Source organism: Ceratotherium simum, chromosome 20 (genome assembly GCF_057802395.1).
Source record: "Ceratotherium simum simum isolate JZ-2026a chromosome 20, ASM5780239v1, whole genome shotgun sequence".
Taxonomy (NCBI): Eukaryota; Metazoa; Chordata; class Mammalia; order Perissodactyla; family Rhinocerotidae; genus Ceratotherium; species Ceratotherium simum.
In genome coordinates, this window is record NC_141919.1 from 4,692,087 (window position 1) to 4,980,444 (window position 288,358).

The window sequence follows — 288,358 nt, forward strand, 5'->3', positions numbered from 1 at the left end:
TTTTCCTCTGGAAGCCCCTCACACAATGCAATCACAGATCAAAGAAGACTTCCGTAAACTGTGAGGATCTAGGCAAATGTAAGACTTAACAAAATTACTCGAATTACCAAAGAAAATGATTTATTTTACTTAAAATCACTTAGTGAAGTGATTTAAAATTAACAATAAAATAGGAGGATGAACTATTAAATTTAAAAAATAGGTTACCTATAGGGAGGGAGAGAATGGAAGGGACAGAGAAAGAAGTTAGATTTCTTCAAATACATTTTATTCATAGATTTGATTTTGGAACCACATAAATGTCTTACATAATCACAATATAAAATTAAATTTAAAATTAAAATATAAACAAATAAACTTAAAAATAGATCCAGTTGATGGTATAATTACAGAGAGTGGCATTATTCCAAATGTCTTTAAAATACAGTAATTCGATTGCATATTACCTAGAGGTATATACCCTAAGGACAAAAAAAAACTATAAAATAATCCTGAACTGTTTTCAGTCATCATATTGTCAGAGGTCGTGGTAGACATGGGCAGAATCTGCCCAATTCTTCTTCCTCCCCCTTCCTTTCTCATGTTATATCCTAACCCCATCTCAGTATCTGCTTTCAGAGAACCCAACCTGTGACAGAGGTAGTATTAGTGCTATTATTCTGAGGCCTTTATATGTGTAGTTTAAGATAAAACAAATGAGTAATCATGTTCATTTTGTTTAAAAGCAGAATTTTTGGAGTAGGAGAAAGAAGTTTCAGTGGAAGATAAGGCTTAAGTAAAAACCCTGTAGATTTGGATTTTAATTTAAAGTATTAAAGTGAACATATGATATACTTTATCTTTAAAATATATATATATGTATCAGTCAGCTTTTGCTGCTTAACAAACTACCCCAAAGTTTAACGGCTTAAAACAACAAACTTTTTTTTTTTTTTTTGCTGAGGAAGATTTGCCCTGCATTAACATATGTTGCCAATCTTCCTTTTTTTTTTTGCTTGAGGAAGATTAGCCCTGAGCTAACATCTGTGCCACTGTTCCTCTATTTTGTATGTGGTTCGCTGCCACAGCATGGCTGACGAGTGGTGTAGGTCTATGCCTGGGATCCGAACCTGTGAACCTGGGCCACCAAAGCAGAGTGTGCTGAACTTAACCACTACACCATGGGGCCGGCCCCAACAAATATTTTTATTTCTCCTAACTCTGTGGGTTAGCTGGGTGGTTCTTCTTGTTTGGGCTGGCTAGTTTGGGGATGGACTGTGCAGAACAGCATAATTCACATATCTGGGGCTTCGGCTGGGACAGGCAGGGTGGTGGTGTCTCTCTGCACGTGGTCTTTGTTCCTCAAAGAAGCTAACTCAGGCTTGTTCCCAGGGTTACGGTGAGCAAGCCCCCATTGCACATGTGCTTTTCAAGTCTCTGCTTTTGTCACCTTTGCTGTTGTCCATTAGCCAAGACAAGATACAAGGCCAAGCCCAGGTTCTAGGGTTAGAGAAATAGATTCCACCTCTCGAGGGGAGGAGAGTCAAAGTCACATTGCAGAGAGACATGTTGCATACAGGAAGGGGAGGGGTTTGTGCCCATCTTTGCAACCTACCATAATTTCCTAGCACTATTTAAAAGACCTGGAAACAATGATCTACTGAAAAACTGCTATTTTGAGACCATAATCTGTCTGCTCCAGGTCCTCTTTGCTATCCAGTTAGTCACTGTTTCTAGGTATTTTCAAATGAGTAGGAACAAGCACCAGGACTTCCTGGAGAAATGGCTGATTCCAGGTCTGTGGCAAGAAAAGAAAAGACGAGGCTGGAATATCTTATAATAGCAGACGACAAGAAAGCTATCCAAGACTGCTAGGGTTGTATCAAAGGGACTTGGAATACGGAAGCAACCTAAATGTCCATTGACAGATGAATGGACAAAGAAGATGTGGTATATACATACAATAGAATATTATTCAGCCATAAAAAGAATGGAATCTTGCCATTTGCAATACCACGGATGCACCTTGAGGGCATTATGCTAAGCGAAATAAGTCAGACAGAGGAAGACAAATACCACATGATTTCTCTTTTATGTGGAATCTAAAAGGAAAAAAGGCCCAAAAAACCCAAGCTCACAGATACAGAGAACAGATTGGTGGTTGCCAGTGATGGAGGGTGGGGGTGGGTGAAATAGGTGAAGGTTGTCAAAAGGTACAAACTTTTAGTTATAAAATAAATGAGTCCTGGGAATGTAAAATGTACAGCATGGCAACTATAGTTAATAATACTGCATTGCATATTTGCAAGTTGCTAAGAGAGTAAATCTTAAAACTTCTCATCACAAGAAAAAAATTTTGTAACTATGTGAGGTGATGGATGTTAACTAGACTTATTGTGGTGATCATTTTGCAATATATACAAATATCAAATCCTTGTATTGTACACCTGAAACTAATATTGTATATCAACTATACCTCAATAAAAAATTATTTCATAATACAGGATATATACTGTTATTATAAAACACTGCACTTAGTAATATAAACAAAAGGGACTTGGAACCAACTTGAATAGACTTCCAATGGCCAAAGATGGAGAAATTTGAGCATTAATTAGAATAATAACTGCAAGGTATCAAACTACATAAAAAATATTTAAAATCTCTGAGTGCATAATGACACTAAAGAAAAAAATCCCATCGTTCACCTTTGGAGGATGCTCATGAACTAACCCATTATTTTAAAAACTGGTAACTAAAGAACAAAGAATCAAGCATTTATTTTGCCTTTTTTATATTAGTTGTACCACAAGGTAACCCAATAGTTGATGATGGGAAGTTTCTCTTTATAGATGTTTCCAGCTAATAAACAAAGAATGATAGAGTAGAGATGCCATTTTTCTATTCCTAGGGAATAATCAGTCTAGGTAACAGTCATCATCAACTGCTCACACATGTGCACACAAAGACAGCTAGACATCCTGGGCCTCCTGGGGGAAGAATACAGCACCACTTGTGAAATTGTCTTGCCAAAAAAAAAAAACCAATCATATCTGAATCTGATCAAGACTCTAAATTGAAGCATCAGTGTAGAGGTCAGAGGAATGGGTGTGTTAAATGACACTATAGGGACGAAATCAGAAAATCTAGCCCTGCAGAAACAACCAACCTTGTTTCTGTAACAAAAAGTTACAAGGCATTAAAAAAAATAAAAACGGGGAGAAACCTATGGATTAACAGAGTTAAGACATATCAACCAACTGCAACAAATGGACTGATGTTTGTGTCCCCTCGAAATTCACTGAATTTCTGAATGCTGAAACCTAACTGGCAAGGTGATGGTATGAGGAGGTGGGGACTTTGGGCGGTGATTAGGTCATGAGGGTGGGGCCCGCATGAATGGGATTAGTGCCTTATTAAAGAGATCTCAGAGAGCTCCTCACCCCTTCCACCATGTGGGAACACAGAGAGAAGACGACTGACTCTCTATGAACCAAGCAGCAGGCCCTCACCAGACTCTGAATCCGCCAGCGCCTTGATCTTGGACTTCCCAGCCTCCAGAACTATGAGAAATAAATTTCTGTTGTTTAAGCCACACAGTCTATGGTATTTTTGTTATAGCAGTCCAAATGAACTAAGGCACACTTTACTGGGCTTCTGATTCAAAAAACAAAGTGTAAAAAATGTTTATAAGGCAATGAGGGACCTGTGAAACCTGATCGTGTATTTGTCGATATTTAGATGTTAACAATGGTTCATGTTTTAGATGTGATAATGCTATTGTATTTATGTTTTAAAGAATCTTCATCTTTCATTATACGTATTGAAATATGTATATGTGATGTCTGGGATTTGCTTTAAAATAATCTGGGTGGGGGTGTGGATGGGATTATAGAGGAGGAAAGATGGCCCATGAGCTTTTAATTGTTGAAGCTGAGTGGTACAATTGTTTATTATACTATTCTCTCTACTTTTATATATGCTTGAAATTTTCTATAATCATTAAAATACTCACACATAAAGACAGCATTAGGAAGATGAGGGCAATAATAAGGCTCAACTGGAAAAAATGAAGACGAACATATCTATTACAAGTTGAAAATATACCAGAGTGAAGCGCAACAGCATTGATGCGTGGTTGGAAGATTTCTGTCATATGTGACTTCCTCTTTTCTGTGGTCTCTTTTCTTTATTCTCTCAAGAGAATCTTCTTCGCTACTTGTGCTAGCTGTTCTCCATTTGACCACCCAAAATCCATTCTCTTGCCCTTCTTTGCCTTTCTCCGAGTTCCCGGAGGCTACCTCTAGGAACTGTGTCACCCAGGCTCCCTTACACACTGACTTCTGGTGGGGTTTCGCCTGAGAAGTGGGGAGGAGATAGAGGTCAGTGTATGAACTCCTCACACGTCCTGGCTGGGGCACCTCAGCATTGACAGTGGCAGCTTTCCCCTTGAGCTCCAACCCTTGCAGGACCCTCCTCCTCCCTAGCTCTGCTCTCCCTGAGCTCTGATAACACCATTTCCTCCCCTCATCCCTTCAGGCCTAGGCACGGTAATAGATTCCCACCCTTGCAAGCTCCAGATGCTTCAACATCTCCTGCTTGGTCTTTTCATGAAGGGGCTCTTGAAACAGTCCCTTCATTAAAGCCTCCTCAGTTAAAATGTATGAACCTAAGTGCCTTCCAGGACCTGAACAAATACAGCTCACCTTAATGACATACTATTTTTAGCATTAGAAATTTCTTCCTAACTGTATCTTACACTACTTAAAGCTGGAGCCAAATTAATTATTTGTCAACAAATACTTACTGAGTACCCACTGTGTGCCAGGCACTGTGCAGATATCTGCTTATACAAGAGTGAATGAGACAGAGAGGGGCTCTGCCCTCCAGGGACAGATAGTCTACTAGGGGATAAGACAATATAACAAGATCCTTTGAGTCACAGTGATTGAAAAGCTGAACCCAAACTGGCTTATGCAAAAAGGGGAATTTATGGGTTCATTTAAAAAAAAGTCCAGAAATAGGGCTTGATTCCCCTGAAGTAATTTTTTTTTTTATGAGGAAGATTGGCCCTGAGCTAACATCTGCCAATCCTCCTCTTTATTATTCTTTTTCTGAGGAAGACTGGCCCTCAGCTAACATCCATGCCCATCTTCCTCCACTTTATACGGGACGCCGCCAGAACATGGCCTGACAAGCGGTGCGTCGGTGTGCGCCTGGACCCGAACCTGCGAACCCCGAGCAGCTGCAGCAGAGCGTGGGCACTTAACCGCTTGCACCACTGGCCGGCACCTCCATGAAGTTTTCCAGGACCTCAAGCAATGTTGCCAAACCCAACTGCTCTCATGCTTCCCGTTCTGCCGTTGCAGCCTGGGCTCAGTGCTTACACTAGCTGTCCCATCAGGGCAGCCACGGTGATGTCGCAGCTAGAGGAGAGCGAGTCCCAGAATACATCTCATCGCTCCTCATTGGCTGATTAGGAATGCGATGCTCTGATTGGCCGGCCGGAGCCTCCTAGCGGTTGTTAGAACCGGGAGCGGATGCTCATGAACAAAGATGAACAATGATGTATCCTGAAAAGGAAATTAAAGTTGATCAATATTGTTATGCAAGACGATCTAAGGGCTGCCTATTTTAGCAAAGCCTCTCCGGGTTAACCTCCGTCTGCTTTTAACTGCACCCCCAGAGGTCAGTTCCCATGCGCGTGGACAGCGTCCACCTCTAATTATGCCCGGCGGCTTCCTTGGGAGCTTTGGGAGCTGGCTCTGGCCACATACAGGACACACTGGAAGTACGCGCCAGGGGCAGCCCTTAACCACAAGAAGAGGGAAGCCGGTGGATGAAGGCCCCAGCCTCCGACCCTGTCAGAGGACGATTTTGAGGCACATTCTACGTGGTTCACCAGAGGGTTCCAAGGCGGAGGGACCCCTGTTGCCGATAACCGTAACCTGCCAATAAATGGATTCTCCTCCTTCCCCGTCTCCCTCTTTGCTCCCTCACTAATCCCTCCCTAAGTCCTTATCCTCTCAGCGTCTGCTCAGGAGATACCAAACTGAAACCCAGCTGGAGAGGAGCTCTCCAGTCACAGAGTGAGAAGACCGTGGTTTTGAAAAGGAGAGAGCTCTCAATCAAATAGGAAAAATATATCAACTTTAGACAGAGGAGAGCTAAGAAAGGTAAAAATGAAAGTGCATTTAATGAAGGCGTGACTGAATTGCTTCCCCAGTTTAATAATAATTGTAAGCATTCTTACAATTATTTGCATATTAATAAACATAATTTATCAGGTTAATAAATGTAATGTGCATAATTATTAAAGTTAATTAACCGTCCCCCCACCCCCCTGCACTGCAAATTTTTTGAAAGCAGGAAGTGCTCCAAATTGATCTCTCTAAATTAAACTCAGTAAATTTGCATTGAGTGTATTCTATGTCCAAAGCACTTTGCTAAGTGCTGTAAAACAAATTGTCCTTACTCAAGAGGCCCTCAGAGTCTAGTGGAGACAACAGATATACATAAATAACTAGCTCAAGACTCAGGCTGGGAACTATGGGCTTACAGGTATAATCCTAGTACCCTGTGGCCACTGCATAAAAGTCATATATTCATTCATCTTTTACTGAGCATATACCTTATACCAGATCTGTATGAGGAACTGTCTTTCTATTATTATTATTCAGGTCAAAAAAATATTAATGTGTCTCCAAAGGCCAACTCTTCTTACAACTACCTGCAAATTCTCTACCTTTGCTATAAGCATCTTTCTTGACTTTCTGAGACTCCCCGAAGAAAACTCTCTAGTTGGTCTCCCTCACATATTTCCTGAGGATTTTGGAACTTCTCCCTTGGAAAATACAAATGCTACTCTTAGAGATTCACACAGAATGTTAGCTCTGAAAGGGATCTTAATGTTTTCCAGTGTTTTTCATAGAAATTGGTATATACACTGTATACCAAGAAAAATGAATAGGGAGGTTTGTGGCTGGAAGTGGCAGACCCAGGGGCTCCAGCTGCCCTAAGGGCTGAGGGTTCAATACCTCTGCATGCCAGTGTGTCTAGACGGGAGCAACCAGATGACTGTCAGCTTGCCCCTAAGCCCTTCCTGTCACGTTAATGTTACTTGGCACACTAGCTTGGAAATGCTACCTTAGAGGCTGTTTAGCCCAGCCATTCAGTTTGTTTATTTTCCAGTCTTTCAGTTTTAGAAAAGGGAGAACCAAGGCCCAGAGAGGCGGCATGGCTTACCCCCAGGGGCATACTGCATTGGAGTTTCTCCCACTCGCCCCATGTAGAGACGGCTCCTCTTCACCACTAGAAGGTCCTCTCACAACGCTCTTAGTCCAGTCTTCCCCACTTCCTCTTCCTTTATTTGTGTCTAGAAAGCCCATCATTCCATTTCCCACTCATTTCTTCCTCCCCATCTGGTGACTTCCTCTTCATCCTTCAAAGCCCAATTAGATTATTTACCTCCTTTGTCTAACCTTCCCTAGCCACCCTGGGCAATTAGTCATTCCCTCTTCTTTTACCAGTAAAAAGTAAATACTTTTTTAAAAAAATCAGCTTTAATAAGATATAATGTACACACAGTGAAATGTACCGTTTTAGTGTACAGTTCAATGAATTCTGACAAATGTATACACCTGTGTATCCACCACCACATCAATATATAGAACATTTCCATCACCCCAAAAGTTCCCTCATGCTCTTTTCAGTTAATTTCCCCTTCCCCACCCCAGCCCTAGGCGATCACCGATATGTTTTCTGTCACTATAGATATGTGTTTTCCAGAATATCACAGAAATGGAATCAAACACTATGTATTCCCTTGTCACTGGTTTCTTTTGCACAGGATAATATTTTTGAAATTTGTCTATGTTATTGTTTGTATCAGTAGTTTGTTCCTTTTGCGGCTGAGTAATATTCCATTGTGTGGATAGACTACAATTTGTTTAACCATTGAGCTGTTAATGCACATTTGGGTTGTTTCCAGTTTTTTGGCTATTATGAATAAAGCTGCAATGCACCCCCACAGTGTTTTACATTGACTTGTACTATAGCACTTTTCAATTAATTGTAATTATAGTTTATATATAGTGGAAAGAGCACTACAGCCAGAGCCGAGCCCTGGGTTTCCTATTTGAAGATAATGTACGTAAATTGCTCAGCACAGTTTCAGCATATAGTAAATGCTTAATAAATAATAGCTGTTATGGCTGCTGTTCTTTTTAGCTGTGTGACCATGAATAAGTTGCTTAACCTCTCTGAGTCTCAGTTTCTCCATATGCAAAATGAGAAATTTCCAGGGTCTTACCCACAATGCTGAAACACACTGTGAGGGGTATCCAGGAATCATGTAGGGCATTGGTGGGGGATGCTCTCCCAGTGGCCAATTAAATAATGGAGGGTATAACTTGAGACTTGTTGAGAGTGACATGCTCAGCCAATTCGGCAAGAGGAGAGCTTCCAGTAGGAAGCTGGGGAGAGATGGGTGTAGGGAGCAGTAATAAGTTTCATGGAAAGTTACATGCAGAAACACAGGATGTGGGACAGAGCATTCCTGTGAGTTTCAGGGCGCATGTCCAGGATGGGCTTAAGTGCTGAAGCAAGTGAATTATGATGATTCTCTCAAAATAACTTGGCTTTAGTGCTAAGGATATCCAGCCAGGCTCAAGGCTGCACAAGCCTTTTTCCCACAGCCCTTTGCTACTTGAATTAAACCCTACTTGGCAATAACGGAGTCTCCCAAAGACTGACCGGAAGGATTGATTTTGCCAGGTGCTTCAGGCTGCACGCCTCAGCTCACATTCCTCTTTTAGCTACTGTCTCCTCTCGTCTTCCTGTAATCATTAGTGATACCTGATCCCATTACACCCCGGGGCCCTTCCAGGCTTAATCTGTTGGCTAATACTCACTTGCTGCTCATTTGTAGAGGAAAGGGCTCTGTACACATCTTCACAGTGTTCTCATACGCTTTTCAGTTTCAGCTGCAATGCCAATGGAATTTAAGGTACTTCAGTTAGAAAAGGGAATGCTCTGTTTTGTTTTCCAGAATCATGTATGTGCTAGAAACAAAGCCAGCAATAGAAAATAGAATAGAAAAAAAGAAAAGAAAAAAAGAAAAGTCACAGAATTAAATTCTGTCTTCCAGTCCTTCACCTCCTCTTACTGTGGGCTTCTACTCACTTTCAAAGTTCGCTGTGCCTCACTCTGATGCTGGCCCTGATATCTGTTCCCCTACAATCAACCCAGCATATATGGGGTTAAAACCAAAAGCATCCATCTGTTTCGCTGTGTCTCTAGGTCTAATTATGGGTTCTTGAAGTTTATTACAGGGAAACTGATATCCAGAGAATATCAAGAATCTGAAGCTTTCCAGAGCCCAACTTCTCAGCTTCCTGACACCAGAATCCACCATCCACCACGGAGGCAGACACCCAAGGACACCCACCTGCAGATTCCCTTATCTCGCCATACCCCTCTCTGCCAGCAGCCTCACAAGGCCAAACGCAGGCTGGTGGGAAGGTGCCAACCAGCAAGGCCACATCCTCCCCATCCCTACAAGCTGCAGCATTCCTCACAACCTTTAAAACCCCTTGCCTCTTGAAAACCAAGTATGATCTCACTCATAAATAGAAGATAAAAGCAACAACAATCACATAGAGACAGAGATTGGATTGGTGGTTACCAGAGGGGAAGGGGGGAGGGAGAGGGAGGTGAAAGTGATGATTAGGCACATCTGTGTGGTGATGGATTGTAGTCACTCTTTGGGTGGTGAACATGGTGTAATCTACACAGAAGTCGAAATATAATGTACACTTGAAATTTATATGTTATAAACCGATGTTACTCCAATAAAAAAAAATAAAACAAACCCCCCCCCCAAAACCCTTGCCTCTCCTCTTTCAAGGAGACGAATTTGAGGGCTTACTCTCATCTCCCAGCTGACGTCACCCAAAATACACCCCTTTCCCTGCCATAAGCCTGTATTTCAGTTTTTATTTTGGCCCTCTCTTGTGTGGCAGGTAAAAGAACTGTGTTTGGGGCCAGTGACAGCTCTGCCTAGAGCCTTCACGTGGCACTCTCCAGGCTCTGAGCCTTCCTCCCATTCCTTTGTGATAACCTCTCTTGTGGCCTGTTTTTTTTTCATTAAATTCATAAATATCTAAAAATTGTATTTCTAACTGCTAGAGCATCTCCCTCCTAGGTTAAATATTTGACAGCTATAAGTTCCTTTGGAGAGTTATAATTTACCTCAAATGAGTGACTCGCAGGCCGAGAATTTCAAGTAATTTGATGTACCTGCAATTGGAGATATTTTGGGGTAGGCAGTTATTTTAAGTTTTCTTTATCTTTTATCAGCTACTAATGCTAGCTAACATGGCCTAGGAGATGACCAGAAATATTTTACAGTGTTTGTGATTTTGCACAAGATGCTAATCTTCCATGATTGTGCAAAAAACTGAACCAGGAGCTACTTTGTCACGGAAAGCAGAACTGGTCATCTAGTTCCTCAGCATGAAACTAGAACATATGGGTAATAAACTAATTGGAACTAAGGGACTATCCCAATTATTTGTTCAGATTCCTCTGTGGCCTTGTGACCCCAGCATTTATTAAAAATTGTCCATCTTGCTTCCAGGAATCAGCAGTAGTATGATTCATAAGGGAGGAAAAGGCCTGTAAGGTATGAAATCATCACTAGGCCAGAGAGATGGCTACAATTTATCAGAATCACTGCTGTCAATAAATAGTGGGACTTTCAGAATTTGGTTGCCTTCTGAATAAAGCCAGTAAGGATTAACACATGACGAGTAGATTTACCTTTTATAGAAACCATGCAGAGATGGTTTGTAGTATGTAATTGTTAGAGATTCAGGAAACCCCTAAATTTTATGAAGTTGATCTAGATATATCATCGAGACAGGAACATTATCAAAGAAAGCTATAGCCTAGTAGACTAGATTATAACCCAAATGTGTGAACAAATAAAGAAAAAAGAGCAGGTTGTGTTCTGCATGGAGCACACATCTAGCTGTGTTCTGCTGGAGTCGGCAGGACAGGTTTATAAGAACTGATTGTTAAATATTCAGGAATTTTGCAAGCCGTTGTTAAATTCTGTTGGTAGCTTGAAATCGGCCATAGTGGGAGTGTTTATACCACAGAAATTGGCAATTGCTACAGACCAGGGCTTTTTGTTTGTTTTGTTTTGTTTTCAGAGAGCTGGTTTACCAGCCCACCAATGTCGAGTGCTGTTGAAGGCAGACAGATTCTATTTGTCAGGAAAATTTATATTCCCATCTCTCGGAGAGGATGTTATTGTGGAACTGGAAAAACTCATTAGACGTTTCCAGAACCTGGATTTAGCATTCCTTCAATTCTCTTTGCTTCAGGTCTGTGCTCACTAAAAAAGCTGCTGCCTACTTATTTGGTGCCAGTAGGTCAACTGGTGTTAAATGGTCCTCCTTAAAGTCTTGGCAAGTCTACAGAACCCACTTAGGGGAGATCTGGGGAAGCGAGGGGAAGGATCACACGAGGCTGAGCAGGGATCTCATCTATCTTCAACCAGAGCAGCTTCATTTTCTCTGTGTTACATATTGGTTCTCCACAAAAAATAAAACAAAACCAACAAAACAGTTGTTTGAAGAAGGCATACCACTGCTAAATAAACTTTTGAAAATAGTAGGCCAGAGCTCTTTGTTTACCAGAAAAGCACATCCCTCATTGTTAACAAATTAATATTCTGAGTATAATTCAGCCACTTGTGAGTTTAGTTAACCTCAATTAGTTTCCTATTAACTGGTAAGATTGGGATGCACCGACTGAAAATTCAAATTTCCTGACTGACCATGTTGAAGCCCAGACCCACAGATGAGGACCTGCCCTTCTGAGATTCTGACCAGGGGGGTCAGCACGCCGTCCTCCCTGATAACTCTCTCTTACATGTAGCAACTGGGAAACTTCCTCCTTGCTACAAGGAAACTGGAAAACGGTTCAATTAGGTGAGCTGGGCTCAAGTCCTGCAAAGTTTTTGTCTTTTAAAATAGTTCCTCCTCTAATTACAAAAGTGACCTGATGTCCCTTATAAAATTTTAGAAAATTAGAAAAGCAAAAAGAAGAAAATGAAAATCACTTTATCCACTATCCAAAGACAGTCACTATTACTTTCAGGATATATTCTAGCTGGTTATACAAACACACATATTCACCCACATACACATCACTTTTTTTTTTTTTCTGAGGAAGATTAGCCCTGAGCTAACATCTGTTGCCAGTCCTCCTCTTTTTTCTGAGGAAGACTGGCCCTGAGCTAACATCTGTGCCCATCTTCCTCTATTTTATATGTGAGATGCTGCCACAGCATGGCTTGATAAGCGGTGCATAGGTCCGCGCCTGGAATCCGAACCTGCAAACCCCAGGCTGCCAAAGCGGAGTGCGTGAACTTAACCACTATGCCACTGGGCCGGCCCCCACATCACTTTTTTTTTAAGAAGAGTTTTTAAACGTTAAGTTCACAATATAATGCCACTTGACTGGTTCTCATCACAGTTTCTTCATCTGTAATACGTGGGCGTGGGCTGATCTATCCATGAAAGGCCTCTTCTCTATATAAAATTCTAAATAAAAGCTAATGTAAAAGCTTCAAATTAAAAAAAATCAAGAAGTTATTTTAGTAGGTACTCCATGCATACAGTATAATCTAAAGCATAATATGATATTTAGTTATTTTAGTAGGTACTCAATGCATACTGTAAGTGAAAGTATAATATGCTAGTCAATAAACATACATCTCCCTCCCACAGTCTCCAGTTCTTCCCAGAGGCAACAGTTGTTAGCAGTTCCTTGTTCATTTTTCAGAGATATTCTGAGCATATACAAGCACATCTGTAAAGTGTAACAGCTAATTTAAAGAAATAATTTATGGTTTATACATGGAAGTAGAGCTCAAATATTTTCAAACTATTAGAATCTTTTTAAAAAGTGTTTTGTTGTTGATGTTTTGTTTTTATAGTTTATTTTCCTTTATGGCTAGAGAAAGCTTCTCATCTATGGTCATTACTATTGTCATAATCATCAGTAAACATGAATTAAATCCCTATTGTACGCAGGTTAATGTAAGAGTATCTTCACTTAGAGAATGAATTATTCGGACTTTGGGAGTGGCAGTTGGGGGTTGGTAAGATGATAATTGTGTAACAGTGAGACTTTCTCCAATTCAGAAGTGAAGAACATATCCACATTTTCTGTCTAGAAAATTAAAAAGAAAAAAATCCCAGCATGATCACATTTAGAAGTGAGTAGGTAATGTGTGTTGAGGAAGTCAGCGTAGATATGGTAGTTCTCATTACTTATGTGTAACCAGTGTGGAGGTGGTATTAGTTTTCTACTACTGCTGAAACAAATTACTACAACCACAGTGGCTTAAAATAACACAAATTTATTTGATTATAGTTCTGTAGATTAGAAGTCTGACACAGGTTTTACTGGGCTAAAATTAAGATTTTGACAGAGCTACATTCCTCTCTGGAGGCTCTAGGGAAGAATCCCTTTCCTTATCTTTTTCAGTTTTAGAGGCTACCACATTTGTTGGCTCATGGCTTCCTTTTTCCATCATCAAAGCTAGCAGTGTTGCAACTCTCTGATCTGTTTTCTGTAGTCACATAGTCCTCTGACCACAACCAGGAAAGGTTTTCTGCTTTTAAGGTCTCCTGCGATTAGATTGGGCCCAGATAATTCAGAATAATCCAGATAATCCAGAATAATTTTCCTATCTCAAGGTTGTTAATTTAATCAAATCTACAAAGTCTCTTTGTCATGTAAGGTAATATATTCACAGGTTCTAGGGATTAGAATGTGGACATCTTTGGGGGAACCCTTATTCTGCCTACCACAGGGACCAAGAGAATGAAAGGAAAGAAGCATTCCTACTACGCTGTCCTGTGTTATGAGAGATTCTTGGGAAAATCCCCAAATGGGGCCTGAAATGTCTGGCTCTAGCCAAGTAGCAATTTTTCATTTCTTAAAAATCAATATACTAGCGTATTGTGAACGCTGTTCATAGGCAAAGCAGGCCAGAATCACTGAGTCTTTTCCTGTAAGATATTTTCGTATCTTACTGAGTAATATATACTAAACCTTTGGTTGAAATCCCTCTTAGTTAAGAATCCTATTTCCTTAACTTTTTAAGATGCATTTCTTTATAAACAGTCAAGGTATAAGCTTGTCACTTTGAATCTCAAACAGTGCAAAAGGAAGTTATAGAAGTATTTTTAGCAGTGTACCAGAATTAAAGCTTGTTGAGTCTGCAGAGACTTAACAGTAAGGCCAGGGGAAACCCTCAGTTTCTCAGGGAGACATTATAGGTCTAGAGTCCTTTGGCAAATTGAAGATTCCTACCTATAGGGGAAACACTGAAAGCATTACAGATACTGCCTAGATATTTTTGGGACATTGTATGTATAATCAAGTGGTCTGAGAAAGAAAAATATCAAACTTGGTTTACAGATGGGTCTGTACAATAAGGTGGCACCATCCAAAAGTGGACAGCTGCAGCATTACAGCCTCACTCAGGGGTGACCCTGAACGACCAGAGTGAAGGAAATGCCTTCCAGTGGGCAGAACTTTGGGCAATAGCTTTGGTTGTTCATGTCTAGAGTGAGAGATGGCCAGAACTATGAATCTACACTGCTTCATGGGCAGTTGCTAATTGTTGGGCTGGTGTGTTAGGGACTTGGAAAAACCAGGATTGAAAGATTGGTGACAAGGAAGTTTTTGGAAGAGGTATGTGGATGGATCTCTCTGAAAGGGCACAAACTGTGAAGATATTTGTGCTCCACATGAAAGCTCACTCAAGGGCATCTACTGCAGAGGAAGGTCTATATTATCAGGTGGACAAAATGATGCTCTCTGAGGTGTCAGTCACTTTCCCTAGCCACTGCAGTGTTTGCTCCATGGGCCCGTGAACAAAGTGGCTGTGGTGGCTGGGATGGAGGCTGTGCATGGGCTCAACAACACGCGTACTAAAGCTGACTTGGCTAATGCTTCTGGTGAGTGCCTAATCTGCCAACAGCAAAGACCAACATTAAATCCCCTCGGGTGGCTTCTCTGACACATGGCTTCTATAGCACACAGTGACCACCAGCACCCAGTGGCCAGTAGCTGGCATCCCTTCAGGCAATTTCATAGTGCACTGTCTCTGGTGAGACACCTCATGAACAGCTTTCCCTAGCACCCTAGATGATGGATTTCCAGCAAGTTCTGCCAGCACAGCACCACAGAGACTTCTCTGTCAGTGAGTCACTGTTGTGCTCTCTCCAAGATCTGGATCCTGATCCTGGGGACCGATACAGATACAGAATAAACAAACACTTTCCTTAATTTGATGGATTATTGTCCTGAAATTTCCATCTCATTGTGATGAGAGGAATCAGTCTGATCTAGTCCTAAGAGGGTGAAGGTATCCCCAAATTTCACATGTCCTACAATAGGAAATAATATTTCTTTAAGAATTCATGAAAATTTATTTCTTATTTTTAAACCTGAAGCCGAATATACAAAGATAATTCTGCATGACTTTTCTTTGTAATTAAAAAAAAATCCAAATCCTTCATATTTGCATAAAATCTTGTTTTAAAAGGTGTTGTCCACAAAATTGATTGTGACAGAAGAGATTAATGTATGAACAAGACTTTGTAATGCTCACCTTTGGTTTCAGGCTAGTGCAGTCTATCGGCGCCTGTGCTCTGCAGCTGCTCTACAGCCCGAAAAACAACAATTAACCTCCGTAGGTTCCTTATGATTTACAACCTGCTTTTACATATGCTATTACTCCTAATCTACTGAACAACCTTTGAAGTTAGTTATGGTAATTTAAATAATGTAACTCTTTTGTTAAAATATTATATTTTTATTGTAGAAAATTTAACAAACATTGAGAAATAAAAAGAATAAATTTTAAATGACCTATAATCTCACTATCAAGTGATAACTGTTGTTAGAACTTTAATGTATATTCATCCAGTCTTGTTTTTATGCATATAAAGACATATTTTTATAAAAATGGACTCATGTTGCACATAATCTGCTAATTTACATAACAATATAGCATGAATATGTTTTTATGTTATTAAGTATCTTCCTCATAAACCATGATCTTAATCCTTTGGAATTAAGACCTCTTTAAGAATCTAACGACAGCTGTGTTCCCGAAGCCCCAGAAGAAGCAGTTATGCAAATACACAATTGAAATTTATCAGTGAATGAACACAGGAGGACCTAGGATTTGTGGGATTTGAAGCTTATATAATTTTGGACACTCTCTTTTATTTTCTTGTTTTCAACTTTATTTTTTGTTAGCTTGCATACTTACTTTTAAAATATTTAGACAAAGCAAAATATATGAAGTGGCAGCACCTACCCCAGCCGGGCCCCAACTAATTCTAGTAAATAGAAGGGTATTTTCAGTTAAAGACCTCTGTTTATGAAACTATAAATGCATAATATTTTCTATAGTATTTATTTTTAAAAAATACAAATGGGAGGGGCCAGCCCAGTGGTGCAAGTGGTTAAGTGCGTGTGCTCCGCTGCGGTGGCCCAGGGTTTGCCGGTTCGGATCTTGGGTGCGCACCGATGCAGTGCTTGGCAAGCCATGCTGTGGTGGCATCCCATATAAAGTGGAGGAAGATGGGCACGGATGCTAGCACAGGGCCGGTCTTCCTCAGCAAAAAAAAAAAAAAAAAAAAAAGAGGATTGGCAGATGTTAGCACAGGGCTGATCTTCCTCACACACACACAAAAATATATATACAAATGGGATCATACAGTCCATACAGTTCAACAACTTGCTTTTCTCACTTAATAACATATTAGACATTGAAGAGTATGTCCTAAATGTGGGAATGTGAATTTAATTTTGACTCTCCATTTCTAAATTTCAATCTACTTGTGTTGATATAAAAACTATTTCTTTAATGTTTTCAAATCAGTTAATTATTGGTTAGGTTGTCTTTTGGAAATGCTGAACAGTTTTATTAAATAGGAAGAAAGAGTACTTTTAGTGTTTGTGATTTTTGTTAAAAAAGGTTATTTTGGGGCTAGCCTGGTGGCATAGTGGTTAAGTTCGCATGCTCTGTATCAGTGGCCCGGGGTTGGCAGGTTTGGATCCCAGGCCTGACCAACACACCACTCATCAAGCCATGCTGTGGTGGCATCCCACATACAAAATAGAGGAAGATGGGCACAGATGTTAGTTCACAGCTAATCTTCCTCAGCAAAAAGAGGAGGATTGGCAATGGATGCTAGCTCAGAGCCAGTCTCCCTCACACACACACAAAAAGCTTATTTTATTTTGGTTATTAAGAAACAAAACACTTGTCTAGACTGCAGGATTGAGAAACTGACCTGAAAATGATGGAAAATTACCCTTTTCTCACACTGTGGGGAGGCCCTCTAAAAGTAAAAAAGCAAAATTACATATAAATGTGAGTATTTATTTAGAACAAGAAATCACAATATCTTGCTAGAGACTAGGAGATTCAGGTCCTTTTAAAATGAGATCTGTTCAGGAAATTTACCAGAAATGCTTACATAGAAATGTTTCCTGATTGCAACCTGGCTTCCCCTTCACATCTGGAAACTTCTTGAACTCTCAACAATTCAGCACTCATAGAGGCCTGCATAAATAAAGGGTAAGAGAGCCCTCCTAGCGCCTCGCTTCATTAGCCTCAAGGCAAATTCATGTCTGTTCACGAATGAGATCTGTGGGGCCCCAGGTTAAGAACTACTGCTCTCCTGCATCCTCCTCAGTGGCTTCCTGGTGCTCTGTTGCATGGAGATACAGTAGTGTGTTTAACCAGGTGCCTTCTGTTGAACACTTAAGATGGTATTATAAACAACTCTGGGATACACATCCTTGCACCTAAGTCTCTGCACACTTCCCTGGTTATTTCCCTAGGATAAATTCCTGTAAGTGGATCAAAGGGTATGCCAAATTTTAAAACTTTCCATTTGGCAGGAATATTTAAGTTACATTTCACATATAAAGAATATGAGGGTGTAATGGTTTACAGATATGGATCTTTAAACTCAACTTTTCTGACCCCGAATCATATGTCATTCAGTCTACCATGTGACTAGTGGAAACCATTTGCCACGGTAAGAGGTTTGACCCCCAGAACGACTCCATTGTGTGAAATGCTGGGGTTGCTTCTCTCCATTTCCCAGCCTTGTCACATGCATTTAGCTTCGGCTCAGGTTGTTCTCCATGGTTTATTTGTGGCAAACCTTTTAGTGTGGCACAGAACAGCTGTTAGGTATTTGTTGAGCATTACCATTTGCTTAACTCCTCAGAAGATTTCAGGAGGATTGTGTCTGGCACATAAGAGGTGCTCAGACCTCTTGATTGTTGAATGGGTTTGAATAGTTTCAGCGATCCTACAACTCCAGAGACTGGCTGTGTTTCCAAAACTTCACAATCCAGCTTGTGCTCCTAACATTTACGGTCCCAGACAGAAACGGCTGTAGACTTTCCAGAGGTCCACGGCTATTGCAAACCTTGTGGCTATAGAGTTTTGTTATAAAGTTTGTTGCATTTTGTACGCTACTCTATTAAAAGTATGGAGGTTAGGGAATCAGCAAGAGAGGAGAAAGAGATAGTTAGGCTCTAATGCTCACTTTTCTCTCCCCCAACTCGTTCAAAGTTAAAATAAGCAGATGTTTATTGAATACCTACAAGGCCCTGGCTAGACTGGGTTAAAGAATCCCAGTTAAATGAATATCAATTACATCACAAAATTATTTATGTGTAGTTTTATATATCATTGTAAGGAGTGTTGAGGAAGCTGTTTAAAATAATGGAAAAGAGTGAACATCAGAGTGGCTCTGCTTTTTACCCAGCTGTGTGGGTTAATCTACTGGGTGTGTGTCCTGGCTGTCAAACCACACCAACAATACTTTGCTAAAGTGGGATTCCAATTCTACAAACACACATCCACATTTATATCTATCTCTTTCTATATTTTGGGTTGCTCTTTGAATAAAGTTTCATGTATATAAGTTTAATTTCTGTAAAATGTTAAATATTCTTAGATACTTAGGTGTTCTCAGATAATGCTTTTCATACTGGGTGGTTTGGAGTGTTAGTTTTTTTTTTTTAAAGAATTCTTTTTTTTTTTAATTTTATTTATTTATTTATTTTTTCCCCCAAAGCCCCAGGAGAGTTGTATGTCATAGTTGCACATCCTCCTAGTTGCTGTATGTGGGATGCGGCCTCAGCATGGCCGGAGAAGCGGTGCGTCGGTGCGCGCCCAGAATCGAACCCAGGCCGCCAGCAGCAGAGCGCGCGCACTTAACCGCTAAGCCACGGGGCTGGCCCTGGAATGTTAGTTTTAAAATCATTTAAAATACCACAACCTGGAGCTGAGTCAAGATGGCGGCGTAGGCAGACTCTGAACTCACCTCCTCCCGCGGACACAGCCAATTTACGACTACTGGTGGAAAAATTATCCCTGAGACAGAACTGAAAACTGGATGAGAGGAACTCCTGCAACAACGGACAATCCTAATTGAGGTGGAAGAGGCAGAAACTCCCTTCGGGAGAGGAAACGCCGCCTTCACAAGCCGCCGGCTGCACGGCCGCAGGGAGCAGTCAACAGGTATGCAGCCTCCCTGGAGGAGCAGGGCCCTGAGCCGGGGAGCGCCCCTGCTGTGGGCATTTTGTGGACCCAGCACAATCGAGACGAGTGGCATAATATCCGACTTTGCCTGCTACTAAAACTTTGGGGAGTACCCCCAGAAAAGCTGGTTCACAAAGAGATTAAAACCGCTCTTAAAGGGCCCACGCCCAAACTCACCCGTTTCAGAAAGCAACGTAAAATCACCAGAAAGAAAGGTGCACAGTGCTTTGGTGAAAAGAGACTCACCTGATAGGCCCTGAGTGCATCTCGGTGAGAGGTGAGACCTCACCAGGGACTGGGACATTGGCGGCAGCCATTGTTGTGGCCTGGTGTGGGCGTGCTGACACAGACGCCATTGGAGTTGTCCCTGGGGCCAGCTAGCCCAGGGTCTGCCCCACCCGCTACAGCACCGATTTAATCCAGCTCAGCCAGGGCAGGCAGCCCACCCTAGAGACTGGCCCCACCCAACAACAAGCCCTCAGGCAACTTGTGGGCCTCCATAGATTGGTGACTGGATTCTCTGCAGCCTGGCAACTGAGCCCACTTCAGTGGGGCAGGGCGTGCACAAGGAGCAGGTGGAGAGTGTGGGGCTCCTGCTGTGGAGAGACTGGGTCCACTTCAGGAGGTCGGGGCGCGCACACACAGGGCAGGACGGTGTTGACTGTGTGTGTGGGCCTGTGGGCAGCAGGGCTTGTCAGCTACAGAAGACTTGTGCTTCTCAAAGACCCACATAGGGGGTTTGCCCCACCTTCCAAAGCCTGAAACAATTGGGTGCTCTCGTGCCTGAGGCCAGCCCCACACAGCTGCAATCCTCAGAGAGCTGACAAGAGATCTAAAGGCTAGAGGCTTATAGCAATTGTAAGCCCCTGAGCCTAACAACCTGCCACACTGGGGGCCTATTCACTTAAAAGAAATACTGCAACACAAATGTGGTATTAGAACTTGCAGCCAACTGTGCTGGGGCTCCCCACACCTGATAAAGAGACTGAAGGGCCCACAACAACTACAAACAGCTGAGCAATACAACAGCTGACCAGGAGCATAACTCGCCCTACCTGGGCACATACAGGGAGAGCAAACAGGCCAAACAGAAGGACACACGTAGCCCACATAGGGGACACCCCTGGAACATTGAGAACTGAGGGAAGCACACTGCAGGACTCCTAAGGCATCACTTGTATAAGGTCACCTATCTAAGAGCAGGAGACATAGCTGACCTACCTAATACATAGACACAAGCACAGAGAAAGAGGCAAAATAAGGAGGCAAAGGAATCCATTCCGAGTAAGGGAACAGGACAAAACTCCAGAAGATGAACTAAGTGAAACAGAAATGAGCAACCTACCTGACAGTTCAAACTAAGAGTGTTAAGAATGCTCACTGATGTGGGGAAAGGAATAGATGAACTCAGTGAGAATGTCAACAAAGAAATGGAAAATATAAAAAAGAACCAATCAGAAATGAAGAATACAATACTGGAAATGAAAAATTCACTAGAGGGACTCAAAAGCAGAGTAGAGGATACAGAACAACGGATCTGTGAGCTGGATGAAAGACTAGAAGAAATTACCCAAGCTGAACAGGTAAAAGAGAAAAGAATTAAAAAGAGTGAGGACAGTCTAAGGGACCTCTGGGACAACATCAAGTGCACTAACATCCGTGTTATAGGTGTCCCGGAAGGAGAAGAGCGAGACAAAGGGGCAGAGAATCTATTTCAAGAAATAATAGATGAAAACTTCCCTAACCTAAGGAAGGAAACAGACATCCAGGTACAGGAAGCACAGAGAGCCCCAAACAAGATAAACCCAAAGAGGCCCACACCAAGACACATCATAATCAAAATGTCCAGAATTAAAGATAAAGAGAGAATCCTAAAAGCTGCAAGAGAAAGACAAGTTACATACAAAGGAAGCCCCATAAGGCTATCAGCTGACTTAGCAGAAACCTTACAGGCTAGAAGAGAGTGGCACGATACATTTAAAGTGCTAAAAGGAAAAAACTTACAGCCAAGAATACTCTACCCAGCAAGGTTATCATTCAAAATGGAAGGAGAGATCAAAAATTTCCGAGACAAGCAAAAATTAAAGGAGTTTGTCACCAAGAAACCAGTGCTACAAGAAATGTTAAAGGGACTGATTTAAGGGGAAAGAGAAGACCACAAATAGGAAAAATTATCTACTTCCATGATAAGAGGGTAATGGATACAATTGCACAAAAAAGAGGTTAGATATGTATCAAAAACATAAAATGAGGCAGGAGGGGAGATAAAGAGTAGAGCTTTCAGACAGAAGTCAAACTAAAGAGACCATCAATTCTGTATAGAAGGAGAAAGGAACAGAGAAGGACTACTAAAACACTGAGAAAAAATAAAAAGTTAAAAAATGGCAGTAAGTACATACTTATCAATAGCTACTTTAAACATCAATGGACTAAATGCTCCAATTAAAAGGCACAGGGTGGCTGATTGGATAAAACAACAAGACCCATATATATGCTGCATACAAGAGACACACTTCAGACCTAAAGACACTCACAAACTGAAAGTGAAGGGATGGAAAAAGATACTCCACGCAAATGGCAATGAAAAGAAAGCTGGGGTAGCAGTACTCAGACAAAATAGACTTTCAAACAAAAACTGTAAAAATAGACAAACAAGGGCATTACATAATGATCAAGGGAACAATCCAACAAGAGGATATAACACTTGTAAATATCTACGCATCCAATGTAGGTGCACCTAAATATATAAAGCAATTATTAACAGACATAAAAAGAGAAATAGACAGTAACACAATAATAGTAAGGGACTTGAACACTCCACTTACACCAACAGATAGATAATCTAAACAGAAGATCAATAAGGAAATATTGGCCTTAAATGACACACTAAAACAGATGGACCTAGTAGATATATACAGAGCATTCCATCCAAAAACCGAAGAATACACGTTCTTTTCAAATGCACATGGAACATTCTCCAGGATTGATCACATATTAGGCCATAAAACAAGTCTCCATAAATTTAACAAGACTGAAATAATACCAATATCTTTTCTGACCACAACTGTGTGAAACTGGAAATCAACTATAGGGAGAAAATCAGAAAAGCCACAAATACGTGGAGATTAAACAAAATGCTACTGAACAACAACAACTGGGTCAACGAGGAAATCAAAGAAGAAATCAAAAAATACCTGGAGACAAATGAAAATGAAAATATGACATGCCAGAATTTATGGGATACAGCAAAAGCAGTTCTGAGAGGGAAGTTTATAGCAATACAGGCCTATCTCAACAAACAAGAAAAATCTCAAATAAACAATCTAACAATGTACCTAAAGGAACTGGAAAAAGAAGAACAAACAAAGCCCCAAATCAGTAGAAGAAGGGAAATAATAAAAACCAGAGCAGAAATAAATGAAATAGAGACTAAAAAATAATAGAAAAAATTGATAAAACCCAGAGCTGGTTCTTTGAAAAGATAAAGAAAATTAACAAACCTTTAGCTAGACTCACCAAGAAAAAAAGAGAGAAGGCACAAATAAGTAAAATCAGAAATGAAAGAGGAGAAGTTACAACAGACACTTCAGAAATACAAAAGATTATAAGGGAATACTATGAAAAACTATATGCCAACCAATTTGACAATCTGCAAGAAATGGATAAATTCTTAGAATCATACAACCTTCCAAAACAGGATCAAGAAAAAGTAGAGAATTTGAATAGACCAATCACCAGTAAGGAGATCGAAACAGTAATAAAAATCTCCCCAAAAATAAAAGTCCAGGACCAGATGCTTCCCTGCTGAATTCTACCAAACATTCAAAGAAGACTTAATACCAATCCTTCTCAAACTCTTCCAAAAAATTGAGGAGCGGGGGAAGCTCCCTAACTCATTTTATGAAGCCAACATTACCCTGATACCAAAACCAGACAAGGACAACACAAAAAAAAGAAAATTACAGGCCAATATCACTGATGAACATCGATGCAAAAATCCTCAACAAAATATTAGCAAATTGCATACAACAATACGTTAAAAAGATTATACACCACGATCAAGTGGGATTTATTCCAATTATGCAGGGATGGTTCAACATTCGCAAATCAATCAACATGATACACCACATTAATAAAATGAAGAATAAAAATCACATGATCATCTCAATAGATGCAGAGAAAGCATTTGATAAGATACAGCATCCATTTATGATAAAAACTCTGAATAAAATGGGTATAGAAGGAAAGTACCTCAACATAATAAAGGCCATATATGACAAACCCACAGCTATTATCATCCTCAATGGTGAAAAACTGAAACCTATCCCTCTAAGAACAGGAACCAGACAAGGATGCCCACTGTCACCACTCCTATTTAACATAGTACTGGAAGTCCTAGCCAGAGCAATCAGGCAAGAAAAAGAAATAAAAGGGATCCAAATTGGAAAGGAGGAAGTGAAACTCTCACTATTTGCAGATGACATGATTTTATACATAGAAAACCCTAAAGATCATCCAAAAAACTTTTAGAAGTAATAAACGAATACGGTAAAGTTGCAGGATACAAAATCAACATACAAAAATCAGTTGCATTTCTATACACTAACAACGAAGTAGCAGAAAGAGAAATTAAGAATACAACCCCATTTACAATTGCAACAAAAAGAATAAAATACCTAGGAATAAACTTAACCAGAGGTGAAAGATCTGTACACCGAAAACTATAAAACATTGCTGAAAGAAATTGAAGAAGACACAAAGAAATGGAAAGATATTCCATGCTCTTGGATTGGAAGAATTAACATAGTTGAGATGTCCATACTTCCTAAAGCAATCTATAGATTCAATGCAATCCCTATCAAAGTTCCAACAACATTTTTCACAGAAATAGAACAAAGAATCCTAAAATTTATATGGAACAACAAAAGACCCCGAATAGCTAAAGGAATCCTGAGAAAAAAGAACAAAGCTGGAGGTATCACACCCCCTGATTTCAAAATATACTACAAAGCTATAGTAACCAAAACAGCATGGTACTGGCACAAAAACAGATACACAGATCAATGGAATAGAATCAAAAGCCCAGAAATAAACCCACACATCTATGGACAGCTAATCTTCGACAAAGGAGCCAAGAACATACAATGGAGAAAAGAAAGTCTCTTCAACAAATGGTGTTGGGAAAACTGGATAGCCACATGCAAAAAAATGAAAGTAGACCCTTACCTTACACCATACACAAAAATTAACTCCAAATGGGTTAAAGACTTGAATGTAAGACCTGAAACTATGAAACTTCTAGAAGAAAACATAGGCAGTATGCTCTTCGACATTGGTCTTAGCAACATATTTTCAAGCACCATGTCTGACCGGGCAAGAGAAACAATAGAAAAAATAAACAAATGGGACTACATCAAACTAAAAGGCTTCTGCACAGCAAAGGAAACCATCAACAAGACGAAAAGACAACCTAACAATTGGGAGAAGATATTTGCAAACCATACATCTGATAAGGGGGTTAATCTCCAAAATATATAAAGAACTCATGCATCTCAACAACAAAAAAACTAACAACCCAATTAAAAAATGGGCAAAAGACCTGAACAGACATTTCTCCAAAGAAGATATACAGATAGCCAACAGACACATGAAAAGATGTTAAAAATCATGAACTATCAGGGAAATGCAAATCAAAACTAAGATGAGGTATCACCTCACGCCCGTCAGAATGGCTATAACTAACAAGACAGGAAACAACATGTTGGAGAGGATGTGGAGAGAAGGGAACTCTCATACACTGCTGGTGGGAGTGCAAGCTGGTGCAGCCCCTATGGAAAACAGTATGCAGATTCCTCAAAAAATCAAGGACAGAACTACCATATGATCCAGCTATCCCACTGCTGGGTATTCACCCAAAGAACTTGAAAACACCAATGGGTAAAAGATACATGCACCCCTGTGTTCATTGCAGCGTTATTCACAATAGCCAAGACTTTGAAGCAACCTAAGTGCCCATCAAGGGACGAATGGATAAAGAAGCTGTGGTATATATACACAATGGAATACTACTCAGCCATAAGAAAGGATGAAATCCAGCCATTTGTGACAACATGGATGGACATTGAGGGTATAATGCAAAGTGAAATAAGTCAGAGGGAGAAGGTCAAATACCGTATGATTTCCTTCATTAAGTAGTAGATAATAACAACAATAAACAAACAATCCAATAGAGACAGAGATTGGATTGGTGGTTACCAGAGGGGACGTGGGTGGGGCGTGGGGGGGTTGGGGAGGATGGGAGGAGGGTGGGAGGAAGGTGAAAGGATAATTCGGCACATGTGTGTGGTGATGGGTTGTAATTGGTATTTGAGTGGTGAACATGGTGTAATCTATGCAGAAATAGAAGTATAATGATGTACACCTGAAATTTATACACTGTTATAAACCAATGTTATTGCAATAAACAAAAATTAACATAAATAAAATAAATAAAATACCATAACCTATCTTTTGAAGCTCACAAAGGGGGAAACTATGGCATTTATAAAATGGCAGTCTCTTTTTCACTCGAGGAAAGACGTCTGCCAAGGGCAAACTGCAAGAAGCACGTGTGGTGCACCTTGGATTACTTTTCGAACGTCTTCACATCTGCTTAATTTTGTTTAAACATGATGGTAGGAAAACAAAACAAAACCCTCAGAGCTCTCAATTTATTTCCCTATCTGGTTGTAATAATATTACATTCTTTAGCAGCCACTATAAACAGCAGCAAACATGATGCATGCTCTTGAAAAAAGGTAATCGTGTTTATTAAAAATATATCCCAGTGCGTTTATGTGCAGTCAAAACAGAAGGGGGTGTATCAGTAATCTCTCTGACCCATTACTTTGGCTCACATAAAACATTCCGTCTTCTCCTTCAGTGGCCAAGTTAGCATTACCATTTTCATGACTATATGCAGGCACATTACAAAACGCGAAAAATAAATCAGCATGCTATTTTGTTCGCTGCAGCACTCGACATCTAATTTATTGAGGTTTGGCCACAAGGTGCAATTTCGTTGCGTTCTAGGAGCCCAGCTGGGGTAACTGCCTACGTCTTCCAGCTTCTTATTATGGCCTCTCCTAGGGGTCACGAAAAGGCTAGGCTTGACCGCGGTCCCCAGGGTCTGAATCCACCCCAGAACCACCCGGGGAGGAGAGTTACGAACCGCTCGTCCGGGGCCGCTCAAAGCCTCCTAAGAGAGCGGGTGACTGATAGCAGCGGGGGTGGGTGCCGGCTCAGTCCCGGCGAAAGGCGGGGGCACTAATTGGGAGCGTAGACGAAGGTGATTTGAGGAACCTGTGGAGCCGCCCGCGGACCGGTTGGGTTCCGTTCGGTTGGGCGGCTGCTGCAGAGAACGATGACCGACGGCGCGCGCAACGCCCGCCCCCGACTCCTGGCCCCGCGGCCCGCCCCCGCCCCTCCCCCGCCCCTCCCCCGCCCCTCCCCTCCCCCCTCCCTCCTGCGCGCGTTCCCGCCGAGCCCGCGCGCGCTCCGTAGCCCTCCCACCTGCGCTCCTGCCCGCGCGCGCCCACCCCGCACGCGCGCCCGCTCCCGCCCGGCGCGCGCGAGCCGGCTGGCCGCGGCGCGCGGTGGGCGGGGCGCCGCGCTGACGTTGCCTGGGATGCGAGCAGGTTCCGCCGCCGCCGCCGTTGCCGCCGCCGCCTCCTCGCCTGCCACCGGGGTTTGTATGAAAGCAGCCGGCGGCGGGCGGCGAGGGGTTCGCCGCGTGCCCAGGGAGCAGCCGCGGGCGCTGCCGGCGCCGAGCCTGGTGCTGCGGCTCTGCCCAGTCCGTGCCAGCGCCCGTCCTGAGCCGGTGAGCGCCCCGCCGCCGTCCGCGCGTCACGGCCGGCCGCCCCTCGGCCGTGGCTGGCCTGCCCGCCGCCCCTCCGTTCTCCGGCGCCGCGGCGTCCTGAGGCGGGGAGAGTGGGGAGGAGCGACCCCGGGCTCGCGGCCGTCTGCGCCCTGGAGTCCTCCGCCCCTCACCTGACAGGTCGGGGAACGCGTGTCTTTCGTGGGGTGGGCCGGATCTTGAGGGAAACGCCAGATGGGTTGGGGCTTGGCCGGTTTCTGGAAAACGCCCCACCCCGCCCCCACGCACGGACACTCGGTCGCCCCCACCTCAGTCCCCGCGGAGGGTCTCCGAGCAGAGGCGGCCCCCGTGCCCTGCGCTTCCCCTTGGGCCCGAGCGCCCGTCGCCACGATGCGGCGGGCGGGGGGCGAGCGCGCCCCACCTCCCCACCCGCCCGGCACCCACCCCTAGCTGCGCCGTGCTCGAGGTGGGCTGGTGGGTGTGACAGCGGCCAGGCTGGGTTTGCTTTCTCTCAGTGGGTGGTTTGGCCCGAAGTGTGTTCTGTGTTTACATCTTGTCGCCTTGGGGGTTTGGTTTGAGCCTGAGTCAGGTCGCCCTGAATGACAGTGCAGTGTCCCTACAGCCTTCCTGCCTGAGTTGTGGGTTCTTAATTGCAAATGTTCAAGGACTCCTGCAACCCCGACTCGAGGCTCGCTGGGCGCTATGGCTGTTCCCCCTGGTGCCGTTTAAGCCCGTGAGTACCTGTGCGGTTCTGTCGGCTGGTTTCCTTGCCGGGGCATTTACCCATTACAGAATGGAGTTTTTATACATCTTAGTGTAATCGATGGGCCTGTTGCTAACTTAAGCCCATTTCTCGTTTTGATATAGCTTGCTGAAGGTCTAGCACTAGCTGATGACCTAATACGTTGTGACACTTAGCGGAAATTTTCATTGGCGATATTAATTCTGTGTGGGTGTTTTTTTTCCTTCAGGTGTTCAGAATTGTGGCAGTGTTTAATTATAAGGCCTGACAATTTGTAGTTAGAAAGGAGTTGAAGTCTTCTTGATCACTCATTTTCACTTACCTCTTATGGCCGTGTTGTAACCTTTATGTAGAGTTATCACTTTCTTTGTTAACCTCTGAATTCTTCTTATAAATTGTCTTCTTTCCTGAGAAAACCAGAAAGTTATTTTTGTCATTGTATTGTGGAATGTTTTCAGTTCAGAAGGCCAAAAAAGTAGTTGTTTATTTAAGGCACTTTAAATGCTACATATTTTAAAACATGTGCCAAATGTTATCAAAAACAAACAAACAAAAAAACCCTGGAAGGTCTATAAGCATTTCCTATGTAATTCTGTGAGATAGTTGGCAGTTCATTACCCACTTTTTATTTCTCGTCCTTAAGCAGAATTGTAATGGGACTTGTTCAGTGTCCCATTCCACTTTTCTTGGGTTAAGCTCTACAGGGAAATTATAGGTTAATGACCTCAAAATTCTGCCTTGAGTTGCTTCACACAGATGTAGAACTGCAGTCTCACTCTGAACTCTGAAATGAAGGGGGTAGACTTATAGTTACCCTTGTAATTAGCCAACACTGCAAAACATTTAAATGTATTAATGTAACTTAAGCTTTTGTAGAAGCAATTTTTCTAAAGCTTTTCCGGTTGACTTGAATTGAGGCGTTATTCTCTTTAGAACAGTCTAGCTAGACTCCTATATAATAACGGTTTTATCTCTAATAGCAGAGGGAAAAGAGGTCCAAGACTTGTGAAATTCCCTAATTTGTATTATATTCTACATTTTGGAGTTTTTAAAAAAAAATCACCTTCCAAAATCTACTCTTCTTGCTTGAAGTCCCTTAGTACCTGGAAGTTGAACAGTGCATCAGTAGTAATGGATGAACCTGTCAGAGGGCTCGCTGCAAGTTGGGAGCTTCTCTTAGGCAACAGGTCTTCATGTAAACACCAGAAATTGTTTAGAGTGGACACTGAATTTTAAACTTGATATATTATTGTTGGTTACTGTGCCTGTGTACTGTAGTGTAGTGGCTAAGGGTTGGGCCTCAGAGTCAGACTGGCTGGGTTTGAATCCTGGCTTTGCTTTAGGCAAGTTACTTATCCTCTTTGTACTTCAATTTTCTCTACTTCAAAAATGGGGATAATAAGAGTTATACTCTTAAGATGATCTTCAATATTAAATGAGTTAATATACATGAAGTGCTTAGCCTGCAGTACCCGGTGCATAGTAAGTGCTCAGTAAATATTATTACTGCTGCTGCTTTTCCTCAGACTTCTTCCATGCGATCCAGTAAGCCAAAGGACTTTGGGCTGATGGAGCGTTGTTAGCACAGAATTATTCCTCTATGACCCATTCTCTCCTTTGGGACTAAATGAGAGCTTTGTTTCACTGTCCTGCCTTGGAAGCATGTAATTTAGTTTAAAATAGAATGGCTAGACCCTGAGTGGGTGCCCTGAGATGCTGCTGGAGAGCTGCTGAAGTACCCTATTTGTCCCTCTGACAGAACCTTGGATTGTCTCCCTCATGACGGTGGTGGCTACTATTTTAGTCACCTGTTTTTGAGTTTGTTATTGCGTGTCTCTTTGTCACGTGCTGCTATCAAAAATGTTGTCTGTCAGGGGCCGGCCCGGTGGCACAAGCGCTTAAGTGCGCGCGTTCTGCTGCTGCAGCCCAGGGCTTGCCGGTTCGGATCCTGGGCGAGCACCGATGCACAGCTTGGCAAGCCATGCTGTGGCGGTGTCCCATATAAAGTGGAGGAAGATGAGGCACGGATGTTAGCCCAGGGCCAGTCTTCCTCAGCACAAAAAGAGGATTGGCAGATGTTAGCTCAGGGCTGATCTTTCTCTCACACACACAAAAATTATCTATCGGGGCCAGGCCTGTGGCTTAGCGGTTAAGCACGTGGGCTCTGCTGCTGGCGGCCTGGGTTCGGATCCTGGGCGCGCACCGACGCACCGCTTCTCCCGCCATGCTGAGGCTGCATCCCACATACAGCAACTAGAAGGATGTGCAGCTATGACATACAACTATCTACTGGGGCTTTGGGGGAAAAATAAAATTAAAAAAAAAATACCACAAAAAATTATCTATCAAACTATTAATGGGTATATATGTTTTTTATCTGTTCAAGACATTGCATGATGTTTCCAGGATATACAAAATCACTTTGATGTAAGCTTTCCTTTTTTGTTTTGTTTTCTTCTTTATTGATGTTACATAGAGTGAGGTTAGTTTTGATTTGACATTGTGTTCCTTTTCAGCTTTCATGTAATTTTCCTAGGAAAGTTTGTTTTTAAATTAATGATTTTATGTACTTGTCGTTCCCTGGTTTGCAGGGATCTGATATTAATACTCTGTTCTTTAAATCAGATGTTTTCAAACGTTTAGTCTAAGGACTCCTTTACACTCTTAAAAAATTATTGAGCACCCCAAAGAGCTTTTATGGATTATATCTATCTATCCTTATTATATTATAAATTAAAACAGAAATATAAAATTTTTTATTAATTCAGTTAAAAATAACCATGTTTTTTATGAAAAATGACTTTTTCAAAACAAGGTAGTGATGGGAGTGGCATTGTTTTATATTTTTGTAAATCTCTAATATCTGATTTAATAGAAACAGCTGGATTCTCATATCTGCTTCTGCAGTCAGTCTATTGCAATATGTTGTTTGGGTTGAAGTATATAGAGGAGAAAATCAGCCTTACACAGTTAATGGCTGGAAAAAGGAGAAGTATTTTAATAGCCTGTTCAGATAATTGTGGATGTTCTTGTTTGGTACTACATCAAGACTCAACATCTGGTAGTTTTTTAGTTATTTGCAGCATAGAATCTGAAATCACATTAATGGAATTTTTCATAATGTTTTATTAAAATCCATTGGTCTGAACTTTGAGTGGATCTGACATAACCATGCCTGAATTTATAACATCAAGCCTTGGTCGTTTGTAAATATTGGTTCAGTCAGATATGCAGGTCTTCCAAATGTTGACACATTTCATTATATAATATCAAAAAACTGCATTTGTTAATATCACCACCCATTCCAAAAGGAAGAAATTATTAGGAAGCTGTTCAGGTCATGACATGATAGTAGATACGAGTTCTCCAAAAATCTGGTTTTTGTTTGAAAGCTCAAATTTTCTCATTGGCAACAAATATGACTTCCAGTTGTTTCCTAGAAATGACAGGCAGACTTCATTCATCTCTGAGAGAACCTCTGCCAAAATACCTTAACTCTGAATAGCCATAGTGGTTCTTTCAAGTAAAGATGGTGTTTCATGATACAAGAGGCTAGTTCAAGCCCTCAATCCACTTACACAAGCATTTTCCCTTGAGACAGTCATCAGCCATTGTGATTCAGTATGTTGCCAACCCTGGTCGTCTGGTGGTTAACATTTGGGGGCTCGCACCACTGTGGTCCCAGTTCGTTTCCTGGTCAGGGAACCATACCACCATCTCTCAGTTGTAATATTGTGACAGCTACATGTTGCTGTGATGCTGAAAGCTATGCCACTGGTATTTCAAATACCAGCAGGGTCACCCATGGCGGGCAGGTTTCAGTGGAGCCTCCAGACCAGACAGACTAGGAAGAAGGACCTGGCCACCCACTTCCCAAAAAACTGGCTGTGAAAACCCTATGAATAGCTGCGGAGCATTGTCTGCTATATTGCTGGAAGGGGAGAGGATGGTGCAGAAAGTCCAGGCAGGTTCCGTTCTGCTGTACACGGGCTCGCTAGGAGTTGGAATGGACTCCACAGCCCTAACAACAAATGTAGCCGGAAAGGCTTCATGCGTACTTACCATTTTGTCACATAGAATATTAAAAGGATGTATATCTAAGGGCCGAGATTTAATAAAATCAATAATTTTTACTATTTTAAGGACATTCTTAAGTGAAAAAGGCTCTGTCTTGTATAACTACTCTTGATGGTGAAGAATACAATAACTAATAGTACAGTTTGCTAACACTACCATAATTTGTTCCAAAATACCAGAAATTTTACACACCATTGCTTTTGCACCATTAGTGTAAATGTTAATAAAGTTAAGAAGGCTAATAATATTTTAGTAGTAGTATGAAAATAGTTTTGACCTTGTGGACTCCCTAAAAAGATGTCTGGACCCCGGGGGTCCATGGACCATACTTTAAGGACTTCTGGTATAAATCATAGAGGATTCCTACCGAACTTTGATTAGGAAGGGAAATGGTAGTGACAATCTCTAGTCTGTTTTTGCTGTAGACTTTTGGGCTCTAGTAAAGGCCTTAAAAAAAAATTTAAGCACAGTAAAGGTTATTTACAGAAAATTGAGAGGTTTCTTAAGGGTTTTAGTCAGGCACTGATACAAGGGATACGAGTATAGATTATTATGCTATTAGTAATCTGAAATTACGATATCTAAAAACAGGAAGATCTGGTGGTGCAGTTCCACGTAAATATTCAAATCTGATATTTTTGTATTTTACGTATTAGACAAATAGAGTGAAGGCACAGTGTGAAAAGCTCAACTGATATCCAGATCATAAGCTAAAAAAAAAAAAAAAAGAAAAGCCCAAACAAACTACTTAGCTTCCCTTCTTAATCTCTGTTCATTTCTCACTTAATTCATGCTGAGGATGAACCCTCCTAAGGAGAGGTACCCAGCACTTGCTGTCTTTGCCTCACATCTTTCCTTGTGGGGAAAATGATTTAAGATTATGAAGATCATAAGGGTATAGGTTACATTGAGAATAAAAATAATAATAAGATCATTGAAGGATTTATGATAGAATAATGGTAATAAAAATGTGAACACTGCCTACATATAATAAAGTTTAATGAATTAAAAAGAATACTATTTTTGACAAGAACTCTCCAGATTTATCAATTCATTGTAGGCACAGTTTCTAGTTGCATGTAGGTAGAACTGATGATGGGTAGTGCAAGACAGCTAACCTCCCTGATGAGCTTCTCTTCTAATGGCAAAGTGAGAGAATTTGACCACCAGTTGATCTGTAGCTCCTACAATTATAGAGTTCTGGAATTTTTTCCTTTGGCTGTTGAAAACATCTCTTTCATCTGTTAATTTCATTTCATCAATTTTAATTTGTGTTTACATTTTAAACTTATTTTTTCCAATTTTTAACGTTGATTCATATTTATATTTTCAGTTTACATTTTGATTTTTTGAAGATGTATTTTTTAGAATTATGGTAAAATATATTTATGATGAAATTGACTATTTTAACCATTTTTAAATGTACAGTTCAGTGGCATTAAGTACATTCACGTTGTGTGCAATCATCGCCACTATCCATCTCCAGACCTCTTTTTGTCCTGGACAACTGAAACGATACCCATTAAACAATAATTCCCCATTCCCTCCTTCCTCTAGCCCCTGAAACTGTACCCATTAAACAGTAATTCCCCATTCCCTCCTTCCTCTAGCCCCTGGCGACCACCATTCTACTTTCTCTCTCTATGAATTTGACTAAGTACTACATTATATGTGTGGAATCATACAGTATTTGCCCTTTTGTGACTGGCTTATTTCATTTAGCATTATGTCTTCAAGGTCTATTCATGTTATAGCATATATCAGAATTTCCTTCCTTTTTAAAGCTGAGTAATATTTCATTATATGTATATATCATGTTTTATTTATCTATTCATCCTTTAGTGGACCCTTGGGTTGTTTCTACCTTTTGGCTATTGTGAATAATGCTGCTATCTACATGGGTATGCAAATATTCCCTTTAGACTCTGCTTTCAGTTCTTTTGGGTACATACTCAGAAGTGGAATTGTTGGATCATATGGTAATTCTATTTTAAATTTTTTAAGGAACTGCCATACTGTTTTTATAGTGGGATGCACCATTTTTCATTCATACCGGCAGTGTACAAGGGTTCCAATTTTTCCATATCCTTGCCAACTCTTGTTATTTTATTTTATCTTTTTGGGTAGTAGCCATCCTAATTGGTGTGAGGTGATATCTTGTGGTTTTGATTTGCATTTATGCTGCTGAATTTGGTATTTTGTTGAGGATGTTTGCATCAGTGTTCATAGTGGGTATTGGTCTGCAGTTTTTTTGTAATGTCTTTGTCTGGCTTTGGTATCAGGGCAATGCTGGCCTCATAGAATGAGTTAGAAAGTGTTTCCTCTTCTTCAATTTTTTGGAAGAATTTGAGAAGGATTGATGTTAGTTCTTTAAATGTTTGGTACAATTCACCAGTGAAGCCATCAAGTCTGGGGTGTTTCCTTGGGAGGGGTTTTGATTACTAATTCAGTCTCCTTAATAATTATGGGTCTCTTCAGATTTTCTGTTTTTTTGTGATTTAGTCTTGGTAGGTTTTGTGTTTCTAGAAAATTGTCAGTTTCATCTAGATTATTCAGTTTGTTGGTACACAGTTGTTCATAGTGCTCCCTTAAAATCCTTTTTGTTTCTTTAGAATCAGTAGTGAGGTGTCCACTTTCCTTTCTGATTTTAGTACTTCGTCATCTCTTTTTTTTCTTAGTCAGTCTTGCTAAAGGTTTGTCAGTTTTATTAATCTTTTCAAAGAACCAACTTTTAGTTTTGTTGATTTTCTCTATTATTTTTTTATGCCCTACTTCATTTATCTCTGCTCTAGAATCTTTATTATTTTCTTCCTTCTGCTAGCTTTGGGTTTAGTTCTCCCTTTTCCGGTTCCTTAAGTTGTAAAGTTAGGTTGTTGATTTCAGATCTTTTTTCTTTTTTAAAATGTGTTTATAGCTGTAGATTTCCCCCTTAGCACTGCTTTCGCTCTGTCCCATGTATTTTGGTATGCTGTGTTTTTGTTTTCTTTTGTCTCTAAGTATTTTCTGATTTCCCCTTTAACTCATTTATTGTTTAAGAGTGTGTTGTTTAATTTGCACAAATTTGTGTATTTTCCAGTTTTCCTTTTCTTATTGATTTTGAACTTCAACCCCTTGGGGTTGGAGAAAATACTTTGTATGATATCTGTCTTTTAAAATCTATTGAGACTATTTGTGGCCTAACGTATGGTCTGTCCTAGAGAATCTTCCTGTGCACTAGAGAAGACAGTGTATTCTTTTGTTAGGTAGAGTGTTCTGTATATATCTGTTTTCTCTAGTTGGTTTATTGTGTTGTTCAAGTCCTCTTATTTCCTTACCTTCTGTTTGGTCATTCTGTCGATTATTGAGAGTTGGGTATTGAAGTCTCCAACTGTTATTGTAGAACTGTCTGTTTCTCCATTCAATTCTGTCAATTTTTGCTTCATATATTTTGATGGTCTGTTAGTAGGTGCATGAATGTTTACAATTCTTAGAACTTGTTGCTCTCTTGAACCTTTTATTGATGTATAATGTGCTTCTTTGTCTCATGTAATCTTTTTTGACTTAAAGTGCATTTTGTCTGTCACCCCGCCTCTCTGTTGGTTACTATTTGCATGGAATGTCTTTTTCCATCTTTTCACTTTCGACTTATTTGTGCTTTTGGATCTAAAGTGAGTCTCTTGTAGACAGCACATAGTTGGATCGTGTTTTTTTAATCCATTTTGCCAATCTCTGCCTTTTGATTGGAGAATTTAACCCACGTACATTTAAAGTAATTACTAATGAGGAACTTCTGTCACTTTGCTATTTGCTTTTTATATGCCTTATAGCTTTTTTTGTCCCTCAATTCCTATGTATTTTGAATTTTATTGGGGTATTAGTGGGAGCTAACTTTGGGCTGTGTCACTTTTCTTAAAAACAAACAAGACAAACCATGTTAATGAGTCAGAGTCATAGATTTGAGGCAAGGAAAATGTGTTACAAGGTAAGAATTCTAACGTCATCCATCACCTATATAGACTTAGAAATTCTGGCATCTGTTTAAGTCTAAAAATAGTAGGAATCTGAGTTGGGGGAAGAGTTATTTTAAAATAAATTATTTAATTAAATTGAAGTGTAATGGGGTTCTGCTCCCCAAACAATAAACCCTATTATTTGTAGTATAATTAAAATGTCACATAGAAAAACAAATCAGACCTTTTTTAAGTGCCTGAACATCTTTTGTGGAGTGGTATGTGAACCATCCAAACTTGTGTTTTTAATGAAGATGCATGATAAGGAAAGGTAAAAGGTATGAACTGTTTATAGAGTTCTCATATTTTTTGATAAAATTAGTGACAACAATGTAAGTGAAATAAATCTGCCTGTCTGCAGATTGGGCCAAGACATTCATAAAATAATCATTGAATATCATATGAGTAAGGTGACTAGATGAAAATGTATACCTTAATATAGTAATTTAGATTAGGTTAATATACATGGACTATCTCCAATGTATAATATAGTAATTTAGATTAGGTTAATATGCACGGACTATCTCTTAATTTAAGTGCTAGGCTGAGGTAATAATCACTACCTGCCTATTATTGCTTGGAATGTTACTCCTCTTTCTTTTAGACAACAGATATTATTTACCACCTTCCCTCAAAGTTTCTCACTTTTTCCTTTAATGATGTTACCAGGAGTTTGGGCATATTCTTTGGGATGTTTCTTACTAAATAGTCAGGATTTGAAATTTTCCATCACATTGACATTACTGATGTGGGGGAATAGTAGCTCCCTTATGGTCTCGAAAAGCAATTTCTTCTTTTTAGATCTTGAAACAATTAGAGAAACCTGTTAAAAGATGATGCCTTTTCAGTGTACTTGTTCCCCACCCCCCATGGTAGAACTACCTACCTAGATCTTGCTGAACTATAGTCTTCCCCTAGTTGCCCACATCCACTCCAACAAGAACAATAACTAGTATTTAACAGCAGGGGTTATCGTTGTTGATTACAGCAATGTTTCTCAAATGTTTTTAAATAGTGGAAGCTTTTTGTCGTCTTGTAGGGAGACCCATTTGTGAACAGATGAGAATAAAATATTGAAGTTATTCTGGTTGAATGGGAATAGGTCCAAGTTGTTCAAGCAAGGTAAGTGAATAGGGAATCACATTTCCTCAGATTGTATTTAAAAGATTTATACTGGACTTTGGAGTGTGAAAGTGTATGTTTCTTTGCATTTTTTCTTTTTTTAGCCGTTTGACTTGAAATAAATTTAAAACCAGGTGTATTTGAAGTATTTATATATTTAGAATATACAGCTTTAACTTTGGTGTGTGTGTGTCAGAATTTCTTTTATGACTTGTTTGTGGAATGAAAATTAGGATGATGACATGCGGATGCCTTGTGTGTGTACATACCTTTGTTAACTTGGCTGATGACTTTGATTTCAGGCTTAAGCCAGTGAGAACTGAGGGTTTCAGTTTTTAGATTCCCTAGGCTCTGGAACTGGCTCTTCTTGAGAGCAAAAGATCAGGAAAATCTAAAAAATTCAGAAGATGCAAAATTTTGCACTTTTCTTGAGCTCGTGTATAAAAACTTGCTTACTTTTCCTTATGTATAGGGTACTTTGAGCAGCTTGATACTGCTTGTATGATTTTTCTGCCAATAAGGTCAAATTCCCACATTTAATTCTAGTATAAAGCCACCTTTAAATATATAAAAGTCAACTCATACAGATCCCTCCCCCCATTTGGGAAATACATATCGTGAATTTTTATGGAATAGCGTAGATTTTTAGTTCAGCTTTTTTCCCTTTTTTAAACCTCTGCTGGATAAATACCTCAGAGTACACCTTCCAAAGACCCAAGGAGTTCAGTAATTTTGATTTTTTGTCAAAGGACGTTGTATTCTAGCATAGGAAGCAGGCACTGAGGTACAGAGGGCGTGAGTCCCTAACTCTAATTTAGGAATGGTTGAATTATTAAAGTTCCTGCAGAGACTGGAAGTTTTTTTTTTTTAGACAGCTTTATGGAGATATAACTCACATACTATACAATTTTCCCATATGTAGTATGCAATTCTGTGGCTTTTAGTATAGTCACAGCATTGAGCAACCATCACCATGATCAATTTTAGAACATTTTCATTACCACTGAAAGAAGCCCACACTCAGCCTCCCCCTCGACCCTTCTCCCCTAGTCCTAGGTAGCCACTAATGTACTTTCTGTCTGTATAGATTTACCTGTTTTGGATATTTCATGTAAATGGAATCATAATGATGTAGCTGGTAGTGACTGGCTTCTTCCGCTTAGCATGATATTTTCAAGGTTCATTTGGTAGCACATATCAGTACTTTGTTTCTTTATATCACCAAATAATATTCCATTGTATGGATATACCACATTTTATTTATCTGTTCATTGGTTGATGTACATTTGGATTGTTTCCACTTTTTGATTATTAGGAAAAATAATGCTATGAACATTTGTGTACAAGTTTTTGTGTGGATATAATGTGTTATTTCTTTGGGTATATTCCTAGGAATGGAATAGCTGAGTCATATGGTCACTTTATATTGAGCCTTTTGAGGAACTGCTAGACTGTTTCCAAAGCAGCTGTACCCTTTTACATTCCTATCAGCAATGTATCCACATCCTTGCTAACACTTATTATCTGCATTTTTTACTATAGCCATTCTGGTGGGTGTGAAGTGGTCACTCATTGTAGACTAAGTTTTTAAATAGTAGTTAGGGATAACAGGAATGATAGCACTCTTAGATGGAGTTCATTTTACAATTGAGTATTTAATAGGCTGACCTAGGAATATAATCATCAGTAGCTGTTATTAACCCTGGCTATGCATAATTAGTATCATTTCCTAATTTAAAAAATGATGTCACGGATTTATCTCATCTGTGAGGATATTATATAATTCACTCCCCACCCCTCGAAATTCTTTATTGAAAAGGAAAACAGTGAAGATTCAGTTGTAGAGAACAGAATCCACTCTAGATACCTTAAGCAGAGAGAGTTTATTATAGGGTGTTAAGTAGCTTAAAGAATTGTTGGGATGTATCAGTCTGGGTCCAATCAGGAGATAGATATATATACAGAAGTATAAAGAGCAGTCACTAACCCCAGGACTGAGATAGAGTGGGCCCCCTCTCCCGCTGAGGTCTAGACCTTATTGGAAAGGGCAAGGTCAAGGCAAGTAGCTATGCTGTGGCACTAGTGGAATTTGCTGGATATCTGCCTTCTAGGGTGCCAGGGAAAGCTATTCCTGGGTAGATGTCTCACTAGAGGCACTCTGCTACAAAGCTGCCTAGCCTTCTGTTGGAGAAGCTGCATGTGCTGCGGGAGCCGGGTGCTAGGGAAGCCATCTTTGTTGTAGGAGTGGGTCTCGGAGAAGCCTTGCTTGCTGCAGAACAGGTGAGATGAAGGCTGAGAATTGATAATTGGGTTTAGTAACACAGAGGTCGTTGGTGGCTGACAGGAGCAGTGTTGATGGAGTGGTGTGGGGAAAACCTGACTGGAGTGTGTTTAAGTGAGAATGGGAAGAGAGGACTTGTTGACTCTGTGTATAAACAACTCTTTGCTTTCAGGAGGGGAGAAATGGGACAGTGGCTGGATTGGGGAAGTGGGAGCAAGAAGATTTTTTTCCCCCAAGACACAGAAGTAAAACGATTTTATGATGGTGAAAATGACCCAATAAAGAGGAGTGAGTAGATTGTACCTAAATTCCATCATCAGTTATTATAGTCACTCCCTTGATACAACTCTCAACTTCTTTGCCTCTTTCTTGCTTTGTCACACTTGGTTGGCAAAGCCACAAACTTGGTAAAATGTGATACTTCTGCTTCTAGGTGACTGCTCTTTCTATTATACCATACTGTAAAGAACCCAAACTTTCAGAGCAAAAAGAAGAGTTTTTGTTCACTCTGAGGCACTCTGGCTTCAAGCTTCAGCAATAAAAAGTGACTGTAAGGGACATTGGCTTAGCCCTAGGGTGATGCAGTTGAGAGCTGGCCTTTTTTCCTGGGGGCCTCAAAATCCCAGAAGCAGAGTTCTTTGAGGTTGTCGTTTTCTTTAGTGAAGATTATTTGCCATTTCTGTGACTGGCTGTTGAACATTTCCCACAATGGTGAGGCATGGGGGTGTTGGGGGTAAGAAGGTATTTGCAGTTGTAAAGTTTTAGTTAGCTGTTTCAGGGTCTCCTTCTGTTGTCCTTGGTATTTCCAAGTCCCTGAGTTCCGAGTTTCCTGAGTTCTTCTGGACGGAGTATCCCCTGCCTCCTTAGTTTTCCTTTTTGTCATTGTGGGCTTAAACATAACTTTATTTCTTCACTGTCTACTTTAATCTGTCCCAGGAGGGAGAGGAGAGAAATGTGTGTGGTATAAACTATTATTTTATTTGGAACTGGAAGTTTGAATCATTTCTTAACTGTTGAAATAGAATTGGCTATGATATAAATGCCCAACATTAACCTTTTCTTTTTTTTTCTTTTTTTTTTTTTTTGTGAGGAAGATCAGCCCTGAGCTAACATCCATGCTAATCCCCCTCTTTTTGCTGAGGAAGACCGACTCTGAGCTAACATCCATTGCCTAATCCTCCTCCTTTTTTTCCCCCAAAGCCCCCCAGTAGGTAGTTGTACGTCATAGTTGTACATCCTTCTAGTTGCTGTATGTGGTACAGGGCCTCAGCATGGCCGAAGAAGCGGTGCGTTGGTGCGCGCCCAGGATCCGAACCCAGGCCACCAGTAGTGGAGCGTGCGCACTTAACCGCCAAGCCACCGGGCCGGCCCTAACCTTTTCAACTCAAAATTCAGTGAACTTTTCGTGAGATGTGCTGTTAATGTAGTTTTAGAGAAAGTCATATCACTCGACAAATAGAAGTAACTTCATTAACTTCTGTTTATGGCAGCAACAGCACTTTTGGAAACATGTAGGATTTTTTTTCCCCTTTGGATGTATAGTGATTCTAATTAATTTGGAAATTGGAAAAAGTTACTTTGACTTTATAGTCATTTAAAACAGTTGAAAGAAAGAATAGTTAGCAATTTCTAAATTTCTTATTAACTTTAAAAACAGTCCATGTATTTTTTGTATATAATCCTAAATACATTTCCTCTTTTATAATTGAATTAATAAGAAAAATGAAAAAAAATCATGTGTATTTTGTTGAAGTAAAAGTTCTTTGTTATTGAAGAAAAACATGCAGAATACCTGTATTTTCTCAATCTATTACATTAAACAACTCGAAATCTGTTCTTTTGCCTGTTTATTTTCCTTTAAATATAGCATTGCCAATATTGCAAAAGTATGCGATTAACTTGTTGAATTGGCAGTAATTATTTTACTTTTTAACGATGACACAAAATTCTGCTTCACTAAGCATTGATATAGAAAAGTAAAAGATAGCTACAATTTTTTTTGGAGTGCATAGTTGCGAAATAAATCTGAAAACCTATAAAAATTGTGTGAATCAAGATTTAAGGTTTTAAAATGTATAATACATACTTTCTTAAGATGAAGCCTATTCTCATTGAAGGAAAATATGCGTTAAGTACGTTAAATGAGATGATGTCATAGAAGGGTTTTACTCTGTCGAGACAATTTGTTATTAATTAAAAAGTGTTCTCATGTAGAAATAATCATACATATTTAGCAGTACAGTCATGTGCTGCATAATGACGTTTCAGTTAATGATGGACCACGTATATGATGGTGGTCCTATAAGATTAGTACCATATAGCTAGCCTAGGTGTGTAGTAGGCTATACCATCTAGGTTTGCAGTTTGAACATTTTTTCCTATAGTCTTTTTCAACAGTTTTTTCCTATGTTTTTTCAACAAATTGAGTACTGTCTTTTAATATTAATTTAAATATTTATACAGTCATGCACTGCGTAACAACATTTCGGGCAATGACGGACTGCATTATACAACGGTGGTCCCATAAGATTAGTACCATATAGCCTAGAGGTGTAGTAGGCTATACCATCTAGGTTTATGTAAGTACACTCTATGCTGTTCACACAATGACAAAATTGCCTAATGACACACTTCTCGGACCGTATCCCTGTCATTAAGCAACACATGACTATATTTGACTGTATGAACGGTAGACAATAAGTACACTAATCACAGGATGCTGTGGTTGGTTTGAGTATTTTTAAGGAGGAGTATTAGAACACGAGGATAATTTGAGCTGTTGCAAAAGAAATCTTGACACTAGATTGTAAACTGTGTTATGTTAGGTTTTTGCATTTTTGCAGCGCCAGGGTTGCAGGATAGCATTTTACTGGCTGATTTTAAGTAATTGAATAGTCACACATTGCCCATTGAAGTGACCTGCCAGAAGCACGTAAAACTCAAACTCTCTCCTTTGGTTTCTGGTGTTATCTTGTGCTACCCGTAATAAAAACTTTCAGTTGTATGGTTTTGATGACATCTAATATGGAGAAAACAGAATTGTGTTTAATATCAACATTTGTCTTTTAGATTATCTGCGATGGTAAAATGAAGTAACTCAAGATGAGCAAGTTAAAAGTGATATCAGAGAAAAGGTACTGTAGTTCTAAATACCAATATGTATAAATTACAGAAATAATACATAAAGCGATTGTTTGAAACTCATTACTTTAAAAAATATTATTTGTTTTTAAATAATAGTATATAACATATATTTATATTATTTTATTAATATTTATTAATGTTTAATTTTTCAGTTAAAGCAGGAGTTGGCAAACCATGACCTGCAGTTCAAATCTGGCTCAACTCTTGTTTTGTATGGCCTGTGAGCCCAGAATGGTTTTTACATTTCTAAATGGTTGGGGGAAAAAATTAACAAAAAAGAATAATATTTTATGGCACATAAAGATTATATAAGATTCAAATTTCAGTGTAAATAAAGAAAGTTTTATTGGAACATAGTTGTGCTCTTTTATTTATATATTGTTTGGCCACTTTTGTTCTACAGTGGCAAAGTTGAGCAGTTGTGACAGACCGTATGGCCCACAGTGCTTAGTATATATACTATCTGGCCCTTGACAGAAAAAATTTAACTGACCCCTGAGTTAAAGCATCCTCTCTATTAAAACTTTTATGTACCAAGAATTGTCTTTCCATTGATTTTACTCTGATTGATTAAAGACAAATCTGATTGATTCTATTTTGGAATTTTCTTAGCTAGATTGCTTAACGCTGTTAAACTTCAGTTTTCTCATCTATACAATGGGTTTAATAATAATGCTGTTATTATAAAATTGTGAAGATTAAATAATACCTGGCCAGCTCAGTAAATGACAGCTTATTAATAGTGATAATAATAGAAATTTCTGCTTTGTAACAGTGTTGTTTTTTATATTTACATGTTTACAACTTTGCTTTTATAGGTATGCTTTGAATATGTTTTATAATGAGAAATAAACACACAGTTTATTTAGATAAGATTTATTCCTTAATAAGTTTTCCAGTTATTAACTATGTAATACTTTATAGCAAATCTCATTGTTCAAGTGTTTGTGTAATTTCTATAGGAAAGGAATTAGGCACTGTTTGTGTTTTAAAAAGGAGCATTAGCCTTACTTTTTAGATTAGGTCAAATAAGTAATGCTGTTGCTACTATTTAGGTAAACTATCTAAAATTATTAGATTTTCATAAGATATAAAGTTACAGTTTGAAAACCTCTGCCTTTTAAGGTCAATTTTTATTTTTTCCTCCTTAAATAGATTTTACTGCATATTTGTTATTATTTCTGTTGTTGTTTTAGGCCAACTAAATTGGTATCACTGCAAATTATCTTCATCTCAAGGAAATTATAATTTCTAGTAATACTTTTCATATTGCTCTGTGAAGAAAGCTGAATACGGTAAGGTGAATTGTGATAGAAAAGGGTCAGAATCTTTCTTCTCCCTTCCTATCGTATGGCATGTTGACACTGATTGTGTCTGAGAACTCAGAAAAAATGTCTTCCAAGGATCTAAGAAGTGGGGGGAAGTAATACTTCCAGGTATTATCCTGACCTTTTTTCTTACATGAGACTTGATCAAAGCACACCAACTTCCACAGAAAATTTATCTATGTACTTTCTGTATCTCCAGAGGCTTCTATAGATGCTCTCTTTGGTTTATTTATTTCTTCTTCCCCTTTTAGATTTATTTCTCAACCATCAGGTTATCTATTAAATACTTTCATGTACCTAGCTTGGCACTAAATCTGTGAGAATAGAAAAGAAACATAAATATAACACTTAATACAGTGCTTTGCAGAAAGTGGGCATTGAGTGTGTTCTAAAAAAATAAACCCTATTCTCTTTTTATATGAGCTTGTAATCTGATTGAGAATGCCAGAACAAATGCACTATGGTGATTTAAGCAGTATATAGTGAAGTGTTAAATTGTGAGGTCCATGGAGTTAGAAAATAAAATCCTCATAAATAGGTGCTTTTTGTGAGATATAGACTTGAAGAGGCAAGTCTGGCTTGAGACTTTCTTACTTTATATCAAATCTGGAGGAGTGGATGGGATATTGATACTTGCTGAGTTTAGACAAGGATGGTAATTGGGTGGATTAGATTGGCAGATTTAAAGACCATGTGAGTAGGTGGTGATTTAAATCAAATAAGCAAGTTTTTAAGATACAAGGAGCAGAATTTTTCTCTTCTCCTAACTCTCCATCATCATGGTCATGCCCTAAATGTTATCACTAGCCAGACTCTCATTTCGAAGTACTAGTTCAGGCTTTTCATTCTGCAGTAGTAGTCTTTTATCTTTCTAGTCCTCTTGCTCAAATGTCTGTACTGCAAGAGTTCTGCTTTACCCAGAGCTCTAATCTATCGACTTTTGTTTTCTCTCATTCATCTCCTCCTTTCTTACCCAATGTAGAATCCATTGTCTATCATTACACTCTTGCAAATCCTGGAAATGTCTTTACCACACTTTGTGTTTTTTCATCACACCCGCCCGGCAAAGTCCTTTCCCTGGGTAAACCTTTGTTGAGCAGCTGAATGATGTTGGAGGAAGAAGAAACTTGGCAGATATCACTCAAAATTATTGATCATCAATCTGAACTGAGAATAAAAAAAAAAAAAATCTGAACTGAGCCCAGCAATCTTACTACTGTGGTTCTTTGGAAAGTTCATTTTCCCAATTTTTATGATGACTATTTTATACTTTTTTAATACTCTTCAAACTTTTCAAATCCTGAGATGTACCATATACGTATCCTCAGCAAATGACCTTCTCTCATGATAGCATAGAGATAATATAGTCTATTATCCTCATATTTCTTATACCAAATTTATATAACATTCCTTTATTTGATGCAATCCTCTGCTTACCCTCCTGTTATTTACTACAGCAGAAGATGTGTCTCTTTTCTTGTCAAAGACTAATACTGTCACCTGTGTTCTAGATTTCACCTCCTTCCTTCTCTTCCTTAATCATTATTCTTCTATCTTGAATCTTGAACTCTTCCATTCCTTACCATTTATACATGATTTGGACTTTCCAATATTTAGAGTCCGCTCTTCTGTTACTACTCACTTTATCTGATCTCCTTAAAAGCCAAAACATTTGAAATCATCTATAAATGCAATCTACATCTCATTTCACACTCTCCAAACACTTCTGTTTAGTTTCTGCCTTATCCACTACACCAACAGTTCTTATTAAGGCCACCTATAAATTTTTAAACAGCTTTATTGAGATGTAATCATCATACAACAAACTGTAGAGAGTACAGTTTGGTAAGTTTGGCCTGTGTATACCTGTGAAATCATCCTCTCAATCGAAATAATGAACGTACTCATCATGCCCAGATGCTTCCTGGTGCCCTTTTGTAATTTTTTCCTCCCGCCCCTTCTGTCAGTCACTCTGGGCAACCACTGATGTGCTTTCTGTCACTACGGATTTGCTTGCTTTTCTATGACTTTATATAAATGGAACCATACAGTATGTCTTTTTTGGGGGGTGGAAGGTAGGGATGTGGCTCTGCCTTCTTTTACTCAGCACAGTTATTTTGAGAATCATCTCGTGAAATCATACTTTATTTTTGATTACTGAGTAGTGTTCCATTGTATAGATATACCACAATTTGTTTATCCATTCAACTTTTGGATATTTGGGTTGTTTCCACTTTTTGGCTATTATAAATAAAGCTGTTATGAGCTTTTGTGTACTAGTATTTGTATGGACTTAGGCTTTCTTTTCTCTTGGCTAAATACCTAGGAATGGAATGGCTAAATCGTATGGTAGGTCTGTGTGTCTTTTTAGGAAACTGCCAACAACCTATTTTATGAAGACATTATACCATCTTATACTCCCTCCAACAGTATGTGAGAGTTCTAGTTCTTCTATGTTCTCACCAATACTTGTGTGGTCGTTCTTTTTAAGTTCTTAAATTTTTATGGTTATTCTTATAAAATTTTAGCCATTCTAATAGGGGTATACTGGTATCTCATGATTTTAATTTGCACTTCCCTAATGACTAATGATGTTGAGAGTCTTTTCATGCACTTATTTGCCTTCAGCATATCTTATTTGGTGAAGTATATTTCCAAATCTTCCCTCCATTTTTAGTTTGGATTATTTTTTTTTTTATTATTGAGTTTTAGACGTTCTTTATACATTATGGAGACAAGTCCTTTATCAGATATTTGATTTGCAAACGTTTTCTCCCAGTCTTGTCTTTTCATATTTTAAACAATATCTTTTAAAGATCAGAAGTTTTTATTTTAGATGATGTCCATTTTGTTTATTTGTTCTTTTATGGATTATGCTTTTAGAGTTGTATCATTTTTGTAAGCCGTGTTTACCAATGTTTTTACTTATGTTTTCTTCTAGAAGTTTTTATAGTTTTAGACTTTATGTTTAGGTCTATGCTCTAGTCTGAGTTAATATTTATATATGGTTTGAGGTATGGATAGAAGTTCTTTTTCTTTGCATATGGATATCCAGTTGTTCCAGCACCATTTTTGGAAAGACTGTCCGTTTTCCACTGAATTGCCTTTGTACTTTGTCAACAATCAGTTGTCCATGTGTGTGTGGGTCTATTTTTGTACTCTTTTTGTTGCATTGATCTAGATGTCTGTCTAAGTGTGGAAACTTCACTGCTTTGATAGCTGTAGCTTTATAATGATTCTTGACATTAGATAGTGTTGGTTCCTCAACTTTGTTCTTTTTTTCAGAGTTTGGCCTATTTTAGGTTCTTTACATTTCCATATGAATTTAATATCAGTTTGACAATTTCTACACAATAACCTGCTGGGATCTTGATTGGGATTGCCTTGATTCTGTAGCCCAGTTTGGGGAGAATTAACATCTTAACAATATTGAGTTTTTTTACCCTTGAACATGGTATATCTCATTTTTATTTATGATCATTAATTTCTCTCAGCAGTATTTTGTAGTTTTCATTGTACTGGTCTTTCAGGTTGTTTGTCAGATTTATTCCTATTTCCTATATATAATAACAGCTCTTTGGGGGTCACCAATAGTTTTTTACTTTTTTTTTCTTTTTTGCTGAGGAAGATTTGCCCTGAGCTAACAGCTGTTGCCAAGTTTCCTCTTTTTTGTACATGAGCTGCGTTGATCATATTTTCAATTCCATGATTTTCTCACGATAAAATAATTAACATTAACAATTATAAATGGAACCTCTGAAGGTTGGTCTTAGCCTCATTTTGATTCATCTAAAAATAGAGTAAGGCAGGGAGGATACACCCTTTTCTGAGTTGCTTTGCTTAAAATTTTTCTGCTTTGCAGTGTAGCTCAAATTGTTCATTAAATATAGCTGTGCAGTTTCTTTTTGTTTGCCTTCACCCTCAGATTTTGCAAAGTCTGAAAATCATTCAGAAGGTGGAGCTGCCCTCTGGTGTTCACCCTGTGATTCTCTAAACGTTAGTGTCAACACCCTTAAATTTTTAGAGTTGAGTTGGGAGTGGCTTAGAGTATTTTGTTCAGTTTTCCTTCTGTTGATGAGAAAAGTAAAAATAGGGAAACTGACTTGCCTGCATCCTCAATTTCCATTTGTTTGCCTTCCTTTAAAAAATTCATCCATTTATGGTTTGTAAGAGCATGATTCTAAGAAAAGAATCATTTAGTTGCAAGTTGTTTTTTTTTTGCTGGTGGTGTAATTAAATTTTAAGAGTTACTGACAGAATAACCTTTTAATTTGGAATAGAATAAGAAATATGTTATGCTCAGTGTGTTTTGTATGTTTGTGAATTTTTGAATAGTAGTGTTTTATTAGAAAAATACTAACAGATGACATTTAAGAGAAAAATAATTGGAGAAAATAAAAAAACAAAACACTCAATTATTAAATTTAAAAATTTTTGTTTCCATAATGCAAATTTCTCTTATATCTGGGTTACAGAATTGTTTTTAAAGACGTGTTTGCTCCCTGGTTTGCACTGTGGTGTCTTAATACCATTTCTCATCCGAAAGAGAACCATGGCTTTTTGGAGAAAGGGTCAATTCCAGATCAGGAGCACAGAATGTGCAAGATAAGCCTAGAACAGCGGTTCTCAAACTTTTTGGCTAAGAACCTCTTTGTGTTTTTTTTTTTTATTTTGTGAGGAAGACCGGCCCTGGGCTAACATCCGTGCCCATCTTCCTCCACTTTATATGGGACGCTGCCACAGCATGGCTTAACAAGCAGTGCGTCGGTATGCGCCTGGGATCCTAACCAGCAAATCCCGGGCCGCCACAGTGGAGTGCGCGCACTTAACTGCTTGCGCCACCGGGCCGGCCCCGCTTTTTGTGTTTTTTTTTTTTTTTTTTTAATTTTTGTTTATTGCAGTAACATTGGTTTATAACATTGTATAAATTTCAGGTGTACGTCATTATACTTCTATTTCTGCATAGATTACATCATGTTCACCACCCAAATACTAATTACAACCCATCACCACACACATGTGCCGAATTATCCCTTTCGCCCTCCACCCTCCCCCCTTCCCCTCTGGTAACCACCAATCCAATCTCTGTCACTGTGTGTGTGTTTGTTGTTGTTATTATCTACTACTTAATGAAGGAAATCATAGGGTATTTGACCTTCTCCCTGTGACTTATTTCACTTAGCATAATACCCTCAATGTCCATCCATGTTGTCACAAATGGCTGGATTTCATCGTTTCTTATGGCTGAGTAGTATTCCATTTGTCAATATATACCACAGCTTCTTTATCCATTCGTCCCTTGATGGGCATTTAGGTTGCTTCTAAGTCTTGGCTATTGTGAATAATGCTGCAATGAACACAGGGGTGCATGTATCTTTACGCATTGGTGTTTTCAAGTTCTTTGGATAAATACCCAGCAGTGGGATAGCTGGATCATATGGTAGTTCTATTCTTGATTTTTTGAGGAATCGCCATACTGTTTTCCATAGTGGCTGCACCAGTTTGCACTCCCACCAGCAGTGTATGAGAGTTCCCTTCTCTCCACATCCTCTCCAACGTATGTTGTTTCCTGTCTTGTTAATTATAGCCATTTTGACGGGCTTGAGGTGATATCTCATTGTAGTTTTGATATGCATTTCCCTGATAGTTAATGATTTTGAACATCTTTTCATGTGTCGTTTAGCCATCCGTATATCTTCTTTGGAGAAATGTCTGTTCAGGTCTTTTGCCCATTTTTTAATTGGGTTGTTAGTTTTTTTGTTGTTGAGATGCATGAGTTCTTTATATATTTTGGAGATTAAGCCCTTATCAGATGTATGGTTTGCAAATATCTTCTCCCAATTGTTAGGTTGTCTTTTCGTTTTGTTGATGGTTTCCTTTGCTGTGCAGAAGCCTTTTAGTTTGATGTAGTCCCATTTGTTTATTTTTTCTATTGTTTCTCTTGCCCGGTCAGACATGGTGCTTGAAAATATGTTGCTAAGACTGATGTCGAAGAGCGTACTGCCTACGTTTTCTTCTAGAAGTTTCATAGTTTCAGGTCTTAGGTTCAAGTCTTTAATCCATTTGGAGTTAATTTTTGTGTATGGTGTAAGGTAGGGGTCTACTTTTATTTTTTTGCATGTGGCTATCCAGTTTTCCCAACACCATTTGTTGAAGAGACTTTCTTTTCTCCATTGTATAGTCTTGGCTCCTTTGTCAAAGATTAGCTGTCCATAGATGTGTGGGATTATTTCTGGGCTTTTGATTCTATTCCATTGATCTGTGTGTCTGTTTTTGTGCCAGTACCATGCTGTTTTGGTTACTATGGCTTTGCAGTATATTTTGAAATCAGGGAGTGTGATACCTCCAGCTTTATTCTTTTTTCTCAGGATTCCTTTAGCTATTCGGGGTCTTTTGTTGTTCCATATAAATTTTAGGATTCTTTGTTCTATTTCTGTGAAAAATGTTGTTGGAACTTTGATAGGGATTGCATTGAATCTATAGATGGCTTTAGGAAGTATGGACATCTCAACTATGTTAATTCTTCCAATCCAAGAGCATGGAATATCTTTCCATTTCTTTGTGTCTTCTTCAATTTCTTTCAGCAGTGTTTTATAGTTTTCGGTGTACAGATCTTTCACCTCTTTGGTTAAGTTTATTCCTAGGTATTTTATTCTTTTTGTTGCAGTTGTAAATGGGATGCTATTCCTAATTTCTCTTTCTGCTACTTCGTTGTTAGTGTATAGAAATGCAACTGATTTTTTATGTTAATTTTGTATCCTGCAACTTTACCGTATTCATTTATTACTTCTAAAAGTTTTCTGGTGGATTCTGGATTCTTCAGGGTTTTCTGTATATAAAATCATGTCATCTGCAAATAGTGACAGTTTCACTTCTTCCTTTCCAATTTGGATCCCTTTTATTTCTCTTGCCTGATTGCTCTGGCTAGGACTTCCAGTATTATGTTAAATAGGAGTGGTGACAGTGGGCATCCTTGTCTGGTTCCTGTTCTTAGAGGGATAGCTTTCAGTTTTTCACCATTGATGATGATATTAGCTGTGGGTTTGTCATATATGGCCTTTATTATGCTGAGGTACTTTCCTTCTATACCCATTTTATTCAGAGTTTTTGTCATAAATGGGTGCTGTATTTTGTCAAATGCTTTCTCTGCATCTATTGAGATGATCACGTGATTTTTATTCTTCATTTTATTAATGTGGTATATTACGTTGATTGATTTGCGAATGTTGAACCATCCCTGCATACCTGGAATAAATCCCACTTGATCATGGTGTATAATCTTTTTAACGTATTGTTGTATGCGATTTGCTAGTATTTTGTTGAGGATTTTTGTATCGATGTTCATCAGTGATATTGGCCTGTAATTTTCTTTTTGTGTTGTCCTTGTCTGGTTTTGGTATCAGGGTAATGTTGGCTTCATAAAATGAGTTAGGGAGCTTCCCTCCCTCCTCAATTTTTTGGAAGAGTTTTAGAAGCATAGGTATTAAGTGTTCTTTGAATGTTTGGTAGAATTCAGCAGGGAAGCCGTCTGGTCCTGGACTTTTATTTTGGGGGAGGTTTTTGATTACTGTTTCGATCTCCTTACTGGTGATTGGTCTATTCAAATTCTCTACTTCTTCTTGATCCTGTTTTGGAAGGTTGTATGATTCTAAGAATTTATCCATTTCTTCCAAATTGTCGAATTGGTTGGTATATAGCTTTTCATAGTATTCTCCTATAATCTTTTGTATTTCTGAAGTGTCTGTTGTAACTTCTCCTCTTTCATTTCTGATTTTACTTACTTGTGCTTTCTAGCTTTTTTTCTTGGTGAGTCTAGCTAAAGGTTTGTCAATTTTGTTGATCTTTTCAAAGAACCAGCTCTTGGTTTTATTAATTTTTTCTATTGTTTTTTTGGTCTCTATTTCATTTATTTTTGCTCTGGTTTTTATTATTTCCCTTCTTCTACTGATTTTGGGCTTTGTTTGTCCTTCTTTTTCCAGTTCCTGTAGGTGCATTGTTAGATTGCTTATTTGAGATTTTTCTTGTTTGTTGAGATAGGCCTGTATTGCTTTAAACTTCCCTCTCAGAACCGCTTTTGCTGTAGCCCATAAATTCTGGCATGTCATATTTTCATTTTCATTTGTCTCCAGGTATTTTTTGATTTCTTCTTTGATTTCTTCGTTGACCCAGTTGTTGTTCAGTAGCATTTTGTTTAATCTCCACGTATTTGTGGCTTTTCTGATTTTCTTCCTATAGTTGATTTCTAGTTTCATACTGTTGTGGTCAGAAAAGATGCTTGGTATTATTTCAATCTTCTTAAATTTATGGAGACTTGTTTTGTGGCCTAATATGTGATCAATCTTGGAGAATGTTCTATGTGCATGTGAAAAGAACCTGTATTCTTCGGTTTTTGGATGGAATGCTCTGTATATATCTACTAGGTCCATCTGTTCTAGTGTGTCATTTAAGGCCAATGTTTCCTTATTGATCTTCTGTTTGGATGATCTATTCGTTGGTGTAAGTGGAGTGTTCAAGTCTCCTACTATTATTGTGTTACTGTCTGTTTCTCTTTTTATGTCTGTTAATAATTGCTTTATATATTTAGGTGCACCTACATTGGATGCGTAGATATTTACAAGTGTTATATCCTCTTGTTGGATTGTTCCCTTGATCATTATGTAATGCCGTTCTTTGTCTCTTTTTACAGTTTTTGTTTGAAAGTCTATTTTGTCTGATATGAGTACTGCTACCCCAGCTTTCTTTTCATTGCCATTTGCGTGGAGTATCTTATTCCATCCCTTCACTTTCAGTTTGTGAGTGTCTTTAGGTCTGAAGTGTGTCTCTTGTATCCAGCTTATATATGGGTCTTGTTTTTTTTCCAATCAGCCACCCTGTGCCTTTTAATTGGAGCATTTAGTCCATTGATGTTTAAAGTAGCTATTGATAAGTATGTACTTACTGCCATTTTTTAACTTTTTTTTTCTCAGTGTTTTAGTAGTCCTTCTCTGTTTCTTTCTTCTTCTATACAGAGTTGATGGTCTCTTTAGTTTGACCTCTGTCTCAAAGCTCTACTCTTTAACTCCCCTCGCCCCTCATTTTATGTTTTGGATATCATATCTAACCTCTTTTTTGTGCATTTGTATCCATTACTCTCTTATCATGGAAGTAGATAATTTTTCCTATTTGTGGTCTTCTCTTTCCCCTTAAATCAGTCCCTTTAACATTTCTTGTAGCACTGGTTTCTTGGTGACAAACTCCTTTAATTTTTGCTTGTCTGGGAAATTTTTGATCTCTCCTTCCATTTTGAATGATAACCTTGCTGGGTAGAGTATTCTTGGCTGTAAGTTTTTTCCTTTTAGCACTTTAAATATATCGTGCCACTCTCTTCTAGCCTGTAAGGTTTCTGCTGAGAAGTCAGCTGATAGCCTTATGGGGCTTCCTTTGTATGTAACTTGACTTTCTCTTGCAGCTTTTAAGATTGTCTTTTTATTTTTAATTCTGGACATTTTGATTATGATGTGTCTTGGTGTGGGCCTTTTTGGGTTTATCTTGTTTGGGGCTCTCTGTGCTCCCTGTACATGGATGTCTGTTTCCTTCCTTAGGTTAGGGTCGTTTCATCTATTATATCTTGAAATAGATTCTCTGCCCCTTTGTCTCGCTCTTCTCCTTCCAGGACACCTATAACACAGATGTTAGTGTGCTTGATGTTGTCCCAGAGGTCCCTTAGACTGTCCTCACTCTTTTTAATTCTTTTCTCTTTTACCTGTTCAGCTTGGGAAATTTCTTCTAGTCTTTCTTCCAGCTCGCAGATCCGTTCTTCTGTATCCCCTACTCTGCTTTTGAGTCCCTCTAGTGAATTTTTCATTTCCAGTATTGTATTCTTCATTTCTGATTGGTTCTTTTTTATATCTTCCATTTCTTTGTTGACATTCTCACTGAGTTCATCTATTCTTCTCCCCAGATCAGTGAGCATCCTTAACACTCTTAGTTTGAACTCTCTGTCAGGTAGGTTGCTCATTTCTGTTTCACTTAGTTCCTTTTCTGGAGTTTTGTCCTGTTCCCTTACTTGGAATGGATTCCTTTGCCTCCTTATTTTGCCTCTTTCTCTGTGCTTGTGTCTACGTATTTGGTAGGTCATCTACGTCTGCTGCTCTTGGATAGGTGACCTTATGTAAGTGATGCCTTTGGAGGCCTGCAGTGTGCTGTCCTCAGTTCTCAATGTTCCAGGGGTGTCCCCTATGTGGGCTACGTGTGTCCTTCTGTTGTGGCCTGTTTGTTCTCCCTGTATGCGCCCAGGTAGGCCGAGTTATGCTCCTGGCCAGCTGTTGTAATGCTCAGCTGCTTGTAGTTGTTGTGGGCCCTTCAGGCTCTTTATCATGTGTGGGGACCCCCAGCACAGTTGGCTGCAAGTTCTAATACCACATTTGTGTTGCAGTATTTCTTTTAAGTGAATAGGCCGCCATTGTGGCATGTTGTTAGGCTCAGGGGCTTACAATTGCTATAAGCCTCTAGCCTTTAGGTCTCTTATCAGCTCTCTGAGGATTGCAGCTGTGTGGGGCTGGCCTCAGGCATAGGAGCACCCACTTGGTTCAGACTTTGGAAGGTGGGGCAAAACCCCCTGTGTGGGTCTTTGAGAAGCACAAGTCTTCTGCAGCTGACAAGCCCTGCTGCCCACAGGCCCACACACACAGTCAACACAGTCCTGCCCCGTGTGCGCACCCCGACCTCCCGAAGCCGACCCAGACTCTCCACGGCAGGAGCCCCACACCCTCCACCACCACCCTGCACTATCTACGCAGTCATTGTGCACGCCCTGCCCCACTGAAGTCGGCTCAGTTGCCAGGCTGCAGGGAATCCAGTCACCAATCTATGCAGGCCCACACATTGCCTGAGGGCTTGTTGTTGGGTGGGGCCAGTCTCTAGGGTGGGCTGCCTGCTCTGGCTGAGCTGGATTAAATTGGTGCTCTAGTGGGTGGGGCAGACCCTGGGCTAGCAGGCCTCAGGGAGAACTCCAATGGTGTCTGTGTCAGTATGCCCTTACCAGGCCACAACAATGGCTGCCGCCAATGTCCCAGTACCTGGAGAGGTCTCACCTCTCACCAAGATGCACTCAGGACCTATCAGGTGAGTCTCTTTTCACCAAAGCACTGTGCACCTTTCTTTCTGGTGATTTTACGTTGCTTTCTGAAACGGGTGAGTTTGTGCGTGGGCCCTTTAAGAGCCGGTTTTAATCTCTTTGTGAACCAGCTTTTTCTGGGGGTACTCCCTATGTTTTAGTAGCAGGCAAAGTCAGATATTATGCCACTCGTCTCGATTGTGCTGGGTTCACAAAATGCCCACAGCGGGGGCGCTCCCCAGCTCAGGTCCCCACTCCTCCAGGGAGGGCTGCGTACCTGTGGGCTGCTCTCTGGCGGCCGTGAAGCTGGCAGCTTGTGAAGGTGGCCTTTTTCCTCTCCAGAAGGGAGTTTCTGCCTCTTCTACCTCAATTAGGATTGTGCTTTGTTGCAGGAGTTCCTCTTATCCAGTTTTCAGTTCTGTCTCAGGGATAATTTTTCCACTAGTAGTTGTAAATTGGCTGTGTCCGCGGGAGGAGGTGAGTTCAGAGTCTGCCTACGCCGCCATCTTGACTTCGTCCTCCTTTGTGTTTTTAAATTAATGAAAACTCCAAAAAGCTTTTGTTGATGTAGGTTATTTTATCTATTGATATTTATCATGTTGTAAATTAACACTGAGAAATTAATTGATTTAAAAATATTTAGTAATTTAAAAATAATAAACCCATTGCATAATGACGTAATGAAATTTTGTATTAAAATAACTATATTCTGAAAAAAATTGAGTTAGAATTTGGCATTGTTTTATTACATTTCTGCCAATCTCTTTGATGTCTGATTTAGTGGAAGATAGCTGGATTCTCTTATCTGCTTCTGAGTTCAATCTGTTATGATATATCAATATATATATTATATATAATATATGTACACATATGTGTATTACACATACACATATATATGTTTTGTTTGTGTGTGTTATTGTTGTCGAAGGGTATGAAGACAATCCAGGCTCACATAGATATGCTATTGCAAAGGGAGGGAGTACTTGAATAAAAGGTCTTTTCAGATAATTATAGATAATTGTCCTTTGGTTTATGATGTAGGAAAATAAAGTTGTGTGTTCAGTATTTGGAGAGAAACAGTAAAAATGTGATTATAGCAAGGGTAATAGTTGTAAATGAGGAATAAACATTTCTGAATGATAATAATGAACTTTGGAAATAAAGCCATGTTGTTTGAAATTCAAATTGAAATGCATTCTTTGATATTACACTAAAACTTGATAAGTAGTAGTTTCTTAAAGGTTAGTTGCAATGTAGAATCTGAAACCATATTAGTGAACTTTTTATTCTCTGCTACATTAAAATCCATTGGTCTCTCTTGTACATTGAATGGCTTTTACCCATGTCTAAATTTGTAACATCGTATGTTGGTCATTTGGAAAATATTGATTCAGTGAGTTATGCAGATCTTCTAAATATTGACACACTTTATTACACAGTTTAAAAAAATTACATTTATTAATAGCACCATTGATTTCATCAGAAAATTCTTTAAGTAGGAGGAAGCTGTTAAGGTCATGATGGTAGATCTATGTTTTCCAGAATTCTAATTTTTGCTTGAAAGCTTAAATTGTATCATTGGCAACAAATCCGACTATCAGTTGTTTCCTTGAAATGATAGACTCACTTTGTTTCCAAGAAAATGTATGCCAAAATACCCTAGTCTGAATAATCATTGTTTGTCAGTTGTTTTTTAAAGTAAACATGATCTTCTCTGGAAAACATGGCTAGTTCAGCTTGTTGTTTAAACAATTTCACAAGTGTTTTCCCTCAAGGTAACCATCATTTTTCAGTGTGAAGCTGAAATATTTTATGTGAACACAGAATATTAAAAAGATGTATACTTATAGGTGAAACTGACCATGTTGTTTTTAACTGCGAGTGCATGTTCGTGAAGTGACTACTAGTGACTACACAGTGACTACAGTTTGGTGTCACTGCCTTGATTGTGCCATAGTGCCAGCACTTTACCCACCATTGCCTTCAGACCATCAGTGCAAATGTCAACACAGTGTCAGGGGTAAATAGTGTCTCAGTATTTTTATGAAAATAGTTTTTGACCTTGCAGATTTTCCGAAAGGGTCTCAGATATTCTCCGAGTTTTGTAGAGCACATTAAGAAATACTGGCCAAAAGTCTTGTCGGACCAGAAAGCCAGGAAGCTATCAAAGACTAGGATCATATCAAAAGGACTTGGCAGCCCACCTGAAGAGGCTCCCATTGATCAAATGTGAGGCAATTAGTAACTGCAGTGGATAAAATGTATCAAATGTGTTTAAATCTGTGAGTTCATATTGATACGTGAAACCAGAATACTTTAAAAATCCTGAGGAGGATTTTTGAAAATGAACTCATTCTTCTCAAAACTGGTAAATATAGATAAAAGTAAAACAAATGCTGAATTTTTAATTTATTTGATGAACTGTACCTCTGGATAATCAAATAAAGGATTTATCTCTTACGGAGTTGTCCTAGTTAAATGAAGAAGGAGTAGAATGATAGAGTATCACTATTTTTCACCCCTTAATGAAGTAATGGATCTAGGCAATGGTGACTAGTGACTGCTTATATTACAAAAGCTAAGATAGCCAGACACTATCTGCCTCCCTGTGGAAGGTTACAGTACCACCTACAAAGAATTCATGGCACCACATCAAGCCTTAATCAGATTAGGCCTTTGAATTCGACTACCAGTTTACACAGAATATAAAGGATAGACAAACATATTAATGATACCATGGACATGTAATTGGCAAAATCCAGAATGCAGGAAACAAACCAAGCTTCTTCAGCAAATAAATTGTGAGGGTAAATAAGAGAAAGAGATGGATTGGAAACCTGTAGGTTAGAAGACAAATGTAATACATAGACCTCAGTTGGTTTCTGATTATTACCAACTGTTAAAGAAAATAGAGAATGAATGAATGAATGGATTTGGGAAATTTGAATTCAGACTAGATTTTGATATTAAAGGATTATTTTACTGTTTTTGGTATAGTAGTGATATTGTAGTTATATATGTTTTAAAGAGTTCTTATATTTTAGAAAATAGGTAATACCATAGTATTTACAGAGGAAATGGTCTCTCTAAAAGTGGCTTCAAAATTTGCCACTGGGATGTGTGTGCCTGTGGGTAGGTATGTGTGAAATAAGATTGTCCATGAATTGATAATTGTTGAAACCGGGTGATGGGGACATGACGGTTCATTACACTATTTTTTCTTCTTTTGTTCGTGTTTGGAATTTTCTAAAATGGTAATGTTTTTTCTCATTCAAATTTACGATAAAAATTTTAAGGAATCATTTTTTCCTCCTGCAACATTGGAAGAAAAAGAAAATGTGTAAAAACTTAAACATGTAACTTATTTTCGCCTGTATAGGATTTTTTTATTAAAAAAAATTATGAAATACTTCTGAAAACCAAAAAGGATAGAGAATAGTATAATGAACATCTGTGTACTGATCACCCAACAAATAAGAATATTATAAATACAATGTGTACTGTTGCCTGATAACATTTTTCTCCCTTATCCCCAGAGGTAATTACTGTTTTGAATTTGGTATTCATCATTTCCATGCATGTCTTTATATATATAATACATTTTCTTATGTATTATATATATACACAATAAAGAATATATTGTATTGTTTGTGTATTTTAAAACTTTGTATTAATAATATCATGCTGTACATATTCTTAAGTTTTTTTGGGTGGTTTTTCCTTTTGGAGATTTATACATATTGATACATAGTTTCAGTTCTATACTATGCTAGCTATCTGAAAAGTTGGGAAATATTGCATTATTTTATTTTGAATGGTATATTACATTTTCAGATAGTATGCTCAATATGTTGTTTTCAGTTTTCAGATATCTTTTCAGATGAAGTACCTCCCAATTTAAAGCATTGGGTCCATTTGTTAATCTGAAAAAAGTAAAATAAATATACTGTTTTTGAAATGTTTCCACATTTTTTTGTTCATTCTAAAATATAGCTATATTGCCTATTTTATGCTAGCCACTGTTTGAAATACTGGGTGTATAAAATAAGACATGCAAGGTCTCTGCCTTCATGGAGCTAACATCCTTTCAAGTAGTGATAAATTCTTTAGGTATATTTTAATATTGGAAGTGGAGGGGCTGGTGGAGAAGTGGGGACATCTGTAGGTTGTAACCTGAAATGAGAAGGAGCCAGCCGTGTGAAGAACTGGAAGAAACTGTCCTCCAGGTTGAGAGGATAGCAAATATAAAGACCTTGAGGTTGGGGAAAAACTTGCTGTATTCAAGGAACTGATGGAAGGCCAGTGCGACTGGATCCCAGTGTGTGAGGGTAACGTTGTGAGACATAAAGTCTGAGAGGTGGATGGAGGCCAGAGACATAGGGCCTGTTAGGCTGTGATGAGGAAGTAAGATTTTACTTCAAGTCTGATGGGAAGCCTTTGAAGGGTTTTTAGCTGGATAGCAACTTGATTAGATTTGTAATTACACAAATCTACACATGTGATAAATGGCATAGGACTATATACCTGCCAATGTCAGTTTCTTGGTTTTGCTATTGTCCTGTAGTTATGTAAAATGTAACCACTGGGGTAACTAGGTGAAAGGTACAAGGGACCACTCTACTGTTTTTGCGACTTCCTTTATACACTCCTTTACTTGAGGCTTTATAATTCAAAATAGAAAGTTAAAAAAAAAATCACTGAGAAAGTGGGTTATTGGGCAGTGAGAATGACAGCAGACTAGTCAGCAGGCTATAATTTCCAAGTGAGAGATGATGATCGCCTTGACCGTGGGTAGTAATAGTAGATATGGAGAAAAGTGGATGGATCTGAGATGTTTGAGAGATGGGGTGGATATTGGGTTGGGGTGTGGAAAAGGGAGTCTCGATTTTTGTCTTGAGCAACTGAGTTTGGGAAAGTTAAGATTGGAAGAGGAATAGGTGGAGAAGAGGAAGCAGAAGTTGTTTTATATTGGGCTTGTTAGGTTGGATAAGCTATCAGAGGCCGTGGTTGGAGTTGAATGTAGGAGCCAGGCAGCATATAGATTATAATTACAGCTGTGGGATTAGATGAGATCGTTCAGGGCAGAAGAGTGGAGAGAGTGAAGAGAAGAGGGCTGGGGATAGAGCAGTAGGGGGACACTTCAGCCTTTAGAGGTGTGTCAGAAGAGGAGCCAATAGAGGAGATCTAAAAGAAGTGGTGATAGGAAGAAAATTAGGAGAGTATGTGGGTCACAGAAAACCAAAAAGAAAGTGTTTGAAGAAAGAGAGAGCTATCTGATTTGGCTAGTGCTGGGATATTGAGTATGACAAGGAAAGAAGTGACCACAGGAGGTTTTTGGGAGATCTCAGAGTACAGAAGATAAACTAGTAGTTTGAAAAGTGAACAATATGTGAGGAAATGGAGAGAGCAAGTACAGATATCCCATTCAAGGAGTAGCAGAGAAATGGGGTGGTAGCTAGTGGGAACTCCTAGATCATAATTGTGTGCTGATGGGTATGATCCAGTTGAAAGGGAGAGAGAGAAGATGGAGCAGAGAAAGGATAATTGAAGGAGCAAATACTTTGAAAATGCAAGAAGGGCTGGCGTCAAGTATGCAAGTGGAGGGATTGTTCTTTGAGTCTCACCAGACCAGCCAGAGATACCCTTTTAAAAGCAAGTCAGAGCACATCACTCTTCTCTCAGAAACTTCCCATCCCACTCACTGTAAAAGCTAAAGCTTTTATAAGGGCCTGCAAGGCGCTAAATGATGGTGCTCACTCCCATCCACCCCAGCCCCGACTCTGACCTCATCTGTTCTTCTCCTTTATAAAAGTCTGCTCCAGCCACACTTGCCACCTCACTTTTAATTGAATACAGCAGGCCTGCTCCTGCCCTGGGGTCCTGGTGGTTGTGACTCTCTCTCCCTGAGCAGTTCTTTCCGCAGGTATCTGCATGGCTCACTCTCTTACTTCTTTCGGGCCTTTCTCTAAATGGTACCTTCTCAATGAGGTTTTCCCTGGCCACTCTGTCTAAAATTGCACCCCCCTCCCGCACCTTTTGTTTCCCTTAACCTGCTTTTCTCCATATCACTTCCCACCACTTTAATACCATATAATTATTTATGTATTTAACTTGTCACCATTAGAATGTTCACTCTCTGAGGGGCAGGAATTTTTGTTTGTTTTGTTTACTGTTGGCAACACCAGATGGGCAAATGTATAATGAACGGGAAAAAGGAAGAAAGGGTGTGGGTAGAGAATCGGATAGTTTAAGGATCTGGTGATGGGAAGACGAGTGTATTCTTGTTTGATTTTGTAGCAGTTGTGAAGCAGGCCCCTAACTGAGAATGGAGTGGAGTGAAAGGGGTGGTTAGGGTTTTGAGGGGAGCGTAGAACGTGTAAAAAGTCTTCTTGGAGCATGGAAAGGTGAACGTGGAGGGTGTGATTCAGGTGAGAATGTTCAGGTGAGATTGATGGTCAGGGTTGAATGCACATTTGTGATTTGTGGTTTTCTGAAGTAAAATGTGTTTCTCATTTAAATCAATAGAATTTTAGGAATATTAAGCTATAAAACAGTAAAGAAATGTGACATGTATAAATGCTTATGTTTTTAGAAGGGTAGAGTTTTATTTTTTTTTGGCAGCGATCTTTATAGTATTGAATTTACAATTGATGTAGAATGTGCCAAAATGTAAAATACCATTCTTTTTAGCCTTACCAATAATTCTCGGATTGTGGGACTCCTGGCTCAGCTGGAGAAGATCAATACTGAATCTGCAGAATCAGACACTGCCAGATATGTTACATCAAAAATTCTTCATCTGGCTCAAAGTCAAGGTAAGCTTTAATCTCTTATTTTTGGAGAGCTTTTTCAGTTCTTCAAAAGTAGATGCTGAGAATGTTCAAACTTTTGGTAAGTAGATGATTTTTCTATAAAAATTGAACTTGCTCTAATAGACTCAAGAAGTATAAAACTGAATAACTATGGAAGAAATTGATCTTAAAAGGATAGTTTATAAAAATGATTATGGTTTTACTCATGTATGGTTGCCCCCTCCATTTTCATACAACACCTAATTCAAATGCTACATTTTCTAGAATGTTGAGAAAAAGATGTGAAGTAGCGTAGAACATTGGTGATTAGTGTGGTCCTCACTTTGAAATGCCAGCTCTGTCATTTAATGGCTAGGTGACCTTAGGGAAGTTTTGAATCTCTAGGACTTAGCTGCACCGTCTCTGAAATAGAAATAAGAAATATCATGAGATTGTCATGAGATTTACATGAGAAGCATGTAAAAAGAATGTTAAAAATGTTCAATAAATGATATCTGTAATTAGACATTGTTTCTCGATTTTATGAAGCTAGTACTACTGAATTAGTATCAAAACCTTGGCAGGGTACAGGACAAGAAAAGTATCGACTTTGCACTTAGGAATATAAATGTGAAAAATCCCAAATAAAACATTAGTGAATTAAGTCTCATTATACATTAAAAGATGAATATCATTGCTAAAGAGCATGTATTTCAGGAATATAAAATGGTTTAATATCAGAAAATATATCACTATAACATTATTTGAACAGGTTGAATAAAATCCATGTGATTATCTCAATAGATATGCTATTGAGATGCTAAAAATGCTAAAAAAGGAATTTAAGATTCTAAAACCTGTGCTTGATTAAAAAAAAAAAAAAACCTGATTTTTCTGTTTTTAAATAAGGGTAAACCAGCAGCAACCTTAATATTTAACAGTGACACATTGAAGGCATTCTGTTAAAATTAAGGTCAGACAATTCACAATTAATATTTTACAGTCATGCATTGCTTAACGATGGAAATACGTTCTTAGAAATGTGTTGTTAGGCAATTTTGTTGTTGTGCGACTGTCATAGAGTGTGCTTACCCAAACCTAGATGGTATAGCCTACCACACACCTAGGCTATATAGTACTAATCTTATGGGACCACCCTCATATATGCGGCCCGTCATTGACTGAAAGGTTGTTATACGGCGCGTGGCTGTACTTTATTTAATTTTTTATTATTTCATTATTCTGGAGGTTCAGGTCATTGAAGTAAGATATTTAGCAGGCATTTACTCTGTTCAGGAGCTCAATATCTATTAACCCTTCTTTGTGGTCTTAGACCCTTAATTTATTTTGATAACTTCCTTCTATGCAGCCCATGTGTTTAGAGGGTAGTTGACAGCACCCCAAAACCTGGGAGAGGTCCCTAATAGGTTGCATTTGTTTCTAGCAAAATCTAAAATACCCCTCTTTTTAATTCAGAAAGTTACTAAACTGGATTCTAGCCTTTGAAAATATTGTGCTTATCAACTAAGGTTGATGTACAAGGATGTTCATTGTATTAGTGCAGAGTTAGATGTACCAAGTATATTCATTGTATTGTCACATGAAATACCTCCTCAAAACAAAACAAAAAAAACAAAGCAACAAAAACAAAAGAAAACAAATTCCCCAGACCTATAAATAACACTTGTGTACACTGCTGCCATCACTATAGACTCTTCCCATCATAGCCTGGAAGCCCCTACTCCAACATCACCACTGAAAATGCCCCCAGCCACATCACAACCAGAGATTGCCCCTCTCCCCATACTACCACCTGCCACTGGGGGACCAATCCCTGAATACTGCCTCCTGGGGTTGTATAATACCGTGACTCTGTTTATAGTACCTTGGATCAGCCAGTCAACACAGTATACGTTAGTACTGAAAGATTGTCCCATCATCATTTATAGGATAATACAATTGGCTATCCATTTGGGAGAGCGAGATTAGCAATTTATAGTTCAAGGAAGAAGAAATGCAAATAACCAGTAAACATATGGAAAGGTTCTTTACCTCCTTAAAAGTCAGGAATTGCTAATGAAAACAACAAAGATATTTGTTACTAGTTAGATTGGCAGAAATTAGAGAATGACAATATCCAGTACTGTTTTTTTTTTTTTTTGAGGAAGATCAGCCCTGAGCTAACATACATGCCAATACTCCTCTTTTTGCTGAGGAAGACTGGCTCTGAGCTAACATCCATTGCCAATCCTCCTCCTTTTTTTTTTTTTTTTTCCTTTTTCTTCCCAAAGCCCCCGTAGATAGTTATATGTCATAGTTGCACATCCTTCTAGTTGCTGTATGTGGGACGCTGCCTCAGCATGGCCAGAGAAGCGGTGCGTCGGTGCACGCCTGGGATCCGAACCTGGGCCGCCAGTAGCGGAGCACGCGTACTCAACCGCCAAGCCACGGGGCCGGCCCCCCAGTACTGTTGAAGGCATGGAAAATAGGGTATTCTCATACACTGTTGGTGTTGCAGTAATTATTACAAACTTTGGAGAAAGGAATCTGGCAATGTTTATTAAAATTTAAAGTGCACGTGCTATTTGACTTACAGCATTTCCACTCTCAGAAATGTATTTGCCTGAAATAAAAATGCTAGTGTATAAAAGAATACTTGGGCATGTTTATTGCAGCATTGTTTGTAATATCAGAGATCAAGAAACAACCTCAATATCCATCAGTGAGAGAATGGTTGAATTAATTTTGATATAGCCAAATGGTGGAACTTTATAACTATATTATGCCACTATTATCAATAATAAATTACTTATGATATATGGAACATGTAGTTCATATGTGGAACTATCTGAGTCGTCCTGGAGTCCTAAATTTAATATATTAAGTAAGAAAGCAAGTTTCTTTGGTTAATATATGTATAGTCTCACTTTTGTACAAAAAAACCCATTAGATATGTATTTGTTTTTATGAGCAAGGCAACAAAAAAGGAAGGATACATACCAAATAGTTAGCAGTAGTTATATCAATGGGATAGAAATGGAGGAGAATGAGTTAAGTTCCTAATTTTACTTTAGGTACTTTTGTACTGTTATAATTGTTGCAACAGACATATACTATTTGTGCATTTAAATGATTAAAAAAAAAACCCTACACCACGCCTTATTCACATAGTTGAAACATAAATTTCTACAATTTGCCCCTAGTTTTCCTTGGATGCATTACATTTTCTGTCTTTAATAATGTACTACTTATTTGCAGTGGGCATGGTACTTTTTGTAATTTACCCTTATTTTTTTTCCTAGAAATATTTATATTAATTATCCATTTTATGTAAATAGTCTAGTTTATTGGCATCCAGCTGTAGATAATATTTCCTCATAATCCTTTTAGTTTCTGTAGGGTAGGAAGTGATGTTCCTTGTGTCCTTCTTGATTTTTGTCATTTGTGTCCTCTCTTATTTCTTTGTCTAGCTCAGTGAATCTCAACTGGGGGTGATATTTTCCCCCACTCTCACCAGGGACATGGACAACATTTAGAGATGTTTTTGATTGTAAAATTTGAGGAGGGGGATTGTTACTGGCATCTAGTGGATAGAGGGCAAGGATGCTGCTAAACAGTCTGTTAACACAGGGCAACTTTCTACAAGAAAGAAGTATCTGGCCCCAAATATCAACAGTGCTGAGATTGAGAGACCCTGGTCTAGCTAAACGTCTGTCAATTCTGTTGATCTTTTGAAACAACCAATTTCTGATCTAATTGATTTCCTCTGTTTCTGTATTTCATTGATCTCTAATCTTTATTGCTTTCTTCCTTCTGCTTGCTTTGGGTTTCATTAGTGCTTCCTTTCCCATTTTCTTAAAGTGGAGCTTAGATTATTGATTTTGAGACCTTGCTTTTCTAATGTAGGGATTTAAAGCTATAAATTTCCCTGTAAACACTGCTTTAACTGCATTCTACAAATTTTGATGTGTTGTATTTTTATTTTCATTCAGTTTACATATGTTATAATTTCTTTTGTGATTTCTTCTTCAACCTATGGATTATTTAGAAGTATGTTGTTGAATTTCCCATTATTTCAGGATTTCCCAGTTTCTTTCTGTTGTTGATTTCTAATTTAATTCCATGGTTGGAGAATATTCTTTGTATGATTCTAATCCTTTTGAATTTATTGAGACTTGTTTTATGACTTAGTTTATGGCCTTTCCTGGAGAATATTCTGTGTGCACTTGAATGTTCCTTTTACTCTTGTTGGGTGAAGTGTTCTCTTAATGTTGATTAGGTCAAGTTGGTTGATAGTGTTGTTCAAGTCTTCTATACCCTGTTGATTTTCTAGCCAGGTGCTCTATCAATTATTAAGAGTTGGGTATTGAAATCTCCACCTCTTATTTGAACTGTGTGGCTGTCTTTTCAATTTTGGCGTTTTTTGGTTTATATATTTTGAGGCTCTGTTAGCTGTGTACACATTTAGAGTTGTTAAATCTTCCATGGTTTGACTCTTTCATCATCATGAAATGTCTCCAGTAGTATTTCTAGATTTAAAATCTGTTTCGTCTGATAATAATACAACCCCTCCACCTCTCTTTGGTTATTCTTTGCATATTATACCCTTTTGCACTCCTTTCTGTTTCAACATATTTCTGTTTTTTATTCTAGAGTGTTTTTTTTTTTTTTTTAAGATTTTATTTATTTATTTATTTTCTCCCCAAAGCCCCAGTAGATAGTTGTATGTCATAGCTGCACATCCTTCTAGTTGCTGTATGCGGGACACGGCCTCAGCATGGCTGGAGAAGCGGTGCGTCAGTGCATGCCTGGGATCTGAACCCGGGCCGCCAGCAGCGGAGCGCGCGCACTTAACCGCTAAGCCACCGGGCCGGCTCTAGAGTGTGTTTCTTGAAGATAGCATATAGTTGGATCTTGCTTTTTTATCTAATCTGAGTGTTTATTGCTTCCAACTTAACATACATATTCATAAGATTGGATTTACATCTGCCATTTTGCTGTTTCTTTTCTATATGTTTCATGTCTTTCACATTCCTCTTCTCATCTTTTACTGCCTTCTTTTGTGTTATCTGTTTATTTATTTTTTTTTTATTATTTTTATTTTTTTTTTGTTTTGAGGAAGATCAGCCCTGAGCTAACATCCATGCTAATCCTCCTGTTTTTTTTTTTTTGCTGAGGAAGACCGGCTCTGAGCTAACATCTATTGCCAATCCTCCTCCTTTTTTTTTCTTTCCCCCCCAAAGCCTCAGTAGATAGTTGTATGTCATAGTTGCACATCCTTCTAGTTGCTGTATGTGGGACGCAGCCTCAACATGGCCTCAGAAGCAGTGCGTCGGTGCGCACCCGGGATCTGAACCCGGGCCGCCAGTAGCGGAGCGTGCGCACTTAACAGCTAAGCCATGGGGCTGGCCCTGATTTTTTAACTTTTTAAGATTTTAGTTATTTTCTTAGTGGTTCCTGTAGGGATTACAATATACATCTTATTACAGTGAGCTTTAGATTAATACTGGGCCGGCCCCGTGGCTTAGTGGTTAAGTGCACGCGCTCCACTGCTGGCAGCCCGGGTTCGGATCCCGGGCGCGCACCGCTTCTCTGGCCATGCTGGGGCCGCGTCCCACATACAGCAACTGGAAGGATGTGCAGCTATGACATACAACTATCTACTGGGGCTTTGGGGGGAAAAAATAAATAAGTAAAATCTTTAAAAAAAAAAAAAAAGATTAATACTAACTTAATTCTGGTAAAATATTGAAATTTTCTTCCAATGTAACTCTGTTTCTTTCTCACTCTTTTTTTTTTTTTTTTTGTGAGGAAGATCAGCCCTGAGCTAATATCCATGCCAATCCTCCTCTTTTTTTTTTGCTGAGGAAGACCGGCCCTGAGCTAACATCCATGCCAGTCTTCCTCTACTTTATGTGGGACACCGCCACAGCATGGCCTGACAAGCGACGGTGTGCACCCGGGATCTGAACCTGGGCCGCCAGCAGCAGAGCGCGTGCACTTTTGCGTGTGCACTTAACTGCTACGCCATGGGGTTGGCCCCTCTTTCTCTTTTGTGCTGTTATTTTCATATATAATATATTTATACATGTTAGAAACCCAACAATACAATGTTATAATTATTGCTATCAGTTTTATGCCTTGTAAATAAATTAGGAGAAGAAGTGAAAAATTCAGTACAGAGTTTTGAATGAAGAGCAGGATTAAAAGGCAAAAGCTTGGTAGTTAAAGTAATGGAAGTGGAGTGGAATTTTCTTGGGAGGAGGTGTAGAGGAAGAAAATAGATTTGTGTCCTGGGACCTACCTACATTTTATATATGGCTATGATAAAATGCATTCGTATTTATGGCTTTTTTGTCCTCCTGGTGAATTTACCCTGTTATCATCGTAGAATGCCCCTCTCTCTTTCTGGTAATTTTCTTTACTTTGATGTTTATTTTGTCTGCTATTAGTATAGCCTCTCCAGCTTTCTTATGGTTGTTGTTTACCTGATATAGCTTTTTCCATTCTTTTCCTTTCAACCTGTTTGTATCTTTGAATCTAAAATGTGCCTTCTGTAGAAGTAGTTTGGCATTCTCTTTTTTTTTTTTTTTTTGTGAGGAAGGTTAGCCCTGAGCTAACATCTATTGCCAATCCTCCCTTTTTTGCTGAGGAAGATTGGCCCTGAGCTAACATCTGTGTCCATCTTCCTCTATTTTATATGTGGGACACCTGCCACAGCATGGCTTGATAAGCAGTACATAGGTCTGCACCCAGGATGTGAACCTCTGAACCCTGGGCCACCGAAGTGGAGCGTGCAAACTTGACCAGTGTGCTACGGGGCTGGTCCCATCTGTCTTTTAATTTGAGCATTTTTTCTGTTAACGTTTAATCTACTGTTGATTGGACTTAGATCTACAATTTTATTATTTGTTTTCTGTTTGTTCTTTCTAATTTTATTCCTTGTTTATTCCTGTCCTGCCCTCTTTTGGATTATTTGAACATTTTTTAGAATTCCACTTTAATTTACACATTGGCTTTTTAGTTATACCTCTTCGCATTTTTAAAAAGTCATTCCTCTGGAGATTGCAGTAAACATCCTTAACTTTTCCCACTTTGCTTATAATTAATATTATAACCTCATGTAAAATTTAGAAACCTTGGAACCTTACAGATCCATTTCTATTTACCATTCTTTAGCTATAGTTGTCAAATGTATCACATCTACATCCATTATAAATGCTACAAGACAAGTTTTGCTTTAGATGGTCATGTGTATTTTAAAGATGTTAAGAAGAAAAATTAGGTTTTGTGTTTACTCAGATATTTACCATTTCTGAAGCTCTTTATTCTTTCCTAAAGATGTGAGTTTGATCTGGTATCATTTCCCTTTAGCCTACATAATTTCCTTTGTCATTTCTAGTAGTGCAAGTCTGCTGTGGAAGATTTTTTTTGTTTTTCTTTTATCTGACGATGGATTTATTTCATCTAATTCTTGAAGGATGTTTTTATGGATATAGAATTCTAAAGTTGACAAAAATTGATAGTTTTTGTTTTTTAGTGCTACTAAGTACACTTAAAATAGTACTTCCACTATTTTATGGCCTCCATAATTTCAGATGCTGCCGTTTTTGGATCTTTGTTTTCTTGAAAGTTATGTGTCATTTTTCTCTGGTTGATTTCAGGATTTTCCTTTAGTTTTTTGTTTTCAGAAATTTGACTGGGTGTAGTTTTCTTAGTATTTATCCTGCTTAGAACTTGCTGAGCTTCTTGAATCTGTAAATTTACGTCTTTCAGCAAATTTGGGAAATTTTTGTGTGTTTAAGTTTTTTTTCTCCCCCATTCTTTCTTCTTCTGGGACTATAAGTCTACATATATTAGACTTTCGGAGATTTTTTCAGAGATCCTTCAGGGTCATATTTTTGAGTCTTAATTCTCTCTTATTCAGATTGGATAATTTCTGTTTTTCTGTCTTCAAGTTCACTGCCTCTTTCGTCTACATTATGCCATTATGTCTATCTGATAATTGTTTCAAATATTATATTTTTCTCTTCTAAAATGTGCATTTGATTCTTTTTTTATATTTCTGTTTCTCTGCTGTGGTTTCCTATCTTATCCTTCATTGTGAACTTATTTTCTTTAATGTCATTGATGATAATTATAATAGCTGCTTTAAAATTCTTGTCTGTTAAGTATAATATTTGGATTATTGAAGGTGTTGCAGAATGCGTGTTGTGGTGTAAGAATTGGGAAGGCCTATGTTAAAAAAAAGCCAAGAGAAGAATCAGTAGTCAGCACTGTTAAGTAACATAGAGAGGTTAGTTAAAAGTAAAGGTCTTTATGGGGGCCGGCCCAGTGGCCTAGTGGTTGGGTTCCCACTCTCTGTTTCAGTGGCCCAGGGTTCGTGGGTTTGGATCCCAGGTGCAGACCAACATACTGCGCCTCGAGCCATGCTGTGGCGGTGTCCCACATGCAAAGTAGAGGATTGGCACAGATGTTGGCTCACCAACAATCTTCCTCAGGCAAAAAGAGGAAGATTGGCAGCAGCTGTTAGCTCAGGGTCAATCTTTCTCACTAAAAAAAAAAAGTCTTTTTCATTTGATAATTAACAAATTATTGACTACAATAAGAGCACTTTCAAGTGGTGGGATTAGAGGGAAGATTGCTGTATGTTGTCATGTGAGTGGCAAATGAAATAATGACTGGGAGTATAGACTATTTGTTTAGGGAGCTTCGCTGAGAAAGAAAAAAAAGAGAGGAAAATAGAGGGACAGGCAAGATAAAATAAGGTTTGTTAAGTATGTGGAAAAATAAAAAATAGTATGTTGGTAAAGGTTGAAGCTATAGGTTCATGAGTAGATAGAAAGGATGAGATTCAGAACATAGTAGAAAGGACACTTTCTCCCCCTCTCCCCCAAACTGGAGAAAGGAATGCAAGATTGTCAAGGATTTGATACATAAGCATATGGAGTTTGGTCATTATTTGTAGGATTTCATTTGTGGTAACTGATCACTTTGCCTCAATTCATTGAGGCAAAATATGGGTGCTGAGAGTTGGGAATAGAGGCCCAGAGATTGAGAGGAAGGATTGAGGAATAGTACAAATGTGGACTAGCTATGGGCTGTGGCAGGGCAGATAGTGATGTGTGTTAAGTGAAAAGAGGAGTTTTGTGTTCCCAAATGAGGTTGGAAATGGTGAATTTTTTGGTACTAACAGCCTTAAACTAACAACCTTAAAGAAGAAATTCTTGTGGCGTTGTTTTTACCGTAATGTAGGAGTAGAGACTGCATATTCTAGCATTCACTTCTGTATAAGGATTTATGGTGGGAAGGCTAAGGGGCGGGGCTTGGAATCCAACGTAGGTATGGAGGGGACTAATTTTATGGGCAGAGAGCACTTCATCAATGAAAATGACAGTGAGATTTACATAATCTGTAGAAGGGAAAGAGGAATAGGAATGTAAGGAGGCTATGGTCTGAAAGTGGGAGATTGGAGGTTAAAATGTTAGAGGTAGAGCAGTTTGAGGTCTGAGAATTGAGAAGTGGATAAACTGGAGCACAGAAGAAGGATTTTGTTGTTACCAGGTCAAGAAACGATGGAACTAGGTCTTTGAATGAATGATCCACATTGACATTGAAGTCTCTCAAGATCATGGCAGAATCGGGAGTCGAGTAGAAAACTGTGTAGCACCTAGTTTTCGTTTGGTGTGAGGAGTAAGCTAGATGATGGTGGATGTTATGACAAGGGGGGTTAGATGCTGCATTGTACTATCTTTAAAAGAGTAGAGTTTTTTTTGGTTCTATGAAGATGAAAATGTAATGGTTTGTTAGTAGTGGGAATCTCAATCTTCTGAATATTCGAAGTGATGTTAATATTGAAAAATGATTTGGCTTTAGTATTAAATCAATAGTCTTATTTAAAAAAGTAAATCAAGGATGCATTGTGGATACTTAAGCAATATTTTATTTATTTTACAACTTTATACTTTTTGTTCGAGGCAGCTGGGCTGGGGAAACAATGAAAATATGGGGCGGCAGAGGAATTATATACTTTTTAAAAATGAGAAATTTGGTTTTACAAACATTAATGAGTTTTTCCTTGTTTTTAATAGGTAAAGAAATTTGTCATTCTTTTAAGCATTAGTCATATGGCAACAGGGAGCAGAGATGAACAGTGTCTTAGGTCTTCATATCACATGCAGGTTTTTACTTTAAAAGATTATAAGGCTTCTGTAAGTTTTACCAAGTTCATTATCTGGACCTGAGATGATGTTTTAAAGGAAAATATGATTATCTAATCTCCAGTGTATTTATTTCATAGGTAGTTATTGACAGTTGTCGTAAATAATATTATACTATAATCTCTCTGTAGTACATTTGTCTTTCTCTTTAATAACTCCTAATTTAGAATAACTTAATTTTCAGATGGATATCAGACTAATGATTTTTTAAACTTTCAACCAATTCTGAGATTTTGTAACTTGTATTGTACATCTCATACTTCATATTCTTGTGAAATTGTACATGTATGATTTGTATGTGTCAAAACTATACCACGTGTAACTTCTTGTTCATTCACAGTGGAGGTTGAGCAGCGTTTGTTCTGGGCAGAAATGTGATGTTCTGAAGGCCTAGCCTGACTTTTTTCCCTCCTCTTTTCATTGCCTCAGTGCTCATTATTCTGTTCTTAACCTCTCTTGACTATCTCCATATGGAACAAATTCGTACTACCAGTCTCTTGAATTTTATTGTGTAGTATGTGCTGTATTGAGGATGGGTTGTTTGTGTTCTGTTTTTAAAATCTCAAAGTGTGAAATGAATGCCATTGTCATCTTGTATTAGAAGAATTTCTGGCACTAATATTCACGTGTGAAAAAGCTGGAGACTTGTGCAACAGTCCTGCTAAAAGAATGATTCCTGTGACTCTTGTAGAAGTGCATTAAATTGGTGAAGGACTGTAAGCTTGGGGTTCAGAGATACCTGGATCACCTGGCCTCTTTCACTTACTTGCTTGATGACTTTGTATAGGTTTCTTCTACTTTCTGAACTTAAATATTTGGTCTGTGAAGAGTAATTTTTTCCCCAGAGGGTTAAAGTGAGTCATAAATGAGGTAATGTAGGTCAAGTACATGGAATAGTAACTATTAGTTCCTTTTGTGAATGTTGGCCTATAATCTACGTTTCCTCTCTTGTTGATCAAGGGAGAATAATTGTGGAGAAGCTCTGGAAACCTTTAAATAGCAGAAATAATTTATACTGCTTTTTTTCCATTTCAGTGAGATGAAAAGGATCGTTTGGGTGATCTGGTCTCCAAACTCTTGCAGAAGTAGCTCTTCCTTAGTTTTGTTTATTTTTGTGTGATTCAGAATTTTAAAATAGTATTAATTCAGTCAAAACATTTGAAAATGGTGGTACTATGTTTCTGTTTTCACCAAGTTTGATTAAACATTTTCTAGTTCTAGTCATAAAGATAATAAAGAGTTCTGCCATTACCACTCCTGCCTCACCTCCTGTACCTGTGGTACCTGTACTCTGTTACTGATTTTAAGATTTTAGATGGACTGACAGGGATTCACCTAGTCCATGATAGGAACTGTGATGAAATGCAAGGAACATCTTGTAAACTGAAATCTGGAAGTCCCTACAGAGTAGAATTGGCAACATCAGAGGGAGGAACATCTAAGAACTAATTCAGAGTATTTACTGGACCAATGGAGATTTGTTGATTCTATATAATAAAACTATATGTAATTTTTTTCTTTCATGTTTTAGAAGAAAGTTTTTTCTACTTTTCAGAAAAAACAAGGAGGGAAATGACAGCCAAAGGTTCTACAGGAATGGAAGTTCTCCTGTCAACATTAGAGGTAAATCACTGACAAGCTTTAATAATGTAACTATTAATACCAGCTAGTACAAAAGAAAAAAAATAAATGTGAAGCATAAAATTTTTATCCTAGAGGTAAAGCCAATGAATGGAAGTTTGTTTTATGTTTTAAATTATCATTTGGAACGGTGGTATAAACATATATATTATGTAAACCTCTGTTTCCCTATGATTATAGTGATAGCCTTATTTTAAATCATAACATGCCATTCTAATTGGTTATAGAAAATAAAGCATTAGCTGGAAATAAAGTTTTAGCTTAAAATAAATGATTGATATTGGAAATTCTCATTTATTGTATTGTGTTAGCTGATATATGTTTGTGATTTAGTTTACTACATATATTGGTTAACTATATTATATTGATAATAATTAAATTTCTTTGCCAGTATAAAAGTTTTCGGGTGGATCAGCAGGATGTCTTCAGAATCAGGGTTTTATGTTTTATTTAATGCAATTTTAAGAACAGGGAGTGAGTGCAGTACATTGTACACCTTGAACTTATACAATGTTATATGTCAAATTATATCTCAGAGAGCTGGAAAAAGAAAAAGAACAGAGAATGATTTCATGTTTTTGGATAGGAATTACTTTTTATTACAATGACATAAAGATGTCATTTTTCCCTAAATTGATCTGTCAATTTAAAGAAATCTCAATAAAAATACCAGCAGTTTTGTTTCTGAAGTCCAGTGGGAAAATAGTAAGCAGTAATAAAAAGGACATTTCTGAAAAAGAAAGAACTAGCCCCACCAAATAGCAAAGAACATTATAAAACTTCAGGAATTCCAATAGTTGAGAAATTGTGCATGAGTAGTAGATAGACATCAGTGTAATAGAATAGAAAGCCCAAAATTAAATTAAAATGCTTATGGGAATTTAGTATTACTTATAAAGGTAGCTGTTCAGATCACTGCGGAATGGAAGGATTGCTAAATAAGTGGGGCTGGGACACACTGGTGGCTCTCCAGAAAAGTACAATGTTGGAGCCTTACTTCCTGCACCAGAATAAATCCCATATCAAGCAAAGTTTTAAGCGTGGAAAATAAAATTATAACACTAGAAGAAGTAATGGGAGAAATTTTTAAATAATCTTACAACAGAAAAGGCTTTTCTAAGTATGAAAAAAAAACAGGAGCTGTAACAGAAAAGATTGATACATTCAGCTATATTAACAAAAGTGCTTTGAAGACAACACCATAGACACTTAGCAAAATGTGGGAAAAATATTTAGCTTATATAATTTCTTTAACATATAAAGAACTTCTACAAATTAAAAGAAAAAATCAGTAACCCAGTAGAAAAACGTGTAAAGGTCATGAGTAGACAGTTCCCAGAAAAGGAAACACAAATGGCACTTGATGTTGAGCATCGTTGTTTTTTTTTCTGTTTGCTGATGTCACAATTCATTGAGGTCAGCAGAGGTGGGAGGTGGCGAAATACAAATGGGAGACTTATCTGGGTAAGGCCTAGAGATAACAATGCGACTTCCGTTCAGGTTGGCCTGAGCTCGGTCATATGGCCCAAACCTAAGTACAGAAGAGCTGGTCATATGGCCCAAACCTAAATACAAAAGAGCTGGAAAACGTGGTGTGGCTGTGTACCAGGAAGAAGGTGAAATCAGTTTGCTGAACACATAGCAATATTGCTGCAACAAGCCATTCTTCTCTTTAACAAATGTCTGTCCCTCTCATTCTTCCAAATTCCTCCCCAGTGATCAGTGGTCCAGTTAATACCTCCAACGCTAAGACAAGGGTCTCTGGTTAATGCCTAGTCCTCTCTCTGGTCTGGATGTGCCTTTTTGGTTCCATCAGTCTGTGAGCTAAAATGGTGAAGCAGAGACAACACTCATTCCCTTTTGTGAAGGGAAAGAATAAGAGTCCCATGCCAGTCACTCATACACAGCAGTTCTGAAATTCCTCTGTATGAACATTGTAAAGGGTCTGGCCTGGTGGCGCAAGCGGTTAAGTGCGTGTGCTCCGCTGCGGCGGCCCGGGGTTCGCTGGTTCGGACCCCGGGCATGCACGCACTCACCGCTTAGCAAGCCATGCTGTGGCGGTGTCCCATATAAAGTGGAGGAAGATGGGCACGGATGTTAGCCCAGGGCCAATCTTCCTCAGCAAAAAAAAAAAAAGAGGATTGGCAGATGTTAGCACAGGGCTGATCTTCCTCAAAAAAAAAAAAAAAACATTGTAAAAATCCTTCTACTCTGAGTGAGGATGAGGCAGTTCCTTGAATAGGCCGTGATTATGCTTTCTGTGTGATTTTCTTCATCCAAGCATTGCTTTTAATAAGAGAAATGTAACCAAAGTACTATGTTTAAACATTTTCTCTTATTAGATTGGTCGTCCAGATTTTGGGAAATAGTTACTCTTCTGCATTGCTGGTGGGAGTATAAATTGCTCCATGAAGAGCAATTTAGTAATATTCATCAAAATAAATGCCCATATTCTTTGACCCAGAAATTCCAGGGATTTATCCCACATGCAGATATATTTGATCCCATGTAAATGGGATATGTACTTAGTTTCTTGTTGCAATTTTTTTTTTTTTTTGAGGAGATCAGCCCTGTGCTAACATCCACCAGTCCTCCTCTTTTTTTTTTTTTTTTGCTGAGGAAGACTGGCCCTGGACTAACATCCATGCCCATCTTCCTCCACTTTATATGGGACACCACCACAGCATGGCTTGCCAAGGAGTGCATCGGTGCACGCCCGGGATCCGAACCGGCGAACCCTGGGGCTGCTTCAATGGAGCTCATGCACTTAACTGCTTGCGCCACTGGGCTGGCCCCTGTTGCAGTTTTTTAATAGCAAAAGACTAAAAAAACTTATCTCATTGGTAGTTGACTGGTTACATAAACAATGGCATAACCATATAATGGAATACATGCTGTAGCCCTTAAAAAGAAGGAAGAAACTATTTATTTATATGTAAAAATATCAGTGTACGAAATAGTATTACAGGACAGTACATTTGGAGAAATCTGTATATACATGTTTATTTACATGCATTTCTTTGTGTACATTATCTTTGGCTGGTTACATAAGAAACTGATAATACAGTTGCCTTCTGAGAGGGGAGCTAGGTGACTGGGTAGTCACTGGTAGTCATACATTGTGGTGCCTTTTACATTTTCATTCATTTATTTGTATTATCTATTTGATAGAAGATGATGAATTCAAATGACAAACTAATTCCTCTTGTAATAATGTTGATACTAAGAAAATAATAGCTCAGATGATTTGCACAAATTCTTAAGGGCAAGAAGAGGAGACTGAAGTGATAAGTGAGAATAGTGGAAGCCTGAATATGTTTGTTCTTAGAGAAATTGGAAAGGTCATCTGTAAAATATAGGTAGTTCCCAACAGATAGAAAAAGTTTGGGAATCACAGATTTACGGTGGTTTAATAAAGCAAATAAACTATTTATTTCAGAACACGAAAGATCTTCAAACTACCCTTAATATCTTAAGCATTCTTGTTGAGCTGGTGTCAGCTGGTAAGTTTTTGTTTCTTTTGGTCTAATTTCTGTTTGTAAACAGTGATCAACAATGTATCGTGTGTACTTTATTTGGAATTTTCTGATAACTCATAGAGAGCCTATTCTGAGTATTGGAATTTGGAAACTGAAATGTCATACTCTTTTGTTGTTGCTTTGTTTTTGGTATCTTCCAGTATCCCGCAAACTACATATAAAACCCATGTGTTTCAGAGCCTTGAATGTAGAATTTTAGCATCAATTGTATTTCCTCTCTGTGCTATTTCCTAACTAAAATAAATGAAATAAAACAAAATTTTATTTGGATAGTGTTTGTTTGATTTCAGAAGTCATTCTTTAAATATTTCTTGATCGCTAACACGTTGTGATATCTAATATGTTATGGGAGGATTTGCTGTTTAAACATATTTTTTAAAAAAATTTTTAGGTGGAGGTCGAAGAGCGAGTTTCTTAGTCACCAAAGGTGGTTCACAAATATTGTTACAGTTACTTATGAATGCCAGCAAAGAGTCTCCCCCAAATGAGGAGTTAATGGTGCAGATTCATTCTATTCTCGCAAAGATTGGGCCAAAAGGTGAGGGTTTCACTTGTATGATTATCAATTCTGGAACTGTCTTTGTGACGTTGATTCTGTATGCCTTGAAACTGGTAAATTTTTTAAATCTAAAATGCTACTGCTTTTTTTTGGTCTTAGTCATGGAAGGCTTTTTACAGTCAACAAGTGAACTGCAAGAGTTGAGGATCCTAAATTCACGAAGAATTCCGTTGCATATGGTGGAAAAAGGAATAAAAATATGTCAAAATCACAAATGTTTCTTGGTGTGTGTGTGCTTGTGTGTATACGTGTGTAAAGGATACACATAACGTGGGTATTGTTGAGGCTGGAAGGAGGGAGTATGGATGGAAATGCTCTGAGGGGCATGGAGGTAAAATGTGTTTGCTTTTCAATTAGTAGTCTTATTTGTACTGCACAGTCTCAGTGCCCAAAAGATTTACAATCCAGTTAAAAAGACCAGAAGAGAGAGAAAAAATTCTAAGACTGATTATTACAACAGTAAGACATGCAAAATATTAAAAAATACAAATTGAGAAAACACGGGATATAAAGCAAAGGAGGAAGCTGATTTAGGTCAACAGAGAAAGGCATCCTTTGACTAGAACCTAAGTTCAGTTTATAGTGGGCTGTCTGCACAAAGATTAAAATTATTCCCTAAACTCTTAGAATAGTGATTTTTAAGAGTTCTGCCATAGCATTGTGGCATGCATGTGGGTTTTAAACTTTGAAGTATTTGGCTAAATGCTTATTCTAAAGAATGTGTGTTGGGGGCCGGCCCCGTGGCTTAGCGGTTAAGCGCGCGCTCTCCGCTATTGGCAGCCCTGGTTCAGATCCCGGGCGTGCACCAATGCACCGCTTGTCCGGCCATGCTGAGGCGGTGTCCCACATACAGCAGCTAGAGGGATGTGCACCTATGACATACAACTGTCTATTGGGGCTTTGGGGATAAAAAGGGAAAAAAGGGAGGAGGATTGGCAATAGATGTTAGCTCAGGGCCGGTCTTCCTCAGCAAAAAGAGGAGGATTGGCATGGATGTTAGCTCAGGGCTGATCTTCCTCACACACACACACAAAAAAAGAATGTGTGTATGTGTATATATTTATGTATTTGTATGTATTTCCCGCATATCTTTATGTATTGTATAAATATTTAAAGAATACTTTTAACAAGTTTTGTCTTAAAGAAAGCATCCCTGAGAGGACTTTAATTTTCTGGGTATTTTAGGGGCTTTAAGACTTAAACATATGTTCTGTTAATATAAGAAATATGTTAGCTCTCTCTTATTTTTCTTTAATTCTTGTACTTGAGATTTAAGGGCTCCCTTCTGAGATTTTTGGTGAAAATGAAAAATAAAATGAGAAAACCTTATTTATTGATGAATATTATCTTATGCTTTCTCTGCTATTTAGAACCAGATTATCTTTCTTCTGCTTTTCATGAAATGAAATTAAGACACTGATGTATTTAATTTCTATTTTTATTTCTTGAATGTCCCTTTTAAGTTGTAGCTCACTTATTTTCTTCTATACTTTGAAGTTTGTGTTATTTCCTTTATTATTTGTCCTAGTTTTCCATTTTTATGTCATTCAAGGACATTACGCAGTAATTTCTTGGGTGATTTTTCTATCTTTTTTTCCTCTTGCGAGATGAGAGTAATTTTCCTTCAGGAATATTTAGTTCTTTTTGACTAAAAATTACTGTTATTGATGAAATAACTCTGCTTGCTCGTCCCGCTTACTTTCTTTGCTTAAAATCTTAACATTCTTAAATTCTTGTTATCCAGATTGTTTTTTACTGTTTTAATCTCTTTGTGAGAATAAAAATCAAGAATTTCTTTTCTTCTCTTTCTATGTTAAGAATTAGATCCCTTTAGAAATTTATTTGATAATATTTGCTAGATTACTTTCTACATAAGCTGTTCATTTTTTCATTAATTTATATTCTTTTATAAGTCTGAAAAGAATACATTAATATTAAGTGAATAATTTTGGTAATGGACATTTAGATTCTTTTCATTTCTCCTTAGCCACGTGATGGTAATCCTTTGAATACATTGAACTGAACAGACTTACACGTGTAGTGGATTAATTAAGTTATTTCTTTCATAACAATCTGTGTCGGGCTACTGCAACCTCTGTCTCCCTGCCTTATCCTCCTACCTGCCCTTAGTACTTTCTTTCAAGCCATGTTGCATAAATATAAGGAGTATTTTTGAAATCATACAAGAAAATGATTACAATTTTAATTATTTCTGGTCAACTTTATATTTGATAATATGAATTCATAATATAAGTTTTTAGGGCCGGCCCAGTGACATAGCAGTTAAGTTCGTGTGCTCTACTTCAGTGGCCCAGGGTTCACTGGTTTGGATCCTGGGTGTGGACCTATGCGCTGCTCATCAAGCCATGCTGCGGCGGCATCCCACGTAGAAGAGCTAGAAAGATCTACAACTAGGTTACACAACTATGCACTGGAGCTTTGGGGGGAAAAAAATTTAAAAAAAATAAGTTTTTAAAATTCCATTACTTTATGACATCTTCATTTCATTCAAAAGTTATATACGAATAATTTGTGTTTGTTTATTCTTTTTTCAACAGACAAAAAATTTGGAGTGAAAGCTAGAATTAATGGAGCTCTGAATATAACCCTGAATTTGGTCAAACAGAATTTGCAGAATCATCGCTTGGTTTTGCCTTGTCTTCAGCTTTTGCGAGTATATTCTGCCAACTGTGAGTATTTCAGAGCAGCTTTTAGTTAACTCAGTGTTGTAAAGTTATGCAAAATAGAAGTTTAAAAGTACCTCTAACTCCATGAATCTTTAAAATTTGTGGATGAGAAAAAATATTTAATATGGCTCTTTGTAGCTTCTAACCTCATCACACACGAGTGATGTGGGGTAAGAAGGTAAGTGGACAAAATCTTGAGATTTCTCATTAATTCCCCCATACTGTAAAGGCCTGTATTGAGGGGGAGGAGTAGGCAGCCTGTGGAGAAGACGTGGAAGAATATGAGGGTATTGGCAGCTGGAAAAACTATGGTGCCCGTTTGGATTTTCACAGATGAGAGCAAAGCTCAGGAGGGGGCATGCGTAGTCACCTGGAGCTGATTATCTTCCGCGGTCAACAGGGAGGCAGCAGAACAGAGAATAAATAGCACAGGAGCCTCTGAGGAAGCTGGACAGAAGAGGGATCACAGAGAGATGGCCTCAGATGAAGTGTCTCCCCGCCCCCCACACACACACGCTCTCTCACTAATATTATGTCCCAGACCCATGAGGCATGGATTTTTTGTCTATTCTCTGACTATGAATTGGAGAGGTTAACAAAACACCTGAAATTGAAGTTGTAGAGTACATGTTATTGCAGAATATCATTGCAAAATAATGATAATCAAAGTGGTAGATATGTTTGTGCATATATATGTGTGTGTGTATATATAAATTTGTGTGTATGTGTTTATCTATTTTTCTATATCTGTACTTTAACAGTATGGCTAAAGATGTGCTCAGAGGAAAATAGCTTTGAACACTTAAATAATTAACACATAATTGAAAAGAACATAAGGAAATGAATTGGATATCTAACCAAAGAAATTAGGAACAGAGCGATAAACACAAGGAAAGCAGAGGAATGAAATAGTAAAGAAAAAAAGTACATTAGAAAATAAAAAAATAGTTGATTTAAAAAATAGAACAGTTGGATTAAAAACAAAGCAAATAAACCACTGAATACCCCAATTAAGGAAGAAGGAAGACAGCACAGATGTAAAATTAGAAAGGATAATAATAATAAACAGATACAGAGGAAATTAAAATTATCATACAAAACTTCGGGAGCTACATTTTGATGACGTTTTATTGAATTAACCACTAGAACGCTAGTAAATGGTTTATCTATAATTTTTTAAATAATATTTGTTTAGAGTTCAAAATGTTAGGCACAGTTTTCTGTTTAGGTACTTGTTTGCATATTTTGTGTGAAACTCTCAAGTTGGTGCCTCTTTTTCCTTCTGCAGTTGCTTTAATTAAGGTCCTCATTACCTCTCACCTGGGCCACAGCCTCCTAATGTGTCTCTCAAGTCCATCTTCCCCAGCGTGCTGTGAGGTCTGACCTGTATTTAAAATGCAGATCTGATTTTTTGTTCCTTTTGGTCAATTCCCTGTAGATGAAAGTGTTAATGACTTCTAGGCCCCTTCATAATCTGTTTACCTTCTTTGCCCACCTCATCCTCCTGTTGGTATGCATTTGTCTGATGCTGTATGTTGTAACAACATGTAACTGCTCACACGCGTGGTGTGCACTGACTCTGTTCTGTGATCCGCGTTGCTCCTGTCTCCAGAGATATTCCAGAGCCACATCCACCCCTGCTGCAACTCCTGTCCTGGCTCACTCCTCCTCATTTGTAAGGACTGAGCCCAGGGGTCAGTTCTCTAGAAATGCCTTCTGTTTCACCAGAGTTTAGGGACTCCTGGCTGGTGTAACCTAAACAGCCACTAACTCTAGTCTATTTAGAAAGTAATTTAGTAATTATTTGTTTATTGTTTCAATCATTCTCCCGTACACTGTGTTCTCTGATGAAGGCAGATGCTGTTTCTGTCTCTGATCCCCCATGACCTGGTGTTTGTTAGAGTTCACTAAATTTATTGAAGAAACAAATGTAGCAACTTAAAAGCATGTTTTTGTAGTAACATTTTGTTGTTTCATATAACTTCTTTCAGAATTTCCCTGCAACTTCCCGTAAAAAATAAAGCAAAGAAAAAAAAATCTTTCTTTCAAGTGATTGGCTAAGGTGGACTTTATGAGGGGCTTGAGTTTACATTTACTGAATACTTTGCGTATGTTTTTGGCTATGTATCACCAAGTATACACATTTCTACTTATTGAAGTTTTTAAATCATTTTACATCCTCTTTTTCTCCCCCTCCCAGCCGTGAATTCAGTATCCTTAGGGAAAAATGGAGTTGTGGAACTGATGTTTAAAATCATTGGACCATTTAGTAAGAAGAATTCAGGTCTTATGAAGTGAGTAAATGTTTTGAATGTAAATAGAGGTATATCCTTTGTTATTCTGGGCTTCATCATCTTGATCTGGACAATGAGCAGGTTGAGTTAAATTGTATGTAGGAGCCTTTCTTAGTTCTTAAGTAGTGATTTTATTATAATAAAGATTTTCTTTAGTATAAAGTTTAATCTTCAAAAGTACAACAAAATTAAAAAACTTTAAATTCACTGAATATAGTGTTACGGAAATTAGATAATTTTTTTTTTGAATATTCCTAGACACTATAAGAGGAAAAACGATCATTTATAGAGTATCATTCATTCAGAAACATTTACTGAGTGCCTACTATATTCCCTACCCAATTTTGCAATCTTTTAATGACTGCTCCTTCATTCTCACAATTATCTGAACGTATATTAAATTTATACATTTCTTTTTGTGTCAAAATAATGTCATTTTTTATTTTTTTGTTGCAGTAACATTGGTTTATAACGTTGTATAAATTTCAGGTGTACATCATTATACTTCTATTTCTGCATAGATTACATCATGTTCACCACCCCAATGCTGATTACAATCCATCACCAGACACATGTGCCTAATCATCCTTTTTGCTCCCCTCCCTCCCCCCTTTCCCTCTGGTAACCACCAATCCAATCTCTATCTCTCTGTGTTTGTTTGTTGTTGTTTTTATCTGCTACTTATGAATGAGATCATACGGTATTTGACCTTCTCCCTCTGACTTATTTCACTTAGCATAATACCCTCAATGTCCATCCATGTTGTCACAAATGGCTGGATTTCATCGTTTCTTATGGCTGAGTATTCCATTGTTGTATATATACCACATCTTCTTCATCCATTCGTCCCTTGGTGGGCACTTAGGTTGCTTCCAAGTCTTGGCTATTGTGAATAACGCTGCAGTGAACACAGGGGTGCATGTATCATTACGCATTGGTGTTTTCACGTTCTTTGGATAAATACCCAGCAGTGGAATAGCTGGATTATATGGTAGTTTTATCCTTAATTTTTTGAGGAATCTCCATACTGTTTTCCATAGTGGCTGTGCCAGTTTGCACTCCCACCAGCAGTGTATGAGAGTTCCCTTCTTTCCACATCCTCTCCAACACTTGTTGTTTCCTGTCTTATTAATGATAGCCATTCTGATGGCTGTGAGGTGATAGCGCATTGTAGTTTTGATTTGCATTTCCCTGACGGTAAATGATGTTGAACATCTTTTCATGTGTCTGTTGGCCATCTGTATATCTTCTTTGGAGAGATGTCTGTTCAGGTCTTTTGCCCATTTTTTAACTGGGTTCTTAGTTTTTTTGTTGTTGATCTGTATGAGTTCTTTATATATTTTGGAGATTAACCCCTTGTCAGATATATGGTTTGCAAATATCTTCTCCCAATTGTTAAGATTGTCTCTTCGTTTTGTTGATGGTTTCCTTTGCTGTGCAGAAGCTTTTTAGTTTGATGTAGTCCCATTTTCTTTTTTCTTATTTTGAGATATGTGTATCTCAAGGTATATGTCATATATGTATGTGCATTTGTGAGTGTGTATATGTATATATATACACACATAAATGTTTTGTGTGGCTGTGTTTGTGTGTGTGTGTGTGTATATATATATACATATATATACACAAAATTTGTATATTCATTTGTGGGTCCTTCAACCTTCACCTCAGAAAATAAAAGCAGTTTCCAGTTATTTGGTTATGTTTAGTATTTTCTTAAGCCGTATTAGAGGTCATTCTTTAAAAAAATTTTATTATGGATTTTTTCAAATATATATAAGGTAGAGTTTATATTATATTCAATTATCTTGAATTAGTTATATTAATTACTTATTATATTCAGCAGTTATCAACATTCTGCCATTTTTGTTTCATTTGTTCCCCCTCCACACTTTTATTTTTACTGGTGTATTTTTAAGCAAATCCCAGATGTCATTCATATTTATATGAATTCCTGTAAGCAAATCCAAGATATTTTCTCCTTTTTCTCCTAAATACTTCGGTGTATAACTCTACTAAATAGGAACTTAAAAAATAAGCACAATACTATAATCATACTCAACAAATTATTAATTCCTTAACACAATCTAAAATCCAGTCTGTGTTCAGTTTTCTTCAGTTGTCTCAAAATGCCCTTTTATAATTGATGTGTTTGAATCAGAGTCCAAAGAAGGTCTACACATTATTCCTCACTGTATTTGGAAATTTCCAAACCTACATAAAAATAGAGAATAGAATAATGAACCCTGATGTACCCATCACTTGATTTCAACAATAATCAACAGTATGCTTTTTTTTTTTTAGAAAAATGTTCATTTATTTATTTTTTGGTGAGGAAGATTCACCTTGAGCTAACATCTGTGCCAGTATTCCTCTATTTTATATGTGGGTTGCCTTCTTAGCATGGCTGATGGGTGGAGCAGGTCTGCACTGGGGATCTGAACCTGTGAACCCAGGCCTCCAAGCGGAGCATGAGGAACTTTAACCACTCAGGCATGGGGCTGGCCCTAACATTTTGCCATTTTTATTTCATCTTTTGATTCTCTGTCCCTTTTTTTTTTTCCCCTGGAGTATTTTATTTTATTTTTATTATTTTTTTTGTGAGGAAGATTAGCCCTGAGCTAATATCCGATGCCAATCCTCCTCTTTTTGCTGAGGAAGACTGGCCCTGGGCTAACATCCGTGCCCATCTTCCTCTACTTTATATGGGACACTGCCACAGCATGGCTTGACAAGCGGTGCATTGGTGCATGCCCGGGATCCAAACCCGTGAACCCCGGGCTGCTGAAGTGGAGCGTGTGCGCTTAACCACTATGCCACTGGGCCGGCCCCTCTTGGAGTATTTTAAAGCAAATATCAGCCATTACATTTGTTCTGTAAATTCTTTAAAATGATCACTATCAGACACAGAGCTTTTTTCTTTTAGTGTTACCACAGTATTTTTTATTTGCCCAACAATATTAATAATTCCTTAATATCATCTGATATTTTCTGACTGTCTTGTTGGCTTATTTAAACTACGATACAAATAAGATCTACACATTCTATTTGATTGATGTGATTTATAATCTTTTAAAATCAATAAAGTCCCCGTATTTTTTTCGTTTATTTGTTGAAGGACCTGGGTGATGTCTTATAGAATGTCCCAACATTCTGGATTAAGAGGACTGTACCCTGGGGTCATTTAACATGTAGATATATCCCTTGAATTTTCTGTAGACTCATGGAGCTAGAAGCTTGATTATGTAGGGGAGGAAGACAAATCCTCTACCCTCTGAGTCCTTCTGGCTGGGCTATGAGTTAAATCGACATGAGATAGAATAACAGAGAAAATCAAACAAAGCTTTATAACATGTATATATGGGAGAGATCCAGGAAAACTGAGTAACTCTGCCACCTGGCCAAGGTTGTCATCTTAAATAGCATCTTCAGCTAAAGACAAAGGAGGATGTTGGGGGTAGTGGTTTGGGACTTCAAAGGGGAGGAAGGCAATTCACATGGAGATGGAAAAGCAAATGTTTGGTAAACAGAACTTTGATAAGAATGGGCTTAGCAAGGACCCTCACGGTCTACCAGGTCTACCGATACCCAGAGTTATCTATGGCGATGGCCTGTCCTGGGGACAGGCCTTTTATCTTAAATTCTTTTAGGCAGTTAGGGGGAAGGCCAAAGTTTCTTTCAGAGTCTCTTGTTCTTAAGAATAATCAAGCCAAGGCAAGGAAACACGTTTTAGGGTGGCCAGTTCTGATCCCCCACAGTTAGATTTGGGTTCTTTACTTTTTCTGGTCAAAAATACCTCCTAGATGGTGCTGGGTACTCTGTTTTGCACCACTTAAGATCATTGAGTTGAGATGATCCATCCACTTTTCACCTAATAATTTAGCAATGTTTCATGACATTGGTTAGATCCATTATTTCTTTAGGGGTTGCAAAATAGTGACTTGCCTAATTTTCTCATTCTTTTTATTTTTATTAGCTGTAATTCTTTTATAAGGAAGAACTTGTCCACTCAACTATTTGGTTAAACATTACAAACAAATAAAGTTCAGAACATTTCCAGTCTTCTCACCCTTTCTTTCTTTTTTTTATTTGGTGAGGAAGATTTTGAATACGTCCAAAACCATGTAGAAATCAATGGGTCTAAACTTCTGAGAAAGGAGTATAGTTATTTAAATTATCCTTTCATTCTTTTCTCAATTTATATTTTAAAAACATAATTTTTTTTTACTTTAAAAAGAATAAGCTATTCATTGAACAAATATTTTATATCTTGATCTCTTTATCATTTTTAATAATCTTAGGGTCTCCTCCTCAATTAAAAAATCTTGACGTCTAGAGCATTTGTATGGCAGTTCTTCCTCTCCTTAGACAATGCCCTGCATTTAGTGGAGGAAGATTGAGAGATATTATTTATGTCTGAAGGGTGATGCTTCCCTTTAGGATTTCCTCTCCTTTCCAGTTCTAAGTTTTGGATTTAAACTCTTGTTAATCTGGAAGGAAGCAACTCAGGAAGTTATTGTAACTCTGTCTTCTTGAGTTTCCGCACAGGTTTGGAGGTTATTGCAAGGAATGTCCTGCAATTTAAAGTAACTTCATGAGTGCCTGGGGCTTAAGCTTTTCCTCCTTTACTACTCCTAAATCAGTAAGCCACAGGCTGCCTTTTTTCTGCTGCTGTTGTGAGGAAGATTAGCCCTGAGCTAACATCCGTTGCCAATCCTCCTCTTTTTGCCAGGGAAGATTGGCCCTGGGCTAACATCCATGCCCGTCTTCCTCTGCTTCGTATGGGACACCGCCACAGCATGGCTTGACAAGTGGTGCGTCGGTTGGCTCCCGGCGTGCTGAAGCGGAGTGCAAGAACTTAACCGCTACACCACCAGGCTAGCTCCTACAGGCTATTTTTTAAGCCATTGTTGGTTGTATTATTCTTTGTGGGACATATGAAGATTGGGAAAATATATGAGGAAGTATAAAATATTGACACTGAGAAATTCCAATCAATTAACATAATACAAACTATGCATTTCAATAAATATATTATTCTAAATTTTTTTCATAACTTTTATATTATAAATTCCTACTGGCTTATAAGTGTCATAGAATTTCAGAAATTCCTTTGTACTGAAGTTTTTTAAGATACCTTTTGAATAACATTTTGGTAGAAATATCAATACGACTTTGTACCAAACTTGCTAATTTCCTTTAATCTAGTAGAGCTGTGCAACAAGCATGATGGGCAGAAAGAACTAGGTTCATATCCCAGTTTTGCCAGTGTTGAAGAATAAACATCAACAAAAAAACATGTAGTTTAATGATTAGAAACTGTCAGAAGCACTTTTATTGGGTTCAAATGTGTTCTAAACATCTGTTAGCAGGGAGAAAGACTGTTTCTGGAAAGTACTCTTCGATTTTTATACTACTGAATAAAGACTTAGCTGTGGATGGGAAAATCCTATGAATTCATTGCAAGTGATTTCATCTAAGTTGATTGTATTAGTTTCCTAGGGCTGTTGTAACAAAGTACCTAATACAAGTTGGGTGGCTTAAAATAACAGAAATTTATTGTCTCACTGTTCTGGAGGCTAGCAGTCCAAAATCAGCTTGTTGGCAGGGCCACTGCTCCCTCTGAACCTGTGTGGGAGAATCCTTCCTTGCTTCTTCCTCGCTTTTGGTGGTTTGCTCTAAATCTTGGGTGTTCTTTGGTTTATAGCTGCAACATTTCAGTCTCTGCCTCCATCATCACATGGTGTTCTTTCCTGGGGTGTTTGTCTTCAAATAGTCTTCTCTCTTTTTATAAGGGCACCAGTCATGAAGGATTAAGGCCTACCTACCCGAGTATGACCTCATCTTAAATAATTACATCTGCAACGACCCTGTTCCCAATGAGGTCACATTCTGAGGTACTGGGAGTTAGGACTTCAGTATATCTTTTTGGAAGAGACTGGCATTTCTGATTTTATAATTTTCCTTCTCAACAAGAGGCTTATATTATTTCTTTCCCATATCACTTAGTTTTTATGGGACCCAAGGCACATTCTGAAATCTTTAGTTTCCTTATCCATTAATTGCCAGTTCTATGGACCAGGATTGTTTTAAGAATTCACCTAGAAAACATATACAAGGCACCTATAGCAGTTTCTGGCATTTATCAAATCTTGCTGAACAATAGTCTTCTTTTCCGTTTTATTCAAAAATTGCCATTTCACTTGGAAGACCCATTTAGTTGTATGTTAATTTCGACTAATTTAAAAGCCATCGTTATTCTCATAGTTTTATAATCTTATGTATATTTTATTGCATAATTATAAGATTATGGAAAGTTTCTTACTGATGATTCAATGCTATGAAAATTCAATATATAATTTTATAATTTCATTTACTTTTAACTCACCATTACCAAAACTTCACAGTGTTTTGAGAAAGTTATAGATATGAATTGATAATATTTTTTAAAGCCTATACTTTTGTTTTCATTTTATAAGTGTTATCATAAATAAAGGTTTATATGGTTGCTTTATATATGTCAATAAACCAAAGTGTAACTGCTAACAACTTGCTCTAGAGGGTAGCAGTAATGAGCATTTTTTTTATAAATGAGCAGTTATTCTGTGCCTTGTCCTGAATTACTGTTTCAGGTTTTACTATGAACCAATATCCATCTTAAACCAATATCCATCTTAAATCTTCTAATCGATTATGCTCTTTACCTTTACCCACATCTGGTCATGCTCTGTCTCCTTTATCACTAATGTATACAGCTTTTAACTTTCATTGCCTTGTTTTTGGTTTTATTTTCTTGAGCAGTTTTTTCACAGATGTGTACATTTTATAACATTATCTAAATTCTAGTAAAATTATCTGTGGAAGAGCTAAATTTGTTTTCTAATGTTATACCCATGGAAGAACCTGCTACTGTGGATATCTAGTAGGCATTCAACAAATGCTTAATGATGAGTGAAATGCTTAAGTTTGACAATGTACGTATTTTTATGCAAGTTAATTATAGTTCTTGAAATCTGACTAAGAGGTAGTATGTAGCTTATATTTTTAAAGTTGCAGAAATTAAGTGCCATTTCTTCAGTAACTCATTTTTTAAAAAACTGTTTAAATTACTAGTTTTCCGCAGTGATATGTATATTTAAAGCTGATTAACGGCAGTTGATTTCACTATGTATAACTGAATATTTATGTTCAAAGAAAATATGTCACCTTCAATTTTGGGGGCTATTCCTTTGTCCTCCAATGGGGCAGTAAGGGTTGTTGAGGTATTACTTAGGTTCATTATTCTGTTTGGTGCCCCTTACGGCTGAAAAATGTTGAGGGCTCATGCTTCCTCTCCAAACCTCCTACTTGAAAAATATTTTACATTTGTTATCACTTTAGGATTAGGATTATTGCTTGATAGAATTAAAATACTTTAAAGTCAGATAGCTACAGATACCTGTATAATTTTGTGGCTATGAACTTTGTGTTAAAACTTATTTTTGTTTTAATTTCTTTGTGACTCAAGAGCTTTTGATTCTTAGTAGTGTTCCTTTGTGAATTCTGTTAGATACAGGTACAATAATTGATTCCATTCATCTGACCTCTGCTATATATAAAGACTTAGACATTGTTAATTTTCTTTTTCTTCCTTAAAGTTTTTTTGGGTGCTCTTCTGTTGATATTTCAATCTTCCTCATATCTGTTTTTAACCTGAGGAGATAGATGCGTACAGAGAAACACCATATGTAATTGACGATAACAAGAATGACTTTTGGAATAGATAATAATGATTTATCTGAAAAGATTATATGAATTTACTATTGTAGATTGATTTTACTAGTTTTATTGTTGTTTGTGTTTTCTCATGTTGACAGGGTTGCTTTAGACACTCTTGCTGCATTGCTAAAATCAAGTAAGTTTTCAAATACTAGAAATACTAGTTACTGTATTTCTGAGCATTGTATCTACTATGTTAAAGAAACTGGAAATGTAGATTTAGTCTACAGTTATAAAGCTGGTTTGTAATAATTTAATGTCAAAGTCGATTTTATCTTTTAGTACAGTTGATTGGTATACGTCATAACTAATGTCATCTATGTTATTGAGCTATAATTTATTCAGTACATTTATATAATTTATTCAAGTACATTGACGTCCTTTTTCTAAGTTATTTATGTAAACATAAAGCCCTGTTAGTAGAGGAAAGTAATATGTAAATATTATATAAATATCTTTTTTTAAAAGTGAAACCAACATGGTATTGAGAATGTTTACTGTGAAGAATATCTTAAACATCTTAAACTACTATCTTTGTATGTAATACGTATGATTTTCATTTAGAACCTTCTTATTAGAAATTTTATTTCTACCATGAGTTCACATTTATAATGTTAAAAATGACTATTAATGTAAATTTACAGTTTACTAAATTCGTTTACAAACTAAAGCACTACTTTTTTTCTCTTCAAAATTGAAGCATTGAAGTAAATGTGTCTTGTCATGATAGGATGCCTTTGGGGAGTAATCATCTACATTGTATGTTTTTTCTCTCTGAAATACTCAGTGTCTCTATTTTAAAATATTAATTTTTGTTAGCATTCCCACTCCCGTTGGTTGATTAACATCTTATTTAACCACGATAACATTTAGTCCTAAAGAGCTGTGTTGATGGCTTTCAATGTTATTTTCCCCTAAAACTGTGTCACCAACTTGCCCTTAAATTTGAATGACCAGAATTGTTTATTTGAATAGTAGCAAATGATTAATTGATTGAAAATCTGATATTTGGTAAGATAATGATTTATTAAATTTAAAAAATCACCTTAGGTATTAGTATTATATGTCAGAATATATAAAATTCAGCTAACAGTTTTATCTTTCAAATGAACTGTGGTACTCAACTAGATTAGCCATGTAGCTTTATTTCCATATATGATGTGATAAACTTTAGACCAGCGTCAGGATACTAGGATTAACTTTAACAGATATTTGTCGCCTTGCTTTATGTGCCCTGACTTTGTGGTTCAAATTGTTTAAAGATTAATTTTTAAATTAATATAGGCATATATTTTTGATTTAGGGTAGATTAAAATAGCTATTAAAACTAAACTTTTATTAGAGCTTACTAATTTCCACAATCACTAATGACAAAGTTACTAATTCTAAGTCAGTAAAAACTAAAACTCTCATAAGTTTCAAGTATTTTACAGAAATCAACCTAAGATGACTGAAATCTGATATCTTCAGTTTTAAATAGTAATCTTGCTTTTACTATCTCCCTTCTTCTCCTTCAAAGGAGGATGGTGGGCAGACCTATCTGTTTACTACATCAGGTGAAAAAGTAACTGACAAGTAGAATGACTCTAGTTTATATTTAGTATGTTTTCATATGGCACATGGCACTAAATGGGATAAAAATTTAATAGTGCCAAATAATATTTAGTAGTACACTGCATATTTTTGAATGCAATATGGCATTTTGGAATATTCTCATTCATTGATTTTTTAAAAAATTGCTTTTTGGTGGGAAGATAGTAATTTACTTTAAAAGGATAAATTAGACTACTATAGTAAATCGGAGAGAGTATAAAGCAAAGAATGTGTATACAGTCATGCGCTGCATAATGACGATTCGGTTAACGACAGACTGCGTATCTGGTGGTGGTCCCATAAGATTAGTACCATATAGCCCAGGTGTGTAGTAACCTATACCATCTAGGTTTGTGTAAGTACACTCCGTGACGTTCCCATAACGACGAAATCATCTAATGGCGCGTTTCTTAGAATGTATCCCTGTCATTAAGCGACGCATCACTGTACACACAGTGCAGAAAGACAGGCAGCTTAGTTGTCATTGCTGAAGTATAGATTAGACACTGTTGTCTAAAGGGAAACCTAAGTTGTCTTTTAACTAGAGAGGGAAGAAGAGACATAGGTTGACTGTGAGTTAGGTGTCCTGAACGCATGAATAAAAACCCCTTTACTGAAGTGTTTTAGTTGTGCTCAGTTGCAGATTGCAGATATAGCTCTATTCACGTCTCTTGAGGGTCACTCAGCACCTGTGTTTGAGTTGTGGGCAACTTTCTTCTTTAATCCTTAATAAAGAATTTAAGTATTCCTCATAAATACCATTTAGACTATCCGGAATTCTAGTGGAAATACAGTTTGTAATAGGAGTTACAGTGATCATGTCTTTTAAGAAAATCATATTCACGGCTAGTAAGCTAAAGGCTTATATATTCCAATTGGTGTAAACAGAGTATATTCATTTAAAACATGAAACTATTGTTAAAACTATTAAACTGATTTTGTAAATAGCCACAGCCTTAGCAAACTAGCTCTTCTAGATGCAACAGAGATTTTAGAGCTTTTACATAAGAACTCCCTGCCCCCATGAGTTTCTGAGTTTCTTCCTGCTTTCTAATGTCAGAACACAATTTCTGAGAGAATGTTAAGTTTATTGATCTCAGTGTCTTTACTTTATATTTTAGGTATGTGTTAGCACATTTGGAAACTGTAGTAATTCTTTCAGGCCACTAAAAGCAGCAGAGCCTTACTGTTGCATTATCTTAGTGTCCATGCCCTGAACCAGGGGGTTATTTTATAGGTAAACTTAGATGAGGAAGAGATTGGTGTTTCCGTGTAGCTAAACAACCTCACATGGGTTCGTATTCCACATTACCTTGTGCTCTGATCATTGGCCCACCCATGTGGTGCTGGGTGGCACAGGATGTTGCTGTGATAGGATTCCCTTGCTGCCATCTTAGTGATGTGCACCCTTTTGGTTAATAATCTTAAATATTAACACTTTAAAAATAATAAAATAGATGAAATTTTATTTCTGTGCCCATCTGTGCCCATCTTCTTCTGCTTTATATGGGATGCTGCCACAGCATGGCTTGACAAGTGGTGCGTCGGTCCATGCCCGGGATCTGAACCCGAGAACCCCATTCTGCTGAAGCGGAGCACACAAACTTAACTGCTACGGTGCTGGGCCAGCCCCTCAAAAATTTTTAATGTAGTTTTCATTATGTTAAAAAATTAATGACCAGAAAGCACCATTGTTTAATCATATAATGCTCCTTACATTTCATTTACTAAAAAGTTGTATAAGTATTTTTAACTTAGCATTGTTATGGCGTGTATATTTATATAATTAGGGGGATAATTAGAGCAGTTAATTTCAGTGGAAACAGATAAAGTTTGTAATAGGAGCTACAATCCAATGGAGTTAATTTTAGTGAAAACACACAAAGTTTGTACTAGAAGTTACAATAATGATAATGGCTTTTAACAAAATCATATTCACAGCTAGTAAGTTAAAGGCTTATATATTCTATTTGATGTAATCAAAATCAGTATATTCATAAGTTTTAAAATACATGAAACTTTTGTTACTATTAACATTTAAAAAGATGTAGTCCTAATTGTATTAAAGATATTTTGATATTCATTAACCACAAAATAATGTATGGGCAGGTTTCTGGAAAATATTGTAATTTGCCATCTGGAACTTGTCATATTTGTTTTGTTAGATTAAAAGATATTTAATTATGTGGCTGCCATATGGTTTTTTTTCTGAAAAAAAGAATTATAAGAATTCATTACAATGTTGTGGTTATAGTTTTAATTTGATTTATTCTGCTACTTTCTCTTGTCATTTAAAAATTATTCTTTCTCAATTTTCTTTCGTTAAAGAAACAAATGCCAGGAGAGCTGTAGACAGAGGATATGTCCAAGTCCTTTTAACAATTTATGTAGATTGGCACCGCCATGATAATCGGCATAGAAACATGCTCATTCGGAAAGGAATTTTACAGAGTTTAAAAAGTGTTACAAACATCAAGTTGGGAAGAAAAGCATTTATTGATGCCAATGGGATGAAAATTCTCTATAACACTTCACAAGTGAGTTTTTTGTCTGCTTCCTCTTTATTGTGATTATGTATTAATGATATTACTTAGTTCTTAAGAAAACTTATTATTTCTTAAAATATTCAGAAAAATATGATAAATATATTAAAAAAAAGTCTGAAAACCAGAAGATTATTTCTCACATGTGACCTCAGACTGAGTTGTAGAAAGTGCTCTGTGCATATCTCTGCGATGTGAGATTGTTTCCCATAGGTAAAAAAGAAGATGTAAAAATCCATCTGCTGGGCAGGAAGGGATTCCATGTAGCCATGTTTTCTAAGTTGTACCATTGGCTGTACTCAGTTTTGCGTGTTCCCTTCATAAGGTATTTATGGATCCTTTACAGCTGGTAAGGCCGCTCTGTTGTCTGTGAGTGTTCTCTATGTCTTCCTTCTGGATAGAACATTTTTAAATAGAGAAGGCACAAAAGTGAAACCTGGAGTTGGGGATCTGCCAGGCTTCTTAAGCATAAACCTTCTTGACAGTATCTTTAGCAAGATTCTTTATAGCGTCTGGAGAAGACTTTCAGCTATGGGGAAGGAGGATGTTGCAATGCAACTTTTGTTTTTAGAAGGCTGTAATTATTAGAAAGCTATCTCTTGGAAATTCCAGCCGGTTATCTTGTTGTGCACTCTTGGTCTTACACACAACAGACAGTCTTTTTCTACATGACAGTAGTTAAGGTATCTGAACACACATTTTATGTTTACTTTTAGCTTTTTCTTTTCTAGATCAATCATATGCACTTGTTTTTGCTATTCCTAATATAGACAGTGATGGATATTTGATATATAAGAAAGAGTTGAGTGACTTTGTTTATGCCACTTATCATTTCTGAGCCTTAATTTCTCATCTGTTTTGATAGGTCACATGTGAAGATGTATATTGAAAATTTTACAGGATATTAAAGTGTCATCTAAATGTCAGTTGTCAATAATAATAGTGTTGTATGATACAGTTTCAAATTCCCTTTCCATTAGCCCTTCTCAAGATTCGATACCAGGACAGCAAATTAAACTCTTAAATCATACAATCGTGATATTCAAGCTGTTCTTTTCTAGGTTGAACAGCAAGTTATTAGAGGTGCTATTGCATGATAATTGATGTATTTCTGAGAAAGGCTCAGCCAAATGCACATTCCTTTTTATTTCTTACACCTTTCTTAATTTCTTACTGTCTTTCTTAATGCTTTTTTTTCTTTTTCCCTTAAGTTTTCTTTTTTGTTTTATGCCTTAGGCTTCCTAAATGCCCCCTAAGTCACTCATAGATATTACTTAATGCTTCGGTGACTTTTGGTACCAAAGATGGTACTGATTTCTACTTAGTTAAAATATTTAAGGAAAAGTACTGCTAAATTTGCCACATGAAGTTCTTTTTTACAAAGAGATATTTCTGAAGAGTCAAAGCTATTTTATAATTATATTATGTTAAAATAATGTTTTTTGTGAAAATTATCACAGAAAATTATCAATGTATTACTTTCTGAAATAATGTAAAATTGGTTCAGTTATTCACCAAAGGCAAATTATCTTTTTTTTCTTTTCTTAAAAACCAGGAATGTTTGGCAGTCAGGACCCTTGATCCTCTTGTTAACACCTCCAGTCTGATAATGAGGAAGTGTTTCCCTAAAAATCGCCTGCCACTCCCAACGATTAAAAGTTCTTTCCATTTCCAGTTGCCAGTTATTCCTGTGACTGGACCTGTGGCCCAGCTCTACAGTTTACCCCCTGAAGGTAGGACCACGTGCTGACGGCTGGCTCTCAGTGGTTCTTGGGATTGTATGACTCTGTTGACTTTTTTTTTTTTTACTTGTGTCCAACACCCCAGCAGTAGATGGCCTTAATGGACACAATAAACTGTCACATTATATTTTATTTAATAAATACTTTTTTAAATATAAGCAATTGAGGTCTAGTAATTAAGGGAAGTAGTGTGGGATGTGTTACATATATGTAGATGTGAATGGTGAAAAAATTGAAGCATCACATAGGAACATTATTTGATAGTTTTATATAAATTTTCAAAATATAAGAATGTGAACATTAAATGTTTAGGTAATTATATTTGGGCTTACATTTGTAGCTTTTTAATGAACTTAATTTTTTTTTAAGTTAAAAATATCTAATAACCAAAATGTTATGGTTTATGCTTAATAAAACTTGCACATGACTTATCCAAATGAAAATATGAAATTATCAGAAGTAGGCTGTTTGCTATTTTCTGTACAATACTGTAGGTACATAGTAAAGGAAGTAAAAACTTAATGTGGGGGAAAAGTAGAATTTTTTGATAAGAGCTAGCAAAATGGAAAAGAGAAAGTAGTCTAGGCTATTAATAGAATTTCTAAAGTAATTGCTTGTCATTTGATCACTTTTTGAAAAAAAAATTGAAGGTTCTTATTTAAAAGCAATTATTTGAAATAAAGTGATCTAAGAGAATTTTCAAGTAATTATAATTAGTTTTATTATCTTTGATATAGATTTATAATGGTACATATCATAAAGTACAAGAAGATTTCATTTTTAAAATATTTAATTGTTAAATTGCAAGTTTAGTCTACACAAAATATCAAAATGGATTATTTAGAAACTTTCTTTAAAAGGTTTAAAAGTCTTAAGACTAAGTCTGGGACTTAAATAAGATAGCTAAGTGAAAACAATCTAATTCCTTCTTCCAATTCCATTTAAAATTACCAACAGACTTTAAAAAATAGGGGAAAAATCTGCTGAATCTGAAGATTAGGTAAAAGGAGCATTCTTACTGAACAAATATAGAACATGCAACAAACATGGTAGAGATATGAATAGATTAAAGAAGAGTGTCAGCTCTCTACTCACTCTTCTATGAGATGCAGTATCTCTGGCTTCAAGTTGAGGTTCCACTAGCATCTAATTTGGAGGGACAGTCAAGGGGCAGTTGAAATCTTTTCTTTCCTGTATCTCCGCGTAGGATTATGGGGGTTTAAATGGTGGTTTTAATTGGTAGAAAGCTGGTGAAACTTCTCTATGATACGGCAGATAGTAACCCTGGGAGGGAGATAGGATATACCCTGTTGTGTTCTTTGTTCAGTGTCCCGAATGATCACATGGATGGAGAAAGCTGGCTTCTAATGTAGTGAATTCACCAAACATGGGGAAAAAATGACAGAGATGATATTTTTCTGAGGATTCCTTTTCTGCCTCACCTCAGACTGATGGATCACTGAACTAGAAATGGAGATTTACATTGACTAATAGGCCTCCATGATTAAGATGTCGGAAAATACCCTCTTTTTCCATTTTCTCACATATCAGGCTTCATTACATTTATCACAGTTTTCATTATTTTTTCCTTCCTCTGCTAGAATATAAGTTCTATGGGGATAGGACTGTTGTTTTTTCCTTCATTTTGTCCTCAGCATTCATTAGATTGCAATGAGACATAATAAGTGTGCATTTAACATGTGTTGATGAATGAATTGAGCTGGCCTCAAAACTTACTCTCTTGAACGTTAAATGCCAAAAGGTAGTGAAACAGCATCCACAGAGATTTGAAGGAAAAGAGTCCTGACTTGAGATTTATGAATGCTTATTAGTTGCCATCCATATGTGAAGGTGACATATTCTTAGGCGTGTAAGAGTATAGAAGTATATTACCTGGGTACCCTTCCTAAAGTAATTGCATGAACTATTACTCCAACCAGGCCAATGATGAATTACGATGTCAAGAATACAGAAGACATGGTAGCAGAGTAATTGTATTAACCATTACAAACTGTTCTCTCTGCTATTACTTTGAAATATACTAACTAATTCTTGGTGAAAGATACATAATATACAGTAATAACAGACTGGGTCTTTTACATAAATGAACTAAAATTTGTGTTGATAGTTTCCTAATATTACACTATTCTTGCATTTCTAAAATTATAATTATAGAAATAGTGGTCCAAATATGTGTTTTAAAATGTAAAAGTAACATCCACAACAGAGATCCTTAGATCCATTGAACCACAGGAATCCATGGATGGACTTCAGAGACTATGAACACTTTGAATTCTATATAAAATTCTGTATGTTTTTTTCTTTGGAAAAAATTCTTGAAAGGGTCCATCATCACTGCCATAGAAAAGCAAGGAAATTTCAGAGATGCACAAAATCCTGAGAGCGTTAATACCAAGCAAGAAAAAGCAACTCAGTTTCAGTAATAACATATCTAAATGGATAAAATACTCCTGTTAAAGAGACTCTCAGATTGGGTTAAAAAAACAAAATCTAAGTAGCTGATATATACTGGAGACTCTTAAAACAGCAAGACAGAAAGCTTCGAAGTAAACAGGTCGGCAAGTGTGTATCTGTTATTCCCACCTCAAAAGAGCTGAAGAAGACAGTATTACTACCATACAAAATATGAACACAGAAAAAAATGTTTGAAACAAGACAGCAAAGATTATTTTATACAAGCTACATCATAATAAATGTGCCAAATTCTAGAACAAAGATAGATAAAGCTATAATCATTTGAATAATAAGGAGAAATAGGTACAAACGTAGTAGTGGGTGATTTTAATATATCTGTAAGTTTTTGGCCAATTAAATAGAGGTTAAACCAATCTAAATGATGCTAAAGATGACTCCTATTAATACATTTGGAAATATGATTGAAATGGACAACAGGAAAATATGAATAACTAAAATTGACTTTAGAGAACCTACAACTGAAAATGCAGTCAGGTTGCCGTCAGTGAAGACACCAAATGCTGATGACTTTATAGATTAGTTCTCTCAACTTTCAAGAAATTTTCCTATGTTTTATTTTCTAGAGCATAGGAAAAAAAAGGAAAGTTTAGAAGCTAGCATGATGCTGAAATAAAAACCTGGTAAGAGTAACCTGAAACAACCTCCAGATCATTGTTACTCATGAAAATAAATATAAAAATCCTAAAATATTAGCAAATTGAATTGACCAGTATTTTTCATGTATAGGACACCTTGACAAAGTAAGGATTATTTTTAAGAAAGTAAGTTCATTGTAGTGTTAAGATTTTTTTTTTTTTTGGTGAGGAAGATTAGCCCTGAGCTACCATCTGCTGGCAATCCTCGTCTTTTTGCTGAGAAAGATTGGCCTTGAGCTAACATCTCTGCCCATCTTCCTCCACTTTGTGTGGGATGCCTGCCACAGCATGGCTTGATAAGCGGTGTGTAGGTCCGCGCCTGGCATCCGAACCTGTCAACCCCAGGCTGCCGAAGTGGAGCCTGCAAATTCAAGCACTGCGCCACTGGGCTAGCCCCGTGTTAAGATTTTAATTAATAAAATTTATCATCAGTAGGTCAAAGGACGAAAACCAATGATTATCTCAGTGAATGCCATGAAGAGATTTAATAAAAAATGGTTAGTTCCAGATAAAATTTCTTAAGGAATCCAGGAATATTTTCCAAACAAGAGTATTATCTGACTCAAACCAATAGCCAACATCACAAATAGTAATGAAATGTTACAGAATGCCTCTCTCAACCATTATTATTAACTTCGTTTTGAAAGCCCTAGCCAAATGAGTAAGACAGGGAAAGCAAAGGTCTTAATCATTAAAAGAGTGAGATCAAGTTGTCAGTATCTGTGGATGATATTACTGTCTATGTAGAAAATACAAGCAAATCAATTATAAAACGTGTCGCAGGCAAAATAAAATTTAAATTATTGTGTACAAGATAAATTAATAAAATTCAATAGGTTTCCTGTGTGCCTGTGTATGTATATGTGTCACTATATATGTGTATAAAAATAATATGTATGTTATTATGTATATATGTATATTAAAATATACAAATATGTACATGTGTATATATAGAGAGAAGGAGAGAGAGAGGTACAGAGATAGATGTGTTCTATGTATATATATCAACAAAAATCAGTTAGAAAATGCGAAGGGAAAGTAGGTCACGTTTACAGGAGCAATAGCAACAGCAGAATAAACCCCTTTGAATATACTTTCCAAAACCTTACAGAAGGTGCTGGCTCATTCCTTTTAATTGTTATATCATACAGATATATGGTATAATTTATCTGACTAGTTTCCTATTGATAGGCATTTAAAGTTTTTTCCTATATTTTTATTTTTACTATAAATGAGCCAGGGACATTTTGAAAACTAATGACAAGGGTTGATTTATATTCCCTGATTTTAATTGTATGATTAAGCTATAATAATTGATATTATTTATTGGCAATGGCACAAGAATAGATCAGTGGGATAGAAAAGAAGGTCTCAGACACCCTAAGCTATATGGCATTTCACATCTGGAGTATAAAACCAAAGGAAAATATTTGAAAGGTTTGATTAAAAATTAAAAACATATTTTCTTTCTGATGCTGAACTGCATTTTCTCTTCTCCCTATCCAAGCAGTCATCTTTCTTGTTTGCAATAGGCCTTTCTGAATTCAGTTTCTTTCTTTTTTCCTAACAGTTCCTTCTCCAAATGTCAGTTCTTCCCTTGTTTGTCCATGACTAACTGCTGTTAGTACATTGGCATAAATAGACCCAGGGTACCGTATGCAATATGAACACTTATTTTTTGCTATTTCCAAAAGAATTTAAAAAGCAATTTGTTAACTGTGTTAGGATAGACTGAGCTGCTATTTCAGAGTGACCTGGTACAGTACCCCAGTCACTCAAGCAACAGTTGTAATAACAGACATTTTTGTAGTACATTCTCTTTGCCCTGTTACTAAAAAGAAGGAGAGGAGAACAGGGGGTCGGGAAGGAGTTTATAATCTTCGCTATAATAAGTCATATTGGAAATGGAAGTCAAAAAGAGTCTAAAGAAGGTGATATCAGCAAGACAGAGGGTCCCAATGCTCATCTCCCCCACAAATTCAGCAAAAACAATAAGCAACCAACTAAAAACTGTTGAAAATATCTCAGGGCTAGATCTGGACTACAATGAAGAAGCATCAGAAACCTTGCAGAGCTCAGAAACTGAGGGTGGCCACATAAAAAGTACGAGAAGCATTTTATCTACGTCACCTTGTCCTCTAGTCCAGAGCAGCTCGGCACCAGGAGGGTTCCCCTCAGAGGAATTTCACCTGACAGGGAAAAGGAAAGCAGAAGAATCCCAGCAAGCCTCACTGCTGTGGACGTTTGTAGCCTTTGCTACTGAAGTCTCCCACATCTTCGTCAACGCTGATCCCAGCTGATGGAGCTGCCTGTAGTTCCCGCCCATTGTATCTACTTCCTGGGGATGGGGATGGGGCTGTCGCTGTGGGCCCGTGCTGCTGCTGCATCTCTCGCCAGCTAGAGTCACCCTTTTTCCATGAGAAATCTGCATGCTCTTGCCCCTTAGACACCAGTGCCACTGCTGCAGCAAGTGCACCTGTGCCCCGGGACCCAGGCGCTGTGTTGGTTCTGCATGCGCCTAATCCCAGGACTCCAGTTCTGCTACTGTTCTGAGTGCCAGCATACCAGACCAGGTGCCAAGAGGGATCTCCTTGGCTAGAACTTCCTCCCATGGGCAAAAAAGGGAGGACACGGGGAGACCACAGCAGCCTTTGCCTCTGAGGCAATAGCCCTAGGGCCAGTAGCCCTAGCCACCACTGCCACCTGCAGGACCTCCGGAGTAGGTTCTCCAGGAAGCAAAGGTGCTATATCCTATGCAGCTGGTGCCTTCAGGGGAAGGTCTTTCCCCGCCTAAGCCGGTCCGAAAAGGCTGGAAGAGGTGACTGTGCTTTCAAATGTGCAGATATCAACACAAAGCCATCTGAAACATAAAAAAGCAAGGAAACATGACACTACCAAACGAGCACAATAATTTTCTAGTAACTAACCCCAAAGAAATGGAGATCTGCGAGTTATCTTTAAAAAAGAATTCAAAATAATTATTTTAAGGGAACTCAGATAATTCAAGAGAAGACAGACAACTCAATGAACTTAGGAAAACAATACATGAACTAAATCGAGAAGTTCAACAAAGAGAAAGAAATAGTAAAAAGAACTAAACAGAAATTTTGGACCTGAAGAATACAGTGGACCTAACAGACACATACAGAAAATTCCATCCAATAGCAGCAGAGTACACATTCTTCTCAAGTGCGCATGGAACGTTCTCCAGCATATATCATATGTTAGGTCACAAAACAAGTCTTAATGAATTTAAGAAGATTGAAATCACATCAAGTATCTTTTCTGACCACAATGGTTTCAAACTAGAAATCAGTAATAGGAGTAAAACTGCAGTGTTTAGCGATATGTGGAAATTAAACAGCATACTTCTGAGCAACCAATGGGTCAAAGAAGAAATAAATATCTTGATATAAACAAAAATGGAAACACAGCATGTCAAAACTTGTGGGATGCAGCAAAAGTAGTTCTGAGAGGGAAGTTTAAACACCTACATTAAAAAAAAGGAAAGATCCAAATAAACCTTATACTTCAAGGAACCAGAAAAGGAAGAACAAACTAAGTCCAAAGTTAGTAAAAGGAAGGAAATAATGAAGAGCAGAAATAAATGAAATAGAGACTAGAAAGATAATAAAAAAGATTAACAAAACTAATAGTTGATTTTTTGAAAAGATAAACAAAATTGCCAAACCTTTAGCTAGCGTAGGAAAAAAAGAGAGATGACTCAATAAAATAGAAATGAAAGAGGAGACATTACAATTGATACCACAGAAATGCAAAGGATCATAAGAGACTACTATGAATGATTATACTCCAACAGATTGGACATTTTAGAAGAAATGGATAAATTCCTAGAAACACAAAAGCCACCAAGACTGAATCATGAAGAAATAGAAAATCTGAGCAGACCAATTACTAGTAAGGACATTGAATTGCTAATAAAAAAATCTCCCAACAAAAGCTCAGGACCAGATGGCTTCACAAGTGAATTCTACCAAACATTTAAAGAGAATCCTTCTTAAACTCTTCAAAAAAATTGAAGAGGAAGGAACACTTCCAAACTCATTTTATGGAACCAGCATCACCCTGATACCAAAGGCAGGCAAGGATACTACAAGAAAAGAAAGTTACAGGCCAATATCCCTGATGAACATAGATGCAAAAATCCTCAACAAAATACGAGCAAACTGAATTCAACAACAGATTAAAAGGATCATACACCGTGATCAAGTGGGATTCATCTGTGGGATGCAAGGATGTTTCAGTATCCACAAATCAAGATGTGACACACCACATTAACAGAATGAAGGCTAAAAATCATATGATCATCTCAATAGATGCAGAAAAAGCATTTGAAGAAATTCAGAATCCTTTCATGATAAAAACTCTCAACAAATTAGGTATAGAAGGAATGTTCCTCATCATAATAAAGGCCATATATGACAAGTCATAGCTAACATAATACTCAATGGTGAAAAGTTAAAAAGCCTTTCCTCTAAGATCGGGAACAAGATAAGGATGTCCACTCTTGCCATTTCTATTCAACACAGTACTAAATATCTTAGCTGTAACAGTTAGGCTAGAAAAAGAAATAAAAGGCATCCAAATCAGAATGGAAGAAGTAAAATTATCTTTGCAGATGACATGATCTTATCTATGGAAAAAACTGTTAGAACTAATAAATGAATATAGTAAAGTTGCAGGATACAAAGTCAATATACAAAAATCAGTTGTGTTTTTAAACACTAACAATGAACTATCTGAAAGAAATTAAGAAAACAATCTCATTTACAGTAGCATCAGAAAAAATAAAATACTTAGAAATAAATTTTACCAAGGATTTGAAAGACCTGTACACTGAAAACTATAAGACCTTGATGAAAGAGATTGAAGAATACACAAATAAATGGAAAGATATTCTGTGTTCTTGGATTGGAAGAATTAGTATTGTTAAAATGTCCATACTACCCAAAGTGATCTACAGATTCGATGCAATCCCTATCAAAATTCCAAGGGCATTTTTCACAGAAATGTAAAAAACTATCCTAAAATTTGTATGGAACCACAAAAGATCCCAAATAACCAAAACAATCCTGAGAAAGAAGGACAAAGCTGTAGGCATCACAGTTCCTGATTTGAAACTATTACAAAGCTGTAGTATTCAAAACAGTATGATACTCAAATAAACCAGGCACATAGACAGGTGGAACAGAATAGAGAGCCCAGACATAAACCCATGCATATACAGTCAGCCAATTTTTGATAAGGGTGCTAAGAGCACATAATGGGGAAAGGACAGTATATTCAGTAAATGCTAATGGGGAAACTAGATATCCACATGCAAAAGAATGAAATATTACACCACTCACAAAAATTAACTTAAAATGGATCAAAGACTTAAATATAAGACCTAAAACTGTAAAACTAGAAGAAAATTTAGGGAAAAAGATCCTTTCCATTGGTCTTGGCAGTGATTTCTTAGATAAGACACCAAAAGCAATAGCAACAGAAACAAGTGAAACTACATCAAACTAAAGACATTCTGCACAGCAAAGAAAACAATAAATTGAAAAGGCTACCTACAGAATGGAAGGAAATATTTCCAAACCATATATCTGATAAGAGGTTAATATCTAAAGTATATAAAGAACTCATGTAGCTGAATAGCACAAAAGCAAATAATCCGAGTAAAAAATGGACAAAGTATAATAACTGAATAAACTGAATAACCATTTTCCCAAAGGAGGCATACAAACAGCCAATAGGTATATGAAAAGGTGCTCAGCATCACTAATCATCAGGGAAATGCAAATCAAAACCGCAGTGAGATACACCTCACACACGTTAGAATGGCTATTATGAAAAAGATAAGAGATAGCGAATGTTGGCGAGGATGTGGTGAAAACAGAACTCTTAAACATTGTTTGTGGGAAATGTAAGATGGTATAATTATTATGGAAAATAATGTGGAGGTTCCTCAAAAAATTAAAAATAGAAATATAAGCAGTTTCACTCCTGGCTATTTATCTGAAGGAATTGAAATCATTATCTTGAGGAGAGATCTGCACACTCATGTTCATTTCAGCTTTATTCACAATAGCCAAGATTTGGAAACCCCTAAATGTCCTTCGATGGATGAGTGGATAAAGGAAATATAGAAATATTATTCAGCCAACAAAAAAGAAGGAAATCCCACCATTTGCAACAACATGGGTGAATGTGGAGAACATTATGCTAAGTGAACTATGCCAGACAAAAATATATGGTATCACTTATATGTGGAATATGTAAAAAAAAAAAAAAAGCGATTTCATAGAAACAGAGAATAGAAAGATGGATGCAGGGGCTGGGAAGTGATAAATGGGGTGATGAGGTCAAAGGGTACAAATTTTCAGTTATAAAAATATTAAGTTCTAGGGATCTAATGTACAGCATGGTGACTATAGTTAATAATATCCTATTGCATACTTGAAAGTTCCTGAGAGTAGATCTTAAGCATTCTCACCACACACACATGCACACACAAATTGTTTAACACTGTTAGCAATGTGAGGTGATGCACGTGTTAAGTATCTGCATCTTGGTAATCATTTTACAATGCGTATGTATATCAAATCGTCACCTTGTACACTTTAAATATATACAATTATATTTGTCAATTATTCCTGAGTTAAAAAAATAAAGTTTAGAAAAATGTCCCTTAAAAATACTCTCTACTTTGTTTTACAGCCCTCAGTTACTTGCCTGAGTACTCTCAAAGTACTCTTCCACTCTTCTTTCCCTGTCTCGTCCACTTCCATGGTCCTCGTGTCCTTTTACATTCTGTCCCCTGAGTTTTTCTCTAGTGCATATTCGTTCTTCATCCCTATTACTGCTGTAGTGGTCCAGGCAGTTAGTGTCTTTTCCTCTACTGATTGGTGTCCCTCCACATATATGCTCCCTCTCTCACAAGTGCCTTCTTTTGAAAAACGGGTAAGTTGAATTAAACCATTCTCCTCTTGAAAATCCTCAGTGCTTGTCTTCCATAGGTTAAAAATCTAAACTACTTAGTCTGCTATACACCTCATTTTCCTGTTCTTATTTGCCTCTCTTAGTACTTTCCCAAGCATACAAGTTAAGTCATGGTTAACTTATTATTTTCTAAAGATATTATCTAAATTCTTTATTTAGCATTATTATTTCCTCCTCTTAAAAGCCACACTCACCCACCCTTATGTTCACCTAGAAAACTGCTATATTTTCCTGTTACTGCTTACCTACCTATTTTGTGAAGTGATCACTGATAACCCCTTGGCCCCGAGCAGTTTGCAGTTAGTTATTCCATCTCTTATTTTCCCATAGCATTTTTAAGTATATGCCTTCATTAACGTGTATCTTTTGTATTTTAATGACTTGTTTACTCTTTCCTGCTCTTTAACCTCTTGAGCTCCCTGAGGGCAGGGACTGTATTTACACATCTTTTTAAAAAATTCCCAGCACACGACACAGTACATGGCTCAAGGTGGTTATTGAACCACATAAATGGGAAGTGAATTGTAAAGGGATGAAATGTTATTGAAATTTATCATAAATAAGAAACAAGATGTTTCATTCAGGTTGTTGCAACATAAGACATTATTAATTTTTTAAAACTGAGAATGACAGTAAAAAACCTATACATTTTTACGATGTTTCTCCAAACTTTAAAGCACTTTTACTTTATCTCAGACATTTTTCAAACTTGGGACAGCCTTAGAGATATTTTTAATAAGAAATTTCATTTACTTTTCCTTTGGTGATTGAAATACTTTATATATATCCTTCTACCTTTGGATCTGCATGCTTTAGAATGCTTACCTCTGACCTACTTATAGCACATTTTGTATCACAGTGGATGACGTAGTAGATGAGAGTGATGACAATGATGATATTGATTTAGAAGCCGAAAATGAAACGGAAAATGAAGATGACCTAGATCAAAATTTTAAGGTTAGTATAAATTTCTGTCATTAGTCAACTTTATAAATTGCATACACAGTTGTGAAATTGGGTAAATAGATATGGCTAATGGTAGATTAATCTGTCCACATCTTTTTATCATGAGTGATGATGGATACTAAGCTATTGAAAGGGAAAATAATGTTGCTTTGAAGGCATTGGTCTGAAAAGGGCCTTAAAATAATTTATTTCCACTCCTCTCTGACCAGGAAGATTTTATCTAACCTTTCTGACTTAGATTTTAAAGTCTAAGGAAATCTAAGTTTGAAGGAAACTGGTTTAAGACTCTAAATGGCAACCTACTCCTCTTTCACCAATCTTTTGGGGATACAAAAATAGTAGGAAAATAATAGATAACTGATGGCTTTTTGGTAAGAATTAGTTTTTACGTTATTCTTAGGTTTCAGTTAATTAGAGAGGGAAATGGACATAAGTGTTTATTGAGAATTGAGAAAAGAAAAAATTATTGTCATGTTATATGAGATGTTAAGTAAAGAGGCAGGTGAGTTTTGAAAATTTTATGGTGCCTCTAGAAGTCTAGATGCTCTAACTTTGCTTTATTTGGTCGTAGAGGGGGCCACTTTAATGTCTGTAGAAAAATATTTGCTTAACTCCTTTATTTTTCAACTATTTAGCTTACTGCTTTTTTGGGGGTGGATTCATTTGACTTTTGCCTGCTTGGGCCTTGTCTTGAAATGCTACATCAAAATTGGAGTACACTGAGTATTTGACTCTGGAGTTAGAATCTAAGATACTGGAAGGGGAAATAGCAGATATAGAAGCAGTTTCATTGTCACCAAAGATTGTCACCAAGGCAAGCTTTGGCAAAATTGTCAAGTTAGCCAATCTGGGTGACATGATGATCTGCATCCTGGCCTCAAGAAGCTACAAAGAAGAAAAACAGTGCAGGCTCTGACAGTCAAGGCAAAACATCTGGGGTAACTGTGTGTTTGTAGTTCTGGACTTGAAGTAAGTGAAAGAAGTGGTAGGATCCAAGTTAGGAGAATTTAAATTCTGTATGTAAAGTGTTTCTTAGATAACAGGAGCAATATTCAAATCAGCTGTTTAGATTCTTTGAGAAGTGAGTGTTTAGGGGTAGTAGAATTTCACAGATTAATAATGAGTTTATAATTTAAAGTATTGTATTTTGATAGAAATCTTTCTTTTATGTGCTATGTGTTTCTATGTCTATTAAAAACAAAGTATGTTGAGTATAATTTGTTTGATTCTCAGCGTCCTCATTAAAAATATCTGTTGTGATCATTACACATGTAAAGACAGAGACATTGGTGGGGAAATAGAACTCAGTAGGAATTATACCAATGATTCTGATTTTGCTGCTTGGAAATTGTCAGTGTGTGTGCATGAATACATACTTAAAAATTTTTTTTAATCATTAGAGGGTAAGTTACATATATTATGTATCATGGTCCTTTACTCCTAAGTGCATCAGTATATATATCCTAAGAATAGTGATACTCTCTTACATAACCCCGGTAGAGTTAGCAACTTCATAAAGTTAAAGTGATATAATATTTTTACCTAATCTACCATCTGTAGTCAATTTTGTCAATTGATATAATAATGTCCTTTATAAGATTTTTTTCCCCTTTCTTGTATAGGATCTAGCATCAGGTATTGCATTTAATTATTTTGTTTCTTAAGTCTCCTTTAATTTAGGACATTTAATTTAGAAGATTTCTTTGTCTTGTATTCGATTCATATCTTTGAAAAATACAGTTGTTGGCTGCATTATTCACTGGAGTATCCATGTTTGCTCACATTTTCCCCACTTTACCTTAATACAACAGTTATAATAAGAAGAAAAAATAATAGATTGAATCTATTGAACACTCAATCCTATGCTAGTCCATACTCTCTACATATAGTAACCATTAAATCCTTATAGCAATCCTATAAGGCATGTAGTATTATTACTCCTGCTGTACAGGGCTAATAATTAGAAGATGGAGGCACAGAAAGGTTATCGGTGTGGCTTATAAGAGGTGGGGCTAGAATTCAGAATAAAGCGGTCTGTTGTGAATGTCTGCTCTCTTTACCACTATGCTATACTAAAATGTGATTTTTCTTCAAGGGCTATAGAATTGTTGGCTCTTTGAGACTGCTAAACTGTATTACCTTACTTTTCTTCTTCCCACTGTCTTCCTCTTACTCTCCTTGGCTGTTACATTTGGACTTTCCTTAATTTTTCCTTTTTCTCTAAATCTCATCACTTCTTTCATGCTTCAATTGAACTTGTTACATAGTAGAGGGGATACATTTGGTTGTGTTCTATTGTGGTTGTAGTCTTAGAGACTGTTTTTTCCTCACCACAGTGATTCCATTCTCTTGCCCCAGATTTTTCAGAGTTTGGAGTGTTTATAGAAACCTGGAGGTTCTAGAAGACTCATCTCCGGATAGTCAGGTCTTGTCAGTAAGCTTCAGTGCATTCTTTTTTCTCTCTTGAACTTTAGAAGAACTTGAAGGAGTGGTAGAAGGTTGTTTTGTTTCTTTCTTCTGTCAGTAGCTCTTTATCTTTGTTTTTCCCCAAACCAAAACACAAAATTTCCTGCTATTGACCTCTCAAAGTATAGTTTTCTTTCCTCACTATGCCCTTTTTACAGGTAAATTCTTTTTTTTTTTTAAGTAGAGAGACACTATGTAAGGCTATATTTTCACAAAATAATATTGAATATTGAACTAGTATGTTTAGAGAAAAGAATACCTTTGTAAATTTTTCTGTTATTTCGAAAGCATTGTCTGCTTTATTAGATGCTAATCAAGAAAATTATATGTTTTTGGTTTATCAGTGCATAATTTAAAGATATGTGAAATTACATATGTATTCATGTAATAATAATTACATAGTAATGATACAATAATTATCGTGATACTCTTTAAATAAAACCAGTCTTTATTATTGATGGCAATGGGGAAAATCTTTTTATTGGTTATACAAATAATAGCTAAATTCCTGAATATGAAATATGAGAAATACATAGTATGTTTTTCCTTTTAAATTACTTATTGATATGAAAATGTGTAAGTATAGTTAGATATATGTATATAAAGCATTTTAAGGATTGAAGCATAATAGAATAAATTTAAAGGCTGAAAAATAAGTAGTTTACTCTGGTAGTAGGATAAATGCAAAAATTAAAATGAATACCAATTGAAAATTAGTGAGTGGTCCTATTATCACTCTAGCCATCAGTGAAGGTAGTGTGAGGCCAGAGTTGCTGAGGGTCCTAGGAGATAGCTTGGACAGTAGGTAAACTGACACGTGTTCTTCCCATCCCGGTGTAACATCAGCTCTTCCAACAGATACAGACCTCATTGATCCTGGATGCATATCCTGTTTCTCTGAGGTCATACTTCTTTACATTTACCCTCTTCTTTCCCAAGGGGCATGGAAATCCTTTCTGGCTGTTGTTCTACTCCTTTACTTGTTTTTTCCCCTGAAGAACAGAGTGCATGGTGACACCGAGCTTTTCTAATGTAAGAGTGTGTAGTAGTTGTTCGTCTCTAGTGGGCAGCGCGTTAACATTGCCCGACAGTGTCTGCTCTGGGATCACTCACTGCTGGTACATCCTGCTCCTCTCTTTGCAAGCTGTGTGATTTTGAGCAAGCCACTTAACCTCTCTGTACCTCAGTTTCCTCTTCAAGTTAAATGGAGGTAATGATACTATCTGCTTCATAGTGTTCTTATGCAGATTAAATTAGTTAATATAAGTAAAATCCTTATCATAGTGCTTCACGTATTTTCAGTGCTCAATAAAAGTTATTTTGATTATCACCACCACCATCGTATACTTAAGTTTTTCTATTTAGTTTTCTTAAATTTTACTGCCCTTTAATATGAGCAAAATGATGATAATTAGGGAGATTGGGGGAAACATACTTTAGTCTTGATCTTGACACTAGTTTTTCTATCTTGAGGAGCTCAAATACCATGTTATATTAGAATAACTTTGACAAAAATGAAACATAACAGAACCAAAACAACGATAACACAACAACCCAAAAATACAAGCAAATTTTAATTTATGGTAAAATACAACCTTTATTCAGTGATCCTCTAATTACATGTAATTAATAATTTGTGAAACTTTAAGGCTAAAATGTATTCTGTAATTTTACCTTTCTCTTAACTGGTAACATGCCATTTTTATTATTTCAGAATGATGATATTGAAACGGATATTAACAAACTAAAACCCCAGGAAGAACCAGGACGAACAATAGAAGAACTTAAAATGTATGAACACCTTTTCCCTGAGCTTGTTGATGATTTTCAGGTATAAATATAGAAAATTTAGCATTTTAACTGATTTTAAGGAAAAATTTTTTTTTCTCCCTTAGGGCTATAATCACTGTTTTCATTTATAAAAAAAGGAAATAGTATTGCTTTTCTGAGTGACATTGGACAATTACTTCAACATTCTGAGCTGCAAATTGCTTATCTGTAAAACGAGAAGACTAACTCATTTAATTTTTGGACTGGCTTTTTAATTTTTTCATTACTTTGGTTTGTCACTTTAATTGACATAGTTTTTTTTACTCTTTTTAAAAAATCTTTAAAATGGCATTTTAAAATCTTATGTTAAAGTCTTCTTTGTATCAGTTGAATTCAGCTAAGGGGAGATGAGAGCTAAGAAAGTACTAAATTAAAAATACAGTCTATGCACGTTGAATTTTTTCCCTGATGTTCACTGTATAATCGTGGAATGTAGAATCGCTTCAAGAGGAGGACAGCTTGAAGTCTTTACGTTGGTTCATAGAGAGAGTGACTTATTGTTAACATTTCTTACCCTCGTTTACTTACTGGAATATAATTATTCGGCTAGGATTACACAGCAAGTAAAGCTGATTGAAGTGATGGCGACTGGTGGATCTAGTTTCTTATTCTCACTCTGCTGCTCACTTGCGGTGGGTCCTTGAATAAGTCCCTGCAACTTGCCCAGGATCTTACTGTAAAATAAAGAGTTTGAACCAGATAATCTCAGATTTATTTAGCTCTTGCTGCAAACCCCATGCCCCCCAAATTCCATACACTTAATTCCTAGTTGCTTAAAGAAAAAGACTTTAATGTGAAGTTATATGTGAGAAGTAAAAAAAGAGAAATACTTGCCAGCTAATGTTTACATTTCACAGTTCTAATTATTGAGATTTACCTCTGGGAACTTAGGAGCTTTGGATGCAATAGAAGAAGCAGCAAGTTGCATCCCGCCCCCCTTCCCAGTGTCTTGGTACTCCCCATGGATTTGGGGTATGTTGGAAGGTACTTTGAAATCGGGAGTATTAGAAAGAGGGCAGGAATGAAGGAGAGGGTATTTATCAAAAAGATAAAAATAGAAGGCAGGAAGAGACATTTGGGAAAGCATGGAGGTTGATTTTCTTTCATTCAACTTACAGCAAGTATCTGCTGCTCTTTTAACACCTTTGTGCCCAGCTAAGAACTGTTTAAAAGGAAAACCCCAGAGATAACAAACACTGCTAACTCAAGGCAGAGAAATGTCGTGGAAGGAATTTGGGGAAGGAATTGATTATTGTGTGAAGAAATCGCCTATTTTCTTTCTTATTTATGTGCGTATGAGAACTATATAATGTGATAAAAATTATAGGAGTTTTGGGGCCGGCCTCGTGGTGTAGTGGTTAAGTTCACGCACTCTGCTCCAATGGCCTGAGGTTCACAGGTTCAGATCCCGAGCATGGACCTACGCACTGCTTATCAAGCCGTGCTGTGGCAGGCGTCCCACGTATAAGTAGAGGAAGAGGGGCACGGATGTTAGCCCACGGCCAATCTTCCTCAGCAAAAAGAGGAGGATTGGTAACAGATGTTAGCAAACAAAGGAGAGGAATGTTATTTTATAGGGAAAAAGGAGAAAGGAGCAAAATTTTGGAAATAGCTTAAATATACACCTTATTTATTTGTTTGTTTAAATCCTTCCCTGTTCTATAAAGGATTTAATGCCTAGCAGTAGACTAAGGATTAAATCAATTGTGGTATATTTCCTTGATAAAGTCTTATATAGACAAAAAAATATTTCTAAAAGTATGGAAAGAGAAAAAGGCTACTTGACCTGTCAGAAGCATCCTTTTTTTCACTTGGCTTCCAGGACACTTTTTTTTTCGGGTTTTCAACTTTCCAGACTGGCTTTTCCTTCTCCATCTCCTTTTCCATTTCATCTTCATCTCTTCAACCTCTTTAAGATTGTAGTACCCCAAGGTTCAGTCTTTTGTCCTCTTCTATTCTCTATCTATTTCTTTCCATTGATGATTGAGTCTCATGGTTCGGAATAATATCAGTATGCTAATGACTCTCAAATTTATATCTTCTGCATAGGCTTTTCCTGATTTCTAGACTCATATATCCAGCTGCCTACTTTACATCTGTTGACCTAAACAAATAAAACAGTTATTTTACCAGCAAAATAAGTTTATTAGGGAATAGCAGAGAAATTGCAATTTGGCACAAATAAGCTGTATCACAATCCATAGGCAAGTCCAGCAGACAAAGGAGAGGAATGTTATTTTATAGAGGAGAGAGAAGTTGGGAGGGGTTTATCATTGCATGTGGTAGTAGTCTGAGGGCGCCCCCTTGTGGCCTCCCGATCTCATTTTAAATGAGGTTTCCTTTATTCTGTTTCACACGCTCCTGTCTATGTGAATATGTGAACAGCTCACACTTAACATTCTAGAGCTCAACTTCTGATGTTTTCAGTTCTTCAAGTAGACACTGGCACCATCTGTGACCTCTCTCTGTACCTTCTACCCTAATCTGGTCTATCAGGATAGCATGTTGATTCTGCCTCACAGTACATTTAGAGTCCAACCGCTTCTTACCAACTTCCCTCGATTACTACAGACGACTCTTAATTGATTGCCCTGCTTCTGCTGTCCCCTCCTCAGTCTATTCTCAGAAGACTACTAAAGCAGTGGTTCTCAGCTGGGACTCTTTTGTCTCTAGGGGACATTTGACAAGTGTCAGGAGACATTTTTGGTTAACACAAGTGAGGGGGTGCCCTGCTACCTAATGTGAGAGAGGCCAGGGGTGCTGCTCAGCATCCTGCAGTGCACAAGACAGTGCTGCCCTCTTGGGATCCCCCCGCCATTGGAAATATAGAACCAAAACCAAACAAAAGAGAATTATTTAAAGTGTCTACTGTGGTGGTGAAGAAACCCTGCTCTACAGATTTTTGGTTTTCTTTATTCCTAAGTCATGTCATGGCACTCCTCTTCTCAAAATCCTCCATTGACTCCCAGTCTCATTCAGTGAAAACCAGAATTCTTACAATAGCCTGCAAGGCAGCACAGTATCTGGCCCTCTTTTACCTCTTGAAATTCATCTTGCTCATTCTGTTCCAGCCATCCTAACCTCCTTGCTGTCCTCTGAACACACCAGGCGTTCTCCCGCCCTGGGGCCTGTGCACTGGCAGTCTTCTCTGTCTTTGCTCATATCTCGTCTTCTCAGTGAGGTTTCCCTAATCAATGACGTTTAAAATTGCAACCCGCCTTTCCTCCCCCTGGCGCTCTCAATCCACGTTACCCCTTCCCCCCTTTTTTACTGTAACGCTTTACCTTTCTAATGTTCCATAAAATATATTTATAGCATGTTTATTACTTGTTGTATTGACAGTCCTCTCTCTTCCTGTAGAAAAATGTGAGCTGCAAAAAGGAAACAGCTGTTTTTTTTTAAATTATTTTATTGAGGTCATAATGGTTTATAACATTGTGAAATTTCAGGTGTACATTATTATTTATCAGCTTCTGTATAGACTGCATCGTGCTCACCCCAATAGCCTAGTGTTTATCCGTCACCATACATTTGTGCCCCTTTACCTCTTTCGCCCACCCCTCAACCCCCTTCCCCTCTGGTAACCACTAATCTGTTCTCTTTATCCATGTGTTTATCTTCCACGTATGAGTGAAATCATGCCGTGTTTGTCTTTCTCTGTCTGGATTATTTCACTTAACACAATACCCTCAAGCTCCATCCATGTTGTTGCAAATGGGACGATTTTGTCTTTTTTTATGGCTGAGTAGTATTCCATTGTGGATATATGCCACATCTTCTTTATCCATTCATCAGTTGATGGGCACTTGGGTTACTTCCACATTGTTTTGTTTTTTTTAACTGATGATCTTAAGTGACTAAAACAATGCTTGGCACAAAACAGACACTGGTAAATATTTGTTGAATGAGTGAATAACAATTTAGTTGTGTTTCCTTTAATAGGATTTTGGATGATTTTAATGTCTATTTTTCTAAAATTATTCATATTTCTGTTATATATCGGCATTATTTTTATAACAGAAGTAGTAAAATAAGGGTAATGAATTTTGTTGTGGTTAAGTATTTTATCTTTGGGGGCTAGCCCAGTGGCGCAGTGGTTAAGTGCTCGTGCTCCGCTTCAGTGGCCCGGGGTTGGCAGGTTTGGATCCCGGGCATGCACCGACGCACCGCTTGTCAAGCCATGCTATGGCCGAGTCCCATATAAAGTAGAGGAAGATGGGCATGGATGTTAGCCCAGGGCCATTCTTCCTCAGCAAAAATGAGGAGGATTGGCATCACATGTTAGCTCAGGGCTGATCTTCCTCACACACACACACAAAATTTTATCTTTTATCAGAAAAATTAAAACATACCCTGTTTTATTCATCTTAAAAATTTTCAAATCTTAGGTTTCTGAAGCAGCATATAAAATGAATATGATTTTAGTTTTGTTAATACATTTTAATGTTTGCCAATAAAAGATTAAACATATTTTTTATTTTCAAAGGACTGTGATTTAATCTCCAAAGAACCAAAGCCTTTTGCATTTGAGGGAAAAGTACGTGGTCCTATTGTTGTTCCTACGGCAGGAGAGGAAGCATCTGGGAATTCAGGCAATATAAGGAAAGGAGTTGTAATGAAGGCGAATGTGTCTCCTAAAGGAGATGAAGGTGATAAGAAACCTACCTTTATGGATCTGGCAAAAGAAGATGGTAAAGATAATGACAGAACATTACAGCAGCAGCTAGGTGTTGAAAATAGAACTATTTCATCAGTCCATGGCTTAAACAATGACATTGTGAAGGCCTTGGACCGAATTACATTGCAGAATATTCCTTCTCAAACAGCCCCAGGTTTTACGGCAGGAATGAAGAAGGACTACAGTCTCCCTCTTACCGTCCTTACGTGCACTAAAGCCTGTCCACACATGGCCTCTTGTGGGAATGTTCTCTTTGAGGGAAGAACAGTTCAGCTAGGGAAGCTTTGCTGTACTGGAGTCGAAACTGAGGATGATGAAGATACTGAGTCTACTTCATCAGTGGAACAAGCATTGGTTGAAATCTCTGATGGACCAACACTCCACGACTCAGATCTCTATATTGAGATTGTGAAAAATACAAAGTCCATCCCAGAATATTCAGAAGTGGCTTATCCTGATTATTTTGGTCACATTCCGCCTCCATTCAAAGAGCCTATTTTAGAAAGGCCTTATGGTGTACAAAGGTGAGTTGCAGATTTCTTCTTCCTTCTAAACAAGACCATTGTTAAAATATGAAGCTTACTTAAAAAAACTACTTGGAGTATTTAGGAAGAAAATTACTCTGAATTAAAGTTATTGTAATTTTTTATCCTACTTTGGAAATTTTGCAATTGTCCTTATGGGTGTACTTTGTTTATTTTCTAAGCTCATTACCTATTCAAATAAAGCCAGGGTAATAAACCTGACCATTGGACAATTTAGAAATTTTTTATTTAGATCAAATCTGAAAATATAAAAATAGATTATTTTGTAATCTGTGAATAAATATTACATTAGTAATATATATTAATTTAGTAATTTGATTATCATTTGAACTTGATTTAGGTATATGATTTTAAAATAGCAATATGGACAGTATTTTTTTTTTTTTTTTTTTTTTTGCTGAGGACGATTAGCCCTGAGTTAACATCTGTTGCCAATCTTCCTCTTTTTTGGCTTGAGGAAGATTAGTCCTGAGCTAACATCTGTGTTAGTCTTCCTCCACTTTATATGTGGGTTGCTGCCACAGGGTGGCTGACAAGTGGTGTAGGTCTGTACTTGGGATCCAAACCCACAAACCCAGGCCGCTGAAGCGCAGTGTGCCTAACTTAACCACTATGCCACAGGGCCAGCCCCTGGACAGTATTATTTTGTTATAAAATTTGAAATTGCAAGTAAGGAGGGACTACTGTATTGGGCTCCCTGTAGGACTTTTTCCTGAAGTAGTTGACTTTTTTATTGCCTCTCTACACAGTGTAATGTACCACTGAGTTTGTCTATTCTTCAAACCAAAGCTTTAAGGTGTATTTTTGATACTAACCAGCATGATGAAAGGTGGAAAGGAGAATAAGAGTTGGTAGATATGTTAAAGGTAGGTGTGTTGGTATGCAAGTTAAAGTGCAAAGAAGACGGAGCTCAAGGAGACGAAAGCACAGAAACTCAGTGATTTACAGCTGGTTTCCTGTGTTTGTTCCTGGAATATTTGCAGTGAGAAGAATAGGGCTGGGCTCTAAAATACTTGGAAGGTTGAGTGATCCATGTCTCCCTGGAAGTTGCAAAGATTTCTTTCCCCACTGATTTTCAGGACCTTGATAAAAATGTTCTTTTGCCCTCTGATTTGTTGCAGCAGACGTTAAGTTATAAATTATGAAGTAATCTAAAACCTTTGTTTGCTAGTCTGTGTTCCTGCATTATTTTATATTTTGTGTGATGGTGACTGTCTCAAAGAACACCTTTTATCATATTTGTCATAATTTCCATTTTCATAAAATATTTGTCAAAATTTCCATGGATATCAGATACTTGATATGAGGCAGGAATATAACCATATTTCAGCGAAACAGTGTGATTCTGTTTACATTATTTGGATGTATAGGACTTTCCCCAATAATGTTAATTGCTTTAGATATAACTACTGAAAAAAATATATACTTAAAATGTTTACAAATTGTATATGAGACGACAGTACTTTGCTGTTTGAATGTTGTTACTCTTTTCCTCCTTATTTTATGTATAGTCATGCGCCCTGTAACAACATTTCAGTCAATGATGGACCGCATATACAATGGCAGTCCCATAAGATTAGTGCCACATAGCCTAGGTGTGTAGTAGGCTTTACCATTTAGGTTTGTGTAAGTACACTCTATGATGTTTGCTCAAGGACAAAATTGCGTAACGACACATTTCTCAGAATGTATCCCCATCGTTAAGCGACACATGACTGTACTCTGTCTGCAAATATTTGTCAGGTATTTATGTGGAAGTTGTGGTGAGCAGGGTAGTCCCAATGTGCAAAGGTGCATACTTGAGAGCTCCCTTTCTCCCTTTTTTTTTTATAATTACTTTTTTTTTTTATTGCGGTAACATTGGTTTATAACATTGTATAAATTTCAGGTGTACATCATTTTCCTTCTGTTTCTGCATAGACTACATCATGTTCACCACCCGAATACTAATGACAGTCCATCACCACACACATGTGCCTAATCATCCCTTTTGCTTCCCTCCCTCCCCCCTTCCCCTCTGGTAACCACCAATCCAATCTCTGTCTCTGTGTTTGTTACTTAATGAGTGAGATCACATGGTATTTGACCTTCTCCCTCTGACTCATTTCACTTAGCATAATACCCTCCCTTTCTCCCTTTTTACCTACCGTTTTTGAATAATGGGTAGAAAACTCTTCACAATTATTTATTCCTTCAAGTGACATTAATTTGAGTCTGGAAAACAAGCAGTAGTGCTTGGACAGCTGGATCTGACATAATGAGAGTGATGAGGCATCTTGGCAGGACAGGACACTCTGAAAAGCAAGTCAAATGCTTGGGTTCTAGACTTGGCTCTCCCACTGACTCTGTGTGTGTGTGTATGAGCAAATAACTTTATTTCTCTAGATACTAATTTTCTCAACTAAAAGCAAATCACTGTCTTTCAGACTGTGGGTTGATGCCCATTAGTAACCAGTATTAAAAGAGAAAATAGCAGTGTGTCATATGTAGTACAGCAAAATATTGTTTTATAAACCTTTGTTTCAGGTGTGTGTGTGTGTGTGTGTGTGTGCATGTAGGGCTGTGATTTTTAAAATGTATTTCTTATAACTCATGATGAAAACAGTTTGTTAGTTGTTCACCTAGATGAGAGTTAGCAAACTATGGCCGGCATGTCAACTCCAGCTCACTGCCTGCTTATGTTCAGCCGACAAGCTAAGAGTGGTTTTTACATGTTTAAATGGTTCAAAAAAATCCAAAGAAAAATAATATTTTGTGACACATGAAAATTATATGAAATTCATATTTGTGTCCATAAATAAAGTTTTATTGGAACATAGCCATGCCTATTTGTTGTATTATCTATGGCTGTTTTTGTGCCACAAAATGAATGGTTGTGACAGAGACCATGAGGCCTGCAAAGCCTAAAATATTTACTGTGTGGCCCTTTATAAGGAAAAGTTTGCTGACCCCTGTAGCTAGGTAGTCTGAAGGCTTTATGTTTCTGTACTTGTGATAAAATATCAAATATGGGCCAGGTAATAGGTATTTCTAAAGTACTCAGAAATGCTTCTTTCTTTTAAATACGTTGAGATTATTGATTCTAGTTTGCTTATTTGCCTAGTCTTCTGCAACTTATTTCTTGAGCAAACGATAAACATTTTGTAAATTATTTGTCAACTTTTAGCCCAGTTGTTATCTGAATGCAGTAACATTATAAATGAATGATGTCAGAATTAATGAGCATTTACTCTTCTATCATTTTCAGAAAAAGGAAGCATTAGACTCCTTAATATTATTCAGTGAAAATATCTTTTTATTTTAAATTTCTACTTTATGATTATCTTTCTTATATGTAATCACTGATCTTTTTTAAAGAAAGTGCAGTAAGTAAATAAAACTTCATTAAAAATCTCTCCACCTCAGTTGGAAGGGGAAAAGTCCTTATAAGATGCATATCTCAATGTACATAGTGCACTAATATTTAAAAAAAATTTATTGTAAACACATACTGATCATTACTTGAATCCATATTTTTGGTTTAAGTTGGATTAAAAATTAAAGCAAAACTCATCTCTTAGTTTAAAGTATGCTTAGCATTTTTGGTGCATTTTTCCTGTTTTCATATTCCATAAAATTAGAACATGAGAACAAAGTAGAAAGAAGAGAGGTCACTCTTTGCCTCATTCCCCAGAGATGACAACTATTAGCATTTTGATTTTTATTTCCATTATTTTTCTGTATGTTTTACAAAAACTGTCTATCTAGCTGTATTTTATAATACGTATTTTATTATAGACTATAATTTATATTGCCTTGTTTTAAAAAATATTTGAGGTATTTTACAGAAATACTTTCATCAAAATAAAGTAGAAAATACAGCAAAGAAATTCAGTGACTCTTAACCACATAAACATGTTCAACTTCACTCAAAATAATAGAAATGCAAATTAAAATGTACTGAGATATCATTTCCCAAATATTAAATTGGCTAAAATCTAGAAGTTTGACAGCACATTCTGTTGATGAGGCTATGGAGAAACAGTCTCTCTCATGCATTGATGGCGAGACTGTCAATTGATGGTACCTCTGGTGGAGGGCAATCTGATAAGGTCTATCAAAATTAACAGTGCATGTTTCATTTGACACATTAATCCCACATCTGGGAATTTATGAGATGTATATATGGTGTATATACACACACACACGTAATTTGCACATCTTTGAAATGATATTCAAAATTTTCATTGTAGCATTGTTTTGAGATCGATGGTCATTTGAGTTGCTTCCAATCAGAGACTAGTTAAATAAATTGTGGTCTATCTATTCTATGAATACTATATGATGATTAAAAAACAAAAAGATCTCGGGGCTAGCCCGGTGGTGCAAGCAGTTGGCTGCGCATGCTCTGCTGCCGCGGCCCAGGGTTCAACGGTTTGGATTCCAGGCGCACACCGACGCACCGCTTGTTAAGCCATGCTGTAGCGGCGTCCCATGTAAGGTGGAAGAAGATGAGCGTGGATGTTAGCCCAGGGCCAGTCTTCCTCAGCAAAAAAGAGGAGGGTTGGCGTTGGATGTTAGCTCAGGGCTGGTCCTCCTCAGAAAAAAAAAAAAAAAAAAGACCTCTATGCACTGATGGAAAGAGCTAGATGTATTATTAATAAAATAATCAAGGTGCTTGTGGAGGGAAAGTAAAAGTAGTTAGCTGGAGGAATGGAGAATATGGATTGTGTTGAAAGTAGGATTCTTCATTTTATACTTTTATGTAGTATTTGATTTTTGTATCATGTCAGTATATCACCTATTCAGAAATTTAAAATTAAAAAGTAGGTGAAGGAATTGTGGCAAAAGTGAAATGAGGAAAGTGAAACCCTGGACTTCTTTATATTCAGTTTAGAATGGCTCATGGGAAAGGTAAGTACTTCTGGAATGGAGACAGTAGAAGTATTAGGAGGAGGAACAGCAGCAGGTAACTTTTCTTGAGTGTTTTTATGGGCCAGACAGAATTAAGTAATAAGCACTTTATATGCAGTGTATATATGCATGTAAAGTATGTCATTAATGGTATAACAGCTCTATGAGGAAGTTGCTGTTATTTCTCTTATTTTACAGAAGAGTATGCTGAAGTTTAGGATTCTTGAGTAACTTATCCAAGGCTCCTGCTAGTAAATGGCAGAGCCGAGAGGCAAACCCTGGTCTAGGTCATGAGCCTGTTCTGTTAATCATTGGTCTGTAGTGGTCACATGTATGTGGTTATACCAAACTCTCTATAAGAAGAGTGTCTTCTACAGATCCTCAGAGAATACTTGTGTAATGAATATGTCCCATAATATCCTGATAGTAAGTATTGCAGTGAGGTGTACTAAATTGTTTCTTATGTTGCTCTGTATTGATTGAAACCTAATGAAGGACAGTTTTGCTGGTGGCCAGATATCTTGTGAACTTGTGAGGATTTACTGGGCTGAATGGGCTGTGCGTTTTTCAGACTGCCCAGCACAAATTATTTTCTTCTGAGCCAAGCCTTTGATAAATATTGAATGTCAGTAAGTTTGAGGTTGTAGTCCGTGAGGGTAGCTGGAAAATATGTATTGTTTTGTTTTGACTGGAGAGCTATGTATTTTAATGGGCAGCTGAGGTAAAGGAAGGAAGGATTGACATCCTTTTATGAAAATTGTGCTGTTTAACACAAATACATGTCTGAATAAAAGGCTGTTTTTCTTCTTTGTTACTGAGGGCTGAGAGCAGGGCAAATGTTTTCCTCAGGTATTAATTTTAGATCTAGTCTATTAAAAATGGGCTGGGCCGGCCCCGTGGCTTGGCGGTTGGGTATGCGCCCTTCGCTGTTGGTGGCCCGGGTTTGGATCCTGGGCACGTAGCAGGGTACCGCTTCTCCGGCCATGCTGAGGCCGAGTCCCACATACGGCAACTAGAGGGATGTGCAGCTGTGACATACAGCTATCTACTGGGGCTTTGGGGGGAAAAAATAAATAAGTAAAATCTTAAAAAAAAATGGGCAATTGTGTCCCCTAAAATACAGTGTCAGAGGTTGAAAACCAGTGGCCTCTAGGCCATATTCAACTTGCATGTGATTTTGGCCTCACTTGCCGAATGGTTTTTCTGTTTGTTTGTTTAACTGTTTTTTTATTGTGGTAACATTGGTTTATAACAGTGTATAAATTTCAGGTGTACATCATTTCACTTCTATTTCTGCATAGATTACATCATGTTCGCCACCCAAAGGCTAATTACCATCCATCACCACACACATGTGCCTAATCATCCCTTTTGCCAACATTTAAAATTTGGGAGGTTCCACTAGAAATCCAATTTGCTGCTGTTTCTTGAAAAATTGGTATAACAGCCTTAACCTCTGTTTCCTGCTTGACACAATCAGTTTGTTTTTAGACAGAGCCTGTGTTCTCCCGTTTCCCACGGGGTCACCTGGCCAGCCTCACTCAGCCGCATCGCCACCCACCCTGTCGGTGTCTGTGCTTTCTTACCCTGTTTTACATTACGGAGCGCTGCTGAAGACCTGAGCTGTTATAGGAGCCTTTCAATACCATTTTTCTTTAAAAAAAAAAACAAACCCAAACTTCTAATTTTTGCACATTTGTGCTATATTATCAACCTTATTTAAAAAATTATTCTGACAGATGGATGTATGTAGTCATTCGCCCATACTTGGACACTTAACTTGTTTTGTGTGTGTGGTATATCTGAGTATAAGTGCCAGCTCTTTCATTGTGGAAGGTCTGGGAGAAACAAATCTGGGATTTGTTTATTATTATAATTAATAGCTCTTTAAAACCTTTTTCTTTAGAAAGAATTTGGCATTTGAAAGGTCTGACATTGAACCTAAATCAAGGATTTATATCATAATCCTTTTTTACTAGGTTTTTTCTTTGTCGGTGATGAGTTATTTCTTGTAGAATAGAAATTAAAAATAAATTATGCTTTACTGTATAACTACTAGATTAAGAATTTGAGTTGCACTTTGTTAATTTTTTAGTATCTTTTTTTCATTTGTTTAACTACCATGTCTTCTAATATTTTATTGATAAATTTTAATTATTCATTAGAATAGGTTCTTGGCTTATTTTGAATTGAGGTTATACTGTGATATTGTTAGATATATTTCTGAACTCTATGAGAGTTAAGACTCTGTAGTCACAGAGGACTGTCTTTGTGCAGGAAACTGGTTTCACATCTTCCTGAAGTTAAGGAGACTTTCAGTATTTAGTGTGTTCTTGAAATTTTATTATAACCATGTTGGCAAACTTTCTCACTCTGTTCTCTCAATAAATCAGTAAATCACAGTTCTAATCTGCATTACCAATCTTTAGCTGAAACAAACTTGAAATTTAAATCAGTTCCTGTAATTGGCTTCCTCCTTAAGAATAAATGATACCATGAGAGGTAGCTATGTATTAACACCAGCAGGCACCTTCCCACCATGGCCTTTGTGGACAGTCTACCTAGGGTTCTGGGCTCCTGGCTTTATGGTCCAAATTTATTGTGTTTTGGCCAAAGTTTGGTGCCATGTTTAGTCTTCATTGTTTTCCTTGGCTTAAATACTGACAGGGGAGATTGTCGTGTCTGTGTGTGGCTCAGTCTTCTAGGATAATGGCAGGGATTTTAGGAATATTCCAGGTAGTTGGTGTCCATTTTGTTGGACTGATTCAGGGGGAACTCAGGCCTAGAGAATCCTGGAGATGCAGGGCCCACCCTCTGCTCCCTGACACACATTTCCCTCTCCTCCACATGTCCTCTCCACTCACAGAAGAGAGAGTGGATTCTGCAGAGTATGCAAGCTGGTTGCCGATTGCATTTTAGCTAAATTCCAGCGAGGATGGGCTTTAAAAATCTTCTTATATAATCCCTGGTTTTTCAGATCTTTATTGCTTCCAATAATGCTGCTATTATGTATACAAAATTATTTGCCCAAGGGCTAGAGAGTGGATCCATACCATTTCTAAGTAGAAAGGCATGATAGACGCTCAAGATTTTTTTTTAAACTATTGGACTTGTAGCTGTATTCTCTATGGTTATTTTCTAGAACTCAGACTTTAAAAATACTGATTTTTGTCTTGTTATGTATTGATAATTTTTTTTGTACACAAAATAAACAATGATCATTTTTATTATTTTACATTTTTTTCATCCAAAACTTATTTTGGAGAAAGTTGTGCCTTGGCATATAATAATGAATTTTGGTCAAACTTCTCTTTTATGATTTCAGGACAAAAATTGCCCAAGATATTGAGAGGCTAATACATCAGAGTGATATCATAGATCGAGTGGTATATGACTTAGATAACCCAAGGTAAGTCTGATTTATTTTTCTTTTTACCTTTATTAGTTTTATTTTTACTGTAAAATTTCAGTGTTATTTTTAAAAGATTAAAAAACATGGTTAACTTTTACTTAGTTTAGCCTCACACTATGTTTTTCGTCTTTTAGCCGGGCATGTAGTGGTAATGTGATAGTAAATCATGTTTATTTAGTTAAATTGAATATCACAAGCTTTTGTTTGTTCTTAGGTGGACTTTTAATGAGTTTAATAAGGTAAAGGTCACAAACTGATGCTGTGTTTTCAAAACACTGAAATTACCTCCCCTTACTGGAGTGTAGGTTTCACATGAAATGCTGCAGTGTGTCCTGTAATACTGAGCTTCCTTTCTTTAGGACAACACATTACCATCTCCTTGAGGAGGAGCGTGTGCTGGCTGAGTCTCCACAGTCCCCAGTGCTCTCTCTCCTCTCTTGCTGCTTGCAGTCTGCTTTGGTCCTTTAAGTCACTTGCCTGACCTTTGAAGCCATTTGTTTGTGATCCTTGATGTGTTAATTTAAGATTATCACTGATATAATCACATTTTAGGGTTTAAATATAAGTAAATAAATGAAAATTACAAATGATGAATGTGACTATTATTTAGTCATTAGCTTCTTCAAATGAGAAATTTAATCAGCCCTCGGTGGGTTTCCCGCTTCCCTCAACATTCTTATATTTTGGGGAAATTTCACATTTTGCTGGTCTTATTTGGAGGAAATAAAACACTTTTTAAAGATTTTTGTTAGAGAGATGAGGGTAAAAGCTATGTTAAAGCTAGTGACTGCATTTAAATTGTAGTATTAAAAATGAAAAACAAATCTACCTTATTCATAATCTCCTAGTTATTTCAACATTTATAGTTCTTTGTCAGACAGACCAGGCAGATGCAGTAAAAACAGAATCTTGAACCCTGAGCGAGGTGCAGCAGTGCTGCGTCTAGCTGAAATGACTGTGGACAGAATGGCTGAGCTTCCTGGAGTCTCAGTCGTCCCCTGCTAGAATGTGAGCTCCAGAAGAGCAGGACTTGGTGCTCCATCAGGCCCCAACAGCACGTGACTCATAGGAGCTGGCACCCAGGAGGCGCTTGTGAATGTTACTAAAGTAACGAGCGTGTGAGATGAGGACAGTACCTTCACTGTTTTAGTGCTAATTAAATAAGATAAGAGATAATGTAGCTCTCTAAATTTAAAATAATATTTTCACCTGAGAACTGCATAGGTTATTAGAATTATAGCTACTCAATACAGGTCATATGCATTTTTAAAAATAAGTCTGGTCTTTTCTATATGATTATTCGTATTTAGAAATGGTGTTTATTCAGTAAGGCAAAAATTTTTATGTGTGATTAACATTCACTATAAATGTAGGAACAAATCTCTACTTGTAATTATATATTTTTTTAAAATATTGGCCAAAGTTTGTATTTTCCTTGTGTTGGTTATGTTCTTTGCTTTAAAAACAATGAGGAGGGGCCGGCCCCGTGGCATAGTGGTTGAGTGCGTGTGCTCCGCTACTGGTGGCCTGGGTTTGGATCCCGTGCGCGCACCGATGCACCGCTTGTCCGCTCCCTTTTGGGGGAGAAAAAGGGGAAAAAAAAAGGAGGAGGATTGGCCATAGATGTTAGCTCAGGGCCGGTCTTCCTCAGCAAAAAAAAAGAGGAGGATTGGCATGGATGTTAGCTCAGGGCTGATCTTCCTCACAAAAAAAAAACCCAAAAAACAAAAAAAAACAGTGAGGAAGATGAGGTGGTAATAGTGGTATATATTTAATTTGTAGTGTAGTTTTATTTGTTTATTTTCTGCTCACCTGTTTAAATCCAATGTATTTTATTATATTTACTTTAAAATTTTTTAGTTATGCTATTCCAGAAGAAGGAGATATTTTGAAGTTTAACTCCAAATTTGAATCTGGGAATCTGCGGAAAGTAATTCAAATTAGAAAGTAAGTCATTTAAAATTGTCTCATTTTTGTATGTGCACAGATATTTTCCTAATTTTCATCAGATTTCTTTATTTTCTATTTTCAGAAATGAATATGATCTTATTCTGAATTCAGATATAAATAGCAATCATTATCATCAGTGGTTTTACTTTGAAGTCAGTGGAATGCGACCAGGTGTTGCTTATAGATTTAACATCATTAACTGTGAAAAGTCCAACAGTCAGTTTAATTATGGTAAGACAATTTTCTTTCCCAATTTAGAGGGCATGCAGGCATCGTAATTGTAGGACAGAAGTTTTATTTTATAAAAAATTACTAACTTTTTTTTAAAGTTTCAGTATTCTTTTCTCTAGTTCTCAAAATTCAGATATTTAGTATGCAAAATTTGAAATAAACTAAGCTTTGCTTTGTTGGTAAAAAGAGTTACCTTTGTATAGGCAAGATCTTTAAAATGTAATAAATATGGTTGATTTCATCCAAATTAAATACAATTAAAGATTTATTATATGTGCTGCTTAAAATCAAGTTTTTAATATCAGTTCATCTGGAAGAGAATTACATAAAACAGTCTTTTTTAATTTTTACTTTTGAGTAGATTCATAGAAAGCTAAAATATTCTAGAAGTTGCAGAAAGGTCCCATGTTCTCTTCACCAAGTTTCCTCCGGTAATTACATCTTACATTGACTGTAGTACGCTACCAAAGCCAGGATTTGACATTGGTACAATGTGGGTGCATAGTTCTCTGCCATTTTGTTTCATTTGTAGATTCTTGTGACAGTTACCACAGACGAGATATAGGATACTTACATCACCACAAAGCCTTGTGCTACTCCTTTGTAGTCGACCAGTCAGTATGATGTTAGCTGTAGTTTTCTGTACATTTTTTAATCTAGTTAAGGAAGTTTCCTTCTATTACTAGTTTGCTGAGAATTTTTGTCATGAATGGGTGTTCAATTGTGTCATATGCTTTTTCTGCATCAGTCGATCCAATCATGTAATTTTTCTTCTTTAGCCTGTTAATGGTGTATTATGTTGATTGACTTTTGAGTATTGAACCAGCCTTTTTTATTCATGGAATAAACCTCACTTGATCATTGTGTATAATTGCTAATATTTTGTTAGGAATTTTTGTGTTTATATTCAGGAGGGATATTGAGCTATAGTTTTCTTTTTTTTTTGTACTTTGTCTGATTGTGGTATCATGGGAATACTGACCTCATAAAATGAGTTGGGAAATGCTCCCTCTTCTTATTTTCTGGAAGAGCTAGTGTAGATTTGGTGTTAATTCTTAAATGTTTGGTGGAATTTTCCAATGAAACCATGTGGGCCTGGAGATTTTCTTTTTTGGTAGTCTTTTAAATTAGAATTCAATTTCCTTAATAGTTTTAGGGCTATTCAAATTGTCTGTTTCATCTTGAGTGAGTTGTGGTAGTTTGTTTCTTAGGAATTGATCCGTTTCTTGTAAGTTGTTGAATGTGTGTGTAGAGTTGTTCATGGTGTTCCCTCACTATCGTTTTGATGTTTGCAGTCTGTAGTGATAGCCCCTGTTTCATTCTTAATAGTAGTAATTTGTGTCTTCTCTTTTTTTTTTCTTTTATCAGACCCACTAGAGGTTTGTCAATTTTATTGACCTTTTCAAAGAACCAACTTTTTGTTTCATTGGTTTTTCTCTACTGTTTTTCTCACGAGACAATTTTTTAAAACTCTGGTTTTAAAAACTCTTAAATTTATAGCCTCATTTAAGGCTTTGTATTTAGTACTTTAATAAATATAAAACTAAGGGTTATTTGTCATGCATCAGGTATTTATAGTCAAATATTATATCAGTGGAAGATAATATAATTGTATAAACTTAGTATCAGTAATTTAAAATTGAAACGTCAATTTCAAGTATTTAAGCTGATAATAGGAATTTTTGTGTAAAAGAAGAATTTTTTTCTGGCATACAAAAAACCCACTTACATTGGGAGTTGAGGAGAAACAGATATATTGTATATGTCAAGTGACAAAATCTCAGAGGTCTTGATCATTTGTTGTAAAGATTGAAAAGCTTTTAACATGAGGCATGAGCTGTCATATAATCTGTTTCAAATAAATGTTCTAAGTTGTTAAAAGCATGAATATGATTTTGCTCTTTAAGGGGGGGATTTCTGAAAATTGAAGCTTTCAGGAGTTGAAGAGGTTGTTCCCAATTGTCATTATTTATATGAAAAATAGGAAATTGTATACAGTACTCTAGATATTACTTCACATGTACGGGGTAAAAGTTTTAATCAGATTAACTAATTTAATATAATAATTATAGGAAGATTAGGTAACATATTATCTGGTTTAGTTATAAACATTTTTTAGTTTTTAAAATGTTTTAGTAATCTAATTTTAAACGATCTATTCTTTTAAATAGGTATGTTTTGACTAAGGACTCTGGTTAGTTATATTGATTTGCATGAATAGTGATACGAATATTCTTGACAATCTATTTCATATTCTTTATTTTTGTGATTTTTGGGTATAACTACTAATCATTGAATGTCATTTCTTGAAACATTTGTTTGTTGACCTTAAACCTTCATATAACTTTAAAAATTACCTTAATGGAAACTCATTCAAAATGATACCAGAACAAGTAAAGAATCTCGTGTTTTCCCGATTTAACTTGTAAGTATAATGCTAACATATTTTAGAGGGGAAAAAGACAAGTAGTTAAATGTAATTGTAGTTGTATTTTGAGTGCTCCTTAAGAGTAAAATATAAAGACATATTTATTCCTGAAATGATAGTCAATATAATTTTCAAATTGTAGTGCTACAGGTAGATGACATTTTTGCCGACTATATTTATTTACTCACTTTTATAAAATAGTACTTCTGCTACTTTAAACTTCATTAAATACTTTAATTTTTAAATTAAAAGTATACATTGGAGCAATGCTTCTCTGTTTTTAAAAAACCTATATCTCCATGTGATAAATAAAATAATCTCTTCCTTTAGTCTCACTTTAAATTTAAAATGAATAAAATTCTATAACTAAAACTAAATCAAAGCAATGAGACAGATGGCTGATTTATTTTTAAATTTCCCCTCCTCCTTACCCCTTGCTCTTTGGGTATTCTTGTATGTATATCACACTTGCCAAACTCACTTTGTAGAGAATTTGGAAAACAGAATGGTGTTAAGAAGAAAATTAAAATCATCAACAATGCATTATCCAGAGATAACCCATGCATTTCATAGTCTGTATTTTAACCAAAAACTGTATCCTCAACATTTTTTCTGGTCACTAAATATCCATCTGAAATAGAGTTTAATAGACATCCTACAGAGGTACTGTAACTTATTGATCCAAACCTTTCTTTGTTGGATGTTTAAGTTGTTTCTAATTATTTTCTATTTTAAATAATACTGAGTTAGGCATTACTGTACTAAATATTTGTGTGTATAATTATTTAGTTACAGATTCACAGAAGTGGAATTTCTTTGTGAGCTGTAAATGTGTTTTTTTTCTGATTATGAAAGATTGGATCTTTAATATGGGAAATTTGGTAAATTAAAAACAGTTTAGAGAAGAATTTCTAGGAAAGAAAGAGAAAAGACAATCCACTGTTTAGCATTTTGTGATCTATTTTTAACTTACATTCACATAATTTTAAAATTAAATCTTACCCTTTTATAGATTTGGGATTACAGTATGAAAACTCATTTGTAAAGTATATTTTTTTACTATACAATATGTTGTAAAACATTTTCCTGTGCCATTAAATATTTTCAGCAACATATTTACTGATGTCGGGATAATATTCTATTGAGTATATACAACAATTATTTAAACGATAATTTAAATGATGGGAATTTGTCTTTTTCACCATTTCACAATTATATACTGTACTGCAGTAGCTATCATTAATTATTTGTTTTTGTTTGTGTTTCTGATTATTGCTTTGCCATAAATTCCTCCAAGTAGAATTTCTCAAAGAAAATGAACATATGGTGCTGAAGACTAGGGAATATGGGTACTTACAGTGCTGGTAGGAGTGTTAAATTCATTCAGCCTTGCAGAAGTGCATTTGATAGTGTGCTTTCAGGGTTTATTTTTAACTTCATCCATCCAGGATTTATTCTGGTGTATTCTGTGAACTGGGATCTAACTTAATCCTATTAGTAGAAGTGGGTGGGAAACGTAGCTCAGAAGACACTGTACATCCTTGCTTTGGTATAGCTGTTGTAGAAAATGGTCAGGTTAGTAAATACAGACAAGAAACTGGTTGGTAATGTATCCCTATCACTTGCTCATAGTTCCTGACTTTTTGAGTTTGGGTTGAATTATTCTGACCTCTTAATCATATTTTATGTTCCCTTTGGTTTAAAATACCACTATTCTCAGAAGCCATGGTCCTAACTATACACTAGCTGTTGTTTTCGGGCTGTTTGTTGTTCTAGTACCACTTGATTTTAATTATTCTGACCTTTAATTAGTCTGGTGTAACATCCTTGTTGCTCTAGTACCACTTGGGTTTTTAATTATTTTGACTTTATAATGTGGTTTAACACCCTGTTGTCTTTTTCATAAACAATTGAAAAATTTTTTCTACCTATTTTTCCTGAATAGTTTATTCTAAATATTATTCAGAATAATTTTATTAAGTGCCAAAAAATTCTAATTGCATTATACTTGTAAAATAATTTGGGATAAATTGAATTTTTTATATTAAGTCTTGCTGCTTAGGTGTATAGTTTTATTTATTCAAGTTTTTTATGCCCTCACCTAAGTCTTTTTAATAAATCCTATATATTCTATTTGCCTTCGTTCTTAAGTATTTTATGTATTTTTTGTTTTTTTGTTGTGAAAGAGTACTCCTCCCTATTTTCAATCTTATTTATATTTAAGAAAGCTATTGATTTTTATATCTTTAGTTGAGAATCAACTTCCTTAACTGAACTTTCTTATTAGTTATCATAGTTTCTCAGTTGATACTTGGGCATTTCTTGGTAGGTCCCTGGAATCTCTCCTTATCCATAGTTGTATTGTGTATCTTTCATTGCTTTTGAATAGAACTTTGAGAATGTTTAAAATAAAAAGGAGACATTGGGCATCCATGTTTTAGTTTGACGTTAATGTGAATGCTACTAGTATTTACATCAAGTATGTTAGCTCTTGGTTTGAGATACATATTCTTTCTCATAGCAAAGAATTTCTATTTTTCGTAAGTTTTAAAAATCAGAATTATTTTGTTTTTTGCATTTATCAATGTAATGTGACCATCTAATGCTATGACCTGTTAATGTGCTGTGTTATATTAACAATGTTCCTAATATTAAACCATCCTTGGGTTTCAGATGTAAGTCTACTTTGCCACGTGAGTTAATCTTTTAGTATATAACTATTTTGATTGTTAGTATTTTGCGTAAAGGTTTTACATCATTGGTCGTAAGTTAGACAAGTCCATTTCCTTTTTGGAGGGCTGTCTTTGTCCAGCTTGGGAGCAGCTGATGCTAACTTTGAACACTTAAATGAAAAGGCTTTCGTTTCCCCACCCTGTGTTCTGGAGCAGTTTAAATAGCATTTATATGTTTTCATGAAATTTGGAAAGAATGTAGCTCTAAAACTGTCTGATTCTGTGCTCTATTTTGGGTGGGAGAGGGAACGTCTGGATAACTTTTTTAGTTTTCTGTGCCTCAGTATAGTCTAGTTTTCTGTTTCTTACTGTGCTAATTTATCTTTTCTTATATAAGTGACATTTATTTATTTATTTATTTAAAATTTTTATTTATTTATTTTTTTCCCCCAAAGCCCCAGTAGATAGTTGTATGTCATAGTTGCACAGCCTCCTAGTTGCTGTTTGTGGGACGCAGCCTCAGCATGACCGGAGAAGCGGCGCATTGGTGTGCGCCCGGGATCCGAACCCAGGCCGCCAGCAGCGGAGCTCATGCACTTAACCGCTAAGGCACGGGGCCGGCCCATAAGTGACATTTAGATTTTCAGAATTCACTAGCAGAGATTTCTATATGATATCTGCAATATGTGTACCTGCTTGTTCTCTTGCTTATTTTCCTTTTTTTGTGTGTGCTTAAAACATGATTTGTTTTATTTTAATAACCTGGCTCTTGGTTTTATCATTTCCTTTAAAAAAAATTTTTTTTTTATTGATTTCTCCTTTTTCTCCCTGCAGCTTGATTTTTTTTTTCCCTCTTTCTAACTTCTAGTTTATTTACTTAAATTTATTTTTGTTTGATGATCAAACATTTAGGTTTTGAATTTGCTCTTGATTACAACTTAATTCTGTATCCCCTCCTGTCCTGATTTTAATATTAAGGCCTCCTGTTATTTTCTAGATTGCCTCTAATTGTATGTAGTTTTGGTATCCTTTTTGACCCAATGGTTATTTAGGAAAGGATTTATTATATTTTTAGTTGCTTAACTCATTTTGGTTAAAATTTTTCTCATTACTTTCAAATTTTAATCAGTTTTGTTCACAGATGTGAAATTTATGATTTGGAATAATTTTTTATGGCTTAATATCTGGTCAGTTTTTGTTTTCATGGGCACTTGGAAAATAATGTGTATTCTCTGTTGGCAACATAATTTAATATATATTGTTAGTTTAGTGTTATAAATCCATTCAGTTTTCCATATCCTTGTTTATTTTTTACCTTCTCTATCTGCCTAAAACTTAAAAAATATTAACAGTCTTTCAGTTCTATTGTGTTTCTGTCGTGCCCTTATTAAAAAAAATATATATTTTTTTCTATTTTAATGCAGTGTTATTTGGCATATAGTTTATAACTTTTCGATATTTCTTTTGTGTATATCCTTTAACAGTATAAAATAGTCATATTTATCTCATTCAGTATCTTTTGCCCTGAATTCTGTTTTTATATCATTTTGGTTTGAATTTGCTTCATATATTGTTTCTTATAAATAGAAGTTCACTTAGAAGAACTTTTGAAGAAGAATAGCATTTTGTTGTTCGACCCTTGTCTTTTAATATGTGGTTTTAACCTGTTTAAAGTTCTTTTTGTAATTGATGTGTTTGGTTTTTTTATGCTTTCTGTTTTTGTGCTTCTTTATGGTTTTCTTTATCTGTTATTCTTTAAGGGACTTCAGGGTGTAGTGCAACACTTCTTTTAGCTGTGGGAATCCAAAATATATATATTAAAAAATAGATCATGAGGTATATTCTGCATTGGATTTTTTTTCAGTCCTTCTCCATCTGCTTTAAGTTTAGCAGAGATTCCTCCCAGATTCTGACAAGTTGTCTGTTATGACTTTTCTTTTTATTTTCATATATTTGTAAGTATTCAACTAGGAAGTTGGTAGAAGCTGTGGAAGGAGCTGTTAGGTAGATGTAATTTTTTAATGAAATCCTGTCATTAGATTTGTTAATACAACATAAAGCAAATCTTGGTTTGTTTTAACATCGATAGAGTTAGAAGAAGGAAGGGACCGATATTTTAGTAAACTAGAATTCAACATTTTAAGAAATTGTAACCAGCTATGTAGTTAATGTTATTGTCATCAGATTCATTTTGAATTCACTTCATGGATGGTCCTGATGACTAAAGAAAATATTTGCAGTGGAAACTTCTTCAGCTGGAAGGATTTATTTATTGCCATACATGACTGAAATCAGGAAATAATATTAATTTGGAAAGTACCTTATTGTCTATAATTTTTTTTTGGTTGGGACATGCTGGTTAGGGGAGTATTTATGTGTTGGGCTCTAGCAAATGTGCCCAGTAGAGGTCTTGTTCTTTGGCAATACTCCCCAAAAGGGGCAGAATTACTGTTGCTTTTGTTTCTCAAATTGCCCTTTTCTTAGAGAATTTTTAGGTGATTTCTTTAAATATTTAGTTTTCTCACAAATGTGTCATCTTATTTGTGAATTTATATTTGAGGATTTATATCACTATATAATAGTGATGTATCTGTGTAACCCGTCACTCTGTCTCACCCCCACCTCACTAGCTGAAAGGGGTTTGCTTAAATTACCACTAGATGGCAGTGTTGCATTTTAGCAACTTGGAGCTTTAGTCCAAGCTCAGAAACTCTGGAGGATGTGCTCCCTCTCCCCCTCCCCCTCCCCCTCTCCCTATATATGTCTTGCAGATATATGAGGATTTTTTAACCACCTTCTTACATAAATTGAACATGTGTGGAACCAGGCAACAAAATAGAATTTTGGAGACTAGTCTGTAGCATTCCCGCATTGACCATGTTACTTAATTCCACTCCGAAGTTGAGCTGAGCTCTCTCTTGACTAAGGAAGTCTTTCCTGACTCCCCAGACTGGAGCTGTCCCCTTGATAAATGTTCCTTGTCATGTTTTCCTTTTAGGTGCTCTTGACAGTTTTATGTAGTTTATGTGTCCCCCGACCACCACTTGTTTGTAAATTCCAGGAGTTCCGGGGCAGTGTCTCTGTTGCTGACCACTGTATTTATAGCATGGCATTTACTAGATGTTCAGTAAATATTTGTTAAGTGAATGAGGCGATGAGTGGATGAACTATGAAGAAGATCCCATTAGAAACATAAAATGAACATGCACAAAATATAGTCCACCCTTATCCACGGGGTATACGTTCCAAGACACCCAGTGGATGCCTGAAACCACGGATAGTACTGAACCCTCTCTATATATTATGCTTTTTTCTATACATACATACCTATGATAAAATTTAATTTATAAATTAGGCACAGTAAGAGATTAACAACAATAACTAATAATAAAATAGAACAATTATGACAATATACTGTAAGAAAAGGTATGTGAATATGGTCTCCCTCTCTCTCAAAATATCTTATTGTGCTATACTCACCCTTCTTGTGATGATGTGAGATGGTATCATGCCTCTGTGATGAGATGGAGTGAGGTGAATGACGTAGGCAGTATGACGTAGCATTAGGCTACTGTTGACCTTCTGACGATACATTAGAAGGAGGATCATCTGCTTCCAGACTGCAGCTGACCACAGGTAACTGAAACTTTGAAAGAGAAACCGTGGATAAGGGGTGACTACTGCATAAATTAAGAAGACTCTAGTTCAATTTATCATCATCAACTTTTCCTAAATATTTTGAAATAATTTCAAACTCACAGAAAAGTTGTACCCTTTATCCAGATGTTGAGCATCTGCAGTGATACCCCATCACCATAGAATACTTTTAGTATATTTTCTACAAACAGTGGCTTTTTTCTATATAACTACGGTACTATCAACATCAGGAAATTATTATTGATACGTGAATTCCATCTAACCCTTATACCTCCGTTTAAGTTTCACTTGTTTTCCCAATAATGTCCTTAATAGCGAAAGGATTCAGGTCAAACCACATGTTGTATTTAGTTGTCAACTCTCTTTAGACTATCTTAGTCAGGAACAGTTTTGCAGACTTGAACATTAATGACCTTGACACTTTTTGAAAATTATAGGACTCTTATTTGTAGGATGGTTGTCAGTTTGGAGTTGTCTCATATTTCTCATGATTTGATTTAGGTTAGGCATCTTTGGCAGGAATGCCAGAGAAGTGGTGTTGTGTTCTGGTAACACAGGATTTTGTTTGTCCCATTACTGATAATAATGATTTTATCACTTGATTAAAATGATGTCTGTCAGGCTTTTCCATTTTAAAGTTACCCTTTTTCTCTTTGTAATTAATATTTTATGTGGAGGCGTTTGAAACTATGTAAATATCTTATTCCTCATCAAGCTTTCAATATGTTAATATCAGTATAGAATTGGTTTCCTGTTTTACTCAGTGGGTTGTAATTTGTTGCTATTGTTATTTATTTTGACACTCAAATTGCACAAGATTTGGCCAGTGGGATCCCTTTGGTGCTGGTTTGTGTGTCCTTTTAACATGTCCCCATCATTCTTTATGGGTATCTTGCTTTTTGGCACAGCTAGATGCTCAAGGCTCATCTTGCCTTTCGCTGTCCCAGCCTGGAATTGATCATTTCTTGAAAGAGCACTGGTTTGTTTTAGTGGAGAATGGTATTTAAAAACCAAGACCTGTGAGCATGGTGGTGCACATTGTCATTGGACCTCCCAATGGAGAAAATTAGGGACTATATGGTTGGATATACAGGTATTGATGCAGAAATTTTCATTTGTAGTAGTTTCTGTATATGTGTATGTGTGTGTGTGTGTGTGTATATATAACACATACATACACACACACACACACACATACACGCACAGTATCTCCATGAGGTCACACTGATACCTTCAATTCCACAGGCTTTATTCTAGTTTTCTTTCCATGTTATAACTTCCTTTTCCAACATGGAGAATTTGGGCTTCCGTTATCCTTAGTATATTTACTTATTTGATCAATTCTATCGTATGTACCAATCTCTCTGGCAGTCTTTTGGGCACATGCCCTCCTCACTCCGTTCAGGGTCTGACACTCAAATCAGCCTGTCTTTCCCACCCCCAGCATGGATGTCCTCCTCCCTTTTTGTTTTTTCATTTTGTTTTTAATTTCTAGTTTTATTACATGGTGATCAGAGAGTTTTGTTTGTAATATTTCTCTTTTATGGAGCTTACTGATGTTTCCTTTTGATTTAATATATAATCAATTTTTGTGACTATTCCACATGCTCTTAGAATAAGGTTTCATTCTCTGTTATCAGGATATAGTGCTCAAAATATATACATAGATTTGCCTTACTGATTATGTTATTTAGATCTTCTATATACGTATTCTTAATTTTTGTTTAATTTGGCTGTCTTGTACAGAGAATGGTGTGTTCAAGTCTATTATCAGTAGTATGTCTTATCTTTCTTCTCCTGTTATCTCCTGTATTTTCTGCTTTATATAAGAGGTTGTCCTATCTGGTGCATATATATTGGGTATTGTTATATTTTCACTGTGAGTTGTGACTTTATAAAGTTCCTTCTTTGCCTCATTTAATATTTTTTGGCCTGAAATCTACTTTGATCTCAGGATTTCAACCTCTGTTTTATTGTTTCCATTTGCCTAGTATATCTTTGCCCATTTTTCCACTTACAGGTAATTTAATGTTTGTTATATTCTGTCCTTTAGCAATGTTGAAGGCCTGGGGCTTGTGTGGTTTTATTTGTGCTACTTGTCGAATTTATTTATTTTTTGTTGGTGAGGATGTGTGGAGAGATTTGGATTCAAGTGGCTACCATTATCCTCCAGACCAAGAATCTGATCTTCCTGCTTTTAGTATAAATCTCTGCTGTGATACTAGCCATATGAGAAGCATGTATTTTTCCTCTGTAGAGTCACTGAGTCCAGATAGCATATGCAGCTTGTGATAGGTGCCTCCTTCAGGTTATTTGAGCTCCATTTTAAACCTTTCTTCTCCTCCTCATCTGTTAAATGAGGGTGTTAGCTTCAACTTGAAAATGTTATGAATCTGTGATTCATAGTACATTTGCTGATTAGGCCTACAATACTTTGCCTCTCTTTGTATCTGCACATGTAATTGAGCATATTCTCAGTACAACTTTGGCCTTTACTTGGATGTTATTAGAGGTCAATGCCATTGGATGTTGGTGTCACTGTGGCAATTTAATAATGTGTCTATATTCAAGTGACAAGATTGACAGTTCTTAGCATATTTGTTTTATGCACATAAAGGTTTATTCTTTGGCTGATGATTAAATTGATTACTCAAATATAGCCCTTCTGTATCAGGTAGAGTAGATTGTGGTCTGTTCAGTCTGAGTTATTATTTGATAGATTTTTACTGGGGCAACCTGTTTTCTTCAAATGGTTTTTATTATAGTTAGAATTTTCAAATATACCTCCCTTCACTGTGACCAGAATTAACTAGCATTTTAAAAGTAATATAAGAATATATTGTCGTTTTTTTTTTCCTGAGGAAGATTCATCCTGAGCTAACATCTGTTGCCAATCTTTCTCTTTTTTTGCTTGAGGAAGATTAGCCCTGAGCTAACATTTGTGCCAGTCTTCCTCTATTTTGTTTGTGGGTACCGCCACAGCGTGGCTGACGAGTGGTATAGGTCCACGCCCGGGATCTGAACCTGCAAACCCGGCTGCCGAAGCAGAGCGTGCCGAATTAACCGCTACACCACGGGGCTGGCCCGAGAATATATTCTCTTATATAAAATTGGAACACTTCAGATAAATCTAATGTGCCCTTTGACCTCAGCCTCAACCTTGTTCCACCTTATTATAGTTAACCATTATTATGAGTTTTGTGTGTCTGGAGGAGGTTGAAGTTTCAGATTGAAATGGCTCACTGAATCTAGGAAGAAATAAGGAAGACAGGAATCTTTTACATGTACCAGTGAAAAACTTGGGTTTTAAGTATAAAGAGATAATTTTTTTTTTTTTTTTTGGTGAGGAAGTTCAGCCCTGAGCTAACATCACATGCCAATCCTGCTCTTTTTTCCTGAGGAAGACTGGCCCTGGGCTAACATCCATGCCCATTTTCCTCTGCTTTATACGGGATGCCACCACAGCATGGCTTGACAAGCAGTGGGTCGGGGCACGCCTGGTATCCGAACCTGCGAACCCGGCCCGCCAAAGTACAGCGTGCGCACTTAACCACTATGCCACCAGGCCGGCCCCTAAAGAGATAATCTTAACATACTTCCGCTTTAAAAGAACTGGTTACTTAAATAATGATAATAAGAGCAGCTAACATTTATTGAATGTTTACTGTATGGCAGGCCTTCTGTAAGTGCTAACACAGGTGATACTCTTAATCCACACAACAAACAACCCAGTGAGGTTGTTACCCCCATTTTACAGAAGAGAAAAAGGGGGCATAATGAGTGGTTGTAGTCTGCCCAGGGTCATGCATCTGGTGTGTGCTGAAGGGAGAATTCAGACCCAGGCTGGAGTCTGGTTGCAGATGACACGCTGTTCATCACGACCTTGTTCTGTGTGTGAAAAAATTGTTAGTATTGGACTTCTCATTTGTGGCACTGGAAGCAAGAGGACAACAACTGTGTTTTGCAAAATCTGTCATTTGTCACTGCCAACAAACCACATCTTTGTGTATGTAGAATTCAGAAAATATGCTACCCCTGAACCCTGTCTAAGGAAAATAAGTGAGGAAAAAGATCTCAAGATAGAAGACTTGGAATTTATGAAGTGTTTTAAGTAAAAATGTTCTAAAGGGGGTGATCTGGGAGAAGTGAAGATAATTCGTCTTGGTGAGATTGCTTAGTTATTTGATTTGATGTAGTATCAGAGAAATAGAAGTTAATCATGACTATTAGGATGGGAAGTAGAATTGAAAAGCACAATAGAAAGCTTCCAAATGACAGAAGGAGAAAAGGAAGTGTGGGGAAATGCAACCAAGGCAGTAAAATAAGAAGACAAGAAGGAGAAAAAACATTTAATAGTCGAAAGAAAATAAGATAGAAGGAATAAAATGAAATGTATATCTGTCATCACTGACTATGCATGAGCTGAAATGTCCTCAAAAATCAGATTTTGAAAGTCACGCAATTTAGAGGAGAGAATTAATTAAATAAATGACAAGGAAAAGTTGATAATGAATAATAGAGCAGAGATAAATTAGGCAAATGCAAATAAAAGCAAAAGTCATAATATTAATGTTGAAGAAAAATTCAAGGTCAAAATCACCGAATAGATGTTATATATTTATAAGTGGCAATCCTTGAAGATGCTATAATAATCACAAACCTTTTTTTATTGAGATATAATTGACATATAACATATTAGTTTCAGGTGTATAACATAATGATTCAATATTTGTATATATTATGAAATAATCACCACAGTAAGTCTAGTTAACATCTGTCACCGCATATAGTTACAAATTTTTTTTCTTGTGATGAGAACTTTTAAGTTCTACTCTCTTAGCAACTTTCAAATATACAATATGGTATTATTAACTATAGTCACCATGCTATACATTACATTGCCATGACTTATTTATTTTATAATTAGAAGTTTGTACCTTTTGACCACTTTCACCCATTTTGCCCACTCCCTACCCCCCGCCCCGCCCCCCCCCCCCAGCCTCTGGCAACCACTGATCTGTTCTCTGTATCTAAGAGTTTAGTTTTGTTTGTTTTTTTTTTTAGATTTCACATAGAAGTGAGATCATACGGTACAGTTGTGTGTTGCTTAATGACGGGTACATCCTGAGAAATGCATCATTAGGCAATTTCGTCATTGTGTGAACATCATAGAGTGTCCTTACACAGACCTAGATGGTATTAGCCTGCTACACACCAAGGCTGTGTGGTACTAATCTTAGGGGACCACCGTCATATGTGCAGTTCATCACTGACTGAACGTCATTATGCAGCGCATGATTGTATTTGTCTTTCTCTGTCTGACTTACTTCACTTAGCATAATGCCCTCAAGGTCCATCCACATTGTCACAGATGGCAAGATTTCATTCTTTTTTATGGCTGAAGAATATTCCATTGTATAGATATACACCACATCTTCTTTATCCGTTCATCCATTGATGGACACTTAAGTTGCTCCCATGTCTTGGCTATTGTAAATAATGCTGCAGTGAACATGGGGGTGCTTATATCTTTTCAAGTTAGCGTTTTTGTTTCCTTCAGATAAATATGCAGAAGTGGAACTGCTGGATCATACGATAGTTTCATTTTTGAATTTTGAGGAACCTCCATACTGTTTTCCAAAGTGGCTGCACCAATTCACATTCTCACCAACAGTGCACAATTGTTCCCTTTTCTCAACATTGTCACCAACACTTATTATTTCTTGTCTTTTTGATAATAGCCATTCTAGCACATGTAATAACTTATTGTGGTTTTGATTTGCATTTCCCTGATGATTAGTGAGGTTGAGCACCGTTTCATGTAGCTGTTGGCCATCTGTATATCTCTTTTGGAAAAATGCCTGTTCAGATACTCTGCTCATGTTTTAATCAGATTGTCTTTTTGCTATCAAATTATATGAGTTCTTTATGTATTTTGGATATTAACGCCTTATCAGATATTTGATTTACAAATATTTTCTCCCATTTGGTAGGTTGCCTTTTCGTTTTGTTGGTTTCCTTTGTTGTGCAGAACACAAACCTTTATACAACACAACAACAACCATAACCCCATGGCACCCACATAGGTAGAGCAAAAGCTCCAAGAAATACAACTTGATTAGAAGACAGTTATTGTAAGAATTTAAAATACCCCTTTCAGACTTTGACGTATCAAGAAGACAAAACATCAGTAACAATATGGAGAATTTGAATAATATAGTCAACAAGCTTGATTTTTGGATTCATTAGGATCCCATTTTGAGAACATATTTGAAAATATGTTTCAGTCAGCTGAGAGTAAAATTTAAGAAATTTAAGATGTGAGATAGAAGATACGGTGAAACTGATCTGGGATTCCAGTGAGAAGAAATAACAGAGTGAAAGCTGAGGAGCATTCCTCAAATTAGAGTTGGAAGTTAGTAGGATCCTGTAATTATGCCTTAAAAAAAATGAAATGGGGCCGGCCCAGTGGCACAGCGGTTAAGTGCACGTGCTCTGCTTCGGCGGCCTGGGGTTTGCAGGTTCAGATCCTGGGCATGCCCTGGTGCACTGCTTGTCAAGCCATGCTGTGGCGGCGTCCCATATAAAGTAGAGGAAGATGGGTGCGGATGTTAGCCCAGGGCCAGTCTTCCTCTGCAAAAACAGGAGGATTGGCATCAGATGTTAGCTCAGGGCTGATCTTCCTCACACACACAAAAAAATGAAATGGATTTTAGGAAATGATGTGAGATGATACAATTGAGAAACTGAGAAATATTAGGGACCTGGGGGAAGGAGGCCCATGTGTCTTCTCTCATAGAAGGATAAAACAACAGGAAAACCATGCAAAATCATGCTGCAAATATGAAACAAATTAAATGTCACATGAGTTAGAGTATTCGATGATGTGTGTGAAAGAATCTGTTTGAACTAGACCCTGGAAATACTTTATTTTGGGAGCATGCACCCTGGTTTTGCAGTGAACTATATTTATGGAATCCTAATGTAAGTACTGTTGTTTTTCGCCTTTTTCAGTCTGTTTTACAGAAGAAGCACATGAAGGTATCTTTGTTGTGTTCAGGAAACATTTAAAACTTTTTGTATATTTTGTTACAGAGAAGACTTATTGGTTATTTTAAAAATCTCTTACAGAGATTTTATAGATTTCGTTGTGATCCACAATGTTAGTATGAATGAACAAGAAGTCAACAGAAAACTGATACTTGGAAATATGTATTATTATTCCTTAAAAAAAAGACTGAGGATAAAATTTAAAACTGATGTAACAAATTATCTAGAACTGTGCTGTCCAATATAGTAGTGACTAGCCATGTGTGGCTATTTAAATTTAAATTAATTAAAAATTTAAAATTTACTTCTTTAGTGGCACTAGGCTTGTTTCCTGTGCTTAATAGCCATGTGTGGCTAGTGGCTGCCACATTGCACAGTGCAGATGTAGAACATTTCCATTCTGGCAGGAAGTTTAGTTGGACAGCTCTGATCTAGAAAGTACTGCGAAGGAGAACTCTTTATAGGCTCATGGGACATAGCTACACTGGTATCTGGAAGGAAATTGAAAGCCTTTAATAACTTGCATTATTTAAAATAAAAAAGACTGAAAATAAGTTAACTAAGTACTCAACTTAAGAAGTTAGAAAAACGCAAATAAACCAAAAGGAAGTAGAAGAGAATTAATTTTTAAAAATGCTGAAAACAATGAGATAGAAATAAAGTAAAACATAGAAATGCCAAAATTGATTAATAAAAAGGAGAGGTTTGGGGGCCGGCCCCACGGCATGGCTGTTAAGTGCGTGCGCTCTGCTGCTGGTGGCCCAGGTTCGGATCCCGGGCATGCACCAATGCACCGCTTCTCAGGCCATGCTGTGGCGGTGTCCCACGTAAAGTGGAGGAAGATCGGCGCGGATGTTAGCTCAGGGCCAGTCTTCCTCAGCAAAAAGAGGAAGATTGGCATGGATGTTAGCTCAGGGCTGATCTTCCTCACAAAAAAAAAAAAAAGGAGAGGTTCTGAACAGACTACAACTGTTGAAAAGGAAATTCAAAATAGAGAAATTTATTAGTTACCATATCGAGATGGTATTCTAGCTGAATTATATTTACCATTTAAAAAATAGATCGTACTTTATTCCAATAAATGATTCAGCTTTTTTTTTTTTTTTTGGTGAAGAAGATCAGCCCTGAGCTAACATCTGATGCCAATCTTCCTCTTTTTTTTTTTTTTTTTTCCGCTGAGGAAGATTGGCCCTGGGCTAACATCTGTGCCCATCTTCCTCTACTTTATATAGGATGCCCCCACAGCATAGCTTGACAAGCGGTGTGTTGGTGCGCGCCCAGGATCCAAACCTGTGAACCCCAGGCTGCTGAAGCAGAGCGCGCGCGCTTAACTGCTGCGCCACCAGGCATGCCCCCGATTCAGCTTGTTAATATATTTTTCTAAAGCTAGTGTAATCTTGTACTGATACTTGGTAAAGGTAATATTTTTAAAAAAGACCAAGTTTTAGATGTAAAAATTCTAAATGAGATTTTAGCTGATTTAATCATACACTATTAAAAGAACAGCATTTTCTTGGAACGCAGAGATAGTTCACGATAGGAAACCTGTCAACATAATTTATTGCATCAATAGATTAAAGAAGAAAAGCCATATGATTCTATCAGTGGATGCTGAAAAAGCATTTGATAAAATAGTTAAAACACTCAGGTGTAATAAGAATAATGGAAGAAACTGCCCCCCTTATGGGATAATCATAGCACCTACCACAGAGGGTTGTTGGGACGGTTTAATGACTTAACATGTAAAAATACTTAGAGCAGTGTCTGGCACATAGAAATTATTTAATATTCTTTTTATTACTTAAGCATGATAAAGTTGATTTGCAAAAAAGTTGGCAAATATTGCCTCGAATGGCAAAACATTTTGATTGAAATCATGAACAAGATGGAGTTGTTTGTTCTTACCACCGTATTCAAAATTGTTTTTGAAGTTGTTTCATTTCTCTAAATACAATAAAAGTAGAAAATGAAGTAACTGATATAAATACTAAAAGAGGAGATAAAATATTTTAAATTATAAATGATATTTACATACCTAGAAAACAAAAGAGACTACTAAAGACTAATAAAAAGACTCAGAGATAAGTTTAACAAAACGGTTCTGTAGCAAGAAAATATCTTTAAGTTAGAATTTAAGGGGCCGGCCCCGTGGCTTAGCGGTTAAGTGCGCGCGCTCCGCTGCTGGCGGCCTGGGTTCGGATCCCGGGCGCGCACCGACGCACCGCTTCTCCGGCCATGCTGAGGCTGCGTCCCACATGCAGCAGCTAGAAGGATGTGCAGCTATGACATACAACTATCTACTGGGACTTTGGGGGGAAAACATAAAATAAATAAAATCTTTAAAAAAAAAAAAAAAAGAATTTAAGGAAAGTCGAACCAGATCTCAGTAAAAATTATCAACCTTTCTAAAAGGAGCATATGAATTCCAGTTAGAAGCCTAGTGCATTATTTTATGAAATTGGATAAGATGATTTTAAAGTTCATGTGGGAAGTGTATTTCTAAAACTACCCAAGAAAATATACTATATATTTAATTCTATTTTTGTTAACAGTCTCTCCTCCTCCCCGCTATAAACATGTATTTGTATGGAGAAGGTTGAAGAAGAAAACAATTGTGCCATTTTGGTGTCATTTTTCTCTTGACCTCAGTGTAGATGGGACTCCATGGGGCATTAGAGTAGTGATCATATACTATTTCTTTATGTATTTTTTGACTCTCACTTGTTACAAGGACTATATATTCCTTGTTATTTTAATTGATTAATATAGGAAAGGTAATAGAAAAAAGTTTAGTGACTTTTCATTTGTTAAAGTTGTAATTCCATTTTAGTTAAACCAGAAATAAAAGCATATCATTGATTGACTTAGGAAACTTGAAAGAAATTTCTCAGGTTGTTTTTTTAAACATAATCAAAAAATTAAATGTATTTTCTTTTAGCTTTCCTGAATGTTTGGTGTTTTCTAAGATGGCAAGGTTAATTTTTAGCTCAAAAATTCTGAAAAGGATTTTCTCTTTTTTTTTATTCTTTCTGTCAAAGGTATGCAACCACTCATGTACTCTGTTCAGGAAGCATTAAATGCCAGACCCTGGTGGATGCGTGTGGGGACTGACATTTGTTACTATAAGTAAGTATTCTAAGAAGAATAGGACATCAGCTTACAGAAGTGGATATTCATTTTATTTCAGTTTACAGATAAAAAGTAGAGTTATTATTGCATTCTTTCAGTTGTGGTGATATGCATTAGTATTACTTCTAGCAGAGTCCTTTAAAATTTGAGATCCATTTAGGGGGTATATTTAATGGAAATAAAATGTGTTGTGTAGACAGACTTAGGCCCAAATCTTGTCTCCATCACCTAGACAGCTATGTGTCCTCAACTGTTTTAGCTTTAAAATTCTGGAAACTTTATTGAATATAGCTGAAATTAGAAATTCTAGGAATAATTTGGAGTGGGTTTTGTTGTTCTGATAATATTAAGTGTAATTCTTTTCTGCACACAAATGTTTACCTCATTTTAATTTCCAAAATATTTTACCTGGCGATGTATTCCACAGATACATCATATCAGTTTATACAGTTCAACTTTGACTTCAAATAGGTGATAGACTTATCGAGTTAGAAATAAGTGCTAGAAATATTTATTGCTTCAGTGGAATAATTGGATTATTCTTCAGCTTCATGTCAAAGCAATCTAGGACTATCATATACCTTGCTTCCCATTTTTACTCTGTTTCTGCATGTAATATGTTTCCAGATAACTTCTGCTATTGAATGCACTTGACCTCCCTGTTTCTTCTCTGCTATTTATCTTAATCCTGACATTTTTGTTTAGTGGATTTTGACTTTTTATATTTTGCTTAACTAACCCTAATGTTTCTTCTTTTTTGGTTTTATCATTTAGAAAAAGACTTCTAAGATTAAACTATTTTTAACGGTTTATGACAGGGCTTTGGAAAACTTAGGTCTTAAGTGCTATTACTTTCTGGGAAAGAAAATGTCCAATGGAATTTATCTTAGTAGGACTTTTTCCCCTACTTTTTTTTTTACCAAAATAAATAGTGAATAAATGAGGAACAGAAATATAAGGTTGTATGTAGTTACACCTGAATAAATTTCGTATTTCTTTTAGTGGTAGGCTAACGTAAAAATACTCTGTTATCATTTATATCCTTCTCATAAAGTTGGAAAGAAGCAGTGATGATCTGGGCAGTGCTTGGTTAGATTTTGGCAGAATGATTTAGACTGTTAAAGAGTGAAACAGTGTTTTTCAAAAGGTATTATGTCTTTCATGCTTCTCTCCTCTTGCACAGTGGAAATCATCAGTGAATACGTTTCTTTTTCCCATTGTGAAGTGAATGGTCATAGCATGACAGGTGGTGGCTCTAGTCTACGTGAGGGGTGATGGCAAGGATTTTCAGTGTTTAGTTTAGTTTTTGTTTTTTTTCTTTTGGCTGCTTCCAGATCTGGAACTGGAATTCAGGTCAATTCAACAGACATTTATTAACTACTTTCTATATAACAAGCATTGTTCTAGTTGCTTTTCTGAAGCCTGAAATCCAGATAGAATTAAAATCTACTATTTTTGCAATGTCTTAACTCTTCATGTCACCCAAGTTCTCTGATGCTTGTTTGTCTCATCTGTAAAATGAGATTAAGACTGCCTTCCACCAGTATATGAAAGAATATTTATAAACTGCCATATAGCGATAATGTGGTGGTATAAATACCTTTCCAATTAGATGTTAAACTTTTGGGTGAAAAGAGTTGGCAGGGACTAGTTCTGGAACTTATTTTGCATTTTCCACAACCATTAAGTGCTTTGTCATTGAGTGTCTATTCAAGATATAGTGGCTAAGTTAATGAAGACTATATCAATTTGAAAATACCTTGAATGTTTATGTGCATGAATAAATAATCTAAAGGTCATGGCTTTTCTCTAGTTCATGGCTTAAATAATACAAGGTGATTTGAAATTTTAGAAATTAAGTTGATAAACAAAGCATTTTTAGGTCGTCCTATGTCAGTGTTTTTTAAAGTCTGGAAAGTAACATGTAGTTTTAAAAATTTTTTATTATGGAAATCTTCAAACGTTTACGAAAGCAGATAATAGGATAATGAGGCCCCATGGATTCATTACCTGGTTTCAACAATTATCAGCACATAGTTAGTTTTGTTTTCACTATACTTTCACCCCCACCTCCATACTGAGTTTTTAAAAGCATTTCAGTTATCATATTTATCCGTAAATACTTCAAAGGTTTTTGTCTTTTAGAGATACATTTAAGACTGTCTAACCACAATACCATTTTCACGCCTAAGAAAATTCCTTAATATAATAAAATATCCAGTCAATGTTCAGACTTCTCCAGTTGTCTCATAAATCTTGTTTTATAGCTGGTTTGTTTCAATCAGACCACCCAACGATCACACATTGCATTTGATTTTTTTTGATAAGTCCCTTAAGACTCTTTTAATTTGTAGGTTTCCTTTTTTTTCTTTTTATTATTTCTCATTTATTTGTTGAAGAAACTGGATCATTTGTCATGCGAGATTTTCCACATTTTGGATTTTGCTGATTGCATCCCTGGGGTTGTAACAAATTTTTCTTTCTCACCAATTTCCTATAAATGAGTAGTTAGATCCAGAAGCTTGATCAGCTTTGATTTTTAGCAAGAATACTTCATAGATGGTGCAGAGAATTCCTGTGGCATCACGTCAGGAAACGCACCACATCTGGTTATTTCTTTTTTTGTAATCTGAAGATTGATAGTGAGTTCAGGTTTTGTCTCTAGAATCATCCACTATAAAGGTGTCCATCAGCCTTTCATCTAATGGTTGTAGCAGCCGTTCACGATAATTGCCTAGATCCAGTAATGTGTATGGCTAATGAAGAATGAAGTTCTAAAATTTTTATTGATCTGTAGAGTATTAGCTTTATTTAATCAGTAAATTTAGAAGTGAAAAATAATGATTTTGGCTGATAGCAATTAACTGCTTCATTAGTACCAAGTCTATTTTTTACAGAGTACTTAAGTTAAAATTTTTGCAAACCATGGTTTTTCTCTTTTTAATAAAAGTAGCAAGAAAAATTAGAATTTTTGTGTAGATAAAATAAACATGTTTTGTGCTTTTCTATGGCAGAAATCACTTCTCAAGAAGTTCAGTTGCTGCAGGTGGGCAAAAGGGAAAATCCTACTATACAATTACATTCACTGTCAGTTTTCCACATAAAGATGATGTTTGCTACTTTGCTTATCACTACCCATATACATATTCAACTTTACAGGTGAGAACTCATTAAGTTGTATTATGACCATTATTGTGTTATATGCATATGTATCCAATAATTGAAGAAAAGTTGCTTTAGTTAAATATATTAATAAAATAAGAAAATGATCCAGTGCTGAAGATTTTAGAAAATAATAGAATATTTGTTGAAAACATTAAAGGAAGTAAAATGGGAATGTAGTCTTTATTTTTATTTAATAGAAAGAAATACTGAGGAAATGTGATATGATTTTACTCCCATCTTTGTGTAGAAATCTACAATTCTCTAAGATTCCATGATTTACAAATTTTAACTAGCTGAAATTTCCACTTGGTCAACGAGAAGCATCGACTCTCATAAAAATGTAACAGTAGAAAAATGTAGATGCAATTTAAATTTTCCTGTAGGGAATTCATTTGTTTTTTAGTGGTTTTATATGGAGTTCTAGATCCAGATTTGGAGTGTAAAAGTTGTTTTGTGGGTTCTTTTGAGATTTTTGAATATTTGCATTGTAAAACAAGCCTAAACGAATTAATTCAAGTCATTACCGTGGTAGACTTAGTCTCAGAGCAGAATGTCTGTCCTAATGATCAAGGGTCAATTTACCCAGAAAGAAATTGGAGCACTATCATTAGAAACTAACTTCCATGCTGTTAGAGAGGGGAAAATGAGAGAAAAACATAGTCCGTAGAGCGGAAGAGATATCAGGGCTGAGAACTCGAGATGAGGTTCACTTTATTTTAACAAAGGTTACAACCTACAACAAAGGTATAATCAGGTGTCTTTCTGTGCTGAGTAACAGCATCAGAATACACAGTGTTGTGATTTACAGGGTGTTATGTCATTGTTCTTCGCTGTTGTCATCTTTTTAATGTATTTTGAATTTCCCTGCTTTCTTCCAGTCCCACTACCACGACCGTTTCCAGGCATCACCATTGCTTCTCACATGGACTTCTGCCAACCTCTTTCTAACTGGTGTTCTAGAATTCACTTTTACCCCTTTCCTCTTCGTCAGTATTTTTTCTACACTACAAAAAGCAGGAGGGCTTTTTGATGGCAAATCTGATCGTATAAATCCCCTGCTTAAAGCTCCTTAGTGATTTCTCCTGCCATTTGTATGAAGTCTGAAATTCTTACCATGCTTCATTCAGTCATTTCTTTACCATTTTACATAATTTTTGTCATATCCACATACTATTTGAACTATTATTTACTTAATATTTATCTTTAAATTTAGATTTTAAAATAATTCACTCTTTAAACTTTATCCTCATCCTAAGTTGATACCCATGGAATTAATTTACAGTAAAATACATAGCTGTTAAATTTTTGTGTGTGTGTGAGGAAGACTAGCCCTGAGTTAACATCCGTTGCCAATCCTCCTCTTTTTGCAGAGGAAGATTGGCCCTGGGCTAACATCCGTGCACATCTTCCTCTACTTTATATGTGGGACACCTGCCACAGCATGGCTGGACAAGTGGTGTGTTGGTCTGCACCTGGGGTCCAAACCTGTGAACCTTGGGCCGCGAAAGCAGAACGCTCACATTTAACCGCTAAGCCACCAGGCCAGCCCCTAAATTTCTTTTTAAGATTGTCCACCTATCACTTAGTTATCTCAACTGCCAGTAGTACATATACTATACTTTGGGAAAGGCAGGTCTACCAGGCCCTTCTTTCTGGGTTAAATTCTCTATTTCTCACCCTTTCTGGTCTAGCTATAATGAATCTTTTTCAGTTCTTTAAAATGCCCATCTTCTTTCTTATTTTTTGGTCCTCCTGTATGCCTTTCCTTCTGCCTGCAGCACTCTTCTGTGTCCTCTTCACTCATCCTTTGGATCTCAATCTAAATGTATTTTTTTCTGGAAGACCTTTCCTCACTGCCCAGACACAGCCTGGCTCCCCTGCCCTTATTACAAGCTCTCACAGCACTCTAGGTTTCCCTAGGGTGGGCCCGTGATTCCTTGTTATATCTCCAATGCCTGGCACAGAAATAGTGACCACACAGTGAATAGTGATGATGTGAATGAACATAGGCAAAAGTTGGGAAACCAACTAAGTAGATTAAATTAAGGGATTGAACAATTTAGTTTTGGTATAACTAAATACTAACACCGTTAAAACTTGTGTTTTCAGAAGACACATATTTAACATTTTTAATGATATGGTATAGTATTCATAATTATAAATATATGTGTGTGTATGACTTATTAGGTGATAAAAGCAGGTTATAAAAAGTCATGTAATTACAGTTTTGTTTATATACATTGGCATTTGTTAGTAGTAACCTAAGTGATGCAATTATGGGTATTTTAAATTTTTTCTTTGTACTTTTTGTGTCTTCCAGACATTTTACAGTGAACCTGTATTAATCTTGAAATCAGGATAAGTTGTTAAAAAGTTTGTGCTACATAATTCTCATTCTGCATATTTTAGATTGCTGTTGCAGGTCTACAGTCACTTACAATTTCAGAATTCAGAAGGCTTTGAAAACCGAAAGCTTTTCATAACCCATTTGGCAGCAAAGCCTGGCCTGAATTGATGTGAGCTTATTTAGAATATTGATTCCACTTAGAGTGACTCTTCCTATGTTTTGCTGCAGAAATAATAATGTGCTTGTTACAGGCTGCTGCCACTCACCCCGCTAGTGGTGTTGCACAGTTAATGGTATACGCACTGTGTCTATCCTCTTTCTCAAGTTCCCCAAATACTGACATTTGAACTACATTTGGCCACCTGAAGGTTTCAGAGAAGGGATTAGAAATCTGATTCTCTTTTAGTTATGTGGAGATCCAGATGCATTTTTTTCTGTTTATCATAGGGAGTTTATAAATGATTGTATACTTTGCTTTTAAATTTTTATCAAGATGCATCTTCAAAAATTGGAATCAGCACACAATCCTCAGCAAATCTATTTTCGAAAAGATGTGTTATGTGAAACCCTGTCTGGAAACAGCTGTCCCTTGGTGACTATAACAGCAATGCCAGAGTCTAATTATTATGAACATATCTGTCAATTCAGTAAGTCTGTCTTCCTCACTCAAAATGCCAGTCATTCTTACTTGCTTTTCTTTGCTTCATATATACTTTGTAAGGGCAGTACTGCTAGGAATGGCATCAGAAGTCTTGGGTTCTAGTCTTGGTCCTGTCACTGCCTGGCCCTGGGTCTACTTCTGGGCCAGTTTCCTCATCTTGAAGGAGGCGGCTGCATGAGATGATCTCTGAGCTCTTTTGATACTAATATTTTGTAGTTTTTATCCTTAGAAGTCATACCCAAAGTATAATATAACAAATTATTTTAAGAGTTCATGTGATAATACAGTCAATTTAAAAATTTACAACTAATTTTATTTATAAATAAAGCTTTCAGAAACCTATCAAGTGTTTTCGATGCTAGCACTGAATAGCTTCTCCTTTTTCCGTACCATTTATATTTTAAAAGTTGCCTGAAATATACAGTTGTGGTAGAAAAAATAAGAAAACTGTTCTAATTTTTATAAGAAGGTAAAGTATTTTCAGGAAAGTGAAAGAGCTTGCTATACGTGACAACAGTATGGGCAGGTGAGCTGAGTGCTTATTTTAAAGACTTTTAAATCTAAATGTCTAGTGAAAAATATTTTTCTTTGTAGATCTCTGAGCAGATAGACCTTTTTTTTTTTTACTGTGCTTATCATAGTGACTGTAAAACAGGGATAAGATTATCTTTTCCTTCTTTTTCCCATGACTTTATGAAAAATAAATTTATATTTAAAACTTCCCCAACTACTTGTTCTTTATAAAACCAAGATTATATTAAAGAACTAATTTTATATGTTAATTAATTATTGGGAAATAAATAAGTGACTCACATACTAATTACTGTGTTATGTTCACCTTGTGGACTCCTTCAGGACATGGCCTTTATGGGTTTTCTATCTGTTTCCCCTGTAAGGGCCCAAGCAGTGCTTGTACATAGTAGGTGCACAGTGAGATCTACTGTGAATTTATATGAGAATTCACAATTCTAATTGTAATAGAACTGAGTAGAAATATTTCTGAAGCCCCAAAGTCAAACATCATACCAACTTTTAGTAGCTGTTCATTTTAATTTGAGATTTTATGTGTACTTTAGGAAATCGCCCTTACGTTTTCTTATCTGCTCGGGTACATCCTGGAGAAACTAATGCAAGTTGGGTAATGAAAGGAACATTGGAGTATCTCATGAGTAATAACCCTACTGCTCAGAGCTTGCGAGAATCCTATATTTTTAAAATTGTCCCTATGCTAAATCCAGATGGTGTCATCAATGGAAAGTAAGTTAAGCAATAGTTATAGAAATATTACAGATAATTGTGGCTATCCTGTATAAACTTGTTGAAATAGCATCTAGGTTAATTTGGAAAACAAATCCAGTCATTTTTCTAGAACAAAGAAATTTTTGGTGGCGAGTTCATCTAAGATAAAGTTTTAAATGAAAATATATTTTGTATATTAGTAGTATGATATTTTGAGAAATTCTCTATTCATGAGAATATGATTTCATAAAAAGCATGTCTTGCTTGAATTGTTTTAGAAAAATCACAGTGTCAGGATATGAGAAAGATTTTTAACATGTCCTATTAGTTCTGTTCTTTTTTTGTTTGTCAGTGGCATGATCTTAGGTTGTTCTAAGGTTTAAAATCTTCTGGGATCTCTTTCCACTGAGATGGAATATTGGCTCCATCTGCTAACCTCTTCCTGATATGAGGAGTGTAGTTTCTGACAGAGAGAATTCTTTAGACTGGAAATACGGGATGATAAATACTTAAGTGGAGGCAGCTTATAGTTAATATAGTTCATTTATTGTGGCGATTAGACAAGGTCTCTGTAGTGCTCCTGGAAGATGGGGTTTAGTTTAGCTGTCATGAGCATCTCCAAAGTTGAGAATACCATATTATATTTATTCAGTCAAGGTAGCATGAATATTTCTTATATTTTAGGAAATTTTCAAATTAAAAAATGGAATAATTTTTTTTTAGGTAGTATGTTATGGTTATGGAACTAAAATGAGATTTTATGGCTACTTTTAATTCAGAAACATATTGACCAGTTAGAATTCTGTTTCTATTTCTGTTATCACCTTCTGATTGTTCGCTTAAATTTTTGCTCAGTGGTTTTAATTCTTAATACCTACAATTAAATGAAAATGTATTTGAATTTTTATAGGAATGTATACTTTTCATATACTTACCTTTCTTAGAAGGAGGTCCCAGATAGCTCTTTTACATAATAACTAATACAATCAAAATACAGAATGTCAATATAACAAATGATTATTATGTAGTTAGAATGGAAAATATGACTATTAATAAATTTTATAGAGTATGGAACAAAACCTCAGAATTGAGAATTAATTTTTTCTATAGCTTGAAAATTTTGACCTCTAAATCTGAAAGCTTAGCACAGTTAAATGCATGTAACACAAGATCTTGCACACAGCAAATGTTTAATAAATGTTTAAAGACTATAATGTGCGTTCTGTTGAGCCCACCATCTGTACTATTTGAAATATTTAGTGAAATAGAATCATAAAATTAAATCAAATATATATATATATATATATATAAGAGTTTATTGGCGCCAGTGTTTGTCTGTCATTGTTTCCATATGTGTAGTCACCGCTGTTCATTAAGTGGAGAAGATTTAAATAGACAGTGGCAAAGTCCAAATCCAGATTTACATCCTACAATTTACCACGCTAAGGGGCTACTACAGTACCTGGCTGCAGTGAAGCGTTTACCACTGGTAAGAGGCAATGTTTGTACTTTGTACAGTCAATGAAATGGTTTTGTTGATAAATGACTTGTATTTTGTACATTATTTTCTAGTTACAATAGCTAAATGTTAATTTCAAAAGCAATTTCTTTAAAATATCTTTTTCTGTTATCAATCACTTGTGTATTAATTATGGTGTCAAAGTAATACAATGTAGCCGTATTATTTCATCAGGTTTAATTTTTATAATTCTCATGAGTGCTTTCTTTTTCTTTTTTGTTTATGAATATTGGTTACTCCTGGTTGTTTTAGGTATTTAACTTCACTGGTTGAATAACACTAAGGTAACAGTAGGTATCTTCCAAATTCTCAAACTGGTAGAAGCTTATTTCTGAGCTCTTCAGTCAGTTCTGAAGCAGACGCTTCTTGAGTGCGCACGTGGGAAAGGTAGAACAGGCGTGGAGGGAGGTGCTCCTGAGCTGTATATACATGCCTCTTCTGTTTTCAGCAGCTTTTGTTTAGAACGTGCCCATTGGTGTTTAAAGGAGTTAGTCTTCCTTTGAGAAAGATAGGAAAACTTTGCAGAGGGGCAAAATTGACGTGTGAATCTGTCCTTCATTTTTCATTTTTAAAATGATACTCTTAAAAATTAAATTGAAACCATACTCTTTTTCATGAGAGCATTTTCATGTTCTTTTAAATTAGGTAAATGTTTTAACAGCCGTTGGGGCAGTGATGACTGCAGCTATAGATTTGACCTATGATTGAATTTATTATTTTTTAAATGATGAGTAGTAGATACAAAAGAAAGAGTGGAACTCATTGCTTGATGCAGGATCTGCAAAGGATTTAGCCATTCTAGAATTAATCATAGTTCCTTTCCAAAACTAGATATTATTGCTTTCATGGGTTCTGCTTGTTAATTGGTGGCTCAGTTAACAATAAAATGACCAGGGAACCCAGACCTGTTCATTAGCTTGATATTAACTGGCTTTACTTGGCAATATATGAATTTGAAGGTTTTTAATTTTTAAAATATATTATCTTTTCAAGGTTTATTGTGATTATCATGGCCACTCCCGAAAGAAGAATGTATTTATGTACGGCTGCAGCATCAAAGAGACAGTGTGGCATACCACTGATAACGCAGCTTCATGTGATGTTGTAGAAGATGTGGGATACAGGGTAATTATTACGGACAAGTTGGGCATTTTTGAATTTCAAACGTGCATAAAACTAGAGAATAATTTAACATATATGAACTACTCAGATTAGGTAAATGTTGCCATTTTGCCGTTTTCGTTTCAGATTTTTAAATGTTTCTTCTAAAACTTTTTGCTTTTCAATTTAGATTTTTAATCTATGTGGAATTTATTTTTATATGAGATATGGGGATCTAATTTTAGTTTCCCCATGTCTCGGCACCATTTATTAAATAGTACATCCTTCCTCTGCCGATTTTATTAAGCCATCTGTTACATTCCATGTTTCCACTTGTATGAGTGTGTTTTGAGGTACGCCCAGGACTGAAATGAGATCTTACTGCTTCAAGTCCTGTGTGCTTACCGTTCTGTCACACTGTCTCTCCTATTATATTCATGCCTGGACAAGCACCCCAGGTTATTTTCCAAAATAAGTGTCAGTAACATACCTCTGCCCTTAGCAGAACTTCAAAGCACATTTTCTTTTTGGTATCCTCTCTCTTCTTCCCTTTTCCCAAATAAATAAAATGATTAGAGCTATATAAAAAAGTGGAAACACTCCAGAAATATAAAGTAGTAAGTGAAAGTGATCTTTTCTCAATCAGTAGTCAGTTTTACCATGTGTGTTGTGAGACTTGCCACTAAGCACGTTCATTTATGAGTGTATATACATATAATATATGAAGTTTTATTTGTTTTTATTTTTTTAATGCTCCACAGCAACTTGTTTTTTCACATAAGGTTTGTTGGTCATCTTTCCGGGTCCTCATATCTAGATCTGTCAGTTTTTTAACAATTACACAAGATTTCCATTGTGCATTTTTATTGATTATTGTATGGCAGTACCAAAATTTATTTATTCAGTAGCCCCTGGTTAGTGGTCATTTGATTAATATTGGCAAATTGTCCTTCACAAAGATTGTACAAATTGATATTCCCCAGTACAATGAATGTGCAGTTTCTCCACACCCCTACTGCATCATACTATCATCTTTGCCAGGTGAAAAAAATATCTGATGGTTTTAATTTGCATATCTGTAGTTATAAATGAGGTTGAGTATCTTTTCATGTTTGGCCAGTTATGCTCTCTCTCTTTTTTTTTTTTTTTTGTGAGCGAGATTAGCCCTGTGCTAACATCTGCCAATCCTCCTCTTTTTTTTTGCTGAGGAAGACTGGCCCTGGGCTAACATCCGTGACCATCTTCCTGCACTTTATATGGGATGCCGCCACAGCATGGCTGCCAAGTGGGGTGTGAGTGCGCACCCGGGATCCAAACCAGCAAACCCCGAGCTGCCACAGCGGAGCACACGCACTTAACCGCTTGTGCCACCAGGCCAGCCCCCTCTCTCTCTTTTTTAAAATAGGCTTTTCTCATATTCTCTGCTTACTTTTGTACTGGTCATCTAATTATTATTGTTTTTAAAATAACTCTTTGTGTGTATGCAGATATATTTAAAAATTTTTTGTTTATGATGTGTAGTAATTTAAACCTTTTATCATATTTGTTGATTTTTTAAAAAATGGCTTCTAGGTTTTGAGGCTTAGAAAGACTTCTCATTCCGAGATTTTTTTTTTTTGCGGAAGGAAGATCAGCCCTGAGCTAACATCTGATGCCAATCCTCTTCTTTTTTTTTTTTTTTGCTGAGGAAGATTGGCACTGGGCTAACATCTGTGCCCATCTTCCTCTACTTTATATGGGACACCGCTGCAGCACAGCTTGACAAGTGGTGCGTCGGTGCACACCCGGGATCCGAACCTGCGAACCCTGGGCCGCCGAAGCAGAGCACGTGCACTTAACTGCTGCACCACCGGGCCAGCCCCCTCATTCCAAGATTTTAAAAGTATAATTCCATGTTTACTTTAATGTTTTTCATTTAAAAATTTTACTTATTAATTTTCAGTTTAAATTGTCAATCTAGTTAGAATTTAATTTAATGAAGAGTGATTTTAGCTTTTTTCCCTCAATGGCTATCCATTTGAGCCAGCATTTAGTGAATGATCAATCTTTTCTCCTCTAATAATAGTACTAACTTGAACAAATCCTTTTAGTTCCAATTCTGAGTTTTCTTTCTAGGGATGTCTCTATTCTACACCAGTATTGCAATTTAATTTACCTTAGATACTTAATATCTAAGGTAAATAACCTTAGATATCTAAGGTTAGTATCTGATGGACTGTTTCTCCAGTCATAGCCTTTTCTTTCAGAATTCCGCAGGGTGTACTCCCATATTTATACTTTCAGGTGAACTTGAGAATAATTTTAAGTTGCAAAAAATGTTGTGAGCATTTTGATTGTCATCGTCTTAGCTTTATTGATTAATTTAGTAGTGATTGACATTTGCAGTGTTAAATCTTTTAGTGAGTCAGGCCATCTTTCATGACTAAAATTTCTTCACTTTTTAAACATGGTTCTTTTCTTTCTTTTTTTTTTTTTTTTGAGGAAGATCAGCCCTGAGCTAACATCTGATGCCAATTTTCCTCTTTTTGCTGAGGAAGATTGGCCCTGGGCTAACATCTGTGCCCATCTTCCTCTACTTTTTATATAGGACGCTGCCACAGTACGGCTTGACAAGTTGTGCGTTGGTGCGTGCCCAGGATCTGAATCCAGGATCCCCGGGCTGCTGAAGCAGTACGTGTGCACTTAACGACTCTGCCACGGGGCCAGCTCTGATCTTGTTTTTTTTTTTTTTTTTTTTTGTGAGGAAGATCAGCCCTGAGCTAACATCCGTGCTAATCCTCCTCTTTTTGCTGAGGAAGACCAGCTCTGAGCTAACATCTATTGCCAATCCTCCTCCATTTTTCCCCCAAAGCCCCAGTAGATAGTTGTATGTTGTAGTTGCACATCCTTCTAGTTGCTGTATGTGGGACGCGGCCTCAGCATGGCCAGAGAAGCGGTGCGTCGGTGTGTGCCCGGAATCCGAACCCGGGCCGCCAGCAGTGGAGCACGCGCACTTAACCACTAAGCCACGGGGATGGCCCCCTGTTCATGTTTTAAACATGGTTTTCTTACATAATTTTATTCCACTTATTGGTTGCTACTATGAATGTGATCCTTTCTTTCATTCTGTTTTCTAACTGATTACTATTTGTGTAAGAAGCAGAAAATTCTAAATTAGTAAAAGAATTATTTTGATATTTTGAATAGCAGGGGATATAGCAAGAAGATCCACATGACCCTGCTCTAATCATTGTGCTTTCATGAAAATTTTTAAAAATATAAAAATTTAAAAAAACCCTCTTGAAATATTTTGTCATTCTTCTTTGCAGACTTTGCCCAAGATATTGAGTCATATTGCCCCAGCGTTTTGCATGAGCAGCTGTAGCTTCGTAGTGGAAAAATCTAAAGAATCCACAGCACGTGTTGTAGTTTGGAGGGAGATAGGAGTACAAAGAAGCTATACCATGGAGAGTACTTTGTGTGGCTGTGATCAGGGAAAATATAAGGTAAAACATCTCAGGACTTCTAGCCATAAGAAATACTTGAAGACTTTCATATATACTCCAGTGGTTTTCAAGTATATATTCAATGATATGTTTGTTACACTGAGTTGCATGTAATTTGCAGTAATGGAATTGAATTGTATGAGTCTTAAAAACAGTTTTTTTTTTTTCTCCTCTGCACTAAATAGCTGTTTTGGGTCCTTACAAAATCTTGGTTGATTCTATTTACATTCATAATTTTTTTTTTTTTAAAGATTTTTATTTATTTATTTATTTTCCCCCCAAAGCCCCAGTAGATAGTTGTATGTCATAGCTGCACATCCTTCTAGTTGCTGTATATGGGACGCGGCCTCAGCATGGCCGGAAAAGCAGTGCGTCGCTGTGCACCCGGGATCCGAACCCGGGCTGCCAGCAGCGGAGCACGCACACTTAACTGCTAAGCCACGGGGCCGGCCCTACATTCATAATTTTTAAGAAAGCACATTGTGGTACACATTTAAATACTGATTAGTAATTTATAATGAGCTATGCAAGTAGTACATTATTAATAAACATTTCTATCATTTTAATTTATTGAATGTAAGTATATTTTTATGCATTTAGAAATAACCACATTACACTTATCTATAAAGTTTTTTACGGTTAGATTTTTGTGTATGTATGTGACTTTTAAATGCGTATCCCTTCAGTAAATTTTTTTCTTTACTAAAACTGCTGTTTGGTGTCATAGGCTTTTATTGGAAACAACTAGAGTTTAAACTTGACTTTTGAAATTAAAGCCTAATAAAATGTTAGATGACTTTGAGTTTTTTAATTTTAAAGATGGAGAACTTAATGGGCAATGAATTGGACCTCAGATAAGCAACAGCAAACCTGAGTATGTATTTTTCTTGCCTTTCCACAGAAAGATTTTCAAGAGTCATGCTAATTATTCCACCCATTTTTGTTTTTTTGTTTTTGTTTTTTATTTTGGCATGGAGCAAGAAGAAACTGAATCTAATAGTGATTTTCGTATACTCACATAAAGATGGTGATAACTTTATGTTTGGAAAGAGTTAAGAATCTTCCAGCTGGTTAGTATTAAAAATGTAAACATGAGGCCGGCCCGGTGGTGTAGTGGTTAAGTTTGCACGCTCCTCTTTGGCGGCCTGGGATTCTTGGGTTCAGATCCCGGGCGTGGACCTACACACCGCTCATCAGCCATGCTGTGGTGGTGTTGCACATAGAAAAAATAGAGGAAGATTGGCACAGATGTTAGCTCAGCGACAATCTTCCTCACCAAAAAAAAAAAAGTAAACATATTATAGTTGATGTCAAAATTGTTGTGGAGAGCCTAAATAATGACTTTTTTCAGTCTGTAACAAACTGGAAGAAAATTGTATAGATTTTGCAACTGACATTCAAACTTTTGGTGCCTAGTAGATTAGAACTTAATGAAATTCCAGTAGTTTCTGTTGAGTGACTTCCCTAAATTTCAGGTTGACCACAGTATACTATTCTTCTAAAATGTAATATCTTTTGAATTCTCTCCAGATATTGTAAAACACTGACTTCTAGTCTACCAAGAACATGATGGTGGTGAGAGAGAAAATGTAGCATGAGCACCGCTCCAGCCCCCAAACCTTGTCTCCTAATTGTTGCTTTAGTGGAAAACTTTGCCAGTAGGCTCATATTCTGTAAGTGTGTGGGAAGGGAAAAAAGTTTGAGAATCACTTTTGTTTAAGACCATAGGTGACTCCCAGGAAAAAACCCTTGGGCTATGTGATTTATGGTAACAGACTGTAAATTACTTCTTCTTAAAAAGATGCCTCTGCAGTCAGGGTGGAGAAGGCAACTTAAAGCATCAATGTCTGTGAAACTAGCCTATGGCAGTAGGGAGAGAAGTAATTAGGGAAGCTGAGACTTGCATGCCCCTTGAAATCATCCACTGCATATAAGAGTAGTGCTTTCTTACTGTATTTAGATTCCACTATTAGACTTTCATTGGAATTTTTTAAATGTTCTGGTAAATTTGTTTGGTCACTGAAAAAAACCACATTTTAAAAAATAGCTAGAATATATTTTGAAACATAAAGTGTTAGACTAGTTTTCTAAAAGGTTATTTTTTTAATCTATAAGCTTTTAAAAATAAAATGAATACTTGATAAATACTCATTTCCCTTTTATATGATTTAGTTGATAGAATTACACTGATTTAAAACTCTATGGAGAGAAGTGTGTCTTACTAAGCCAAGGTTTTTTTTATCTCTAAAATTCAGCACTTTGATTGTAACATATACTTTTCTTTTAATCAATAAAATTCTGTTTTTTAGAGCAGTTTTAGATTCACAGCAAAATTGAGTGCAAAGTGCAGAATTCCCATATACCCCCATCCTTACACAAGCATCTTATGTACACGTGTCAAATTCGTTAATGTTAGCTAATAAGTTGTGTGAGTCTAATAATAATTTAAGATACAGATTTCTTCACTCTCAAAAATGTTCTGACTGAATTTTAGGCTGTAAATGTTCTTTATTTTTATTTTCTATGAACTAATTCAGAAACAAGCATAGGCTTTCTAAAGCTTTTAAATTAAGAAGGCAAATGTTCTAATAAAGTCAGGTCACATTTCCTAGAATATTTGGAGATGACCAAACTATTTAAATAATCAATCAATGAATCATTATTATAAAGGCATTATGCTACATGTAGGTAAGTAACAGTTTTTACAATTTATTTTCTTCAGTTACCATGTGCTTTGAGTCTGGTCATTGAAAAGCTGTTTTACAGTACGTTCTCTCTAAATGATGTCGGCTCTCATCTATACCTGCAACTTTTGTTGGTGTAAGGATTTCACTTATTTTAGAGATTCATTTTTATCTGAAAATAAAATGATAAGCAATATATCTTGATTTACAGTCCATTTTTATTCTTTTATGTGGTAACATTTAACTTTTGGTAAACCTTATATTGTTTTTTGGGAAACTGTTGGTTAAAAAGGGTGTGGGGTTGTGGTCAAATTTTCTTTGCTTTAGTGGACAGAATCTGAAATGGGCATTCTTAATTGACATGGAACAAGAGCTTATCTTACTACTACTTCCTTGCTTAGCTTTGTTTGATTCTTTTTTTGACATAATTACCTTTCTTTTCTTTTTTTTTCACTTATCAATTTCTTTTATCATACAAAAGAATCTATACGATAATGTTCAAGTATACAAATTGGAACCTTGATTTTAACACTTTAATATCTCAACATTGGCATCCAAAGTATTAGATTACAAGAAATACTAGTAAGATCTTGTAAAAATATAATTTCACACTTGAACTCCAAGAATAACATAACCACAAAATGTTTATCTATTTTTTTTCTTCCCAGTGTGTTGGTGAAAATAGTTTGCTTTATAGTGAACGAGAATAGACATTTTAGAAATGGTTTTTTAAGACTATTTCCTTTGTGACCTAGAACAATCTTACATTGTTATGACATTGTGCTTGTTGAGTCCTAGGCCCATACAAAGTACTAACCTTTTAATTTTATTCATATAGTTATAAATTCCTTCTATGTAATTTTTTGTGTGTGTGTGTGAGGAAGATCAGCCCTGAGCTGACACCTGTTGCCAATCTTCCTCTTTTTGCTGAGGAGGAGTGGCCCTGAGCTCACATCTGTGCCCATCTCCCTCTATTTTGTATGTGGGATGCTGCCACAGCATGGCTTGATGAGCGGTGCGTAGGTCCGCCCCCAGGATGGAACCGGGAACCCCAGGCCTCTGAAGCGGAGCGCGTGAAGTCAACCACTATGCCACTGGGCTGGCCTCCCTTTATGTAATTTTAATGAGATGCAGCCAAGGGTAGCAAATCTCCTAGTTACATGTATCATATTGTTTTATTTCTAGGGTTTACAGATTGGCACTCGAGAATTGGAAGAGATGGGAGCAAAATTTTGTGTTGGTCTATTGCGTTTGAAAAGACTGACATCCCCATTGGAATATAATCTGCCTTCCAGCCTGCTTGACTTTGAAAATGACTTGATTGAATCGAGCTGCAAAGTAACTAGGTAAAACACTTGTTTTATTCTGTCATTACTTTGTAGTAAACTGTTAGAATTCATTAAATTAGTTAAGTGGAGGAAAGGCACAGAGATTTTGACAGCCAAGAGCATTTTTAGAATTAATATAATTAAGTTTACACATCTATTATTTGTTTCAAATTGTGATAATATTCTTGATTCTTTTAACATTGATATTTGGATGAAATTTTAATGATATATCCTTATATTTTGAATGCTGTTTTGAATGATCTTAAAGGTTTACTTTTAACCCAAAAATAAGCAATATGAAAAACAGTACTTAGATAATGTCTAAATTAAGACGGCTTGGAGTCAGGATTCATACTTCAAAAGAAATTTTATTTTCTTACTATCTACACACATCAGATGTCTTTTCACTAAGCTTATGGTTACATATACTAGAAACAGCTAATTTAATATCCCTTTGAAAATTAACTACATCTGCCAAATACTCTTCTACATAGGTGAACTGTTGCTCCTAAAGTTCAATATACATAAAATTTGATCAGTTATAGGCTCAGTGATAATTCAGTATCATAATTCTTAACCATAATACCAGAGCTTTGCATTTTACAGCTTGATGTATATGGGTAAGAATACTCCCGTTTTATAGAACCTCCATGGTTTTTGTTGTTAGATATTGACTTGTCATCAGATTTATTAATTTACTGCCATGCTCTGTTATATATATCAATTTAGCAGTTTTAAGTGTAGTAAAACATTGATTAGAACTCTATTCTTTATAATGTGATAATTGAGACATTGATCACTTGAATTCTCTACCCTTCAAAGTGCTTGCTAAACAATAATGGAAATAAATACAAAGATTGTCAGTTGTTCTCACTGATGTTTAAAAGCCTCATTTTAAATTATTTCATGTATTCTTCTTGTCACCCCAGCTTTATTGAGGTATAATTCACAAATAAAAGTGTATGATATTTACAGTGTACAACGTGACGATTTGATATATGTATACATTTTGAAAGGATTTCCTCTATTGAGTTATTAACATTTCCATCCATCTACCTCACATGTTTACCTTTTTTTGTGTGAGAGAGAGAACATTTAAGTTCTACTCTCCTGGAAAATTTTAGTTATACAATCCAGTGTTATCAAGTATAGTTACCATGTTATACATTACTTCCTCAGAAACTGAAAGTTTGTACCCTTTTACCAACCTCTCCCTATGTCCCCACCACCCATCCCCGGCAACTACTTTCCTACTCTCGGTTTCCAGGTGTAATTGACACCATGCAGTATTTGTCTTAGTCTGGTTTATTTCACTTAGCATCATGCCATCCAGGTTCATCCCTGTTGTAGCAAATGAAAGGATTTCCGTCTTTTTTTTTTTTTTTGCTGAGGAAGACTGGCCCTGGGCTAACATCTGTTCCTGTCTTCCTCCACTTTATATGGGACGCCACCACAGCATGGCGTGACAAGCGGTGCCAAAGTGTGCGCCCGGGTCCGAACCCGGGCCACCAGCAGCGGAGCGCACGCAATTAACTGCTGTGCCACAGGGCCAGCCCCAGGATTTCCTTCTTTTTTAAGGCTGAATAATATTCCATTGTATATCTATATATCACATTTTCTTTATCCATTCATCCATTGACAGACCCTTAAATTGTTTCCATACCTTGGCTACTGTGAATAATGCTGCAATGAATATGAGAGTACAGATAATCTCTTCAAGATAATGATTTCGTTCCCTTTGGATATATACCCAGAAGTGGGATTGCTGGATCATATGGTAGTTCTATTTTTAATTTCTTGAGGAACCTCCATACTGTTTTCCGTAGTGGCTGTATCAGTTTACATTCCCACCAACAGTGCGCAAGGGTTCTCTGTTTTCCACATCCTCACTATCATTTGTTACCTCTTGTCTTTTGGATAATAGCCATTCTAACACATGTGAGGTAATATCTCATTGTCATTTTGGTTTGCATTTCTCTATGATTAGTGATGTTGAGCATCTTTTCATGTACCTGTTGGCCATTTGTATGTCCTCTTTGGAAAAATGTCTATTTAGGTTTTTTTCCCATTTTTAATTGGATTATTTGGGTTTTTTGCTTTTCAGTTGTGTGAGTTCCTTGTATATTTTATTTTATTTATTTATTTTTTTTGTGAGGAAGACCAGCCCTGAGCTAACATCTATTGCCAATCCTCCTCCTTTTTTTTCCCCCCTTTTCTCCACAAAGCTCCAGTAGATAGTTGTATGTCGTAGTTGCACATCCTTCTAGTTGCTGTATGTGGGACGCCGCTTCAGCATGGCCAGACAAGCGGGCATCAGTGTGCACCCGGGATCCGAACCCGGGCCGCCAGTAGTGCAGTGTGCGCACTTAACTGCTAAGCCACGGGGCCGGCCCCCTCCTTGTATATTTTAGTTATTCATCCCTTATTAGATACGTGATTTGCAAATATTTTCTCCCATTCCATAGGTTGCATTTTCATTTTGTTGTTGGTTTCTTTTGCCGAGCAGAAGCTTTTTAGTTTGATGTTGTTCCATTAGTCTATTTTTGCTTTTGTTGCATTTGCTTTTGGTGTCAAATCCAAATAAATCGTTGCTAAGACCAATGTCAAAGAACTTACCCCCGTGTTTTCTTTTAGGAGTTTTATGGTTTCAGGTCTTACATTCTAGTCTTTAATCTATTTTGAGTTGATATTTGTGTATGGTGTTAAGATAGGGGTCTAGTTTCATTCTTCTGTGTGTGGCTATCTGGTTTTCCCAACACCATTTATTGAAGAGATTATCCTTTCCCAGTGTATATTCTTGGCTCCTTTGTTGAAAATTAGTTGACCATGTATGTGTGGGTTTATTTCTGGTCTCTCTCTTCTGTCCATTGATCTGTGTGTCTGTTTTTATGCCAATATCATATTGTTTTGAATACTATAGCTTTGTAACATAGTTTGAAATCAGGAAGTGTGATGCCTCCACTTTGGTTCTTCTTTCTCAAGATTGCTTTGGCTATTCAGGGTCTTGTGAGTCCATACAAATTTTAGGATTGCTTTTTCTATTTCTATGAAAAATGCTATTGGAATGTTGATAGGGATTGCATTGAATCTGTAGATTGCTTTGGGTCATATGGACATTATAACAATTCTTCCAATCCATGAGCCTGGAATATCTTTCCATTTATTTGTGTCATCTTCAGTTTCCTTCGTCAGTGTTTTACAGTTTTCAGTGTACAGATATTCTACCTTCTTGGTTAATTTATTCCTAACTTTTTAATTCTTTTCGATGCTATAGTAAGTGAGATTGTTTTCTTAATTTCTCTTTCTGATAGTTCATTGTTGGCATATAGAAATGCAACTGTTTTTTGTATATTGATTTTGTATCCTGAAGCTTTACTGAAATTGTTTATTATTTCTAACATTTTTTGGTGGAGTTTTTAGGGTCTTCTATATATAATATCATGTCATTGGCAAACAGAAAATTTTACTTCTTCCTTTCTGATTTGGATGCCTTTTATTTCTTTTTCTTGCCTAATTACTCTGGGTAGGGGTACCAGTACTATTTGAATAAAAGTAGTGAGAGTGGGCATCCTTGTCTTGTTCATGATCTTAGAGGAAAAGCTTTCAGCATTTCGTTGTTGAGTATGATATTAGCTGTGGGCTTGTAATATACTACCTTTATTATGTAGAGGTGTATTCCCTCTTTACTCAGTTTGTTGAGAGGTTTATCATGAATGGATGTTGAATTTTGTCAAATGCTTTTTCTGCATCTATTGAGATGATCATATGATTATCTTTCATTTTGTTAATGGGATGTATCACATTGATTTGCATATGTTGAACCATCCTTGCATCCCAGGAACGAATCCTGCTTGATCATGGTATATGTATGATCCTTTTATATTGTTGAATTGGGTTCCCTATACTTTATTGCGGATTTTTGTGTCTAAGTTCCTCAGACATATTGGCCTGTAATTTTCTTTTTTTGAGTTTCCTTGTCTGGCCTTGTAAAATGAGTTTGGAAGTATTCATTCGTCTTCTATTTTGGGACAAGTTTGAAAAGGATTGATATTAGTTCCTCTTTAAATGTTTGGTAGAAATTTTCAGTGAAGCTATCTGGTCCTGGACTTTTCTTTCTTGGGAGGTTTTTGATTACTTATTCAAGCTCCTTACTAGTCATCAGTCTGTTAAGATTTTCTATTTATCTCTTCGTGATTCAGTCTTGGTAGTCTTGTATGTTTCTAGGAATTTATCCATTTCTTCTAGGTTGTCCAATTTGTTGGTATGTAATTGTTCGTAGTAGTCTCTTATGATCCTTTGTATTTTTGTGGTATCAGTTATAATATCTCCTCTTTCATTTATAATTTTATTTATTTGAGTCATGATTTTTTCTAGGAAAGTCTAGCTAACAGTTTATTTTATCTTTTCAAAAAATTAACTCTTAGTTTCATTGATCTTTTCTGTTTTCTTTTTAGTCTCTATTTCATTTATGTCTGCTCTGATCTTTGTTATTTCCTACTTTCTGCTAACTCTGGGCTTAGTTTCTTCTTCTTTTTTTTAGTTTGTGAGGTTTAAAGTTAGCTTGTTTATTTGAGATCTTTCTTTTTTCTTAATGTAGGCATTTATTGCTATAAACTTCCCTCTTAGAACTGCTTTTGCTTTTGCATCCCATAAGTTTTTGTATGTCGTGTTTTCATTTTCACTTCTCTCAAGATTTGTTTTTATTTCTCTGACTTATTGGTTGTTCTGGAGCATGCTTTTTGATCTCCACATATTTGTGAAATTTTCCATTTTCTTCTTGTAATTGATTTCTAGTTTTATACCATTGTGATTGGAAAAGATGCTTGATGTGATTTCAGTCTTCTTAAATTTATTAAGACTTGTTTGTGGCCTAACATACGATTTACTTTAGATAATATGTCATGTGTGCTTGAGAAGAATATGTAATCCGCTGCTGTTGGCTGGAATGTTCTGTTTATGTCTGTTAGGTCCATCTGGTCTAAAGTGTAGTTTAATTCCAGTGTTTCCTTACTGATTTTCTGTCTGGATGATCTATCCATTTTTGAAAGTGGGTGTTAGAAGGCCCCTGCTATTATTGTATTGCTTTCTGTTTCCTCCTTCAGATTTGTTAATATTTGCTTTATATATTTAGGTACTCCTATGTTGGGTGCATAAATATTTACAATTGTTATATCCTCTTGATGAATTGACCCTTTTATCATTATATAATGACCTTCATTTTTTTTTGTTATAGTCTTTGGCTTAACTGGCTTAAAGTCTGTTTTTTTCTGATACAAGTACCCTGGCTTTCTTTTGGTTTCCATTGACATCAAATATCTTTTTGCATCACTTCACTTTCAGTCTATATGTGTCCCTAAAACTGAGGTGAGTCTCTTGTAGGCAACATATAATTGGGTTGTTTTTTTAATCAACTCAGCCGCTCTATGTTTTTTGATTGGAAAATTTAGTCCATTTACATTTTACAGTAATTATTGCTAGGTATGGGCCTACTATTGCCATTTTGTTAATTGTTTTCTGGTTGTTTTGGAATTCCTTTGTTCCTTCCTCTCTTGCTCTCTTCTTTTGTGATTTGATGATTTTCTGTATGGTATGCTTTGATTTCTTATCTTTTGTGTATCTGCTATAGATTTTTGCATTGTGATTACCATGAGGCTTACATTGTTTTAAATATAAAATGTTTTATGTATTTTATTATTTATTTATTTATTTTTTTAATTTTTATTTATTTATTTTTTTCCCCCAAAGCCCCAGTAGATAGTTGTATGTCATAGTTGCACAGCCTTCTAGTTGCTGTATGTGGGACGCGGCCCAGCATGGCCGGAGAAGCGATGCGTCGGTGCGCGCCCGGGATCCAAACCCAGGCCGCCAGCAGCAGAGTGTGCGCCTTTAACCGCTAAGCCATGGGGCCGGTCCCTGTTTTATGTATTTTAAACTGATAATTATTTAACTTCAAATGCATACCAAAGCTTCTCCCTCCCACATTTTGTTTTTGATGTCACAATTTGCATCTTTTTACATTGTATATCCATTAACAAATGATTGTAGTTATAGTTATTTTTAATACTTTTGTCTTATAGCCTTTCTACTAGATTTATAAGTAATTTACTCACCACCTTTGCAACATTAGAGTATTCTGAATTTAACTATGTATTTACTTTTACCTGTGATTTTTATACTTTCATATGTTTTCCTGTTACTAATTAGCATCCTTTTGTTTCAGCTTGAAGATCTCTAACATTTCTCTTAAGGCTGGTCTAGTGGTGATGAACTCCTTCATTGTTTGTTTATATAGAAAACTCTTTATCTGTCCTTCAATTCTGAAGGACAGCTTTGCTGGGTAGAGTATTCTTGGTTGGCAGTTTTTTTCTTTTGGCACTTTGAATATATGTTCTCACTCCCTTCTGGCCTGGTGAAAAATCTGCTGAGAGTCTTATGTAGGTTCCTGTGTACATAACAAGTTGCTTTTCTCTTGCTAATTTAAAGATTCACCTTATCTTTAACTTTTGACAATTTAATTATAATGTATCTTGGTAGGTCTTTTTGGATTTATCTTTTTTGGTATTCCCTGGGCTTCCTAGATCTGGATGTCTGGTGTTTGTTTCTTTCCCCAGGTTAAGGAAGTATTCAGCCATTATTTCTTTGAATAAGCTTTCTGCCCCTTTCTTTCTCTTTTTCTCTTGTGGGACTCTATAGTGCATATGTTGTTCCATTCATTGGTGTCCTATAAGTTCCTTAAGCTATTTTCACTCTTTTTTATTTTTACTCCTTTGGATGAATTCCAGTATCCTTTTTGAGTTTGCTGATCCTTTCTTCCACTTGATCTAGTCTGCTGTTGTACCCATCTATTGAATTTTTTAGTTCAGTTATTGAACTAAATAGGTAATGTGGTGCATTGAGGGGAATGGTGACTGCCGAGCTTTCTGGAGTCACTCTTTGAGGTTGATACTCCCAGTGTACACTCCTGGAGTTTAGTTATTTAGAGTGCTGCTGCTTGAATGTAGATTTGTGTTATTGTTGTTTTGATTTAATTGGTTTCTACATAATATAGGTGGAGTGAATGAGGACCATGAGAGAGGTTCCGATTGTGGGCTGAATGTGAAACTAACCAGCTTCAAAGTTTCAAATGGAATTATTGTTGTATACTTATTGCTTATAAGTCTGCTTTTTCCCCTCCAAATTGACAAAGGTCTTTTCCCCATAGTGACTGTCATTTATGATTTTAATATCTTCTTTAATAATGATTGTAAATACCAGTATAAGGATGTTAGACTTTATCGTTTATACACTTGGGAGTCTTGAAGCCACTGGGCAAAGTATGCTAAGTGGTGGTTTTTATCTGAAAATAGTGTATACATTTGATTGAAGCTGGGAAGGTAGAGGCAAGAAAACACTTGAGGAAACTGTTTGGAATCCTTCATGTTTGAGAGGAAGATGAGAGCTGCAATAAAGAGGTAGTGGGGCAGTGATTGTTTGAGGAGGTAGTGCTGGTGGCAGTGGAGAGGTCTTGATGATTGACTATGGAATCAGAAGCAGATGAAGCCACATTTCTATGTTTGAGTGAAAGGACAAATGATAGTGTTAGTGATGGAACTAGGAAACCACTTGCTTTTGCTAAGATTACCTCCTTGTCTTTTTTTCTTTATTGTCTGTGAACGTCTAGATCCCTTTGTGCTTGATAATTTTCTGTTTCCTCATCCTAATGTGAAACTGAGGTATCAATTTAATGAATATAAGTTCTCCCTTTTTTTTTTTTAAGTGAGTCGATCCTTTAAAAATCTTTCAAACTCATCTTCCTCTGCCAAATTTTGTGCTTTTTTTCTCCTGTGTTCAGTGTGGATGGTTTTATTGCACACACTAGCCCTCAATTAAATTTTATCCTCCTCAGTTTTAATTATTTCCCAAGATAAAGTATCTATTTGTTGTGAACTAATTTATTTTCATTTATAGACAATTTATATCAAGTAAGCTTGGAATAATTGCAGCAACAAAAATAATAGATATTAAATACCTTTGTCAAGGTAATAAGTAATTCATTAATAGATGTCAAATAATTAGTCTTTGCAAAGTGTAAAACAGCAGGAATTTGGCACATAACATTTGGGTTTGTTTAAATAAACTAAGAAGAAGGTAAGAGACTTATTCAAAGTGAATCTATGATAATTATGAAAAATAAGTTACCAGTCATTCCATTTAGTATATATACCGTTGCTTTATTCAGTAAAAGGTAAGTTTAGTTTTATAAATAACATTGAAAATCTAAAAATCAATTATAAGTTGAACAAAGCTTAAAAGCTACTGATCTGTAAAGTTATTTTACTTGGAAAGCTTGAAACTTCCAAATGTAAGACTTTATACTAAAAAGCTGACAGATTCTTTAACCATATTGGTATTACTATGTGTATAAGCTATAACTAACTAACCTTCTTTTTATTTAGTGTTTTTTAACCTTTCTGTCTCTTTATATTTAAATATGCCTTGTAAGCAGAATATAGTTTTTATAAAAATTAGTCTGTTGCCTTTAATTGGAACATTTAGTTCATTTACATTTATTGTAACTATTGGCTTATTTAGATTTAAGTCTGTCAGCTTATTATTTGCTTTCTATGTGTGCCACTTGCCCGTGGGTGTTTTTTTTGTTTTTTTTTTTTTGCCTTCTTTTAGATTGATGTTAGATTTATATTGATTTTATCCTCTTAATTTCTTTCAATGAACACTTGGCATTACTTCATGCATTATGAATTTTTCAAACTCAATGTAAGTTTGTACTTTTATCTCTTTGGACCGTATAGGATCCTTAGAACATCTTAATTCCATTTAACCTCTTGTCAATATATGTGCTGCTGTTAGATATTTTATGAGTCTACTTATGAGTATTTTAAACTTTACACACTTTGTTACTGTTTTATGCAGTCGTTGGATCTCACCACACATTCACTGCCTTCCTTTCCTGCCCTGTTTTCCTCTTCATTCCTTCTGACATTTCAGTTTTTATCTGAAGTCATTTTTCTTCTGCTCAAAGAATGATGTTAAGTCTTCCCTCATTTTTGAGGAATATTTTTGCTGGATAGAGAATCTAGGTGACTCTTACTCTCTTGAAGCATGTTGAAGAGACCATTCTGTTATCTTCGGTCTTCCACTGTTGAGTTGTCAAGCAGCCATCGTTCTGGTTGTTGCCCCTTTGAAGGTGACCTGTCTTTTAAGGCTAAGGTGCTTTTATGAATTTCTCTTAGTCTTTGGTATTTAGGGGTTTTACTTAGATGTGATTTTATTTATTTTACTTAGGGTTCACAAGGTTTTTTAAATTTGTGGCTTGATGTCTTCTACAATTTGAGGAAATTCTTAGACATTTTCTCTTCAAATATTGATTCTGCCCCATTATCTCCCTCTTTCTGGGACTCTATTTACATCTGAGTTTGACCTTTTCACTCTGTCTTCTGTGTCTTTTACTCTCATGAGTAAATCTCTATTCTTTTGTCTCTCTGAACTTTCTTCTGGATGTTTTTTCTAACCAGCCTTTAATTCACCCATGTTCTCTTTCGCTGGGTCTAATATGATGTGAAATTTATCTTTTTCATTCTTAATTGTAGTTAATTAAGAGGGAAGAGTTAGGGGAAAACAAACTCCTTGTGTATGGAGTGGAGGGCGGGGGGGGGGGGGGTTGATTTTTTTAAAAAAAATTGAGAAATACTCCCCAGGGGCATAAGTTCAGTAGCTAGCATTCTGGGAGCCCAGTAGGACTTACTTTTGAGCTGACTTTCACTTACTCTCCGCACCTCCACCCACATTTCTGCCTTTTGGCCCTAAGAGAATAGCCTCTCTGGTAAAAGTCTTTAGAAAGTCAACTTCCCATTTCTCTGAACTAGGGGATGGCCTGAGGAAGAGGATCTGAAGGTCTAACTGCTCTGTATAAAACTGTTTAACCAGTTCTTCTATTTTTATTTCCACCATGATAACCAGTATCTCCAATTCTTGAACTTTTCTAGGGTTTTGTAATGCAAATCATCATTTTTTCCCCTTGGCTTTCCCTACTATAGGTACTTAGCAAAGTGACGGAGGTTGGAACTCAAGCCCATTAATTTAATCCATCTGCCTCCATCTTCTGACATATTGTTGATATCTCTTCTTTGCTATTATCTTCTCTCCAGTTTTCCTTTTCCTATGGATTTACCCTAAAAAAAAAAAAAAGTTATTCTTTTGCTGTCATCTTAGTGGCTTTTGAGATATACTGTGTTTACCAGAAGTTATAGAACTTTCTTTTCAGTGAAGCCTGTGGTTGAAAATTAATTTTGTTTTATATTCCCAGGGCATTCATTGGAAATTACCACACACAAATCATTTTAATTTTAGCCAGTTGTGTTTGTTGTATAATAAAAATTCTATCTGATACAACACTAAGTCTGCATTATGTCTTTCCTAGGGGGTGTGTTTCTTTTAGGTCAAAGCTGGGAATATTGGTAGAACTCATTTAAAAGCTTACAGCTATATTTTTGTATGTAGCAAAACTGTTTTTATTTTACCTGGCACCCGAATATTAAACAGTCTTCTCAGTGACCCTCATTTAAAGGATTTGAGAACTGATAAAACATTCAACAATACTTCTCATTAGGATATTGCGGTGGTGACTGAATTTCAGGGTATTTGGCATATGGAAGAAGTATTTGAAATTTGAGTATGTTTAAAACATTATAGGAAAGTGAAGTTGAAAAATACCAAACTCTATACAATGTTTTATCATCATAAAAAATATGCCCGTGTTTAAATGAAACCTTACTGTCTTATAATCAAACAGTATTTGGAGCTGATTTTTTTTCAGTTGAGGTAAAAGTCACGCAGCATGAGATTAACCATTTTAAAGTGAACAGTTTAGTGGCATTTAGTACATTCACAATATTGTGCAGCAATCAATCACCTGTAACTAGTTCTAGAACTTCTTTTATTGTCCCTGGAGGAGACTCGCATACCCATCAAGCAGTCATTTCCAGCCCCAGCAACCACTCATCTGCTTTCTGCCTCAGTGGATTTACCTATTCTGGATATTTCAAATAAATGGAATTATACAATGTGTGATTTTTTTGTGTCTGGCTTCTTTCACTTAGCTTGTTTTTGAGGTTCATCCATGTTGTGGAAGTATCCATACTTAATTCCTTTTTGTGCATACAGCATGGACATTAGAAAATTTGATGAGAAATCGTTCCTAATGCAACTAATAAAATAAATAGGACTTAAGCTGGACAAAGCTTTTAACTTTTTTTGTGTGTGTGTGTGAGGAAGATCAGCCCTGAGCTAACATCCATGCCAGTCCTCCTCTTTTTGCTGGGGAAGACTGGGCCTGGGCTAACATCTGTGCCTGTCTTCCTCCACTTTATATGGGATGCCGCCACAGCATGGCCTGACAAGCGGTGCATCGGTGCGTACCTGGGACCCGAACCCAGGCCGCCAGCAGCACAGCATGCGCACTTAACCGCTACGCCACGGGGCCGGCCCCTGGAGAAAGCTTTTAAAATATGCTTAGCATTAGTCCTATTTTGTGTTAATACTTTTTTAAAAATATAATTTGGTGTGTTTTGATAAAGGTAGAGTACATTTCCAATAAGGTACAGGGAATGAGTACAGGTCTATGGACCAGTTAACATCGTAATGTTCCTTGGTTAAAGCTCTGCCCCTGTCCCTAGTGCCATACGAGTGACTGGCGGGAAGTTACTGGTAAAGTAGTACAAAGATATTGATTGCTACAGACTGTTAACACTAGAATGAAATATTAACCTCTGTATTATTTGTACTTTCTTTATGTGAAGCTAGTGTTTATTTATAAATATGTAGGAACTTTTTCTTCTGTGAAAATTAAATTAATATTGTTAAAGAAAAATTATTCGTGGCACTTGTTAAAGAACGGGAAGGCAGACTTTATTCAGGAGAACTGCTGCAGTGGGGTTTGGCAGTAGAGGAGAGGTTGGGCTCAACTCTGAGCACAGTAAGGAAAAGTGGGGATTCATAGCGAAGGAGTGGAGTAGGGGATTGGTGGATGGAAAATGACTAAGAGGCGACATCAGGGGTGAGGAAGAGCCTGGCTAAACTGACTCGACAGAATTTTTGCTGAAAAGCAGGCTGGGGTGATGAGATATCGAGAGTGGGGGATTTTCAGTAAACTCACTCAGGAGGATTCTTGCTAAAACTGGACTAAGCAGGCAGAGCCCCTGGACTAAAGACAGAGCCCGAGGTCAGGGCCTAGAAAGAAAAAGGACTCAGAGAAGCCTGTCTCGAGTTTGGTCGCGGGGAGAGTCTCTTGTCAGTATAGGTCATTTGTGGCCAAATGTTAACGGCATATCTAATACTTAGCTATGTAGTAAAGCTTCCTGGTGTTAACATGCTTCATTTTCAGTGTACAGTCTACTGTTTAATCAAGCTCATCTTAAAAAAAGGATCTTCCTTTTTAGTGGTTGTGATGCACATACTTGAGTCTGGTGTGCATTTCTGAGAGTCATTTGTTGCTGCTACCACGTAGAAAATTCTTACAGCTATAATTGCTATTGGAATGTTTTCTAGGCAGATAAATCATGCCATGTAATTGAAGATCATATCACAACTTCTCGTCCACTGAAAGCATAGTTGCTTATAACTAAAAGTGAACCAATGATGTTTTTGTGCTAAGTCAAGGAAATGCTGTTGTACCCACAAATGTAGAGGAGATTGAAATCATCAAGTTTGGGACTTATGTGAGCACTTTAGGACCCCAGGCCAGACTTGACTATAATGAAAACTTGGAGGATTATCATAAGAGAAGGAAATGATCCTTATTATTGAGATCCAGATAGGTATCAAGTTAGTGATTCTTAGTGTCTAAGTAGCTGTACAAGGAATTTGGTGACCATATGTGTTTCTAGATACTTATGTGTTGTGTTCTTGGTAGACTCTTGGAAGAATGAAGTTACTCCTCTCAAGTAAGTGTCTATTTGAGACTTCAAAATAAGAATATAATATATCAGAATAAGAAAGAAACATATTCCTTCAAAGAGGATTCATTCTATCTCCTGGCAGGCTGTAGAGTAGTGCAGATTGCCCTGATTCAGTGAGGGACCCAGCTGACTTGAGGTGGGTTTGCAAAACTTGTGACACTTGTTTAATCTGTGACTCACCCGCCACCCCTCTTCTAAGTGGTAGTCTTCCAGAGGTCATAGTCGAAGGCCTAAGGCCTCTCCTTTCCTCAGCACCACAAGACTGCCAAAAATTCTGTTATTTTCTGTTTTGTTTTGCTACTTTCTGTTTTGTTTTTTAACCTCTTGCACTGTGTTTCTTTCTTTTTTTTTTTTGGTGAGGAAGATGGGCCCAGAGCTAACTTCTGTTGCCAGTCTTCCTCTGTTTTGCATGTGGGATGCCACCACAGCATGGCTTAATGAGCAGTGTGTAGGTCTGCGCCTGGGATCCGAACCGGCGAACCCCAGGCCACCGAAGCAGAGCACGCAAACTTAACTACTACGTTACTGGGCTGGCGCCCTTGCACTGTGTATTTTTAAGAATTTGTCAGCTCCCTCTAGTGGAAAGCTGTTGGGGTCACATCTTTGCAACTCTCTTTTTTCAGGAAACTTGGCAGCTCTGAACTCCAATTTTTGCCTCCAATCCTTTGAAATTGCTGAAAACTCTGATGACTTCTCTGCCTCTTAGCAGCTGCCCTTGCCTGGCCTTGGTTTCCTCTGGACTTTGCCCCATGCACTTTTTCTCTTGGTTGATTTTGCTTTGTATCCTTTCACTGTAATAAGTCATAGCTGTGAATGCAACTGTGTGCTGAATCCTGTTAAGTCTTTTAGCAAATCACTAAACCTGGGGTGGTCTTGGGACCCCCCGTAGACATGCATGCCCATTCTGAATTTTTGTGAGGTGTGATTATTATCTCAGAGATTCGAATGTTCTCCTGAGAATGATCAGATACAGGTGGTATTGTAACCCCTTTACACATGTGCATAAACCGAGGCTCAGAGAGGAGTCTACCCAAGGTCCCAACAGAACCAGCAGTTGAGTCTAGGTCTAACTCCAGAATTCCCCTGTACTTTCATTTATCTTCCAAGTGACTAAGTAAAATTACTAAAAAGGAATGGTTTTAGTTTTTGAAGCTCTTCTGCATTATTTGGGAATTTAACCTTCTCATTATGTATAAGGCATGTTTTTAGATCAATAGCAAAGTAAATTGGAGTTTCATAACTTAGTTCATTACTGTTTCCCAAAGGCTGCTTAGTTATACTTCTTTTTCCAACGAAGTATCAGTAAATTAGCAGCTTTCTTTCCTTTTTTCCAAATAGATATTCTCTTGTTAGATATTCTGTGCGTGTGCGTGTGCACATGTACAAGTATTTGTGTGTATGCTGAGGTCACTTAAGGCTGACAAACATTGTCACTTGTATTTTGTATGAATGATGTTGTTTACTTTGTGATATTTAGTAGGTGCTATATCTCTCATGGGAATCAAATTATATAAATAAAATATTCTCTAATATTTATGTAGTTAGGGATTTTTTTTCACCTTAGACCTGACTTTTCACCACAAGAAAGACACAATCAGCAAGTCACACACTGCTGATAATTTGAGCAATGGAGTATTTTTTTGTTTGTGCATCCGTTTCAGAAATTCTCCCCCAGAATATCTTTATTGTGCTGTCTTAAAACAGGTAGGTTAGTCTCAGCATTGTAGGAGAGTTCAAGGTTGAGGGAGCATTCTGAGTCACAAGGGTCAGGCAGTGTTTTGGTCCTGTTGGCCCATTGCCTGGGCTCTTTACAAATTGAGAAAGACTGATTTACTTTTTTCTTTAACAATGTAGATTTTATTAATGTTATAGTAGCATTTTATATTTGTACAGCTTAGGAGTTTACAAATGTGTTCACATTTACTACCTGATTTGAGCCAGACAGCTTTGGGAGGTCATGCGGCTGATATTGTTGTCCCTGCTTCACACGTGGGAAAACCTGGGGCCTGGAGAGAGTGAGGGACTTGCTCAAGGTCATGCAGCTGGTTAGTAGAAGAGTAGAGGCACAAGCCCAGAATTTCTGACTCCGTACGGTATTTTGTTTCTTGCGTGCTTGTGTGGGTAACAGAGCTGATGATCTACGTTCTGGCATCTTGGATGTCAAATCAGCTCTCATGGAGGTGGATGGGTGCACCTTTGAGGGAGACGGGGAATTTTTAGGTTTAGTTTTGTGTAGTGCTTAATAGTGTAACATAAGGGTAGCCAGAAAACTTTCTGGAACTGAATGAAGCAGAATTTTTTGTTTTCTTTAGAAATCAGTTGGAATTATAAACCTGTTCTGCATTGTAATGACACCATACAGCAGAGAATTTCAATGCATTTATCCTGTGAGAAGGCCCTTTGGGTGAAGGTTTTGATATTTTTCTTGAAGCAGCATAAAGAGCATTTTGCGGGGATGGGGGGAGACTCAAATGCTATTCTCTTTTAGAGTGAAATATTTCTTACTGAATTGTTTTGGCTTAGTCATCTTTATCTGTGAAGTTAAAATCCAGGATAGAAGGGTGTTAAAACAAGTGTATATAGGACAGCTGCTCGACAATGAAGGAAAAACGGCAGGAGTGAACTTGATGAAGAAAACCATGGGATGAGGGAGCATTGGTGGGAAAGTAAAGTAAGAGCAATGGGAAAGAGTTAAATGCTGGTTAGACTTTCTTTTTTTATGGTTGAAATAATGCAGAGGGAATGCTGATGCAGAGGGATTAATTTTTTTTGTGTGTGTGAGGAAGATTGGCCCTGAGCTAACATCTGCCAATTCTCCTCTTTTTTTTTTTGCTGAGGAAGACTGGCCCTGGGCTAACATCCATGCCCATCTTCCTCTACTTTTTATGGGATACCGCCCCAAAACGGCTTGACAAGCGGTGCGTTGATGTGCGCCTGGGATCCGAACCGGCGAACCCCGGGCCGCCACAGCGGAGTGCACGTACTTAACAGCTCGCGCCACCGGGCTGGCCCAGCAGAGGGATTAATTTTTTTTATAACCCTGTGGCAAATTACCTGAAAGTCTTAGGTGAGGGTTATTGTGGGATAATGTGTATGAAGATGCTTCCTAAGTTGTCAAGGGCTCAAACATATGTTGGAATTATTAATAAAAGTAAAGCTGAATTGTTATGATTCGTCTCGTGTCTTAAGTTTTTTTTACTGAAGTAAACTCAGTAGAAAGGGGTAATATAAACATTGATGATCTCGTTGACCTCGTGGCTTCTCATAAAGAGTTCAGCAAACATTTGTTTAGGGCCTGCGGTGTGTCCAGCACGTCTGGGAGCTGACAGGACGCACTAAGATGGGTAAGTTCCCAACCTTATGGCCTTACAATTTACACTGAGAAGACAGGCCCATAAATAGATAGTTTCAGCTGCATACGAGAAGTGATCAGAATGAATGTTTGTGCAGAGTTCGAAGGGAATATAGAGAAAGGGCGCTTGTCCCAAGATGGGCTTTGATAAAAGAAGAATATCTAAAGATGAGCCTGAGTTGCAGTTTGAAAGAAATACGAGTAGTTAGGAGAAGAAAGGTGGGAAGCAGAGAAATGTCCTAAGTAGAGAAACAATGTCCATGAAGGCTTGTAATGTGAAGTGTGAGGCAAGGAGTGGTCTGGAGATTGACTGGCAGAACTCACTTGCTGAGAATTTTGATTTTATGACTCACTGAGTGAATATGATATTGAGAATGCTACAAGAGGAGCAGGCTCGGTGGGGGAAATGTGAGCTTAGTTGTGAATATGCTGCACTTGAGGTGTGTGTGAGAAAGGTGTGTGAATATATCAGCAAGTCCACGCATGTACAGGAGAAGTTCAAGGGAGAAGTCGGGCTGGAAATTTGCATTTGGAAATGATCAGAATACAAATTAAACTAGATGAGCTCACTCAAAGAGAGCATGCATGTAGGAAGAACAGTTGGCCAAGAGAGCATTTTTATAAGCACCTGTTTTTGAGGCATACACAGAGGATGAGGAGCACTTGATCAACATTGAGAAGAGATAGAGGGGAATGAAGCAAACCAGAAGAGAGGAGTATCGGAATTTCCACCACAGTCAAATGCAGCAGAGAAACCATTTGGAAAAAATGGACTGGAAAGTGGCAACTGGAATAGCAGTAAGAAGACTGCTCTCAGTGGAGCGAGGCAGGTTGTAATCTTCCTCCTTCCCTTTCCTCTATCTCAGCATTCCCCTGGCTCCTTACACCCACATCCACTGATCTCTCCTGTCCTCTGTCCCCCTCCACCTCCAATACCTAAGTTAGCACTGATGGCCCCCTCACCATTGCCGGATGTACTCTTACCTTAAGGAAGGAACAGGAGGCTAGGAACATGATTTTGTTTGGATCTGCAGAAACAGGAGTCAACCATCAGGGCCAGTGTGGGGTACAGGAGTGGGATAAGAGGATGAAACTGGTCTGCTCTTGGGTATCAGGATGGGTGATGCCAGAACATGAATGGAGTTCAGGTCACAGCGTATGAATGAGCCAAGATCAGGAACTGACAGGCTCAGATTATTTTCTGGATCCAAAGCCCTGCACTTTCCTTATTATGGGATTTCTTTTAAATTTCCAGGAGCTTGCCTTCCAGGTTGTGCTTCTCTGTCTTAAAACTGCTTGTCAGCATCTGACAGCAGCATTGCTCCAAGTCTCCCTGCTGTCTAGGAGGTTTTTTTGGCTTGATCCTGGGCATCTTTGTTGCTCCTAAGTCAGACTTCTCTCCTGTTTCCTCATTGTCTTACAGCTTTAAGACTAGCCTTTTTCTTTAAACTCTTGCCCTTAGTTCAAATGGATTGATTTTCTAGTATTCAGCTTCCATGTAGAACTAGGTCCTTGCTCTTACCCCAGTGTAGTGGCTGGGCTTCCTGCAACCGGTTTCATTTATGCCAGTCTGTTTTCCGTGGTGGTGGTGGTGATGGTAGTGGGGTTGGAATTCTGCTGTCCGTAGATCTCCTGAACAATGCTTGCCTGCCCACCCACCGCCTGAATTTTGTGTTCTTCCTCCCTGTTGGGAGGCCCCGTGATGTTGCCAGGTATCTGCAGTACACTGGCCACTGTGCCCATCACTGTGGGGTCAGCCTCTGCGGTCCTGGGTGGTTTCCTCAGCCCTGTACTGGTGTAGCGCATGGCTTTTGAGCAAATCTGTTTCCTTCCTTGCATTTCCATGATCATTTCTTGTTATGCCAGTCTCCAGGAAGAAAATAAGCAAGTATGTAGCAGGAGATTTGTCTTTTCTTGCTGTCTCTCCCCACTTCTCTCTCCCTCCTTTGCTTCAGCTAGTCTTCCATCTATTCTAGGAATCACCTGGGACACCCTGAGAATTTGAAACACCAAGGTCAAAAAAGAGGAATGAATTATTGTTTTTCAAAAGAATAATTGTCATTTAAAAGGCAAATAATGTTTCTTTTAATCTTTTTTTTCTAGAGACCTAACACATTTATGATAAATATTTTGCTTGCGTAATTGAAAGCTGAGAAGTTGTTTTTGTGAGTGTTAGGTGTGTTGTAAGCCTTACACAGTCCTCCAGGCCACTCAGCTTGGTTTATCAGGGCGACTTGATCATAGTGCGAGCTCTGAACTTTTAAGAGGAAGTTTGCTATATAAGGTCAAGGTGGTTTTGCAATATATTTTTCTCTTTTCTTTAATGAGCAAAAATAAAACAATTCTAGGAAAAAAGGTAGTCTCACCAGATGAGTTTTGCTTTCTCTTCTCAGAAAATTAGAACCATATAATCTGTTAACTTGTCTTTCCCACTTAAACTTCCAGATATCCGAGCTGAATTTAGTATTCAGTTGCAGGAATTCTTTCATTTTAAGTGTCTAGTGACACCTGCTTCTCTGCTCATTTTAACAGATTATTGCTCCCTTTTTATTGTCTGATTTTATAGCTTTTAATTGCTTCAGTGATGGGAAATCCTTTTTGGAAGCAGGTGGGATATAAACAAACATACATTTATATGAAATTAAGATAGTTTTGGTCACAAAATGGGAGCATTGAAATGTTTCAGTAATGTTCCTTTGATATGGGGAGTGTGTGTGTGTGTGTGTGTGTATGTGTGTGTGTGTGTGTAAAATCTCCCAAATGGGGCGAAATCAGAATGCTGTGATTTTTTGAAGAGGAAAGAATATGTTCCCCTAGTGGAAAGATTGACTTAATCCCACACAACGTACCTAATGAAATATTTAGAAGCACTTAGTGCTTTTAAGAAAATACCTTCTTCTGTGTCCCAAGGGAAAGTAATTAATCTGGGTGTGGAGTGTTCACTTGTTTTTCTTTTTTATTCTGGACCAATGGAAACTGTGAGGATGGGTATATGGGCTGTTTTTATGGCAAGTAATCACTTTATAGACTTAGAATAAGTGGTTTCAGTGCGTTACTGGAAGAACCAATTAAATACCCACAGTTTCTTATAAAGCCTGTTGAAATTATCTGTTGCTTGATTTACAGTGACTAAAATAGAACTTTTAAGACTGCAAATTGATGAAATCCTTCAAAGAAGTAACCTAATGAGAGTCCCTTGTTTTTGTAGCTATCTAATTGTAGGATGTATATTGACGCTTTTGTAATATTATAAAATCAGCATTTCACCCTTTATTGTTAATGCAAGGAGGTTTCAACTATTATAAATCTCTTAACTTGTTCATTTGGATAACATTTTTAAAGTTAACTCAAACTACTTATATTGAAATCAAAGTTAATCTATTATGGTCAAATAATCTTATATTGGAACCTTAAAACCTAAAGAAGTCTTGTGTGTTCTCTGTACTTTGGCTCTAGCCCTACCACTTATGTGTTGGATGAAGACGAACCTCGATTCCTTGAAGAAGTGGATTACAGTGCAGAGAGCAATGATGAGTTAGATATTGAATTGGCTGAAAATGCAGGAGACTATGAACCCTCTGCTCAAGAAGAAGTACTTTCTGACTCTGAATTATCAAGAACATTTCTGCCTTGAGCCCTCTGCCGTCTCTTGTTAACAGCAAAGAAGAAATGAAATATCTTGGTTTTTATTACATAGGAAGTTTGAGAGAAATGAGCTGACTCAGAAAGACAAAAAGTAACTTGGGCCTGTTTGGTTTCAAGACAATAAATATCTTATTAATTCATGATAAAATTGGCGCTTGTTTTATTTTAGATATTCAATGCACCTTATATAGCATTGAATTATCAAATATTGGGTTTGCTTTTTTTTAAAAAACCTGAGTATCATTGCATGAATTTTTATCTCCTTATGGTTATATCCTGCATCAAATGGATAATGTTGAAGTGTGTGAGAATATAAAATCTAAATTCTAGAATTGTTGAAAATCCTGAGTTGTTGAAAACTAATATATATGTACATGGATTTCTATAGGTGTGTCTGTGTAGGTGTGGGTAGATATTGAAGATAAGACTGTTCTTCAGAATCATGTTAACTGTTGAGTTGTGACTGAAATAATCCAGAGTTTGCCTTGAAACCATTACATTCTACCTTTACCAAATTAAGCAAATAAAAACTATATTAAATGTTGCATTCATTTCCTCTTCCTTTTTAACCAGCTCAGATTATTCGGTTTATAGAATCTTTGTGAGAATATTATAAAAATTCAACATCTGAACACATTGATAAAAATTTGTTAATAAAATGCTTAATTTACTAGTGTTAAGTTTTTTATGGTCTAGGTATACATCTACCTATCATAAAAGATATATTTGAACAGCTCTTTTCTCTAAAATTGTGTCTCATGGGTGCACCTGAAGTTTATCACTGTAGTCAGTTCATTAATAAGCTTTAAAAATGCAGTGAGGATACAGTCCAGTGTTACATGTGTCTTTGTGTATTGAGCTTGTTGAGCATTCCTGAACTGTGCTGTGTTGTTAGACTGACTGAAGTGAGTTCATTTAGGGCATGCTGACACTGGTATCTGAGTCCTGGATGATTGCAGTGCATTGAAGCCATTTCTCGTAGTGACTTCCTGAGTTTAAGCTGTCCTGCTGCAGGAATGACTTTGTCTTCAAATAAAACAAATCCTGTGAATTTGGATAAGTGCTTTAAGAACTAAGTTTCTTTTGTAACAAAACAAATCCAAAAAGATACCTTATTAACAGATTCTTGCCGGGACTCAGGTGCTCAGGGTTTGGCACATTATTTTTGATTATTCCTGATAAGACTTTCTTTTAATCTTTTCTTTTAAACCTGTAATAATGGAAAACAAATGAGAAAAGTGTATTTCAGATTTTTGCATTTCCAAATAATGATTTTCATTGTGTTATTTGAGTCATTTCATGCACAGTGTAGCTCCTTTTTGGTGTCATGGGAACCATGTTTAAAAACGTAGCATGGGATAATTGATAAAGAGGTCTTTTTCTCTAAATAGCCTAATTCTTGTTAATCTCAGAAAATAAAGAGTAAATAGATTGTGAAGTTGAACCAATCCTCTTAGTGTGTGGTGACCTAATTTAGGAAAGACCAGGATACTCTAGCAAGGTAAAGTATTATTTATTTAGTAATTTAATAATTCATAATTATAAAATTGTTTATTATATATTTTATATGTAAAATAATTACATATTTAATTATAATTTTTTCCACAGAGTGGATTATGGAGCCACTATGTCTATATATGAATTTTTCTTGGTTCTTAGAAAACTAGAAATTAAAAACCAAAGTAGTTGTGTGGAAGCAGCTCCAGTTACTATAATGTGCAGAATAATTCAAAACTTCAATTTATTAAGTTAGCAGTGTAAAAACCTCTTACCATGTACTGTTATAATATTTTATATTGAGGAAGTACATCTTTTAGCATATGTTACACACCTGAATATGCCTTTTATTAATTATTCCCAGGATTGAAGAGAAAGTCTTTATAGTTAGGAAATGATTCTTTTTCTTAGATAATAAATAGCTTTGGAAAAATAAGAAATCATTTAAAATCCTAACTTTCCTAATTAGGGGTAAAACTAAGTTTCATTGTCTAGTAGTAGCTAAAATTGCCCTAAATTTTACCTCTGTGGCTGTGTCGTCTTCAGGATTTTCAAAGAATGATGGAGATGCCTTCAGTGCCATAATCCTGAAAATTAATGTGTAGCTGATAAACTGAGTCCAGTGATGGAGTTTAGATTTACTTAATTTACTTTCCATTTGGAACTGTGAATTTCTTTAGTTTTGGTCTAATCCAGTGGTTCTCAAACTGCATAGTGTGCTTCAGAATCACCTGGAGAACTTGCTTCTCAAAACACAGATTACTGATCCTGTAGATCTGGGATGTGGCTCCAGATTTGCAGTTTTAAAAGATTCTCAGATGGTGATGCTGCAGGAACCACACTGTGAGGACCACTGGTATGATCTGATGTGCTCTTTCAGCATTACCGTGTCCTAAGAATAGCAGGACCTGTGGATCGGAAATTAGCACCAAGAATGATTTAGGTCAAACTAATTTGTAGAATCAAGAAAATGGACACACACAGATGAAGGGAGTTCACAGGGTTAGTCAGGGGCAGAGCCAGAGCTGTAGCCCAGCTCTCCTGACAACCAGCCTCATGTTCTTACCAGGAAGGGAGATGCTGTCCTTTGCCTTTCCCCAAAGAGTGAAGGATGTTAAAAGTTTGAGGGTCTCTCTTGAGTTTGTGAAGTTTGTTCAGGCAAGGCAGAATGCAGAAACCTGTGGTTCACATTGGCTTTCCCTGTATTGCAGTCATGGTGTTTGAGTACTACAGGAATTTGTCCTGCACTGAGTGTCTTTCTTAATCACTTTCTCCACTTTTGCCAGTTTTTTTGTGGTATTTAGAAACATGTTCATTTGTCTGAATCCTAATTACAAATAAGTAACCTGGAGTTCCACTTCAGATAGCTCGCTAACAGCAATGAATATGATACTTTGAAATTTCAAATATCCAGATGAAGATGACCATATTATAAGCACTGAAATGGATAAAACAATAAATGTACCAATGAAATTGTTTTTGTGCATGATCCAGAAATAAATGACAATAATGAAACTATAAATGTATCTTTATAAATCCTCTTGTTTTCCTATATGTACTTTAATCATTATGAAATGTTAATTGAAAATCAGTGAATTTTTCTCTTATTTTGGTGAGAGTTTAGTAGCCATGTGTAGACCCTAGTTCTCTGCATTGGGAAAAACCTTGAAGCAGTATTTTAATTGAAAGGCTATTCTGCTTTACACAATAGAATGTTATTATTAATATTAAGTAAATATTTCTCTAAATATCCTATTTAGAGCATATTTAAATCCTGCACAGAAAAAAAGGAAACTGAGAAGAGAGTCTTATTTTCTTTATGAGAATTAGCGTTTTGAAGGTTTAGCACTTGAAATGTCACATTTCAATTGTTTTTCACAGTTGATATTTACAAGGCACTTTTACTTACCTGTACCGGACTGACACTGGCCAGAGGGAAGTGCAGCTGTGGTGCCCTCCTCTTTCTAGACCCTGAGCAGTAACTTAGGCCTGTTGCCACTCATTTTACCACTCCACTCCATTAGCCTTCTTCATACCTCAGGCTCTTTGACCTCCGGCATCCTCTGTCAAATTTTACTGTGTCTTCAGAGCTTGGCTGGTTGTTGGAGGCGTTGATCCATTAAACTTTATTTTCAATTTGAGGTTGCTAAATATGCAGTGCCTAGATCCAAATGAATGGCCCTTTTATGGTGGCATCAGAGGCATCGTGCAGGCCAGTGAGAGTGATATTTTGGAGTCTGGGAGGTGGTTGACACTGTCAAGTACTGAAGTGATCTCCAGGTATGTGCATTTGCACACAACACACAAACCCCTGTGAAGTGGCGATGGGTTTGTGGTACCCTTCTATTTTGTAAACCCGGATGACTTTAAAGGGCTGCGGAGATAGCTCCAAATATTTAGAAAGGTTAACTTTTATAATACGAAATGTGGGACTATCCACCTCAAAGGCCTCACTGATAGAGTGCCAAGTGAATATGAGGTGAGCAACAGCAGAAACCTGGTCAGAGGAATTATAATGCTGATCTTCCAGACGTTTCTAATGTACTTTTAAACCACATAAAGATCTGTGTTAAATGGCAAATGTGAAGAAATTATAAAAGGCAAAGATGCTCATTATTGAAAATTAAAATAGAAAAGGCTAGAGTTTAATAAATAAAAGTAAAGTCTGCACCTTTGAAAATGAATTGGCTTCTCTGTAAGCTTTTTCTCTGGCTGAAGTTGTAATTAAGTAGGGAATTTTAAGACTGGAAGTTTATTTTCCTGTTCAGTGCTAAATATTTACGAAAGTCAAGTTACATTCTCTATTTATAGAATCATGACTTTTTTATTATTTATTCTTTCCCATTCCTCATTTCATCTATATGATTGTTTTTTCTCCTGTTTTCGTCATGTTAATTCTTAGAAATGTTTGACATTTCATCTGTTTTCTTTTTCTTTCAGAATATGGGCACTTGCAATAAAAGAGGGAATGAATTGGATAATTTCATATAAAACAATAAATTTCAAAATCTAAAAATATCCAAAAGGGATATTTTTTATAAATCCAAAAGGATTTATAATTTGTATTTAATGTAGGGAGAGGAGTATCCAGTGCATAACTGTGTTTACCAACCTTTATTCCCCCCTCCTGAAGAGCTACACAAGATGAAAAAATATCAAAAACTAAATCACTGTTATCGCATATGCTAAAATCCAGATTAGGATGGAGTGGACACGTGTGGTTGCCTTTCAAATATCCATTCTCCCCTTTGCCCTAACCAGTGTTTCAGATCTATGTGTTCTGAGGTCACCAGCTTCAAGAGTGGAGCCCATGACCTGAGCTGAGCTAGTCAGCTCGTTCTGTCTGCTGACCACAAGGATTGTTCTGGGGCTGGCACGTGATCCAACCAAGAGAATGAATGTCAGGATTTAGGATGGTGATGCCAGGACCAAGGCCCTTGGTAAGGAAGGATACAGCCGCTGGAGGCCACCATGCAACCCTGAGAGGAGAGCACTGCTGAGAGGAGCAGTGTTGAAGGAGTAGAGCCAAGGCAGTGAGAGAAGTGGGGTCCTTGTATCATTTGTGCCGTTTCAATTTGTCCGTTAAACCTCGAATTGTGTCAGTTATATGGACCTATAAATCACCTTCATTGTTTAAGCTTTTTAAATTGAATTTCCTGTTACTGGAAAAGGTATGTATGTCTGAAAACCAGCAACCTTTAGTGTCCGTTCCTGAAGGGGTGGCCCTACCCAAAGCACACGTCCTAAGAGAAGTTAAAAGGAAGAGAGGTGCTCTTTTACCAAAAAGGACACTCTGGGAAGGCAAAAACAGCAGATATCCACTCAAACATGTCAGACAAATTAATTTTTATTTTGTGTCTACCAGAAAAGTTTACTGGGCCAGAAATGAGCCATATTTTTGTCATTGCCTGCTCGAAACTCAGGGACTACTTCCTCCAGTGATGAGGCTTGTTATTGGTTTGTTCAGAGATAATATTATCCCAAGTACTGACTTTTCAGCATCTTGAAAGTTCTATCTAGTAGTAATGGAGGACACATGTTGTGAAATATTAATATTGAAAGTGAGTACCTCTTTAATGGTGCATCATAATAAGATGGACCCAGGGCGCACGCTGAGAGGGATCAGAGATCCCTTTGCTGAGTTACGTCAGTTAGACCAATGAGCAAAGTTAATGGGATGAAGTTTTAGTATTATTCAGTTACCAATTTCAAAGCTATTTCCATCCACCCCACTGATTGGAACTGCAGATCCCGGCCTTTTATCCACACAAGATCCATAGATAAAGAGCATTTAAACAGCTCTTCAAAGTTTCAGAAATGCTTTCCTAAAAGTGATCTCATTTGAGCATCATGACAACACTATTAATAAACAGATATCATTAGCATTTCCATTTAATATGTGAGGAATGTGATGCTTAGAGAGGCCATGTGACTTCTCTCTTAGTATGTAGCAGAGCTGGGACTTGGACCTGAGACTTGGGCCTCGCTGATGACCCTGGGCTTCCTCACATGCAGCCAACCAGTAGCGTATGCCATCCCTGTGAGTGAGCAGGCCCAGTCAGCCTGTATAAATAGTTGGATGATACTGTTTCATCCCTACAAGCCGCAGGGCCCCTGAGGAGGGTGGGGAGCCAGACCTGACAGCAGCTAGTGTGTGAGGCACTCTCTGGGTGCCTTCTGAAGACATTCTCAATGAAACATTCTCTCTTTTGGCACATGGGATGATTCTTCATATTCTCCAAATCAGTATTTTTATGAGTGGTTGGAGGAAGGCGGTACCTCCAGCTTTTGTTCTTAACTATTTTATATTTTTTTTAAAAAGGGAAGAGACCCTTGAGTCTTTTCTATTTTATGTTTAACAAAATAATAGTGGTTTAGTACAAGCCTTTCTCTGTCTTTTCTGGTTTCCCTCAAGGCTTGGAAAGGCTGCTTTTCCATCTGTGATGGTGAGGCAAAAGAATTTTGTCTAAGATACTTTCCTGAAGTACATTTTGTCTCACAGACTTAACCTAAATTTTTGCTTCATTTTCTTTAAAGAATTTATGTTTTTGCTGGGAAGACAGATTATTCTGTAGCTTCATTATCAGTTTAACCAGCAGGGCCAAGAAATAAGTTTTAGAACTAAACTCACAATTACCTGTTTTTCTAGATTCAGTTTTAGTTAGAGGAATATAACTTTTTTAAAATACAAAACAAGAAGATGATGATCTAAACACTTCAACTTTGTATCAGTTTATGATTGAGTTGCTGGCAGAATTTTTTATAGAGACTTTCTTATTCGTTGGTTGATGAAGCATAGCTGTGTCATCTGCAGAGGTGTGTAATTGTGAAGGTGTGAGCGCAGTGGCTGTGAGCGGGAAAGCTGGGTAACTGCCCCTGTAACTGTTTGGACAACGTGCACTCTTGCCTGCCTTGTAGAAGACATCCATTATGGATAAATCTTAGGGTTTGTATACCAAACTCAAAAGCATAAGCATCCTAAATAAGCAAGAGAGCTCAAGGACCCTACGTGGCTTTACTTCTAGTTAATGTGATATGGGAATTTTCATCCTATCTTTACAGGTAAGCTCATCAAACTTACAAGACCTTTTAGTCAGACCACTCCAAAGCATGCCAATCGAATGCTTAGAGTGAACGGACTTTTTACTTTGATGATAAAGCTAGCATTTACAGAGTGCTTGCTATACCACCAGAACTGATCTGTGTGCTTTATGTATATGCCTATTTAATCCTCAGTACAACACTATGATAGATGTTATTTCCCTCATTTTTTAGATGCGGAAACTAACTTGATAAAGGTCACACAGCTAATAAATGTTGGAAAATCAGTTGGTTCTTGCTCAAGTCAAGTAGGAAAGTGGCTATTGAGAACTACCATTAGGGGTTTTACAAAGTCGTCATCCCAGATTCCACAGTATCTCACCAGGGAGCAAATTTCATAGCCAGTGTGGTTCAAGAATGGCTTACAGACCTGGGCCTGCCATTTTGCTTATTTCCTCAGGAACAGGCACAGTGGGACACTTAAGGCCAAGCTCAGGAGCCTCACTAACTCAGAAACTGGAGCAGGACGGCCTTTTGTTCCATCACATTTGACTCTCAGGAGTAGCTCTGTTTATGGTGCTGTCCCCATCACGTGCCTCCTTGTGGGTGAGAAAAATGGAATTCAGATAGCAGTTCAGCCTTGCCATGGTCCAGTCCCCCAGCTATGCACATCATAAACTTTTTGTTGTTGTTATTAAAACAAAAGGAGAGAAAACAGAAGCAGAACTGTCCTGTTGTCTTGATTGGAATAAAGAGAAAATGGTTAATTGAGAAAAGGTTCATGGACTGAGAAAAAAATAACAAATATACGAAAATAAATATCTCCTATGCTACTTGTTTATAAATCTAGAGGATCAATATGATGAGAAACCCTTGATTGATACAGCTCGATTGTGAGTGTTCCCTCTTGAGGACAGTGCCACACTTTACGGCATGTCCTGTTACCCCTTAGGCCTGGACTTGTGCCTGGAGTGCACTGAGCAGATAGTGCAGGAGTTGGGGAACGTATTGGAGGCCACTCAGGGACTGTAATGAGTAATCATGCCTAATCACCCCACAGATGCCATCTGTGAGTGGAACCTGGGGTGTAGGGAATGTTGAAATAAATTTCTAGGCCCAAGATGGAGCCACATCAGCAAACTGAGACTTAGATAACTTTCGTGTCCCTGTAATGCTCCACTTGACCAGAACACAGTATATCCAGTCAGCCAGGCCCCAGATGCCAAGCCAACCCCGGGCTCTATACTTATTTCCTTGTTCCTTCTCATCCCAAACAAGGTTGAGTATGTGGCCAAAACCAACCAGATATTTTCTATTTGTCTCTTCCTCATACTTTTTTCTTATTCTATAAAAGCTTCCTGCCTTCTGCCCCATTTTGCAGTTCTCCGAATGGAGACTGTCCCCTTCATGCAGTAGTCAATAAAGTTTGTTTGTATCACCTAAACTATCTTTAATCACTTCTTAACAGGAGCCTCATGTGTAGGGAGGGCTTGAAGGGCTGGGAGGAGAGGATCAGTGGGTTGAAACAAATGCTGACCCAGCAGCAGTGACAGGGCTGAGGCTCGGAGCAGGAGCCAGCCCCAGGCCCAGAGAACTGAGGATTTGCATCAGACGCAAATGGCCGCTTGTACAGGAACAATGAATCTTATTTCTACAGGCTTAGAGAAGTGGAAAGTTGTTTCAAAAACTGTCATTTTACAGGTCCACACGGGAAGACGAACAGGTAGAAGCTAGACATAGCTATGTTAATATTTAAATAGCCCCCATCCCATGTCAAAGCTCCCTGCCTAGGAGTCGACAAGGGCAGAGTTAACACCCAGAGGTGAAGTTCATCACAGGTCTTTGGATGACCATTTTAATCTTGAACCTCCTGCTTATCAGCACCACTGTATGTTCTCCAGGGGTCCACGGTAGGTTTGTCCCAGCTTGAGAACCCTGGAATCTTACTGTGTGGATTCTTTCAAATTATCTGACTTTGTTCAAAGGGACAGAGGATGTCCTTTCATAAATCTATTTTTCTAATTTGCAATTAGTTTGCAATGGGTGGAGAATTTAATGTCCATTTAATTAATTCACCAAATATTCTTGTCACAACTTGTGAGGTTATAGAGACCCAAATTTTTAGCGTGTCAGGTACAAAGCCCAGCACGAAATAACAGCTCAATAAAGAGCGTAACCCTGTGGGTGGTGCGGGGCTCATTTGACTCCATTTCATTTATTCTACTTAGTATTTCAGAACTTTTCTGTCCTTCCATAGAATCTTTAGTGCTGAAAAGGCCCTCAGAGGTCACCAAGTCTCATTCTTTCTAGATGAAGAAATTCAGTCCAAGAGAGGTTAAGTGACTTGCTGAAGCCACCCAGCTTCCTGACTCTGCTCCTTGAACCCCCCCATTAGATCCTTTCTACTGGCACATCCTTTTCGGCTGAGCAGAATTGACTCTAATTTCAGACTCGTTTTATCTTCTGTTGACGATTACATCGCTCATCTAGCCATTTATAGCTTTGACTTTACAGCTTTGGGAAGCACCTCAAAATATAATTGCAAACGCTTTACCCATCTAAATGTGCACTCCTCATGCCTGGTAAGGAGGCTGTTAAGTGGTGGCATAGAAGAGCAGCAAGATGACCGCTCATGTGAAGTAAGAGATCTGGGCAAATGGGATTTGATACTGGATTTTTCAGTGACACTAGTTGTCTAATCATTGGTCTGTGGTTATGTTGGTACATTTTTTTTTTTCTTGTGAGGAAGATCAGCCCTGTGCTAACATCTGCCAATCCTCCTCTTTTTTTGCTGAGGAAGACTGGCCCTGGGCTAACATCCGTGCCCATGTTCCTCCACTTTAGATGGGACGCCGCCACAGCATGGCTTTTCAAGTGGTGCATGGGTGCGCGCCTGGGATCCGAACTGGTGAACCCCGGGCCGCTGCAGCAGAGTGCGCGCACCTAACCGCTTGCGCCACCAGGCCGGCCCCAATACATTTTGTATTTTGAAAGGCACAAAATGTCAGGCCACTGCCCAAATACTGGTTAAGATCTTGGTTATTTTGCAGAATTGTAGCAAAAAACCTCAGGACTGAATTTTTTTCTTTTTCAAAGCTTTGTGTGTGATGTTCCTGTCCTTTGTTTAGAAGTGGTACTTTCTATTGTTTGTAGATCTCTCCAAAAAAGTGTTTCTTTCCTCTTGCCTCAGTGATTTAATTGTTCTATTCTTGGAGTAGAAATTCCGTCTGTCCTTGGATTTGAGACACGTAGAAGATCTGTCTGTGAGCTTGGCAGCTCTTGATTGACAGCCTTCATTCACTCGTTCATTTGTAAACTTTTATTAAGCACTGATGTGCACGGCATCAGAGTAGGAGAAAGGATGCAAACACGAGTAAGACAAGGTCCTCATCCTCAAGGGGCTCTCCCATGGAGAAGACAGGCACGGTTTCAATCAACAGCAATGATGCAAGATAGACCATGAGCTGGGAGAAGGGGCAAGATGCCGAGGGGACACAAGGGAAGGGCTACTCCCAAAATAGGCCTCTGGAAGGGTACGATGATGGGAGACCGAGCTGAATCTTAAAGAATGCTGGGGATTATGAGAAATGGAGAAGGGACTTGGCAGCAGGGGAGTGCAGGCAGAGAGAGAGGCTGAGGAGGGTAGGTATTCCAGGCAGAGGGAACAAGATGGGCAGAGGGTGGAGGTTGGTGAGTGCAGAGAGGTAAGCTGGGGTCTGGTCATACAGGGACTTGGGAGCTACGCTATGGAGTTTGTTTCCATAGGTCAGTGGGGAGCTACAGATGGATCTTAAACTAGTAAGTAATGGGATTGGCTTTATGTGTTAGAAAAATAAAGAAGGATTGGAGGGCTAGAAACCCCTGATTCACTTTTGGATCCAACAACCAATTGGCTTTCTTAGGTTTGCCTCTCAGCTCCCTTCTTTGGGGATGAGTTTGTATCTGACCCTCAACTCCTTCTGGCCACTAGCTGCCCCTGGGTAACAAGTCCCCTAGGAGCGCTCAGAAATGGGACGCACCCTCCCTCTGAGCCAGGGCCTGCTGCAGCCTGCTCCAGGAGCCCAGAAGGGAAAATGGACAACCATAAACACACCAAAGTCACTCCTGCTTCTGCCTTGACTTTAACAAGTGCATGCAAATTGTGGATCTGGAAGTTTCAACTAAGGATTCTCAGCTAGATCAATATTGTCACAGAATAAAGGTCCCTAAAGCTCCACGTCTCATCGAAAGTGACAATTTTCCTTCTCACCAGAACTGCAAACAAATTCCTGATGATGAATATGCTGAGTTACTGCCTGGGGAAGTGGAGAGAACTGACGGGGCCAGCTTGTCCACTCAATGCAGGCTGGTCAACCCTCGGGCAAACAGTGCATTTCCTGGCAATTCAGCGTCTCAGTCAATAAATCAAAAGTTTTGAACAGGAAGATCCTAAGGTCCCTCTGCCCTGTGATTCAATGATTTGGCCCAACTTTCTCTGTTTAAACATGTATTAGACGGTGTCTGTGGTTTTTGTTACATGTGTAAACGGAAGGTATTTGAGGCAATCACATTAACGCAGGTAAATGTGACCTAACACAGACAACTTGGGCAAGTTGATGGTCCATACAGACACTGCCCCCTGGTAGTTCTGACAGAGAGGGGGTGACTGCCCCTCACCCTCTGGAACATTTGGGATCATTGTTCTCAAACATTCACATCCCTCTACTCCGGCTGTGGGCGAGTCTACTTCGCCCCCTCACTGCAGTCAGCCTGTTCCGTGGGATTCGCTTTGGACTCTGGCGTGTGATTAGAGGGGCAGAGAAGGACTAAACCGTGCTTGTGCAGTGAGGCTTGTCTTTTACCCTTTGGTGATCCCGCAGAGGAAGAGAGTGCCCTGGGCAACTGCTGTCCCCGCAGCCTCGGCCCAAACAGACACACATGCACGTGGAGCCCAGCCCAGCTCATGGGCAGCCTGAAGCGAGACCCACAGCTGAGCCCAGGCCACATCAGTGGGCCAGAGTCTGCCTGCAGACCCCCGAACGCGAGAATAAGGGCTTGTTGTTGAAGGCCACTGCATTCTGGTCTGGTTTGTTATGCAGCATTGCTAGGGGAACAGCGGGCTAATACCCACCCTGGCAGAGGATTGGCGTGCTGCAGACTAATTGAAGAAATGTATGTCAAGTGTTCCAAGCAGTACTTTGGCTTGTTTTATTACTATTATTGTTACTATTAATCTCATGTTGAACATGGCTCACTATCTCTCAGAACCAAAACTCTAAAAGCCCTCTTAGTGGGACTGGGAAAGGAGATGTTGCGTTACCATCTGTGGATTGATTAAGTAGGACTGATGAGGCCTCACCACCGTTTTTTTTTTTTTTTTTTTTTTGTGAGGAGATCAGCCCTGTGCTCCTCTTTTTTTTTTTTTTTTTTTTTTTTGCTGAGGAAGACTGGCCCTGGGCTAACATCTGTGCCCATCTTCCTCCACTTTATATGGGACGCCACCACAGCATGACTGGACAAGCGGTGCGTCGGTGTGCACCTGGGATCCAAACCTGTGAACCCCAGGCTGCCGCAGCGGAGCACGCCCACTTAACTGCTTGTGCCACCGGGCCGCCCCGAGGCCTCACCGTTTTTGATGAGAGAAAGAAAGAAAAGGGAGGTGGTGGGGGAAGGGAAGGGAGAGGGAGAGGGAAAGGAATGAAGTCAGGTTTTGGGGGCTCCCGTTGTCCATGTCTTACCACTGGCCTTTTGTTCCAGGCCAGAGTCCATGTCCTGCTCACCTTTGGGATATCTACGAGGCAGACCGCCTCCTTTCTGGCCCACCAGGAGGACAGTTGGGGGATTGACCCCTGTCCCCTCCAGTTGGGTCGGCACGTGCTGTGCCCACTCCTGGCTCATCGAGTCCCGGTGAGAGCACATCGTGCATTTGTCTGAGGCTTTACTGCTTCTTTACTGAGATGTTCAGAAAAGTGCATCAATACCCTTCAGACGCAGATCAGAAGGAAGGTGAGAAAAGCAGGAGTTGAACCCTTGGTTTATCTCACCCACTTTCTGAGGCTGCACAAGGGGCCCGGCTTTCCTGTGTGGGCCTTCCAAGGGCACCCGACAGTGTGGGATGCTACCACACCCGTGTGTCTGTCCTGTACTCCTCCTCTAGTCATTCTTTATCTGTCCAGTGCCCCCTCTCCTGTCCCGGAGCTATGCCACCCCTCGCCTAGAGTGTGGAGACTCCAGCCCCCCACGCTCCTCTGTACCTTCAGAATTTTTCACTTCATTCGTGGATACTTGCTGAAGCCGGAGTGGTGTAGGAGAAAGTTCTGGTTCTGTGACTAAGGAGTCGGCTGGGGAGAAGGCAGGGACTTCAGCTCTCGCTGGGGCTGTCTACACCACTGGGTCTAAAAGACCTCAAGACAAACACACTGGCCACCACCAGGAGCAGCTTCTCACTGGAGACCACGCCGTCGGGTCTCCGTGAGGCGTGCGTATTCCTCCTGTCAGAGTGACTTTGGTCATATTCCCTGAGGAAAAAATGCCTGTCTTTAGAAAGAATTTCCTCATTAACCAAGTTATGTGAAGAAATAGTACCATTTTTATGTATATTTTTTCCTGATCTGAAAGTTTCTAGCTTATCCCCTGTTAAGAGGTGTGTGTGAGGGATGTGGAGTGTGTGTGTGTATGTGCATGTAGTGTGTGTGGTGTGGTGTGTGTGTGTGGTGTGTGTGTGGAGTACATTGTGTGTATGTGTTGTGTGTGGTTATGTGTCTGTGTGTGCCCGTGCTGACGCGGAATGATGAGAGAGAGGCTGAGCAGGTGGGGATCCACAGCACTCACCCCTCCCTCTGGCCAAGGCAGAGAAGCTTGACTTCTGTGTGTGTTATGTGTCGAGGATCCTTTGTAAGATTTTGCTTGTTTTCTCTGAAACGAGTCTGCATTTCACTGATTATTGTGAGACAGCAGCTGTGTGTGCACAGCACTTAGCTGATGGGGCAGCAGCATTCTCTCACTCTGCCTCCGTGAGAGGATCCCGATTTTATTCAGGATGGCAATATGCCCATCCCAGGAGCTCTGCCTTGAGGAGTTGGAGAAGACTTCACAAAAGAGATGATGCTTGAACTGAGGGAGATTTTGTGTGTATGTCTGTGCATGCACACGTGCAAAGCAGTTTCGAGTTACAAAGTATTTTCAAATACATTACGTCACTAGTGTTATAACAGCTCTGTAAGTGGTATATCACCATTCCCATTTCACAACCGAGGGGGCTGAGCCTCCGGCAGCTCAAGGCGGTGTGTGCAGTTTCTCCCATTGTGCACACCCAGCCGAAGCTCAAGCCCACACGTCTGGTTTCCAGTCCCGTGCTTTTCCTGCCATGGCAAGGATGCTACACTCAAATACCCCTCAAATCAGAGGAGTAGACGGGAAGTGAAATTTGCATTGAAATTGCTGGGATTTCCGTCTATGCAAAGAAGAAAATTAAACTAAAAAACAAGTTAGTAAATGGGAGGGGAAGGAGAGTGTGGTAGGCAAAATTCTAGATGTGTCCCCCCCAAGATTCCATTCCCTGGTTATTCAGTCAAACCCTAATCTAGCTACTGCTGTGAAGGGACTTTGCAGATGGAACCAAAGTTACAACCCACTGACCTTACAATAGGGACAGTGTCCTGGCTTATCCAGGTGGGCCCAATGTAATCACAGGAACTCTTCAAAGCAGAACAGGAAGGCAGATGTCTCTTTAGTGAAATGAGGCGGAAAGAGAGGTCAGAGAGACCGGAAGTGCTCTTGCTGGCTTTGTAGATGGAGGCGGGTCCGTGAGCCCCAGGATGCAGCCGCTACGAGAAGCTGGGGATGACCCTGGCCCAAAGCAAGGAAGCAGGACTTGAGTCCCACCTGGAAGGGAATTCTGCCAACAGCACGAATGAACTGGGAAGCGGGTTAACCCCCAGAGCCCCACAGCCCTGCAGACACCTGGACTGCAGCCTCATGTGATAACACCTTGTGTTGTTTTAATCTGCTAAATTTGTAGCAATAGAAAACTAATCCAGAGGAGGGAAATGGCGAAAAAGAAGAGGAGGGAAAACAAAAAAACCCCAGGCGCCAGCTCCCGCATGAGGAGTCCTGTGTGCTTCTACTGTAGCTGTAACACGGCTCCAGCCATCAACAACACTCACCTCCTCTCCTGTCGCGGGAGCTAAACGTTTACGGGTTTGGCTTCGGCTTCAAGGTGATGCTTTTTAATTGTTGCGAGTGTACTGAAAGTTTATTTTCATCTCGTTTTGAGTTATGAGAGTATGAGAATGGGAAAAAGACACTTCCCTCATTTAAAGAAGTCAAACTCGACAGAATGGGTTGGATTTTAAGGCTTTCTGTGTGATTAATACTCCATGTGGAAACCAGTTTGGTTTAAGTTTTAGAGGAAAAGAGCTATAAACATCCTAAGGAGATCATGAAGCAGCCCAGCACTGTCCTTCATGGCGGCTGGGAGGCCTGGAAGTGCCTGACCCAGCTGGGCCCAAACAGCTCAGCCAGTTCTGGTGTCCATATTTGCGTGGAGCTATTACAGTACGTAGACGTCCTTTGGAGAAAATTGCACAACTCCATAGCTCTCTCAGTCACATATTCTTATTTTCCTTGATTTGTGAATCTACTACAATGTTCCATTTTGTTGGAGTGATCTTGGCCATTTTAACTTTTTAATAACAGAAAGGTGGAATCTTCTGGCTGTTTTTACCAAGTGTAGTCATATCTGTGTCTTCAGTGTGTGTGGGATTACCAATGAACACAATTCCCTGAGCCAATGGAAAGGTGAGACGATGCACGGGGGTCGCTGGGCCCAGGGAGGGGGAGCTGGGGAAGCAGCTGGGCTTGAGATGGCCCTCCAGTGTCCCGCTGGAGGGCACTGCCCAGTGGACGGCCCACCCTACCCCAGGGCCGTGGGATGTATACTGGTGGCATGAGCTGAGGGCACCAGAGAGGCTGCAGGGGACTGTGCCGTGAGGAGGACCCCCCAGGGCCCTCTGAAGGGCCTCCTGAAACACCTACCCCCAGAGGGCAGCAACAGCCCCTCGGTGTGAGCCGGAAAAGCTGCACAACCAACAAGGAGGTTTACAGAGGGACCAGATCTCGTCCCTGACTCTTAGCTTGAGAAGCAGAGGCAGCCGACAGCTGAGACCCAATGAATTACAGAAATGCTCACTCATTTCCCTCTCCCTGCTCCTTACCCAACACACTGGGGCACTGCTGGCTGCAGACCCGGAGGTGACTCAGCTCGCCCAGGAGCTCAAACCCCTCCCTGCACGCATTCAGGGTCTTCCTCAAGCCAGCACCTGAGGAGGAGAGAAGATGAGGCTTAAATCGAATTTGAGGTTAAATCCATGGTCTGAACTCAAAATGCCTTCAAGGGAAGGAAATGGGAGATTTGACTCAGTATGGTTGAAAATAATCACTGGAGAAAAATAAAACTGTTTCATGTTTATGCCTCCATAGAGTTGAGAACTGCTCAATAGATTGGTGCAGGTGTCATGGAGCAGGAGGATTACACTAGCTCCAGACGGCCCTGTGGGTTCTGGGTGAAGGTGTGGGCACTGATGGATTTGGACTCACTGTAAGAAAATGAGTGGAGACAGAATACGCTGACCAAGAAGAGTGAGCCCCTCATCTCTGCAGGGATGCAGGCAGGGGTGGGACATGGGAGCAGATAGGTGCTCCTTAAAGTTGCTTAAACCTTGGCTTCTCTTCCTCTCCTGGGCCCCTTGGGACAGGTGGGCAGGTGGGGGTGGCTCAGGAGGAGAGAGCAGGCTGGCGGTGGTCTGCAGCTGTGAACGGCCCTGGGGCCAGCATGCGCCTGGAGGTAGGTGTCAATGTGGGGCTGGACTCCCAGGCTGCGGTCTCCAGTTGCCTTTGCACAGACTCAGGCAGGCTCTCCTGTGGTCACTACTTCCTGCTGGTGGTGGGCACGATGATGCTCAAAAACAGCTGGACCAGCAGGTGCACTGGGTCTGGCCATGGGCTCCAAGAGGCGGTGCTGCAGTGACAGCTACCCACAGGGTGCGGGCCTGGAACTGTTGGAGACCTTCAGGTCCCTCACTCTGCTTCTGCTCTGATGGGAGGGCCAGCCATTCCACCCATGTGGTCATCTCTGCTGTGAATGTGGGGTGGACATGGACGTTTGCAAGTGGGAAGGGCCTGGGTGTGGAGCCCTTGCAGGGCAGCCAGCAGGTGACTGTAGAGCCTAGTCATGGGACTTCGTGTCCTGGTTACTGTTGATTTAAGTTTTGGGAGAAAAGAGATAAAAAGCCTAACAGGTGAGATCATTAAGTAGCCCCAGGGCTTAGCAGGGCACAAAGAGTGGTAGGAGTTCAAGTCCACAGCTTTGTGGGCCTCCTTGGTCTTCAAACTTATTTCCCTAAGGCATCAATTCTTTTATATCCTCCTCTCCTCTTGACGAAATAAAATCATTCCCATTCCCCACCCTCATCCTTGCTTGGCCCAGCCACTTCCTCCGATTCATGGGAAGGAGGAAGAGGGCTCTGTTACTCTATGAGAAGAAGACAGCTACAAGAGGCCCACAGCAGATTTCGCAATGAGGCTAGGGTTCCAGATTTGGCAAACAAAAGATAGGACGCCCAGCTCAACTTGAATTTCAGATAAACAACAGTGTGATATTTGGAACATACTTGCACTAAGAATGTATTCGTTATTAATCTGAAATTCAAATGTAACTGGATGTCCTGTATTTGATCTGGCAGCCCTCAATGGGCTCATTTCCGCAGTTCATGTCCCTTTCCCCAGAAGCTGTCAGAGCACCCTGTCTCTGGAGGGGGAATAAATGCAGGCACAGGGACACCCCGGCCTTTCCTTCTCTACATGGGCATGGGTGTGAGGCCGAGGTGGAGCCTGAATGACCTGCTTTACCAGCTGGGGCGCAGACCAGACACGCTCCCGTCTCCCCTTAGCACTCACAGTGAGCTGCGGCCACCTGCTTGCCCACCTGCACGCTTCTCCACAGTGTGCAGAGCCTGTCTCAGAGCATCCTTGCCACCTGGCCTTTGTTTAGCTTGAAAGGACTGATGTTTGGAAACATCAGTCCTCCTGATACTAAATCTCTTAATCTCAAGTTCGTGTGACTGGTGCCCAGCAAGCCAAACACGGAGACATCAGTGCTTGGAGATGAGAAAGGTTTATTCGAATTGGCCAAAACAAGTAGGTGGGAGCCTGGGTTTGCTCAAATCCACCGCCTCTAGAACAGAAACCAGGGGGGTTTTAAAGAGCTAAGGGACTTGGCAGGAGGGGCTTCAGGGAAACAAAGGGGTCACTCCCGGAAAGCCTCTGGGCAGTCTGACTTCTGGGCTTCAACAGTGCTGAGGGTTGGCCAACCAGTGATGGGCCATCCGGTGATCGCAACCTCCCCGAAGTCATTCTCCTTCTCCTGCAAAACAAGCTCACACATCCTTGAGACCCCTGAGTCACCCCTCAAGTTAAACAGGAAAAACAGCAAATTGGTTTAATATCTACAGTACCCCTCAGATACCCGGCTTCACTTCCTTCCCTGCCCCATTGAAAAAAGAGAACTGGGGTATGTAGTTCTTTCGCCTGTTATGGCACTGCATCGTCTGGCTGTAAAAAACTGTCCCTCAGGGTTTGATGTCCCTTTGCCCAGTGCTGTGACGAACCTTTTGCTCAGGTCCCTGGCAGGCCTCCGAAGTTCTCTGAGGGAAGCCACTTACACATTTGGTAGAAGGTTCTGCTGGCTTTGTGTGGGGGCACCTGGTTGAGGAGGGCCACCCAGCCAGCTGGTTCTGGTGCTGACCGGGGCTTGCTGGTCAAATGCCTGTTTTCCTCTGGGGCTCTTACTCCTGTCCTGCCAGCTGACCGTAGCCAGAATGTTCCAGTCCCACCGAGAGGCTCTAATATCGTGAACCTCAGACTCAGGTCAGTTCTCCACCCCTGTGCTCCCAGGAGGTGTTCTGGCTCTACAGCAAATGTTCTCACATCCTCCCAGCAGCCTTGTCTGCCTAGGAAGTGGTTCTAGAAGGGGAGCTGCTTGTTGAGGCCCCGGGGCAGAGGAGGCCTTCTTCCTCACCTTAGCAGAGCCAGAAAGGTCACCTAAGCGACTCTTTCTTGAACATAATGTGCTGGGTCCTTCTAGATAGAAAAGCGTTTAGAAATTTTAAGGTGACAGCTTCTAATCAGGCGTCTGCCTGATCTACTTGAATGGGAGAGAGAAAGTGGGCCTTGGCTGAGTTTTGGTCAATTCCATCACCTCACAGGTTGTTCAAAAGAGTGTTCGCAGTTGGTTTTGAATAATTGTTCCACGTAAGAGCAGCCTGTGTGCATGTGTGTGTGTGAGTGTGTCTGTTTAGTGTAAGTTAGACTAGTCTGTAGGTCCCCGTTAGCATCCGTCAGGCCACTGGAACAGCCTGTCAACATGCCTCGCGTCACAGAGTGTTTCTTCAAAGTCGTAAACACACATACGATCCATATTGTGTTTCAAGGAGACAATGGTTCAAAGGGTTTGCCAGGCTATTTTTAACGTTGAAGTCTGGAAGGAAACTGATGTCACATGTTGGGAAAAGTGTCCAGATACTTCAACAGACCACAGCCAGAGAATTCTGGGTTTTATTTGTTTCTCTCAGAGTTGAATCATTCAAAAAAGGTGAGTTTTAAACTCCTCATTCCAAAAAGCTTTGTAGCTCGAACTTGCCTGGAGCGAGTTTCTCTCCTGTGGTTTGTCAAACAGACATGAACGTTCCTGCAAGCCAGGAGCCTGGATGGGAGTGCGTGAGCTGGTGGCAGGGGAGGTGGGGTCTTCTGACAGTGGATGGACTGCATCCCGGGGGAGCAGAAGGCCAGGTGTTAAAATGAAGAGAAAACAAAAAAGAAAGATGATCATATTAGGATTTCCTGCCTCTGCTGTGTGATTGGGACAAATTACTGAACCTCTCTGATTTTCAATCATCTCATTGGTAACATAGGGTAATATGCACCTCAGAAGATGGTTGTGGGTACTGATAAGACAATGAATGGAAACAGCTCTTACAGTGCATGGCATGTAGGAGGTTAAACAAGTATCAGTTCTCGTTTTTCCTTTCCTTTGACTTTGTTTTTTCCATCTCCATGTTTGATTTTCCCCTGCTGTTTACTAGGGAACACATGTTACAAAGGTCTCCCCCCAGCTACTCCAGCCCACTGCGTTTTAGTGAAGAAGAGCACACAGAAGAAATAAGGTCATTGGGAGGTGTGGAGAAGAGGGAGGAGGAACAGAACTGTGGCTTGTTCTGCTCCTTTGGGAGCGGGGCCCCTCTCCTCAGGGAACGCTGGTTTCCTTTGCAGATGAGTGAGATCCGGACGTGGTCCATGCGGGGGACGGGGACTCGGGGATTGAGTGTTTTATTTGGGGTTGTCGATTGTCTACAGAGGCAGGTCCACCCCGCTTGGCCAGGACGCTCAGCACAGCCAGGCCTGCTCAGTGTCGAGGAGCAGACGGCGGCTTCTGGGGGCTCTGGCAGCGCCTGGGCCTCGGTGAGAATTATGTTCTTTCACATCTTAACCCACTTGTGCTTCGTCGCCTGGGTTTCTTCCTTGTTTGTTGACAACAGGGAAACTGGAGACAGTTGATTGTCACTTTAGGGGACACACAACGTTTTCCTAGGAAACCCCCAGGCTGAAGGGAGGCTAGCAGGCGCTGGGTAGGAGCGGCAGGGCCCTGCTCTCAGAGCGCAGGGAGTCCGGCCTGCCCTCTCCTCTCGGAGGGGGAATAGTGGGCCAGCTTTGGGTGGCGGCAGGTGGTAATTTCTCTACTATCATGCAAAATCTGGAAATGGACCCAGCCTCCTCCCCTCTTCTGCTCACTGCTCATTTAGCAACTACAGCCCAATGACTTCTTTTTACAAAAGAAAGTCTCAAAAACAGCCCATCTGGGGATCATGGCGCTGGGGACAGTTTGGTGGAGTTATCCTTACGAGAAGGGTGCCCTCTTCTTACAGCATGAGGCTCCTGCCCACTGCTGGTGTTTGCTGAACCTGCTTGCTTCATCTGCTGGTCAAGTTTAATCTTGGGTCACTGGTCTAGGGGACGTGGGGACGAGCGCCAATGAAGCAAGCAGGCTGGAGTGGACCCTGGGAGACCCGGGCAAAGGGCGCTCAGAAGTGGGCATCTCACCTGAACTTGTATGGTTAGGCCAGTCTTTCTGGAGGAAGTTCTGTCTAAGCGGGGACCTACGGGATGATCTTCAGACTCTGAAGCCAGAGGAGAGAATTCTGAGCAGCAGAAACAGAATATGCAAAAGGCTGGAGGGAGACAGGCACAGGGAACTGGAGAAGCTGCGAGTGCTCGTTATGGTCAGTGCAGAACGTGGAAAGAGTGAGCGAGAAAGCTGGAGAGGTCAGTGGGTGCCGGGCCCCGCGGGGCCTTCTCTCAGACGTGGCTGTGCTTGCTGGGTTGAAGATGCTGCATTTATCTACTACAAGTGAATGTTCTTCCTTAACAGACAACCACATCTTTCTATCATATTCGAAATAGGCAAGGATCTTGTGAAGATGTCTACATTCAAAGAATATTCCCTAGAACAAAGGGTAGAATTTCTGTCTAAAGGAGGTTTTTTTCTCTAATTAGGATAATGTCTATGTTTCTCAGCAATGCGTCCCCTTTATCAGAAATGGTGGAGACGGCTGGGGCGGGGGTGGGTGGGGATTAGGTGTCAGTTCAGAGTCTGCCATTAACAATGTGAGGGGCTGCGGATAACACCTCCCTGGGCCTCAGGTTCCTTACTGATAAAACAAAGCGTGGTAGTTTAAAGATGACCACAAAATCTTTGCTACTCTTCCCATGGGGAGGTGGCATCTAATTCCATTCCTCTGAATCTGGGTTGGCCTTAGAAACTTGCTTGACCACTGCAATGTGGCTGGGACTTCTGAGAGGGTCCTAAAGAGCCTTAGAGCTTCTGTGTGGGCCTCTTGGAATGCCTGCCCTTGGGACATTCTCCCTGGTAACCCAGCTGCCATGCCACACAGAGAAGCCAAGTGTGGATGCTCCAGTCTCCAGCCCCAGTCGAGCTTTCAGCTGACGGCCAGCACCACGCACCTGCCCTCGGAGGGAGCCATCTTGCCTGTCAAGGTTAGTTGAGCCTTCAGATGATGCAGCCCCAGCCGACATCTGACTGCAACTGTGTGAGAGGCTCTGTGTGCTAGAACCTCTAGCTGAGCCCAGTAAACCCACTGGACTATGGGGGATAAGAAGCTACTGTTCTACACCAAGTTCTGGGTGGCTTGCTATGCAGCAGTGGTTGACTGGAACACAAGGATCTGTACTGGTGTTCTTTATGGGGCTTTCAAGCTTTAATAAGCACTGATTCTCTGTAAGTGCAGTGACGAGCTGTCTCATAAATGCAGGTTAAGAGCTGGGTAGACAGAAGACCAGCCACAGCCAGATTAGAGAGGGTGAGGTGAGGTGTCATATGGTCACCCTCTCGGCACAGAGAGAGAATGATGGAGACCTGGGTATTTCCCAAATACAGAAAGTGCTCTTGTGAGGAAACGGGCGATAGTCTACAGGTAGGGGCATCTTTCTAATATCAGTAGTGAGCTGCCGAGGAAGGGAGATTATCCAGAGATGTGTGAAAAGAGAGTATGGAGAGGGGGCTACCTTCTCTTGCTCTTACACCCACTGTGATCAGGGCCAATTGGATTTAACCTGCAGAAAAGCCGACAACTCCTGAACCCCCCAGTCTGCCACTGTGCAGAAGGTGGATGATCCTCCTCAGTCCTTTGGCTATAAAGGATTGAGAGAGGAAGGATGAGGAAGAGGCACAAAATCACTGCAGCAGACACTCCCATTCCGCCGCTCAGCAGGCTTCTTTTGCACCAACAGAACCCTGGTTTACTGGGGGGGGTGTGTGTGTCCTCACTAAATGGCCCTAATGAAAATGCTACATTTCCCAGTCTTCCTTGCAGTGAGTAGTGTCCATATGACACAGTTCTGGCCAAAGAGAAGTAAGCAGAACTCATTGGGTGAATCTTCTGGAAAGTTCATAAGTGGGTGCAGGCTGCTTTGGCCTGTGGCGCTCTTTGCCCTCTGCCCATCCCCCTCCTTAGGTCAGGTCGGGGCGGGACCTATGCACCTGCATTTCCCATGAGCTCCCGGATGCAGATGCTGCCAGTCCAGGACTGCACTTTGAGCACCACTGCTCAGTCGTCCTAGGGGAGGGGAGGGATGTCACGTGTGAGTCCTTTCAGTCCCCAGAGCTGCTGGAGGATGTCCAGGGGAAGGGTGACTCTCAATGATTGGAGGCATGACTGGAAGTGTAGAGGGAATTGGATGCCACTATCACCATTGGAATAAACAACATGTGCCTTTTGTTCTTCAGGAACAGTGGGGACGTGACTAGATAAGGGTGTCCTCCCCGATGGCACGTCCCCACACAGCCCCCGCCCGTCTCTTGCCCTGTGGCCTGTTCCCCATCCCTGTGCAGCTGGTGCTCACCTGCCTGGAGCCTGCGGCCGGGGCTGCGCAATGGTTCTGGATCGCAGGCATGTTTTATCCATCACGACTTGTTGTTACCATGCACAGTGTTTATTTTTCTTCATAAAAAGATGCAAGCTGTGCGCCTCCAAATGCTGGAAGCTCAGAATATTCCATTTGTTTGTGGAGAGACAGACTGGATGGCACAATTTCAATCAAACTATGAAATGCAGCCTGGCCTGCCTGCAGAGACGGGGAAATAATAGCCCCGGCGGTGCTCCTCTTTCTCAGAAGCCCGAGACCCTGCACACATCATTAACTCCTTAGTCCCTGGAAGGTGTCCTGGGGGACGGATCCCCCAGTGGCCAGGAATCCATCCTCGCGATGGGCCAGGCGGGCCCACGTGGCACAGGCTGTGCCCTGTTGATTTACTCTGGGTGACAAGGCATGGGTCCTTTTGGTTCCCAAATGGAAATGGTCCTTTATTCTAATTATTTCAAAAGTAATAAATGATTATTAAAATTTTAAAAAATTTTCAGGAAAACAGAGACTAAAGACCCAAAGAAACCCTAAAATTTCTCCCTGTCTGTATTTATCTGCCTGTCTGTATCTAACCTGCCTTTTTCACCTGTGGACATCTCCCTGGTTAACATTTATAGATCTGGATCCTAAACTGTGATGGCAGAACCAGGCGGTTCTGTCAGCCCGAGTGAGGTACGCTGCCTTCAGCGGTTTTTCTTTCACGCGCTGTGTGCATGGACCATCCCGAAACACACGGCTGAGCTGCTCTTGGGGTCTCAGTCGCTGAGGGTGAACTCTTAGCAGTGGAATTGCTGGCGAAATGCTTTTGACGAACACTCCCAAACTGTATTCCCCGAAGTCTGTGCAAATGACACCAACCCCACAGAGCGGGAGCCTCATAGCCCACCGTCACGCCAGAGCACATTTTGTCACTTTCTGGGGTCGTCTTCCCTTAGAGTTCTGAATGATTAGTGTATCTTGAGATTTTTCTTATTATTTTTATTTCTTATTTCTTATTTTATTCCTATTTCTTATATTTATTAATTTTTCTTTTTATTATAAATTGTAGTTATAATGAATATTTTATTACTATAATAATATCATTTATTTGGCTGTTTCCTTATTTCAGCTTTTTGTTATGAAAATGTTCAAACTTCGAAAAAGTTGAAATAATAGTACAATGAATACCCACATACCCTCCATCTAGATTCAATTATTTACATTTTGCTATGTATGATTTATCTATCTCTAAGAATGGGTGTTTAAATTTTCCTCACAACCACAGTACTATTATCACACCTAAGAAAATTAACAATGTCATATCATCTAATGTCTAGTGCATAGTCAAACTAACCCAGCATATGCCAAGTATTATTTCAATATAGCAACTGCTATATAATAGGTAGAGATAATATCCTGCCTTCTGCATCACAATCAGCTGGGACTATGTTTGAACAGGTGCTGGGGCTTGAATTCAAAATTCTTCAAGGAAATCAAGAAAGAAAAAGTTCTGGGAGGTCATAGGTCCCAGGCTTTATTGGAGGTGGCGCTGGGGCTGGGGCTGGGGATGGCGGTGGGGGTGGGGGAGGTGAAGGGGGACGGGGAGCAGTTCATGGCAGAATTGGGCCAAAACAGTGGCCACTTTGCCTCAGCGACCGGCCCTGCAGGGAAGGCGAGATGAGGAGGGAGAAAGTCTCATCACCAGACCCGGGGAGTCATGCATCCCAGAAGCACACGGAGAGCGAGGACTCCGGCCGGCCCTGCTCCGCACTGTTTCCCAGGCCCAGAGGGGGAGCCACCCCGGCTGCTCTGCTGGCTGTGGGGTGGGGGTGGGGGTCATCCTTGCTGAGCCAAATCGGCGTCATCTCTTGAAGGATTTCAAAGGAAGCCTTTGTTTTTCCATGCAGCATCCCAGGGAAAGCAGAGGGGTGGGGGCGGGGGTAGGATTTTTTTTATAAATTGGAAGTTTTCCTGCAAGTTAGCAAATTTATCCGGTGCTGAGACACCGAGGGGCGGGGGCGCGGGGCAGTGGCGGGGCAAAAAGAGCAGCAGGGCCACCCACGCGGGGGCGGCAGCTTCAGAGCCAGCACGGCGTGGCCGCCACAGCGGGCCCAGCACAGGGTAAACGAGCCGGGACCTCGCGAAGTTGCGGAGGATGCGGTTTTGGTGTCAGGGCTGCAGACAGTGGCGGTGGGGGCAGCACAAGTCGTCTCGGGCCCTGACGACGGCTTGTCGTTTGTGCAGGGATGTGCGTGTCCCGGGATGAGGGGCTGGGCGCGCTGACTGCCCCGTATCTGCGCCCCGTGCTCTGTCGCCCCGTGTCTGCTATCTGTGGGGGAAAACGAACAGAGGTTTGGTCTGAAGTTACGGAGGCTCTCGTGGTCAGGACAGGACACTCCATTTAGACCTTGGAACCGCCGCGGTTTTCAACAGCGACGCTTCGTGAACTGGGGCCTGAGAAATGGGCAATATGCATTCCGGCCTGCTGAACAGAATATCGTCTCTCCTGTACTGACTGCAATCACCTGTTTTATTTTCCCACTTATTAGCTCCTAGCCCAAGGCCACACTACATGAACCCCTGTGGCTTTCTCTTTGAGAGCAGTGGAAATCTCAGCTTCACATTTGCCATCTGAGCATCTCAAATGCCCTCTGATGCTTTTCTGCTGGCAGACCAAAACCATTGAAAAGGAGATTTCAGTAATGGCAATGGTTTGCTGTCTTCCCTCTTATAAATGCAATCTTTTTTCTTTTTGTATTTATTTGGATTTTTATTAACTTGGATTATGTAAGCTGGCAGGGTGTTTTTAATGAGACTGGTGATGCCAGTCTAAAACAGCTAAAGTCTCCTTATACTCACAGAAAACAGATGAAAGTGGGGGATGCACAACAGAGATATTTCTGGAATGCGTCTGAGAGTTGGATTTCTGCTCTGTTTCCAGAGTGTGTCTTCCTTTTGAAACATCTTTGCATTAGGTTTGAAATCATTAGTAATTTGCTAATTGGTGGCAAAAATTTGGTATTTGCAACTGAAGAGAGAGAGAGAGAGAGATGGTTAGGCATCAGGCATCGGGATCTGGGGGGTCAGTCTCAGTTCAGCTGTTTCTGAAGCCACTGAACCACTCTGAGGCTCAGTTTCCTCAAATCTTCTATATCTCTGACCTTAAACCTCCCACTCCAGGTCTGGGAACTCAATCAGCACCAATGAGCTCTTCAAAACTGGAATATTGCCGTTTTTATTTCATTTACTGGGATGGCAAACATGGGTTCCATGCTCCCCTCCCTCTTAGCTCCATAATATGAGTTTTATATTTAACCATAATTAGAAGGAAGAAATTGTGAATAAATGATGTCCGTAAAATGTATGTACCATAGCCAGGCCACAAAATAAAACGGTTATTTCTGAAATTTTTCTGAGAATTGTTTTATGGACAAATCCTAATTTCTCCTATGTTTGAAATATGCAGAAAACTAAAAGATGGAAAATTGACATGCTTCGAGGATCTCTCTAGACTACCTGACACTATGAGCATGTGAGCCTTCCACCTACCCATCCACCCACACACTCATCCATTCACCTGCCCAACCATCCATCCATCTATCCATTTGGTCATTCTTTCTACTTTTTTTAAGCACCTACGCTATTAAACATGTTGCTAGCTTCTGTGAACTTCATGCTTTTACATCTGCCCCGTGTGTATATGTTGGACATACCTTGTTCTGGACAACCTGATAATAGGCCTGAGTCACTTTGCCCTGGCCTCCTGGCTCCCTTGTTGCCTTCCACTCAGGAGTCCTCCTCCTGCGGGTGCACTATTCAAATACAAACCAACTAATCCCAAGTCTACACCCCCAACTACCTTCCTTATGGGATTCTCCCACTTGGGGCCAGTACTCACTTGCCCTATCACCCCAGGGCTGGGTGCTGGATAACTAGGAACAGTTCGTGTACCCCAGAGCCCTCTGAAGTTATTCAAATGAACCAGCCCTAAACCTGCCTTCTCTGCCCGTCCATTCCTTTCCATGGAAACTACAGTAAAGGCTCTTGTGCCCAGTTTCCTCTCACTCCCTCTGGCTCCTGACTGACTGGTAGTTCTCCATGTGGTCCCCATGACGTGGTGTGCCCTCTTCTCTTGGGAACAGTGAGTAACAAACTATCTTTTCAATGTCAATCATCTTCTGATCCATTGGCTTTACTATACTTGAATAACATTAAAACCTATTAAAATGCCTACTATGTGCCAGGCACTGTGCTAGGCACTACAATGTGAAGATGAGCAAACAGAGTCCTGCTTACAGTTTGAATGGAGACCCAGACGAGCAAACACAGACTGACAACACAGGCAGCAGGGGAAGTGCTAGATTCGCGATTGTGTTGTGAGTACAAAGGGAAGGGAGCTGGTGAGGATGGTTTTGGGCTGAATCTTGAAAGATGAGAAGGGGAAAAAGCACGTGCAGAGGCACAGAGCTGGAGCGGGCATGGTGGAGGCAAGAAGGGGCAAATAGTTTGGTGTGGCTGGAATGCAGGGTAGGGGATGGCGGGAAGGCTCAGGGTGGTGGCTTTCGAAGGTCTTGAATGCCATGCCAAGGATTTTGGACACTAGTCTCTGAGTGATGAGGAGCCAGAGAAGGCTTGTAAGCAGATGACATGATCAAATGTCACCTGAAGGCGAGACTGGAGTCAGTGAGATGAGAATTGGGCTAATACTGCACGTCAGGGACTTGAAGAGTGAATAGTAGCTGCTGTGGAGAAGGATGCAAGAATAATTTGGAGACTTGGAAACCAAGCCTTGGTGACCCACTGAGTATGGGGACTCCTGAGCATCTGTGTGGGGGCTGCAGGGAGGTGACGTGATGCTGTTAAGTGAGATGTGCGTAGAGGGGCTAGATCCAGTGGAGAGGGCCAGGGGAGGGAAGGGTAAGTTCTTACAGGCCTGTAGGACCTTCAGGGGAAGACAGAGATAGGGGTGGCCTGTGGGGGTAGTGTAGGTCCTAACTGCACCTCAGAGGAGAAATGAGACTGTCTGGAGAGAAAGCCGAGCACAGAGACCTGAGGAAGCCAATATGTAATGGTGTTCATGACAGTGCCCCCTCCTGGGTCATCCCCAACCTCTTTGATTTCCTCTTCTTAGCCTCCCTCCCTGGCTCATTTCCCCTCTTACTGAGCATTGCATGTCGCCTGTGCATGAGTGTGCAATAGTGTGTGCGTGTGAGACAGAGATTGAGAGTGGAATAGACTGGAGTTTGCTGGGAGGCTGAGGTAAGAAGCAAAGGAGGGAGAGATTGAAGCCTCTGGAGAGACATCAAATATTTGATGAAATAAGGAAATGGAAAAGGATGGAAAAGATGTCTTAGCTTTGAAGAGGAGGGCAGATGTCTCCTTTTCTAGACAGGAAGGGAGCAGGTGAGAACTGGCATTGGATGAACAGTTTAGAGGTGGAGGGAACATTAGGTCCTAATGTTTCTTTTCTCTGTGACTCTAGAGGTAAGGAGAGGCTGGAAGTGTAAGGCAGTGTGGGTGTGTTGATGGCCCTTTGAGGGGTGGAAGAGATACAGTAGAGTCAGTGGTGTGTGTTTCCGAATGAGCCTTACTGCGCACACACTGGGCACGGGGACACCGTGGGCGGTGCAGCCCTCGGATGTGACACAGGCTTTCCCTCATGGAGGGTATGGTGCCGTGGTGGAGTTGGCAGCCTCGCCCCTGGCTACAGAACAAAGCAGAAGGAAGTATTCCAACAGCTGAGAGCCTGAGGCCCCAGGGACCAGGACCAGCTTCCCAGAGGTTGTGGCATTTAAAGTTGTCTTAAAGGATGTCTAAGAAGCCAACAGACTGAGAAAGAAGGGGACCCATCCTTTGGTTGCAAATATGGCAAGCCGAAACATCAAACCCCTCAAGCAGAAAAATAAAAGCAAACTCAAGGGGTGGGGTGGGGTGAGGAGTGAGGGTGGTTTGAAAAGTGAGACTTTTTCTCCATCTTTGAGAGTGGAGATCCACAGCAGCGACTGAACAGCGATGAGCATGTTTCTAATTATCACATCGCGTCTTTAATCTGTTTTAATTATTTGTGTCCCCCTGCAAACACAAATTTGATTCACTGGTGCTGTGTTTCGCCAGCTGCTCTGCTTGGAGGCGCTCTGGCAGTGGGCCATGAATGTTGAAATACAAGCGCCCTGCCTTTCTACTCAGCTTCACAAATATGGAGCTCCTACTATGTGCTAGGTGACGGGGAGTGCAGGAATGAACAGGACCCTATCTAAGGTTGCCTCAAATGCTTCTGTCTGTCTGTCTCTCTTTCCCAGGGAGGAGATTCTGGAGGAAGAGAGAAGAAAATACGATAAAAATCCTCATCAATTAGAACCCAATATACAGAAATATGAACACCCTGCAGGTGGGTCAAAGTTGGAGACTTGTTAATAAAAGCAGCCTTCTGGGTAAGTCTTCTGGGATTCCGGGTGTCAGCTTCAGATTTGAAGCTTCTGCATCTTTAGCGTAAAACTTTCGGCAATACTAAGATGAAAATGCAGTATGGTTCACCCCACCGACATCCCAAGGCTGGGAGTCAGAGTCATGCAAAAAAAGATTTTAAAATACAGGCTTGTGAATTTTGGTATTAAAAAATACTTTATTGAGGCATATTTTACATATCATATAATTCATCCATTTCAAATGTACAATTCAATGATTTTTTTTTTAGTAAATTTACCAAGTTGTACAACCATCACAGATGTACAACATCATAAATCACTTTTATAACATTTCCATCACCCTAATAAGATCTCTCATGCATATTTATTGTTAATCCCCAGTCCTCTCTCCCTGTACCCCAGGCAACCATTAATCTACTTCATAGGTTTGCCTTTTCTGGACATTTCATATAAATGGAATCATACAATATGCAGTCTCTTGTGTCTGGCTTCTTTCACTTAGCAAAATGTTTTTGAGGTTCATCCATGTCTCATCATGTATTGGTAGTCTGTTTCCTTTTATTGCTGAATAATATTCTGTTGTATGGATATACTATATTTTTTTACCCACTCACCAGTTGTTACACATTTGAATTGTTTCCAATTTTGGTCTATTATGAAAAATGCTGCTATGACCATCCTGTACAAGTCTTTGTATGAGAGAAAGACTTAAAATTTGGAATAAAAAGTTCTTCCCCAATTCTCAGTTATCCAGAATGCTACATCAGCTCAAGAAAAAGGTTTTGTATGCAGGTCAGGGTTTTATGGTTACATTAGGTGAATACAAAAGAAAGAAGACTGGGCCTTTGTCTGTAGAGAAATTCAGCTGGGTCCTGGAGGCAGAGTATAGCTGTTAAGATGAGGTTGAGTTGACAGGCACTTCTGAATGTTAGGAACTTGATTCATGGGTATCTGAATCAACCACTGAAAAAAGTAAAAAAAAAAAAAAAGAAATACAACTGGTGTGCTAAGAAAGGAGAGAAAATGGAATCATATAAAAGGCTCAATTAAAGCCACAAAAGGCAGAAAACAAGTGGAAAATAACAATAGGAACAAAGAACAAGGGCAACAAATAGAAAACAGTAACAAATATGGTAGATATTAATCCAGCTATATCAATAATCATTTTGAATGTCAATGGTGTAAATGCATCAATTAAAGGATAGAAGTTGTCAAAGTGGATCAAAAAACAAGACTCAACTGTATGTTGTCTATAAGAAGCTCACTTTAGATATAAAGACACGTGTAGATTAGAAATACAGGGATGGAGAAAGATATATCATGCTAACACCAATCAAAAGAGAGCAGAAGTACTAATATTAAGTTCAGACAGAGTAGACTTCAGAACAAGGAAAGCTATCAGGGATATAGAGAGATATTACATAATGATAAAAGACTCAATCCTCCAAGAAGACATAAGAATCCTTAATGTGTATGTGTCTAACAAGAGAGTGTCAAAACATGTGAGGCTAAAACTGATAATAAATGCAAGGAGAAATAGATGAACTCACTATTATAGTTGGAGACTTCAACACCCCTCTCAGCAATGGACAGATCCAGCAGGCAGAAAATCAGAAAAGGACATAGTTGAACTCCACAACACCATCAATCAACCAGGTGTAATTGACATCTGTAGACTACTTCATCTAACAACAGCAGAATACACGTTCTTCTCAAGCTCTCAGGGACCTTTGCCAAGACAGACCACTGGGCCATAAAATATACTTTAACAAATTTAAAAGAATAGAAATCATACGATATCTGCTTGGAGACCAAAGCGAATTAAATTAGAAATCAATAACAGGAAGATAGACAGAAAATCCCCAAAATACTTGGAGATTAAACAACACGCTTCTAAATAACACATGAGACAAAGAAGAAATCCCAAGAGAAATTTTAAAATATTTTAAACTAAATGAAAATGAAAACACAACTTATCAATATTTGTGAGATACAGTAAAAGCAGTGCATAGATGGAAATTTATAGCATCAAATGCATATATTAGAAAGGAAGAAAGATAAAAAAATCAATAATCTAAGTTTTTACCTTAAGAAACTAGAAAAAGAAGAGCAAATTAAATCCAAAGTAAGCAGAAGAAAAGAAATAGTGAAAATTAGAGCAGTAATCAATGAAATTGAAAACAGGAAATCAATAGAGAAAATCAATGAAACCCAAAGCTGGTTCTTTAAAAAGCTCAATATAGTCAATAAGCCTCTAGCTAGGCTAAGTAAGAAAAAAGAGAGAGAAAACAAATTACTAATATCAAAAATGAAAGAGAGGACATCACTATAGATCCCATGGACATTAAAATGATAATAAAGGAATATTATGAACAACTTTATGCCCACAAATTTGATAACTAGATGAAATGGACCAATTCCTTGAAAGACATGATCTGCCAAAATTCACACAAGAAGAACTAGACAATATGAATAGGCCTAAGTGTATTAAAGAAACGGAATCAATAATTAATAGCCTTACAAAACAGAAAGCACCAGGCCCAGATGAGTTTACTGTGAATTCTACCTGATATATAAAGAAGAAATTAAACCAATTCTCTACAATTGCTTTCAAAATATAGAATTAGAGGGGATACTTCCTAACTCATTCTATGAGGCTAGTATTACTCTAATACTAAACCCAGGCAAAGACATTATAAGAAAAGAAAACTACGGACCAATATTTCTTATGAACACAGATGCAAAAATCCTCAACAAAATATTAGCAAATGGAATTTAATAATATATAAAAACAATTATACACCATGACCAAGTGGGATTTATCCTAGTTATGCAAGTCTGGTTCAACATTTGAAAATCAATTAATCCATCACAACAACAGACTAAAGAAGATAAATCACATGATCATATCAATAGATGTATAAGAGCATTTGACAAAATTTAACACTTATTCGTGATAAAAATTCTCAGTAAACTAGGAATGGAGAGGAACTTCTTCAACTTGATAAAGAATATCTACAAACACCACAGCTAAAATCATACTTAATGGTGAGAAACTTGAAGATTTCTCACTAAGCTTGGGCAATGATGTCCCCTCTCACCACTGCTTTTCAACATCATTCTGGAAGTCCTAGCTAATAAGACAAGAAAAGGAAATAAATAGTATACAAATTGGAAAGGAAGAAATAAAACTTTGTTTGCAGATAACATGATCATCTATGTAGAAAATCTGAAAGAATCAACAAAAAAAAAATCCTGGAACTAAGTGATTATAGCAAGGTTGCAGGATACAAGGTTAATATACAAAAGTCAATCGATTTCCTATATACTAGCAAGGAACAAGTGGAATTGGAAATTAAAAGACAATACCATTTATATTAGCATTCAGAAAAATGAAATACTTAGATATTAACCTAACAAATATGTATATGTATGTGAGGAAGACTACAAACTCTGATGAGAGAAATCAACTAAATAAATGGAGAGATATTTCATGTTAATGGATAGGAGGACTCAATATTGGTGAGATGTCAGTTCTCCCCAACTTGACCTATAGATTCAGTGCAATCCCTATTAAAATCCTAGCAAATTCTTTTGTGGATATCAGCAAACTGATTCTAAAGTTTATATGGAGAAGCAAAACACCTAGATTAGCCAACAGAACATTGAAGGAGAAGAACAAAATTGTCAGATTGATACTACCCAATTTCAAGACTTACTATAAAGCTATAGTAATTAAGACAGTGTGGTATTGGCAAAAGACTAGACAAAGAGATCAATGGAACAGACTAGAGAGCTCATAAATAGACCTACATAGATATAGTTGAAGGAGCAAAATGTATTGACAAAGGAGTAAAGGCAATACAATGGAGAAAAGATAGTCTTTTCAACAAATGGTGCTGGGCAAGTGGACATCCACACGCAAAAAGAAACGAATCTAGACGCAGACCTTACAACCTTCACAAAATTAACTCAAAATGGATCACAGACCTAAAGGTAAAAACGTAAGACTATATGGCTCCTAGAAGATAACATAGGAGGAAAACTGGATGACTTTGGGTTTGGCAATGGCTGGCTTTTTAAATACAACATCAAAAGCACAATCCATGAAAGAAAGAATTGATAAGCTAGACTTCATTAAAATGAAAACTCTGCTCTGTATAGCATGCTGTCAAGAGACTAAAAGGAGAAGCCTTAGACTGGGAGAAAATATTTGCAAAAGACTATTATCCAAAATATAGAAAGAAGTCTTAAAACCCAACAATAAGAAAACAAACAACCCAATTACAAAATGGGCCAAGGATCTTAAAAGACACCTCACCAAAGAAGATACAGAGATGGCAAAGAAGCACATGAAAGGATGTTCCACATTATAGCCATTCAGGGAAATGCAAATGAAAACAATAGTGAGATACCACTACACACCTATTAGAATGACCAAAAGCCAGAACACTGACAACGCCAAATGCTGGCGAGGATGTGGAGCAACAGGAACTCTCATTCATTGTTGGTGGGCATGCAAAATGGTACCCCACTCTGGAAGGCAGTTTCTTACAAAACTAAGCGTACTCTTACTGTAAGATCCAGCAATCACACTTGGTATTTACTCAAAGAAGTTGAAAACTTATGTCCGCACAAAACCCTGCACACAGATATTTATAGCAGCTTTATTCATAATTGCCAAAAATTGGAAGCAACCGGGATGTCCTTTAGGAGGTGAATGCAATAATAAACTGTGGTATATCCAGATAATGGAATATTATTCAACACTAAAAATAAATGAGCTATCAAGCCATGAAAAGTCATGGAAGAACCTTAAATGCATATTAATAAGTGAAAGAAGCCAGTCTGAAATTCTGGAAAAGGCAAAATATGGAGACAGTAAAAAATCAGTGGTTGCTGGGGGTTGGAGGGAGGGAGGGATGAATAGGCAGAACATAGGGCAATGAAATTACTCTCTATGGTACTATAATGGTGGATACATATCATCATACGTCTGTCCAAATCCATAGAATGTACAACACCAAGAGTGAACCGTAATGTGAACTATGGACTGTGGGTGGTAATGATGTGTCAAGTGTGCCACTCTGGTGGAGGATGTTGATAATGGGGGAGGCTGTGTGTGCCCAGGAGCAGGGGTCTATGGGAAATCTCTGTGCCTTCCTCTCAATTTTGCTGTGAAATGAAGCCTGTTCTAAAAAGTAAAATCTATAAAATAGAGAAAGAGAGAACACAAGGTAAAAAAAAAAAATCCCATTGGAGGAATTTGTCTAATAAGTATGTTCTGGACGGCTGACAATGACTTCTGAGGTCAGAAGAAAGAAGAAACAATCCAGTGGATGTATTTGCAGGTCTGGGCTGTGTGGTCCACGCAGGCTGGGAATATATCCGTTCCTGAAGTGTATGGAGAGATCCTTGGCTCCTCTGCATGCCACACGGGTGAGAACGAATCAGGAGAAGCTGCTCATTAACACAGATGTGCAAAGTAAGGCCATGGAGAGTCTCGAACATGTCAATAGGGATAGATCTACCTCAGACAGGGCAGATGTCCTGGTGGGTGTTAATAAAAGAAGAGCAGGATGAGTGAAGTCAGCAGTGGTGATAATACTTGAACAGGTGTCTGTGCTTCGGATCGCAATCTGAGGTAAGGGCCCAGCAAAAATGGGAGAGCTGTTATGCTCCAGACTCAGCCCTTATCCTTCAGGAGCTTTCTGTCTGGATGGAAGAAGATACCGAAATAGATAATTTACAACCTCGCAAGACAAGCATATCATAGAGGAGATGGGACAAGAAGAGGGTTGCCTGACGATGTCCCAAAATCCAGAGTCACAGAACACTGTCGTGCAAACACGTGGAGGGTTTATTCAGCAAATGGTGACTCTGCAGTGTGTGTGTGTGTAGGAGTGTGTGTTTGTGAATTTGTGTGTATGTTGTGTGTGTGTGTGGTGGAGAAACTTGGCATGGAAATGATTCTGGGAAGGGCAGGCAGAGTCTTTGAACATCATAGTGCCATAGAGTGAATTTCAAGCTACCAGCAAGTATTTTTAAACAGAGTGACCAGATCATTTATGAAATGCAGAGAGCACTGATGAGCAGTGTGGAAGGCAGATCAGAGCGGGAGCAGGGCTCCAGAGAGGCCTGAGGGGAGGGGCTTGCTGCAGGTTAGTCTTGCCCTCCTTGGCTGGGAGACAGCTTCAAAGTCAGGGACAGTAACTAGAGGGCTGGGCGCTTTGGGTCCTGGGTCTGGTCTTCAGATTCCCCCTGGGCTGTTGCTCACGGCTGGAGGGGTGAGGCCCTGCGGTGGGAGAAGTGGGAGAAGCCCCGGCACAGCTCCCGAGGCTGCTCCCCACCACGTAGACCTGCCCCCGAGAGACAATGCTCCGAAGAGGGACCAGTGCTCTTGGACCCCCAGACCAAGGACTCGAGGCTGGGGCCTGAGGATGAACTGCACCAAGTTCAGTGGTTTCTGGAAGTTGCTATCGATGACTTTTACAATGCTGTTAGAATAATTCCTTTTTATTTTGCTACTTCCTTATGCAGACCAAGGGCACATACCTATGTTTATCAGACGTATGTAAATCTGGCTCCATGGCAGACAGTTGATCACCTCTGAGAGTCCCAGTCCTTGGCGTGTGTTCTGAAGATACCCGATACCCACAGAATGAAGAGTTCAGATCGTCAGGGATTTCTCAACTTTTTGAAAACTTTCTTGTCTTTGGAAGGATGACTGAGGGTGACTTTGCAGGGGAGCTTACGTGATGAGGGGAGAAAGCAGCAACGAGGAGGACTGACATAAGAAGAAAGCAAATTGAAATGTGGTTTCTAATTTCCAGGAGCCTGCCAGCTCTGACTCCCCAGTGGCTAACCGGCTCCCTGTCAGGACACCCTTTAGTCCTAATCCTTTTCTCAAATTGTAAATCCCATAATATAGCCAGACAGAATAGAATCTAGTCCAAATCCCTTATGCTGCAGATCCCTTGTGCTCAGGAAACTGAGGCCATAGAGGTAAAGTGACTACGAAGTGTTTGTGGCAAAGCAGAGACTTGAACCCTGGTCTTGTGCACTCAGTCCCAGTATTTTACAAATTTTATTTAGTTACTTCCTTATGCAAACCAGGTGCACATGCATATGATTATTGGGCATAACTAAATCTAGCTCCATATATGGGAGCTAATTTTGGTCTGAGGTTAGAAAGGCAGCAGGAATGCGGATTGTCCTGCCAAATTTCACATTTCACTATAATATAATTAACTAAACATAAACTTAATTTACAAGTATATCTCTTATTCTTTATTGCCTTGAGAATGGAATAAAATGGGAAAGAAATTTATATGGGGATAAATAAGGGCAAATTGGGTGAAACTGAATAAAAGGGAGAAAACAGGCCAATTCCCAAGGGGTTCACTGAGAGAATGAAGCTTCCTGGCCACATAAGTGTCATTGTCCCGATTGGTTCAAAGCCCTGGTTCATCCTCTGTGCCAGCCACTCTAGTGAGGGCCTTGTATATATCATAACCTAAGAGTTGGTGTTGTTATCCCATTTCCAGAAAAGAGAAACGAGGCTCAGAAGATTTAAGTAATTTGCTTGAGGTTACAAAGCTGGCAAGTGACAGAGTCATTCTTGGAACTCATTATTTTGAAAGCCTTATGGGCTGGAATTCTGCAAGCTTCCTTCCTAAAGGAAAAGGCTCCAAGCTGGTCACCTGGAAGGACAGCAGCTGCACGTTCTCTGTCCTCACGGTAGTGCCTTCATCTCTCTCCTGCAGACGGGCAAGAACAGAGGGGTACCTTTCTAAAGAGTCATGGCGGGGGGTTCACCGTGGTGAACAAGCATGATTCCCTCCTACTGGTCCCACCCAAGGGGCCCTGGGACAACAGTGCCAGCTGTGATGTGAGATGAGAAAGGAACCCAGGTTATCAGGACCTTGTATGGTGGACCTGAATCTTGTGCCAGGGACCCAGCTTTCACGGCCAGTCAACCTCTGCACCTCACCCGGCTGAGGGAGGTTGTGGGCTCAGAGTCTGGGGGCAGTTCCCGTTTTGTTGTTTTGCTGGGTTTCCCTTTAATGCAATTCCGATCCCAGCTCTTCGCTGAAGCGGGAGAGAGGAACTTGCCTGTCTCTGTGGTGGGAGACAGGGAATGTAGAGGTGGGGGTGGCCTCTTTGTTGGGATGCCTTCAATCTGTTGTGTGGGACTCTCTCCTGTGGGCTTTCTGGAGCCTTTGCCTCCCTCGCTTGAGCTCCTGGGGTGTGTCTTACATCTAATGGAGTGGGAGGTGGGACATGCCAACTGGGCCTTTTTCTCCCTGCTGCCCATCTCTAGACTGGGGGACATGAGGTCATCTATAAGTGTCTAGAGCAGGGGTTGGCAAACTCTCTGTAAATGACCAGACAGTGAAAAATTTAGGCTTTGTGGGCCATACATATGACCTCTGTCACAATCCACAATTCTGCCATTGGAGCATGAAAGCAGCCATGGAAAAAATGCAACGAATGGGCGTGCCCGTGTTCCAATAACACTTGACTCACCCAAACAGGCGGTGGGCCGGATTTGGCTCCTGGGTGTAGTTTGCTGACCTCGGTCAAGAAGGTGGAGCAAATTAACCAGACGGGAGGAATTCTTTCACAATGTATACGTATATCAAATCATTGGGATGTACACTTTAAATATCTTACAATTTTATTTGTCAATTATTCCTCAATAAAGCTGGAAAAAAGAAGATGGAGCAGCCACCACTGGGCACATGAGCGCCATTGCCCGGATGGAGAAGACGTCTCAGATTGATCCGAGACTCAGCGGGACCCCACAATTTGTACAGCCAAGAGCTCTGTGTGCCAGCCTGCCCTGTGCAGCCCCGGAGGCGATGTCTGTCTGGCCTAGAATGTTGGGGAGGCCTGTTCCGGAGCATCGTATTTCAGGAGCCGTGGGCGGGAGCGTGGTTCTGGATAGCGTAAGTGGCAGGGTCCAGCTTGTCCCGTTTGTTCTCCAGAGCTTGCTGGCTGGGGCTGGGCCAGGGCTGGGGCTGCGTTCAGAGGCTGATAAACTTTCCAGAGATGCATTTTGCCAACAGACACATCCTCAGAACACGTTGTTCCCATTACACTGGCCTTTCATGGTGTACTCTTGGAAAACTTACGCGGTTTGAATCCACTGTGGGCCAGGCCAATTCCCAGACACAGGGCTACAGGGAGGCGTGGGGCATTGGCGCCAATGACCAGGATGAGCTAGGCGGGCCCGGATACCTAAGACACAAGATAGAAGAGGGTAGGCACCCGAGAAGAACAGCTACAGTGTAGGGAGTGGCTGAGGAGGAAGAGCTTACTTTTGGCTGGGGCGCTGGCTTCATGGAGGAGGCAGCATCTGTGGTGGGCCTTGAAGGACAGGCCAGATTTAGACAAGTGGAGATAGCAGACAAGGGGTAGGAGAGTGTGAGCGTGGTTGGTTAACAGCCAGTGGTTTCATTTGGCTTTGAGGTATCGGGGCAGATCGTATTCTCCAAAGATAATCCTGACAATATCTCTGTGCCACGACTCTTGTCCTCTCCCTTTGAATCTTGTGGCTAGTGCCCTGTAGGTAGCCACTAGAATGCCATGTGAGTGACAATGCCAGACTTCGAGGCTAGGCCATAGAAGGAGTTGCCGTTCCCGGCCTGTGAGTGGGAACACATGCATAGAGCCTTGTGTACCCACCCCCCCCATAAGGAGTCTGAACCCCTCTGTTCCTGCCGTGGCCTGAGGAAGCCGCCCCATATGGAGCAGCCACACGTGGGCGCTCTGGTGGGCCGTCCTGTCCTCCTCCGAGCCCAGGCCTGGACACTCAGATGACTCCAGCCTCCTGACACTGGGTCACCCCAGCCTCTGAGTCTTCCCAGGTGAGGCCCCAGACATGGTAGAGCAGAGGTAAGCCGTCCCTGTGTGTTCTTTCTGGTGCCTGACCCACGGAATCCATGGGCATGGTAAAGGATTGTTTCGCCCACTGAGGTTAGGGTGGTTTGTTCCATGGACTCTGGGAAACTGGGAGAAGAATGTAGGAGAGCTGCTTGGTGCAAATCCTCAGTGACCTTGAGGCCAGGATCAATCACCCGGAGTTTATGAAAGACAGCAGGAACCCACCGGAGGGTCTGCCAGAAAGAACGGCTTACTTCAGCCACACTTGCAGAAGAAAAATCTGCAGCAAAATCCAGGATGGTGTGATAGATGGTGGCTGGAAAGTTGGGTGGAGAAACTTGCCGAGGGGTTTTTGGGACTGATTTAGACGAGAAGCAATCTCAAGTGTGCTGTGGCTGTGGGCACTGAAAGGAGGGGTCAGTGCAAGAGACGCCGCTGTGGGAGACTAGACAGGAGTTCGTCCTCACCCTCCGGGCTCCCAGCCCTAGTCCTAGATAATGGAGAGCACGTGCACGGTGTTTTTGGAACCTGGCTGGCACAGTTTTGTAAAAAGCAGGACTTTCTGCTTAGAATAGGCCTGAGGCTCCTAACCGACCAGTGGGGTGATGAAACACAGAGCTGGTTTCTGGTGAGACTGTGTTGTGTGTGTGTGGGTGAGTGGGGCATCAAGGAAGAGCTGAGTCAGTAACCAAGTTGGTCATCAGACTTGGACAGGCGAGGGACACAAGAACCAACAGCTGTGACAGATCTGGGATGACAGACAAGCAGCAATCTCCCGAAAAACGCTCAAGTAAGATTGGCCTGCTTCACAGCCTGCCTTGTGGGCTGCCACTATGGAGTTATCTCAGGGTGAAGTCCTGTTGTGGACGTGTCTTGCATGGATTCTGTCTTCTCTTCCACAGTCAAGGTGAAGTTCACTCTTCAGATGCTTTAGTGTCTTAAATTCATACTATGGTGCAAATGACTGACAGATGGGCCTTTCCTGAGTGAGAATTCTGAAGCAAAGAGTACTAGGCTACGTGAAGGTATTGGGTCACTGAAAGAGTTAGGTTGGGAAGGAAAGAAAAGGACACAGAAAGTGGAGGCTGGGAGCTGGCAGTCAGCTCACTGACCTCAAGGCTGTGTTTAGGTCTGGGTTTGCCCACAGCTCGAGCTATATCTAACAATGGGGCAACCCACTGTTAATGGCCATTACCTGGTTGAGTGTCAGTTCTAACTTGTCAGGCGTCTACTCTGATTGGTTGAATGTCTGTTATGATTGGTTGGGCATCTGTTCTGATTGGCAGTTGTGAAGTGCCCCTAAGGAGGCTAGACCCCAGCACCAGGAATGATTCCTGGGCCCCAAGTGTGGAAGAAAAACACGGGATGACCAGTTCCGTCCTGTCACCTCCCTGGGGCCATACATAGCCTCGGGTCCCGACCAGCCCACATGTGAAACCTGCTAGCTCTCCACGACCCTTTCCTTCCTAGGAACTCTCTTCTTCTCTCTTGTGGTCCTCAGAGGTACTCATCTCTCTCTTCCCTTAGCATAGCCCCTGTGGCAGAGACTGGGGTGTCCCACCCAAGTCCCCCCAGCCCTCATCACTCCCAAGCCCACTGGAAGCCCACTTCCAACTGCAAGTGCACGTGGACTCTGCCTTCCTTTGGCCACCACAGCCCCTTGGCCTGCTCACGGGGCAGCCTGAGGTACTGGGCTGTTCACGTTCCTCCAGGAGCAGCCCTCAACCAGTGATGGATGCGATTTGGTGGAAGAATGCCCCAGACTCTGCCTCTCATTCGGGGTATCTCAAAGGCGTCATTTACACTATCTCCCGGAGTTTCCCGGCAGGCGTGAGCCCTGTTTGCCCAATTAATAACCCGCCAATTTCCCCCCCTCCTTCACATCCCCACACTCCTACAGTGCCTCCTGATATCGCCTCCCGAATAACTGTGTGCACTGACGTCCTTGTCTCGGGGTTTGTTTTGGAGGCTCCCACTCAGACACCCGCTCAAGGGCACCATGTTTCAGGGAAACAAGGTGAACGGTGTTCAGGCAGCTCCTGCTGTTTTCCCTGTAACGTGACCCTTCTCTGAAGCCAGGGGGCGAAAGAGCTGCGGCTACCTGCTTGGTTCTCAGAGGGGAAGAACACAGTGAAAGCCAAACACAAACTAATAATGCAATAAATGACCCTGTCCCAAGTTCAGGCGTGCCTGAAGCCAGCCGCTCCTGGCCTTTCTCCTCAGCCAAGCCAAAGACAAGGTTTTTTTGGTACATGTGTGTGCTTGTTACTCTGAGTTGAGTTTCTAAGACCTGCAACCACAAAAGTCCTGCTTCACTGAAGATCTCAGCTTAGACATCTCAGAGGAGCCTTCTGTGGTCACCTTATGCTGTGGTCTAAAGGTTTGTGCCCCCCCCCCCAATTCATTTGTTGCATTCCTAACCTCCCAATGTGATGCTTTGAGGAGGTGGCACCTTAGGGAGGTGACAAAGTCACCAGGGTGGAGCCCTCACGATCGGGATTAGTGCCATTATAAAAGAGATAAAAGATAAAAGGTAAAAGATAAAAAAGATAAAAGAGACCCCAGAGAACTCCCTCACCTCTTCCAGCATGTGAGGACACAGTGGAAGAGGGCCCTCGCTAGAACCTGACCATACTGGCACCCTGATCTTGGGCTTCCAGCCTTAGAACTGTGAGAAATAAATTCCTGTTTATAAGTCAAAAAATAAAGTAAAATCTGTCCCATCTATTATGTCAGAATCTCTAATGCAAAGTAAAAAAAAAAAAAAAAAGTCCTTGCTTCCCCAGCACTGACAACACTTCTCTGTGGTCGTGGATTTGTCCCGTCTTTGAAGACGTTGCTATCCCAGCTGCTCGTGTGAGGTGCTCAGCCCTTCCCATCCTTGGACAGAATCTCTTTGAAGCTCTGCTCCCTCTAATGATTAGATGACATTAAAGCAAGATCTAAGCACCTGCTGTGAACACAGCTCGGCAGGTGACGGGGCCCCCAGAGCAGACCCCGCCCCGGCTGACATGCAGTCAGCCACGAACACCGAGCCATCAACACGCTCTGTGGGGAGGGCCGCTGCTGCTTTGTGGAATCCGCTTTTGATGGAGACAAGGGAGCTTGTCTTCACTTCGATTCTTTAAACCTCCCTGGGACTTTGCAGTCAGAACTATAAGCAATGAGGGCAGGAAAAAAATAGGACTCCAAGGTTAGGAAAAACATGCAGATTTGAGCCAGTCCTCCATGATGAATTTGGAAACCCACTTGAAAAATGGAATCTGTTTAGTAGGAATTCAGTATAATTTTCTTTTGATGCCTGCCTTTGGGGGCATCGTGTCGTGTCAAGAGTATGGGAGGTGGTAAAGCAAAGGCCATCCCTTGTCGGGGTCAGCAGAAGCTCCAGAGGATGAGAATGCATGTAGAGCTTGTGTCGACGCATGGCTCATCCTCGATGCTCCCCCATCAGTGGATAGGAGAGGTTTCCTCCAAGCTCTGTTCACTGCTCTGCTCCTTCCGCTGAGTCATCACATGCAAGCTCCTGCCCCAATCCCAGCTGAAATCAGGAGTGGACGCTTTCTCCTTCCTTGTTCCTCTTCCCTTTCTTTTATCGTCCCTTCCCTTCTCTTCTTCCTCCCTTCCTTTTCCATGTTCCCTCTGTTTTAGTCTGCTTGGGCTGCCATAACAAAATACCACAGACTGGGGGGCTTAAACCACAAAAATTTATTGTCTCCCAGCTCTGGATGCTGGAAGTCCAAGATCAAAGTGTAGGCAGGTTTGGTTTCTCTGGAGGCCTCTCTCCTTGGGTTGTAGACAGCCACCTTCTCCCTGTGTCCTCACGTGGTCTTTCCTCCCTACCAGTGTATGCCTGGTGTCTCTTCCTCTTCTTGTAAGAATGCCAGTCCTGTTGGATCAGAGCCCACCCTAATGACCTAGCTTTAACTTACTTCTTTAAAGACCCTATCTCCAAGTGCAGTTACATTCTGAGGAACTGGGGTTAGGGCTTCAATATATGAAATTTGAGGGGACACAATTCAGCCCATAACACCCTCTTCTCCACTTCTGTCTCCAGAAATGGTCTTGCCTTATCAACTTAGATGGGTTCAAACCTTGGTTTTACCATTTATAAGCTAAATGACCTGGATGACTTGCCTGACCTCAGTGAGCTTCTGTGAAATGGGAATACTAACCCTTCCTGGTGGTGGTGTGGGTGTAAAGGGGACAATGTGTGCAGAGAGCCTGGCCCACCACTAGGCGTGGGAGAGGCTCACACTGAATATCAGTTCCCTCCTTTCTCCTCTCTCCTGCTTCCCCTTCCCACGCTTGTGGCTTAGCCAGGATAACTGACCACCTCTAGAGAAGTTGTCCCTAAATGCCCTTCTGAGGCTTTGGGCTCCAGTGGCTCCAGAAGGTTCAGAAACATGGGGTTCCTGATAAAAATCCTGACTCTGCAGCCACCTCCCCGAGGCCAGAGGTGGGGCTGGGACATCAGGCTCTCCGGTGGTTGGTATGTGTTACCAGGTTTGGGAACTGCTGCCTTGGAGGTTACTGTTCTTTCAGATTTTAGGTTTAATTCACTTTACAGGATAGGACACATTGGTTTGAAAATTATTGTCAACATTAACTCATTTTTTTAACAGATTGTTAGATCAAAGCTGTTTTTCTCTGCTGCACATGCATGTATGTTTTTGCAGAGTCAGCTACCTCAGTTTCTCCACAGAACTGAGAATAGACCAGAGCTAGAGACCCAGACGAATCAAGTTCAGTGTCAACTGCCTCGGAGCTCAGGGCTGCCCTTCCTCAAGAGCAGCGGGGCCCCCCCCTGCACGGCTGGCAGGCATGACTTATACCCGTGTCTCTATGCTCTTTGAGCTTCTGGGCAAGCTCTGCTGGTGCCTTAGGACAGTGGTTCTCAGGGGCAGAGTCAACAGATGCACGTTAATGTTTCTGGGTCAGGAAATAGAAGTTTAAGTATATCTCACAGTATAAAGGCAAACCTTGAAGAACTAAGAAGATTATACAACAACAATCAAGAGGCACAGGGAGTGGGGACGCAGCAGGCAATTTAAATGCAGTAATTTCCCATCTTTCATGGTGGGAATGTCAGTAGATATTGTCTAAAGTTGATAAATTAAGAAATGGAGGTACAGTGGTCCCTGTTATCTGAATATTCATTATACCGGTCTCTGCAGTTATGAGCTTGTATTGAGAATCAAAATTTGTCAGCATATGCATGTATTCAAAAATTATATGAATATTGGTAAAATTAATTCCCACTTAGACATCCTCCCTTCTTGACACCTGCAGTTATCTCCACCTATTACGTCAATTCAGTCAATGGCAAATCTTAACTAAGTTGTAGGGGTTTACACAAACTCTAAAGTGATACAGGACAGCTGCGTGAATCACACTCAAAGCCAAGGACAAACGAGGGCCTGGGGGAGTGAGGCTGGTTAACAACCGAGAAGGGAAAACCTGCCAGGATGACAACAAGATAGTCATTCAGAGGAAATGGATTTGAACATCACAAAAGACGACGACTTTGGATTTTATGAAGTCTTCAAATGCTCTCTGCAAAAATGACCATTCTATGATTGAACCATGAAAGTGTCATATCCTGCTATTGTACAATTTTGTCTGAAAAATTACTCCCCAAACCCTTTAAATGCTTGATTTATTCTTTACTCTTTCTAAGAATTAGTGCACAGTTGCCATTATGGTATAAGTTTTATTCAATAAAAATACATTTATTTTTATCATTTTAGTTTCAGTTTTCAGGATAATCTCCTAATCACCATTTACTGTGAAATTTTGATCTCTGTTTTAAATGGATTCACTTAAGTGGCTTTTTTTCTGGTGCCCATTGTCCTTGGGTAGTGAGGACCTCCTGTCTAAGTGTCTGATTTAGAGGGACGATTATAACCAACCATTTAAAACAGAAACAGCTAAGAGAGTGGACACTTCTCTGGAATGGAGTACAGAGACAGAGATGAGAAAGATTTTTAATTTTGATTGCTTATGTTTCTGTATTGTTTGAACTTAGTTCATTGTATTTTATTTTGCCAAGGACACATAGTGCATTGAAAATTTGATTTTTTTCTTTTTTTTTTTTTTTTTTAAAGATTTTATTTATTCATTTTTTTTTTCCCCCCAAAGCCCCGGTAGATAGTTGTATGTCATAGGTTCACATCCTTCTAGTTGCTGTACGTGGGACTCGGCCTCGCGTTGGACGCAGAAGTGGTGCCTCGGGGCGCGCCCGGGATCCGAACCCGGGCCGCCAGCATCAGAGCGCGCGCACTCAACCGCTAAGCCACGGAGCCGGCCCTGATTTTTTTCTTATTTGATAAAAATTCTCAGTGATGTAATTGGTAAAAATGGCCGTGCTGTGAGGTGTATGTGGGTCCCTGGATGTGAGTTTGTGGCAGACACTGTTGGTGCTCCTTACTTATCCTTGACACTTACCGCCCCTGTCCTGCGCAAGCCAGCAGCTTCCTGCCCCCGGCACCTGTGGCTCTGCCTGAGGCTGTCTCTGGATCGAGGCCCGTGTGTGGGGCAGGCCCTATGTGCAGAGGCGTTGGTGGCCTGAGAGCAGCCCTCAGCCACGGTGGATGGGGTGGAAGGTAAGTAGCCTGGCTTCCAACAGTGGATGGGCCAACTCTGAGGCACGGTCTACAGCATTCCAGAGGGCCCAGCAAGAGTGAGCGCTGGTTGCCCCAGTGGCCACCTACTCATTGACACACCCCTTCTTGGCCTCCCTCCCTTCCCCACTGCACTCCTGGTGCTTCCTGCGACCACCTCCCAAGTTAACTTCTGCACATGAATCCTTGTCTCAGAGCCTGCTTTGGGGGAACCCAACCCAAGACAAAGTTCCAGTGTGTCTACTGGGGAGATTGACTGCCTTTCTCTTCGGAGCAGGGGAAGTGGGTTGAGGAAGTTCTGAGGAAGTGAACACTTTTGAGAGAGTGGAGAGAGGAAGTCTTCCAGGAACTTGGCCCCACCCCCAGGCTCTCGTAGGGCAGAGGGGCTGGCACAGTGCTCTCCTGTGTCCTTCACTCCTTTGTTGGAGGGGCTAGTCGAATGACAACACCAAGAGGAAAGGGCCAGAAGGTCGTCCCCTTTCGTTCTTTCCACCCCTGAGAGGTCCGGAGCCCAGTGCTGCTGGTAGCACCCAAGAACACAGACGCCCATGCTCGGAGGCCCTGGGTCTGGATGCAATGCATGGGCATTTGGTTTAGTCCTCCAGAATGTGACTCTATAGCAGGATGGAGAACAGGCCACAGACCCGCCTTCCAGATCCAGTAGTGTCTACATAGGTTTGAAATGTTGCTCCTGTTCTTGTAAAAGCCCTTCTCAAACATGTGCAAAAAGGACAACATGTAACCCAGTTACTCAGACCCTGTTTTCCTGAGGAAGCAACAGGATTTTAGGAATAAACAGATTGATCTTGTTTGTGACTGCTTTGACTGATAGAGAGCAGTGGAAATAACTCTGTGCCCGTTTCTGGGCCCAGTCCTTAGACTCTGCAACCTTCCACTTTCTCTCTCCTGGAACTCCTCTGGGTGCTCTGAGGGCCCAGCTTAGTTCAGCCGAAGTTCTCCACCCACAAAATTGGCAACTCTAATAATATGGTTGTTTAAACCACTGAGTTCTGGACTACTTTGCAATAACTGAAATCAGTATGTTGGATCAGAGCCATGACATTTAGAATTCCACTCATTAATATTCTGTAAATCAATGTTCAGTGTAGTAAGAAATATATTTGGAAGCATAATTTCCTTAAATACTTTTTTTTTATCATTATACTTCCCAGTTAAAAATCTGCAGACTTTCAATCACTTAATCTAAATCAACTTCTCAATTCCTCGTGTGGTAGATTGGTTACATTAATGGTCCCAAATTTTCACGTACCCAGGGCCCATGTCCTTGGCTACTCCCCTCCCACAATGACTCTGGACCTAGCTATGTGTTATGGGCTGAACTATGACCCCCCAAAATTCATATGTTGAAGTACTAACCCCCAGTACCTCAGAATGTGACTGTATTAGGAGATGGGGCCTTTAAAGATGTGAGTAAATTAAAACGAGGTCGTTAGGGTGGGCTCTAATCCAATATGACTCGTGTCCTTACAAGAAGAGGAAATTAGGACATAGACACGCACAGAGGGAAGACCGTGTGAAGACACAGGGAGAAGATGGCCATCTACAAGCCAAGGAGAGGCCTCAGGAGAAACCAACCCTGCCGGCACCTTGATCTTGGACTTCCAGCCTCCAGAATTGTGAGGAAATAAACTTCTGTTGTTTAAGCCACCCAGTCTGTGGTACTTTGTTAAGGCAGCCCTGGCAAACTGGCTTGCAAGTCCACATGACTTGCTTCCACCAATGGCACAGTAACAATCTTTATGCAAGCAGAACGTCGCAACAGTACTTGTGAATTTCTGCTGCTTCTCTTTTGACCTCTGCCACCACTAAGAGAACCTACTGTGGTAGATCAAAATGTGGCCACCCCAAAATACAGCTCTTTACCTTGATTATTTTCTCTGACAGACGTTTGACCTCCCCCACTAACTGCCTAAAGGAATTTAACTCTGGGTATGGACAGTCTGGCAGGGTCCTCGCTAAGCCCATTCTTGTCAAAAATCTGTTTACCAAATATTTACATTTGTAAAGGTATCTCCCTCTCTGGACTAGGAAGAGGGGGGATGACCTTATCTCTGGAAACTCTTATCAGTACGGAAGGAGAGGCCTTAAATCTACATAGCCTTGATTGCTGTGCTTTCTGGTAATCTCCCATAACTGACCCCCTACCCCCAACATCCTCCTTTGTCTTTAGCTGAAGATAGTATTTAAGAGGAGAATCTCTGCCATTGTGTTGAGAAACTCAGTTTCCCTGGTTTCTCCCATGTACACATGTTATTAAACTTGGGATTAGTTTCTCCTGCTAACCTGTCTTTTAATTATTTGCCCAGCCATAAGAACCTTAAGGAAAAGGGCGGAGGGGGATTCTCCCTCTTCCCCAACAGTACCCAGAAACGGTGAGCCCCCTAGAAAGATGTGAGACATGTGGAGCAGAGCCAAGACCTCCCATCTGAGGCCAATCTAGACTGACCAGCCCACAGCCGACCTGCCCTCTGACCACAGATGCAGGAGCAAGCCCGGCTAAATCAGCTGAGTCTGCTCAGATCAGCAGAACCATCCAGCTGACCCAATGGTTTGGAGAAATAATAATAAGTGGGTGTTTGAAGCCAGAGTTTCAGGGTGGTTTGTTATGCAGCATTATTGTGGACGTGGATAACTTATTCCCTATTCAAGACCTTCCATAGCCTGCTCACTGTCGCCTTCTCATCCTCTCCACTACCCTCTGCCATCGGAGTGAGGTAAAAAATTAAAGGAAAGCCTCTGTAGTGTGTATGCTTTACACTTTCGTCCATTGCAGACATGGTCCCCTGTCTGGCTGCCTCACCCTGTCACCCCTAGGTTGGCTTCTAGAAACATCTAATTCTCCAGTGTAAATGTGATCCCTTCCAGGAATCCCTCCCTATCCTCCTGCATTGGTTCAGTTCCCTATTGATGCTGTAACCAATTACCGCAAATTTAGTGGCTTAAAACAATACACATTTATTCTCTCTCAGTTCTGGAGGTCAGAAGTCTAAACTCAAGATGTTGACAGGGCTGTGTTCCTTTTGGAGGCTTCAGGGGAGAATCCATTCCTTTCTTTTCCAGCTTCTAGAGGCCACACAAATTCCTCGGCTTGTGGCCCCTTCCTCCATCTTCAAAGCACATCACTCTAACTTCTGCTTCTGTCGTCACCTCTCCTTTTACTGGCTCTGACCCTCCTGTCGCCCTTTTATAAGAACCTTTGTGATGACATTAGGCCCATCTGGATAATCCAGGGTAATCTCCCGAAATCAAGGTCCTTAACTTAATCGCATCTGCAAAGTTCCTTTTGTCGTGTTGGATAACATATTCACAGGCTTCGGGGGTTAGGACATGGATATCTTTGGGGGCCATTATTCAGCCTACTTATCTTCTGGCAGATAGTGTTGCTCTGAACCTCCACTGAGAGGTCTGTAAATCTGAAAAAAACCCTAACGTTTACTTGATAAGCAGGCTGTGATTGTTTGGAAGTTTGTATCCACGATTAGACAGTGAACTCCACAAGAAAAGATATTTTGTGAGTTGTTTAGTTTTGAATCCTTGGCACTTAGTATAGACCCTGGCACAGGGTAGGAGTTCAGAAAAGATATCTAGATGTTTAATATACATGTAACCTACAGCCTCCTTGTGTATAATTGGATATAAGAAGTGTGTGCCTGTCTCTATGTAAATAGCTGTGCATAGTCATGCACAATGTATTTGTATATAGAGTTTTTGAGGAAATGAGTAGGAAACACTTGTTATTGAGTGAATAGTATTGATTTATTTAATCAGCAAGTGAGATCAAAGAAGGTTCTTCCCTAAAGCATGAGTTTCACACTTCCATTTCTACAGATTCCGTCTTAGAGTGACTCAGACCACACAACCGCACACAGTGGATTCTCACATGCTCTTTCCACAGCATCCCTGGGGAGGAAGGAATGCTTTCATCCTCTTCATTGGAAGGGTGGGGAATGAAGCCCAAGGCAGCAGAAAGGCTGGACATGTTGTGGAGATGTGAATAAAGTGCAGGTGGCTGGCCTCCCAGGCTGGTGTTTGCCCCCCTGGATGACAATGGTGAGTGCTCAGCACTGCATCCAGGTGTCCATCATTACCACTCCTCCTCATTTGCAACACAGCTTTGGGAGGAATTACTCCTTTGACTGGAAATTTTCCATGCTTTGTCTGCCTTCAGAGAGAGAGAAAAGATGAAAATCAAAGAAAACATGTTCTCTGCTTCGCAGCTAGATGGGAAGATGGTTGTGTGTGTGTGTTTAATATGCAAACAAAGAAAATAAAAAGAATTTTCCTCATAGATAACAGAAGAAAATCTGGCAATTACAAAACGAAATCTTCCATATGTTAAATTCTCCATGAGGAAAAATGTGCCTATAAAGTTTGAGAAAAGGAAGCACTGGCCTTACTCAAACTTCTCAGGCCAACTGCCCAAAGCCTTCATGAGCATCTCAACAATATCACAGGCTCTGTTGTGCTACACATTTCGACACAAGGGACGAGCTTCATTGAAACCAGGGCAGGATGGGGAAGACCAGCTCATTTTGAGTCGTCCCAGGGTTGTTGAAATGAGGCTAAGGCTTGGAGAAACCCGCTGGTCCTGGAGGTGAAGGTTGAGGTTACCCCAGCACCCCTTCCAGTGTCTTCACTGTAAGAAAGCTTTTCTGCGTTGGAGATTCTTCATCAGCCACCTCACCTCTGAGAAGAAGGAACAGATGGGTGGTGTTTGCAACTTAGTGACCATCCCTGACATTGGAGCAGAACTGTGCCCTCACCTCATTTAATCCTAGCGAAGGCCATCTTCCAGGTAGGACAGGCAGGCATCATTGCTCCAACGTTTTAAATGAGGACCCAGACTCTCTCCCTTCTCTATGCTCACTTCCTAGTCGATCCAATCCAACCCTGACCATTCCACGGGGCAAAAGGCCTGTTCACCTGCCCACTTCTCATGTCCATTTGGATAGGTACCAGCACTTCAAACTTACCATGGCCAAAACAGAATTCTGTTTCTCCCCTAGGCCTCCCCACTTCAGCTAATGGCCTTACCACCCACCTTGTTCTAGCTCTTTCTTTCCCCTACCCCTACCCTCACTCCCAATAGTCACAGACTCAATTCATTAGCAAATTGACCAAGCACTACTCAAAAACAGGTGTCAAAATGGTCCACATTCAGGGGCCTGCCCAGTGGCGCAAGCAGTTAAGTGCGTGTGTTCCACTGCAGCGGCCTGGGGTTTGCTGGTTTGGATCCCGGGCGCACACCGACGCACTGCTTGGCAAGCCATGCTGTGGTGGCGTCCCATATAAAGTGGAGGAAGATGGGCATGGATGTTAGCCCAGGACCAGTCTTCCTCAGAAAAAAAACAACAACAAAAAAAAGAGGAGGATTGGCAGATGTTAGCACAGGGCTGATCTTCCTCACACACACACACACACACACACACACACACACACACACACAAATAGTCCACGTTCCTGCATCTTCCCTGCTTCTGTCTTGACCCGGCTGCTACCAGCTCTCTCTGGAAGTGCTGTAATGTCCTCTAAAGGGTCTTACTGCTCTCTCTCCATTCTCCACACAGAAGCCAGAGTAGTCTTTTAAAATATGAATCAGATGATATCACTTCCCTGCTAAAAGCTCTTTAATTGTTTCCCACCCCCCTCTAGGGTGCAATCCAACCACGGCTGTGAGGCTCGCCCCCTGCCCTCTCTCACGCTCCCGTTCTTCCTCCTGCTCCTGCCGCACTGGCCTTTCTCTCCTTGATGCCCTCCTCACTCCCTCCCCGTCTGTCCCGATGTGTCTGCAACTTCTGCTCTTCTGCTTGGACCTCTCCGCCTTAACATGTTGGCAGGGTCAGCATGTCCAGGTCTCATTTCAAATATGGTGCCCTTGGATCTTCGGGTCCCCGACCCCCGGTGCTTCTCTCATCACACCTCCTTGTTCCCCACGAGCCGACTCCCCAGCTGAAACCCAAGTCCATGTGCTGAGTGGCGGCTTTGGCTGGTTGAGCCCTACCTTCCCAGAACCTAGCAAGGTGTTTGCACACAGAAGATGCTCAATTAATATGTGTTGAAAGACAAATGAAAAGAAGCCACTGCCCTTTCCGTGATGCCACGCCATAGCTTGTATGGTCAGCTGGGTCAGAGGTGGAATCAGGAGTCTCTTGGGGTGGTGTGGTGGAAGAAAGACCCTGGATCTGTCTCAGAGTCAGAAGACCTGGGTTTGAATCCTGGATCTACCTTGGACCGCCATGCGGGAGCCACTTATTTCCTCTGAGCTGCTGTTTTCTCGTCTATACAGTGGACTTAATAATGCTTTCTTTCAGCTGGTTGCTGTGTAGATTAAATAAGGTCCCACATGTGACAGTCCTGGGTGCACAACAAATGTTGAGGGTGCATTTTCTATCTCCTTCTGGGCTTCTCTGGTCAGAACACAAAGCTAACAAGGGGAGGGCATCATGGACTTAATGTCTCATGGGCTGGCTGCAGCTGGCTTCCTGGCCTCAGATTTGCCCTGGTCTTCACCTGTTTAAAAGCCATCTCAAAGTGCACGTCACATGGCACCAGGGCTAAATAAGAACACGAATAATCATGGTAGCCACTGAACATATGTAGGCCCTCAGCAAAGGGACACAGATGGTGGACAAGATGGGGTTTTACCAGAGGAGACAGAGAAATGGAAGTGACATTCATTGAGCGGTTATTCCTTTCAGCTGGTCTACACACAGGATTGCAGCTGTCCCAGCATTCTGAGGAGGGGATGTCACTGTCCTCATCCGACAGATGAGGAAACCGCAGCTAAGGACGGTTGTACAAAGAATAGGCATGTTTTTAAGGCTTTTGCTACATGCCCCATAACTTTGCAGAAGATGTGTTCTGATTCACGTGACCACCAGCGGTGAGTCCCACCACACCCTCGCAGAAGTCATTTTTTGTGGGGTGGTGGTACGGTTAACATCTACTTTTTATTAATTCAATCAATATATGGGGAATTTAACAGCAGGTTAACAGCAAGTAGTTACAAAATCTATTTTTCCAAGTTTAAAATAAGTTGTCTTGAGCAATCTCTAGCAACCTAAAACCATGAGAACATGTATGAATGGCCGAAGCACTTTCCTGTAATGCCTGTGGTAGGATTATTAGCAATTTCCTGACAAAGTCTTCTAGTTCAAGGTGCACCTAATCTGGAAGCTCCATGATCATATTTGGCCTCTCATATTTCTCTATAAATAATTGTGACTAAATACGAAATCAAGTAAATATAAGTAAAACTGAGTAAGAATACCCTGAAGCCTTCCCAATTGGCCTTGCTACTTTGAGGGCTGACAACCGTTGCATCCATCTTAACCGGATTCCAGCTGCAGCTTGCCATCAAGCCTACTGGCAGCTGCCCTTTAGCACCCTATGCAGGTCATGCTGCTTTGGAGACAACTAGCTTCAATTTTAAACTGATGCAAGTTGATGGAGGGCTCAGTGGTGCTAATTGGCTCGGCATTATCCCATTCTTTTCCCTCCCATCCTCTCGTTTTAGCGCTAGGAAGAGCAGCCTATCCTTGTACTGGTCAGCATAGGAGGAAACCATAAGCTTTCTTTTTGGTTCTACACTAGATTTGTAGTGTCATTGGTTGCTATTCCTTGGGTTGAAGTCACTGGGGATTTCTCTATTTCTTCCTTGAGCCCAACTGGAAAGAGTTTGCTAGATGTGGAGCCTGAAGAGAACATGTGCAAACTGTCCGTTTTTCCCTCTTACTGGTCACAGGAGATATTCTTTCACAAGCAGAGGGCTGGTTTTCCTCCTTTTCAATTGAAGTGTTATGACACCAGGGACACGTCTCCTGGTGGTAACTTCTCAACTGTCCTCGAATGGAGTGATTGCTCTTTTGATCTGCTATGTTTCCCTCATCAGTCCTTGAGTTGTTTTTCCATTCTTAAATAATTTCTAGCACATTGGTTGATCTTGCCAGAGAAAATGTATTCCCTGCTAACCACTGTTATCTAGCAGTTCCTCAGCTGTGATTCTGGGAGCAAGATCCGCTTTTATAGACTGTTTCAAAATGCTTTTAGCACAATCAGTTATAGAATCCCAAAGTGGATCTTCAAAATGTAGTTCTCTCTTTTTTACTAATTCAAAAATTTCTCTTCTGAGCTTGCCGTAAAGGGTGGTTCTCACATAACAACATGTCCTTATGCATCTATGACCCAATGTCACAGTGCTGTCTATGGCTGTGGACATTGATGCCTGCAGGGGTCCCACATGTGACGCACAGCATGGCTTCCCCACAGCTAAGCCAAAATGACCTTTATGTTGAAGTTGTTAGCGTCAATAAAGCTGCTTTAAACCGGTGCTTGCCAGTTGCAGATCTCCGTGTACGCTGTTGTGAAGATGTGCTTCAGCTGAGGGGAGTAAGGCTCTGGATGATCGACCTTGACTTGCTCTCGGGATTTCTCTGAGTTCTGCCTCCTCACAAAGCTCCACCACAAGGTACATTCACTTAGGTTCTCAAACACTTGCTCCAGGCATGTGGTGTGTTTGTAATTCATACTCTAATTTTAGGAAGCTCGACCCTCGTCCAAGTAACTTCACAGTGGAGCTTCTAACCTATCTTTATTTGCCCACTTTGTTTCTGTTTCCTTGTGTCCAACCTCAGGGACCACTCAAAGTTCCTGTGTCCCGGTGTTCTTCCAAAGGTGCAGATTTCCTGGAGAGTAGCTCCATCGTCCAGCTTTATATAAGCAGCTTTTCCTTCTGCAAAGGACCCCTGAAACCATTGTTGAGATGTTTTTCTCTTTGCATTTGATGTTCTTGAGGGCTATTCTGTGAGAAAGAAATGTATCTTTGATGGTTGGGAGGGCAGTGAATTAGCTGACAAGGCCACACAGGAATGGGATTAGGGGATGGGCTGTTGACCTTTGCTGAGACTATAGAATCTTCAATATTTACCAAATCTTACCCAGAGGCAATGTCTCTGCTGGTAATTTTTTCTTTTTTTTCTCTCTGGTTAAACTACAAAATTCTACTTACAAATTCTGAACTACCAATGCTTGATGTATCTCACATTTCCACCACTGAAATGGGAGAAACCTTTGTTTCACAAGAACATACACAAAGCCTGTCTTCTGAGCATTAGCGACACTTGGGGCATTGGTGGATTCTCTAGCCAAGCCACTAGCAGCCATCTGCTTAACTCTGTAACAAAAGCAACTTGAAAAGAAAGGTGTTTCCACTGTTTGAGGCAAAGAACCAAACCAAAAAAGATACGGTAAGCTGATGGCCGATTGGTGAGGTCCGTAGTTCAATGATGTACCACACTCATCTTCTCACAGGGGGCCTATAGCAACTTCAATTTAAACTTTTAAAAATGGTTCATGTCCCAAGACAGAGTGGAGGTGAGAAGGTGCAGATGAATGGGAACTATCAGGGACCAGCCCAAACACTGGACCTGGGGGAAATGGTGTCCAAGGGCTCTGCCCCAGGAGAGACTAGGAGACTAGACTAGACCAGAGACCCTCAGCCTGTTCCCTCTGCAGTGTCATCCTGATCCTGAGGGGCCATGCCCTTGCTTGGTCTACAAAGACCAGGGGGTCAAGGGGCCAAGGGCTCTAAAATTAGGCAGCAGGGGCAGTGGGTAGAGTGATTTTCCTTAGAAGGGGCTCTGGGTGGGCAAATTCCAAATGATATGGCATACTGGGGTTAATCAAGGGCATGGATCCACCAGGAAAGGAAAAAAACTTAGAAAATTATGTACACGTTTATAAAGATAAAAGCTAAATGAAGGTTAAGAAGTCAAGTAAAAACATGAAAATCATACCTTTTAGTGTTAACTGTAGTCTTCAGGCACACTGTTGGAAGAAAATGCAATTTCTAATCTTAGGTCTGGAGCAAACATTTCAAGAAACAAAACAGTTTTAGCTGACAGAGAGCAGGACTAAGAAAGGGTATGTATTGTAAACAACGCTTTTATTGCTGAACTAAAGACCAGTCTCCTCTTTACCCTTGGAAACAGAGTCCTTAATGCCTTTAAGTCTAATTAGACCAGAGAAACAAAGATCAGGAAACCCAGAACCCTTGATATTGGTTTTGGCAATGATTTTTTTGGATTTAACACCAAAAGCAAAGGCAACAAAAGGAAAAATAAACAAGTGGGACAACATCAAACTAAAAACTTCTGCACAGCAAAGGAAACTATCAACAAAATGAAAAGGCAGTCTACAGAATGGGAGAAAATATTTGCAAATAATATCTGCAAGGGTTAACATATGCAAATCATATCTGCAAGAGTTTGCATATGGTTATATCATACCATATCATAAAGGGTTAATATGAAAAATATATAAAGAACTCATATAACTCAATGGCAAAAACAAACAAACAATCTGATTTAAAAAAGAGCAGAGGATCTGAATAGATATTTATCCAAAGAAGACATACAGATGGCCAAGAGGTACATGAACAAATGCTCAACATCACTAATCATCAGGGAAACGCAAATCAAAACCACAATGAGATATCACCTCACACCTGTTAGAACGGCTATTCTCAAAAAGAAAGAAATAACAAATGTTGGCGAGGATGTGGAGAAAAGGGAACCTTGGCGCACTGTTGATGGGAATGTAATTTGGTGCAGCCACTATGGAAAACAGTATGGAGGTTCCTCAAAAAATTAAAACTAGAACTACCATATGATCCAGCAATTCCGCTTCTGGGTATTTATCTGAAGGAAGCAAAATCACTATCTTGAAAAGATATTTGCATCCTTATGTTCATTGCAGCACTTTTTACAATAGCCAAGACAACCTAAGTATCCATTGATGATTGAATGAATAAAGAAGTTGTGGTATATAAATACAATGGAATATTATTCAGCCATAAAAAGAAGGAAATTCTACCATTTGCAACAAAACGGATGGACCTTGAGGACATTATGCTAAGTGAAATGTCAGAGAAAGACAAATACTGTATAATATCACTTATATGTGGAATCTGAAAAAAACAAAAGCAACCCAACTCCTAGATACAGAGAGTAGACTGGTGATTGCCAGAAGCAGGGGGGTAGGGGGTGGGTGAAATAGGTGAATGTGGTCAAAAGGTACAAACTTCCGGTTATAAGATGAATAAGTCCCGGGGATATAATTTACAGCATGGTGACTACAGTTAACAATACTGTACTGTATATTTAAAAGTTGTTAAGAAAGATGTTAAAAGTTCTCATCATAAGAAAAAAAAATTGTAACTATGTGGGGTGATGGATGTTAACAAGACTCACTGTGGTGATCATTTTGCAATGTATATATGTATAGCAATGTATATATGTATAGAATCATTATGTTCTACACCTGAAACTAATATAATGTTATACGTCAATTATATCTCACTTAAAAAACACAAAAAATAATAATAAAAAGAGAAAAGGCATAACCAATTCAGGGAACTCATGCGTTCTGTTGCATTTGGAACTGGGCTGGGTACCAAATTCTGTATCAGTCAGGGTTCAATTGGAGCAGCAGGAGCACCTGACTCAGTTGTGGCTGCCCTTGCAGCAGGCTCTGTATGCCTGCCGTCTTTGTGTCTGACGCTGGAGCCAAGTCCCACAGGCGGTTAGGAGGAGAAGACGGTTGTGGAGTAGGCAAGAGCAAGCACAAGCTGGAACCACCTGCAGAAACAGGAGCCCACGAGGACGGCCTGGGACCCGTGTCTGCTCTCGTTACCTTTGATCTTGGTGGCGTGGGTCCTTCACCATGACGCTAAACATGCACACCTGGTCCGGGCGTCAGAGGAGCTGAACGAGGGTCCAGAGGCAGGGGGAGCAGCTGCAGGCTTGGCTGCGGCCTCACGCCGCTGAGAGGAGCCAGACGGTAAGCGAAGACGCAAGTGAGCCACAGCGTGGCTGCTGCTTCTCTCCCACCCTCCAAATCTCCCACCAGAGCCTCTCGTCACCCACTCTAACCGGAAATCTCCGAGGAAGGGAATTCTGGGACATGCGGCTCACCCTAGCAAGTGGACACACTGCAAGGCCACCACAGCCAGAGTGGATTTCTTTCTCAGATTGTTGTATGAACAGGCCTATGCTTACAGAATCTCAAGGGAGACTTCATGGTTATTAACTTTTCTACTGGAAGCTGCTAGACAGGTAGGTTCCCTGTGGGTTCCCTTTGATTCTGGTCAATTTCCTGCCTGCCCACTCTTCCACTGAGTTTGTAGCCACTTCAGGTGTCCTGGCTTTCGGCAGGGCCTCATTGTTTGTGGACTCAAGGCCTGGTATCTTGTTCCCTTGCTCATGGCTTTCAATCCTGAGGCTCTGGGTCCCTGACATCAGCGTTTGCTCCCACTCCAGGGCAGCCCCATCTCTTGAATTTGCTCTATTTTAAGCTTACAGGTTTGGTTTTTCTTGGCGGGGGGGAGTGGGGTGGAGATGTCCTTTACTTTCTTGTGAGCACAGTGATGCATTCAAAATTATGTTTGACGATGCTGGCCTGGTGGTGCAAGTGGTTAAGTGCGTGCGCTCTGCTTCAGTGGCCCAGGGTTTGCAGGTTCGGATCCCAGGCGCGCACCAACGCACTGCTTGGTAAGCCATGCTGTGGCGGCGTCCCATATAAAGTAGAGGGAGATGGGCATGGATGTTAGGTCAGGGCCAGTCTTCCTCAGGAAAAAAGGGTGAGGATTGGCATTGTGTGTTAGCTCAGGGCTAGTCCTCCTCACAAAAAAAAAAAAAATTATGTTTGATGAATTCATCCAGAATTTGGGTGTTGTGTGATGGCAGGTATTGCAGAACATCTGGTCCAGCTGCTGGAAGTTTCTAAACTGAGAGGATGTAGATAAAGCACCCAGTGTGGTAAATGCCACATGGTAGAAACCCAAGACATGTACTGATTAATACATAGATACTGGACTGTGCTGGCGGTGGGAATATCAGTTCAACAAAACAGGTACACTGCCTGCCTCCGGGGGATTCTATTTCCGTGTGGGATGGAGGGAGAGGAAAGCAATTGGCAGATAAATGGGTTAATAGCTAATCAGATATGTGTCATGAAAGAGTTAAACAAGAGGCTGAGTTAGTAAATCAGAGATACATAAATATATACAGATATATAGCAATACATATAAAAATATAAAAACTACAATCCTTCTTTCCTTTCTTCCTTCTATTGAGGGACGGAGTTGAGAAGCAAAGTAACACGTGAGAGAGAGAGTGGATGAGAACAGGTCGGAAGAATGGACGAGGTCAATCTTGCCTTGACGTTTAGTCACAGAGCCTGAGTCCTCACCCCATTGTTCGGCAGGAAGTTCAGTCTCCTGGGGCCACTTCTCCCCTGATTTTCTTGGAATCCCCCATCATGGCCCCTGGTCCGTCATTTTCTAAGAATCACATTTGGTGGTGGATCAGGCGCCCCGACGCTCCTCCGGAGGTCTGAGGACCCTGCTTTGTTGGGGGTGTTTGCTGTGGCTGGAGTGACTGAGGATTAGCAGGCCCAGAAGGAGTGGAATTAAGAAGTTGTGGCTGTGCTCCAGTTCTGCTCTGACACAGTAAGGAGAATGTCACCTTCTGTGGTCCGTTCAATCTTTAAAGGTATGTGTGTGTGTGTGCACGCGTGTGTATGTGCGTTTGTACATGTGTGCATTTGTGGAGGGGTGCTGTAATGTGCTCCAAGGCGAGGTAGCCTTGGACACACAGGGACACGGCTGACACACAGGGACACGGCTCACACCTTTGCCACCATGACTATGTGCCTGATTGGATGCCTTGCAGGTCGCGGGAGCTGGATGCTCAGACATGCTCAGTCTCGCTGGCGATTTGCTTGTCTCTGTGACTGTGGTATGTAGAGTGACAGGTTGGACTTGTAACTAACCAGTCTCAGTTATTCCTCAGAAAACAGGGAGGACACTTATCTCGGCATTACGTTCAAGGGCAAGTGGTCCAGGTCCCAAAGATTTCAGCTCTTTGATTTAATGACTGTTGTTCTCTACAAATGGTACATGCTATAAACAATGAACATGATTTTTGAGAAATATAAAAAGAAGGCTGCAAACCACCCTAAATCCAATTATCCCCCAAACACCCGCGTTAATATTTTCTGAACATTAAAATAGATACCTGTCCATGGATCTATGTGTGTGTATGTATGCACACACACACATACAGAAATAATTTCTGGAGTGGGATTATACCACACATAGTGTTTTTAAAAAAAAAATTATTAAATTTAATATTAATTGAAATCATTAGAAAAGGAAGCTGAAGTGAAACTGAAGGAAATGCTAAATTTCCAGTAAATGTTTTTCTATTACAAGAGATGGTTGCAGTACTTAAAAAATTATTATGAAGTATCTATACAGGCAGGAAGTGTAAGTCATATAACAAGTGCTATGTGTCCACCACCACCCACTAGGAAGTGGAAGGCTACAGTTGTTTCAGTTCCCCCACTGCTCCTGCCCCTCACCCCCCTGGGCTGAGACAAGTGCTGGCATCAGCTGGTTTGGAGCCTGGAGCCCATGCCCCCTCCCAAGTGCCCAGTGTGGGTTCCAGGGCCTCGGCCCTCACCAAGAGCTCTTTCTCTTGGCCAGGTGTGTGGCTGGGCTGGTGTGCTGGTAGCTGGGTTACAAGGGCACTGCCTGTCTCTCATAAAAGTCACCATTAGTGGCCCTCAGCAACCACCCTGGGTCGCTGCCACATCAGAAGTGCAATTTCAGAAAGTGAGAGCAAATGATTAGATTTGAGGACCCTAAAGGCTCCTTCTCCAGCCCCTTGTTGCTGACTTGGGATTACTCAGATGTTCTGATTAGCGAACCTCACGATTTTTGGATGTCTCTCTCTGTTGACTTCGGGATTATGAGCTCCTCAGGTCTATTAAGTTTGGCATCACTTGTTTCCCCTCTGCTTCATCTGCAGACTTATCACTGTCTGGTCTTCTGCTGGCACTGCTGTGGCTTGCAGGAATTGCCATGGATTTATTTTAATTATTTATATTTTTTTATTATTTCAGTGGGATTTGGCAGAGAGAAAAGGTAAATATTTGAATGGCAAGTCTCATTCTATTCTTATAGAATATATCTATATCTATATCTAGATAGAACCATATACAGTATATAAAACAATGAGAAGAAAAGCAGGCACTATGTAAGAAGTAGTGGAAAGTTTTGAATCTCTCATGGGTTCTCCTCCATTTATTAATCATGCTTCTGACCCTGAATCTTAAATACATTTACTAAATTATTACTAGTATCTTTATCTTTTCAGGTGACTTATTATTATTTTTCCCTCTTTTAAAAAAATTATTATTTTTCAGCTTTATTGAGGTATAACTGACAAAATTATGAGATACTTAAAGAGTACAACATAATGATTTGATATATGTATACTTTGTGAAAGGATTCCCCCATTGAGTTAATTAACACGTTCACGTGACTTATTAAGGCTGTGCACCGGCATTTGATGATACAGGGCTAGCAAAAGTGCACGGCAGGCCCCAGGGTGGGCAGGAGGATGGTGCAATTTGGACAGAGGATTTGCTAAGTCTGTTTTCTAATCACCCCGGGTTGACTGAGTTAATTTTAAAGTTGTTTGGGGGACTACAGGAACCCGATGTCAGCTTTAGAGCTTGGCTTCTGGGCTGGATGTTTTCTTTGCCCTACAGGTCTGCTCTAGCCTGTTCTCCTCATGGTGATGATCCCGACTGAACCAATGGGCTTCCTTGCCCTCCAGCTCTTGCATAGCTTCAGTCAGTGGGTGGGGGAGGAGAGTGGAGTTGGGGTATTTGTCCTCCTGGACCCCTGTTCCCTGTGGGCTGGCCTTGGAGGGCTGTGTCTTTGACAGAAGATCACAGCTCCTCTCAAGATGGCATACTCTACGAGACTTTCGCCTTCCGGTGGGTAACCACTCCTTCCCCTCCTCCCCTGAGTCCTGAGCGTTTACAGTCCCAGCGACGCTAGTCCGGGGGGACCGCACTGTTCCTTGTGGTTTCCATATACAATTGTAAGTTGTTCTTTTATTTCATATTTCTTGAATTATCCAAATTTGAGCAGGTCATCTCTTTCCTGCTGGAACCCTGACTTACAGGTTCTATGAACAATTGTCATGAATGAGGCATGCTATTAATGACCTGATTCTAAGAGGACTAAGGATGGCAGATAATATAGGACAGGTTTTGACATTTCAGTGTGTGCAGTCTTGGTTTTACACTGCTCTGATTTCTTACAAACTGTGTGATCCTGGACAGGCAAGCCCAGCCCCGACGGCAGCTGCAGGAGAGAGAGATCAGCATTGAATTTTCCACTTTGGGGTTGGAATTCCTTCCCTACTTTATTCCTAAATCATCCCTAGTGTATAATGTAATTAAAAGTACTTCTAGGACACTTAAAAAACCCTCTTTCCTCCCATGCTGCCTGGCTAACAGAGAGCCAAGGGGTCTGCTCAGGGAGGGCACAGATTCCTGGTGTTCAGTGAATTTGGCTAAATGACAGCCACACTTACGTTGGCAGGCGAGTCTGAGAGATGCTCAGATCAGCAGGAATTTAGCTTAAGGGAGCACCTTCCCCTTACCCATCGGACAAACTGAGCTACTGCAGGATCCCACAAGCTGCATTCCACTGGCAGGTCGCAAGCTCCTTAGGGCAAGGGTCTTGGATGATTTGTCCTGTACGTCTCAACTCACCAGTGTCTGGCAAATAGAGATGCCCAATCAGTGCTTGTTGAACAAGTAGTTAGACTCTTATGACTCCAGGGAGCTCAGAAGGCCATCTCTCAATTCCCCCGCCTCCAGGGGGCTTGCAACAAAGCAAAACACTCTCCAGTGTGAGTGAGGAGGGCCTTCCAGAGCTTATTCATCCACACATTTAAAATCATTCTCTAATTGAATGTTATATAATTGCAGGTTAAGCTAATTTAGTTGGATGTAAATAAAAATGAATGGTAAGACCTTTATAATAGTTCTTTTTATATCTGAAGGCATTCAAACCTTCCCTGGCTTCTTTCTCTTTCTTTTCTTTCTGGACTAAATTATCCCAATTTTTAAAAATTTTCCCAGGCCTCAAATCCAATAGAGTATGATGAAATTGGCTGAACCCGTTTGAGTTTATACTGTACCTGGTGTGGAGACAGCATTGCCTAGACTTACTGTCTTACAGTTCAGCGCGTTTAAGAATCAGAATGATTCAGTAGCTAGTCACCCGGACTAGGTCGCCTCCTTGAAGCCCCCTCATCCCCTTTAGTAGTGTCAGCGGAGATGGGTGGCAAGGAGGGGGTTCACTGAAGATAGATCTTTTAGTCCAACCTGGGATCATGGGTTCTAGGAAGCATGGTGGCATCAAACCTCTACATTCTCTAATCATAGGCCAGTTCACTCACAAGGGAGAGAGAGGAGTTAGCTGGGAAAGAATGAAGTGTGTTTTTTCCTGCAGATTTTTATCAGTCTATCTCTTGAGTAAACTGGAACAGAAAAAACTAGAGGAAAAATAAGTAAGTCTTCCCTTTTAATCACCTGAAGCAGGGGCACTGAACAACCGTCAGCAAAACCAGCCTCGATTTCTAAGAGAAGAGAAGAAAGCACACCCATTGATTTTCCGGTCCCTGGTTGAGTCCAGGGCTTGGAAATGATCTGAGTGGGTGTGGCAAATACTCACTTCCAAGCCAGCAGTGTGCACGGTCCTAGTGGTGGAGCCGGAGCGCCTCAGGACAAGATTCTGTCTTGAGCAGCCCCTGAAAGACCCCATTCACCAGTGCACAGGCCTTATCTTAAAAGACACGCTGAACTGTGGCCTGCATCTATATTGAGGTGGAAAACAGTTTATTTTATTAACAAGAGGCCCTGGATTTACATCTTACTTTTGGATTGAGCTCTGTGCAGAAGGTGAAGCTCTAAGTGTCTGCTGAAACCAAGGCCCTTACTCTGCCAAAGAGGGGGTGATGTTTTGGAGGGGAGAGGTGCTCTCAAACAGGAGGGCCAGAGAGAAAGAAAAGAGAGAAAGGAGAAGGGGAAAGAGAGGAGCTAGCAAGGTGGGATCAATTGAGGGGCCAGGTCTATGAGGCTGGGGCAGACAACGGATATTTTTGGAATGAAGACGCTCAAAGCATGTGTTGTTCAGGCTGTGCATGGAGTAAATTGCACATCTAAAGAGAGCAATTCACTTTGCAGGTGTGAATATTTGAACTTGAATATTTATTATGATTATCCACCAGATGTCAGTAAAGTGTCTCATTCTAGGCAGAGAAGAATACTAAAGGCAATTTTGCGACAGATGAAAGTATCTCGAGGAAGGGATGCTTTAAAAAAATTCGCACAAAGGAATAGTATATGCTAGCAAATTCCTGATTTTTGGCCTTCTTCCACTTACTATTTAAAACGTCTTCCTCTTACACCACTCCAAAAAAAGAAAGAAAAGAAAAAAAGAAAACACTCCCAAATTTTCTACCCTCTGTGAAGCCATCATGTCCAAAATCTGCAACAAAACAACCGAACCATATAGAACACAACTTTTACTGTCCCCAAGTGCATGCTCTATTGCAAGTGCCTTTCGTGTGCTTCTCATAACACACCCCGCTTCTCTTCGGGTATTTACAGTACGTAATCTGTGACTATCTGTGTTCGTCCCTGCTTCTCCTAGAAGCTTGTAAACCTCTTTTAAATCAATAATTTACCTTTTTATTTAAATTATGCATACTTATAGTTAAAAGTTAAGTATTACTATTAGGCTTTAATGAAAACTAGCCATCACCTACCCCACCCTCTGGTCTCCCAGTCCCACTTCTCGGATGTAGCTCTTTCACCTGTTTCTTTTGCTGTATACATTCATACACCTAAATAATTTGCTTCAATGTCTATTTCTTGATTTATCAGATTTTTCAGTGCCTTCCTGTTACAGTGGTTGAGTATATTAGTCAGGCTAAGCACCGCTAGCTGCTATAACACACAAACTCTCCATCATGCTAGCTTAACACAGTAAAGGTTTCTTTCCCAGAGTAGGTCATCAGGGGAGTAGGAGATTGTTCTCCACACAGTCAGAACTCAGGCTCTTTTCATCCTTTGATGCCACCATTTTTGATATGTGGCTTCCAAGTTTCCCCCAGAACAGGAAGAGGGAGCAGAGGATTCAATGTGGGGATGAGGCCAGCGAGGTGGGGAAGGCAGAGAGTTGGTGTTAGAAAAGCAGAGGGGAGGAAGTACATCAGGTCAGAGGGAGTGATAGACTGTGCCTTGCACAGAAAGGAGAGAACGACTGCTGGAGTTAGCAGCACGGATGTCACTGTGACCAAGCTAAGATTGTGGGGTGAAAAATGTGATTGGTGTGGGCCTCAGAAGGAGAGAGAGCATCTCAGACAGTTTTGCAGACCCTTTGTATGGAGAAACAGGGAGGATGCTGAAGGAGGAAGGGGGATGCCAGCTAGCTCCTACGCTGGCAGGCCGGCCATTAGAGACGGGGGAAGGTGGCGTAGGACGGAGGAGGTCTTGGAGCGGCTCCCTGGACTAGCCCTCGGCGCGGGCCCGCGCTCCGCTCGCGTCAGGAACAGGCGGGGAGGGCGCGCGGGCGCGGAAGCTGCAGCAGGTGGAGGGGCTGCCTGTGGTGAGCACAGTGTGGGGGAGTTTTTTCAAGCGTTAGGTTTTTCAGGGAACGAGAGGTGAGGTTATTAGCTGAGAGTTGAGGACGACGGTAAGCTGAGAGGTGGGTTTAAACTTTATTTCTTCTTTTTGAAAAATTCTTTTACAGTCATTTGAGAGAGATTTGGGCAGGGAATACGGGTGTTCCCCCTGCCACGTTTAACAGGGAGTCCAATTCTAAACCGCTGAAAATTCCAGCCCTACTCTCCTTTGCATCTGCCAGGGCCTGAACCGTAAACTCGCAATACATGTTTGCTCAGCTGAGGGGAATTTTCGTCCTGGTTACATTCGGCTTTTCCATTGCTTTTTTGACGTTTTTTCCTTATCACCTTCACAAACTTGAGAAAATGAAAGATTAGCGTGTTAAAGGCAGGCTTCTCCATCCTTTCTCGCTGGGGTTTTGTGTTTCCGGATTGGCCCTGTTCTCAGGCATGCGCCCTGAGCCACATCTCCGCGGGACGCGGAGGGATCTGAAGCAGTCGAGGCGCCCGCGGCGTCGGCACCCTGTTCTGGGTTGTTTCACGGTGTGTCCGGCCGCCTCCAGCCGGCATTTCAGAACCGGGCTCCCGGCTCCGCGGTTTCCTGCCCCAGTGAAAAGCGCCGCCTTCGTGCAGGGAGCGCCGTGTCCAGGCGCTGGTTCTATCATCTGGATGCAGTGGATTGTCACTCATATTATGGCCTTTGAATTGAGATTTAAAGCACTTACAGGACCAGATTCAGAGGGTGAGGGAGCTGGTTATTGCCGCCAGAGAGAACACACGTCCACGTGGCAAGCGTGTGAAATTAACTTAAAAACAAGAGGAACCTACATTTATTGAGGCTCATTTAATCCTGACAGCTTCTCCTTGAGGATTATTATACCTGTTTTACAGATCAAGACACTGAGGCACACAGAAGCCCAGTGACTTCTGAGGTCAGACGCTTGGAAGTGACAGGCAGGCTGTAGACTGAGCCCAGTGGCTCCAGAGCCAAGCTCCCCCAACTTCTGTGTGGACTCCTGGAGCCCCTACTTTCCTGTCTCTCAAATGGGAGGATGAGCGTGTACCTTGCAGAGTCATGCTGAGAATTAAGTGAGATAATGCATTTAAAATACTGGCATATCACAGGAACTTACTAAGAGTTTTGTTAGTATTTAAAGTTGTTTTTCTCTTTTTTTTTTTGTAACAAGAAATACAAAGATGGTAATAATATTTGAGCCATTTGGTAAGAAATACATGAAAAGCCCACTGATCTGCAAAGTTCTTGTTCTTATAGTTCTTTCCATTGTATTGTTGCAGGAATTCGTTTTGGGAGCATAAAGTATAACTACAATTTATCCTGTACATTTCATTAGTTAAATAAAAGTTCACAATTCAATGTTTTTTTTTTTTTTTAGTTGAAGTTAACTTTTTTTTTTTTGCAGGGGAAGATTCGTCCTAAGCTAACACCTGTTGCCAGTCTTCCTCCTTTTTTCTTCCTTTCTCCCCTCCCGGAAGCCCCAGTACTTGTTTGTATATTCTAGTCCTAAGTTCTGGTTCTTTTATGTGAGCTCCTGCCGCAGCATGGCTACTGCTGGACGAGTGGTGTGGTTCCAGAGCCAGAAGCAAACCTGGCCGCTGAATTGGAGCAGCTGAACTTTAACCGCTAGGCCATCAGGGCTGGCTCCAATTCAATGTTTTTTTAAAGGGAAAGAAAAACTAATAATATTCAGAATAAAGCACCACCTCATTTCTTTTTCAGTTTTCATAAGGTATTTATTTTTCTCTACAAGTCCCTCATTTTTTCATTAATAATCCGGAATATTGAGAAGACCAGACCCGTTTTCAGCTGAAAAATTACAAAACAAGGAGAACGTATTTTAAATGAGGATTTGTAGGTTTCCTCTCCACCAGGCTATTTCATTATTAGTAGTAAAGTGGGTGAGGGTCAAGTTGTCAGGAAGACCGTGGATGTGGGTCAGGAGACTGGGCACCCGTCCCAGCTCTGCCTCTTACCTGCTGTGAAATCTTGGGTAGGTAGCCAACTTCTCCACAGTCAATTTCCTTGTTTGAAGTTGGAGATAAAGCTTCCCTTAGTCCCAGGAACACTAGTTCCATGAGATACTAGTAGATGGCAAAGAAAAAAGTGTTTCATGGTTAAATACATCTGGGAGATTCTGCATTAGACAAAGTGTCTCTACCAAGGGCCTTCTTGGGGCCTTTGATGTGTTAATGACACTGTCAATATCTAAGACACGGATGTAGTGTTTCCTGCATTAACTTCCTCGAAGAACTGCTTTGTCAAAGAATCTCTCTCACACTTTTAGAAACAATGGGATAATATACATAAAATGTAAAACTTTTAATAAATATTAGTAAATGATAATCATTAGCTATTTGGCCATTCGTGTAACATTTAAAGAACCAAGTAAAATCTCTTAACTAGAAGACTTTCCCCCGTAATTTCTCCATATCTTCTACTGCTGGGAAAAACACTCTTGTAGGTTATTGGGGCAATTCTTATTGATACTTCATCTTTGCCCAAAATCACTTCTAAGTTTAAATGTCTTTACTATAGAATATGTGACTCACATGTTAGCGTAACTCACTATATATATATTATTATTATTATTACAAAATTGCTTTCCTTTGTTTCAAATCCTAGATGCTTACACTGAGAAAAATTTTTGGCTCAAGAAGACATGAGCAGACAGAAGCAAAGGCCCCCAGTGTGATGGGGTAGGCATTATGAAGATGACCGATTCTGCTTTTTATTTTTGTAAGAGATAGGGAGTCTGTCAGGGGAAGGAATGCTTATGTGTGTTGTGTTATCAGAATGTTGCCTGATTTCATCATCCACCAGTACTAGACTAGGGATAGGGTCTGTCCTCTGCTCTCTTGTAGGACTGCCAGGAGAACTGTAAGGTGACAAATACAGGACCATTTTTCTTACTGCTTTCCCTCACTTTCTTCTATTTAATAGGGAAGTTCTGACTTAAAATGTGAATAAAAATAAAACCATAGATATTAATTTGCTGAATTCTGAACCAAATCAATGTACAAGATGATCCATTTTGGGGACAAAACAAATATTTCAAACTTTAAAAATTATATTTTTTGTGTGTGTTTCTATATAAATGTGGTAGTATAATATTATAATTATATATTGTATAAATATATATAATATGGCATTATGCTAACATGTATGTATAATATTTATAAAGTTTATGCTAAAAATATAAATTTATAAAATTTATACTATAAAATTTATACTAATATTTATAAAAATAAATGTTGTGCAATCAAAAGAATTAAAAAACTCTTAGTCTGACTTTTGTAACTTTGCTTATTTCTATGGAACTTTGTACCTTAAGGATTTTTAATAGAGGAGTGCTGTCTATGAAACTTTTTCATGACGTGAGTCACATTGGGGGTATGGATGCGGATTGTTTTAACTCCATGTCGCCGTCAGGTCTGTAGGTTCCTATGCCCTGCCACTAACCAACCACAGAGTACGGCAATGCTTGGTATCTTTTTTTCCCCATCTCCTCCCTCACTTTTACATTGGTTGTTATATCTCCTGACAACTGCTTCCCTCTGCCCACCTCCATCAGTATTTGTGATTTATTTTGGGAAGGACACTAGAGGAGCAAGTGTAATCGGACTGCACTGAAATGAACTCTCGGCTCTAAGTAACAGGCTGTCCTTCAGTTGCCGCGAGTGCAGGGCTGCAAAGCAGGGCCTGAGCCACCTTCTGTGCTTCTTTCTAGAATCAGAATTTTGTTTGGTGTGGATGTTTACTCTCTGGACGAGTGTCTGTGACTGCAGTGATTTCAGAAATAACTTTCTAAAAGTTATAGAATATATAATACTCATTTTAGAGAATTTGGAAAAGACAGAAAGGTACAAAAAGGATAATTAAAAAAATTACAATTTCACAGTTGGGAGTAACCACTATAAACATTTGCATGTATTTCTTCCTTTTTTATTTGCATATATATTTCGTGTATTTATTTTATGCATATTTTACAAAATTTGGTTTATACTGCATTTAAGGTTTTATGCTGTACATTTTCATTTGACAGTGTTAATAAGAATCTCCTATGTAATCACACTGTCTTCAAAATCTACACCCATGTTAATGGCCACATTCATCACACGAATATACAACAATTTATCTGACTATCCCCATGTTATTGGAAGTGTTTGATATTTTATAAAGCACTATGATGAAAAACCTCGTAAATAAATATTGGCCCCATCTCTAATCATTTTTTAGGCTAAATTCTCAAAATGAAAATCCTGGGTAGAATATATGAAATGTGATGAGCATTCTTTTTTTTTTTTATATATATTTTTTTTAATTTAATTTTTTATTTATTGCAGTAACATTGGTTTATAACATTGTATAAATTTCAGGTGTACATCATTATACTTCTATTTCTGCATAGATTGCATCATGTTCACCACCCAAATACTAATTACTACCCATCACCACACACATGTGGTGAGTTATCCTTTTCGCTCTTCTCCCTTCCCACTTCCCTCTTCCTCTCTGGTAACCACCAATCCAATATCTGTCTCTACGTGTTTGTTTATTGTTGTTATTATCTACTACTTAATGAAGGAAATCATACGGTATTTGACCTTCTCCCTCTGACTTATTTCGCTTTGTGTAATACCCCAAATGTCCATCCATATTGTCACAAATGGCTGGATTTCATCGTTTCTTATGGCTGAGTAGTATTCCATTGGGTATATATACCACATCTTCTTTATCCATTCGTCCCTTGATGGGCATTTAGGTTGCTTCCAAGTCTTGGCTGTTGTGAATAATGCTGCAATGAACACAGTAGTGCATTGATCTTTACTCATTGGTGTTTTCAAGTTCTTTGGATAAATACCCAGCAGTGGAATAGCTGGATCATATGGTAGTACTATCATTGATTTTTTGAGGAATCTCCATACTGTTTTCCATAGTGGCTGCACCAGTTTGCACTCCCACCAGCAGTGTATGAGAGTTCCCTTCTCTCTACATCCTCTCCAACGTATGTTGTTTCCTGTCTTGTTAATTATAGCCATTCTGACGGGCGTGAGGTGATATCTCATTGTAGTTTTGATTTGCATTTCCCTGATAGTTAGTGATTTTGAACATCTTTTCATGTGTCTGTTGGCCATCTGTATATCTTCTTTGGAGAAATGTCTGTTCAGGTCTTTTGCCCATTTTTTAATTGGGTTGTTAGTTTTTTTGTTGTTGAGATGCATGAGTTCTTTATATATTTTGGAGATTAAGCCCTTATCAGAAGTATGGTTTGCAAATATCTTCTCCCAATTTTTAGGTTGTCTTTTTGTTTTGTTGATGGTTTCCTTTGCTGTGCAGAAGCTTTTTAGTTTGATGTAGTCCCATTTGTTTATTTTTTCTATTGTTTCTCTTGCCCGGTCAGACATGGTGCTTGAAAATATGTTGCTAAGACCAATGTCGAAGAGTGTACTGCCTATGTTTTCTTCTAGAAGTTTCATAGTTTCAGGTCTTACATTCAAGTCTTTAATCCATTTGGAGTTAATTTTTGTGTAGGGTGTAAGGTAGGGATCTACTTTCATTTTTTTGCATGTGGCTATCCAGTTTTCCCAACACCATTTGTTGAAGAGACTTTCTTTTCTCCATTGTGTGTTCTTGACTCCTTTGTCAAAGATTAGCTGTCCATAGATGTGTGGGTTTATTTCTGGGCTTTCGATTCTATTCCATTGATCTGTGTGTCTGTTTTTGTGCCAGTACCATGCTGTTTTGGTTCTATACCTTTGTAGTATATTTTACAATCAGGGAGTGTGATACCTCCAGCTTTGTTCTTTTTTCTCAGGATTCCTTTAGCTATTCGGGGTCTTTTGTTGTTCCATATAAATTTTAGGATTCTTTGTTCTATTTCTGTGAAAAATGTTGTTGGAACTTTGATAGGGATTGCATTGAATCTATAGATGGCTTTAGGAAGTATGGACATCTTAACTATGTTAATTCTTCCAATCCAAGAGCATGGAATATCTTTCCATTTCTTTGTGTCTTCTTCAATTTCTTTCAGCAATGTTTTATAGTTTTCGGTGTACAGATCTTTCACCTCTTTGGTTAAGTTTATTCCCAGGTATTTTATTCTTTTTGTTGCAATTGTAAATGGGATGGTATTCTTAATTTCTCTTTCTGCTACTTCGTTGTTAGTGTATAGAAATGCAACTGATTTTTGTATGTTGATTTTGTATCCTGCAACTTTACCATATTTGTTTATTACTTCTAAAAGTTTTCTGGTGGATTCTTTAGGGTTTTCTATATATAAAATCATGTCATCTGCAAATAGTGACAATTTCACTTCTTCCTTTCCAATTTGGATCCCTTTTATTTCTTTCTCTTGCCTGATTGCTCTGGCTAGGACTTCCAGTACTATTTTAAATAGGAGTGGTGACAGTGGGCATCCTTGTCTGGTTCCTGTTCTTAGAGGGATGGCTATCAGTTTTTCACCATTGAGGATGATATTAGCTGTGGGTTTGTCATATATGGTCTTTATTATGTTGAGGTACTTTCCTTCTATACCCATTTTATTCAGAGTTTTTATCATAAATGGATGCTGTATCTTGTCAAATGCTTTCTCTGCATCCATTGAGATGATCATGTGATTTTTATTCTTCATTTTATTAATGTGGTGTATTACGTTGATTGATTTGCGAATGTTAAACCATCCCTGCATACCTGGAATAAATCCCACCTGATCATGGTGTATAATCTTTTTGACATATTGTTGTATGCGATTTGCTAGTATTTTGTTGAGGATTTTTGCATCGATGTTCGTCAGTGATATTGGCCTGTAGTTTTCTTTTTTTTGTGTTGTCCTTGTGTGGTTTTGGTATCAGGGTAATGTTGGCTTCGTAGAATGAGTTAGGGAGGTTCTCCCCCTCCTCAATTTTTTGGAAGAGTTTGAGAAAGATAGGTATTAAGTCTTCTTGGAATGTTTGGTAGAATTCACCAGGGAAGCCGTCTGGGTGATGAGCATTCTTATAGCTAAATTGTTGTGCACATCCTTAATTATTTCTGTTCACCAATTCTATGAAGCAGAATTGCTGTTCAAAGAATATGCACATTTTGTTTTACATACGTGTTTTTAAAATGGGAATAGATCTCTCTGTCTTTTTTCTAGTGATTCTGAAAGAAATAATGTGTTCTCTGTAAAAAATATTCAGACACAGAAAAGCATAAAGAAGAAAGTAAAAGTCATCTGTCTTTCCACCATTCCTGTTCACACTGTGGATTCTGTGCCCACAAACACAAATGTGTGCACAAAAGGGAGAGGGCACACACACCTATACCCAAGTACAAAAGCGGGGTTGCTTCTATACAGACTGTGTTCTATGCTGACATTTTAAGAAAATTTATACTAGAACATGGCATACTGAGAGAAATGTGCACAAACGTAAGTGTACAGCTGGATGAGCGTTCACACATGTACACCCAGATTAGAAATAGAAAAACTGGAATACCACAGAGGTTCCGTGTCATCTTTATCAGGAGCCAGGCTTACTCTGTATCATTCTAATTTTAGTACATGTGCTACTGAAAGGAGCGCTGAACGTGTGTCGGGGTGTGTTTCCACGTGAACAAAGAAACTGTGTTTCATTGAATATAAGACAGCATTGATTGTTAGTGTCCCATTGTTTTATGCACTGCTGAGAAAGAGAGAGAGAGAGAGAGAGGAAGCAAGCAAGCTGCCAATTAAACTCTAGCACGATGCTTGTAGTCTTGTAATCCTGTGTCATAACCAGCTTCTTTTTTTTAATTGAGGTATAATTGATATATAACATTATATTAGTTTCAAGTGTACATGATTCAGTATTTGTGTATATTAAGAAGTGATCACCACAATAAGTCTAGTTATCATCCATCGCCACACATATTTACAATTTTTTTTCTTGTGATAACTTTTAAGATCTACTCTCCTAGCAACTTTCAAATATGCACTACAGTTTTATTAACTGTAGTCACCATGCTGCACATCACATCCCCGAGACTTATTTATTTTATGGCTGGAACTTTGTATCTTTTGACCTCCTTCACCCGCGTCGCTCACCCCGCACCCCCCACCTCTGGCAACTACCTATCTGTTCTCTGTGTCTATGAGCTCGGTTTGTTTGTTTAGATTCCACATGTAAGTGAGATTATACAATATTTGTCTTTCTCTGTCTGATATAACCAGCTTCTTGATGCTTTGGAATTTCTTTCCTCTCTTCTGAGGTTACTGGTTTCTCTGTCCTTCAGCTGTACTGCAGGGTGTGTGGAGGCAATCTTTCTGCATTTTCTCATCTTCAGCCGCTTCTGGGTATCTTCTTTTTGGGTCTCATTAAACGCTTGGTTTCTTCCTCTCCAGAAAATATGAAATTGTGGTCATTCTTCCAATGAAGATGATTTGCTTCAGTAATATTAAATTTGGGCCCTGCTTTTCTGTTTCCATACCTTTCTGCATACACTATATGATTTTGTTTCAATGCTGATTATGGTGAAGTCTTTTGAAAGACGTTTTAAATAACAATTAAACTCAACGTGTGTAGTCCCAATAAAGTGCATAACTTGATGTGAAATGACAACTATTAAAAGTTTGCTGGAGTTCGTGCACCCCCAAGCAGACAGGAGAATAGCGGGACCCGTGTGAAAAATGTAGGTCTTAGAGTCAATGAAATACAGTATATATGCACCATCCTTTTTTTATAATTGAGATTCTATTGGTTTCTGTGTGATCTGTTCACAGACAATGTAAACAATCTATACACAATTCCTACACATAAGAATCTGTACACATAAGAATCTATACATAATTCTTATGCAACTACTAACAATCTAAAAAAAATGGTTGCAATCCTTTTTTAAAAAATTTATCCAGTCACTTCAATTAAAATTTGGAGGCCATTGTCCTTAAAAAAGAGGCATCAGGTACCTATATGATAAAATATTGGTAAGTTGTTAGGTCTGAATTTCCACTACTTCCTGATTTATTATCATACTTACAACATACTAAAAGAAGTTCCATCTTTCACAGTGTATTAGCAAAACTGTAGGATGAACTGGACCACTGCTACCAAAGATGTCACAGATGGCATTCTAGTCTGACTGGGAAAGCCAAGATCAGGGAGCAGTTTCCTTTAGAAAACCGTTCTACTGAAGAACAACATGGACATAGAAGATAAGCAATTTGAAATGTTTGAGATATGCTAAGTGCCTGGTTATGAGTGTGAATTGCATTTAATTGTGCTTCTATCCTAATCTGTGTTATAGGATATTCCCGTCCCCACCCCCCAGCGGAACGGTAAATTGGTGCACAAGATGTCACAGACTTTCTTAATTCAATATTCCTCTCATTCCTGACTGTGCAGAAAAATAAACAGCACCTGATTTGACCTTTTAAGAAAAGTGTTTACACTTATTTAAATATGTAAAAAAAATTCTTAACAATTATTTCCAGAACTTCTAAAATTCTTGCCTTTACAAGACAGTTGAACAATACAGGGGATATGCTGGCCACAGCGAAGACTTGGGACGTGAGACTCCTCATCAGACTCGGCTGCTTTTGCTCCTGCCCCATCAGAGGCTGGACCCTCCTCTTTGTTCTGTTTTCTGCAGACAAGTCTTTCCTTTCCCTGTGACCCGCTCCGGACTCATCCTTTTGCTCCTCTCTCATTTGCTCACACTCTGAGGATCGTTTCTTCCCTGTGGCTTTTCTGTGGCTTAGTCTCCACGCTGGCAGATGCAGTCTGGTGGGGCATTTCCCTGATCCCTTGGGGTTTCTCTCCTGCCTCTGGGGTGGATCGCCCTGGCTCCTGGGTATCTTGGTGCTTGCGGTGGGGAGGGCGGGTCCCTGGCTGCTGCCGCGCCTGCTGCTACACTGCAGGCTCCTGCATTGTCATGTTCCTGGCTGCACAGCAGTCCATTGCGTGGCCGTGCCTGCTTTATTTTCCAATCCTGTATGGATGATGGACGTGCAAGCCTTTTCTAATGTTTCTCTATTCGTAAAAGTCAAGACAATAATTATTTTGCTCAGATAATTATACTTTTTGTATAACTCTTTCCTTGGAATAAATTCCTGAAAGAAGGACCATTAAGTCCAGTGTTATGCACATTTCATGGGTTTTCTGTGTACTGCCAAATCGCTTCTAAAAAGTTACACAGATTGACACCCACTGCTGCTCTATGAGAATGTGTAATTCCTGAATCCTTGGGAATACTTTTCTTTTAAATCTTTGCTTAAAGGAAAATTACCTTATTTTAAGAATGCTTGCATTCTTTGATTACTATTGAAGTTGGATAATACTTCATATTTTTATTGTGGCCATTTGTGACCTGTTTCTGTTCTTTACTCATTTCTTTAGTTTTAGTTACTTATTTTACTGATTAAAAACACCTCTTTCAATATATTGACTTTTTCTGTTTTATATGTTGTAAATTTATTTTAGCTTGTCATTTATCTTTTCACTTTCTTACTTTTTCATAGCTTTTTTTTTTGCCATGCAGAAATTCTAAATTTTTTTTTTTTTTTTGGTGAGGAAGATTAGCCCTGAGCTAACATCCAATGCAAATCCTCCTCTTTTTGCTGAGGAAGATTGGCCCTGAGCTAACATCTGATGCCAATCCTCCTCTTTTTGCTGAGGAAGATTGGCCCTGGGCTAACATCCGTGCCCATCTTCCTCTACTTTACATGCGATGCTGCCATAGCATGGCTTGACAAGTGGTGTGTCGGTGCACACCCAGGATCCAAACCTGTGAACCCTGGGCTGCCAAAGTGGAGCGTGCGCCCTTAACCACTATGCCACTGGGCTGGCCGCCAGAAATTCTAAATATTTATGAATTCAATCTATTGAGATTCTCCTAGGTGGCTTTTAAATTTGATTTTATGCTTTTGATGCCTTCTTCACTACATGGTAATGTAAGTATTTTATTATCCTATTTGTATTGTTTAAAATAAAGAAAATCCAACTGGAAATTTGATTGGAATTTTATTCTATTAGAAGTTAATTTAGAGATAATTGTCATCTTTACAATATAAAAATATAAAAGCTTCTATTCTGGACTGCAGTATGTCTCTTCACTTTGTGTACGTTTCAGGTCCCTCAGTAAAGATTTGTAATTCTTTTCATATAAATCCTGCACATTTTCTATCGATTTTACTTCTAGTTGTTTGGTCTTAATTGCTATGTGAAACAAAAATTTTTCCTTAATATTTTCTAACAAATTAATGCTGATATGTGGAAAAAATTGATGTTTGTATATGTTAATGAGGTGAAGAATATTCTAGCTTCTTGGCAGCTGATATTAACTTTCATTTATATGAAGAGCTTGGTTTTACTGTAAAAAAACTGTAATAAACCTGAGGGTAGAAGTGATCATGTGGCTGGTTTTTAGTTTTCATGAAAATAAAAAGAAGCTTTTCTGATATTAATAAAAAATAAAATAAGGGAGAGAGAGGAAGGCTGCATGGGCAGAAAAGAAGAGAGAGAGTAGGACGGACAAAGGAGAGTTCTAGGATGTGGGGTCTGGACAACACGGCTCCTTGGCTCCACAGACCCAAATCATGGGCGTGGGTTCAGCTGGAAGAAGCCAGAGCTGGGCCTCTTAATCCTGGGGCCCAGGGCTGGGGTCCTGGCTGCCTACGTCGGTCCTGTTGGCAAGATCCATTTAGAAAGGAATTGCCTGGTGGAAATAACATGTGCTATGTGCTGTCAGCCCCTTAATTTAGCTACCAAGTTAGCAAATTCTGTTTTTTTTTTTTTTTTTTTTTGTGAGGAAGATCAGCCCTGAGCTAACATCCTTGCCAATCCTCCTCTCTTTGCTGAGGAAGACTGGCCCTGGGCTAACATCCGTGCCCATCTTTTTCCACTTTATATGGGACGCTGCCACAGCATGGCCTGACAAGCGATGCGTTGGTGCACGCCCGGGATCCGAACCTAGGCCGCCAGCAGCAGAGCATGTTCACTTAACCACTACGCCACGGGGCTGGCCTGCAAATTCTGTTTTTTTAATTGATAAAATTTATTTTTTAGGACAATTTTAAATTCACAGGAAAAGTGAGTGGAAAGTACAGAGAATTCCCATATACTCCGTCTCCTCACGTGTACAACCTCCCCACTATCAACATCCTAGCAAATTCTAATTTTTAAAATAATATCTGATGTGAGAATATTTGTTGGGAGGTGGGATTTGTAGTAGGTCTGAATTTTGCATCAAGCTTGGCATGAAGCAAAAGCAGAATCTACATATGGGCACAATTGGATATCAAGGGTTTATTTGTAATGATGTTAGATTATATATGCATCTGAAGTACATGAATTCAAATGTCAGGAAAAAAATAGAAGAAGAAAGTGAGAAAAGAAAAGAGATAATGATGCAAACATTAGACAATTCCATCCACTATTCCACCCAATAAAGTTATGTCTGAGAGTGAGCATGAGAAAGGGGAGGTGAACTGGCTGTTTCCTCTAATCATATGACCATTTTTTCATGCTGCCTGTAAGTGTTAAAAGTTAATATTTTTCATATAACATGGATCATTGATGCCAGCCTTCTACTTAATCTGTTGCTCCACTGAAACACACTGTGCCAATATTGTAGGATGAATTATCTGTGCTGGATACACTGGCAAAGTGATACGTATATCTGTCTCCACTGTGGTGAGATTTTTTCAATGATAATTTTACAATACTAAATTTTTAGCCTTGTGTTATCTAGCTAAAAAATCATTTGCAAATCATATCATCTCCAAACAGTAAGTTTTCACCTTTCTAATTTTTATCTCCTTTGTAATATTTAAACCTCACTTTCTTTTTCTCAATATGTAGACTAGAAATTCCAGAACTATTTGAATAATGGATGTGAAAACGAGCATTCTATCCTTGTTTCTAATTTAGTTAATATGGATATTTTTCATCATGTTAAGAATCTGTTTTTCTAGTATTGATACATAAAGAGGTTTTTTGAAAAAGAAGAGAAATAGATTCTGAATATTATCAAATATCTTTTCAATACTGACTGAGATGATCACATACTTTTATGTTTTGATTCATTTTATAAACTATATGCATTTTTCTTAATATTTAATTATGCTTGCATTCCTGGAGTAAAGTCAGCTCGATAGTGGTATATTATTATGCACTTTAAGATTTGAATTACTTATATTTTATTTATGATTTTCACATCTATATTCATAAGTGAGATTCGTCTGTGTTTTTTTCCTATCCTTGTCAAATATGAATTATTTTTCGGTGAGGAAGAGTACGCCTGAGCTAACAGCTGTTGCCAATCCTCCCCTTTTTGCTGAGGAAGATTGGCCGTGGGCTAACATCTGTGCTCATCTTCCTCTGCTTTATACGTGGGATGCCTGCCACAGCATGGCTTGATAAGCGGTGCATAGGTCTGCACCCAGGATCTGAACTTGCGAACCCCGGGCCACCGAAGTGGAGCACGCGAATTTAACCACTAAGCCACTGGGCCAGCCCCTAACTGAGTGTCCTTTATCTCATCTTTTCTGTCTTGTTTCATTGAGTCTGTGATTTTGACATCTAAAAAGTGATCATTTTGTAATATATATAAATGTTGAATCACTATGCTGAACACTTGAAACTAATATAATATTGTATGTCAACTATACTTCAATTAAAAAAAATAAATAGTTTGTCTTAATTCTATTATATGTATTTTTAAAGTATACTTTTCATAAGTTGAACATAAACATACCCTATAATTCAGTGATTCTATTATGTAGAAACTCTATTTCAATTCTAAGCCTATTGCAATTCAGGTTGTTATAGTCCCATAATAATGCACATGTGTATTAGGAGAATGTTCATGGTAACATTGTTTATAATAACAAAATATTGAAAACCACTTAAGTGTTATCAGTAGCAAAATGAATAAATATATTATGTATGCAATATTATACATCATCATGAATTACTCTCAAAAACAAAATACTGTGTAAAAAACACATAAAGAAGAATATATAAAGTATGACAATTATATAAAAGCTCAAAACAGGCAAAACTAAATACCGTATTGTTTGAGGATATATTCATTTGTATGTATAAAGAAATTACAAACAAAAGGAAAGGAATGCTTAGGGCAAAATTCCAGATACTAGAGACCCGGGTGGGGGCTGTGACTGGGGAGGGGCACTCTGGGCAGCTTCAAAGTTACCAATGACTTTTCTTTCTTACATTAAGTTATGGATAAATGGATGTTTATTTTATTGCTATTGATTTTGAACCATCCCTTTACATTATGTAGTTACCAAACTAATTACCAAATTAATTCTGTGTTCTATTAAATCTTAAGTTTTCTAGGGATTCAATAATGTCATCTATAAGGAAAGGTAGATACTTACCTTCTTTTTCACATTCTGTTTATTTTGCCTTAGTGCTTTAGCTAAAAGTTTCTAAACGTTACAGAAAAGTAGTGGTCGTAGTAGGCATTCTTGCTTGGTCCTGATTTTAATGGAAATGACTTTAGTAATTCACTGTTTAGTACACTATTTGCTGCGGTCTTTTCCATGTTTGGATAATGTCCCTCTGTTTTACATTAAGTGTCGTTATAGCCCCAGAATGATGCAGAAAGTAAAGTGCTAACTGCGATTTGGAGAAGGGTCCAGTATTGAACTAGACCCGAATACTTGATGCCTCTGATTCCGTGAAAGTCAACTTCCTTTAAGAGCGTGGTTTTCAATTTTTTTAAATTTTGACTTTTATCACATTTTAGTCTTTCTTTTTTTTAAACATATATTTGTGAAATAATATTTATCTTTTTATGTGTGATACATTCTGATGTTTTCTATTTAATTTTTCTTTTAAAATATATTAGTCGAGACCTACTTAACTCATTTTGTGATCCATTAATGATTTGCAATCCATAGTTGGAAACATTCCTTCCTAAGTTGATAGGTATCTCTTTTCTAGCCCTTGGACTGGGACAAGGTTCTGCTAGTAATAATTCATGAGACGTAGGGAATAGTGAAGGGTACATCTGTTAGTACTTCAAAATAGTGCCTTGCTGCACCATTTAAAAATTTGAATAGCTAAGAAGTTTTTGAAAATGAGTACTATGAAATTATTAGGCTTAATCACTCTTGATGGTTCAGTGATGGCTTTCTTAAGAGAGCTGAGACATTTTTGTTGAACTGATGACTATTTACAAATCATGATTTTTCATTAGGCAGTGGGAAAAATATTTTCTGATTAAGTAAGAAAAAATGGTAAATAATAGCTATATTAATCAACTATTGGTGTGATAATACTGCGTAATAAACATACCAGAATCTCGATGGCACACAACAACAAACGTTAATTTCTTGACCCACAGATCTGCAGGGTGGGTGGAACAGTTCTGCCTGTCTCTCTTCAGGCTGAGAGTTGGGTTCAAGACTGCTCTATGTGTTCGTCATTACAGACAGCAGCTGCAAACGGCCTGCTGTCCTTGTGGAAGACGGCAGAAGTGCAAGAGGGGAAAGCAAACTCCCGAGAGGTCACTAAAGGCTCTGCTCTGAGCTGCCACGGTGCTACTTCTGTCCACATTGGCCGGAGCACGTCACATGGCTGAGCCCAACATCAATGGGATGGGGAGGTAAACCGTGGCGGACAATGGCAAGGATGAGGAAGGAAGAAAGAACTCTGAGCCAATAACACACCCTACTATAGTAGCTAACCGTTCCAGAACCCTGTCTCTATTTTATTCACTTATTTCTGTAGTCATAATATTCACTGCTCAAAAGACAAAATAATTTGGCCGTTTCTTTCATTATGAGAAAATTTAAGTCCTTGATAAAAATAATTGCTTTTTTAGAAAGGGGTTATATTTACATTATACAAGCAATTGTTTTCCAGTATATTTAGTTGAAAATTTTACAAAAAGAAGCATTAAATATTTATGCAAGTTACCTAGGGACATGTGTCCTTTGGATAATTTTGCATATTGCATGTCTGTGGTCTCAGTGCATGCTGCATTTCTTGTAGTAAATATTCAACCATGAAGAAATCAGAAAAATTTAATGGCTCTCACTTCAGGAAAAAAGACCTCCTTTCTAAGTTCCTTCATGATGAAGTTCTTACTTTTCACTATACCATTTCTCTCCCTATGGGGCCAGCACACTTATTTAATTAATAGAAGCTCTAAAATTGTTGAAATTAATTCATTCTCAGGATTTGATTCCTGTCCTGAATGCAGTTGTAGAAAGATTTTCGAGTGTAATGAACAATGTGTAAGTCAATAAATGAAGCTGAGTGGTGGGGGAAGTCAGTACAAAATGGATTCTGTTCCCTATTCAATGCTGTCTATCAGGGGTTGGCAGACCACGGCGTGTGGGCCAAGTGTGGCCCGCTGTCTATTTTTGTAAATAAAGCTTTATTGAAACACAGCCATGGGCATTTGTTTATGTGTCGTCTATGACTGCTTTTGTGCTACAACAACAGAAAGGTTGAGTGCTTGTGACAAAGACCATATGGCCCACAAAGGCCAAGATATTAACTATCTGGTCCTTTATAGAAAAATGTGCCAAGCCCTACTCTATATAGTTGTTATAGTTAAAAGAACAGTTTTTAGAAATGCAAAGATTTTAAAACATAAATACTTTCGATTTCTTAAAAAATGGAATGCATATTTTTCATGCTTGCATCCACTGGGGATCTGATATTTTGTAAGGAATATCTGGCAACCCTGGTTGAGGATATATGAGTATAAGTCAGCCATGGCTAGGGCACGCTGCAGTAACAAACAAACCCCACCTCTCAATGCCTGACACATAAGTTGTTTCTCACTCCTGCTGAATGCCTGTCCAGGCTGTTGGAACAGCCACTACCTGGAGAGCTTCCTGTCACGAGAGTAGAGGCAAGAGAAGTGTGGCTAATTATGCCTTGAGTGTTAAGTCTTCCATCCAGAAGTGACACACATTGCTTTTCTTGGGCCAAAGCAAGTCATACGTCTACATCTAATCTCAAGGGATTGGGGAAGTGCAATCCTATCATACCCAGGAGAAGAGAGAGAAATACTTGGTAGTGATAAAGAAATGGCAAGCAATAGATATATTGGAGTATATGAGGAAGCATTTGGGTTAAAACTAATTTGGCCTGACCTTGTTTTTCCAAAAAAGCCTGATATGGCCTGTTGAGCATGCATTGTACATCTGCTTTAAATATTTACTATGTTCCCAAAACAAGAACAATGCCCTTAAAGATAAGGATATAACTTCCCCCACATCAGCCTTTCTTTAAGGATAAGTGTCTCTCCCTAAACTAAGGACTGATTGCTGACTTGCTGTGCTCAACTTGTGACCACCTGCCTTGTGACCACTGACCCACTGTGTTCACCAAATTGCTGTGCCAGCAAAGCAATCTCATGACCGTTATAAAAGAGACATTCCAATCATGTGATGCATGTTCTTTGATGGTATATGACCGCTCTGTACACCCTACTTCTTTGGAGTGCTCCCTTCCTTTGTGAAAGGACTCTCCTGGACTATATGGTCCTCAGGGTTGGCTCATAACAAACTCACCCCAATTTTGATTTATAGATTGGTTATGGATTATTTGCATCAACAGTAGGCAGCACTAATGACTACTCTGGTATGGAACAAACAACAGTCATTTCAGAAAGTGGTTTCATTACGGTAGGAGAGCGGCTACCAGTGTTATGGGCTGCAAAGGCCTAATGTCTCTGCAGTAGAGGTTTGCAGAGAAATTGTAACTGCTAATCACGCATTGCTGACCATTAACCTATAACGTAACCAGGCTATTGTACAAAGGCCGTGGGGACATGTTTTAACATGTTTCAGTAGGTTCTCAAATCTGACATGAAACTTTGCTGGCATTGGAATGAGTTATTTTTCGGGAACCAAAAGGGATGAGGAGGCCACCCAAGACTGAAACCCATTGTTAAGGAAGGAAATAATGTCAGAGCCTGTGGGCAGAACAGAAGACAAGAAGCCTGGAGAATGGATGCCAGAAATAGCCTGACCCCCTTCCTACTCTTCCCTCCTCCCCATATAACTGCCTCAAGATTTTGTGCTTGCTTAAGATGGTCTTTGGAACATGAGTCTACCATTTTCTGGTTTTGCTAGCTAATCAGATAAACCCCTTTCTTGACCACCGACTCGTCTTGCAATTGATTGGCATCAGGTTGTGGCAAGCAGAATGAGCTCTCGCTTGGTTACTAGATGCGGGGTCTGTGAATCCCTTTTTACTTCCTTTCTCTGCTCTTCTGTCCCAGGGCTTCATCTCTGCTGTGGTTAGTGTAGATTCAGCCTGGAGAACGTTGGATTACTAATTCCCTTTGTTTCCAGTGTTATTGCATCCTTTTGCTTTTATAAGTGCTGCTTGGGACATTTAGATCCAGAGTTGTTAGCTGGCTTCCAACTTAACTTGAAAGTTCTGCTACTCTTTTTAAACTCTACATTGTGCCAAACTAAAAACATTTTAAAGTATGTGAAAAAGCAAACCAACAAAACCCACCACTTAGTAGCTAATTTTCAAACTGGTACTGGAAATGAAGCTCTTTACTTATTTTTTTAACCCCAAACTATTGTTCAGGGACAGAAATAGAGCATCAGAATTGCTAGAAATTGAACACAAGTCAATTTCGTGTTTCGATTTTTTGAAAGTCCTGTGTTAAGGAAGGTAGTTTGTTTTGTTTCTTTTCCCTAACCTTCCAAATGGTTCCAGAGAGAGAATAGTCCTGTGGGACATAATGGACACATCCAAGATAATTTTAGAGGAAGAGACCAGCCTGGCGTATCAGTCTAGAGGGGAGGATCGAAAGGAGCTGAGGTTACCTTGACCATTTTCTATCAGGAGTCTATGGAAGGAGCCTGTGGGAACTCAAATGCCTACATTTTTTGGATTTGTGCGCCCCATTGTAGTTTATTGGGTTTTATTGAGTCTGGTTTCTAGAAAGTTCCATGTAGCATTTATGTTCAGATTCTCCTTTTTTTGATGACAGAATTGACCTTCGAGGCCCAAGGGGTTGCACCATGCCAGGTCCAGATGAGTCGGAACCCATTGGATTAAACCAAGATTCTAACATGAGGAATCAGGAGTAAACTAGACTGTGAGTTCCAGGGGGCCATGTGCTTTCTACAGTTTCGTTCACTGTGAACAAACAGCTTGGCACATAGTAGGCACTCCATAAATGTTTTCTGAATAAACAAGTCTCAAAGTCCAGAGGCAAGATTGAAGTTGGAATTGGTGAGCCAGGAGACCACTGACAGGTGGAGATGAGATTTTGAGGAGAAAGTAGGTGAGGGACAAAGAGGAAAAGTTCCGAGTCGTTACTGTGGGAGAACAGGGGTGTCTGCGGCTAGCCTGTGTGCTGTGTGTCCTCGGCTCAAAGATGTGTCAGGTTGGCGTCATAGGCTAGAGACAAGGCAGATAAAACAGATTTTTAAAAATTGAAGTGAAATGGATTTTATTTTGAGAATTTATACGTTAGGAGTAGGTAGTACTGATGTAAAGTGACGAAGGGATTCTTAAAATCATGCTTCATTTTTTTTAAACAAAAAAGTGCACGTATAATTCATAAATGGAGAAGGCCAGGCCCTTGCAGGAGCCAATAAAGCAGCTTCTCCAGGGTGAGAACAAAGAAGATAGAGATGGGGGCTGACCTGGCCCCGTTTCTGATGGCTGATCTGCAATTTTTCTCTCGTGAGCAATTGGAAACCCATGTAAGTGTTCTTCTCTTTGCATAGGTCTGCTTGTGTACATTTCTTCACTTCAACAGCTGTGTCTTTAACACCTGTGTTTATGATGCCAGAGAATTCAACACACTTCATTTTATCTGTGGCTAAAACCCTACAGTTTCAAAACACTTTGATATACCAACCTCTAACCCTTGAGGTAGGTATTAATCTCTTTTGGCAGTCAGCAGGCATGAGAAAGGTTACATGACTTCAGGTTTCATAGAAAGTAACGGAGCTGTGGCTTGAACCCTGAACTTTTTTCAGTGTTATTTGCACAAGGCTAAGTGCCATGGCACTCTGCAGTGAGGGAAGGCCCAAGTGTGGCTCCTGGAGACCGCACAGTGTGGCCCGGGAAGCTGTCCAGAGCAGGGTTCTGAGTTCCTGAGTGCAGAGAGGCCTCACCAGAACCTCTGTTTTTCTCCTGCTGCTCTGTCAGTCCGGGAGGCAGCTGCGAGGAGGGTGCTGTTCTGGACCTGAGGAATGGCAACAAGGTTTTTCTAAAGGGGGCCCCTTAACGTGAAAGTGGGGTATTCTAGCAATAGCTGTGAAAATGGCTTCATGCTGAATACTTGGTGACTGAATTGGTATGTTTAGTCTTTTTGTTTTTCTTGCTCTTGAGAAGAGCTGAAGAAAAATGATGGGAGATGAGATCCTAAGTGTACAGGAGATGCTGAGAACCGATCTGAAAATGGTCCTGGTGAGCATGACCTCGGGTGGCCATTTAATGTGGTCTATTTAGACAGTAGCTATGGGGTCAATCTTTCCTGGTAGGGAATACTTTTTTTTTTTTTTGTGAGGAGGGCTAGCCCTGAGCTAACATCTGATGCCAATCAATCCTCCCCCTGTTTTCTTGAGGAAGATAGAACCTGAGCTGACATCCGTGGCCATCTTCCTCCACTTTATATGGGACGCTGCCACGGCATGGCTTAACAAGCGGTGCGCGCCGGGGATCCAAACCTGCGAACCCCGGGCTGCCGCAGCAGAGGGCGCGCACTTAACCGCTTGCGCCACCAGGCTGGCCCTGGGCATACATTTTTTTTAAGTTTTCATGAGTGATTAATTTGACCTACTTTCCATGATTCTTAGTTGTTGAAAGGTGTGGAATGCAGAGGATTTCAGAGTACCTTCAGAGGCTTCATCATCCTGAGATGTGTCAGTGCCCAGGGACCACATTCTTCCGAGTAGATGTGACTGTATTTGGGGTCACTTTTCAAGAGGCCTCTTTCCTGTGTCTGTTTTAAAATTTACGGTGGGGGACAAAATAATCTAGTCTGATACTTTCTTGGGTATTTGATGTCCTGCTGGTTTGGAAGTGTACTCTTACCCAGGCAAGGCCTGGAAGGGCTCACATGTCTGCCCTTTGGAGCTGTGGGTAGAGAGCATATTTCTTCAGGGGACATGGGCAGGTAAAGAGGTGGCTTGGGGCTCCGGAAGCCAGGTGGGCAGAGCTATATGAATGTCCACTCAGTGGCAACTGCTCTGTAGCTGTTTCCCAGAGAATTTTGACCTGTTGTGGATCAATCATTGGAACTTGGAGAATGACTGTTGCCATGGATACCTATTGGTTTAACCTGTCTGACCTGTTCGTAGGAACTGTCCTTCTCCTGCCCCATCCACGTGGTTCAGCTGGCCCTGCCCACCTGGACACACCTGATTATCCTGGGTCAGCACCTGACTAAGCTGGACCAATGAATCTCTTCCTGGGTATTTCCTGACTTTGAGCCAGAGAGAACACCTGGTCACTCTCTCTCTTACGTGGCTGAAGCTGTCGGATGGGAAACTCAGAAGCTGTTGGCAGCTCCATTGTCCCTTCCATGGAAAAGCAGGCCATCAGCAAGAAAGATACACATGCAGAGAGAGAAGGAGAGCCTGCATGGCTTTGCAGTGCCTGATTCTAGTCCTACAGAGGCCCAGACACCTTCTCCTGTCTTAGACATCTATGAGATAACCCATCATCTTTCTAGTAAGTCCCTGTTTTTGCTTAGACCAGATTGGGTTGAGTTTCCTGCTATTGTCAACAGTGGGCTTTGAGGTTGTGATGTCTTCTTACGAGAAATTAAGAGGAGAACCACAGAAGAAGGTGAGCTTCCAAGGGCAGGTGTGAGATTCCAACTGCTCCTTCACTCCTGTAATGTGGCTGCGTCCACGGGTGTGAGATGGTGTTGGTTGGGTAACTAAGTACAAGGGCCTCAGGTTAGCTTAGGATGTATAGAAACTTCCTGGCTCTGTGTAGCTGAATGTTCAATTGAGGATGACCTCAAGTGTGTCACCTAGAAAAAAGTGATGTGGAAGCAGGCAGGTGTAAAAAACATGGGAGGAAACTGCTGGTAGTCTCCTAACGTGCACCACCCTTGCTTCTAGAAGCCCTGACCTTCAGCGGGGAACCTGGTTGCCCAGCATAAAGACTTCATTTTCCACTCTCCCTTGTTGGTCATTGACTAAGTTCTGGCTGATGGGATGTGACCAGAATTGTTGTATGGAAGCTCCTAAGAACCTTCGTTAAAAGGCAGGCAGCTTGCACTCTCTGTCCCCCTGTTCTTTGTCCCTTCTCCATCCAGCTCTCTAGAATGCGGTTGTGAGAGCCAGTGCTCTAGCCACTGTAGGGGAAGAGGGAGAATCCCCCCATGCCCTTTCCCTTAAGGTTCTTATGGCTAGTCAAATAATTAAAAGGCAGGTTAGCAGGAGAAAATAAAATAAGTTTTAATAATATATGTACAGGGGAGAAACCCAGAAAACTGAGCAACTCGCCACAATGGTCCAAGTTGTCCCCTTAAATATCATCTCAACTAAAGACAAAGGAGGATGTTGAGGGTAGTGGTTTGAGACTTCAAAGGGGAGGAAGGCAATTCACATGGAGAGGGAAAAGCAGATGTTTGTTAGACAACTGTTTGCTGGACCACATATAGAAAATGTGGCCTGAGAGACAGAATTTCCAAAAGATGGGCTTGTTGATGCCTTTCTATATCACACATATTTTACATTATACTATAGTTATCTCCTGGTATTAGCTCCTTCCTGGATAAGGCCTTCCATCTTAAATTCTTTTAGGCAGTTTGGGGGAAGGCCAAATGTTCTTCCTGAGTCTTCTGAGCCTTTATTGTCTTCAGCTTGAAATAATCCACCAAAGAGAGTGGTGCATCTTGGGGCGGCCTGCCCTGAACCCCATCACCACTCTGGTGGACCATGAGGGTGAGGCCCGGTCACAGAGATGGCAGAGTGCTGAGCTGGGTCCCTGAGGACTCCATGAGCAGCGCTCCCATATCAGCCCTGAGCTGTCTACCTTGGGAGCTTTACTTGAGAGGTAAATACATGTTTATCTCATTTTAGCTGTTGTTCATCTGGGATTCTATTACTTGGAACCATATGTAATCCTAACTGATGGCAGACACTGCACCCTCTCCTCCTGCTTCTAGAAGTGATGGGCGATCCATGGAAGTTGTACATAGTAGGGAAAGCAATGTAATAGTGATACTTTCCCCCAAATATGTCTCTAGTTTTTAAAGAGTATTAATTGGGGACAACAGGCTGGCTATGGTCGTGGATAGAATGGAGCATGCTCTATTCTTCTCTCTCATTTCCTGCTTTTAGAGGGCAATTGGATGTATTCTTTAGAGTCTGAATAGCTTTAGAAAACAGCTCCTGGTGATTTTATTGACTCAGTGCCCATACGTACAGAGCCATTCTCGATGCCTCTAGGCTTCAGTTTTTAATGACCATGACCCAATTTAAAAAGTAAAGGCCTTTTAGAAAAGAAGCTTTCCAAACTGCCTGGCTTCCTTCTAAACGAATCAACGCACAGCGCGCTCACTCCATTAGGGCAGCATACAACCATAATAAAATATGGTGAAAACACTTTTAAGCTATAAAATTCTACACGGATGGAAGGTATTTTTATTATTATTATTGTAACACGGCATTCCCATTCTCTCTCATATGGACTGTGGAATTATTGGTAAAAGCATTCAACTGGAAAATAGGGGGTTCGATTTTGAAATGAAGGGTGATTTTCTCCCAAAGCAAGTCTGGCTCAGTTCTTTAGAAAGTCCAGCTGTGTGTGACAAACTTAAAGTTTGCCAAACATGTTCCCTCCACCTTCATTATTTCGTTTAATCTTCATAACAAAAGAAGGGAGCTTCAGAAAGCTTAAGAAATTTGCTCAAGCCCAAGTCCCACAGTTGGGATGGCTGCGATTCCACCTGGATGGACATCTGGGAATGAGGGTGGGTGGGAGAAGGAAAGGAGGAGACCCTGCAGATTCCCCTGGAGCGGGGGTCCTGAGCAGCCCGCCCCAGAGAGTGGGTAGAGTCCATCTCAACAACCCTGAAAGGGCCATTTCGGCCTGAGGCCAGGCTCCCTCTCGGTTTGCCTAACACGCCCTCCCCCTGCGGCACGTGGAGTCCTGTCGACCCTGGCATTCTGGGCACATCTGAGAGCTTGCAGGAAGAGCCGCTCCAGGCAGCTGCAGTGCAGCCGCCTCTCAGCAGATGGTGGCTATAACAGGCTTTGTTCTCCAGGTTCTTCTATTTTCAGCCTCCGAATACAATTTATAAAGAAAACACACACACCCCCCCCACCATCCCCCCAGCTCTTATCAGATCTCTTATAATTATAGAATAAGGTGCCTGTGAACTCCCAGGGAGCTGGTTTCCATGACAATGACAAGCTATTATATTCTAAAGGCCAAGCTAGAACTCCACCCCCTCGTCCTCACCAGGGCTGTGCATCTTGTTATTGCAGTGTTCCAAAATAAACTTGCTGCCTAATCGTAAATCCCATATAATTAGAGATGAGCTAAGCCTTACCCCGCTACCTTTGTGCAGCCCACTCATCGTGCCAGCAGTTTCTGGAACAGTGACGCTGATGGACTGTTTGATGTCAGAACAGACCCTCCTCCACCAGGAACTGGGTGCAGCATAAATCCATGTATGGCTGGGGACCCTCCAACCGGAAAGGCCCTCTGAGTTCTGTAACCTGCTCAGGCGCTCAGCACACAAGACTGGGCACCCAGATTGGTGGCTCTCACCAGCTCTCCCTCCATTAAGTGCGGGCAGAGAAAGCTCCTTGGAGGTGGCAGAGAGCTCTAAGTCTCATACTTTTGGGCCATCAGCTGTGATCGGGGCAGAATATGTGACAGCAAAGGAGTTTTCTCCTCTCTCCCTCCCACTTCTTGCCCTGTTCCCTGGCTCCTCTGTAGACCGGAGGTTGCTTTTAGCACAACTTGTGTCTTGGGCTTATGTGTTTTCTTCTCGTCCATGAGCCATCATTCTCTGGATTTCAGCGGGTGAGGACCCCAGCAGGCATTGTTCTCGGTGCTGGGGGAACAGTGACAGACAAGAGAGGTTGGCAGGAAACTTGCCCTCTCCTGGGGGCCGACGATACTGTATGAGAAAGGGTACAGGATGATTTCAGATGCGTGCTGGGGGGAAACAAAACAGGGTTGACATGTTAGAATGTGTTTGAGGTTTGGGGGCTCATTTAAAATATCTGAGCAGAGACCTGGGAGACAGGAAGACTGATGGCAGCTCACCTGTTCAGGGGCCTCATCTACTACATTTAGCCTAAATGCCCTGCATTCCACTCAGGGTTGCTACAGGCCTTTGTGCCACTGCCTCTGGGGGATGTGTCTGCTGGCTCCCTTCCCTTGTCCCCTCCAGATCGACTCTCTGTCCTTCTCCGTGCAGGTGTATGCTGCTCACCCTTAGAACCATAAGTGGGTTCTCTGATACCTGCTTGGTCTTAGCCAGTTTAAGGCACTAGCACAAGATTGGAGCATGGTGGCGGGTGGCAATTGGCCCTGCTGGGCCCTCCCCTGGCTCCTTCCCTGCGGGCTCTCTGTTGGGGGGCAGCTGCCTCCCTCTACAAAGGCCCAGGTGCTGCCAGGGGCCCCCCTCCAGGGAGCTGTCCTCTCTAGGTCCTGGCACTTGCTCTCTCCCTTGTCTCTCTAGGGTCAGCTTACAACAGCTCCCCATGTTGCTGGCCCCAGGAGACCTGCCCCCGCCCCGGGGCGGGGGGTAGGTTCTTACCCCTGCCATCACCTCCGCAGACAGTGGGGTTAGTTTTTCTGCCCTGCTCTCTGCCCCGTTTAGCGAGCTCACTTTTTCCTTCCTGGTCTCTGACTGATTCTGACCCCCCTCCCACTTTTACCAGCTTCCCTCCTACCTTTTCCGTAATTGCTCACCCACTACCTAAAATGCTTTCCTGTTCCCCTCTGCCTCTTTTAATCCTGCTCATTCAAGGCTCAGCTCAACTCGCACCTCTTGCAGAAGCCTCCTCCGACCCGCCTTCATTTTTCCACACTCCTGGTTTTCTAAGACTCAGCCCCCGTAGCTTAGCGGTCACTTCCGGTCCCCCCATTGTCTGCTGTCTGTTGACGTCCCTTCCCCAGCTAGACTTGCACCGTCTGCAAGGACCGGCCCGTGTCAGGGTCTTGCGCGCCCCACGCACAGGGTGCCGGGCGCGTCCCCCGCGTTCCCCTGGCGCTGGCGTCTGCCGCCTGGGCCCCGCCTCGGGGTCGCGGCCGTCGGCTTGGAGCGCAGGGTGCTCGGTTGTTTCGTCTGCTGTCCTGATGGTGGGATCTTGGCGAAACGGCTGTAGAGCCGCACGCCCAGCTGGGCTAAGGCGTCGGGGTATCTTGCCGAGAGACCAAAGAAGCGACCCGGAGACGGCGGGCAAGACATATGGTTTATTAGGGAGTTACTTACGGGGAAGGTCCAGTGGGGGCCGGCAGGACAGGAGATGTGCACGCGCTGCCGCGCCCTGAGAGAAGCTGCTTCAGTAGACGGAGGAACAAAGGCTACATGCTTGCCAGGGGGGCCATCGCTGTATGACCTGCATTACAAGGACCAGAGCCCCCCACCCCCCCGGCCCCCGGGGGGCCCTCTGTGTTGCCTCAGCCTGCGAGGGTCCTTGTGCTCACTATCCCAGGAGAAAGCTGGGTTGGCCAAGCCGCGGCCTGTCATCATCGTGAGTGCTGGCCCATAGCCCAGACTGGAGCCTCAAGGACACGTGGTTTTTAAGGGTGCCCGCTGCCTAGCGCCCCTACACTGGCGCTACGTGGGGTCACGCTTTATTTTCATTTCCTGAGACGTGGTAGGTCGTTCCAAAGACCTCATCTGGTTTCCTTCCCCAAATAGTAATTGAAACAAAAGCACGAAAGCTGTTTAGGAAAATATGTTGCAAACACTGTTGGCAGAGAAAGGAGCAATTAATAGGGTGAAGAGCAGGGGACTGGAATCCCGAGGTGAAAGTGTGGCTGCGAGCCGGGTGGTGACTGCAGCCAGGGAGTGAAGGTAAGGAGCCGCTTGCAGAGGTCAGGACGCCCCGGCAGCGGGACACAGGCCCGCGGCCGATGCTGTTCGCCTCTACCGCCGGGAGACAGAAATGAAATCGACAGATTTTGTTGCTTCTTTTGATGGAGAAAAAAAAGTGAGGCTGATTTTTTAAGTGTTGCTGGAGAATAATCTACTGAAAAAGCAAGACTCAGAGGGTTGCCCAGGATTAAAATCAGGGGAGAGAAAACAAAAGGCAAAACGCCCAAATCCATCGGATCAACGAGGAGTGTCGCTTCCCAGCACGCTGATACTGGATTGTTTTTTTAACTAATTGACAGCATTGTCTGTGCTCTTTGGGGAACACCTTGCAGCTTTATAATCGGCTTTCCTAAACAACACACTGTTAACAAGGAGCTTTGCAGGATTCTCTCCTGTTCTGCTCCCTGCCCTGCGCTGGGTTATCTAAAGCAACGCTGGATTAATTTCTCTGGCCTCTGGCAGCCGGGCGTAATTTGAGGCTTCACTGGAGGGGGGCAGGTCACTGCAGGTTGAGCTATAAAAGCTGACTCCAGGGTGATCTTGCTCTGGGTAACATACTGCACAGCGCTTGGATCGTTTGTCCCTCAAGATTAAAAATGGCCTTTTGGTGATATTTCCATTTATTAAAGGAAAGCAATGTGTTTGGTGGTCCTTCTGGGTAGAAGATTTTATTCAGATAATATCCCTGGATTTAATTATGGATTGCCTTCCGTGGGTGTAGGGAGGAAGGCAGGGCTGATTTGGGGCCTTCATAACAGTGGAGCATGTGAAAGGGAGGGAGAACTCGCCTACTTCAGCCTAGAGCACCATGCAGCCCCAGCCCTCCCATGTGCCCATGGAGGTCCGTAGCAAAATGGTGCTTGTGTCCCAAGGATGAGATCTATCTACTGGAGGGGTTGGAGCAGCAGCAGAAGGTAAAAATGGCAGACCCCATCTGACAGCTTCAAATGATCCTGGAACTGACAGGACATCATTTCTGGGGTTCTCCAGAAGTACTTTGAGTTGGAGGACTTTGTGAGCGGCTGAGACCTATGTTAGCGGATGGAACAGGAGCCAGAGAAACATAGACGATAGGCAGAGAGTTAGGGAAGTTAGCATGGGGAGACGACCTGACCAGGGGGCAGTTGGAGATATGAGCATGATGAGTTTAGATTTGGCTTGTTGATTTTGAAGTAACTTGGACATCCAAGTAGAATGTTCTGTTGTGTTCTTCAGCCAAGAGGGGATGATTGAATATTTGGAGTTTTAAAATTACATATTTTCTTCAAAAGGGAGGTCTTTTAAACACAAATCAGTCATTTACACATTAAAATTAACAAAAGGTCAGCAAATAGGTTTTGGTAGGAAGGGAAAAATAAGGAGCCATATATTTCCCATATGGTGGGAAAGTGGTTATCCCTGAGGAGAGAAATTCAGCCACAGAGGGAGACTGACATTGCCAAAGTGTATTTTTTTTTTTTTTTTTTTTGCTGAGGAAGATTTGCCCTGAGCTAACATCTGTGCCAATCTTCCTCTATTTTGTATGTGGGACGCCACCACAGCATGGCCACTGATGAGTGTTGTAGGTCCACGCCCGGGAATCAAACCTGGGCCACTGAAGCGGAGCACACCGAACTTAACCACTAGGCCACAGGGCCAGCCCCCAATATCCTCTCGATAAAGCCCCAGGCCTGCTCTGCTGTGGCAATTAGCTCTCCACTGAGTCTACCTTTAATTTTATTCCCAAGTTTATGGGGAAACAAATCTATCTCCCTTAGACTCTTTATATCACATTATTGTTATTATACTTTTGGTTTCAATATATTATGCTTTTTTTAAATTGTATTTTTATTTGCTTTATTGAGGTATAATGTACAGATCATAAACTTTGCCCAATTTTTAGTGTACAATTCAATGATTTTTAGTAAGTTTACCGAGTTGTACAACCATCACCACAACCCAGTTTTAGAACATTTTCATTACCCCAGTGAAATACCTTATGCCCATTTCACGTTAATTCCCAGCATTATTTTTACTGTGGAAAAGGGAGGTTCAAGACACCTTCCAAGTTCTTCAGAGGAATGAGTATTAGAGAAGAGGATCCTTGCGTTCTGGAGTCAGGAGGGCTCGAGTCCCAATCCCAGCTTTCACTTAGTACCAGTGAGCTTACTTCACTCCTCTGAACGTCAGCTGTTCATCCGGCAAGTGTGATTAGTAATCTCTACCTTGCAGGATTGTTTGCATGGTTAGAGAGAATATATGTGAAGGGCCTGACACGTAGGAGATGCTCAGTGAAATTATGGAATTATTTTATCAGAAATACACAGATGCTTGCAAATGATAGGAATTGATTGGGCACAGGGACTGAATTCTGAGCTTCATTATTTTACTATTTTGTAATTTAATCAGTGGGATGGAGTAGGATGGAGAAAAAACAATTTATTTGTAAAGTTATTTACTGCTTTTGAAAATCAAATGCATTTAAAAAATCTGAATTTCTTTTGATTTATGTTGCTCAAATTTTTTCTCTCTTAAAATTACACAAGAGATTTTCTTTTCAAATGGCTTGACTCCCCCCAACTCAACCCTGTGTGCTATAGCTATGTCTTGCTTTTTTTCTGAGATGGATTTGAAAAAATAGGACCCTGGCTTTAGCTTTTTAGAGCCCTGTAGTGATTTTCTCTTCTGGCATGAAATTTAAGACCCATAAAATGCGGTTGCCATTTCCTGTGGATGTTCCACTCTCATATATATGGCCATATGAGTCAAGATCACAGTGAGCTGCTCCATTGCCCTGTGTTAGTGATATAGTGCTCTCCATTCATGTGGGGGCCTTTAGCTACTGGCTGGACGCCCGTTGCTAGGTACCTGGAAAACTAAACATGGCCACCAGGGGGCGCCTTTCTCCCAGAGTCTTGCCCAGGGTCCTAATTTGGGAAGAGGGAGAGAGGGGCTGGGGGGAGGCTGCATCATCCCTGCTAGTCTTCCTCCCTGAGGGCTGCCACAGGTGAGGAGCACCACTGTGCCCCAGCTCTGCCGCTTTAGCCAGTCGCTGTAGTGGGACAGCTTCCTAAGGAGGCAGCAGATGAGTGGGAGCTTCCTGCCAACTCTGAATTTGGGGGTCCCTCCATGGCTGCTTCCCAGGAAGGATTTTCCTGTTTGCTCCCCCAGAATCACTAGAAGGTGCTTGCTGACGATACAGGTTCTTGGATTTCATTCTCTAGACAAGTGAATCAGAATCTCTGAGAATGGGGTTCAGAAGTGTTCGTTCTCTAGATGATTTTAATGCACACCAAAGTTAGGGCCCTGAAAAGGTAAACTCTTCTTGGAAAACCCTCCTTTTTTATCAGCCTTTTCCCCCTAAAACCAAAACAGAAGTCTCCAGAGACCACACCCTGTCCCTAGGTCTTCATTTTCTTCTTAATCCACGCTGGGGGGAGAGTAATACTCCTGTCTCTGCCAGCTTTCCAGGGACCCTCGAGGACTACTTTGAATTTGAAATGGGACTTAAGAAAAACGATGTTGAAATAATTATACTTATATTAATTAGGAGATGTAGCTACTTCCTTTAAAAAGAAATGGACTTTGTATTAGTTTCCTATGGCTGCTGTAACAAAGTACCACAAACTGGGTGGTTTAAAACAAGAGAAGTTTATTCCTTCAGAGTTCTGGAGGCTGGGAGGCTGAAATCAAGGTGTCAGCAGGGTAGAGCTTGGCCCCAGGCCTTCCCCAGCTCTGGGGGATCTGCTCCATGCTTTCTCTTGGCTTCTGGTATTGTCAGCAGTCTTTGGCATTCCCTGGTTTGCAACTGCATAATTTCAACCTCTGCCCTCATCGTCACATGGCTGCCTTCTCCTGTGTGCCTATGTCTTCTCCTCTTCGTATAAGAATCCAGTTATATTGGATTAGGCCCACCCTAATGACCTTATCTTAATTTGATTACATCTGTAAAGACCCTATTTCCAAATAAGGTCACATTCACAGGAACTGAGGGTTAGGATTTCAATATATCTTTTTGCAGACATAATTCAACTCATAACAAACGTATATTGTTTCCTACAACTTATCTATCTTTCTTTTAAGTTTCCAACCCACTGAGTTGCAAGGAAAAATTAAATTTAGTCCAATCCAGTAAATTCAGTCCAGCCCAGTGATTTAAATGGTCTATTCATTCTCTGTAGGCATGACTCAGATGAATGCTCAGTCTTTCTTATTTCCTCTTTCTTTTCTTTATATCTCCATAGACTGATATCTAGAGGTTTGGAGGATGAGGTTTACGTGGCTTCATGGTTGTAGAGGAAGGGCCGACTCACTCTGTCCTTGGTTCCTTGCTGGTCTCTCCTGCAGGATGATGGCTCTTTCTGCTTCAGCAATAGTTTCCACGGAGGCAAGACTGTCTTATCTGGTTTTTGGGATTACATGCTGGCACTCTCCTCTGGAATCCCTTAATCTTGGCCATTAATCCCTGAATTTGGAACTCTTTCTCATCGTAAAGACTGGCTTTCAGGCTATTGTTTTATTAAAGGAACTGAGAAAATCAGGTATGAGATTCAGAGTTGATCGATGGCCTTTTTGTTTCCAGTGGCAGCCAACTTCTTCATCCTGAAGACAATGACCACCATGGGTTAGTTTCTCTCTGTAAGGGGACAAGATATAAGAGCAAACAAAAACCATGTGGTGTATTAGTTAGCTATCACTGTGTAACAAACCATCCCAAAGCTTGGTGGTTTAAAATGAGAATTGGCAAACTATGGCCCATGGGCCAAATCCAGTCCACAGGATGATTTTTTAGGACTCACAAGCTAAGAATGTTTTCATAGTTTTAAAGTGTTTAAAAAACAAAAAAGAAAATGCAACAGAGACCATGTGGGGCCTGTAAAGCCTAAAATATATACTATCTGGCCCTTTATGGACAAAGTTTGCTGACCTTGACTTAAAACAACAAGCATTTATTATTGTCCAAACATCTACGGGTCCTTCAGCTTGTAGATGGACTCCTTCATGCACATGAGATAAGCTGTGGGTCAGGCAGGCGGCTCTGCTGATCTTGGCTGGTTTTTCTCACATGTTTGGAGGTTGGTTGACTGAAGGTTGATCTAGGATGGGCTTGACTGGGACAAATTGGCTCTTGTCCGTGAGGTCTCTTATGCTCTAGCAGGCTAGCCTGGCTTTGTTTACATGGCAGTGGTAACGTTCTGAAGGAGAGCAGAAATGAGCAAGTTCTCCTGAGGTCTAGACTTGGAATTGATACACCGTCACTTCTGCCACATTCTATTGGCCAAAGGTCCTGGCCCAGATTCCAGGGAGGAGAAATAGACTCCATCTCTTGATAGGAGGAGCTGCAAAGTCACATGATAAAGAGTGTGCATACAGGGAGTGGTGAATAATTGAGGCCATTTTCGTAATCAGTCTACCACATATGGGTTATTATTTTCTAAATATTCTTTCAGTAGCAAAAAATTATATTTATCTATCTTCACCAAATATTCCTTGCGATATTAAGACACACTCATGTAGGAGCAGGTTTGATTTTATTTAGAGCACATTAGGATCTAGATGCACGTGAGGATTGGATTTAGAGCACATTATGAACTTATGTACCTTCCTCATAGAACTTTTAGGTTCTAAAACTCTAGGATTAAGATTTTAGAAATTTCACTCTAGGGCTGTCTTCTTCTGCCTTCAATAATGTTTTCCCTTCCCATTCCCAGATCCCCCCACCTGAATGAGAGGGGAGGCTAGTTTTATTTTGTTAGTTTTATAATTAACAATAGTCATTGTGTTTTCCTGTTCCTTCAAACCATAACTTCTGAATCTGAGCTGGTTTGGGGACTCCTCGAGAGGCACCACCCAGATCCCTACCTATCACCTTCATGAAATTGCTGAGAGGCACCTCTTCTTAGGAGGTTTTTTAAAAAAACTTCTAAATTGGTGCCCAGGAGAACCATCTAGAATTTCATCCCAGTCAACCAAACTTCCAAACTTCCCTTAACCCAATTTTTCAACTCTGTGACTCATCTTTCCCTTTGTTGGGAGCCCCACAACTTCTGCTTGATGCTGTTTTAAGGGGGAAACTAAAGCAAACCACAAAGATCCAAATCATTGACTTTTGGAGTCAGAAGGAACGTCCAACCTTTCTCTGAACACGCACACTCTGCCGCCTTTAAGAAGCAGTTGGTCAGCCTCTTGGCTGTCTCCCGTATCAAGGAGCACACTGCCTACTAGGACGGCTCTGACAAGACGAGGTTACTGTAGACTCTGCATGAAGCTCCAAGATACTCGAAGAAATGTTCAGGTCATGGCAGCCACTTTGTCTTTAAAGCATGACTTAGGGGCCAGCATCTGGCTGGCAAAATGAGAAACTGAGCAAACCCAGGAACCTGCCTGAGGGAATAGCGGCGCCCACTCAGTCAGAAAAATGCTGTGCTCTTGGGCATTCTTTCCAAAGTTGTAAAAATCAAGCCCTTACTGAAGCTCTAAAAATGAGGCTGGGATATAAATTCCTCGGTGGTTTCCTGAAAAGGCTGACGGCTAGCAGAGGGAATGGGGGGTGTGTGAGGACAGAGACCTGGGTTTGTTTAGCACATTGTTGTGGGGGCAGGAGGACGAGGCTGGGGCCGGACAGAGGGTGCTTTGCTCACTGGGACAAGGCCCATGTGCATGGAGCAGGCTGCCTAAAATTCTGTGGGGCCTGGTGGGCTTGAAAAATGGTTTTCAAGGTGACAGAAATTGCTGTTATCTACGCAGTTACTATCCAATCTTTCCTTCCTCCTTACAAACAGAATCCCATTTTGTTGGGAGCAGCTCTGTGCCTAGTTATGTCACTCACTTTCCCAGATTCCCTTGCAGCTAATGGTAGCTATGTGACAGAGCTAGGGCCAATGAGGTATGAGAGGGTGTCTGCTGGGAATTTCCTGTTACAGGTGCTGCCCCTTTTTCCTTCCCCCTCCTTCTTCGTTCTGCCTGTCCTGTGGGTGGGAGGCCAGGAGGCGCAGCATCTCTATGGCAACCACAAGGCACCAAGCATAGATGGAAGCCAGCACCCTCAGGATTCACCCCTGGGCAGCTGCACCAGCTCAAGACTGCATCCTGGACTTCTGCTGTGTGACAGATAAACCCCTGTGTGTTTAAGCAAACATTAGGTGAGATTTTTTCTGTCCCTCTCAACCCAGTTCTTACTGACGTAGAACTTACATGGCACAACAGGGCCCCTTGAATGGTTTTCTCTCTTAGCGTGATGCCTGTGTGTCAAGAGTGGACATCAGGCTGGGCACCCTCAGAGACAGTCTTCTCACAGTATTGTTCTCTGGAAACCACAGAGGTAAGACAAATGACGATTGCGTCTGTGAAAGCCCTGACCTGATCTCGGAGACTTCACCTGGGCCTGGGGAGCTGTGAGCTGGTGTGCACACCTGGGCCTGCAGGATCGGGGTGGGAAACCAAGGTGCTCTGTGCTGCTCTGTGACAAGGTGAGCCCCACATACCTTGACTCTTGTGCTTGGCAGCCGTACGTGTCCCGTATGGGTGAGGGGGTAAAAGTAGCTCTGCCCTTGGGTGGCTGCCGGGCCTCCTGATGAGCTGGGAATGCTCTGCCTGCTGTGTCTCTAGTCCTGTATCCTTCCACAAAGCTGAGTAAACGTGTCAGTTAAGGCCTCTCTGTGTCCTGTGTGTCTGATTGCCAACTCAACCCATAACTACGGCTGTGCCAGACCAAGACTCAAATGACTTTGTTAAGACTAATTAGCCACATCTTGCCCCACTCCATTTACGATAATTATTTTATTAACCTTTTATATGGTCTTTTGTGTTGCCTCAAATATATTTTTTGAATGGGTTGGGGTGTAAATGATTTCAATAACTACAACTAAAAGCTTTCCTCATCAATGGCAATCACCTTCTGTTGGAATCGAGAATGTTGGCTCTTAGGAAGAGTAAGGAGCCATTCCCCCTAGAGTGGGTGGGGAGGTGGCTCTGAGAAATGAAAGGAGCGTGGGTGTGGAAGTTGGGGGACCTGAGATGAAGTTCAGATGCTGCCATCATAGCTGTGAGGTCTTGGGGTTTATTCTGCCTTGCTGGGTCTCAGTTACCTCACCCAGACGCTGGGAATAGCTTTCTGTGTAGATGAAAGTAAACAGTACAGATACAATGTCAAGCACAATCCTGATCCAGGCAAGACACAGGCTTCCCACCAGTGTTAGTTCCCCCCCTTTCCGGTCTGGAACAACAGCAATAATAACAACAGTCTTGTCTGTGTCATGCTTGCCCACATGCAGTGGAGGGGGCGAAGTGCGAGGACTGGGGAGTCAGCCTGCTGGGTGTGACTCCTGGCTCTGCCCCTTGGCAGCTGAGTAACTATGGGCAGATATTTGTTTCTTTGTGGCTCATTTGCTACATTTGTAAAATGGGGATAATAATCGTACCTGCTTCATAGGGTTGTTGTGAAGCTTACAGGAGATGGAAGTGAAGTGTTTGGCACAGTGCTGACACATTAAGGGCTCAATACATGGTTACAAAAAAGAGAATGTTTGCACGGGCTCAGGCTCTGCCCCTCGGTTCGTACCACCTGCGTGTAGCTGACAGGGCTGGGGTTCAAAGCCGGGCCTCCTCACCTGGAGCGTGTTCTGGTCTGTGCTTGGCACGGTGCTTGGCACAAGGGATACAAACTGAGAATGAGACACAGCTTCAACTTCTCTTTTCAAGGAGCTCAGAGTCCAGAGACAGTGGGTGTTCAGGAAACAAGAATGTTGAGGTTCCTAGTCCTTTAATATCCCAAACTGTTTGTATCACTCTCCCTAGGAACAGAGAAGATGCCCTGAATCTGATAGATGGCTGCCTGAAGGAGGCTGTAGTAGGCTAGAAGCAAATCGATGAGAATGAGCCTGTTGTTTTCCCCTCTCTGCTGCATCTGCGTGCTCCCGTGAGGTTCTTTCCCTCACAGGTTTATGTAACTTATCATCACAGTCACGTCTGCGTATTTTGTTGATGCCATTAAAATTCTGTTACTATTTAATACCAAGAACATCTAAAAAGAACATTTTGAGGGACTTGAAAAATCCAATTGGTCTCTTGGTAATTTAATTTGTGGGAAATAGGAGAAGATAGTATTCTGAATAGAGTGCTTTTAAGTGAATCATCATTGCTTCTTGTACAGGCAATAGATGGGCTCAGATTGGTTAGGAAAGGCTCAGCTGCATGTGGCAGAAAATCCAAAATAATAAGGGCTTAAACAAGATGGATGCTATTGGTTTCTCATGAAAAAGAAATACGGAGGAGACAGTTCATGGCTGACAGATGGCTTCATGAAATCCCCAGGGAGCCAGGCTCCTCCCATCTCCTATTCCGCTGTGCTTAGGACGTGGCTTCCTCCTGATGGACGTGGAAGTCGTCCAGACTCCACCACCCGCGTTCATGCCTGCACTCCGGGCACAGGAGGGAGGCAGGGATGAGACGGGAGTGCATTCATCTTGTACAGCGTCTCCCGGGAGTCCCACGTTACACTTTTGCTCACACGCTGTTAGTTCTTAGTCACCTGGCCACACCTAGCTGCGAGGAGTGCTGGTGTCTTAGTTCAGGCTGCCATGACAAAATGCCATAGCCTGGGGGGCTTACGAACAACAGAATCTATTTCTCACACTTCCAGAGGCTGGAAGTCTGAGACCAGGGCAGCTCGGTCGAGTTCTGGAGAGGGCCGTCTTCTGGGTTGCTGACTTCTTGTGTCCTCACAAGGAGAAGAGCAGAGAAAGGAGGCAATATGTTTCATGACTCTTATAAGGTCACTAATCTCACTCACAAGGGCTCCCCCCTCATCTAACCGTAATTACTTCCCAAAGATTGTACCTCCTAACACCATGGCCTTGAGGGGTAGGGTTTCAACATATGAATTTTGGGAGGACACAAACATTCAGTCCATACCAGCTGGGAAATTTATTCTGTATTCCAGATACCTAGGTACCCAGCTAAAATAGGGCTACCTGACTAGGGAAGGAGCTGAGAATGGGTACTGGGGCTTAGCCAGCAGGCCTTGCGACACACATTTTTGGAGACCAGATGATACCGCTTTCTCTGCCAGCAGAGGTTCATTTGTTTGGGGGTAATAGCAGGGACCAGCAGCAGAGAAATCCCTAGTGCAGATACAAATAGGATGCATGGAACTAGAAAAGAAAAGAGAGAGAATTGTGAAGTACAGTAGAAGAACCCTGGGAAATCACCTACGGCTGGAGGTCAACTCCCTCATTTAACATATGAAGCTCCTGAGGGCCAGCAGGGTGAGTTGACTCATGTGTCAGGGGTCACTGAGTGCACACTCCGGCCTGATAATTTGCTAGAAGGAGTCATAGGACTCAGAAAACTGTTATACTCCAGTCACAGTTTATTACAGTGAAAGGATACAGATTAAAATCAGCAAAAGAAAAAGGCTCATAGGGCACAGTCCAGGAAAAACCGGGTGTGAGCTTTAAGATGTCATGTTCCTGTGTAGTCAACGGACAGGGCTTATTCGCCCAGCTTCAAGGGGTGACAACATACACCAAGTTCTGCTCACCAGGAAGCTCACTGAGCCTCGGTGTCCAGGGCTTTTACTGGGGAGTCAGTCACCTAGGCACGCAGCCTGCATGACTGACCCTAGTTACTCAGTCTCCAGCCAGCCCCCAGGGGTCAAACTGATAGAACGTGGCCCACCATGAATCACATTGCTGTCTGGTGTGGCCCAAGGTCCCAGGTATACAGAGACACTCTTATCAAGCAGGATATTCCAACGGCTCAGAGGTTATCTCCCAGGAGTTGGTCAAGGGCCGTCCTCAAGACATTTAGAAAGTGCAGGGTTTGGGCAGCCCAGGGCTGCTGAGTTAACCCCTTACAACACATGTGCCCAAAGTCACACGCCTGTGGCAGAGCCGGGCCCAGAATGTTCATCTCCTTGAAGTCATCGGGGATGACTGGAGTGAGTCGACTTGCCCATGGCAGAGGCAGGTCTGGAGTGCTCATCTCTTGACCCCATCCAGGACACCAGCAGGATTAAAGCAGGATCTGGGGCAGACTCCTGCACTCACACTGGCTCTGACACCTTGTGACTGCACAACTTGAGAAGGTTCTATGAGCTCTCAGTGCCTCAGGCTGCTCATCTGTAGAGATGAAGGCAAGAGGACTGTAACCTGCTCAGAGTGTCTGTGAGGGTAAACACGTTAACTA

The 288,358-nt window shown here is 39.6% G+C and overlaps 1 protein-coding gene and 2 pseudogenes across 13 annotated transcripts; 1 reads left to right on the forward strand and 2 right to left on the reverse strand.

Moving 5' to 3' along the window:
- The first annotated feature begins 27,347 nt into the window (after window positions 1-27,347).
- On the forward strand, window positions 27,348-184,720 carry AGTPBP1 (ATP/GTP binding carboxypeptidase 1). 13 transcript variants are annotated; one of them, XM_087444325.1, is made up of 27 exons: window positions 37,196-37,433; window positions 39,887-40,002; window positions 42,784-42,848; window positions 61,972-62,096; window positions 73,824-73,915; window positions 77,373-77,436; window positions 77,864-78,010; window positions 80,590-80,721; window positions 82,919-83,012; window positions 90,869-90,906; window positions 94,692-94,900; window positions 96,462-96,639; window positions 107,650-107,747; window positions 111,937-112,053; window positions 116,539-117,254; window positions 125,494-125,577; window positions 127,441-127,527; window positions 127,613-127,761; window positions 146,607-146,694; window positions 149,712-149,856; window positions 152,703-152,856; window positions 153,947-154,127; window positions 155,469-155,598; window positions 156,622-156,753; window positions 160,038-160,214; window positions 164,084-164,244; window positions 183,988-184,720. In XM_087444325.1, exons 3-27 carry the CDS (start codon window positions 42,817-42,819, stop codon window positions 184,163-184,165), a joined length of 3,708 nt encoding a protein of 1,235 aa, XP_087300451.1. In that variant the 5' UTR covers window positions 37,196-37,433; window positions 39,887-40,002; window positions 42,784-42,816; the 3' UTR covers window positions 184,166-184,720. The 13 variants fall into 13 exon arrangements, with proteins under 13 accessions (XP_087300450.1, XP_087300453.1, XP_087300451.1 ...); XM_087444324.1 differs by lacking the exons at window positions 37,196-37,433; window positions 39,887-40,002 and adding an exon at window positions 27,348-27,506; XM_087444327.1 differs by lacking the exons at window positions 37,196-37,433; window positions 39,887-40,002 and adding an exon at window positions 27,348-27,506 and having other exon boundaries at window positions 73,848-73,915.
- Window positions 184,721-238,925: 54,205 nt separating this feature from the next.
- Window positions 238,926-239,782, reverse strand: LOC147914332 (serine/threonine-protein kinase 33-like; annotated as a pseudogene).
- A 17,870-nt stretch (window positions 239,783-257,652) lies between these two features.
- LOC147914333 (U6 spliceosomal RNA) lies at window positions 257,653-257,753 on the reverse strand (annotated as a pseudogene).
- Between the last annotated feature and the right edge of the window lie 30,605 nt (window positions 257,754-288,358).

What these genes read in the sequence shown, in the direction of transcription:
- AGTPBP1 (XM_087444322.1), top strand. Translation starts at nt 55,219, where the DNA reads ATGGCTGCCGCCAATGTCCCAGTACCTGGAGAGGTCTCACCTCTCACC. An exon ending in TTCTCCTGTCAACATTAGAG is followed by an intron (nt 73,916 to 77,372) that starts GTAAATCACTGA and finishes TATTTATTTCAG; the next exon opens with AACACGAAAGATCTTCAAAC. An exon ending in ACTGACATTTGTTACTATAA is followed by an intron (nt 146,695 to 149,711) that starts GTAAGTATTCTA and finishes TTTCTATGGCAG; the next exon opens with AAATCACTTCTCAAGAAGTT.